The sequence below is a fragment of the Vidua macroura genome, chromosome 14, assembly GCF_024509145.1.
Source record: "Vidua macroura isolate BioBank_ID:100142 chromosome 14, ASM2450914v1, whole genome shotgun sequence".
NCBI classification, from domain to species: domain Eukaryota; kingdom Metazoa; phylum Chordata; class Aves; order Passeriformes; family Viduidae; genus Vidua; species Vidua macroura.
The window spans coordinates 8985067-9220686 of NC_071584.1; the positions used below are offsets into that span (position 1 = coordinate 8985067).

General features: G+C 43.9%; 4 protein-coding genes and 2 long non-coding RNA genes across 13 annotated transcripts; 2 read left to right on the forward strand and 4 right to left on the reverse strand.

The window, feature by feature from the left end:
• Window positions 1–40479: 40479 nt before the first annotated feature.
• Window positions 40480–43320, reverse strand: LOC128814255 (uncharacterized). The gene is made up of 3 exons (XR_008439321.1): window positions 42970–43320; window positions 42040–42275; window positions 40480–41706 (listed from the first exon to the last, which is right to left on the reverse strand). It is a non-coding gene; the product is annotated as an uncharacterized LOC128814255 (long non-coding RNA).
• A 926-nt stretch (window positions 43321–44246) lies between these two features.
• On the forward strand, window positions 44247–143062 carry VMA21 (vacuolar ATPase assembly factor VMA21). Of its 6 annotated transcripts, XR_008439320.1 has the most exons (5): window positions 44247–44371; window positions 45980–46089; window positions 47586–47762; window positions 48639–48696; window positions 49741–50583. XR_008439320.1 is itself a non-coding variant. In XM_053989918.1 (4 exons), exons 1-3 carry the CDS (start codon window positions 44262–44264, stop codon window positions 47726–47728), a joined length of 363 nt encoding a protein of 120 aa, XP_053845893.1. In that variant the 5' UTR covers window positions 44247–44261; the 3' UTR covers window positions 47729–47762; window positions 49741–50583. The 6 variants fall into 6 exon arrangements, 3 of the variants coding, with proteins under 3 accessions (XP_053845893.1, XP_053845894.1, XP_053845892.1); XR_008439319.1 differs by lacking the exons at window positions 48639–48696; window positions 49741–50583 and adding an exon at window positions 143053–143062 and having other exon boundaries at window positions 47586–47778; XR_008439318.1 differs by having other exon boundaries at window positions 47586–48696.
• On the reverse strand, window positions 106777–111438 carry LOC128814256 (uncharacterized). The gene is made up of 2 exons (XR_008439322.1): window positions 111216–111438; window positions 106777–108679 (listed from the first exon to the last, which is right to left on the reverse strand). It is a non-coding gene; the product is annotated as an uncharacterized LOC128814256 (long non-coding RNA).
• On the forward strand, window positions 136433–162728 carry PASD1 (PAS domain containing repressor 1). Its single transcript, XM_053989916.1, has 20 exons — window positions 136433–136475; window positions 137793–137947; window positions 138706–138797; window positions 140634–140723; window positions 141803–141923; window positions 143115–143228; window positions 143899–144017; window positions 144778–144860; window positions 148470–148576; window positions 151244–151391; window positions 153343–153424; window positions 154930–155053; window positions 155846–155955; window positions 156428–156514; window positions 157433–157591; window positions 158089–158292; window positions 159104–159312; window positions 159903–159995; window positions 160469–160676; window positions 161885–162728. The coding sequence occupies exons 1-20, from the start codon at window positions 136444–136446 to the stop codon at window positions 162053–162055; spliced, it is 2508 nt and encodes an 835-aa protein (XP_053845891.1). The 5' UTR covers window positions 136433–136443; the 3' UTR covers window positions 162056–162728.
• A 2969-nt stretch (window positions 162729–165697) lies between these two features.
• TBC1D8B (TBC1 domain family member 8B) lies at window positions 165698–198606 on the reverse strand. Of its 2 annotated transcripts, XM_053990021.1 has the most exons (21): window positions 198413–198596; window positions 190715–190825; window positions 188490–188608; window positions 187653–187878; window positions 186485–186725; window positions 185292–185499; window positions 183519–183686; window positions 182820–182969; window positions 181560–181710; window positions 181117–181331; window positions 180546–180663; window positions 179554–179839; window positions 178156–178285; window positions 174968–175066; window positions 173768–173836; window positions 173324–173564; window positions 172583–172648; window positions 172385–172468; window positions 171460–171516; window positions 171037–171134; window positions 165698–170699 (listed from the first exon to the last, which is right to left on the reverse strand). In XM_053990021.1, the coding sequence occupies exons 1-21, from the start codon at window positions 198540–198542 to the stop codon at window positions 170289–170291; spliced, it is 3378 nt and encodes a 1125-aa protein (XP_053845996.1). In that variant the 5' UTR covers window positions 198543–198596; the 3' UTR covers window positions 165698–170288. The 2 variants fall into 2 exon arrangements, 1 of the variants encoding a protein (XP_053845996.1); XR_008439345.1 differs by lacking the exons at window positions 165698–170699; window positions 171037–171134; window positions 171460–171516; ... (2 more) ...; window positions 173324–173564; window positions 173768–173836 and having other exon boundaries at window positions 174977–175066; window positions 178156–178241; window positions 198413–198606.
• Window positions 198607–203510: 4904 nt separating this feature from the next.
• Window positions 203511–226167, reverse strand: RNF128 (ring finger protein 128). Of its 2 annotated transcripts, XM_053990612.1 has the most exons (7): window positions 225715–226167; window positions 214610–214857; window positions 210637–210708; window positions 209975–210057; window positions 207319–207415; window positions 206307–206484; window positions 203511–204928 (listed from the first exon to the last, which is right to left on the reverse strand). In XM_053990612.1, the coding sequence occupies exons 1-7, from the start codon at window positions 226151–226153 to the stop codon at window positions 204792–204794; spliced, it is 1254 nt and encodes a 417-aa protein (XP_053846587.1). In that variant the 5' UTR covers window positions 226154–226167; the 3' UTR covers window positions 203511–204791. The 2 variants fall into 2 exon arrangements, with proteins under 2 accessions (XP_053846587.1, XP_053846588.1); XM_053990613.1 differs by lacking the exon at window positions 210637–210708.
• Window positions 226168–235620: the final 9453 nt, after the last annotated feature.

Consider the following 235620-nt stretch of genomic DNA (forward strand, 5'->3'; position numbering starts at 1 on the left):
TCACTGTTTCAGAGCTACTGTGCCAGTTGGACAAGTGCCAGGCTTGTAATGCTGCTCTAAAAGGGATCACTTGCCGCGCAGAGTTTTTGCTTTTTCTGTTATCCAAACAGACTCACTTGAATGTTAATTTGTTCCCAGCTGCCGAAGACCCATTTCTGCAAGAAGCTGAGCCCTGTGCCTGCCAAAGGGGCTGTTCCCATCCCTGCTCCACCGGGCTGGGGCTGGAAGCAGGTGACACTGGCTTGCTGCACTCAGGGAGCAGCGTGTCAGTGGGATATAAAACCTCTGGCCACAACAGCATTTCCTTCTTTCAAAGTCCAGTGCTGTGGCCTTGGCAAAATAAGGGACAGCAACTTTTCTCTCTCATGGGAGGTGACAACTGGAGAGGGCACATGGGAGTGTTTGGAAAGGAAAAAGCCTCTTGGGTTTTTGGAGGTGGACTACTGTGTTGTGTGCTCTGGTCCTTGGCCAGAGCCTGCCAGGGGACAACAGTGACATTGTGAGTGTGGCAGTTCAGTGTGGGTGATCCAGCCCTGTAGGCTCAAAGCACAGGATTCCTGTGCCACCAGCTCACTGCTCCCACAGTGTCGGGGCACCCTGGTCCTTCAGGGGCAGGCTGGGGATCCCTCTGGTTCAGAGGGGCCCTCAGAACCTATTTTCATCCTTCTTTTGTCTTGTCATATTCAACATGGCAAAATAGCAGTCAATGGCCTTGGCCTGGATTCCAACAGGACTGTTTGACATCCCCTTTCTAGTTCTTTTAAATGTTTGCTGTATCTTTTGATGGAAATATATAGGTTTGTCAAGTCCATGTGGCAGAAGGGAAGACAACCAGGGGATGTCCTGAACTGCTCAGGGGCTGCAGGTAGGATGTGACTCAAATATCGATGGAGACTAAAGCAGGTGGGAGAGGGCAGCAGTGCAAAAGGTTTGATGAGAGGCAAAGGGTCCCTGCTGGTGAGGTTAATGCACAATGTGTTTGGCATGTTCTCTTGCCAGCCTCATGCCAGGGCTTTCAGTTCTCTGGGCATGTGTGGTGAGAGGACTCCAGGCTGTGCTGGTGGTACCTCACTGCTTGGTGTGAGGCACTGGAGCCATGGGGACACAAGGGAAGAAGTCCCCCTCCTTGTGTCCACTTGTGGGTGTGCAAACGACTGGAAAGTCAAAAGGCACAGGCAAATCTCTGTTGGGTGATGTGTTTCACAAGGGGCTGGGATCTGCACTGAAGCTTTACTGCTTTGATTAGAAGGAACCTAAATAGTTTCAAATTTACCTAAATCTTCCTTCTTCTGCTTAATTTCTCTGTCAATATTTTTGGATGCTTCAAGAGAAATGCAATTTTTGGGTGTCTTTTTTCAGCCAATGAAAAAAAATGGAAGACTGTTCAAAATTTAATTAAATATTTAAAGCACAGTTTTTATTTAGAAACTGGCACTTTATCAAGTTAAACAACCCATTAAGCTTGTAATCATGCTTCATCTTTTGGGGCACACTGCCTTTTGCATCTTTTGAAATGAGTATTTGTGTCATCATTCAGCACGTGCAGAGGGGAAAATAATCTTCCATTGCATTGCTTCATTTTACTGCTGACTGAAATAATATTTTCAATATATTTTTCACTGTTTATTTGCATTCTTTTTCTGACACATGACTTACGGAGGAAATTTGAAATCAAGTCACAAAATTGAGATCCCTGATAAGCTTCTGGAACTCCTTAAATATTCAGCTTGAATATTCTTTCATCAGTTGGTTTGAGTAATTGCTTTTTTTACTGCTAACAGAGGCAGTTATTGCAGCTTTGAGCATTGCTGGAGTCTTGAGGCTTTTTTAAGGTTAGTTGATCAAATACTTAAAGGTGTGGCTTTTGCAAAACAGCAGTGGTCAGTTCTGGGGGATGGAACCCACAGAAAGCCCTGTGGAGGCCAGAAGGAGGAATTGAATCCTAGACTTCTGTAGGGACCAGGGATGTCAGAACCCCTCCCAGGCACTGCAGGAGAGAGAGAGGATCACTGCAACCAAAGCACCTGCTGCAGTAGTGGTGTCCCAACAACTGAGGCTGTGCCTTCCAGAGCCCAAGGGCTCTCTGAGCAGGGTGGGAAGTGAGTCCTCTCCCACATTCCACAGGCCAAGCAAGGATCCTCTCTGTGCCAGCCGGGTGATCACTGCAGGGCTCTGTTTAGTAAGTCAGGGTATGCCTCTATTAGAAGTGCAGTTGCCATTCATTAGCATTGCTGTGTGCACAGTAAGAGTGGTTTGAGCAGAATTGTTCTCCTCCCCAGTCTTACATTCAAGGAAATTTCTCCTTAAGTAAGGAGAATCTCTCCTTAAAAGTAAGAGAGGCAGGCTGGTGTTTTTTTGAATGGTGTGTCTGCTTCCTATGACAAGGCAGACTTAGAAATGCTTTTTATTCATAGACTGCAAGATGTAACAACATTTTAAAGCCCTGTATCCCTCTGCAAATGTAATCTTTTCCATGGAGTGACTACAAAAAGTGGGTTATTTGCATAAAGAGACTTACAATGAATGTTTGCAGAGTAATCTTATAGCATATTGTCACTGTGGGGGCGGACAAAGACAGGCACAACACTTCAAAGTTCAAGCGGCAAAAGCCAAATCTTTATTACACACAGGTTATATTTATATGGTTATCAGAAGGCACCATGTTTAATTCCAGTTGCTCAGCAACTCTTTTTAACTTGTTTCATTGGTTGGTAATGGCTAGTGTAGCTGTTCATCAAAACTTTTCTCTCTAACCATGTTTACATGCTTGTAAGGTTTTACCTATGTGTGACAGCAGGTAAGTATGTCTGTAAAGGATAGTGACTGCAGCAGCAAAGCCATCACTGCACTTTATGTGTTGGGAGTGATAAGGTTATATCAGCAGAGCAAGCAACTGAGCAAAATCTATTGTTGTTTGTAGTTGAAAGGCAGTTTGATATTGAAACATAAAAAGACATGCAACCAGATCATTCTTTGCTCTGTGCCTCACACTTGGAATTAGTGGCCAGCTTTTTCAAAGTTGTTTCCTATTACTGCTGACAGTTCACTTACCATGAAGAGTCCAGGCATTTCCTGGCATCCTAAGTTAGATCCTGCCTATGTCCCAAATCCCAGAGCCATGTTTCCTCAAAGAGAACTTGTCAGAACACACACTTTCTCTGTCAAACCTCTCCCACACCAATTCTTTCCCAGGGGCTTACCAAACACAGGGTGGGACCAGCTGAGAATGACCTGCTGAGGTCCCCTGCAGCTCAGCCCCCTTCCGCCTCTGCCCTTCAGCAGTGGCCTTACATGTTTCACATAGGTTTGGTTTTTTTCTTGGCTTTCTTGTTCCTTTGTGGTAGTTCATCTGAGAAGCCTGATCAGCTTTTCCCTGCTTGTTGGTGTGTGATAAGCAGCTGTACAGTTAAAATCAGCTCCAGGGTCAAAGCCTCACTGTAACTGCTGGTACTAATTAAGTTTCTTTATTCCTATTAATGACAAGTAAGGTCATTACTTTGCCTGCTTTGCCTCTTATGTTGCCATTGACTATTTCCAGGTTCTCATGCTGGCTTTCCATGAACCTTATTTTTCCCTGGGCAATATAATAGTCATCCAGTGAGCAGTGTGCAAGAAAACATGCTCCAAAAATACCCAGAGTATGGGCAAAGTCTCTTACACATGTGGTGAAGTTTGGCTTCTTTCTGAGCTAATTCCCAGTTCACAGAGCAGGAGGAATATTCACAGGTGTCACTGTAATGTGCTGGTTCTTGGAGATCCAAAATGATGTTTCTTTCTCATAAAATGGTGATAGCATATGTAACCTTATGCTAAAATAATGCAATGCATCAGTAAGCTATTCTTTTTTTTTTTTTTGCAGAAATGAGCATTGTTTATTAGATGAGGTATTTCTTCATCCCAAATTTTCAGAGCACAGTTATTTCCTTGGTGAATATGAGTAATGCACACATATTCTGCTACATTTCCTGTTTGATTCTAAGGGAAATACTTGCAGCATCCAGCCTAAGAAGGTCTGATCCCCAGTGGGAGGCTGACATGACTTGAAATACCAAAGAACTGAGGAAAATATAAGAAATACGTAAATATTGCAGTTGTTGTTGTCAAAACTCATAGGCTTATTTAGACTGGAAATGATTATTGAGTCCAAACATCAACCCAGCACTGCCAAAGCCACCACTAAACCATGTCCCCAAGCACAACATCCACGTGTGCTTTAAATCCCTCCAGGGATGGTGAGCCCACCCCTGCTCTGAGCAGCCTGTTCCAGTGCTTGATAACCCTTTCTGTGAAGAATTTCTTCCTAACATTCCATCCAAACCTTCCCTGACACAGCTTGAGGCTATTTCCTCTTGCCCTACTGATTGCTACTTGCAAGAAGAGACTGACCCCACCTTGTTACACCATCCTTTTGGGTAGTTGTGGAGAGCAGAAAGGTCCCCACAAGCCTCCTTTTCTTCAGGATAAACAACTCCAGCTCCCTCTCCACAGCAAATCTTACACTGTTGTAGGATGCTATTAAATACTGAAATGACAGGGGTGAGGTGAAGTGTTAGCAGCACATTTGCATGGGTGGGAAAACCAAAAGAGCACTGTTAAAATTGAAATGAAACCACCAGTGATGCAGCAGATTGTAGTGGGTTACAAAACAGGAGAAAGCTTAAACATGTGTGGATATTTTATAACTCCATCACAGGATATTTTAAAGCACAGGGCAAGCAGCAGTGAGTAAATATTTAGGGCTATAATTTTTGCACAGTATTTAGTCATATATTAAATGTTTAAAATACACTTCTCTTCCAGAATTCAGCCTACAGGAAAGAATATTCTACTTTTCTGGAAAGTGCTTGTCTAAGTCATAGAACAGGTTAGGATGTGCTTATTTACCCTTTGTGTAAAGATTGTAATGCTTGCTAGGAGGGGCAGGTGGGAAGGGCTGTCTAGACCAGTCAGTTACAACCCCAGGGGATGACTGCAGGTTGAAAATAAATAAGTAGAGTCCTGGCATTTGTTCCCAATACTGAATATGTTGTGAATTGGGTACTAAAGCAGAAGAGGTGTGTGCCCATTAACAAGCCCAGCTATGAGGAGAACTGTGTGCAGAGATGTGCTTGCAGCTGTGACTCAGCTGTGCACGGGAGGTGGGAGTGGTTCTGATGCCTCACACACACTCTTGCTTCCTGTTCTCCAACTTGTGGCAGCCTTTCAAGTAGATTTACTTCCTAAATAAAATATGCTGGACAGTAAATGTGAATTGCAGTAATAAAGTAATTTACTCACTCTTGTTCTGTTTGCTATAGACCTTGAATAAGAATAGATGTACATTTAGAAAGCATGACTGCTTTATAAATCATGAGAATGTGGGATTCTATTGGATGATAAATACTGCAAATTAGACCATGCATTTCCTATAAATGTTCAACAGTTTCAGGCTGGCCATGATTTGCCTTTATTTTCACTGGTAGCAGCCAGGATTGGAAAGCACACGGACACTTCTCTTTTCATTAGATCTGTAAACTCAGATGTAGCCTGTTCTATCACAGCAGATGTAATTTCTTTGCTGGAGGGACAACATGACCAGGTCTTTTTCACCCAACAGCTGACTGAAGGACCCAGCAAGCTGCACCTGGATGCAGTGGAAGGTTTGATTGCTTCAGCAGCCCTGAACTGCACCCCAGCTCCCCAGCTCCCTGCTTGAAAGGAAACCCTGCAACCAGGGTACACACCCATTTGTCTCCTAATCAGTGCTGTCCTGCATAAAGGTATGCTGCTATTTTAAACCCTTGTCACTGCAGTGATGTGGATATGTTATAGACACCCTCTCTACTTCTGTCTGTCACCAGCTGGCAGTTGTTGATGATTTATAGGATTAGATTTCAGACCTCATTAACCAACATAAGAGCATCTATGTGCTAATTTCACCCTGTCAAATATTATTTGTAATAAACATGCCGGCAATTTCACCCAGTGGGGTTTATTGACTAAAACAGCAATGAGGCAGTGCCCACACACTGATCTGGTGGGTATGTCATTAGTGAGCAGGCTGGGTGGTACAGCCCCATGTGCTCCTGGAACCCTGCTCAGATGAGCAGCACTTGCCAGATGACAGAGCCCAGTTCAGCAATCCCTGCTACTGTCAATGGAATGGTAACACTTAGAGCCCTTCCTTTCCCTGGGAATTCCAACATCTGTAAAAGCATCCTTGTAACACAGCCCTATACATGGGTATTTTCTTTTTACCTGAAAGCTCATGCCAGCATTTGTAGCTTAGGCAACAAAATGTTATTTAAGAGCCTAAGGTACCATCCGTTAGCAAAGCAAGGAAAATAGAAGTATCTGAAGGCACAGCTGGTCCCATGGCTCCTGGCTTTGGGTGCTGGGACCCAAATTTCCTTTCAGTAATGTTCCATGCTTGCTCCAAACTATGGAATGCTCAGAGGTGACATTCTCAACCTGCCTGATGCCACCCAAGCCCACCTCTGGTGTGTGGTTTTTCTTCCTTTCAGGAAGAAAGGCAAGGTTATTAATCCCACATCCCTGCTTAGAGAAAATTGCTGTTGCCAGGAAAAGTTCCATTAAAACAGTGCTTGTCTTACAGCCAACTCTAGGGAGTCAAAAATCAGTGAGGAGTAACTCCAGAGAGCAATAAGGCCACAGGACAGACCTTGTTCTGCTTCCTGGCTGGCCAGTGAGACTGGATGCTGAGAGCTTAGGAAGGGACTGTATTTTTCTCTACTTCAAAATAGTTACAGTCCATAGGGCACTTGTGAAAATTGTGAAGCTAGAAGACAATCCAAATTCTCTTTGATGGGAGTGCTGGGGTCAAGGAAAGAAGGTGGTGCTGGAGAAGGCTGTGCATGCAGGACCAAGGATACACAAGGTACATGTGAGCCCCAGCCTATGCCTGTAAAACCATAGGGAAAAGGTTCTGGAAAGAGCTGTCTCCTCTCCAGGCTGCTGGGGATGCCTGGGGCAGGAGCCACCTCCAACCACATCTCACACTCCCACTTTCACTGGGCACAGAGTGAGGAATGGGCACCTGAGCACCAAGGATTTGTTACAGGACTCAACATTCTTGTGCCAGCCTGGGATGTTTGTTACAAAGACAGGCTGTTGGTGCAATATAAACAACAATAAACCCTGCTGGAATAGCAATTCTGTGGTTAGGCCAATTCCCCATATTTAGAAAAAATGATTTCTATGTATTTATTAAAGTCTGTAACTGCTGTGGTGAGGATTGATACCACTGGTACCCATTAGATGAACAGATGGTGCTTCTCCTGTGTTTTGTTACTGCTGCCACAGATGGGGAGAGCTCCTGTTTGAGGAAAGCCCTGTTTGGCAAGTGTTACCTGCTGGGGGTTGGGATGAGGAAAGCAGCCTGGATGTCAGGTCCTTGCAATCTCCGTCCAAGAGCCTGTGATCACTGACACAATCACTGCAAGCATCCCCAATAGTCAGGGCAAAGCTAGCTTAAGAGGAAAGTGTCATGAACCCTCTGTGCTTCTCTCTAAACACCTCTGGTCTTCCACCACAGCCCAGGCAGATGTACAGAGAGAGGGAGGCTTTTTCAATGGTGGAAGCTTCTGCACTGCTTCCCTGCCATGCTGCACTCTCCACCTGCGGGGCAGGGTGTGTGACACCAGTGGTGTGTGGCACCTGTCCTGTTCAGCCCATCCCAGCAGAGCCCAGTGGGACCCAGCTGGCTGCTGCTCCAGCCAGGCCAGCCTTGCATTGCCCCTGCTATTCCTCCTTGGCATCCACCCACAAGACTTGGCTGTAATGCCCTGGGTTTTCCCAGACATTAACACTTAGGGCACATCTATCCTGAAACAATCTGTCCTGGGCCCTTAACTTGCAAACCAGGTGGGCTGAGCTTTTGTACTGCAAAGGCACGTGTGGCTTTCACCTGAGCAGACTTGTTTTAGAGTAGACAGAGCTGCTGTGGATTGCATTGGGAAGGAAGATTTTTGAAGTAATTTCCAGGTTCCTCTCCATTTTGCTCCCTGAGCAGCTCTAAAAGCTTTGTTTGGCACATCATAAAAGCTCTTGGGTGGTTTGGCAAACAGAGGAGCAGTCATTTGTGTTGTCCCAGTAGCCAGGCCTCCAGTGCCAGCTCCCAGCTTAAGCTCCTGTGCTGGCTGGGTGCATCTCCTGACGCTCACTGAAGCTGTCACGTTGCCAGAAAAATGTTTCAGCAGCTGCAGTCTGACTCCATCAGCTCTTAAAACCCCATTTACAAGATTTTCTCTCTGCTTTGCAGGGAGACAGTCTTAAACAATGTGCTTAGCTTTTTGACAGGCTCTCCTGACAGCTTCAGCAGTGAAACATGGCAGGAAAAGGGCAGGATGGCCCATGATCCTAAAATATTCTTGCTTCTCTGTGCTTGCCATTGATTCTACCGCTCAATTTCCCAGCAAGACTAACTCTAAATAATTTATAGGTAGGGATCTTTCCTGCTCTGAAAAGCTTCTTAGTAGATTTGTAACTTGAAGAAACGTTTTCCATTATTTTAATGATAGTAAAAAAGTTCTGGTGATGATCACCAATATCAACATTTCTCCAAAGATCACAAGCCATAAACTGTTCAGGATTTATTTTTATTTCTACTTAATATATAATTTAAATGCAGAACCAAAATAATGAGAATGAAATTCAGAAGAATTTAAGCAAATGGGCTTTGTTTCTACAGAAGCTTGTTAATGAGCAGAGTATTGATATTAACTTTAGGAATGGGCCTTGGAAAGTTCAGTAATAGGATTTCTATTTTAACTCTACTGCCTTAAAGCTTAATTTACCTCTGCAGCATCTTCAGTTTTGAGATGAACAAGCAGTAAAGAGCAATTGTCTTTTGCTGGGAAATGCTTCTAACATTTCTGCATGGTGACAGAGGGACACCCAAGACTCTCAAGGAGACATTTTGTCCCTGCACTAACATCCAAAGTTCTGAGTGCCCTGCTCCAAGTTGGACAGGCAGGTGCTCAGGGGTGCTCATCTGGCTCAGTTACAGCTTGCCAGCTCTATACCACCTTGGACCCACAGGAACCTGTTTTCCTAGATTGTTTTTTTAATTTATTATTTCATAGCTGAATGGAAGTATATTTATTTTCAGGTTTGTTTCTCTTTTCCTGGAAAGGTTCACTAACCATTTCTAATCAAAGACCTGGCTGGCCCTGCATCACACCCAGCAATCCCTGCCCTTTGCCCAGCTGTGTGCCACGCTGTGGGCACTTGAGCCCCGACACAAAGCCTCTGTGACACTCACTGCCCAAACCAGCTGCTTCCAGGGGCTTTGCCAGGGGAATCGGGGTGTGGTGCCAGTGCCTCCCGCAGTGGCCACAGGGGGATGTGTGTCCCGAGCTGCAGTGCCCACTCCTGCCTTCTCCTGTTTCCCAAATGTCCCCACCGCTTAACCAAGGCAGTTCAAAGAATGACACTCAGATGATTCTCAGTACCATCTGCCTAAACACTGCTTTTTCTAGAAAGTCAATTAAGCTATAGTGCTTCTTTGCAGAGAATGATGGCTGCACTGATGAGAAATGCACTTGATAATTTAATAGGCATTTTGTCTCTTTCCTAACAAGATGTGTTGATTTCTGAGAGGTCTGTTACTCACTAAGAGGAAAATATATGAATTGAAGTAAAACAAAGAAAATTCATTAGTGTGAAGAATATGTAATCTCTGTGAACTAAAAATAAACGTTGTGAGCTATTTGGATTATTGGCATTTCCTAAATTTCTTTATCATTCAGATGTTGGGACAGAGGTTGGAGAAAATGGAAGCTTTTTAAATTAAAAAGAGTTGTTCTGAAGTAATGAAAATAATAATGTTTTGACTTTTGAAAGAAGAAAAGAAATACTTTCAAGGTTAAGGTCAGAATGTTCAGTAATTTTTTAGGGCTCCAGTTTGAATGAATCAGTCCCAAGCTACAAGAGGATTCTTGACATTTCAGTTCACAGAAGTTTTTTATTGTCTTTGGTGCTGGTATATAGAACATTTTCCAAGTCTCAAATGCAATATTATTGGAAAACTCTTTTCCTCTCGGCCCTCGTAAATCTTCCCAGGAAGGGAGCGAAGACACAGGCTCCCTGTCAGAGCACAGGAGCTCTGCTAAACCCAGCATCTCCAGATTCTTTCTCTTAGAAAATGCTTTTTCCTCCAATCCAAATAGTGGAGGACTGGAGGAAAGAACAGGAGACACAGTGGCACTGTCCCATGCTGGCTGGTAACCGTGTGGTGCCTCTGGGGCACAGAAGGTCTGAATTTAAGTCTTCCTCTGGTATGGATCTGCTTCAAACAAATACAAGCATCTCCTGAAAGCACTGCCCTCCCCAGGGCCCCTCTGCTCATCACATGCAGGCAGACTCTTAGAAGAATTTGACTTTATTAGTGATTTAAGCCTTGGAATGGAGATTGACACCAGGTGAGTGTAGGGCAGAGTGTGGATGAGCTGTGGGGAAAGGGAGAGGCTGAGAAGGAGCCACATCAGGAACTGACCGAGGCAGGGCCATGGCAGGAATCAAAAGAACAGGCCAGGATGAAGAAAGCCAGAGGTTTACATCTGGCAAGCCCTTGTTTTTACTCATCCTCTTTTCCTCATAAAAGTTAAATATGGAAATCAGCATGTCATCTGTATGGGGCCACATTTTTGTATTTACTGTAAATCCACCTGTGCAGCTGGTAGTCCCAGCATGGCTGCAGGGCTGGAGCCACCTTGGTTTGGTGCCCAATACCAGAACCGGACTGAAATCCTGCAAAAAGCAAGCAACCTGTCATTCCTCTGCCACAGCACCCTCCTAGCAGCAATGCAGGAGGGTCTGTAGGTCTGTGACTGGCACAGTGTGTTTGTAAGCAGCCGCTGCTCACCAGGTTATACAGCATCTGCAGGGGGCCAGCAGAAGAGATGAACATCTCTACTGTGTTGTGGGGAATGCTTCAACAAACCCAAAACATACTCTCTGAAACTGAGCTTCCACCCCAGGAAGAGGTCACATAAACTGGTATAAACTTTAGGGTTTATAAACTTTATAAGGTTTTATAGGTTTTATTACTTATATAATTATATAATATTATATACTTATAGAACATTAATTATATAATATATAATCTATTGTTTATATTGTTTATTTATTATTCTTTATTATTCATAAGGTTTTAAGGGTTTTATTAGGTTTTATAAACTTTAGGGGGACCACTGTATTTGGTCCAGGATCTCCCTGGCACAGCTGGAGCCCTGTCAGTGCCCACATAGGCACAACCATGGGCACCATCACAGCACCAGGCCAGAGCCCTTCCTGGTGAGCCCTCTCATCCAGATATCACAGGACATGAGCACAGTCTCCCACGGGGGTCTGCTCCTCTTTCTGCCCTTCCCTGCCTTGTGAGCATGTTTTTCTTGTGTCTCCTTGAATCTTCTCTAAGCCCCACCTGCACTAGAAATCTGTTATACATCCTAAACCAAGAGATACTGTGGTAGGATTGCCACATTTTCCCTTGGACTAAGTACACATGGAGAGAAGTGAGATAAAAACCACACACAACTGTTCTGCAGGAATGGGCTTACTTTTGCACTTTGTCGTTGAAGAAGATTTGGGGCATTTTGACATTTTATGGACTTGACTAACAACTCACCTACAGTTACTCTCAAGTCTGGAAACTTGCCTCTCTGCAGCTCAAAGGATGTCTGAAAGATCAACCTCTTGATCTGGGGGGGCTGAATTTGAGATGTCCCAGGAGGTGTGATGAAAACCTGCTTATCCCAGGACTGCTCCTGAACGTCTCCTGCTGGGCTACCAAACATCCCATTGCTTTGCTTTCCCTTGCCAGGAGGTCTTCCACAGCAGAGGGCTGGGAAAGGCCCAGTAATCCAGCTGGCTGTGTACAGTTAGTAAAAGACAGAGCACACTTCATAAAGGACACCAGGTTTTAAGATGCTTTCAGGTAACTTGAGAGCAATGTAAGGTTTATGTAGCAGTTAATAATGTGATATAGGCTCCTTAGAGGTTTACTGGTCTCTATATTCTTGAAGTTATAGTTCTTCCTACTGAGTTGGAAGCTCTGAATATAATGTCCTGAGACTAAACTCTGGTGTTTTTTGAAAGTGTGTTTATGTAAATGCCAGAGAGAGGAACAGAGATTAAAACTGCTGAGATTATGCCTGAAGCAAGAGCAAACAGATGGATTTCATTTTTAGGACACTGAAGAAATGCAAAGTGGCCATCTGCCAAAGGTTCCTGTGAGCTCTCAAACAGTACTGTGAGGTAAAACAATATTGTAATTTAACCAGAGGGTGAGTAATGCTGCTTCTGGCAGCTGCACAGGGGCTGGAAATATTTGCACAGCCTACACCTATGGATCTTCTCAGGATCCTGTTGGCAGTGTTCCTATGGAAAGGTCAGGTCCTGGTACCTGGGCAGGGACCCAACTGTTGTGTTCTGGGGCTTCAAGGATCAATGTTGTTCTGGTGTTGACAGAGATTCCTCACCTGAGCAACACCCAAAAGAAGCCCCTGGAACAATCCCAAGTACCCTTTAATTGGAATGTATTATTTGTTTTTTAAAAAACCAAATGTGTTAAATTACTGTAATGGTTGAGGCAAGCACTGAATGAAATGGAGCTTCTTCATTTGATTAAAAGCTGTAAATTAGTTTTGGAACAGGCTTGAATCTTGTGGCTGGATGGGACAAAACTCTCAATCCCTTTGCTGGTGTGTACCACAGGACTAGTTGGCACCACAGGACTTTGTGCTGAGCTTGCTTGCATTACATGCTTAATCTGCATTTTATATGGCAAATCCTCTCCCTGCCCCTGCCCTTCCTACCTGGGAAATTGCATCTTTGAATTTAGATAAAGGCTGTAATTCCTGTGTTTCCAAAAGGCCTTCCTGAAACAAGTACACCATTCAAAGAGTGCTTTAAGACATCCCTTCCCAGGGCACAGCCACAGCTCAAGGCCAACTTCACACAATTGTAATTCTGAGTGATTAAAATTTATAGTGGCTAATCTGTCAGAGAGCATATGTTAGAGCAGTGTTCAGCTGATCAAGTGCATCATCTGATAACTGCTGGTAACTCTGCTGTGTGATCTACAGCCTGATTCCGAGTGGAAGGTATTTAGCCTGTGGCAGCTTATGAGACTAGAAAGAAATAATAAAACCCAGTGAAGACTTAGGAGAAAAAGATAAAAGTTATTGAAAAGCAATTATTGAAAAGCAGCTGATGAAATGGTTGAGGTGTTACAGCACCAGCAGCAGTAATCAAGAGCCCTACTAAATCTCTGGGCTGCTGCTTCATTCCGTATCTGGCTGGAAGCAGACGTGGAATGAAGGTGCCCAGCTTGGGCTAGCAAAAATGCAGGCAAATGAGGAGATAAAATAGCAGCCTTTTAAAACTGATCCTGTTCAAGGGTACCACAGGGAATTTCCAAAGCAATTTTTTGCAGAATTTAATTAAAGTGCTTTGAAATTTCTGGGAAGTGAGAAATTGCTTGGCAGGATTGTTGGATTTTGGCACCGTGAAGGCTGAATAGTGAGCCCTCACTGGTGGCCAGGCAGTGGAAATGTGCTTGGCTGGTCTCATTTTGGAAAGTCTGAGGATTGCCACCAGCAATGTAGGCATCCCAGGTATGGAGGGATAGTAGGAGGTAGGATCAGCAGCCAGGCATAGACAGGCTTGGCCTTGGGTGCTGAGGAAGATTCCTCTTTCTCACCCTGCTCAGATGTCAGGTTACTTTGACTCAGTTTAAAAATGTTCTGGAGATCACGTTAGCAATCCAAGCTGGTCACAGCCTGTCTGTGGGAAAGGATCAATCAGTTTATGCACTTTTCCTCCAGCCTGCCACGATGCTATTGATGCTCCCATTTCTGCTGCTGGGGCTGCAGCGCTGTCTGAGGGGTTGGACTTGGTGCTTCTCCAACCACACTGAGTGAGGACAGGGCACAGTGATCTTCCCATCCCTCCTGTCACCTGTTTGCTGCTGTCCTGGTCCCTGGAGCAGGTGTTTTCTAGGTCAGGCTGCCGTTTACCCAGAGATTCATTCACCTAATGGCCCATGCAGTGCCAGCCTCAGGATAAAATACTCATTCCCACCTTCAGGCAATGAATCCAGCAGACTTTTGCCATTGCTGCTCACTGTGTCTCATTGAGGAGTGCTGGGGTAGCTTTGCTTTAGAAAGAGGAAATGTTCTGATGAATTAGGAGCGGTGCCAGGCTCCCAAAAGGACTTGTCCTTTCTTTTTAATAAGGTGGTTTTCTTTGTAACCTCCCCATAATTTCTAATAAGCTCTTGCACTGTCAAAGCCACACTTGGCTATCTTTCTCATTTTCCATCTGCTTATGAGAAGGGCTTATGGGAGATGAATGTGTAAGAAGAGATTCTGTTGGGGATGGCTGACCTGTGCAATCAGGTGGGGTTCCCATCTGGCTTTCTTTGGGCTTTTTTGATTGGGTTTTCCAAAATAATGTTTCTGAAATAGGGAGTAGACCCTGGCACGCATATATGGCCCAGGTTCCTTTCCAAAGGGGGCTTGGGGTGGAGGCCAGGAGGGTTGTCATGGTGAGAGCTGAGGTAGCAAAGCAAGGTTTATCCCATAAATTGAATTTTCTATCCCTTCTTGTGTCTGGAACTGTACCTATACTGCTAAGTGGGAACACAGTGGTGTTGCCTAGGTGTGATCACATCAGTCAATCTTTTTATAGCAAGCTTTCTTCAAAAGGCTTAAATGTGATATCAAAACAATTCATCTTTAAATTTGATCTGAATGCTTCATCATGCTAAACTGGAAAATCTTGTGCAAACCTTTCCCAAACAGTCCTGTGAAAGGCAGAAATTGCCCAGCACATTGTCCTTACCATGCCTGCCTTGGAGTGATTTGTTACAGCAAAATACCTTCCAAAGTAATAAATTAAAAAAGAAATCCTCTTCATCAGTGCAAGAAGAATGTAGTCTGTAACTTATTATGGCAGTGACAAAGAAGTCTATTGAATGCATCAGACTTTTGGAGCCCGTAGAGATTTCCTATAGCCTCTGTTCTCTTCCTTCTTGCAGGACATTTGACTGGTACAAGAGATACTGGCTGTGTCCCCCAGATCCAGATCCCACAGGGACCAACAGGAAATATGCTTTTGGCTCAGACAGAAAAAAAAGCCAGCTTATTTTTACCCATATTTATGGCAGCTACCTCTGAGTATCCATGAGTGCTCACCAGTAAGGATGAATCCCAGTCGGGGATTCAAAACTGGCCTGAGGGAGCCTCTTTCTGCCCCAGCACCTGGTTAGAGTCAAATCTCTCCCAGATAAGTGAGAGGCACCGTGCAGTTCATCACAGCAGAGCTGGTGTCACAGTGTGCAGTGGTGTTTTCATTTGCCTGTGGGGTGAGTGCGTTGTTGCAATCTTGTAACTCATACAGTGTGTTCAAAACAGAGGGGTTTTCTGTGAATTCCTGCTTCACTGCTCTCAGAGAACAACCAGTCATCTGAGTTCATTAAACTCAACTAAACCTAAACAGTGTTAGTCAATGATATTTCATAAAGCTTTGTCTGGGTAAGTTTATGTAGTTTGCAGTTGTAGGAATAGCTCAAATAAAAAATGGAGCTTCTTTAGCTGCTATTTTTGCTTCTAAGGGTCTGCAACATATTTTGGTCCAAAAATAGCAATGAGCTTTACGAGGGACTGCAGTACATTCAAAACAGTTTCTGGTAGCCTTTCAAATGCAATATTCCATCTTGTCTTGGGGTGACTTTATCATACTGTGTCCCCCATCGTCTGCTTTATGCCCAGACATGGGTCCTGCAACTTTAAGCTCAAAGAGGAGGGAGCTGGGGGAATTCCTCAGCACCAAATTTGTGTTCAGTTCACACGGACTCCCCTGGTTCTCTCTGAGCTGTGCTGTCTAGCACGAACAGAGGGAGTACATCTTTGCTTTTAGTTTGCTTCTTGTTTGTTAGCTGAGGCAAGAAGTTTTCCCCAGGACTGTGGCTGCTTCTTCTGGAGCTGCTCAGCTTTGCTCCGGTCCGGAGCCCCAGACCATCACTGGGAGCCCAGTGGGGGAGGATGCAGGGACACCTCATCCTGGCTTTGGACCTCAGGAGAAGCCAAGCAGGACTCTAAAAATCCACCAGTTTTCTCCACAATGAGGTGGTTTATTATCTAACATTATTCTTCTTTATCTTTTCTTTTTTTTTTTTCTTGCCTGTGTACACTCTGCTTGTTAAATAATCCAAGTTTTTTTACTTTCCTCCAAGAAACTATTTTCGAAACTGTGGGGAAGAGGCTGCTGAAACCTACCTTTCTTTAGAGGAGACACCCTTTCCGGAAGTTTCCTCCTAATTTGTCTCAAAATCAAGACACTTCTCCTCTTCACAATGCCCCAGACCCTTTGTATGCTTGCCAGGCAGCCTTTTATCTCACACTGCTTGGGAAAGCTTCTGTGTCTCCCTGAAAGGGGCAGCGAGCTCTGTGCCCTAAGCCAGCCTGCCCTGCTCCATCCTTGCTCGGTCCTCTGTGCTCAGATCTGCTCCAAGCCTCGCCAGCTCGGGGTGACAGCAGCTGAGGACGCTGCCACAGGGCCCTGGGGAGATGCTGTCATCAGAAAAGGCATCCAGCCCCACTCTCCCCTCCCACTCCCTGCACATCACCTGCGTTTTCTCTCCATCCCCTTGAGGCAAGGGGGAAAAAGCCCCCGAGTCTCCAGGCTGGATGGGGCCATGCAGCTGCCCAGCCATGGGTAACTCAGACACTGAAGGAGAAATAATGCCACCTCCAACCATAAACTGCCCTTGAAATTTTAACTGGGTTGTTACACTGAGATGAAATGTGCTTTCTAGTTTGTAATGTGTTTATTAAATTGGCACATATGATTTATTATGTCCTTAATTATTAATTTTCTTGCTCGTGTCTGGATTTTTTGTAAATTATGAGATAGGGAAGCGTAATGCTATCGCAGGGGAACCTTAAGTGAAATGAAGGGTTTAGCTTTTTAATGCAATTTATATTTATGAGAAACTAATAGAAGATAATTTTATACTATCAAATTAATATAACTAATCCAAGATGATTTAAGGAATGATGATCAGATAGATCTGTGAACTGATGTGAGCAGAAACTGAAGAGCTGAAGAATTTAGGTCCTAATTTTGCAAAACACTTTAAAACTCACTTTTGTTGGTAGGGAGTTAACAGGGAGGTTATCCTGCATTAAGTCCTAAGTTTGAAGAATGTTACTAAGCATTGCTCAAGGCTACCCAATATTCTGTTTTCTGTGAAGTAGGATTTGATCTAGGGCAAAATTGAATATGGGATGGATTCAAGCACAATGTTTGCTTGGGTTCATTCTCATGAAGCTTCATCTGCTGAGTGTTTGCAGATTATGTATGTCAAGAATGGGATGAGCAAGGCTGGATTAAATTGGTTTAATTCAAGTTCATAATTTCTGGGTGTTTTTTATACTACTGTGGGTGAAAAGAGAGCTCAGTTTGTGGATCAAGTTGTAACAGCAGCAAGTGTCATTCAGCCAAGGAAAAGAACGAGTATTACAGCACTTCAGTTAGTTACAAGCACAGGGTACAATCAACATTTTTATTAATACAGGTGAGAAGTTCTGAGCCTGCTTGTAAATGTACAGTAGTTACTCATGCACTTTCAGAGTTCCTTAGTCAGTGCTGTGTCTGACTGTGAAGTTTCATATTGAAGTAATTCTGAATTAACAAGTCATTGCAAGTAAATAAAATAAATCCATATGAATCCTTTGCATTAAATGTTCTTTTCATTCACAGCAATTTAATATTTTTTGGTATAGCATGTGCTGTAAGAGGACAGTAATGCTTTTATTCTGTAATTCTAGTTCAAGGGGGGAAAAAGCAACAATATTTGAATCCCTGTTTCAAACTACTTCCTGACAAATAAGTTTTTCCTGATATAAATAAAGGGATTGTCAGAATCCACTTTTCTCAAATGTCAAGGTCAGCTAGATGTTTTTAAATTAGTTCAAGCCAAGAGAAATTAATGAAGCAGTAAAAAGATACAGAGGTTTGGCTCTGTGAATATGTTGGTTAATCATCTCAGAGTCCACTAAATATGCTTTTGATTACTTTCTTGACTTTATTTCTTTATACAATTTGAATAAATCATAGTCACACCTCAGTTTGCTAGGAGACACATCTCCATTTAGGTCTTCTTGGAACTTTTTTTAGTTTAATATTAAACAAATATAAAGTTCTATAACCAGTATGTGGAATAATGATAGCAGTTATTCTGCAGACACTTTAGCTACATCAATAGAGGTGTAGCATAAAACAGGAATACAGGTTAAAGGGTTTCTTTAAGGAGTAATTTATTGAAGTGAATGGGTAGCTCTGGTGGACTTTGCAAATGCTACAGGGTGATAATTTCCCAAAGATTAATTCCCCAGAGGCTGCCACAATACTAAAACTTCCCACCCACATTCTGGAGAAAAGAGGCATAAGGATTTGGTTATTGGCATCCATGGAAACTTCATCATCTCAGAACTCTGAGGATGCCAGCAGACCCAGGCCAGGCAAAGAGCAAGGAAGCTCCCTGCCAGGAGCAGGGTCCTAGGCACACACTGACAGCAGGAACAACTGAGGTCTCTTTCCTCAGTTAGCTCAGTCTTTCAGACTTATTTTTAATTCTGTGTCATCACGTTGATGTCTTTTCATGGGTTGTTTTTCATTGCCTCTCACTGGAGAGGCAACAGCAGATTTGTAGAGGCTGTACAAGTTTTGCCTGAGGTTTTCCTGATGACAGCTTCACGACTGGGCTGTTTCCTCTCCTGGTTTATTGCACTGCATTCCTCTCAGTTTTCATCTGCAACACCGAAAAATCACAGGCACTGACTTATGAAAATGCGAACTTATTTTCCTCTTCCAATTCCAGCTTCATTCTTTCATAACAGGGAAATTGAGGTTTTAAGTCAATAGCTTGACTACATCTAATGTGAATTGATGGTAGATGCAAGAAGCTTAATACAGCATTGCAGCTCCTTCACTTCTGTTGGGAACTCAAGAACATTCTTCAAAGGGAATGTCCCCCAGGCATGGGCTGCTCTGCTGACACCCCAAGGAGCAAGCTGATGCCTTTTGCTGTGAATCACAGCAGCCTCAGATGTGCCAGGAGGGGAAGAGTCTGGCTGATGATCATGGAGGTGTGAGAATAGCAAATGGCTAATTGCAAACCATGAGGACCCTCTTCCCACACCCTCAGGAAGGGGACATGGCCAGCACCTGGCCCGAGGGAGAGGCTCCCCTGCATAGCTCTCAGAAAAGGCAGCTCATTGATGCAAAGGCAAGAGGAAGTTTTCCCTCTCCCCAGCCCTTCCTGTGGTGCCTGGATGTGGCAGCCAGGGCTGGACCATGTACCTGACAGACCAGGCCAGGGCTTCCCCAGGGGAGGAGACCAAGTGCCTCCAGGAGGTTGGTGGCCATAGAGGGACACCCCCTCCCAGGGACCCATGGTGCCTGCTTGAACTTCCAGCTCCCTCCCTTTCTCAAATCAAAATTCCCACTAACCTCAGACTGCCAGCCCATTCAAAGACTTGCAAAAGGAAGGAGTTAAATAAACACAAGATCTGACCTCCCAGAGGAGGGCAGATAATTGAGCACTAATTGGAGCAACATTTTAAAAGCCATTATGGATTTTATTTGCAGTTCAGTAGCTGCTTAAATGCCTGGCTCTAGGGCAAGGGGGTGATGCTCAGCCTTACTGGACTGGTAAGGTGCTCTCTGTAGCAGTTGTGCTTGGACACTTTCTGGCTGTGTTTCTGAGAGCTGAAGGACATACTGGTTCAGTGATAGCCTGGTTTTGCAATGCAGGCATTTTTAAATCAGGGTTAAATTGCTGACAGCTTATTTGAACATGATGATCACACATTTGTTTCACTCATCACCAACACAACTGGTAAAACCAAAGCAGATAACCAGAGCCCATAATAAAACAAAGGCATTTACAGTAGGTACTACTAGAGGAGCAAGTGGATCTCATTTCTAATCACAGAATCATAAAGACATTAAAGTTGGAAAAGATCTTTAAATTCATCAAGTCCAACCACAAACCCGGCACCACCACCATGTTCACCACTAAACGTGTCCTAAAGTGCCAAATCCAAATGTTTTGGAACGCTTCCAGGGGTAGTGACATTAAGGTCCCTCGACCCCACGTGACACTGGAGCTATGGTCTCTCCACTGTCCTCATCTCTTAGATAAGGATGGTGGGCAAATCACAGGGAAAAAAAAATCCCAAAACTACACCCTGTTGCATTCATCTGATCTATCCCCTCTTGGTGCTCCCCACAGGGCATTCCTGCATTGCCTCACGGTTCAAAGAAAGCTGATTATTTAACAGAGAAGTAAAAACATTTGCTTGGTTTAAGTAATTAAATTTTAAGGCAACTGAAAGAAATTAGAAAATTTCACTGTACAGCAACAAAAAAAAAAAAATTGAGCTAAGAGATGCCAAAAAAACCCCAATGAAAAATAATGCAATGTACAGTTTTATTTATCTATCTAAGGGCAGCAGGGAAATTCTGTCACTGATGTTCTGACTACAAAACATGGTGCAGTATGTGAAGGGTCAGTGAGCTGCTGGCCACCAGTGGTGCCAGGAGTCACCCCTCTGCCCCACGGCCTGCCCTTGCCAGCAGAGCTCACCAGAGGGACAGAGTCACCTTCTGGCCTCTTCAGCTCCAGAACTTGGAAGCAGATACTTCCTTTGGAATATAAAGCTTACAGGGCTTCAGATGTTTTCAGAGCCCAGACCAATGTTGTGCCCATTAGTCAGAGAAACATTTTTTCCTCCTCTGAAATCCTGAATTGGCTTTTGGTCTCAGATCTTATGCCAGAGATTACCACTGGTTAATTATGTTGGTTTTCAATAGCTCTCCCTCTAACTGCATGTCCAACAGTGAATTGCCTAGTTTATCTCTGCAGTAACCCACATTCCAACTCTGCCATGTTACATTAAACCATAAAAAAAGGGCACAGGAATGACAACAACAACAACAAAAAAGTGGGTACATCCTTAGGAGCTCTGAGACCCGTTAACTGAGGTGTGATTAACCACCTGATTTGTGCAGTACTCAGCAAGAGCACTCAGGGAAGAATTAGCATCCTGAGGAGAGCACAATAACATCTTAAATCTTGGCCCTGGCTAAGTAGCAACTTACATTAATATTATAATAGTGTAAGCTAAACCAAGGAACATAAAGGACTATATCACATTGGTTTCCACGTGGATCCAGAAAAAAAAAAAACATATTTGGATTTGGAAAAAAAATGAATTAAGATCAGCTTCACCTTGAAAGGCATATCATACCTGCTCATATTAATAACTGTTGGCTTTTGCCTGTAATAAAACATATTTGAATTATTTTCTAGTTATTCTGTAATTGTGATAGAAAAAAAAACCGAAGATAACTATATACCTATACTAAATGTGAACCATGACACTGAACATCTGTGAACTCCAGGTCAGGCAACATGAGCAGGTGACAGACTAGAAGTGCAGATTTTGGGGCTGATAATTGTTCCATGGGAGGGCTATCATCTATAATTTCAGCACTCTTCAGTGGAGACCACATCAGGCTGCAGCTCTGACAGCAGGTGAGGTGCATGGCTGTGTAGGAAACAGGAAGGTGGGAATCTGGGCATGGTTTTGTGCATGCTGAGCTGGATCCATGGCTTGCAGTGACCTGCACTCGCCCTGTGACAGAGTGTGTGCAGGCTGGGTTCCACACTTGACAGTGCAAGGGCATGTGAAGTTTTCTCACTGATAAAAGGAAGACAGAATGAGCAGTTATTGGTGAAAACCCCTTGTGGAAACCACACTGAAGAGGCATTACTCGACAGAAAGACACTGCAAGATCAAGTAAGCAAGTGTTGCCAGAGGCATGGTAAGAGGTGGGCTGTGCTCTTAGAGGAAGGGCAGGGTTTTCTGGGCAGCCCAAATCCTGTGGGAGAGACAAGAGAACTGGTGAGGCACACAGGTTTTCAAGGAAATGCTCAGTTGCAACATCGGTGATAACCTCTGATAGGTGCCCAAATGACTCCAACGTGCCAGCCTCTTTCTCCTACCGCCATGACTCACACCACTGCCCAAATTAGCCTAATTGGCACCCAGCCAATTCCCCATTGCTCCTTGTTAAATTAGCTCCACTCAGATGGAGATGGCTTTAGCAGGTGGTTGCTTTCTAGCATTGCTCTCCCTGCTCTGTCACAGGGCAGCCAGGTTGATTCCTGTGGATGGGCTGCTGCAGTGCTGGGGGAGGCTGAATCTGCTCCAAGGCCCCTGCAGGCTCTCTGGGCTTTCACACCCACCCTGCCTGTCAGAAGGGGGGCACTACTTGGCCCTTTCTCTCTGCAGTGAGAGGCAGAGGCACAAGGCCTGTAAAGCCTTTCTCGTTATCTTCCTTTGTGGTTTGTGTTCATCTGAAGTGAATTCAGCTGCAAAGAGATAGATGGACCATGGAGTTCTTGTAGTTTAATTTGAGATTGTCACCCAGAGGTATTGGGGTAATTATCTTTCTAAATCTGTGCATTTTGACAATGTAGAAAACAATTTGGAGTCAAACAGGGGTCATTGATTTGTTTTATTCTTGTTCAAGAATGACAAATTATTACACCAACAGTGTGCCAAGTTGATGGTAAGTACAGAAATGTGTAATTTCTCTGTCCTGCCTGGAATGAAGATTTCACCCTTGTGTGCTCTGGGTTCAGTTTATTGAAATACAGCAAGCAGCATGAAAAAGCAAACAGGAGCTCTGTACTACCTGTGCACTGGTTTTGCAAAGAGACACAGGTGGAAACCAAAATGCAGGTGAGAGAATAGCTGAAATAGCTCAGCATGTGAAGGGGCTCGTTGCTTTGCTGCAGGGTGGTAGGTGACAGAGAAGGTGAGAGAACAAGGGTGCCTGAACAGAGCTAGGGATTGATTTGTGTAGGAAGTGTGTTTGCAAAGGCTAATCTCTGAAAGTAATTGGCATGATCAAATCCAGCTCTCAATTCATGTACAGTCAGGCTACTGCCTGGTATATCCTGCCCGTTTCACTTAACACCCAAGAGCTAGCAGCAGTTTGTGCCAGGAATATGGGATGACTCATTTGAGCTGTTTTGTTTGAAGAAATTAGGTCCCTGATTGCACTGGTTATTCTGAAGCCTTTCTCACTGAGAAGAACAAAGTATGCCCAGAAGATGTGGAAGGTTTCTTTTTTTAGTATGCAAATAATGTCCTTCACTAAGTTTATTCTTTGTCTTATTCTTTGAGGTGAAGGGTGCCCTCCATGCTCTGACAAAAGGTGGTACAGCACATGCACACCAGGCAAGAGGTTGTTCTTAGGCTAGGTTGTTCTTGTCTAATTTATCATCATGGGACAGCAGGGGTAGCAGGCACCTCTGGAGATCTGGCCCTGCTGGCAGCAGAACCAGCCAAAACAGGCTGTCCAGTGCCTGAGTATCTTCAAGAGCAGAGAGTCCACAACTTCTCTGGGCAACCTCATTCTTGTGTTTGACTACCCTCACAGTAAAAAAGTAAACAAAAAGCTTTTACTTTTTGCCTGTCTTTCAATTTTTTCCTGTCACTGTGCTCGGAAGAGTCCATGATGGAGAGTTCTTTGCTGTCATACCATCAGGTATAAGATCCCCAGAGAGACATTTTAAGCCTGGATGTATTCTTATCTTTTCCAAAATATGTTGTTCAGCTGCCAAACTTGTGAAAACACAGACTGTTATATCCATCTTTTTGTGTCTCATCCCCCAACACCACATTTTTATTGGTCTGTTCTTGCCAGCTGTTGCTCTGTTTGCCATCATCCTCTTCTGGAGGACTGGATGTTTTCCCTGGATACCAGTCAGCCTCTTTTTCCCTTCACATTACCCTCTTTCCCATGGCATGCTGGCTCCCAGGCTGAAGGGTGGTAGTGGTTTGGTGGCCTGCCTCAATTTAGGCGCCCACAAGGTGGCCAGACCTTGGTCCTAGAATCAAGGGGTTTTTTTCTGAGGAGAAAAAAATGAGATAAACTTGATTTTTCCCTAGTACATATGTTCAGTAAGGCAGCAGCTGTAGAGCTGCCAAGAGGAACTCAGGAGAAAAGTGAAATATATGGGTTTGGGGTCTGTTTTTTTCTGTTTTCTAATAGAAGCAGGCATTATTCATCCAGCAGAGTAAATTGCTACGCTTCTAGTTCATAAACAAAATAAATAGTTTAAATAATGAAATGATCCTTTTAGACCAGGCACAGAGTTGGCATTGCAGCCCTGCTTCTCCTGAGAGCTCAGCGTGTGCCCTGGAGCCAGCACTCCCAGAGCTCCATGACTCCAACAAGCACTCAGAGCAGGAACTGGCCCTTGAAAAGAGTCGTGGAAAACAGGGCTGGAGCTGGCAGGCTCAGCCAAGCAGGATGTGCTCCTTCCAGGCTGAATCCTGTGAGTCGATGGGGCAGGTGGGTTGGGAACCAGCTGGAGATATCCAGTTTCCAAGTGTGTTCCTCCGTAGCTCTCAAATGAGCAGAGCACTGTTGACAGTTCCATGACCTCCACAGATCCTTCTCCCACAGGGGTCAGAGAGAGAAAGCAGGCAGAGGTTCAGGACTTCAAAATCATATTCTTTTAGAGCTGCAGAATTTCTATTCAGACAAGGAACTTAGAACTAGAACCTGAAAATATACAGGTTTTATCCTTTCATATCTGAATATTTTCTTTTCCCTCACAAACAAACATTCTCTTTTACATGTAAACACCAATATTTCCTTCAATAAACTTGCAGCAGAAGTCTGAAATAGCCATGTCTCTCCAGAAAGTCACATTATTTGAATAATTCCTGCTTCAGACAGGCATTTAGGACACAAAATTGTCTGTGAGTAAAGCACCCCTTCTCACAGTGAAAGAAACAAGACTTCAAAGATTAAGACACTCAAAGATTCATGTGTTTTTACTGCTGTACTTATGCTGCATTCATATTTATACTGTAAATGACAATTCTGTGTTTAGGGGGTGAGCAGACTGTTTGTAGCAAGAGAAATTTTGATGTTGCAAGTTGTGTAGGGAAAGTAGGAAATGAAGCTCTAAACCACAGGATAATTGGCAGAGTTTTGATATGTGTTGTGGGGTGGGAAAAGTGTAAAATTACTTACCTGTTTCGGGAAGCAAAATATCCAGAAAGGTTCTGGTTTCAAAGGAATCCACTTTTTGATTGGTGCATCCATCAAAACCACCCACTATTACCTGACTGAAGCCACATGCTCAGAATCATAGAATCATTTAGGTCAAAAAAGACTTTAAAAACTGTTGAGTCCAACCACTGATCCAGCACTGCCAAGCCCACCACTAACTCATCCCCAAGTGCCATATCTACACATCTTTCAAATCCCTCCAGGGATGGTGACTCTACTACTGCCCTGGACAGCCTGTTCTCTACAGCCCTTTTGGTGAAGATATTTTTCCTAACATCCCATGGCACAATCAGAGGCCATTTCCTCTTGTCCTATTGTTTGTCACTTGGGAGAAGAGGCCAACCATCACCTGGCTACAGCCTCCTTTCAGGTAGTTGTGTAGAGAAATAAAATTCCTCTGAGCCCCCCCATCTCCCTTAGCTGCTGCTCCTCAGGCTTGTGTTCCAGACCCTTCAACTGCAGATTCCTGCAGTCACCACAGGGTTTTTGTTGTAGTAAGGAGGAACCTTCCTGACAGAGGCTTTTGGCTGTAAGGTCCTCCATCCTCTCTGATACGTGGGATGTGTGCACTACTTAGGTTATGTTGAATGAAGCCCTTCCCTATCCCAGCAGCTGCTCAGAATTTCTGTTTTGGGCATTTTGTAACTATTTGAAGAATCTCTCTGTAATCCTATATCATCAAGCACACTGATCTGGTGTTTTGCTTATTAGCTTTATATATCCTGCAGGTGGGTGTTTTTATTTCATTGCAAGTCAGGCTGGAACTGCCAAGCTTCTCCTTCCCTGTTTGTGGCTTTTATAACCAAGAAGAAATAAATTGTGCTCACTCTAACAGCCATGACCTTTTCAATCTCAAGTGCTTGCACTGAATTCCATTTGAGTTAGCAATTTTTCCTCCAGCACCCAGAAAAAAAAAAACCTCTTCACCCTACAAATAACTTTCACAAATGCAAAAACTCATTGCTAATCAGTTGGGAGAAATGTCTGGCATTTGGTGAGACTCGTTAAGCTGGTGGCTCTCAACATGTGTACTTCTGTTAAAGGGCACCGGGGAAGGAGGTGAGATGGTATTTGCAACCAGCCTCTGCTGCTGCTGGAACATCTGGGGCAGGGAGGTGATTGATCAGTAGAGCTTAAGCAGCACTTAATTTGCTGCTATTGATCTTCCACCAACTGATCCATCCAGGCTGTTGGACCAAGATAAAAGGTACCTACTTCTTATTTCCTTTACTAATGACATGGCTGAGCTTGTTGTGGTGGAGAAATCCACCTCACCCCACATGGGAAGAAGGCAAAGGATTTTTAGGATGAGATGGAATGAGAACAGGATGAATGGCAGATCCCAGAGAGTTGTAATCAGTGGCACAGCATCCAGCTGGGGGCCTGTCACTGGTGGTGTCCCCCAAGGTTCAATACTGTGCCTGGTGGTGTTTAACTTGTGCATCAGTAGATAAACACTGGCTGAAGGGTAGGTGCCTCCTCAGCAGCTTTGGTGGCAACACAAAGCTGGGAGGAGTGGCTGATAGCCCAGAGGGCTGTGCAGCCCTTCAGAGGGACTTTAACAGGCTGGAGAGATGGGCAGAGAACTGCCCAAAGTTCAGCAAAGAGAAATGCAGGTCCTGCACCTGAGGAGGAATACCCACCAGTACAGTTGGGGGTGACCTACAGAGCTTGACTTGTACCAGGATGACTGGAAAGTGGACTGGAGAGCAAGAGGAAGTTGAACCAGTGTTTGGCTGGAGGGAAGTTGGCCTGACAGGGGGGTATGAAGCCATCAGAGGCACTCCCTCTGTCCTAAGCTGGCTGAGACACTTCATGTTTGTTTTCATAGCCTTACACAGGAAAAAAAAAAAGACTAGTTATTGAGAGAAACATGCCATATGCTGTTGCATATGGCTGAAACATCTGCATATGTACCCAGGGATCTGATATATGTGATGAGCTTCTGTTACAAATCTAACAGTGAAGAAATTATCTTTTGGGCTTTCTTAAATTCATTTTTTAAAACTACCTCTAAGGCTCTTTGAAGGAAGTCAGCCTCCTGGCTTTGTCTTCATGGGATTTCATGGAACCTGCAGGTCCAGTGAACATAGAAGGTACTCACAGTTGTTTGTGTAAGAGTTACCAATCCTCCTGCCATCCCCAGGGATGCCTGAACGCTGAGTGAGTTGTCCCAAACTCTTCCATTAACCACTGCTACCAAGTAAGCAGCTGAGGAGTGAAGTAGATTCAAACTAAAATAATTCAAATAACCTAAACAGAAGTTTTTGCACCTTCCATCACCCTTTTTGCCCGGGCTGATTCCTATGACTCATGAAAGTAATAGAATATAAAGAAATCAGAATGTACTGTGTTTCTGACACAGTGACATTGTTAAGATAAAGAATGTAATAGAGTTACAAAAATAAGATGGACAACAAAATCTTTATTCATAGCAGTTCAGATGAAATTGAACAAAGAATACTGCTCCTCATGCTTAAAGATGTCACTGATAATGCAGCTGAGTAGATAATCCAAGACACTCGGGAGCAGTGACTGTAGGAGATCTGTTAATCATATATGAAAATACTTCTGTTTTCTACGAAGTTAGTGTCTTCATCAAGGAGTTTATGAAACACTGATTCTGTGTTGTGTTCATACAGCACCCAGCATGAGGGAATCTCCCATCCTGGAAAAAGTTGTTAGACAAAAAGGATTATGGAAAATACCATATATGGGGTCATAAAGTGGTCTCTGTCTAGTTCCCCACTGAGCTAGAAGGATGCCATAGGAGTCTGAGACACAAAGTGCTTCTGGACAGAGAGAGAGAGAGAGCTCTTCATGAGAAAGCAAAACATTCCAGATCATTCAGTTGAACTTGTGGTGCAAAATTCCCAATCCCATATAAGTTCCCCCGAACTTTTAAGGCAGAAGTCATAGAATCACAGAATCATTTATGTTGGAAAAGAGCTCTAAGATGATCAAGTTCAGCTGATAACCCAGCACTACCTTGCTTGCCAATAAACTATGTCCCTCAGTTTCCCATGCACAAGTCTGTGGATCTTTGTTTTTTCCACCTCTTAGCTGGAACCACTGAGCATCACTGTGTGTTTGTGCCCCTTAAACTTGCAGGTTTTGCTTTTGCTGCAGGGAAATTGCCTGTGGGTGCAGATGGGGTGAGGGGGTGACAAGGAGATTGGAGGCATTTCCAGGCTCCTGAAATGCTCCACTTGTAGCAGTGCCCAGAGGGAAGCAGTGAATGAAATCTCCTCATAATGAGGTTAGTTACTTCTTAATTCAGTATTAAAATGATCTGTTTCAATATTGAATCAACATTTAAGAAAAATCAATGAAAAATAGATTGTAAAACCATCTGATTTGTGGATGATCTTGGGTGACAACTACTGAAAAATGAAAGAAAAGAGCCCAGACTGAAGCCTTGTGCTTCAAAATAACACAAAGTAAGAAATAATATATCATCAGTTCATTCACTATTGCTTGCAACCTGCTCTTTTGTACCAGAGATATGAGAATGTCAGATTCCTACAGTAGGTTTCTTGAATGGCAAAAATTCCTAGATACTGCTTGAATTATGTGCCAATAGCTCAGCATTTGTGGAAGGTGTCATCTAATTAAACCAGAATTTTTAAGTACCAGACAGCATGAAGACCAGTAATAAGAGAGCAAAATCCATCTGTATTACAGATGGGATATGCAACTCTAATAGTATGGCTTTAGGCAATGTTTAATTGAGTAGTTAAATTATCTTTTCCAGACGGGAAAATAAATTACTGCTCATCTCTCCAATTTATTTAGTTTCTCCACATTCTGTTTCCTGAGGGAGTGGTGAGGGAGTGTGGGACATCCCCAAATATTCCTGGGATGATTTATTCACTCCATGTATGATAATTTCCCCTTCAAGGAGAATGTCTTATATGCATGTGGAAGTTGGTGTGTATGTAACTGGCTGTATTCTGCGCTTTTCTTGCAAAGAATATCTGCTAATCACTGTGGTGCTAATCACAGCTGTATGTTACATACATGTGTTTGTGTGGTTTTAATTATATTCTTTAAAAAAACCAAGAGAGGATTACTAGTTCAGCATCCTTCAGTGAAGTCAGGAGTGTGGATCTCAGTGGAATCATGCAATTTGCCTATGAAGTTTTTCCAAGCTTTGGTATAGCCTGAAAATCTCCACATTGACTCACAGCATTTTGTAGAATGGGATAACTTGTGTCAAATAACCTGAGGACTGTTACTCCTCAGGTTGCCTAAACTCAACCAAATGAGCAGACAGCAATGCATGATACTCTGTGTGGTACATGGGAGCAGAACTGAGTATGTTGGACAATTTCAGTTGTTTAAGTATTGGATCCATGTGATTCCACCTGCCTGAATATTTTCCAGGGTCAAATGTCTGCACACAGGCATAGCCATGCTGGAGTGTGCTAGCTGGTGTGCTTTATGCTGGCTCCAGGAGCACATCTGGTGTTCCACCTGGGGTGGAAATTTCTGCCCTAAAGTCACTCCTTGGAAAGTCTGGAGCAGATCTGAGTTGGTTGGTCGAGTTGGTACCTGACTGCTGGGCTGTGTTGTGTGACTGTGATGTTTTTGATCAAGTGCTCTGAGCCTAAAAACAAATTTCTCACATCTTGCAGAACTACAACCCAAATCCCTCATGATGTCTGAATATTTGTGAATGTAGGAACAGGCCTCTATGTATGGCAGACAGCTGGGCTCAGTTTACCCCTTTCCAAACAAAAACATGACTTGCTCTCCAGTTGGTCACATCCCAGCCATGGGCCTGTGAGTTGGATGAGATAACCATGTTCTCCTTGTGTGGCCTGAAACTCTGCTGACATTCTGGGGGACAGATAAGGGTGAAGCAGGTTTAAAAGCACTTGGGGACGAAAGCAGTGCAGGAGAATCTTGTTGCTATTGGAGTAATATTACCTCTGAGAATAACTGATGGGACTAGAGAAAATTACTTTTAAATTACAGGTAGTCTATTTTTCCCCTTGATAAAAGTTTTTCTAACCAAGTTAATAAAAGATTGTTGTAATGAATATGTATGCTTATTGCCCAGAAGCTCCATGGGTTTTAGAAGATGCCCGCAGGGGAAAATGCTGATTGGAAGAGCCAAGAGTGCAAAGTTGATACCTCAAATATTTCTCTCCAGACAGGTTGAGTTCAGAGTGCTTCCAGGCTGTAGAGGTGCAGCATGGCCAGCGTGAGCCCTGAAAAACTCCTTTGCTTGGTGTGAGCTGTCACAATTTAATTTTTAAAATGAAGGTGCACAGATGCTTTTAAAGCTGCCTGGAACACGAATTTAACATACACAGTTTGTGAAAGGACTTGACTAGCCCATTGCTTTTCAATGAGCCTGTCTCTCTTAGACCAGTCCAAGTTTAGGGATTTCAAGCAAACAGCCCTGAGGCACTGCTCTGTGGCAGGATCAATGCTTTGAGAGGTGCCTACATCATAAGGATGAAAGGCTTGTTCTCCACTCAGGACTATGTAGAGCAGTAAATATATATTTTACTGCATGTCTCTGCACATCCATAAACGATGTTCCGTATTGCAGTGCTTGGAGGAACCAGAGCATGTGTACCAGCTCAAACAGGCACTGACCCAGGCATGGGGCACGTGCAGCTCTCCAAGGGGACAATGCCAGTCAGGAAAATACATGGAGCAAGTGGCTGAGGCTCCTGTAACACCACCTCCACCTCCCCACAGTCAGGCTGCTCACAGCTGCACCTTCCTCACTGCTGTAGTAATTTTTTCCATAAAGAGCATCACCAGTTGTCTTTGAGAACCTCAGTCTGCCTTCTGCAAGTTGTGCCTGGTACCAGAACAAACTGCACAGTGCTGGGTTGTTGTTTGCTGCCCGGCTGCCCAATCCAACCACCTCCCATTGCCTGCGGGTTTGACCAACACTGAGCCAATTGTTACCTCCTGATTTGGGGTGATGAGTTTCTCAGGGCCAAAACATCACCTAAACAGAAAATACAGTGTGATTTTAGAGTAGATGCACACCCAGGGCTTTGCTTCTCTATGCTTGCTCCTCAGTGTCCCCAGTTTAGTTCTTGCAGCCTAACTGAGCCCTTCTTATCATTGTGCTGTCTCACATCCCAGGTGAGAAGAAGAATGATGCTTCAGTTCATAACCCTGCCCTTTTTAGTGACACTTCAAAGAAATCAGTGTAGTGATACAAGTGATTTTATTGAGTTGTAGGACTGTATTTTATGCTCTGAAGGAACACTTACTTCACATAAAGGCTTTGACATTTTTATAGAAATGGCTATAACTGTGTTATTCTATACGAGGAAGAATTTATTAAGCCTAGATCTGGATCTCCTTTTATGTTATGTAAATGACTAATAACAACCCTTCTTCATTACCAGCTCGTTGCCCAGGCCAGGGTTATTAAATCCCCCCTTCCCTTCCTTCAGTCTGCATCAGGCTGCCACATTAGGCTGCAACACATCATCAGAATTCATAAAACCAGCCCAGACTTGTACAGGGATATGAGGCTGCAAAATTAAAACCCAACTTGCAGAACACTATGTTTTTTTGCCTGTTGTGAGAGGAGCAAGCCGAGGTATTTTGGGGCATGGTGTGTTGAGTGAGGCATGACAGCACCTTGTTTACTTGTGATTATGAAAAATTTCACAACCACCATATAGTGGAGGGAAAAAGTAAGGCTTCATTTTCCTCACTAGTAGATAACACATCCTGCTTTTTCTATTTTCAGGAGTGGTTTCTACTGTGTTCCATTCAGGTGTGCAACCATCCCCTACAACTCCCTGCTCTGCTCTTGTCCTGGAGCTCGCTACACTGGGCTGGGGTGCCTGTGATGCCAAGCAGGACTGAGAAGATGTTACTGCATTCTGAGTGATGTTTAGACATTCACACTTGTAAGATGAATCTTATTTCTCAAAAAAATCTTTGAGTGTGTTGGAGATTAGTTCGGGGGTTGTGTGAAACGCTAGAAGTTTGAAAGCAATAAGGACTTGTCATTATGTAAAATCAACAGACTAAGAAAGTAGCCATCCCAGGCTCATTTGTTTCTAGATAGTTGGGGGCAGTCCCCTGGGAGGCAGACCTGAATAAACCTTTAAAGGTGTATCCCAGAAGTAAAGCCCATTTCTCCTCAGTCTGGGATGACCACACAACCACTGAAACTGGGTAAATGAACTGAGGACAATAGTTGCTTCTCTGGCTTCTGTATGCTCTCAAAATATCAGCTGAATCAAATCCTGTAGGTGAGAAAAGTAAAGGAAAACCTTGTTTTGTGGATGTGGATGGGATTTTGTGTGGGCTAAACACCAACTGTTCAGCATCGTTTGTGGATGGATCTAGCCCAACTGATCAGAAGTGGCATGTGCTGAGTGAAAAAATACATATCTGAGGGAGTTCCTGGCCATCATTTTATGGATGAAAGGGAGAAGAAAAATGCTTTTCTGGGAGTTTCATTTTCTTTGCAGGGAAAAGTTATCAGTGTTCTTCCCAGAGCAGCTTCAGGAACTGTAATTATGCTTTTCTGTATCAAAGGAGAAAGATGTTTACACCTGACCTAGTCTCTGGGTAGATGAGATATTCTGTCTTGGGAAATTGTCACCTTCAGGCTGGCTGCTCTCACACAGCTAATGCAGAGCACAATTTTCCCCCACAGTGTAGTTGTAGCAACCTGCCAGTGTTCACCCAAGGCAACAGCAGTTTTCTCTGTTTTCATACCCTTTAGGTCAGACTCTGGCCTGATGAAAAGTGTTTATGTAGATTCTTCAGAGCTCAGTCTGTGATTTCTGCTACATAGCATTAACTTCATAAAGAAAAGTATTTGTATTCCAGCAAAACACATAATAAAAGTCATCATTTAGCTAGAATTTTAGGGTAATTACCTATAGTGAAGTCTGGATTGGTGTGGGCATCACCAGCTCCTGCTCTTTCTGAGCTCTTGTCCAGCCTTTCATTGCACCCGTGAGCCTGCCCCAGGTCTGTTGCAGAAAGGGCTGTGATGTGCACCAGTGGTCCCAGTGCAAGGACAGCCGTGTGCTGGGGACTCTGCTGCTGCTGGTGTGGTTTGAGCCTCTGTTCAGGTATCTCACAGCTCACTGATGAGCAGAGCAAGTAAGGACTACAAAGCTGCAGGCTGGAAATGAGAAATAGATGCTGGGTTATAAAATATTATGCAAGTAAACTAACGGCTCCCTTTAACAGCCAGAAATAAACTTCTTTGATGAGGGCTCAGCTATGATTCCTCCTATACTGAAATAATTTCGGGAAAGTGCAGCCAGCTTCTAGAAAAGGCTTAAAACATGGGATTTAATGAAACAGAGTTAAATTAACCTCCAGACCCAGCCATCCTTCCAGGGCTGTCGGATCGGCTGAGCTTTCCCGGCGCCCCAAGCCAGGGGGCTCAGCACAGTGATGCTGAACACGGGAGCCCACAGACGGGGGTCGCGGACAGGGGTGGGTGGGTGGGACGGTGCCGGTGCTCATTCCCTGCTGTGCAGCTCCATCTAGGGGCTGCTGCCTGCCCGGGAGCAGCCGGAGCCTGGCACCGCCCGGGCAGGATTGCGGGAAATTGGCCGCTCCGGCTGCAGGAGCCCCAGGCTGTGCCGTCTCCGGAGCTGCCCCCAGCCCTGCTCGGGACTTTGAGAAGGACTTTGTCATCGGATGTGCGGCAGTGCCGGCACCAGCAGGGACTGAGCCTGCTAAGTGCAGAAAGGATTTGGTGTTTTCGGCAGGCAGAGGTGACTTCTCTTTGCGATAGCACTGGACACGGGGCTCTTAGAAGCATCCATTTTTCATCAGGTGTCTTCTCGAACTTACCCTGATTAAATTTCTTCAGTGAAAGGGCATTGGAAGAGGCTGCCCAGGAAAGTAATGGAATCACCATGCTTGGAAGTGTTAAAAAAATGTGCAGATGTGGTGCTTGGGTACATGGTTTACTCAAGGACCTGACAGTGTTGGGTTAATGGTTGGACTTGCTGGTCTTAGAGGGTTTTTTCAGCCTTAATGATTCTGCAATTCTATTAACTCAGGCTTACCTCGAGTTAAGCCTCCTTTGGTGCAATTCACTCTGGTTCGCTGATCCTCGTCCCTGTGGTGAAAGGAGCTGTGACATCCAGAGCTGGGAAGCAGCCTCAGGGCACTTGCAGTTCCCCCTCAGTGGAGGCATTGCTTACAGGGAGGAAGGGAAGAGCAGCAGCCGGGCACAGCAGCCAGGCACCACCGCGCACCTCCGAGCTCAGGCCCAGAGCTCTGCTCTCTGCTGGACCACTGCTTTGCAGGCAGTAGTGACCTACAGTTAATCAGAGCAACGCTTGGGATGCTGACAAGGCAAGCTTCTGGTATGGTTTTCTGTGTTGAACTACACAGAAAGGACTTTAGTGAGGTTCTCTGAGGAGGACCTTGTTTTACAGCTCCTCAGGAGGATTTGCATTGCTCATGTCCCATTAAGCTTCTCAGGTGGGAGGAAAACACATGAACAATGTTGTGCTCTGGGAAGGAGTGGGGCATTGCAGCCTTCACATGTGGCATGAAAGGGGGTAAAAAAAGGCTGACCCTGTGGCATTATGCATTATCCTTTATAGAAGAGGTAAACCTAAAAGCATGCAGTTTCTGAATGCCTAACACAGAGAAAGGGCTAGGGAACTCAAACTGTGAGTGAAGGTGCCCTGCTCCAGGCTTGCTGGGGAGCTGATGAGTAGAAAAACATGATCAAACACTAATTGCCTTCAAATAAGAGGAAAATCAGCTCCAGGCCAGCTGACAGGGAACCTGCTGGCTCTGTCTGATGCATATTCAGAAGCACATCATCAGCAGAGCAGAGAGCACATAAAGTTGTCTCATAAGTATTTACTAGTTAATGATCCCAGGGGAAAGATCACAGTTTTGCCATAGCAGTGAAAAGAACACCCTGATCATTAACTGAGTTTACAGGTAATCACAGTTACGTCATACTTAGCCATTTTCCAATATATCAGAATAATTCTCAGGGGTCCTTCTAAGCTGAAGAAGAATTGGCCACAAGAACAGACACTCTGTATGCAACAGTCAACATGTCTTAACATGACATTTCATTAAAAGCCAAATTCCTACTAACCTCAGCAGAAACAGTAAAAAGCAGAGGAAAGACCAGCAAATGAAACATCTTCTGGCAAGAAAGACGTAGCGAGATTCAATGAAATGTGAATATTATTTATTTAAAAAGTGATTGCCATATCAATGGTGGATGCCAGTAAAACAGGAACATCTGTCACCTGGCCTGAAGCTAATGCTCCCATGCTCATGTCCCATCCTGTCCCCCATGTAATCAGTGTATGACATTTGCTGCAGCCTTGAAGCAGAGCTTTTAGTGTTTTATACTTTCCAACATGCTTAATTAGCAACTTTAGTAATCGTCTATCAATTTTGCCATGAGGGGATGATAGAGCAGAGACCTTTCATGCAGCACCAAATGGATAACTACTGTGGGCCTGCCACTACTACTGAAGCAGCCAGTTCAGCTCTGGATGAGGGAGAAGAAGGGGATGCAATCCTTTGGTGTAATGGCGAAAAGCCTGACAGAGGGAAGGTGGTGTTTTCTCATTTTCACACAGAGAACAGGAATGTGTGCATGTGGGAGGAGGGCAGTCATGGGGCAGAGACATGAGGTAATGGAAAGTTATGACAGTGGAAAGAAATAGAACCCTGCCCAGACTTCTGCACCTTCAGGTCCTCCAAGGCTCTCTGTTCTTCAGCAGCGTCTCACAACACACAAGTGCCTACATGCAGACCAATTAGAGGAGCACTGATGTGTTTGCCTGTGTGCTGAAAAGACTAGAGGTAAAAAGAAGACTGAAAGGAGGGGCCATCCTCTAAAAAAGAAAGGCTGAGAAACACCGGTCTCTGCAGCTCACAGGGTGCTTTGCCTCCTTCGTGTCTCCCTGTGACTGCATCCCATCCAGACAGGGTCTGTGAAGCAGACCTGCTAGGTCTAGAGCAGACCTCTCTAGCACTGCCTGCTAGAGAGCCACTCCAAAAATCCCTATCTGTCCCTATGTTCACCAAGGGGTCTTCAGTAGCAGGCTTGAGTTTTTTGTCTCTTCATTGCTAGTTTATGTAAAAAAAATCAGAAAAAAAAAAAAGCCTAAGTCCTGAAAACCTTCAAAAGCTTCAGCTGTTTTCCCATGTGAGTTTTAAAGGCTGTAACTTGTGTTCCTGGTGAGGTCTCAGAAGAGCTTCAGGCAGGGTTTCCACATGCCTAAGAAGAGGATCACCAGTTCTGGTAGCAGAGGAACGAGTGACTTTCTCCTATTTTTTTGATATCTTCAGATATGAAAATCTCCAAAGCTCCAGATTTTCATATTCCATATCCTTCCTGTGGTTAAAGACAAAACAGATCTCTATTTGCATTTTTAAGGTGTAGAAATGAACCATCCTCATAGATATTTGATTATACAGTTGTACAGCGACTGCTGCTCAGTGACACATGCTGCACTCCCCATTTTCCCAGAGCAAAGCTGTGATGGGTGCTTTGGATAAAAAAGCAAAGCATTTCACTGAGAGCCTTCCCTGAGTGAGGCTGCCTGTTGATTCACTCTGCAGCATTTCCTGGCAACTTTCTCCTCCTTGTGCATAGCAGGAAAACTGGGCAAAGAGAAAAGCCTGACTTGCAGTTCTCCATCCTTCTTGGTGGAGAAAATATGAAGCATGCTACTCAGTAAATTAAATCTATATATTCATGGTGTCCTTTGAGCAGTGTTCATTCACCTGAAAGCCAAACTAAGGCTCTGGCTGGATTCAGATGTCTTTTGGGTGAGTACTGGATCCAAACAAATAACTCCTGTCACTGTAGCTGACCTTGGAGAATTTTATTAGTTAGTGAAGATGCCAAATGCAAAGAACAGAACTGAAGCCACAGCATCAGTTAAAATTTAGCTACTCTATTAATTAAGTCTGGCTTACATCCTAAGCTGCTGGTATCCTGTGTGGCTATAAGTGTATTGCCATTCATTTTACTGGAGAATGCAAATAACATCACTATAATACCGATGGATGGGTTAGTATGTAATAGCATGGTGGAAAAGCTGGTAATTTTATAAAAGCATAAATTTTGTTGTGTGGATGGCCCAGTGTGCTGGATCTTTACAATGCTTTCCAGGACGCAGAATGAACAAGGACTATTTTTTGTGTCAGCTGCAATGAAAATAAAATAGAGATTTTCAGGAGCGTTGAGAAGGCAAAGAAATTTTCATGTAAATGATGTTGTGAAGCTCATCAGAAATTCTTCACTTTTAGGACTGACAGGTTTTTAAATCCTCCCACACAATGCAGTCATATAGTAGTATCACTAATTGTTGTACTATAGTATTATTTACTACCAAGCACTGTCTTTCTTATTGCTGGTTTAAAGAACATGTGTATATATGTGTTCATATCTATCAATCTTCTTTCTAAACCAAAACTTTCTGCTTTCTGTCTGCAAACAGCATCACCCTGTTTTCATCTGATCCCAAGTGCTGAGGAAGGTGGTAATGTAACCACTTGGTCAACCTGACCGCCAGGAATTTTCTTCTACAACAAAAGGAAAGCACATGGGCGTGGCTATGACCCTGCCTCTGCAAAGGATGCCTTCCCTCTTATTCTCCACTAATATTGATCTGAAAGCCAAAGGGGAATGCTTCACACCAGCCCTTACTGGAGAACTTACTGGAGACCAAATTTCTTCTTGCTTCTTCTCACCTGCAAGCAAGGAACAGCTGAGGGCAATTCTGCTGCTGAGGGCATCCTTTGAAAGAAAAGGGCTGTTAACCCAGAGCTAGTAGGCATAAAGTATTACAGTTCCCACTGCATTAAACAGCATCCTTTTATGAGCAGACAGTATGCAAGCCATAAAATCCATGGATGTTTCTGTACTCTGTAAAATGTGTCTTTAGATTTGTCCAGGGAACAACAACTTTTCCAGTTTATTTGTATGGGTGGAGTTGAGGAATGCATTCAATGTTTGTTGCACAGTCTCCTACTATTGTGACTGAGGGATCACTCTTCCCCTACTACTCTCAGTGCACTGAGCCCTGGTCTAGAGGTTAATGTGCCAACCCGAAAGCCTGGTGTGCTGATACAAGTTATTGCCTAGTTGCATTTGCTCTAGCCACTCCTGCTTCCAGTGGTGCCTGCGAACTCAGAAAGAGAACAGGTTTTATTTCTCTGTCACCTGCTGGGACCTGGTGCTGCCCAGCTGTCCCCACACAGAGCCTGCAGAGCACTGGTTGCTGCAGGACAAATCCACTCCAGGAGCAAGCCAGAAAAGAGGGAATGGGATGGTGGCAGGTCGAGCTCATGCCTGTGCCTCAACCCTAATTGGTATTCTAGTATAGGTTCAGGGAGATTCCTCAGAGAGTCAGGTAAGGAAGATAAACACCAAACATAGAATAAATGCAGAAGATGCTACATAACCCTAGATGAATGGTTTAGTGCTTCTGTGTTTGCATATAAAAGTAGAAGCATCCCCAGGTTTTCATGATTTTCCTCAGCTCTTAGAGCAGTCCAATGGTTCTGTCTTTGCTCAATATTTTTTTTCTTAAAAAAATTCTGTTGTTAACTAGAAAGTAATCTGCTCTTTGTGACTCTTTTGGCTAAGGTGGAAAGTGTTTGTGGTCTGCCTCAATTAAACAATAATGTGAAATTTTATCCAATCATCTAGTGTGAAATTAGTCAGATGTGATGTTTTTGCCCATGTGATCAACTTGCAATCAAGGAACAGACTTTCAGCAAATGAATGGGTAGATTTTCTCTATATTTATTTGTCATTGTACTCTTTTATCCTCCTATAGTGGCAAATAAGTTAGATAATTATCCACAGTCCACCCACCCCCTTTTTCTGTCCCACAAAGAGAGTTACACTTATGGCAAAAGATAACTATAGCCACTATATTGTCTCAGCAGCTGGGGGTAATGAGCTGAGCCTTAGTCCATCCATTGGAAGATCTTTGAAGCTAATGCTTTGATCCATAACAACATTCCTGGTGAGAAAAGAGTCTGAGTCTGCACAGCCAGAGCCAGGTGCTGGTTTGATGTTTCTGTGCTTTGGAGTGGGAACAATCCCTCAGGGAAAGAGTGCAATGAAAACAGCCCATGAACTAGTGGAATGAGGTCATGGCTAGGGAGCTCAAAAACAGAAACAGTGGCCATGAAATGTAAAGAGTCCACTAGTTAAAGACCCCACTGAAACTCCTGTCATGCCTTACCAATACTAAGATTTCTCCTGTTTCAAGAGCTTTGTTGTGGTCTCCTTTAGGCTGTGAGTTTCCTTTCATGTATTGGATATTCCTGTTAATGTCAAAGCTAATTGTCATGGCTGTTTTTAAATTGTTTAATGGCCACTGTAATAGAGTTTAAATAATTCTATACTGTATTGGGTTTTGTGACAAGGTTTTGGTGGAGGTTAAGATACCAGAAGCTTCCCCTTTGTCAGACAAACAAGATGAACCCATCACTGGTTGAGGATGAGGCCGTCAGAAACATCACCCCTGTGACTCTCCATCTTCACTAAAACCTTCTGCATTTTCCGCAGCTAATTAAAGCCCAAATAGCAATGGGAAGGGGATATGTTTTCCGTGCATTTGTGCTAACACACAGTAGTTTTTGGAAAAGTACCCCCTCCAACCTGCAAAAAAATTTGACACTACCCACTTTGTAGTCAGCACTGTTTGCCTGGGCAGGGGTATAGAATGTCACATACTGGTTAAACTGCATATAATTTGTAAGACTTTGTTTACATTTGCCTCTACAGAAAAAGGGTCTGTTTCCTTCAGTATCTAGAGTTTCACCTGAAATTGGTAAGTATTGGTTGACCTATATCAGCTGTGGGAATGAAGTCTTTCCCACTCTGTTTATGTAGGTGCCACATGGATTACACAATGCATGTGGAAGGCAGCCACTTCCATCAGCAGCACTATGTTTTCATTGCAAAATGACAGCAATACTAGAGAGAGGTGAAAATTGCACTGTGAGACTTCCAAGTTCCATTAGCTAATAGAGGTGTCTGAGATCTTTGCTCTAACTTATCTTGGGATGTGCAGTAACAGGGAATATAGCCTTGTAATGCCCAGATAAATGCTTTCTTTGCCAACCCAAGCATTAATGTCACTGTGGTTCTATTCCCACAGAAGATGGGTGGCCAACTGTGTAACATGCTCTGTGGTTGTTGGGCTTTCAGCCTGGACTATCATGGAGCATTCCAGAGTTAGCCAATCCATCATTTCATCTTTCATGAAACATCTTTTCTGGGGTGTAGAGGTTCACAGACCAGATAAATATTTATTTGTATATCATCCTTTTTGATACATTACCATGGAAACAGGTAATGAAAAAAAATACTCTCAAGCAGGTGGTTTTGTTTTTAAATAATGTCTTTTCAGCTTTCACCTTTCCAGCTCTGCTCCTGTTGGGGGATTCTCTTTCTGCATCCGCCACTAGATGGTATTGCTTTAACAGGCACCTTCCTGCCTCTTCTGCACCCCTGAGACGCAGAAAAGCAGGGGCTGCCTGTGTTTTTAATATTCTTCAAGCATCTCCTGGCAAATGTTGAGGATAAAGTCTTAGAATAGCAGATATTTAGTCCCACAGCTGGCAGCTTCTTGTTCTTGCAGCACAGTTTCTGCTTAAGGGCAAGTTTTATATTTGCTCTATAATCCAGAAGGTAAGACAGGTCTGAAATTTCAGAATACCTGATGTATAAAATTTGAAACAAACAGACAAAACTTTGTACACTCTAGGTCTTTTAGCTAATACAGAAATGCAAATAAAAGGCTTTTTTTTTCTTTCACAGTTGCAAAATTTTTCTAACACTTTTGTATTTCCTTTATGTGCTCACAAAAGAAAAGCAGCTGATATGCAGGAAGTCATTCAGCAAAATTGTTATTATTCTAGGAGATAAAAACATCAGTGTGGTGAGATATGAAGTAACTTTATATTAAAAGTTAATGATTTGGATTGTTCAGCCTTAAATGACTTGCTACTTCCTAATCTTTGATATGCATCTTTATGGTAAGTTTATATGATGTGAGACTTATTCCACTTTTATATTTCCTTGTTTTGTTGTTCTGTTATTAAACTTTCTTATGTCATTGCTTTCCCTACTGGGGAAACAATCAAGAAAGTCAAACCAAATGTGGAAAGAACATCCTCTAGTGATTAGATGTTCTCTGTACCCACATTCATAATTTTTCAGTGATCCAATTTCTATCTTAACTCTAAATTAACTTCATTGATTTTCTAAAATGATTTGTAATTGCTTTACTTGTTTATAAGTAAACAAAACCTGCTCCCACATTTCGGTTGAGTGTTGGGATTGGCTAGCTAAAATTTTATTAGGTGTTTTGAAGAATTATTTGGAAGTTTTAAGCCTGAGTTACACAGCAAACCTACCTTGCATCCCCACCCAACTGAGTAGGGGCTACAAAGGCCCTCCCTGGTCCATGCCAGCCCCCTCCTGCCCCCCTCATGCAAGCTGTCACTTTGCTGGCTCAGGTAGCAGTGGATTCAAAGATGAGGAGGGCTCTTCTGTTTTAAAAGAACATAAAATTGGTTGGGTTACAGTGAAAGCATGACCCCAAAAGCCAGACCTGACCCCGTAAGTGCTCAATAGTTTGAACTGTGCTGCATCTTAACAAACACGAGGGAGCTGCCAGCTCAGCTATGTTCATTGCTGGGGAAAAAAGTGCTTTTAACAATTCACTTTCTTTCTCACGCATGTTGGAGAAAACAAAATAAAATGCCTCAGTATTCGTAATCAGAGTGTAGAAAATCAATGCTGCAGACAGTGCTGCTCCTTGCCTTCCATTAAAGCTGCTGGTGCCCATTTAGTGTCCTCCAACCCAGGTGAAGGAAACTCACTCTGAGTAAATTCTGAGAGGCAAGATCACAGCAGGAACCACCAAAACCAAAGTGCTTATTTCCTCATCTTACTGATTGCAAGGAAAGCAACCATGTCATATTTCTTCTCTTCCAGGGTAGCAGGATGCCGTGGTGGCTCAGGAGGGAAAGAAGAGGCCACTCTGCCATGCCATGTGCTGTATGGCACTGCAGCAAGGAGCAGGGCAGAGGTTGCAGGAATGCTGGATGGCTGCACCCTGCAGGAAAAGATGAGGAAGGAGTCATGTGGAGTTAGTGACTCACACAATTAAGGTTTGGCATGGCTGAGTGGCAAGATAACAACATGATTTTAGCATAAAAGGGGCAAATATGTTATTACTGTAGTATATGAGATTCAATTAAATGGCAACGTTAATTAAACAGCTTCCAGAGCTTTTGTTTGGAAGCTTGCAAGGCTTTATTTCCTGCAAAAACTGTTCATTGAGTAGCAACAATTAGTTCCCCTGCAAATGAGATTGATTGCACAGCAGAGACTGTAAAATTCTGGGCTTCTGTTGAAAAGCTGTGTTCAAGTCCATCCTTTGGTGAGTATTTAAGTGGAGTAGCTTCAGCAGGAATGTGAATGAATAGCTTGAACAGAGCGTAACCTTGGAAATGCTTAGTGCTCATCAGGCTGGAGGAGAGTGAATGCTGCAAGAGTCCTTGGACTCTCATTTGCAGCTCCTGTTAGTTATGATGGGGATGGTTTCTTTCAGATTTTGAACAGAACTTTTTCTTTGGCTGGAGAAGGAATTTCAATTTAGTGGCAGGAGAGCAGAAAACCTTTAAGTGAACAAGCTTCCCTCCTAACAGGATGACAATTTGCAGTCTCCCTTTCAGAGAATGTCTTGGCCCTGTGTTATTTCATTTGAAGTGTTTTGTACTGATGAGTTCATCAAAACATCTCAATACCATGGGTTTTATTTGCTCCGAGACCATGGCATTTCCTGGAAAGCCTCAACCTTCACCCAGGACATCTGACAGCAGTTTTGCCATACACAAACACTCTCCATATCCCTCAAGGAAAGCACCTGTAAGCAGCACAGATGGCACCACTGTTCCAAGCTGGCAGTGAACCTGCTCAGGGTAGTTTTCCCTGTAGAGATGATGACTTTGCTGAAACCCAGCTGAAGCTGCTGCTGTGGTCCAGGTCCCAGGCTGCCCTCCAGTGCCACATCTCTCTGGCCCCCCATACTCCATCTCTCTGTCCCTTCATCCCTCCATCTCTCTGTCCCTTCCTTCCTGCATCCTTCCATTCCTCATTTCCTCCATGCCTCAGGCTCTCCACCTCTCCTTCCCTCCATCCCTCCATCCATCTGTCCCTTCTTCCCTCCATCCCTCTGTCCCTCCACCCCTCAGTCTCTCCATCCCTCTGTCCCTCCATTCCTCCATCCCTCTGTCCCTTCTTCCCTCCATCCCTCTGTCCCTCTGTCCCTCCACCCCTCTGTCCCTCCACCCCTCTGTCCCTCCATCCTTCTGTCCCTCCATCCTTCTGTCCCTCCACCCCTCAGTCTCTCCATCCCTCAGTCTTTCCATCCCTCTGTCCCTCCATCCCTCTGTCCCTCCATCCCTCTGTCCCTCCATCCCTCAGTCTCTCCGTCCCTCTGTCCCTCCATCCCTCAGTCTCTCCATCCCTCCATCCCTCTGTCCCTCCATCCCTCAGTCTCTCCATCCCTCCATCCCCCTGTCCCTCCATCCCTCTGTCTCTCCATCCCTCTGTCCCTCCATCCCCCTGTCCCTCCGTCCCTCTGTCCCTCCATCCCCCTGTCCCTCCGTCCCTCTGTCCCTCCATCCCCCTGTCCCTCCATCCCCCTGTCCCTCCATCCCCCTGTCCCTCCGTCCCTCTGTCCCTCCATCTCCCTGTCCCTCCGTCCCTCTGTCCCTCCATCCCCCTGTCCCTCCATCCCCCTGTCCCTCCATCCCTCTGTCCCTCCATCCCTCTGTCCCTCCATCCCCCTGTCCCTCCATCCCTCTGTCCCTCCATCCCTCAGTCTCTCCATCCCCCTGTCCCTCCATCCCTCTGTCCCTCCATCCCTCAGTCTCTCCATCCCTCAGTCTCTCCATCCCTCAGCCTCTCCGTCCCTTTGTCCCTCCATGCCCGTCCCTCAGCCGGGCGGGGCGGCCCCGCTGCAGTACTCACCGCCCACCGCTAGGCCGCGCCAGCCCCAGGGTTGCTATGGCGACGGCGGCGCCGCTCCTCGCGCATGCGCGGCCATTGCGGCGGCTTCCGGCGGGCCCGAGGCGGCGGCGGGGCGGCCATGGAGCGGTTCGGGCCGGGGCCCGTGAGCGCCGTGCCGGTGGCCGAGTTCAGGCCGTGAGTCCCGGGGCGGGCGGGAGAAGGGCCCGGGGCTGGGGTGCGGGGAAGGCTGCGCGCTGGGCCGCGGGGAGCGCGCCCGGCACCATCAGCCCGCGATGGGGCTGCAGCCACGGGGCAGCCGGGGAAGAGCGGCCGCGGGGCGGGAGGGAGCGGTAGCTCGGGCCAGGAGGAGCCGGAGCGGGTGGAGGAGGAGGCCCCCGGTTTGCCGTGGTCACGCTGCCTGACCCTGGGCCACCCCGAATCCCGAGCGTGCAGGCTGCCGGCCTCGGGGAAACGTGCCGAGCTAGGCTGAGCTCATACACGAATGTTTGTTTTTGCCGCGTAGGGAAGCGATGAGAGTATGTCAGTGTAAGAAAAGTATTTGTCAGCAGTGGAGTTTTTAACTTTGATAATAAGCTGGAGGTCATCTTACTTTTCTGTGGGTAAGTGTTGATAGAATGGTTTCTAATTTCCCTAGGGAAATTTTGAATGCAGTTTTGTCCTCCACCCTGACAGTCCTTCAGGCAAAGGCCAGTAAAGGAGAAGAATTCGGATGTTTTGCTTTTTTACAGCTGCTTAATATGCTGCCTAAATGTATGGCAGTACATGAGCAGCCAGCAGTGCTGTTCGCTGCAGTGTAGAAGCTATGCATGGCTGCACATAACTGTCAGAGGATGAAATAATTTTTTACCCCATTTCCACTTTTTTTTTTTTCAAAGAAAAGCACATATATTTGTGTTTCAATGCCCTAAGGAGTCATGTCTTTGAATGAGGCAATCTTTGAAAGTCAGAAGGGTATTGCCTGGCTTACATATTTACTTCAGCATAAAATAATGTAGTTAGCCAGGCAGAGTGAGTGAGAACTGGTGGAAACACACAGAACCAGGCTGTATGTGGTGTTTTGTAAACACAACACCTGTTCTAGCAGGTCAAGTTCAAGGAGACCCTACCAAGTACATAAACTTTCATAAGCCTTCTCTTGTAAAACCTCTTGTAGATTTAGGTCTGTGAAGGCAGAGTTTTGGTGTAGTCGCTCTATGTTGTGACTGTTACTACACTTATTCCAGCTCTCTTAGTTAAAAACTGAGAAATTGTTTTTAAATAGAGGAAGAGGACCCAATAAAAAGGAACTTGGAGTCGTAAACTTAAATTCATTCGGTGTACTTCCCTTTCTATGCCAGCCTGTAGGATTTGTCATTTCCTTGGACTTGTAGTTACTTTAAAAAAAAAGGGAACTTGGCAAGTTTTAATGCAGGATACTGTCATATGACATGTACGTGTGTAACTAATATTAGATACTTAATAATTATGCAGTAATGTACTGATAAACCTATTAACATAACCCCCCTATGTTATAATGCTTGCAAAGCAGTCACAGGGAAAAGTCTAAAGATTGTTTTTAATTTTGTTTGTGAGCTTAGACTGGCAGAATCATTACATTGTTTTGAATACTCTCATTTTTATTGCAGCCAACAAATGCATACTTCAAGTCTTTATTGCTTCCAAACAATACGCTTACTCAGTTCTTGAGAACTAATCAGCTTCTGTTTTGAACAAGTTCTTGTCCTGTTTCAGGCATATATATTGTGACTTTCTTTTGTGTGTAACTTCTCTTATTTATTTCAGAAATGAGGGTTCATTAACATCAACTTTAAGAACGCTTCTGTTCTTCACAGCTCTAATGATTACATTACCCGTTGGGCTATATTTTTCATCAAAGGCTTATGTATTTGAAGGTAATTTTGTTTCTGCCAATTAGCATTATTATTACTAAAATGGAGGAGAAGCACAATCCTCTAATAGCATCTTTGTTCTTCCTGATGAACAAAGGAAGTTTCCATATATAGACAAAAAGTCCTGTAATATCTAGTTAGAACAGAAAATTATATAAATGGTCAATGTATCTTTCTCTGCATTGTGGTCTGCAGTCCAAAATCTGCTGTTTATTATAAAATGATTTGTATTGTATAGAGGTGCATTGTTCCCCATACCTAAAGGTTTTTAACACTACCCTGCAGAAGACTTTTGTCAGAATCATCAGAGATACGTTTCCTGCAGGTATTGCAAACTAGTCATGTATTTGAGACAGTAATGTTGTTTCTGAGGTTTATATTTTGCTTTTTGAAACATATGCGCATTTAAACAAGTTATATGCAATTTCAAATATTGAATGTGGTTGCATGTGGAGCTTTCTTTTAATTAAAAAATAAAAAGGAAGAGAGATTATGGCTGTTTGTTTGAACAAGCAGCTGTGTTGCAGTCCTGATTCTGCAAGGCTGTAATACTTACCTCCTGCAGTTCTAGGAAGTTATCTCCTTTGGAAGTGGGGAGGAGGAAGGGAGAAAGCAGCTGCTTTATGCAGTTCATGGGTGTGTAACTGAGCTGTTCTGAGACGATTCTCCTTTGGCGTGTACTACTGTATGTAGTACATGAAGGCTCAAAGGTTGTTAAGTAACTTTCAAGAGCCTTTTTAGCTTTTTTTTTTTTTAATTTGAGGTGTAGCAAGCTGAGCTTTAACTTCGCTGTGTCAGTTAATTATGAGATCTGTTGGCACTGAAAGGATTGTCTTTGCAGGGTGATGATTTTGGGGTGCTGTAATGTGTAGGTTTTGTTTGCTTTTGGGGAGACTGCTGGGGTTTTTAAATCGGTTAAGGGAAACAATATTTCAGTGTTTGGTTCTTTCAATATTTGAAATCTTGTTTCATATGAGATGCATTCATGTATCTTAACTGGTGGGGCATTATTGTTTTATAGTCTAAATACAGAAGGTAATAGTCTTCTAAATTTAATTGTTCTTCTACTGTTTTCTCCTGTTTTAGTGTCAAATTATTACAGAATTGTCCCCCTTCTTCCTCCCACCTCCCTCCCCCATTTTATTGCCCCACAATGAGTTGCATTTAGGAAAAAAGGATGTTGATGTTTGTTTGGTGCTGGAAGGTACTATCAGAAAAAGTGAATGTTGCAGAAATCTAAGATGTTGACGTCAAATCTAGGTTATTTTATGTTAAATATTGAATACTGTAGTGTTGCTTTGCTCCGGAAATAGTTTCAAGGCCTTTAACTGTCATGGTGAATTCTCTCCTGAATTGTTTTGAGCTCACGGTGAATTGTTTTGAGCTCAGACACTTGATACAGTAGTAAATGTAACTGTGGTCTTTAGGGAGAATTGTGACCTGACATGGCAGAGCTCCTAGCTCATAACTAATATTCTTTACTTTCTTTGTTTTCTCAGGTTCCTTGGGAATGTCTGACAGAGACAGCTATTTTTATGCTGCCATAGTTGCTGTAGTCACTGTCCATGTGGTACTTGCTCTCTTTGTTTATGTAGCCTGGAACGAGGGTTCACGGCAGTGGCGCGAAGGCAAACAGGACTAAAGTGAAGATCATCGGTGTCAGATGTCCACAGAATGTAAATCAGGTTTTTTGTGAGCTGAAGGAAAATCATTCTTCCAAATGTGTAATACACATGCACAAAGAGGAGGCTGGTGCCTCAGTTGTGGTTAAAATAAGACTTGTGCTCATCTTGACTGTGTATTGGTGTTTTCTGTAATGGTGATGGAAGTTGTTCTTTAGCCAGCTTCTACTATGTTGAGCTGAGGAGGCCTTAACTTGCAATTAAAGTGGAATAATTATATATTTTTTGAAAACTCCTGTAGCTAATTTTGCCATGCCTAGTATTTTTCTGGCTTGCTCTGAAAATAATACTGGCATGAAGCAAACATTACATTTTCAAGGAATTAATTTGCTGTTTAAAAAAGCTACATTACTTACTATGCAGCTACAGTATAAAAGATGGAATTTCACTTTGCTGTGAATAGTTTCCTGATTTATTTGTGTTGTGGTTTAACTCCAGCCAGGAATTGAGCACCATGCAGCTGCTCACTCACTGTGACCTCTCAGTGGGATGAGTGGGGGAATCAGGAAAGCAAAGTGAGAAAACTCATGGGTCAGAATTAAGACAGTTTAATAGGTAAAACAAAAGCTGCACACGTAAGTGTGTTGGTTTTCAGTACAAATTCAAACCATAGCCCCATGGTAGCTATTATGAAGAAAACTACCTCTATCCCAGCCCAAACCAACACAGTGGGATAGGTGTAATTAATCTATTTCTGTGCTTAGAAGTAATTTCAAAAACAGAATTGTTTAGAAACTCAGGTGATGTCTTTCTAATGTGAAGTACAATTTTTTTTCAAATATATTTTTTATTGCAGTGTAAAATTTAATCTTTAATTTCATTTTGGGAGGACTGGTATCATGCATTGCTCATCTTTCTCCTCTTCTGCAGTTTATCCTGATAATGCAAAGGAAAGGGCATAGCTTATTTTTTGTATGTCTTTAGACAGGTATGTATCTCCTTGATATTTGCTGAAGTGTGCAGTTAGATTTCCTATGGTAGAGCAGTGTCAGTAATAGTCATAAGCTGCTGTAATGGCTGGAGGGGAAGGAGCAAGAGAAAACAAGCTGTCGTTGTCTGCAAATGGTGTCCTTTTTGAAGCAGAGGACACAAAAATGACCACATGGAAAATTGACTTCTCTTCATAACTACTTACTTGTGCACTGTGAAATGATACAATATGATGATTGTTTTCTTTTTTCCTTGGTTGTGCATAGAACTTCCTGTAGTCAAAGCTTAGTGAGATTTTTGTGCTGTAAGATAACATGAATTCATTCCACTGTTGTGCTGTTGTTAGCAAGCTTTTTAATCTCTGGCTAAAACATTTTCCTAAAGTTCCAGCAAGGCAAACTTTCTTCACCCTGATAATGCCTGTTAAGCAGTTGTACTTGAGGTCATTGTGTTAATTTGAATTTTACAGTTTTTTGTATTAGTTTAGCCTTTCTTGGAAGGTTTTTGCTTAATACGGGGCTTGGCATGGTTTTGGTGCTGCATGTGTCTGTGATAAAACTTAAGTATAAATGAGGCAAAAATTGGTTATCTGTGCCCAGTGGCTTGAGAATTGTGTCCCCAAGCCTCATTCTTGTCTTGTCCACCCCAGTCCCAGGTGTGCACAAGCATATGCACCATGGCACACTAATGCAAATCAGTTTTTACGCTTTGTTTCTGCCGTGTTACCTTTTCTCATCCAGATCCCCCTTGTCAGGTTGCTGCTGGCAAACTGGAGAATCTTCTCAGAGTACTTGAAGTGCAAAGTTAGTTTGTACATGGGCATATTGGATTCCTGTTCTCCAGTGTATGAAGTGTATGTTGTGGAACAAATACTGCCTTTTAATAAAGACCTACCCTGCAATACAAGACCTAGTAAACAATATGTGCTGAACACTTTTTGAATAATGTCTTTAATATTCCACATGTAGAGTACAGCTTAAAGCAAATATATAGCGCCATTCAATAGCTTAACTTCTTTTTTTCTTTTAAAATTTATTCACAGTGGAGAAAAAATGAAGAGTTGCACTTAAGAAAAAAAGAAGTTGAAGTTTATTTGGTACTAGAAGACAGTGGCAGAAAAAAATGAATATTACAGAAGTCTAAGATGTTGACTTCAAGAGGAACACACCTGCTATGCTTTATTAGCTGGGTCCTGTGCTATGTCTGTTTTATGTTCCATGTAGCAGAATCCCTAGACACAAAGTTAATAACAGGGAAATTATTCCTTATTATAACTGTTGAGTTAAAAAAATCTTGACAAGTTTGGCCTCTGCTGTATGTGCAGGTGCTGTAATGTCTCAGCAGTTGGGGGTAATGAGTTCAGCATTAATCCATCCATTGGAAGATCTTTGAAGGTAATGCTTTGATTCACCACAACATTCCTGGTGAGAAAAGAGACACCACCTGAGTCTGCACAGCCAGAGCCATGTGCTGGTTTGATGCTGCCTGTGCTGCTGAGTGCGAACAATCCCTCAGGTAAAGGGTGCAATGACAATAGCCTGTGAAGGGTTGTCCCCTTGCAGCCCAGGGGAGCATTCTCTTCCTTCCCTCCTTGCCAGCAGTGGGGAGCCACACTGGAGCAGTCTGTTCCCGAAGGACTGCACCCTGTGCAAGGAACCCACACTAGAGCAGTTTGTGAGGGACTCTTCTGAGGAGGAAGGAGGGCAGGAGCAATGTGTGAAGAGCTGACCACAACACCCACTCCCTGTCCCCCTGTGCCACTGTGGGGGAGGTAGAGAACTTGGGAGTAAAGTTGAACCTGGGAAGAAGGGAATGCTGGGGGGAAGGTGTTTTATTTCGCATCACCCTACTCTGATTTGATGGGTAATAAATTAATTTCCTCACACTGTGTCTGTTTTTCCCATGATTGTCATTAGTAAATGACTTCCTGTGCTTTTTCTCAATCCAGGAACCTTTTGTTACCTTTTCTTTCCCCATCCAGCTAGAATGGGGAGTGTTAGCACGATTTGGATGGGCATTTGGTGTCCAGCCAAGGTCAAGCCTACCACATTTAAACTGACAAAAGTTGTGGAGAGATCAGAATTCTTATTGGTTTGATTTTTTAATTTTCTGTAGGATGGTGATGTAAACTTTTTAACAGTGTGGTATTCTAAAGTGGTGTAAGCTTGTTAATTTTACTACTAGGAATGGATTTGAGACGACTCTTAAAAAGACAAGTGGGAAAACTGCATAAGTCCTTCAGTACTTCACAATTGCCTCTCAATGTTCTTTCATGTGTTTGCATAGGTTGACAATCAGTTTAGCTAATGCAAGCAATTGTATCTCACAGTGAGCAAATACCCTGAGACAGATTGTAGCAGAAATTTTCCAGAACATTTTCCAAAAGTGAATAGACAGTGGGGGAATTGGGAAGTGGGAAATGAGTGACTTGTCATTAGTTTTTGTCTTCTGTACTTAATATCTCTGTTTTTTCAAATGCCTGTAGGACACTTTGGTGGTAGATAACCCAGCCTGTGACTGTGCAGGTGAATGAGCAGCTTTGGTTTGTGCTTAGGGATGCCTGACTAAACTCACTATTAATTGCCAGCACTGAGTAAGAAGTCTCCAGAGCAAATGGTGATGATGGTGATCATGTCATTAACAGGAATTGTCATTGATCAAGGTACATGAACTTGAAACAGTCTTTATAGTACATTTGAAACAAAATAAAACACTGCCTACCGGTTTCTTTCCTTGTAAGAAAGGGCCTAGTAATAACACTCAGCATAAAAAAAAGAAAACCCCAAGAAAACAGCCAAACACAAAACCAACAACCCTACCCTTCAGAAGGCCCAAGCTCCTGTGCTATTTTCACCCTCAGGCAGAGGGCAGGCTGTGCTACCTGATCACTCTGATGGGCCAGGGGAAGGTGTGGTGCTTGCTGAGAAACTATGTTCTCACCTAGTGCATTGGTGAACAATAAAATGTTTGATATTACTGCAGGTTTGATGGGTTTTAGCCTGCTGTGACTACTGTAGTTAAACAAAATGTGCTTAGGCTTCTGACAGCCCTTGCAGCTGGACAGGGTGTACTTGAGAGCATCTTGTAGGGGTGTGGTTGGTTCTAGTTCAGGTGAGTAAGAGATGAGGAAGCAAAGGGCCCTTAAATAACCAACTGAGACATACATTGTGGTATTCCAAAATACCATATTTTGGGTATGGCAGATGTAGGTAAGGTGCAGCCCATGGGGCAAGAGGAGAAGGGTCCTGTGAAGAAAAGGAGTGACTTGGGGAGATGGGGTGAGGGCTGGAATGTGCTAGCATGGCTTGATATATGATGGCAAAGGCACCATATGTTTTGTTTGGAAGTGTTTATTCCACTGTTTTTCAAGGGATTGTGCAGAACCATTGGTCTGAAATATTGAATGTAAATAATACAAAATAGTAAGCTAATTCCATTTTAAACTTCCAACTAAAGTTGTTCGCAGGTTGACAGCTTTGCTGTGTGAGATCTGGAATGCATTTATTTACTTCATCTTGTACAAACCAGCATTGTTTCTGGCTCTGAATCATCTCATAGGGCATGGTCAAGCCCTTGGAGTGTAAATATTTCTTTAAAAATACCAAAGAGCAACTGCCACTCTAATGTTTCATTAGCTCCAATCAACTGTCAGCTGAAGAGTAATACAGAAGCCGCTTGTTTGAAGGTGACAGAAAGCAGAGCTTGTTGTGTCCCTGTAAGAGGAAGCCCTCAGGTGCTTGAATGAGTCTTGCAAGAAGAAATTAATGTGTGATTCAGGGCCCCCACAGTCATTCTCTTATCTGAAGATATACCAGTGTCTGAATTTCTGAGCTGTTGGCATAGAGCTTGAGTCTCTTTGTTAGGAGAAACACAGTGTTGTGTAACAATGCTGAGCTGTAGTTGTAAAAGAGGAAATGGAGGTAAGCTCTTGGGACTTGAGCTCTGTTTGAACCTAAGGCAGTAAGAAAAGGGATGGAGAAAATGCATGTGGATTCCTGTAGAAAGCAGCTTTTTTTGGTGCTGGTCTCTCAGTTCTGAAACCATGAGACAGAGCCAATCGAGGTCCTGTTTCAAAAGGCAGGGACACAGACTGGGAAGTTTTGTGGGGAAGGATGCCCAGGATGAAGAGCTAGGAAAATTGAATAGATGATTTGGTGACTGGCTGGCTGAATGCCTGGGATGGAGATTTTTTTTTTTTTAGTGCAGGTTTGCTGTCATGCTTCACAACCATTTTGTTCTACCAGCTGTGGATGCTTCTTGCTGAGATGATTCCCCTGTTGGCCCACTGTTTGGAGGGATGATCAGGTGCTTACCTGCAGCTGTGTCCTTAACATAGTACAAACTGCTCACAGGCCTGCAAAAAAGGCTGTTGCTGCTTTTAGTTGCCACATGAGACACTGTGGTTTAATAGTTTTAGTGGAAATGGCATAGGCACTGGGGGTATGTTATTAATTAAAACTGTTTGTAATTGAAGAAGGATTTATGAGTGAGAGTAATAGCAGTCAGAGATTAAGAACAAACACTTCTGTGGGTGTGAGCCTATGCTGCAGGCACCGTGGAGGAGACATTTAATACCTTTGCAGTTCTTCATCCTCAAGATGCAGTTTTTCTTACCACACTTAAGTCATTAATGTGGCTCTGCTAATGTTCGAGATCAGTGGAATTTTGGCTTCACAGCTGGAATGCTGCTCATTTCAGGGGACTGTCTTTGATGTGTAGGTGGTTTTGTGTCTGACAGAAGACAGAAGAACCCACTTTGCTCTCAAACCATGTCACACTTGGAGCCCATTCCTAGAATAATTCCTACAGAATTAGCAAGTATTGGGTGATTCTTAATATGAAGCATTATGAGAGAGCATCAAGTTTTCTTTACAAATTTTTGTTATGTCTGCAATGCAATGCTTTTTTCTTCAGAGTCAAGTATGCCCTCACAAAAACATTCAAACCAAAGGTGATTCTGATGATCTGGGTGTCAGAACTATTTTGATGGCTGTTTGTGTTAGGTGCAGCTACCTGTTTAAATGTAGAGTGGCTGTAGCTCATCATCTGCAGGGTTTGCCCAATATCTCTGAGGCTTGAGTAGACACCAAATCCTGTGTTTAATAGAGATTCCTCTGCTGGCCTTAATGCTTAGGGGCTTCAACCCAGCTCCCAGTTTTACTTAGTGAAAACTGGACCTTGGGTTTTATATGTGAATTTTAATGGCCTCTTCCTATATGATAATGTCTGACTGATCGTGAAGCCAGTTCTTTTATTCCTATCTAGCATTAAGCCACTTCTTTCATTCCTATCTAGCATTTATTTCTAACCTGTTACAGTTCTGCAAACAGCAGCAAGTCACTCACTTCTTTTAGTACTTCTCCCTCTTCACCTTTCCTTAGTAAGTGCTTTCCATGGAAGCAAATCTTGCCTATAGTGAGATATCTCTTGTGATCCCTAGTTAAGATTATGTTGAACTTTGTAGGGCAAGATGAGGCTTTTATAACACTTGGTAGGTATTTTGCTTTCCTACCCATGTATTTTCAGAATTGTTTGTTCTATCAGCTCTGATACTTAAGGCATGAAAATTGATTTCAGAGGGGAAAAAAATCAGTTTTATAGACGATTCCTGTATTATCTATTTGTCACGGGCCTTTGGGAGGAGTAATTAACAACACCAAAATAGCAGCATGTTTCTGTGTTGTCAGATACTTACTAGGTTCAAAACAGTGGTAAAACAGTGGTTCAAACTCTGTGGTCAAATGTAGTTTTATTTTAGCATATTACAGGACTCAAGAATATGTAAGTACACTGAGTAGCATTAGCAGTGGGATCCAGGCTGCTTTCGTTTCTCCAGCCCTAAAAGAAAACTACATTGAGCCTTTAGGTCAGGAAATCTTAGAGACCCCCTCAGGAATATGTGATGGATGCAGCTCTTCAAGATTCCTGCCCATGCCAGAATTCTGTGTTTGCTTTATATCAAGCTTACACAAGGGATTCATTTGGAAGGAGAGCTGAGTGGCTTGTGAACTTTCCACCTCGGGTCAGCTGTGCCCTAACTGCATGGTCCAAATTGTATTTGATGGGATAAATGATTTTTGTGTGCTTTTTATGGATTTTGTTCAAAAAGCAAAGAAGTAATTCATCTCAGCAGGTAATTCTGCAGAGCACCAGAACTAATTTGCTGTAGTTCTATTCAGTTACAGATGAAGCAATGGAGTAATATGTCTGATTACATAAGCATGAGCTCAGCCAATCATATCTGTGTGTGGATATAATACATTAACTGATTGACCAGTAAAGCAGACAAGAGTAATTTATTTTGTGTTGTCTCCTTGATTTGTGACAAGACAGTTTTCCTTCAGTTCAAACTCGGCAGTTTGCTCATCTCAGAGATTCATGTAGACTGACTGACCAGTAAGAGTTGGTGTGTTTGTAGAAGCCAGTGTGCTCAGATTCATGTGAAAAGCAGGTGAGGTTTTGCATCATAAAGGAAGTCCCATTGCCTGCAATCCTGGCTTTTGGAGAATTAACAAGGACTGGTCCTGAATCAGATGATAATTGAAATGCAGAAAATCAGGTATTGGACGTAACTGTTTCAGGACTGCTGTGGTTTGGGTGGGTAAGAAGACTTATCCATCAGTAACAGGATGGCAACTGACTCTTCCTCATTTGAATTCCTAGTAATGGGAAATGAGTATAAAGCCGTCATTTACTCTTAACAGTGTTTGAAAAACACTGTTTTTCAAATATATCTGTAATATTTCCTCAGGAAAAAAAATCTGCTTTAAACTAGGCTTTTGAGACTTGGTACAAATTTAAGCCGCTTTAGCCGAAAAAAAAAGCTTTTGGATGAAACTGGTGGTGTTGTTTATGGATTTTCGTCTCCAGAATTCACTGCATATTCCTTTTGTGCTAAAAACAAAGGTGAATATCACAGAATACTGTATATGGCACATTGTACAGTATCCAGATAGCACTTGCCTTGCATGTGCTGCCTGCTCTTGCAGCTATTTCCAAAGGACAAGGTAGGATCCAGCTGCACTCCGTCTGTATGAGCGCACAGGAGAGCTGGTCTCTGTCCCAAAGAAGTCACCATACAGCCAGATCAGTCTGGCTAAAGGGATATTGCCAACAAACACAGCAAATGTGTCCAGGTGGAAGTGTTTAGTGCAGTTAGCACAGGATAACTCCTGGAGTTGTTGGACCTGGCTTTGGTGCTATGGCACATCTACCCTTGGAGAGGTAAAGAGATTCACTTTGCTGGCTGTGGCTGATCACAGGGTCAGAACTGGAGGGCAGGTGGGAGAAGGGATTGGAACTTGAATTTTTTATCCATTGCTCTGCCAGCAATATCTGCTATTCACTACCACCCATCCATAGGGATTTTCTAGGGACTCCTTCTGGTGAGAACTTGAATCAGTGGATACCTGGACTTTTACCTAATTTTGCATAGCTTGATGCTCTCTTCAAGGTCTGCAGACATGGTAGCCCATGCTTTCCTTTCCTTTCCTTTCAGTTCTTCTGAATATTCCATTAAATCCCTGTTTCAGTACTTTTTTGCCATTGTTCAGCTTGCTTTAGACTTTTCTGGGTTTCTTTCAGGGATACCTTTTCTCTGTCTCATCATTTCCTTCCACATCTAAAAACTTAAAGTAATAAAAAAGGCTTGTTGAAATTTGCACAATACTGGAGGATGGTACTGCACCTGAATGGTGCTATTCCATTTTCTTTTCAATGGTGTTAGTGCTGGGCTTTTGTCCTGCTTCACACTTCAAGAGCATGTCCCTTCATTTTTCCACAAGGTTCAGCAGGGAATGAGTTCAGGGGTCAGGATGCAGAATATGTATATGGTGCTATCCAGGGTAAGGCTTAGCATGGACAAAAAAAAATACAGCAGTGAGCAAATGATAAAGGAATTAAACTAATATACAGTCCCTATTTTATCATGTGTACTTTGGGATATGTGCTTGTCTTAGTCTTAGCTCTAAGCAGTGCATTGTTTGGGAAAGTACATTCAAGCATGACTAATCTGCGTTTGTCTCCCTCTCCCAAAACATTGTTTCATTTGAAATGTTTTATTTCTCTGTATTTAAAGAATATTCTTTCATAATGCAAAAGCTATTTTTCATTTTTCTAGAACAATTGGTTGAAGTGTTTCTATTAATCTTTCTATTATTTAAGCACTTCTATCTGCAATGCACAATAGAAACGAATTTATTTTGTTTGAGACAAGCTTGCTTTTTATCCTACAGAAGCAATGACTCATGAGATTCATCCAAGCCTCATCTGTATTCCTCCCCCAGCTAATAAGTTAAATGTGAGTTTTGTGTTTGTATTAAAAGACAGCCTGTGTGCACCTCACCAGGGAGCTTGTTTGAACATGGAGTTCACAAGAGGAAAATTCCTTGCCACAGTAAAACTGCTTCATTGGGCATTAAGGAACTTTGCAAAGTTTGCTCCTTAAGTGAAGAAAACAGCATTAGGTTTAATCCATGGCTCACACTTACAGTGATCCTGGTCTGGTATGCACTTCACCAGGATGCCAGAAGGTCTGATACATGAAGAGACTACAGAAGGCAGAGACCTGTTATGCTTTGTCTTTGGGCCTGTTAATCCTGCAGATGGAGAGCATCAGGATGTATAAGATTCTACACTGATCTAGGATAAAAACACTCTCTATTTTCATTCTGAAACAGTCCTGCAAATGGTTGTGCTGGGCTAAGTAAGAAGGGAGTGTGAAGGATGTAGTCAGTGTACTTGCTGAAGCCCCATGTGGTGAGGAGACACCCTTAGCTGGAGCTGACCCTACATTAATGCAGAGAAGCTTGTTTAAAGCTAAAATGAGGTATGGGCTTGCAACTCCAGGGTGTGGATGGACCACAGGGCTTTAGCTGGGAGGAAATAGACCCTGATCAGTACAGTTCACTGCATGAAAAATGGAGAATTTCTCTGCAAAGTTGTGAATTTTGCATTGGGCTTTTTTAACTGAGCAAAGTCTTCTGGGTACCCAAGTACTTCTTTTTGGTGAAATCTGGAGAGAATTGCAAAAGAATCTTTCCAGAAAGAAATTTATATCCTGTACATCAACTTGTTCCTGTTTGGACACTGCTCACAAAACACTGCCTTGCAGATGTTGGGATAACTGGTACTTAACTAAGAAAAGACTCATGAGATTGATTTTCTAGGAACAATAAAAACTTCACTTATAATTATCTCCTCCCTTCACCTTTCCCTAGGGATGGCCTGTATTTGCAGAGGCTGCACAATAGACATGTCTATTCTCTTTGCCAGCCAGAGCTAAAAGGAATAACCCTTTCTGTATAACCCTAAGGCCAGCCTATCTATGGATTCCTGATAAAAGGGTTTTTGAGATTTTGCAGCACTTCTATTTTCCTGGAACTCTCCAAAGCAACTGTGCTTCTGTGAATGGAGTTCTTGATAGGTGAACCTGCAGAAGTTCAAGTGACTCTGATCTGTACAACAAAGGGTTAAGGAAACACACATCTGCAAAACTGAAAGATGAAAGCAACCTAGACCATTAATTTTACATTTTCTTATGGGGAAAAAACACTTTCAGCAGATACAGCATGTGGAAGGAAGAAGAAAAACACCACCACTGGCGGGACTGGGAAGTTGAACTATGTGTTGAAGCTCAGAGATTGAAGGCTCCAGAGGGTAATTCATATTCCTGCCTTACAACTCTGTCAGAATTATGGCTGCAAGTGCAGTGAGCACCTGGAGCTTACAGGAGAATTCTGCCAGAAATATGTTGGGCAGCTCTATGAATTGGCAGGGAACATCTTTAGTTTGACAGATAATAGTTACTTTCTCCCATCCCATCTCCAGACAACTGCAAGAGAAAAATACTGTCACTCACTGCAGGCCAGTAGGCCAAGAGAGATATTTACATTTCTCTAGTAGAGTGGATTTCAGTTGGCTTTGATGGACGTGGTTTCATGGGCACTTCAGCACTAGGACTGACCTAAGTGTGCAAGTCAGGCAGAATTTTCTTTTGGGTGGATTTCTCTTGGTTATTGACAGCTTTCCTTAATTGGATTTTCATGAGTGATGTGTTGATTTGACATAGTCCTATGCATGAGCTGAATGTAATATTCCAAATTTAAGACTGCAAGGTAAACAAATTCCCAATGCAAAAGGCAGTCTCAAAGACTTCCAAAGCCTTCTCATTATAAAAGTAATTTCAAAGTAAAAATCTGAGTGCTGAAAAATATTTAATTTCACAGAAAAGTAATTTAAGCAGCATGTATTTTGCAGTTTGAAGGTTTCTATACATCACAGTATTAGTTTCCTTGTTCATTTGTAGGTGTCTGCTCATTAAGTAAGATCTTCTTCATGAAGTGTAGGGGCTGTTTAAATGCTTTAGGGGACGAGTATATTTATTATGAACTGATAATCCTTGTAACTTGTTATATTAAAATATAAATGGATTATATTTCTATGAGAAGCATGAAAGTGATTACTAAACTGTGGAAATAAATGTGTTAGAACCCTAAATAGTGTAATAATCCTCTAAGGGGAAATTGCACCTCATTCATTTATAATGGTATTGTGATTGGCTTTGTTTTAGTCCAACTTTTGAGTCAATGCTTCCATGAAATTCTCATGACTTGCCTTCCAAAATGACATCAAAGACAAAAGGAGAAAAACAGTCTTGACAAAACCAGGTCACTACATCAGCAAGAGCAGAGTGGGCTGAGCAGTTCTGCTTCCTAAATCAAAGCCTTGCTGCAGGAGCACTGCTGTGCTTCCATTAGTGTGTCACAAATGCCGTTCTCAGCAGTGAGGGACCAAATAGCGTCACAACTGCAGAAAAAAGACTGAAGGCTTTGGCCAAAGCCTGGTGCTTAACTCCTCAGAGCACTGCTATGCTGAAATGAGGATGTGGAGGTCCTCAAAGTATGGCTTTTGGGGGGTGTCCTGGTCCCTGCTATACTTGGTAGCCAGGAATGAGGGGAAGTAGCAAGTCCTTTGTACCTAAATCAAGCAAAAATCCCAGCAAGGGATCTGAGGTGTTCTGCCAGCCCTGTCCTTCCAGAGGTCCTTTCATAGACTCAGCCAAACTCCCAGGTGTGGGAGAGATTAAGGGTCTTCTAAAGGATACACATCTGGACTGTGAGGGAAATGTTTGGACCAGAAGCCTATCTCAGTCTGCTTTCAGAGCAAGGAACTGTCAAGAAACCATCATCTCCCTCTCCTGCTTCAATTCCTGTGTATCCCCAGAAGAGCTGTCCATCAAGGGACAGAGAGAGGGATTTGAATATGCACACAGGGCCATGCAGGCTGCTTTGAAATTGCCATTTCATCAAAATAACTCCATGTACAGTTTGACCGTCTGCAGTGGTGGGGTGGGACCTAGACAACACTCCAGAAAAGGACTCTCCTCCTGGATCCTGTGTGGCTGTATCCTCCAGGCTTTTTTGTAAAGGGCCAATATAGTGTCTATAGCCAAAACTTAATGAGATAATTATAGCTGGCAGGGCTTGGTAATTAATGTCTAGTACAGCCTGCTGTAACATACTGCTGCTTTACATGTGTTTTGTGCAAAGTGGGAGTGCTGAGGCGTGATCTTTTGCTGCTGTCTGACAGGGAGAGGGTGACAAATCCTACAGGAAGAAGGAAATGTGCCTCCCATCTTTTGGGGTTTGAATTAAATTTACTGCAGTGGCAGAAATGGCAAGATGCCAAGGCTTCTCCTGTGACTGGGTAAGCACTTCGCAGAGAGGGAACCTGGGCCCAGGAGGCTCATACAAGTGTCCGTGTTCAAGAACAGCACCTGTTCTGGCTAACAAGCCTCAATCTGTGTTGCTGATTAGTTAATGAAGAAGAGACCTTCACCTGTGTCTGTGACCATGTGAGTGCAAGGATTTGGTGTTTCCACATTAGTAGCAGTAACATCACATGGTCTCTGGGAGGTTTCACTAAAGCCATCCAACAGCATATGTAGCAAATGCTAATGGAAGCCACATGGCACAAGCTTTGCTCTTTCTATGGAATGCCTCAGAGAAGATTTAGCAGAAGTGAAGACCTTGGAATGTCACGCTGTGCAATGTCTCCCAATGGAGCTACTACTGCCTGCAGTAGACAGACCTGGACCTGGAGTCTGCTCCTGAACTTGAGCTCCAGAACATCCCTGGCTGCACCTTGTTGGCAGAGACATCCCAGTTTCCAGGTGATGTAGCTCACAGAACGGTTCAGATCAGCTGCCTCTCCTCACACCCTTCTGATGCCCTGCAAGTGCTGCAGGGGCACGGAGGGGAGGCACCTGGGCACATGGGTCTGTGTCCCAGGGGAGGTTGTGATTGTACAAAGCAAATGCCAAGCACAAGCTGGCATCTGCTCTGACTCAACAGGTCATCCAGAGGAGGAAATTAGGGAAGGAACAGAAAAACTTACTTTTTTAATATTAGGAAGACCTGCCTATCTTTATCTCCGTGCAAAAGAGATGACTTCTATCACCTGGGACTTCCCTGTTTAGGATTTTGAGCAGAGCAAGCTAATAATGACTGAGTCCCGTTGGGGTTTAAAATGGAATTCTTGCTTCTCAGTGTAAATAGGAAGTGATAGTGTAGCATGTAGGAGATCATTTATCTTCTAGATTTATGACATTTTGTAGGATTATAATTTTTTAAAGCTTTTTGTTTCATCCTGAGCACTGACAGAGGCAAGCGGATAACTGAAGGGACACACAGAGCATTTTAATGGGACTTTTTCCTGAATTCATCTGAAGCCAAGCCCCCTCTGACCACAGCCCCACCCTCTCATCTGCATTTCGTAAGGGTATTACTGCTGTAATTAATAGGACTTGTATAACAGTACCTAATTAAACTCTGATCATATAGTGTAAATTTAACTTGATTATCATTAGCCTCAGTGAACTCTGCAGGAGATTAATCCCAGTGATTCACTCAGCACAGAGAGCAACAGCAGCAGCTCTGCAGAGGACCAAAATATTGGTGAACAGCAATGGTCTGTGCCCCCAAACCCTGCAAGGTAAGTCTGGGTACCAACAGCAGCGCTGGTGTCAGGGAGGGGGTGGGACTGGAGTCTCCCCATTTTCAAATTGCTTAAAAGCCACTGGAATGCCAGCAGGCTTCTACGGCACCGTTCTTAAAATCACTGAATAAGGAGTCTGTGAGAGGATTATGGCTTACATAAGAGTTTTATGTCTGTCCTAAAGCTACAGCCCCTATGCATTTGTTCACTGCGTAGGGTGTCTGCCAGTGATTCATGGACACCAGAATGTCCTGAATGACTACGAGCCACGTTTTGTTTAGGATTATTACATATACAGGACCTGGTCCCAGTCCTATGAAAGCTGATGAGATTTAGTCTGTGGGAAGAGAGCAGAGGCAATAATGTTATATTTCTTTATATTAATTCCTGCATGTTAAAATGCTGTATACTTTGCTTCTACACATTGTGCTGGAGAATTCTTTGCTAAAAAAAACAAATAAGCCTTTGGTAAAATAATGGGGGTTTTTCTGTTTGTAGTCCTGAAGTACAGGTCATGGGGTTTGTCCTGTCTCTGGCTGAACACATCTGTTTGTTTGCTGCTAATAATAGTTTAATCAATGGGGCTGATTCCTGCATATTCTCTGTCTGACAGTAGCTCAGAACACCCAGATGACAGCAAAAAAAGGTGTTTTGTATATGTCACTTTTTCATTCTTTTTTGTTGTTGTGTTGTTGTTGCTTGATTAAAAGCAAAGAGAAAGTTTTACTCCTGTTTGCATGAATGGTCACATCAAACGGTACAGGAAAATCTAGGCCAAGCTGCTTTCAGTGGGCTAAGGAACATTATACCATTGCACCACTTCCTTTCATAGTAGCAATGCCTCTTAATAAACATCAGGCACCTTTTGAACTTTCTTTGAAACCGTTAGTTTTGCTTTCCACAAGTACCCCATAGCCCACCTTGTCCCCCTGGCTGGCTGTGGCACAGCTGTTATTAGGAGATGTGTCCATGTGGGATGGGAAGGAGAGGGATGTGCGCGGGGTGCATCCTCGCTGCCTGCAGAAATGGTGCTGGTTATATAACGCCCTTGCTGGGTAACGAGGTGAAACTCTGTCAACTCTTCTGCAGGAGCTTTCAGAGGGTTTGGGGCTGCTGGCTGGCTGAAGGGTAAGTCAGGGACGTGTTCCTCAGGGGGGGCTGTGTGTTGGGATGCACGTGCAGGTGTCAGTGTGTACAGTGCTGAACAGGGGCTGCAGCATTAGTGACTGAGATGTCGGTGCAGGCAATGGTACCTCAAGCAAACACGGCCACTCAGCACCTTACCTGAAATAGATCATTTTAGGGTATTGCTACTTTGTGAAACAGCTCTGTAATTTGTCTGTGCTGTTCGTCTGTTTTTGTCTAAGATGTCTCAAACACAATTAAAAAAAAAAAGCTGTGCTTAAGCCATAATGGCTTTCTTTTAACAGTGGTAATAATATTTTGTGAGAGACAGCTGTGCTCAGGCAGTGAAATGCTTTATATCAAATGATTCAGGCTGCTGTTACTATTCAGGATGTGACTTGCTGGGGCTTTGCTGTTGTTCTTTGCACTTTCTATTGTTTCTTGCACTTGCAGACTTGTACCTGTTTGCAGCACAGTCGCTGTGTTTGTTTGTCCGAGTGCAAATGTTCATGTTGACTGATGAGTGCATGCTGGATAGTTGTGTCCCTGACTGCTGGATGTCCATGTCTGTTTTAAGACTGGGACTGTAGGTTTGGATGTGTTTGCCACTGTCATGGAAGAGTTACTCATATGCGTAGCACTCTCATGGAGCTACTGTCAAATGTGTGTCTCAGAGCAGAAAGTAATCTTGGTTTGCAGCAAGATGAACAAAAGGAAAGCCTGAGCTTTTCAGGGCTATATTGTGGAAGCTGTGTTTGCACTGTAAGTACTTTATGTGCTTCAAGTACCTGAGAGCTACTGGGGGAACTGGTTCTCTGACACAGACAGAAGGGCTGTGAGGAGGGGCTGTGCATCCACAGCACAAGCAGCTGTGAACTCAAAAGATTCCAACAGCAAGAAACGGAGCCCAAGTGAACCTAAATAAGCAAGGGATCTGAATTATTCACAAACAGAAATGCTTGTTCCTGAGCAGTCAGGTGTCTGAATCCAGAGCAGCCTCAGGCCATGGGACTGGCATTGTGAGGGTGAGCGTTGTCCTAAAATGAACTGTGCAACAGAAAAATCAGTTGGTATGAGATACAGGCTCGTATTCCCCTGGGACTGAGAATCTCTTGTACTCAATTTTTAGACTCTTTTTGTTACCATCTAAAAGGCACTTGATGTCACAATTCCTGTCACTTTGGCTTTTGCATTTGTTCCTTGTGATATTCAGCTGGAATAGCAGCCTGCCAGGGCCCACATCCTATATCCTCTTTAATCTTTGTTCTCTTTCTCTTGCTGTGCTTGAGTCCAGTGGTCCCATAGATCTGGCTGGTCCCTGACAGGTTGTGTGGCCTTTGTGTGAGGAGATGGGTGTAAACACAGGGGCTTAACCTGAGGGCAGTGTCTCACTCCAGACTCAAGGGCGCTGCACAAGGACTGCCTGCCACGCTGGACCCCTGGGGTCATGGGTAGTCAGATGTGTGGTGGCCACTTCTTTTGCATCTCCCCATTTCTAGGGCTTCTGGTGTGTTGCTAAAATTTTGCAGGGAGCAGCTCCCCAATGTTTTGTACCCCCACCCAGGCACCTGGGAGGGGTGTTGGCCACAGTGTCCAGGGCTTGGACCCCAGGAGGGAAAATGAGCTGAAGAAATCTCATCTTGGTGGCATATAGCCGTCTTTGCACCAGGAGAGGTGGCTTCTCTGTGCTGCAAAAAAACCCTGTCACTTGGGAGATCAGTGGCTCCCTCAGCACGGCAAAGACAGCAATGGGGTTAGGCCATCCAACGCTGCAAGCCCCCAAGCATTGTGTACATCAGTGAAGACAGGTAGATTTCCACATGTGATCACAGGTAGAGAAATACCACATAGCTCCATAGTTTTTCTTACATGATCACTGGGGTGCTGGTGGCTTTGTAACTTTTGCAGCCCCATAGCTGAACCTGCAAGGTCCCAGTTGCTGCCTACAGATGGTAAGCCTTGCCCTATATATCAAGCGGACTTCTCTGTGCACACGCCTGTGTTTAATTACCATTATGAAATGGTAATAAAAAATCTAAAATGTCATTACAACGTGGAATGGGGCAGGGATTTGCAGTCTAACAGCAAGCCTCCTTCTGGCAAAACTGCTCCAAGTTTGTCTGAACACTGGACAGTTGTTGCCCTCTGTGAGCTGCTCTCTAAGCAGGCTGATGTGGCTTGTGTTTGTCACTGACTTGCCAGGATATGTTGGTGTCAGCACCTCTCCTAAGTCTTTCCTATGGTGGAAATTCTGGTTAAAACTCCTATCAGCTGGATGCCTCAGCAAGAGCAGTGCTAGGCATGCTTTGCCCAAGGAATAACTTCCTTCTTGAAGGAGAGTTACTTTGATGTAGACAAAGGTCACTAGGACTGCACTGACTCCCAGATAGGTACCAGATGCTGGTACCTATTCTGAGAATGAGTACAGATCCCACCTTACCAATGTAAAGCCATTCAATGCACTTTGCAGTAAAATGACTTTCTGGTGCTTATAAACCTTTCAGGGTATTAAAATGGCCTTAAACCCTATTGTGCTTCTTGCTTTAGCTTGGAGCTGGCCCAGAGCTGGGTTTGACTGGCAACCCAGTCACTGCTTGCAGTTTAAGTTCCTTGGGATGGGGTGATGGATCCCTGCCCTCTCCCAGTCCTGTCCTCCTGCTGCTTTTGGTGCAGGCTGAACCCTGAGAGTTTAGCTCCAAGCTGCAGCCAGTGACAGTCTACACATGCAAACCTCAGCAACAGGATCAGAGCCACGTTTCTCAAATTAACAAAGAAAAAAAGGCTTTTATTCTGTGGGGGGGAGAGGACAAGAATTATTTCAAACATTCTAATAAACCCGTAAAGTAAATAACTAAATGTTCTTCCATTTTGGTGTAGCTCCTGGAAAATTTCCCAGGATGTCTTTAAAGAGCTCATTGTAAAATAGTGGAACGTTCTTTTCCCACAGGTATATGTTAAAACAAAAACATTTCACTTGGAATTATTACATAATGACCTGGTCTTGGGATTACTGTGAGGAGCTTTGGGAAATCATTCACCTGGGCTGCGTTACGTGGGAAGTGCTGCTGTGGTGCAGGTCCATGCTTTGTGTGGCAGGGGAGGCAGAGGTTCAGAACATGATCTTGCCTGCCTGGCTTTAAATGGGAAATTGTAGGGGTTCTTTTTCAGCAGTGAAATTGGTTCTGTTCTTGAACTTTAACTTCTTAACATAAAAATGAAGGCCTTACTACAAATGCTATAGTATTTGTAGTACAACCTCATCGACTATGCCAGTTTTTTATCTAGCTGAAGTATATTGTTGCAGGAATCAACAGAGAATTACTTCCAAACTTGTTTTAACATTGTAAAACAAACACCTGTACATAGGAAGCAGAGGTCTTTCTCTTCCTTTGCATCCTTTTCTATCTACCTGGAAGAGCAGTCTGGCCCTTACCTGCTGCCACAGAGCACTTTGGGGAAGGTGCTGAGCCCTGTCAGGGAAAAGGAGATAATGATTCCTTGGGGAGCTGAGCCCAAGGCACACCAATGAATTGCATTGTTTTCATTGACTCAGGTAACCTTTTTATTAGATTACCATTCCCTTCACAGACTCAGGGACCAGAGTAATAAAGGTAATGAAGGATGAGTAATAAAGGCAAGCACAGATGCTTATCTATCCTAGTCCCTTTGACATGCCAGTCCATTTAACCTGTTTGCTGTTTGGACCTCATCTTAGCTAGAATTTGATTTTGAATCTCCGTAGGTTGTGAATTGGGAACTCCCCTGCTCAAAGCCCTGCTTCAGCTGTATGGAAAATTCTCTACCAGGCTGTATGGTTATTAATAAGCTGATTTTGCTAGACAACGGAGCACCATGTCTGAGCTCTTGTGGCAGGCAGGCTAATGATATTGGACAGCAAGCAACTGTCACTTTTGCTAAATCTGTCATATTGCAAGTAATCTGCTTACAGCATGCAGTGAAGGTGGGCAGAAAGACAGGCTAATCCACCTTAGGGCTCTACCCAAAGTGGAATTTGGAGTCTGCTTTTCTCAGGAATACAGTTATCTCTTGGAAACTGTTGTCTCAGAACCACAGACAAAGCTAAAAACCTAAACAGGCATCAATTTAGCTGAGTAAACTCCATCTGTGTGTCTCCTCCAGGTCTTCTAGACTATCATTCCTGAGCAATGATAAAATAGGACTTCTGAGGAACAGAAGTTGCATGGAATTTGTCAGAAAACATGTCCTTGCACATTGCTTAAAAATACAGCACAAATTTGGAAGCAAATCTGAGGATTTTCTTCTATAGAAAAGGGGAATGAGACTTGGTCAACAGTACTGGACTCAGCAAAGCTTTCTTGGATGGGAGCTGTGGAAGTAGCACACAAAGAGGCTCTTGGTTATCTCTTTGTGTTTCCAGTGGAGTCAGATGCCGATTCCTAACCTAGAGACCCCACTGGGACCTCATCTGCAGCAGTGTGAGTGGAGTCCATGGGCTCTGTGATGGGTTTGGAGAGGCAGGAAGGAGGTGCAGGCACCCACTTCTGCTAGCACCTTCCTGCACCACCTCCTGCTGATGTTCAGCCCTAGGTTGTTCTTCCCTGTTGCTGCATTAGACGTGACTGTCTCTTCATGCTCTGTGTAGAAAAGCAGTGTGTTTCTTCTAGGTTTCTCTCTCTCTTTTTACAAGTAAGACTTCACCCACACAACATGTTTTCAGAAACAATCCCCCATTTTGGTCTCATTTGGCCAAAGTGCATAGCAGTTCCTTGAATTTGAGTAGATAAATAATCATGTTGATGGAGGTGCTGCTTAATATTAAACTAAGTCTGTTGCTGAATCAGGTCCTTGATCTTTGGCAACCTTTGGGCTACAAAAGTATTTATACGTGTAAACATTAAATTGTAGATGCAGTTTCTTCAGATAACACTGCAGCATATGGGGCACAGGGCTGAATTTTATGGGGCAATAAAGCTCAGTGCTAAACACTGGGAACTGTTTCCTCTTCACAGGCCTTTATATCCTCTTTTAACAATTGTTCCTCCATGGCATGTAGTAGTTCTTAAGAAAAAAGTTCCAGAAATTGTCCTGTCACATATGCAGTGCTCCACAGGCAGAACGTGTTTGCTGGTATTATTGTCTTTCCTGTGGTTGCATGAGAAGTTCCACATGAGATTGGAATACTGCATTAATCAGGGACAACAGATCATGCATAGGATTTGAAGGCTGTCAATTACAATATGCATTTTGCAATGATGAGGCTGTACAAAATATGTTGGTAGTGAGCTTCAGGAGATCCCAAACTTTGTGACTCCCCACAAGGGGATCCACAATAGCCAGAGGTAGAGAGATGCCTACATGACTTACAGTTTAAGAAATTACAGCTTAGGAAAACAAGGCAGGAAAGTAGGTTTAAATGGTATCAGAAAAAGGAGATGGGAGATAAACTAAATGGCTTATGAAAATCCTTCAGTGGTGGGGCTCTAGGTTCAGTGTAGAATTTCTGGCTGTCAGCCCACCAATGCTAACAATAATCACAAGCCTCCAAGGTACAGAGCTGAGGTCCCTCCATTTGCTGCAGGTACCAGGGAGCACGTGGGACTCACTGATGGCCATCACAGGCAATAGGTTGTGCCACCAAGGATAACAATTGTCTTGGGGTGACTGTATGATATTGTATCCCCTTTCATCTGTTTCATGCCCAGACATGGCTCCTGTAACTTTCAGCTGGGCAGTGGGGAACCCCTTCTTTCAGTGTGATTTCACACAGCTCCCCTGTACTCACTCTGCAGGGAGGGAGTGTATGCTTCGCTTTTAGCTGGCCTTTGTTTGTTAGCTGAGGCAAGGGGTTTCCTGGGACTGCATACAGCTGCTCCAGTCATTTCTGTGGCATCTTCTAGAATTGTTCAGCTTAGCTCTGGTGTGAAACACCAGACCTTCACTGGGGTTCTGGCAGGGGAGGCTGCAGGGGTGCCGCATCCTGGGCCTTGGGAGAAGCCGAGCAGGACTCTAATGTCCACCAGCTTTCTCTGCAGCGAGAAGGTTTTAATATCTACCATTATTCATTCATTTTCCCATGCCTGCACTCTGTGCACTCTGTGTGTTAAATAAATAGGTTTTTTTGCTTTCCTCCAAGAAATTCTTTTGTTTAGTGGTGTGGGGGGGGATGCTGAAACCTGCCTTTTTTTAGAGGAGACATTCATTTCAGGACATTTCCTCCTAACTTGTCTCAAACCGAGACATATTCATGAGTAGCTGGTTTAAAACTAAAGAAGGCAGTTCCGTCTTCTGCTCCCTGCAATCTCTCCTGCGTTGGCACAGTAGTGGTGAAGTAGTTGAAAGCTGATCTTTATAAAACGTCTCTCCAAGCATTAGCTTTCAACCATGCAAGCCTGATTTTTCACGCAGAGGAGGTTGGGAGTAGCAGAAGTGCCTTTTCAAGGGTGAGTTTTGCTTGAGCTGGTCCTGAAACTGCACCCTGAGGGCTGCTGAATCAGGTTGCTCGTAAAAGTCAAGAGCATTTTGATGTACAAGATATTTATGTTCCTCTTGAAGTGTTATAATGAGGAAAGAGTGATAGCATCAGGGAAACGGGGTCACAGAGCGGAGCCCTGGGAAAGCGTATGCCTGGCTCCTCTGGTGCTTACCTGGGGATGTGTTTTGGTTACCAACTGCTAAACATAGCAAAGCTGGAGCTGCAGTATCATTCAACTGAATGTCAAAAAGTTTGTTGTGCCTTACTGAAGAGTATGTCACTGTAGCCTTAATCAGATGTAATACAGAGGCTGTTGAAAAGCACAGCTCAGTTACCATCACAGTACTTTTACTTAATTTTACATTCAGGAGGAAGTATTTGTTGAAATTAAGCTTTAGTTCCCAAATAGGAAAATATATCTAGCTGGACTGGTGTCTATGAGCACATTTAATTTTTTTTGAGGATAGAAAAATATTTCCTGGTAGGGTTATACATTTGGTTTGGGTGTTCTCTGCAGTCTTCACCACCATGGAATTGCGGGAGGGGTTTCCGATGGTTTTAACGATTACTGAGGAGGTGATAGAAAGTCTAAGGTTTTGAACACTCTAGATTATGCTTTGGTATGAGGCCTATGAGGATGAGAATGCTGCACTGCCACTGGAAAAATCCAATGAGGCATTTATGCCTGAAAAAACACTCCCCAAATTATCCCACCTGCCAGACAGGGGCTCTACCTTGAAGGCATTGTTGGGGAACCCATGAAAAGTGCTGGAGAGTACCCCAAACAAGTGATATCTTGGAAACTGGATCCTTTTCAGGCATTTCAGTTTGGATGTCCTGAGCCACTTGTCAGAAGTTTAATAGTATTTATCTCAAGTTAATCTGGGCATGGATGTTGGGGTTTTTTTGAGGAATTTACTTTAAATAACATTTTCTCTGTCTAGATCTTTATCATTGTTAGAAGGTATCTTACTCTGCATGCGTGTTATTGCTGGCTCTCACAGGCATGGCTGTTTTACACATGTCAGGATTTTTTTTCCTGGAAGGTGGAAAGGTAGGCATGGCTCCCACTGGCACATTATGAGGACGGTTCTGCAGCCTGGCTTTGTCCTCCTCATTTATCTGTGAGTTCTCATTGGGCTCTACCAGAGGGTATTTCTGCAGTTCTGACAATCTGACATCCTCCATGTCAGGCTAAAGCTGTTAATTTTATTTGGGGTGGTTTTGTTTGGTTGGTTTTGGGGAGGAGGTCTGGGGTGGGTTTGATCTTTTTGAGCTGGACACTGGAGTTAAGGCTTTTTCCTAAAGGTGCTAACCAAGGAAACTGAGCCCTGTTAAAGATAACACAGGTACCATTTGCAATCTTGCTTCTGGTGAGGGATAACTACTGGAACACAAAACCTGTGATTGAATTTTTCAGTTGTGCAGCAGCACTTTGTTGAACAGGGATGAACCTAAGCATGAGTTTAGCTTCACTACAGCACTTGCTGAATAAGGGTCTAAGTTAATAAAATCAAGTAATAGCTGGTGCCTTCAGCTATGTAGGAAATTCAAGGCTATATTTCTCAAATACACAAGCCCATTGCACTGCAATGCCAAGAGGAAAAATTCACTTTGCATTCACCAAAGCTGAAAGTTGGTGGTTGTGATGGATCTGCTGTGCAGTAACAATGCACTGGGTGGCAGTGCTGTTGGAACAGAAGCTACCATTGGTGTTTGGAAACAGCTCTTGTATGGAAAGAAAAAATATGCTATTAAGATATTCTTCTGTTAAATAGCTTCAGACAAAGCACTGAGCACACAGCAGTGTGTAGGAGAAGAAAAATGTGCATTAAGTCTTTTTTATGTGTTGCATGAGTAATCAAAACTTATGTAAATATGCCTTCTTATAAAGTTGTAGAGGAAGCAATGGTAAGGCCTCTGTCTTTCAGGTGTAGGCATGGAGTATAGATAAGTAGCATTACATGTCCATTATCCCTGTGGATCACGGAAGAAAAGAAACCAACTAAAAGCAATTCCCCATGATTGTTACTTGGAAATTTTAACAAAGTCCCAGCTCCTCTAATCCAGAATGGTAATGCTGTCAAGTCTGTACTTGAAAGAGAGGTATGAGAGTGTGAATAACCTGTCAGTTTAAGATTATCTTCCTTTTTTTTTTTTTTTTTTTTTTTTTTTTTTTTTAACTGGTACATTCTACATGTGCTTCAGTAGGGAGATGATGTGAAGGTTAAGAGGCTTTGTTAGTATAGTTGCAATTTTCTTGAAATGTATCTGACTGGCCAGTGAGAAAAGGATCTCAGATTGTGTTGGTTCAAATTCAGAAAAGTGCTGCGACAGCCTGCCAGAATGAGTCATGTATTTTGGGAGTGTTTGTGCTTCATAAGCTGTTCCCCAATAGAAGACACTTCTCTTTTGGACAACTTTCAGCATTGTGCAATCAGTCCATCTGCTTTATAGATAAATATATGTATATTAATAATGAGAGGGATACTAACAGATTGACATTTCATGGGATTTTAGGGATGAACCTCTGTCTGCTGAAGTCAGAGGCAGCTTTGCCATTAACAAGTGTGACTGGTCACTGCATAGTCTAACAGTGCAATTGCCTTTATAGACTAGAGTTATCTAAAGGCATTCTGTAAATGTCATACAGCGTTTGACTGGGGGTTCCCTGGGCATTATTTTGTGAGTTATTAGGGTTTGGAAACTAGATTTTAGAAATATATCCATATGTAGAAATTCACCCAAAGATAAATGAGTAACAGACCTGATATTCCTAGGTTTCCAGTGCCTGGATTTTGAGAGCTGCAGTCTTTTAAAGGGCTGGTGTCTCCAAAGAAAAGAGAATTTTTTGCTGTGATGTACATTGAGCTTTGAAGATGGTTCTGTATTTGGACCATCCTTGCAACCACTGACATACCTCTGTGTTACAACCTATAAATCACCCAGGGAAAAGCAGGAGGTCTTTGATGTTGCACCAAAGTTCTCTGCTGCCACAGAGCCTGGCATCAGACTTATGGGTTTTATCCCAGCTGTGTCCTTCCTGGTGTGTTTGCCTGATGTTTGAACTCCGTGTAAGTTGATTCAGAGGATCCTGGAGTTTCAGCTCTGGAGTCCAGGAGAGCAGAAAGGATGCTCTTGGCTCCAGTGCTCTTGCCTTGGCCTTTGTCTATGATAGCGGAAATTATTCTTTCCAAGCAAATATTTACTAAGTAAACAGCGGGGGAGAGTTCGTATACAATTTGTTGCCATTACGTCAATAAAGATTTATTCTGTTGTGTGTTTTAGAGGTTTAATTAACATGAGCTTTGCAATATGTGCTGGAAAGTAAATAACAGGCACATTCACTTGGCAGAAGAGTAATGCTTCTTTAGAGAATGTTATGACAGCTTTTCCTAGTGTGTGCAACTCTGTTCACTGGTGTCATGCAGGCCATTCCTCAGTGCACACACTTTTTAAATCCCTTGTATGTCAGGCTTAGGGGAGACTAAAGTGCTGTACAGGTCTCACAGTGAGCCTTTGCACAGGGAATGAGTTTTATCCCACTATCTGAACACCACTCAAGCAAGCAGTGAGACCTGACACTGAAGGAGATCAACTCCGTCGGTTTGGTTGTTGTGCAGAGCTGTTTATGGAAAACATATCAGATGCACAGGCTGATGCTACTTTCAGGATTTTATCATTTTAGTGATCAAAAATATCCACCATGAGCAGAATCCCCACAGCTGAGCTGTTTTCATTTGGAAAGACTTCTTGGCTGAGAACTTGGCTGTCCACTGAATTATAAATCCCAGCCAGCAACATTTTTCAATAGAGTCCTGATATAACCTTTAGCAGAGAACCACAGATGGCAACCATGTGAGAAGGTTACTGTGCTTTTGATGCCGTCTGCCCTGTAAATCACCCCATAACCGATGTGTCCTATCCTATAAGTGATTCATCATTCTCTGATGTCTCATCCATTGTCTGGTCCTGGGGCCTTACAGATTATTTGCACGTGAGATTTCCATTGGGGATTCCAAGGTATGGGCTGATGAGTGGTGGAAAGTCACTGCCAGCAATGGGAGCTCTAGTCAGAGGTAAGAAATCACACCTCACTGTAGCTGTCAGCCCTGTGGATGCTGCTCTGTGAACTTTTAGCTATCTGACCAAGGAACCCTCATTAGATTCCCTGGAACTGCCTGCATACTCAGGGCCAGTTATAGGTGTACACGTCTTCAGGACTTGGGCTGAGCTGGAAAGGAGAAAAGTCCTGTCCTGGGAGAGTTCTCTCCAACATGATCATACCCTGGGCTCACAGACAAGGTCTCTTCTTACTAGATTGCATTCCCTAGTCTACTGGAAATGTTCTCATGCTTCTTCTGGTCCTTTTGATGTAACATCTCACATCTGGAATAATGATGTCTTGAACTTTTTTCCAAGACAACTTTCATCATTTCATAAGCAGCTAAAATGTGCATAGGCACTAACTTCACTATTAACATAGCATTTACAACAGGCTTGACAAGGAACAGATTTCTTGTTCATGGTCAGCCCTGTTTGGCTGAACTGAACACAACAGTCAAACATCTCTTACTTTTCTCAATACTTCTATTAATGTGTAACTGACCTTTCCCCCTGCTTCATTCCTATTCCTTTTCCTGTTTTATTCTTCAAATATAATTTCAATTATATTTGATGCAAGTTAAATTCTATAGAAATGCTAATGATTGCTCTTCTGTTCAGATTTGTCCACTCTGTTATTCTAAGGCATCAGATTGATAAACAGGTTTCTAACACCCTGAGGCAATGACTATTTTTCCAGGTTGACATTGTAGAAGAGTAGAGTAGCAGTATATTTTTTCCAAGGTTGTGCAAGAATAGGCACAGTGTTTGTTAATTGTCCCTCATCTCCCCATACATCTTTATTGCTCTGCCACTGTGACTAGGTTGTTGCTGGTTGGTTTGTTTGTAGCCATCCCCTGATAGAGAAATTGCAGTGGGTGATAGTTTTTTCTCGGGACCTCTTTAAAACTCTTCTTTCATCTGCCTCCTGATTTTGCTCTGCCTATTGAAATTTCATGTATTCTGGGGGGCTGGCAGTCCAGATGTTTTCATGACAATGGTGTCTTTATCATCAGGATTTCATAATTAAGCAATTATTTTTTTTACAATACAGTCATGCTGAGATTTTTGTGTAATAAGCAGTTAGATACTATAATTTGCTGGAAATGCCTTTTTTTGTGTAAGTATGGGTTAGAATAGATTTTAATTTTACAATTTCAGAGATCTAAATTAGACATTGTAGTAAAGAAAAATTGCTTCTTATGTCTATTAGAACATTTAGATTTGTGTTGTGCTTATGCCAGCCAGAGTAAAATAGTTTCATGTTTTTAATCTTAGATTAAGTTAAAACTGCTGTTGGAAGAGATGGTGGGAAAATGGATTGTGATGATGCAAGAAAATGTAGCTAGAATTTTTAAGATACTGCAGTGCCCTGTCCCCTCTGGCTCTGCAATGGGAAGTTCAAGTGTCAATATAAATAAAATCACGGTCATTTCGAGCCAGCTGGAAGGTGGAATAACTTCAAGACACTTTGATCTGATTATTTGAACCACTTCTTTTTGCATGCAGCTGGAATATTTAACCAAAAGTAATTTCATTTTACCTCTTCCTATTTTGTGCGTGTGTGTTTCAGCTGAGAGATGCAGTGGAAGCAATTGTCTGCAAAAATGGGCATATTTTGGTAAAGAATAATTTCCCATCATTTCCCTAAAGAGCTCCCTTTGTAATGTCTCTCACTCTGTCTTACCAGTCCTATTTCTTTTCCATGATGTGCAGTAAAGTATTAATCCTTCCAAATGTTAAGCTTGAGTTTAGTCTTAATTTATGTTTTACTTCTTAATGGCAAGTGTTAAACACTGATTTCTAAGGATGTTCACAGTGGCAGATAGAGTTGCAAAGAACACTGGATGATTATGATTTCAGTTTTTTCTTTGTAGCAGAAAACTACCTGAAAACTTCATTCCTAGTCCATGTCCATTTGTGTTTTGATGGGAAAACTCCTGATGGCTTTAGGCAAGCAAAATGCTTTGAAGATGTAGATGTTTTGCTGAACTTAAGCAACTGTTCAGCTTAACTCTTAAGCTTAACCATTTCTTAAGCAGGGACTGTCTGAGGATGACAAGTGCCATAGGTTTCTTCTCTGCAGGCTGGCCACACTCTGTCCAGTACTGGTGCATTTCAACCAGTAATGGCACTCCTGTCACTGAAAAAGAAAGGAGATAAACTATGTATAAGTTGCAGGAGAAAATCTCTAGTAGCCCATGAGTTGTCCTGGAAAAAAGGGATGCTGCACATCCTTGAGAACATATCTTTTCCTGCCATATTTAGCATTCTCCAGAATCCTTTACGAACCTCATCAGAGGTAAAAAAGTATGTGAGCATGGGGTCAGCTTTGCTGATTGAAGGAAAGACTGTGATGGGGGAGAAATCTGGGAAGGGGTAGACAGATACCATCCCAGAGGCGGTGGGTGTTGATGGCTGCTGTTGTTGCACTATTGAAGGGAGAACAGGTATAGAGAGCAGTTCTGGCTATTCACAGGGGTCCTTGCGTCTTTTCTGCCTTTAAAAACTAAGCTGTGTGATGACTGTGCTCTCATCAGTCAGACTGAGGGAGCTGGAATGAAAACAACTAAAGCAGCACTGCAGAGGTAAAACAGGGGTCCTTCATGAGGGGTTCCCTTGCACAGTTTCTTTGCCTGTGACTGTGAAGCTGATGGTGGCACTAGTGCTGTAGTCAAAATTTAAGGTTGCTCCATGTGACAGCATGACAGACTGCTGCATGGAACATGTGTGTTCAGGTGGTGGCTGTGAATCACTTGAGGTTAGGAACCACTCACTCTGTGTCTTCCTGTCTAAACTAAACAGATCTTTGTGGTCAGCATGAAGTAAATGGATGGCCACGTCTCGTCTCACTCTTTCCAACCGGACCCACTGTTTGCCTCTAAAAAGTTAAGTAAGAGGTGACGTCGCAGTCTGAGCTAGGGATGGCTTTCATGTTACGTGGTGCTCAAAAAGTAGGTTACTGGGTCAGGAACAGCAAGTTCTGACTGTTTGCCAGCTCGGCCCTTTTTTTTTTCCTGTGATGTTTATACTGCTGTGACCTGCCATGCTGAAATGAGTCTAAAATGAACAGGAGCAGTGCTCCAGACCAACGAGATGGGCTTGATTGAACTCATACTTCTGTACCTGCATCCGATTACCAGTCCTGCAGGATGCTTGCTGTATGGGGGCTCCCTTTTTGAAGAGAAAAGTAAAGCTAATTGGAATCCAGTGGCTAGGAAAAAAAGACAGTTATTTTTAAATTATTAGCTTGAAGCCAGAAAACTTTCAAAACTCATTGAAGAGTGAAGAGATGTGGGCTCATAAATTCAGTACTTGGAGAATTTACTCCCAGATCCAGGACTGTGTTAGAGAAGATCCATTGGGACATCTGGAAAATTTGAATCTAGCTCACAAAAGTGAATCTTGGGATAACTGAATTTTGATTCCAGTTGTGATCAGTTTGAAATACCCCTGGCTGTTTGCGCTGCTTTGTCCAAATCTGGTTACTCCCTTCCTCACCTCGCCCCTTCCCACCTCCACCCCCCTCCATGTTCTGTCCTTTTAAGCCTCCACAAAGCCAGAGCTCAAGACCTGCTGCAGGGCATGGGGACAGAGGGCAGCTGCTGCCAGGAGTCCCTGCAAGGGAGTGGAGTGCCAGGCTGAGGGTGGGAAACCTGACAGAGAATTCAGCCTCCTTCCCAGACAGAGCACAGGGGGCAGGAGGATAATGGTTGGACTCGGTGATCTTAGAGGTCTAAAGGTCTGGAGCAGCATCCTAAATACTGCTATGATTTTGTATTTCTGTGACTGCTGAGGGGAAGCTGACTCAGGCTGCACATGGGTGTGTACCTGTCCCAAGTGCTGGACCCCACAGCCCCTCCTGTGCTGGGTGATGGCAGCCTGGGGCAGATCACTCATCCCACTGCTGCCATGAGCTCCATCACTCCATGAGTGGAGCATGAAGGCAGCAGTGGTCCCTTTGTTTGCAGGGCTGGCACGAGCCCTTTCTGGTCCTGGTCACATCCAGCTGCCATTAACACCAGCTGCACACAGCTGCACTGCCCCAGCCTTGCAGCTGGACATACAATGTTATATCCAAAGGGAAATTCCTTTGGGTTGGAGGCAAGTTTTCCTCTTGCTCAGTGCCTTTGTGCTCAGATTTCTAGAGCATGATACTGCTGCTCTCCTCGCCCTGGTTAAGTGCAAAGAGTGGGATACACAAGAAATGGGTGGCCTGGCTTCAAATATTTGAATAATCTCACCAATGAAAATACTCAAAGCAAAGCCTCAAGACGTGTTCAGTGAGTTGCTGCCAAAGCTGACTTAAGAGGAAGCTATGTGGGCCATTTAGTCAAGTGATTTGTCAAGCTTTCAGTGCTTCTGAAAGCTCATCTAGAAGAAATTAAAGTTTAAAAAAAAAAAAAAAAGGAGGATTCAAAGAGAGATTGCACCTCACAAAGTCTCTATCTTAAATCACAGAGAGCTTTCTGCTGCCAGACCAGATGCAGCAGGACAGAGAAAGAGCAGCATCGATTAATGCTCATTGCTGAGTTAAAATGGCATCTAATCACTATGCATCAGCAGCACTCCCAGAAAACAGTCTGTGCAGCCTGCAAAAGCCACCCTTAGCACTCTGGTTTGCACATACCTCTTTGTGTTCCTTGTCCACGACTTGAAAATATCTGCAACTGGAGGAAAGCTGTTGCTCAAAGACGCGCAAGGTGGGTAATGCAGCTAATAAACACACAAATCTCCACATTCTAAAGCAAGGATCTGCTCATCTCCTTACTTTTTAATGAAATGCAGTCAGACTGCAGTATCTCATAGAAGACCTGTTATTTATGAGACTATCAACCTCTCAGAGCTGCAAAGGTTCCCCACTGGTGATGGCTCAGCAGGGCCCTGGTTATCACCGCTGACTTACAGTTCCCTCTCTGCTGGCAATCAGTTCAGCCACTGCCAGAGAATGTATGTTCAGCCTCACCCCAAAGACCCCAGTCCTGCGAGGTGCCACGTGTTTGGTATGGGAAGCAGCATTACAAGAGGCAGGAAAGAGGTGAACATCTCACCCCCTGTGTGCCCCCTCTCCTTAGAAGGCTGGATCAGATTGTTAGCTGATATAAGCAGACATGGCTTTGTTGCCCTCAGCAGAGCTGTGCTGATGTGTGCTGGGGCAGAATATGGCCAGGTGTCATAGATCCTAAGGAACACTTGCCAATATGGCCTGTAGCATTTAGAAGCTACAGGTTTAACAAGAGGTATGCATTTAAAACTCAAATTAAGCCCTTGCTGGCCTTGTTTCTTAGGGGATTGTGTTGATATTAAATTCTCTTGGAAGCTGACCTCTGTGAAAATCCACATCTTTCTCTGGTGTGCCATCCTTGGTGGGTTGGCAGGCACTGCACAGCTCCATCCTGCCCTTCCCTCCCTGGTGTGGGGTTAGCAAAGGAAGCGATGTTCTCTTGCTTAGAGAGAGCTGCCACATCACATGTGCTCACTTCTGCTTCTGCCCTGGCACTGCTTTGGGGTGTGATCTGATGCAAAGCCTGTAGCTGTGCCTGGCCTTGATTTCTCTCTCTGAAAAACAATGACGACAGCACTATCGGAATGCTTTTACCTTTTTTTTTTTTTTTTTTTTTTTTTTTTTTTTTTTTTTTTTTGGAGTGTAAAGTGACACAAAAGACCAGAAATCTTCTGCTCTTCATTCCCTGCTGCACAAATAGCTTTCCAGCCCAGCTTTGTAACTTCACCAGCTGAAGCATTAAAGCAAAAATAAAGCCTGATGTTGGGCTTCTGCTTTGGAACTCACAAACCATTATTACTGCAATGGAATGCCTCTGCTTCCAGTCAAAGATCTGATGGAACCAGATGATCTTTAAGATTCCTTCCAACCCAAACTGTTCTATGGTACCATGATACTCTCTATGTACAGGATTCTGATCTGTGAATATATAGTTACACTTAATAAGATGTAACAGTTGCTCAGGAGACTGATAATAGGATACAGAGTCCTTTATCTCTGTTCATGTGTTGAAATCCAGACCAGGCCATTAGCAATTAAAAGGTCTTACCATCTGATATCTGCCCAGTGACCTGTGCAAAGGGAGCCTCAGCTCAGCAGTCAGTGCATAAACTATTCCGGTTTTAGATTGCTAGATTTTTTTCTCTCTTTTCTTTTTTTCTTTTGAAGGGAGGAAAGTGTCTTTTTCAATCCCAATCCTGCCTTCTTTAGCACCATGACCAGCTGTTTGTAGGCAGGCAAGCAGCCAGGCAGACATGGGGCTGTGGTGTTTCCCCTCCCTAAAGATGGTTTTCCAAACCTAAGCTGAAGTATGTTAGACCAAGACCCTTGGGAAAGCAGCCAGCACTGGCTCTTCTCACACTGAGTTTGTTTTGGGACTAAATACACAGTTGCTTTTTCTTGACATCTTAATGCAGCAGCTATTTAGACATATAAAAATAATAGCTCATAAAGTAAGATTCATGTGTATCCTCTCTCTGTGTCTATATGAAAAATAACCCAAATATTTATTTTCAAGAGTATTTGAAAAATGGAAAAGAAAGATGAAAACCTTTACTTATTGCTGCATTTTCATTCAGACACAGACATGCTTGTATTCCATTCATTTATGGTGAGACTTTATATTATATATTTATATCTTTCCCATTTATTTATACCTGCTAAGGTTTTTTTTTGCATCTGAAAACCGACAAGTGTGAAATATTCCATAGTTAACATTCATTGTAACAAGTGTTGTGGGAAAGGAGGTATTTTCTTTTTCTGTCCTCAAAGCAAGGCCATGCTAATGTTCATACACAAGTGTTTGTGTTTGAGAGAGTTTTATAGCAGGAAAGACCATTGTTACAATGGCTGGCCAAGCACAGAATTCAAATTCACTGTGAGGTGACACCAGGTCTGTGACTTCCAGCTGGGGTTTGAGCAGTCCCCTCTAAATGATGGGAGCTGGGGCTTCTCAGGGGCTGGGCAGCCCCATCGTGGTGCCCATGTGTGACCAAGTGAAACTGGCTGGTTCCTCTGCCACCTTCCTTCACCCCGCTGGGAGCACCAAGGGGGATTCATGGCTGCCCTTCCCTGCAAGACTCAGAGCCTGGCACTGACCTCCCCAGACCACAGCCAGCCTCTGCCATGGTCCCCACCAGCTCCAGGGGAACCTTCCTCCCCCACCCCCCACCTTCAGGCTCTCGTGAAACATCACCACTTTTGGAGGAAAAAGGAAAGCAGAGGAGAGGACACAGCTGAACCCTAATTGCCTGGAATATTTTAGCAAAGACTGCCACTTCCAAGTTGCTCTTGGGCCATGTCATTCTTGGGGGAGATCTGAGTCCTGGAAGATTCCCTCAATGGGAAATATTGCAGTGATAGGACATTGCTTCTCTTTCCTCTGATCTGAAAAGTGCACCTACTCCCAAATATAGGTCCTGAGGAACACTTGCCAAATGGCATGCCAGAACAGCAGGGGTAGGAATCTCCCACTTCCCTTTTCTCAGTATCTCTGAGAGCTTTGAATTCTTTCCTCAGAGTTTAGCCTTCTCGGACAACCACTGACATATCCATCAGCACAGCCGTTATCTCGTGGGAAGGAAATGCAGACCCAGTGAGCTGGGTTGCTGGCTGATGTGCATTGCTGTTGGTCTGCTGCTGTGCTTCACATCAATTGAAGTCATGGCACAGCAGTCCAGAAAGCTCCACAATTATTTAGGTGTTACCTTTTAGTCATCCCAGGATTTAAAATTTTGGCCCAGAACCTTTCATTTCATGAAAACCAAGCAGGAGAACTGGGGATTTCTCCCATTCCGACACATTTTTATTACATTATGATGTTCCAAAAATAGGCAAGTGTTTTCTTTCTGTTGTAGTAAGGAGGATGCCTGTTATACCAAGAGAAGGCTGGCAGTAAAATCACCCTAAGCTTGTAGAAGGCAGTTTGTAACAAATTCCTTCAGGTCATCTCTTTATGTAAGTTCTGACCTGGTACACCTGCCTGAGCTCCCAGATCCAGGTGGAAAGATTAGCTCATGTGCAGAGCATGGTGACTGCTGGAGCTCTGTGAGCTGTTCTCATATGAAGAAGCCCTGCCCTACATTAGACTCCCAGAAGGAATCATGGACTCACTTGGAAACTTTTGCAGAAATCAAGATTGGATCCAGCCTTGCTTACAAAGGTCAATGGTGGCCACACCAAATCTATGCTGCTTCTATGCCCAGTGCCTCCCTTAGCTCTGCAATGCATCACTCACTGGTCCTGTTCCACCTCTCTGTCTGTTCCCCAGGACTCTGCATTTGGTGTAGCTAAACTCTTTAAAGAAGTTAGGTTGAACGTGACCCGAATATCCCAGGCAGATCCCAGTTCTGTTGCCTCCATCACCATGGCATGGCTAATCCCAGACCCTGAGGTGATGCTGAGCAACACTCCTGGAGACAGGAACGGTGCTGATGGACCTCCTTACTCAGAGCCTGGGGGTGTCAGTAGTCCCACTATGTCCATTCCCTCTCTGGTGTTTGAAATGCAAGTCAGCTAACACCTGGAATACCTGTCTGTGACATGGGAGGTGGTTTGCAGAATTTACATCAGGATATGATTAATATATCTGCAGGGAGATTTCCTCGCTGAATATTTTTGTTTCGGATTTTGGAACTTGCCAAAGGAGAGGGAAAGGAGAACCTCCACTTGAATGAACTAGAGGTTTGAGTTTTCTTCCTTTGTAGGCTTGCTATCCACACATCCATACAGATGGATCCATACTCTTTTTAGACTGTTCTTGTGGTTTTCTCTTTTTGTATTGAGCAGTCTGAGCTGATGATGGACAGAGATGCCATTAAGATAAGCACATGTACTGTACACAGCAGGATCACAAGCATCCTCTTGAATGTCCTTAATAAAATGTTCAGCTCTTCTGAAGTCAAAGAAGGCTGTGATACTCAAATCCTCAGATCAGCTCTTGACATGCTCACTTCTCAGCAGCTTTCCAAATGCTCAGTGGCACTACTCCAGGTGAATTAAATGGACAAAATCAAGCTTGAGCATTAGCCACATTTTCTTAATTGCAGCAAAATATGGTGGGTTTGTGGTTTTTGTTTTTGTTATGAATAGGAACTGATTAAGGCAAATTAATGCTAGAGTAGGCTTTTTTTTGCATTTTTTGGCCACCACAGGGAGTAATTAACCTTGTAAATACTAGACTCATAGAAAAGGTTTAAGAGCTCACAACAGGCTATCTTCATGCCTGTTGCTTCTGGCTATTTAATTGTCCCCCATGAAGCACCACATTAGGTAGGTTGATGGGAAATTGGGGAAATCAGCCATTTTCAGGGAGAGTTTGAGTATGGTTGCAGCATTTAGTCACCTTGTCCCAAGATTTGCCAAAGACTACAGTGAAGGAGTAGTGGACAAGCGAACACAGTGAGCCCTGAACAGCCTCTTTCTTCCCTGGGCTGTGTGGCAACAAAAATTGGTTTTATCTGTATTTCACCTGAAATTACATAAATTATTTTAATTTCTACTCCTTGTTCTCATGCCTTTCAACTTTGTGTTACCTGATAACAAGGTTTGAAATGGGGCTGGCATTGCAGGGGGTATGTCCAAGGGGGGCTGCCCAGCTCTGGGGCTGCTTTTGGAGCCGCAGCTGAGCTGACGTGCAGCAGCTCAGGGCTCTCTGACTGCTTGTGGGATTTGATGGCTGAGGAAGGGGCACTAATTCCTGCTTCACATCTGAATCCCAATAGGGATAATTGCACAATACCCACCTGTAGAGCCCCCTGTGATTTTGATGGGCTCTCCTGCACCTCCTGCTCCAGGTCAGTGTGTCCTGCACTTCTGCTACTTCCCTGCTGCCTTTTGCCCCAGACTTGGCTGGGCTTACCCTAGGGAGGTGTGGTTGTCCATCCATCCGGATTTTTCATTGCCCTTTAGGTCTCTGTCAGATGAAAGGCTTTGCTTCAGTCTTTTAGGACTTTATTTCATTCCTCTGTGGCTTGGGGCTTTTTGCAGGCAGGGCACTTGCTACTTGTGTTCTGTTACAAGCAGGCAGGGGTTACTTAACTACCCACATCCTCTCAAAATAGAAATTCACAGCCCCGCAGTACTCAGACACATTTTCATTAGTGTATACAGGGAGCTTTCTTCCAGCTATCCCAGTCTATTAATAACAGCTCCAAACCTTTGGTTTGCCCAGGCATTTAGGAAAATTCACTTTTTCCAGACAGGGTATTTCTGTACTCTGAGATCAGAGGTGCCATCCTGTTCAAATGCTTGGTGATGGAGAGAGGGTACATGGCTCACTCGCCCAGTTCTTTCTTTCCTGTGATCTGCTCTTTCCCAAGGAGTATAAAAATACATGTCTTTTACTTATCCTTTTACTAAGAGCTGACCACAGAGAAGGGGACAGAGAGGAAAATTTGGATATACCTTAAAATGTAGGAAGTGGCAGGGAGATAGAAAAAATAGCAGAGAGATTAAAAGGTGGATAGAAGGTGCCTTTTTGTTGTGAAGGGATTAGCTGAGAGTCAGCTTTTCAGATGCTTTTTAAATAAGGCATGCCTCTGGAAAACACAGATCCTGATCGATTCCAAAAGCCTCAGGGATTTTTGAGGTCAGAGCTCCCCTGGGAAAGGAGACAAATTAAACTGAGCAGCAGTGCCATTTGCAAATGGACTTACTACTTTTCAGTGAGAAATGCAAACTAAATGTTTCATAGAGATCAACCTGAAGTTTCAAGTAAAATGTTCTTTTGTTATTTGCCCCATGAATAAGGAGAGGTTCTTCAAGGGTGGATAAAGAGGCTTGCCTTGGATGGTTAATACAAGGAGAATGCATGGATGATGCAGGGAGAAACAGCTCTGCAGGGGGTGTGATTCACAAGGACCCTTCTGCTCCACACTGGTGAGGGGCTGTTCGGAGCATCCTGCAGCCCCACGGTGCCTGTGTCCTTTTTGCCTTTCCATGAGGTTCAGGCCCCAAGCAGGGAAGATTTTCATTCCCTGTTGTTTCACTGACACTTTCATAGAATCACAGAGTGGTTTGGGTTGTAAGATACCTTAAAGGTCACCTTGTTCCAACCTCCAGCCATGAACAGGGCCACATTCCACTAGACCAGGCTGGTCAGGGTCTCATCCAACCTGGCCTTGAACACTTCAAGGGATGGGGCAGCCACAGCTTTTCTGGGTAACTTGTTCCAGTGCCTTGCCACCCTCACAGGGAAGAAATTGTTCCAATATCCAATCTAACCCTGCTCTTTTTCAATTTAAAGCCATTCCCCCTTGCCCAGTCACTCCATGCCCTTTTCAAAAGTTCCTTTTTCAGCTCTCTTGTATGCCTACTGGAAGGTGCTGTATTTCCTCCTTTCCTTCCTAGCACTTGCCATAACCCAGCCCTGGGATGTCTGCAGCCTGTGAGGTTCCCTCTCTCTCTGGCCTTTCTTATTTCTTTACTCACAGCTGGAAAAGTTTAGTTGACACACAGGCTGATTACTGACAGTCCAAGAAAAAGCTGCCCTATCCATTTGTCTCAGGGTCACAGTCCAGCCCCTGGTCTGGCTCAGTGATCCCACTGCTTATTTGCATTCTTCTGTACATGGTTTTTCCATTTCGACACATGAATCTTTCTTTGTTAAGACTCTACCCCGTGCTGAACAGAGGAGGCGTAGATAGCTTGATGCAGGTTCCGTTTTGGGGTTTTTCTACTCTTTAATTTCTACAGTCCATTGAACAGGAGCAAAGTTTAAGTTACATAAATATTAAGTATATTATTTTCAATGGAAAGTGCACCCTGCTTAGCCTAACCCTCCCTAGCCTGACCCTAACTACTTGCCTAGTGCTCAAGAACATTTCACCTTTATTTTCAGGTGTAGCAGTTGGTTGTGCTGAGGAAGGGATGGCACTCTTTCTCTGCTATGGAAATCACCTCAGGCTGCTTGGTTCATCTCAGTTGGTTCCTCTGAGGATAATTTTAGGAGATCCTTTGAAAGTTCTTTCTCCTTGGCACTTATTTAAACAGCCTTCATGCCACCAGAGATGAACTTCAGTGCCTGCTACAGATTTTGTGTTTCAGTCTTTTAATGTCTGGTCAATGGATACACTTTGGGTACCCATGATCTATAGGTGAACAGCTAAATTAGCATATAGAGTATGTGCTTTGAGTGGATTTCATGTCTTTGTTACTGAGCAGGAAAGTAAGAGGATGCAGGCCTGGGCTGATGATCCTCTCAGGCTTGGCACAGCAGCTGCCCAAAGCCTCACTGCGCTCTGGATCTGGGCCAGTGCCCCAGGGAGGATCCCTTTGCAGGCTTCCCTGGGTCATCCCTGCCAGGTGACCACAGACAAAAGAGGAGACAACTCAGCCACTAATACTTTCCCACTGAGGGATGGATTGTCCCCTCCATTTCAAACACAAGACAGGGCCTGGCCACATGCTGCTCACCAGCCGGGGCAGTTTCAGAGACAGACCCAGTTTTGGGAATGCTGCTGAAACTCCTTGTGAGAACTTACAGAACAGAGTTTAAATGTCCTCAGGCACTTTATCACTTGCCTGGTTGCAGGTTTCTCCCTGTGGTGGGTGAGGCAGGTGCTGTGGCAGTGACGTTCTTGCAGGGGGCAGCTGCTCAGGGCTGTTCTTTGCAGTGCTCCGGTGTGGTACCCCCCAGCCCCACTCCCTGCCCACTGAGCTGCCACTGGCAATTGGGACTGTTCCATTATATTTTAAAAAGCTGGTTAGAGGCCTGATTTATAAAACACAAATCTGTCACACTGACAATGTCAATTTTTAATATGCTCAAGCTTTGAAATTGTCTGGTTTGAGTTTTTCCAAAGATTTCTTTTTGGCAGCTCGATTGCAGTGCTCCCTACTGGGACTGACTTATGGGGAAGTAAGGACATAATGTACTTACAAGTGTAAATGGTGTATGTTTATTCCCCTGAATAGAATGTGGCAAACCCAGAGGCTGAATAAGATAACTTCATCAGCTATGTACTTGTAACTTTCTTTACACCAATTATGATGAAGTTTTGTACTTTTGTGTCAGTTTTGACATATAATAATAGTGGGTAGTCATGTAGCTTTTATACTAACTGCAGAGAGTGAGGGCACTTATCCCAGCTCTGAAATACAGAGCTCATTAAAATGGGATTGAAGGCATTTAATATCAATTGTTGTATTTTCTATTTGTATTCAAAATGGCCAGCTTCTTTATATGGGGAAAATTCAAAATAGTTCTGCTGAAGTCACAAAGCCCAAATTTCCACCCTCAGAAACACAAAATCAGTCTCTCCTAATTGTTCTCGGAAAACTTGAGTTTCTTGTTTCTAGGTAAGGTTATTTACATTATTTCAGAAGAAATTTTTTACAAATACAGAAAAAGAGAGAGAGGGAAGGAGAGTTCCTCTTTCCTACCTCATAACCCCAAAAGACTGAGCAAGTGGGGGCCCAGAGTTGGACACAGCCCACAGTACATGGGATGGGTCAGGATGCAGAGATGTGGGGACTGGACACTGGCATGGCCCAAGGTCACAGTGGAAGTCCCAGTGCTGGCTTGATCAGTCCCTCCGTGCTGCTCATCCATCCATCTAAGCCATTGCATTGTCCTGCCCACTGCTGCCATCTCCAGCTCTGCAGAGAGGTTTCATGAGAAATCAGCTGTGTTTTAGCCTCTGCCTGCTCCTCTGGCCAGGGCTGCTCTGGCTCCATCCCAGCTTCCATTCATCCTGGTGCTCATCTCAGCTGTTGTGACATAGTCTCTGTCAGTTTGAACTCTGCTTGTACCCTTTCCCTTCTGAGCTTAGAGATCCATGTTTTGGCACATCCCCTTGGACAGCTTCGACCAAGCATGAAGGGAGGCATGGTGCTGCTCTGCAGTGCTGCAGTGCCGAGGGACTGGTGGCAGCAGACGTGACCCTGCAGGTTCCCATACAGCTGGGATGGCATCAACTGTTCAGAACCCCTTTTGCTAGGCACTGGAGTCCATCTGCTGCTGGGGAATGCTGACTGCGTGTAGTCCAGGCTTGCCTGGGACATGATGAACTTCTGTCCTTCTCTGTTGGTTTGTAACTGGTCACTGAGATCTCCACTCCCTTCTGGCAGTTTGCAGGAGGTTGGTTTTCACTTAGTGACCAGCTTATTGTTTGGTTTTGGTTTCAGTGCTGAAGGTTTCACATTGGTCCCTGGTTATAAGAATTACAGTCATCAGGCTCAGGGCTGTATTTTCTCTTCTGCCCTGCCATGAATACAGAAAATGCGGTGCCAGGGCACAGAGAAGGTGAGAACACTGAATTCACAAAGTGCATCCTCCTCCCATTCCCTGACCTGTCCCAGCTACTCTGTGCAAGAGCAGGATAGGATTTACTGGGTGCAAGTGGCTGGCAGAAGGGACTGGATCTGTGAGGCAGAGGGGGACATTCTTCTGAATTTCCCAGAGATTTAACCCTGAGCCCAGCAGTGGTATAACTGCAGTCCTTACAGCTCTCCCACTTCCAGAAGAAGTCAGAGTTATGGTTATAATTATTATTATTATTATTATTGACCTTGGAGTCAATGCTGCAGAGTTGGGGTGTCCCTCCAAAGGCTGCTCTCGGGACCAGCTGCCTGCAGTCAGCATGCTGCCACTCATCCGGCCCTCAGATGGATTAACCACCAAACATAACAATAGAAAAGGCTTCTAGAGCCTTCAGAGGTGCAGCCCCAAGGGTGCTGGAGGTGGCACAGGGATGCTCAGGAATGGCTTCTGCTCCCATTTACAGCTCCATAGGACATTTGGGTTGGTTGTTACTATCAGCAGCTGAGAAAAATCTGCTGAATCTCACTTGAGACTTTTTTCATCTTCATGGTTGCAGCTGATATGCAGTTTTGTCCCTGTGTAACTCACTGAGAATTTTATTAATGGAAGACATACTTTGCTGCCAGACCATTAGAGGGAAATAAAAATTAAGATGTTACCACTGTACTCATTTGTCTGTGACAGTGAATACCTGGGCTATGCTGAAGCCCACACACTGCTTAATTCTTTTACCGACCTGTCTCCACTCTGAAAAGACAGCCCAGAAGAGAGACACAAATTGTCCTTCTGCCTGCTAAAGCCCAGCAACAGTCTTGTCCTCTTTGTACCTTTGAGAGGAAGAAAGGTCTGCATGCAAACTCCTTTGAAATCACTGGGCTTAAAAGTTCATTAACAGGAATTCAGTTCTTTCCTCACTTTGTTATTTATATTCTATTTTCCTCACTTTACAATTTATGTTATGTGGACATAGAGAATTGTGGTTAAGAACATATCTTAAACACCAAAAATCAAATAAATGTAACCCAAGAAGGAAAGATCACAGCATTCAACTGGGGCTGAATCATGTCCCCTTTCCCAGTTGCATTTTTAAGTCACCAGCAAAATACTAGGCCATTCATTAGTCAGATGGCTTTCTCTTTTTCTAGGAAGGCAATGCAGCAAAATAAGATGTTTCTTCCTTTTCCAAATTACAGAAGAGAAACATGCTGCCTTTATGCAAGCTGACTAGTAAAGTTTTGCAAGGCTGCTACTGCTCAAAAAGGGTACTCCAAACTTTGGCCATACATATATATATGTATGTATATATATATATGTATATATATATATATATGTATGTATGTGTATATATATATATATGTATGTGTATATATATATATATATATATATAATGTTCATTACCATTTAAACACACAAGTGCAATACACATTTCAAAATAAAATGCACCATCAAAGAACAATTTCCTGCCCATTGTGGAGGGTCTGTGAAGATAATGAAATAAACCCACTTGCAATTGTTGTTTTGCAGCAAGTGCTGGTACATTTTTTAAGCTACTGACAAGCCTGTTAAATAACTGGCCATCTTTTAAGCTCAGGCACCCTGGAGTGTAGGAGGCGAATAATTCTCAGGGGGGATTTAACACAGTTATGTAAAATAATCTGAAGCCATCCTGGTTGCTCCAGAAAGATTATAATTAAGCATGGGGTTGTTTTTTAAATGTCTGCTATCATCAGTTGATTCTTTGCAACAAAGCAAAACAAAAGTCTTTTTCTCATTTGCTTGAGAAGCGGTTTCTGTTCCTCTCCTGAAGAGGAAAATGATTCGGACATGTTGCTGAATGCTCTGCTGTCAGTCTGGGTATTTATGTCACAGAATATCTTTTGAATAGTAATTTTTAACATCTGATTAATCTTCCATTCCGTTTGAGCAGAGAAGCACCATCATGCTGGGCTAGATGCAGAAGGGTCTCAGCACTCACTAACCAGTGTCATCCTCTGTAAGGGCTTGCAAGCAAAGTCCCCAGGGTTGGTGTTCAGCCTTGCCAGTCAGGAGCCTGGCAGCTGCTTCGCTTCAAGTTGGGGGAACAGATTTTTTTCCATAGGAGCCTACAGCAAGCAGATTTTTCAGCAATCCTCTGGTATTCTAACATGTACCTAGGATACACACAGAGAGCAACCCATGTGTGATGTGTCCCTGTGCAGGGTGAGGAGGGGACCCCTGGACCAAGCTGTACCTTGTATATTTTGTTACCTTCTGGTTGAACCCATTTCTCTCCTGTGTCCCCTCACTGTGTATCTTCTGCCTCCTTATTCACATTACCCTGCCCTCCACATTGCAAGTTTTTTTATATCCTGGATAAAATAGCTTTTGAATTAACCTGGACATGCCATGATTTAAAGAGAAAGTCCATCTCCATGCCAGCTGGTTGGGCAGGGAGTTTGGCTATCCATGCCATTGCATCAGCTGCCACGTGTGCCACACATCTGAGAAAGAAACCCTCAGCTTGTGTTTGATAAGCTCCTAGCCAAGGCAGATAAGCCACTGTGCTGCCGACAGTCTCCCACAGCTGCATGGTTTAACCGCCGTGGCCAGAGTGGAGGGAGAACTGTGGAAGTTATTAACTGGTACCCATTTTTTTTAATGATGCTGTCATTTTTTTTATTTCACTATAACTAAAGCAGAACTTCTCACAAATGACTGTGCTTAGGGTCATTTGGGTGCCCTGCAATATGTTCACATATTTTCCACTGCTGAATGAAAAGGAGAAAATGAATGTGATACTTGTTGTGGGTGTCTGTCTTGCTTGTGGATGGTCCAGATTTCTGCACAGCTCCTTTTCTGTTACATGGGGCTTTCAGGTTCCACTATTGATTAGAGTGGTTGCTTTTCTAATTAAAAGAATTCCCAAGTCTAACTATTGACTTGGACAGTAAATGTGCCGGGTTATTAAAGATAAGAGGCTTTAGTCAGAAAATATCGTACCCTCTCTCACAAAAGAGGTCAGTGTAACTCGAGCAAAAGAGTGTCCTAAAAATCAGAAAACAAGCAAAGGAAACGAGAAAGTAGGAGCCAGGCAAATGCTGCTTATGTAATCACAGCAAAGCAAGTAGGACAGAGAGAGCAGGCAGCCAAGCTCAGCTTTTGCCTGCCTGCTGCTCAGGGCAAGGCACGGCTGCATGTGTGGCTGGTGTTCCTTCTGCAAAAGGGGGCTGATCTCACCCAGAGAGCCTGCATGGCTAAACAGAGAGTGGATGTACTTGCCCAAGGTGAAGGCACAGTGGTGGGAAAGTGTCTCTTTTTGAGATGAACTTTCACAGGGCCTCAGTGTACAGCTGCTTGTGGTAGGTTCAAGGTTTTGAAGGTACATTTCAACTCCTTCTGTAAAATATTCCTTCTCAGCTCTTGACACACCTCCTCGAAATATTACAACAGCACAACCATTTCCAGAAAACAGAATTTCCTGCAATGAGGTTGAAGTCACCAGGCAGCCTCCCATACCTTGCCCAACAAACTGCTATGGCAAGAGAAGTTGCATGCAATGTTCATGCCTCTGAGTCAAAGCCTTTGAAGGAGCCTTTCTCCCTCCACTGTTTCTAGAAACAAGTCAGCACAATTAACTGGGAGTAAGCATTGAGTTCTTAAATAATTCAGTTTGGTTGAGATGAATCCTACCCTGGGGAGCCTGAATTCCTTGAGGTAATGCATGATTACCCTTCTTGGAAGTTATTCACACCTCTGGGCATAGGTCTTGTATGTGGTTCTCAGTGTGTTGTGACAGTTACAGGACTTGCAACATTTTATTTGTATACTCACATCCATCACCTGGGGACATGAAATTCCTGCTTATAAGGGTCAATAGACAGGTATTTGCTGCTGGGCAAACAGAAATGTGTGCAGTCAGTCAATGAGGATTCTAAGACCCAGCCTTGGCACTGGGGGTGTGATTTGTAGCTCTGCTTGGTCTCAGGCACATGGAAGCACGGGGCCCTTTGGGTGCTGAGCAAACAGAAGAGAGCAGCAGGCAGGACTCGCAGCAGTGTCCAGTGTGGGATGGTGCTGGGGGCAGTGGTGGATCCAGCAAGCAATGGGAGGTGAGCAGGATGACAGGAGGTGTTGCCAGGGTGGCTCTGAAGGGTGTCTGTGTTTTGTGATGCAGCTGCTTCTGAAATACTCTTTCACAGTGACTGCAGGGTTGTGAACAGTGAGTTTTTAGTAAACACACCCCCATATATGTAAGAACCAAATGTGGTTTTGGTCCTGCTCTCTTCACATCATTAACCAGTCTTTCTTTCCATTTTCCACCTCAAATTTTTCAATTTCCCTATGCTTTTAGAGAGCTTTACCTTACATCAGATGATTTTTTCCACTTTCTTGTATAAATTTTACCCTTGTCTCCAGTCCTGAAGTATTTATAGCTCAATGGCACACATAACCATTTGGTATACAGTAATTTCTCTTTGAATACTTTCCATATTTCTCCTGTGTGCTTTTCCACCCACACGTGTTCCATTGCCTCATCCCAAAGGATGTCTTTATTCCTCCTTTATTCTTCTGGTATCTATTGTTTTTTTCATGTCTTTCTTCTTGATGGGTTGAGTGTTTTTGCACATCACACAGCTTGAAAAAAAATTTCCCTTCAGACTCTTTCATTGAACCAAATCTTACTCATCTGATATGCACACAGACTGAAACTCAATCCTGAGTAAAAGAGCAAAAAAGCTGCTGCCGAGAACTTATTTTTGAAGATTTTTTGTGACAAAGGCCTCAGACTGGCCTCTGCACAGAGAGTAACTTCACCCACAAGAGTCCCACTGGCCACGGTACTGTTGTGACTTTGAGGGCTGTAATTGTACCTCAATTTTCTTGCTGGCATTTTCTTCCTATGGTATTTTTGCACCAAAGCAGATTTTTTTTTTTTTTAATGTTGACAATTTTTTTTTCTGGTGGGAAAGCAAGTGTAATGGTGGTTCAAATTGTGCAGTTATTTTTTTCCTGTTTTTATTTAGCCTTGTAAGGTAATACATGGGGAATAGCTGCCTATGGCAAGCACGTGGGTGAAGGCTGATGGAAAATCATGCATCAAAAGACACAGATGGGAAGGCAAGCTCACAGGATTGAAAGTAATGACTCTGGACAAGACTTTAAGAGTCACAGTTAAATGGTCATGGTGCATTAGTTAGAAGGACTACAGTCAGGGATATTAAGTGATATTACTTCTGTTCATACAAGCCTTTAATTCAAGAAGGATGATGAAAGTCTGCAGAGGAGCAAGAGTGACAGAGGGATTGGAAAATGCATAAGTTGGTAAAGCGTACACAACTTTGGCTGCTCTTGCCAAAGAAAAGGCTTAGGGCTGATTTGACTGCAGAAAGTGCTAATGTTCCCTAGAAGGAACATTTCTGAGTAGGGAGTCCTCCTATTTAGCACATAAAGGCATTATGAGAGATAGCATCCAGAAGCTGGAGTTCTCAAATCAATTCAATTTGCACAGATCATTGTGGCTCATCAGAGATCAGATCCTCTTCCCGTGCAGGGCAGTTTCAAGTGCAGACAGACTTTTTAATGTGCTGGTGGCCAGCCCAAATGTGCTCCAGCCAGAGACACTGGCAGCACCTCCTCGGGTACCTGCACGGAAGGACAGCACAGAGTGGCCAGCAGTCACAGCCACACGAGCACCTCTCATGCTCTGTGTGTGCTCGAGCACCAGCTCAGGGAGGAGTCACTGCAGACATTGTATGTGCTGCATCAATGCCAAGAGCCCTGATGAGATGGCTGAGGTAGATTTAGCTTGTAAGGGCAATAGTCTATTTATAAAGAAATGCTGCAAGAAATGTAACACTCTTTGGCCTTACTTTTCAAATATAAAGAGTGCCAAGAATGAGTTGAAATTTCCTTAGCATTTCTGAAAATCAAGCCATAATTAATTAACCCCTGCATGTCATTTGGGCTTAATGGTTGTTTTCCACTTGATTTAAAAGAGGAAAAGAGAAACTTTGCCCTTCTCAAAACTTTGCAGCAAGTTTGTGGTCAGAACTTGGAAGATCCTAAATTATCACCCCATCACTACTTTTTTCCCCCTCTCTGATTGAATGAGTTTTTACCATCACCAGTACAACCTATTGTATAGCATAGACCATGTAAGCTACAGGACAAACCCCAGGAATACCCCTGACTGCATTCCCATTCAGAGCTGGGATATGCCAGCCAGGAGCACATCCTGTCTTTAATTACACTGAAGAAGTCTTGGTGATTTGGTGTCCTACATCAGTATTAGGAAGCTTGGGCATTGAATTGCTATAAATCAGGAGCTTTGCTGCTCTCACAACAAGCCCAGTGGGAGCCTGACTTTCTCAAAGAGCTTAATTAAAGAGTGCTTATTGTCAGCTCACCCCTGTAGCCCATTAGAGCTCCGCAGAGATTTCTGTTCTCCAACATCACTGTGAAAAGTGGGACAGTCCTTGCTTCTGAGAGAGCTCTGTGTTCCTAATCACTTCCTCACATGTCAATACAGTCCTGGTGATCTTATAGTCATGTTGCAATTAGTTGGTGATAGTTGTGAACAGGGCATATCTGGATAACTGTTTATGGAGATCCTATTGGCCAGACAGCTATTCAACAGACTCATAATTTTCCTTCTAGCTAGTACTTTCTCTGGCTGTATCTCAGTGTGCTTGAAAAAGCAAAAGTAATGTGTGACATTTCCAAAAAACAACAATTTTCTTTCTTCAGAAGCACGTACAACCCTGCCCTCTGACGGATGCAGCCCCTTGTGATTTACAGAGAGAACCCAAGCTCCCCTGTCATTAAGGCCCTTCAAAACATTACTTTTGGCTTGAAATCCATGTCAAGGTAGAGTTGCAATGTAGTTACATGAATTATTCAGACTGTAGCCTCTGCTTCTTGGTAGAACCAGCTTCAGTTTTTTCTGTGCATAGGGCTAGTGTACTTGGACCCCCATTAGTCCCTTCCACCTTCAGCAGGCTAATTGTATGCACTTTATTATTGAAGAAACAGCTGCTACCAGACACCAGAGTGCACAGCTGCACAGTCAGGGGAACGGGTCAGAAGAGAGGGGTCGTGCTGCACCACCCGTGCTGCAAGGCCTCTTGTGGGGCAGTTCCTCCCTGGGCTTGTCCCACCCGCTTCCCAAGCTGCAGCCACCAGGCACAGTCATCACCATGTGTGTCCCAGGAGTGCTGAGAAAGAGTTTTTAAATTTGATTCAGAATGGACACTTCCCCCCTTTACACAGGCACAAAGAGCCACCTCCCTGCGTGCTGGACTTGGGCAGTGCAGCAGCCAGGCCATCCAGGGATTGCACAACTTCTGGCTCTGCTGGCTAACCCACATCCCAAAGGAGCTGAGAGGACACAATCATTCAGGTTTCTCCATTACTGAGTATAATTTCCCAATGCATTTATGAAGCCATCCTACCTCCAAATTTCAGCCCAGAGAGGTCAGAGATATTTGAATGCTCCAGAAGAAATTTTGGACAGCAAAAAATGAGAGGAAATCTCATGGATATAGACTTTGCAAGTTGTTCTCAGAACTTTCACATCCTTAATGATTGCAGCTATAAATAGATCTAGTATCAATCAAACCCTGGCCAACTAAATGTGCCAATAAGATTAAGGAGCACAGTGTAGGCTGTCATCCTGCCAGTGGCTATTCCCAGTGCAAAACTGACTTTAACAGAGCCATCTGAGAGACAGGAAGCTTTCTGCAGTGATACCACAAGGAAAAGGCTCCTCTGACTTGTGTTCTTTGTTATTACAGTGGTTTTTCAAACTTGCTGAGTTCTTGTGTCCTTCACTCTGTGCTAAGCAATTCCTAAATTGTTTTCATTATATTGTGTCATCGTTGTCTTCCTGATGTCTGCTTCCCCACCCAGGAAGTGTTTACAGAATCCTCATGGAGGACAGGAGTTTATGCTAGAGAATAAATAAGTGGTCCTGGGAGGGAAGTTTTGCCTATCAGTGAGTGATATATTGTAACATGTAAAGCTGGCGGCCACTTGCTTATGGCTCATGGCTTCATGTGGTGGTTTGTCCACAGTCTCTCACCCTGCTCTTTCATCATGATGTCTTCTGTGCAGATATAGATCTGTCCAAACACAAACTCTTCAACTGCCTTGTGGCACAGGTGAAGCACTGCAAACCCCATCCGCACACCATGCCTTAAATGCCTGCAAAAACAAGTGACTTTCTGGCATGAAGCAAACCCTTTCCCCCCTTGGCATTCTGCTTTCAGCAGATGCTGTGCCACAGGCTTCAGGTGGCAGCTGCAGCAAGCCAGGTTTGGGAACCAGCTCAGGGTATGGAGCAAGGGAAGTATCACCCCTGGGCAGGGGCAGCTGCCTGTGGCAGAGGCAGGGCCTGAGCCGGGATACCCAGGGAGACAGGATTTCCCCATGCAGCATAACCATTCTTCTCAGTGGAACTGGGGAGCAAGTTTGACTCATCAAGCACAGGGAGATGGAGACCCCCAGAGCCCTGGAAAGGGGAAAGGAAATGCAGCTCCAGTCCTCCTGGCATGAAAGTGGTCTGGTTTTGGAGGTGGGCTCCTGGCTTTGGAGAACGGATGTTTAGCAGCAGAAGTTCCTGAGCTGGGGCTGGTGGAGTATCCCCTGAGATGGTGCCCAGTGACTGAAGGGAGCAAATTCTGAGCAACACATGAAATGAGTGATGAAAATATAATTGCCAGCTCACTTGGGCATAATAATGATATATCTAGATAAAGAGCTAGCCAAACCAAGCCAGCCCATTTTATCAGGCCAAACCTCACCCTATTCTCCATTACCAGAGGAAAGGATGTTTGCCTGCTTAGTTTTTAGATGATCAGTGGTGCTTATTCTCTGCCAGGTCCTACAGTTCTGATTTGCCATAGCACTGCCTGCTCCATGGCATTTTTGTATTGGGTCTATTCATTTTATTCTGTAATGGAGTTACCAAGTAACTAGAAAATATGCGTTCTGTTCTGAATATATGCTGTGCTGCCCAGAGAGGTTGTGGAGTCTCCTTGCTGGTGATATTCAAAACCTTCCTGCATGCAACCCTGTGCAAACTGCTCTGGGTGAACCTGCTTTAGCAGGGGAGTTGGACTCTGTGATTTCCAAAGGTCCCTTCCTCCCCAGCCATTCCATGGTTCTGTGATTTACTCTGCTCTAGTATCCTCTGCACTTTGTCATTTTCATCAGATGAATCTAGGACTCAACTTGTCCTTTTGGAGAAGGATAGGGACAGGCTGCTCAAGGCTGTTTACATTAGACTTCTCAAACCAGGCCAGTTGTGTCCCATATTGAAGGATATTGATTAATTTTGATGGTGCCTGAAATATGTTCCTGCATTAGCAATGATTTACATACTTTGCAAACTTGTGATGCTGTAGCAACACCTGGAAGTGTGTTCTTAAGAAAAACCCTCCCTTTGGCAGGGTGGTAACAGCAGGCAGCAGTAGTGGTACGTGGGAAGCATTGTAAGGAGTTGATGGGCACACACCAGTGTCCTGGCAGCACTGACGGCAGCACTCTGCATGAGTGTATCTGCTGGTATGAGCCTTGGGGGCCTCTCCCTTTCCTCCTTAGGATGGGTCTTCTAAAATCTCCAGAGATCTCTCTCTTTTACAATTTTTCACACACTTGCCTACTTCCTTCAAACAAAACAATCAACCCTCTGAAGTTCTGTGTATCACCTTTCACTGAAAATTAGCACCTGATAATTTTCACTGAAAATTCTACCTGATTAACTGAAGACATTTCAAACTCCTAGAGTTTATCTATTCCTTTCCCCCAAAAAGGGTTAGCACTGAAAGCTCTGCTCGATTTATTGATCATCAAACCAGAAATTAAGATCTAAATGTTAGAGTACTCTACATGTCTCAGTATTTCCTATAAATGCACACTCAAAGATACACCTTCATCCCCACTTTAACCAGACTATCTATGACAGTAAGTAGGATAAAATTTTCTTCCTTATTTACTAAAATAATACTGGCAAGGAAAATGTATTTTGCATGATCACTTCTCAGTCTTAAACACTTCTAGGCTAAATATATTCATCTAAGATATGTGCTTTGGGCATCTGTTTTCAAGCTGCATTCTCCCTGCAAGCAGCACAGAAAATGCTGTTCTTTGCCATCACTGTGTGTAGCATAGGTAGATGTAAGAAGAGAATTCTGCCTGAAGATTTCTGTTATCTTTTTGTTTAGTCAGAGGATATAGCTCTACTTACTCCCATTTTAAATTGCACATAAAATGCAGTCATACACCTACCTGGATGAAATCCTTGGTTACACTTTCCAAGTTAATCTTAAAATACAGTTCAGGCCCTGCAGTCCCAAAAAATAAAATCCAGTGCTCCAACATGCATGGGAGCCTAAGAGAGAGACTGTCCTTCACAGCACACAGTTATCTCTCCCAGAAGAGAACTGATATTCACAAATGCTTATATCCCTTTAAAATTTTGCCCATTATATGTTTTATGAGGACACAGAAGCAAAGGTTCCTCCTATTACCATTCTGAGAGGATTTTAAGAAAATGTGATTAAGTTCTCTCCCCACCACACTTCATGAAAGAAGAGACTCTGGGAATTGTAAGCAATACAATTTTTTGTAGTAAAAATACATCCTGGTTGTTCAGCCTTATTTTTACAAGTGTCAGACCTATGCAAAGTTCATCTTTACAGTGCATATTACTCTAAAACACTCTCCAAGGCAACTCTTTTCAGCTTTAGAGGTCGTGTTGAAATGAGCCACCATGAGGGCTCATGAGGCTGAGTCCCACCCAGGCAGTTTTGTTCTGTGAAAATTCCACATTTGTTTCTAGCATTTGCGTCTGGGCTCGTTTGTTAGGTCAAGCAAAATGCTCATTTGCTTACACTCGTCTGAATGAGGAAAGGTCACGATACAGAGACATTAAGTCATAGGATCATTGAATCGTGGAATAGTTTGGGTTGGAGAAGACTTTTAAAGGTCATCTGGTCCAACTCCCCTGTGCTGAGCAGGGACATCTCCACTAGATCAGTTTGCTCAGAGCCCTGTCCAACCTGACCTTGAATGTTCCTGGGGCAGGGCATCCCCCACCTCTCTGGGAAACCTGTCAGTGTTTCACCACCCTTTTGGTAAAAACATTGTAGTTTAAATCAACATTTTTTTCATTTAAAGCCCTTACACCTTGTTCCATCACAACAGGCCCTGCTAAAAGGGCCATCCCTTTGTAACTGTGAACAGCAGAAAAGTTACATAAAGGAGGAAATTATTCTTCCAAGGATAACAAATAAGCACTATCTGAGATGCCTTGGCTCTGCCAACCAGCCTCAGGATGAAGAATCTGTCCTGTGGATACCCACATTTCCAGCACCCACTACACAGGATGCAAACGTTTTTGCATCTTCTTTCTGTTTACTGTGCAGGGTGTCAATGCTGCAGCCACTGTGGGCAGGGGAAGCTGCACATCAAACCCCTTCTTTGGCCTGGGCAGAGGAAAGCTTGCATTGCTCCTGGTAAAGGGGCAGCTTTTGAAATCCACTCTCTAGATGACTTGGAAAGACCCATGTTCAAAAGAATGGGCTCCACCTTCTGGTCCAGAAAAGCAGCCCAACAAAAGGCAAACAGACCATCTTTCATTCTTCCTATAATTAATTGATGGGCAGAAGCCAGTACACTAAGGTCTCTGGGTGTGGAAATCTGAACAATGAAAAGCAAGCTATTGCTGTAGAGAGCAGAAGTTCTCTCAGCTCCCTCTCTTCCCCAACCTGTCAGCACAACCTTAGACTTATCTGGGTTGGGTCACAGCCAGCTTGCCCTCATTCAAGCCCTGATCCTGGCAAGACAGTAGGTAAGCTGATCAAGTGCTCCAGCCACCTCCAGCAGCCAAGACCTGAAATAGAAACATGCAGCTGAATGTTGGCCACGCACAGGGACAGCTCCAGGCCTTCTTGGAGGGAGGAGATGTTCCTCAGAGATCATTTCACTGCTCCCTGGCCCCTGTGTGTTTTGATCAGTGATAACAAAGCACCTGATGTTCATGTGAACAATGGGTTTTGCCTGTGACTAGCAGGAAATTACAAAGTCAATTGGTTCAGCACCTCAAAATCTAAGTCCTTCTTTTAGAGGAAAAGTTGAAAAGTTGAGGTTTGCCCATCTTCACCACAGCTTTAACTCTAACCTGTACTGAGTATGAAGATTAAAAAAAAAAACATCCAAAGCTGTAGTCTCACAGTCACTAATCTGTGATGAAAGCTGCTTTTCAAAAAGGACTGATCTGACTTCTGTGAAATGGAGAAATGCTCTCCTAGCTCTTAGGGGCTGTGGTGAAACTCTGAGACTTGTGCTGAGAAGTTCAGGAGCTGCATGAGACCATGTGCTGCATCTTCCCACCAGGAGGGCAGGAGCTGCAGGTCTGGGTAACTCAGGAGAGCTTTTGCTCCCATCCAGGCACCAGCAGTGAGTCCCAGGCATACACAGGCAGGAACTAAAAGGCTTGGGCTTAATCGTGGCTGTGAAAAACTCCTTGTTCCCTCCTAACTTAAAGGTCATGTTTTTAATCTCTTTTCTCCTTTGGTCCATCACTGAGGCTCCTGAGCTCTCAGCACTGTCACCAGATGCATTGAGCAGCTGCTGCAGTGCCCATGCAGCAACCCACGTGGGAGCACCCAGAATCAGCAGGGTGGTGAGACACAGACAGGGGGTTTATGAAAGGCACATGTAACAGGAACAGCCTGGTCCTTTCTCACCTTTATAGATAAAAGTGATATCTGGCCCCTAGAATGAAATACTGATTTTTAGTGAAAAAAAATCATTGACGCTTCTTACCACTTAAGTATTTCAGTTTGTCTGCAGCTTTTTTTTTACTAGTTCTCATACCTCAACAATTCTTAAGAGGCTTCTTCAATCTGATAAGACTTTGTTCACAAGAAGCTACGTATTTATTTACTGAGGAGAAGACAGCCAGAAGGGTTTCTGAGCAGATACAAATGCATGAACAGTTAGGCAGAGACTCTGAGAACAGCTTGTGTAACAGCATGACTGATGGACAGGTAACATTTAGTCAGCCACCTGCTTGGTGAGTTGGGATGGAGAACACTTCACCCAGCACTTTCTGAGGCATGGAAATCACACAAGCTGCTCCTGCCAGGGTTTAGGGGTGCCCAAAAGTATTTCTCCTGTCATCTTTCCTCTTTAGTGCAAAGCTGGTCTGTCCAGGGAATGCAAGTTGAAGAAAATACACGGAGCTGGTGGCAGCCATTATGTAAAAGTGCTCCACATGGAGATGGAAAAAACCCAACCTTTCAATCTGAGCAAAGGCCTGAAGTCACTGTTAATTCTTTGCAAAATTTACCTCCCACGCGAGCAGGGGGGGTTAAAGACCAATCAGGCAAAGCTTTCTTGGCCATCAAGGCCACCATAACCAGCTGAAATATCCAGGTGATTTATATGGTCCTGTTACTCATTCAGGGCTGCACATGAGCAGTGTTGCCAAAGATGCCATTAAAGGATATGTTGGCTCTTTGCAGTAATATTGGAGTCCATATCTTAAGAAATAATTTAAAGCAAAATACAAAAAAAAAAAAAAAAAAAAATTGGAAAGGAAATTATTGCCTCCATATGCGAATGGAAATTAATTTAATTCTGAAACATAATTTCTAAGTAGCACTGCCAAAAGGGCAAACAACTGAGAACTTAACTAAAAGAGAAAATTGTCAGTCTTTTAGCACATAACCATTTTGATCTGAACAGCAATAATTATGAAAATGGGCAGAAGACTGTTTCACTGATGATAAATCTGCAACATGTCAAGCAATATTTGAAGATTCATATTTAATTACTGTGACTACACAAATTAAACGGTGGAAAAAAGTTGTCAGTGCTGTTTTTTTAAAGCAGGGAAATGGATCCAAAGCCAAAAGCAACATCGTTAATGTCGGTAACTCAAAGAGAGAGAGTTTCCCTCTAGGCTAAATCTTGTGATAAAGGAGAGATGTCACTTATTATGCACTTTTGAACGTGTCTGGCAAGGTTAAGAGGTAAATAGCAGAATAATTATCGTCTGGGTTGGTAATAGTTTTCTCAGTCACATATTTACTCCAAGCACATTCTTGGTGTTCCAGGTTACTCATAACTCTTGATCACAATTTGTTGTTTTCCTGGGTGTTTTTTCCCTCCAGAAATTACTTTAAGGCAAATAGTTTTAGAAAACTCCATGCTCCATTAGTGGACCAGGCATGGCAGGGCTTCAATGAGCTCTTAGGATAAAGTAAGTGCAGCCTGGCCACCCAAACTGGTGGCGTTTGCTCGCCCTGTGCCACCGGCTGTGCCTGTTGGGAGCAGCACGAGGTTTGGCATGAGGAAGCCCATCTGCCACAGGGCAGTGCAGGTCTGCAGGGTGCCTGGAGCTGCGGGTTGACCAGGATGAACGCAGCAAAGACACTGTGTGCTTCATCTTAGCGTGCACAGCTCTGATCAGCAGCACCGTGCACAGCTCCACTGTGTGGATGGGGAAAGATGTTTTCAGAAGCATTTTCTGGAACAAAATGCTACAGGGAGCACAGTCCTTTCTCTGCAGTGGTCTGGCTGGCACAGGGAGTGCCCTCCATGCCCAAACTGCCTACAGTGTCCAGCAGTCATGCAGCCACCCAGGTGCACCCCAAACCAGGGGTCAAGGAGATCACTGTGGCATGTAGTTCCTGTCTGATCAGAGGCACAGGTGCACTGGGCTCACTGAAGTTTTCCCCAGCTGCTGTTCTGCCTTGATGGTGCAGATTTTGGCTGCAGAATTCATCCCACCTTTTTGCAATGAGAGCCATGCTCCTGTTACTGGCCCAAGTGATGTGGGTACAAACACCAGTCCTGATCCTGTTGTTTTGTGGGAGCTCATGTGATTTTTTTTTTTTTTTTTGCCTGAATTGCTCATCTGTAAAATAGAGAAGTTTTTGTAGAGATTACCTTTGCAAATTGCTTTCAGATGTATTACTGAAGAACCAAGTAATAAATAATATTAGACACAAGGAAATATGCCACAGTAAAGTGCAGATTAACTACTGTGCCTGAAAAACACACACTGAAGGATGCAGAATTTTGCAGGATGTATGAATGGGAGCGGTTGCTTTGGAAGATGCTCTGTGTGAAGTGGATTATGTGCCACATTCTACTGCAGTTGTCATGGCAAGCATTCCTATTTCCCATGGCAACAGAACCATCAACTTTTTATGCAGTAAATAAATGCATAAAAAGCTACATTTAGTGACCAGGGTACAAGTTAATTCTCTCACCAACATCCTTAACGTCAGCCCTTGTATGGAGATGAAACACTCCACTGAAATTAAGTGTTTCCTTCGGCTTGTGACAGGTTTCCTCTTCATAGTTTCATTATGATTCAGCCATCAGTTGCTGTGCTAGTGACACTATCTGTGCTGGGTATGTGGTACTGCATGGTGTCTGAATTCACTGAGGGAGATGATGACAGGGCAGCAAACCCACAGTGAGTGCTGCTTTTGTAGTGCTCTGTGCGAGTGCTGTCTAATGCAGGTCACCTGAAGCGCTGCCACTGAAACGACTGAAGCTCCAGAAGAAACAATGCACTTTTAAAAATTTATTTTTGGAGTCTCTTGCTCATGTTTTTCCTCAGCTGAAATGACTTATTCTGCAAACTAGCACCACCACCGGGGTTAAGGGCAGGCATATGTGATAAATGGACATGGGAAGGATGAAAACTCAGGGAAACTAGATGTCACTGTGGCAGCAATGATGGTCCAAAGAAGGTCAGCTTTATTGAAACGAAGTTTGTTGTAAGCTAGCATTTTCCTAAAAGTGGTTTCCAGTGCTCTGAGAACCCTCGGGCTCTATTCTGCAGAACTATATTGTTTGCATACTGTGCTGAAATGTAAAAACCCCAAACCCTCTAAAAAATAAACCCAAAAAACCAAGAAACAAACAAACAAACAAACAAAAAACAACAACAACAACAAAATTACAACCAAAAAAAACCCCAAACCCAAAATCTGAAGTAAACAGATCCACACCACAAACCTCATCAGGCTAATCTGGCTGCCTGCAAATGAGCTGTGAAGGTGCTGCTTGGCTTGCCAGACAAGATGGATGCTCTCCTCGAATAAGAAGTGAGAGGGGGTTTCTTAATGAGGAGAGAAACTGAAACTGTTTCTAAGACAGTCAGGGGTGCAGTGAAGGTTTGGGGTCAGGCTGAGAAGTGTGGCAGTACATAATTGCCCTCATGATCACCTCCATATCTGGGCCAAGTAAAGAGCCAAGTCCAAAGACCAAAAATGCATTCCGTTTTTCATAGGTCTTACTTCTGCAAAACACTTCCTGAGTTTCATGGAAACATGCTCACTAGATAGCTCCCCTCTCCAGTCACAAGCCCTGACCAAAACTGATCTTGATATTCCCATTTAGATGAGGAAATTCCAACTGTCTCGTATAGTAATTTTCTATAGACACAAAAAAATACCATTACTTAGAGCTGCATAATGAACTTGTTTTCCCCAGGGAAAATCAGAGTTAGAGGTTCATTTCCTCTTATTAGGGATGACTTTTTGCAACACTGCTTGTAGACAAATCTGTCACATAATACTAGTTTCCAGTACCAAAATCAATTCACTGATGGTGTTCAGCACCTCCCCTGTGCCCAGAAAAACCATGTGCTTTTCTGTGAGTAGAGAGTGCAGTAACATCCCACGCAGTTCTGAATATTTTTTTGGCACATTTCGGTATCATTTTGTGGTAAAACAGTGATAAAATCTCATAGACTTGCAATTTAACTTGCTTTTGTTTAGGTATGAGCAGAGTGGCACAGGCTCAGCAACACAAGAGGCTTTCAGGCCATCCTGCCTGCTGGGCAAAATGTCTGTTGAATATCAGTCCACCTGTTTTATGCATTCAGGAAATTACATAGAAATTAATAAATTTAGTGTTTTTCAAGAAAGGCAGAAGTAAAACAGTGGAAATTACCCAAGGACCCTGTTGACTTTGGTGTGGGGATGAAGGACACATATTTTCTTTTCTCTGTATCCTAAAAGACCATTAAGGAAGGTGTTTGGGGAGCTCTGCCCTGGGGCTTGTGCTTCATGCTTCTGTCGTTTCCAGTGTCTGGGTTGTGTTCTCAGTGGTCCCTCGATACCATCAGGCTGCTTAGTTCTTCTGAAGAACCACTGGCACAGCTTATGCCTAAAAAGCCACTGCTTGACATTTATAATCTGTCAAACTATGTCTGGCCTTTCCATAGTGGTTGTTTGAGGTGAGTGAGTTTGCATGGTATCAGGTACATACACAGATATATTTGTATTGTTTTTTCAGTTTTCCAATCAGGGTGTGGTAGAAGTGTCAACCCCACTGTCTTCTCCACACAAATGCCTTGTCTGCTTTCTGCTGCATCCTTATCCATCATAAATAATCTTGATTTTAATGTCTTCTTGTACAGAGCTGGAAAAGGGCCACACGGGTCACTTGGTCATGAAAAGGAAGATTTTGCTTTCCTTACAAAGTGAAATCAGCAGTAGCTTCTCTCAGCACCCCATTGCAGGTGGTTCTGCAGAGGGAAGGTTTTCCCACCAGCAAGGCTGCACGGGGGGCAAGCAGGGCCTCTGGAACTGCCTGCAAGGCACAGCCACCCTAATGCCACTTTCTGACCCACTTACCCAGATTTGGGAGGAGATTAGGATTTATCTGGGAGCCCTCTGGCCATAGCCCAGTCCAGACACAACAGAGGAGAATGACAGTAGCGGTGAGAAAGATGTTGAGGTATGGACAGAGGTAGCTCCTGTACCAGCAGAGCCTTCCCAACAAGGGTGTCCTTTGTCACCCACAGGTACAACCTGGGTGTCTGGTCAGACCCTGGCTTGTAGTAGGAAGTCCAGGTGACATGGGGAACTTTCCATCTGGCATGTTTGGCCAGAAGCCCATTGGGTTTTATCTTGGAGTCAGCAGTTGCTGCTCTAATCCAATATGTTGAAAACTGTAAGATTATAATGTTACCTTTGCATGTGCCCTAAACGTTGTAGATGTCGGCGAACGCAATGGGAAGAATGATGATGTCTAACTCCATTTCAGAAGGCTGAATGATTTCTTTATTATAATTATGTTATAATACATTAATATGCTATATAAAAGAGGATACTAAATACTACATGCTACTTTCTCTAACTATCATATCTCACTCCTCACAACTCGTGACCCTGTTCTCCAGAGCCCAGCCACAGGTGGATCCGATTGGCCATCAGGCCCAAACAATCCACCATGGTCCAACCAAGTGCTCACTCTGGGTAAACAATTCTCCAAACACATTCCACAAGAGAAAAACATGGAGCAGAAATAGAAATTATTTTCTCTTTCATTTCTCTCTGTGCACCTCAATAAAAAATCCTGAGAGAGAGAGAAATGTGCTTGCCACACCCTAAATAAAGGCCCAAGAGGGAAAGTGCAAGGAATTCAGTGCACGGAATAGTTGACCTACACAATTACCAATTGCTGAGTATGGGATCAAGTAACTAAGAATGGACAAGTACCAGAGAGAAGCTTTAAAGCGTTACCACCTCATATGAATAAATTTCAGCATAAGGATTAATAGGAAATATCAATATTTATCATTGTGGATTTAATGTGCTAAGTAGTAACCACTATGATTTATTAGGAAGGATGCACTTGCAGATGATGGACAGTAATTCTGCACTGAGTTGTCTGTTCTTCCTCTACGCTTCATCCAAGGGCAACACTGCAGCTGCTGCTGTTGCCTGGTGCTCCCTCTGCTCATTTGTCCTCTGCCTGCTGAATTCAGTGGGATTTGTGCTTTAACATAATTATTATTAAGTTTCTATTTTATGTCCCTGTTCAAGAGGCTCCTTGGTAGCTGATTATATTAATCAGAGTTGACTTAACCCATATTTAAATGCAGCAGACTGAATTTGTCTTCAGCACAGTCTCCAGAAGATATGAACCAAGCATCAAAGAAAATTAATTCATAGGTACATTATCCTGTGGGATCAAGCTAAAATGTGGTCAAAGAGCTTTAGCTTTAGCTGGTATGCTCTCATGTAAGGATATGGGCTGGAGAAGGCAGCCATGCTCTTGTTTGTGCAAGTTCCCCCCCTCCCTTCTTTGAGTTAGGCAGAATAACAGATCACAATGCTTATCAGAGAATATTTTACTGCAGTTAAGACAAAACATTTTTTTCCTTTACAAAAATAATAATTTTTTTGGAAGTATGATCAGCCACATGAAAAATATACTTTAATCTTTTTCTGGGCCAAAAATATGACTTGGGCACTTCTCAGCTTTTCAAATAAATACATTCATTTATCTGGCCAAGGTATTACTCCAGCACAAGGCAACACAGGGCCTTAAATACACACAAAATTTGGGTACTACTGTGCCTCTATAAGAACCATCTTAAACCATTTTCTACAAAATAAGGACCTGGATGATGGAAATGAAAATATTCCTGTTGGTTTTCAAAAGCTTAGGTGGAATTTTGTCGTAAATGGTGATTAACTCATTCATGTATGTTCATAATCCTTTTAAGCAGTTGCATAAATATTCCAAGTGGCCCTCAAAGATGCTGTGTAGGACAGTGAGTAGCTCATTTCAGCCCACAGGAATGCAAGATCTTATGCTAGGGGGAAATCCTGTTCACACTAGAGTAAATGTGTTTTTTGTTCTGCCTTTAATGGCATTTCTGTTCCTTCTTCTGAACTTAATTGAGAATGGGATTTTACCCATCTCCTCAGATGATTCTGGATCAAACTTGAATTCTAGCTTTTAGACTTTATAAACAGGGAAAATTAAGGTGAAACTAAATAAACCCAGTGAATAGATCCATCTCCAGGTGGAGAAGGACTCTGATAACCTTCCTGAAGCAGACGTGTGCTCTAAGCAAACAGTCCCTGCAGTGCCAGCAGTGCTCCAGGTACTGGGGAAGCAGCTGTGTCACCTGCACTGCTCCTACAGGTGGGCAGTGTTGTCCCTGGCCAAAGGGCCCTTCCTCCTCCCACTGCAAACACAGGGGATGTTTGAGGTGAGGAGAAGGTCAAAATGCCACAGAAGGGAAAATGCACTATCTCCAGGAACTTTCAGTGAAACTTCAGACTTGACAAAGATAAGGCTAGATAAGGAATTTCAGGGACAGAGTTCACACGGGTCTCAGGCATTATATTTTTATGTTGCAAGTAAGTGAGACTAAAATATTCCATACATTTTCACTGTATTCTTTGCATTAAATCCAGTAATTAGTTATTCATCTCCCAGCTTTGATTTTGTTAAATAACCAATTCAGAGGCAAGAATTTAATCCATAGAAAATTCTGTCCTGGGAGAAGATCAAAGTGAGTCCCGTGGTGTTAAGTACACACCTACAGCACTTGATACTGAAAAAAAAAAATTAGGTGCATGTTTCAATCAGCCTATCCCTTCTTACTGGTTCCCATGCATTAATCTAAGCCTCTGTCAGAGCATTTTTGGTGTCAGGCTCCAGGACCTGTGGAGATGCCCACCCTGGGAGAGCAGGGATCTGCAAAGGTAGCAAGCAAACGGGTGAGGACCCCAGCAGGCTGTGATGGCAATGCCTCCTCATTCCTCTGCATCTACCAACGCTACAGGAAGAGATGGAAAGTCTCTTGGGCGACATAAATACGCACGATAAGCTGTGCAGAAAACACAAAGGTGAAATGGCCCTGCTTATCAGGCACAATTAAAATGAATAGAGTATGACTAATAAAGAGGCAGTTTAAAATCTTTACATGACACAGTGTCAAGGCAACAGTGTTGTGCAATAGCACTGACACAATTAACTCTGTGTCCCTGCTTTGGGCAGAGCCGGGAACGGGGCTCCCGCCGGCCTGGCCCGCAGCCTCCCATGGCGAGCGCTGGGTGGGCTCTGCCGCTCCGCATCTCCGCTCTTTGCCGCGTCCCAGCGCCAGCGCGGAACCTGCGCAGAAACAGCCGCTCCGGACCAAGGCAAGGGTGCTTTTTCCTCTTTGTCATCTCTGTTCCTCTCTTTCCTTTTCGTTTGCGTGATCCCAAGCCTCACGGTTACTACTGTGCGAAAAGGGAAAAACATCAGGTTGAATTTCTGGGCACACTCCGGAGGGAGACAAGGCTGAGGTGCCTGATCCTGAACCGGGGCTGGTGGTTGACTTAGCACTGAGGAATGCAAGCATTTCCTGGGTAGGAATTTTTGCAGTGTGTAATTTACAAGCTAGTTTGGACAGCCCTTTGCTCGGGATGATAGATGGTGAATGGGAGTACGATCTTCCAAAATACAGCTCAAGGTATCCTTCTAGTTCTTCATTTAATTATGTTGCTCCTTAGTGGTGCCTGTCAGGCTACAGGCACCTCCCAGTCCAGTGGGCAAGTACAGCAGGGGCAGGCTGGGTTTTATACACATATATATAATATGAATATACATGTATGTATGTATGTATTTATATATATACATAGATTCTATATATATATACACTTCTAGTCACACACAAGAATATATATAAAAACATATGCAAGAATATTTATAAGAACAACAAAGATAATTTTCTTTCTTTGATGTTCTTTTTCTGGCCAAAACCAGCTCTCGGTTTTATTGCTGCTGGCATGTCTTTGCAATGCAGCACTGTCAAAAACTAACAATATAAACAAATTTGAGGCTATGCCAACCATCACTGAGCACAGCCAAAGCTGCCCAACACCACAACTTGCTGAAAAATGTGTGAATTTTGCAGTGGCAGAAATGTCTGTTTCCCTGTTCTTTCTTAACTTTTGGAAAGATCTTGGTGGAAAGTGTGTTATTCTAAATGAGATAATTAAAGTAATTGATATGAAAACTCCTTCACCATTGCTGCAGGAGGAGGGGCCCCTGTATTTGCCCAGCCTGCTAGCTCTGCCTGCCAGGGGCTGCAGGGGAGTTGATTGGAACACTTCAAATAAAACATTATTTCTGGTCAGCAAATAATGTTTTTTTATAAGGTAAAGTGGTACTTCTGAACAGTTTGCTTTATTAGAAGGCAGTGTTGATGCTGTTTCTTGTGCCTGTCAGGCTTGTGGGACAGGGGGTGGCCATGGAAGTGTCCCAGCAGTGCCAGCACCCCTGGCCAGCTGCTAGCACAGCTCACGGCAATGGCTGTGGCACTTGTAGCTTGAGGGGAAACCTACCACAGCCTCTTCGGGGCCACATCCTGCCTGCCTGTGCTTCCCACCCATCCGTCTGTGGGTGCTTAATCTTAAAGTGCCTCAGTCAGAGTTCGATGTTCTCATCGTTCATCTCATCTACTCCCCCAAATGTGTATCTGCATGCCCATGTAGGGAGGCAGTGACATCCATCCCGTCAGTGATGGTCACTGCTGTGCAGGGCTGCACTGCAGGCTGCAGAGGCACACCTTAACCCAACTAAAAGTGGAGAGAAATGTTGCATTTGATACCCGTTTGTATCTTGGCTGAAAGTGAGCAGGAAGGATTTTTACCACATGAATGAGGGAAGGGTTGCTGTGTTTCGCAGGATGAGGCCACATGCCTCAAAAACCCACTCTAAGTGAGAAAAAGAGATTTGCCACTTGTGGCAGGCAGCACAACCAAGCTATTTTCTTTGCCTCCGATAGGAAAGTAAATAAGAAATATTAACTGCGTGCAAAGGTGCCCTTTTACTTGTCCTCATTGATAACATGTTCCTCAGGGTTATTGCTGTAAGAACATCACTTCCCTTTCCTCACTGGAATCAGGTTCATATTAAAAACCTCATAGCCTCATAGGAAAGTCTTTTGTCCACTGTCCCGTTTGTGGTTCTGCTTTTGTCCCCCGTGCTGTCCTTTGGGGCACTGGCACGTGTGGGGATGGGGCCGTGCAGGCTGCCTGTGTGGTTGCCCCTTTCCTCCTGCAGAACGAGGGCTGGGAGAGGAACAGGAATTTTGGCTGAGCAAAGAAAGCCAGCGGTGAGGATGCCAGCTCTGGGAAAGGGTTACTAGGCAGTAACGTGCTCCCAGAGGGAGCAGATCCCTCAGCATTGCATAGGTGAAGGAGCAGCTCCCTAAGAGGAGCTGAAGTGGAGAGGGGAAAAAAGGACCCAAAAAATTAACTTGTTGGTAAGGGAGTGCACTCAGTGTTGGAAGCTGCTTGGAGTAGCCTGGGGCCGGACTCAGGGACCCAGCGATGTTCTCCCAAGTCGTCCCAGCTGTGGCGTCAACCAATGGTTTCCCACCGCAGCGCTGGTCCCCGCCCGGCACTGCCTTGAGAAGAGAGAGGAAGAGACTCCAGAACAGTCTTAATGCCTTGGTACCTACTGCTTCGAGAATCAAGAGGAGCATAAACCAAACTCTGGCGATGGGCAGGACCACATGGCACGACTGAGCAGCGGCCCCAGCCCGACTGCCCGGCGACACCGCGGCAGCGCGGGCGGGACCCCGCTGCTCCTGCCGCCGGCTGCTGCTCCGCGCCCGCAGCTGCGCACGGCTGTAGTCCCGGGCAGGGGAAAGGAGCTGCCCGCTGTCCTTGGAAAGGAGGGTAAACAGTTACACTGGAGAAGGGGAATTTAAAAAAACCCAAAAAACCTATGAGGAAGAAAGCGGCAAATGTTAAATGGGTGACTCACGGAACGGGATGACTAATCCCGACAGGGCACAGCTCGTGCTGCGCAGGGAACCGGTGCGGCGCGCCCGGCGGAGAGCGCAGGACGGCTGCGGGGTCCGTCGGGGCAGCCGGGGCCGGGCCTCGCTCCGCTGCGCCCGGCGAGAGCCGCGCACGGAGGGAGGACGGGCCCGTCCCGGAGGGACTCCACGGTCGGGGCCACCCCGCGGCCGGTACCCGCGGATCGGCGGCGGTGACCTACTTTCCGCCGGTTCCTCCCGGCGCACGACACCGCCGCTGCCCGCGCCACCTGCCCGGCCCCGTCCGGGCCCCGCGGCCGCGCAGGTGCGCGGCTCCTCCGGTGCGCTGCTCCTCCCGTGCGCCGCGCTCCGCTCCGCCCCGCCCCGCGCCCGCGCTCTGCCCGCGGGTGCCGGCGGCGGGTGCCGGTGGCGGCGGGGCGGGGAAGCAGCGCGCCTGTGCAGTGCCGGGGGCCGGGCCCAGCCCGCCGCGTTACACAACCGGCCGCCGCCACAGCCGAGTTTCACAAGTCCCGCCGCGGCTGCCCGCAGCCCGCGCCCCCCGTGCGCCCACCCCCCGCGCCGCGCACCGCCGGCACTGCCCCCCGCCCTGCCCGCGCTCATGCCATGTCTCCGCCGGGCAGCGGGACCCCGCGGCCAGCGGTAACCCCTGTCGCCGGGGGGGCACCGCGCCGGGGCTGGGCATGGCACTGAGAGCGACTCCGGGACGCGCATCTTCCTAGACGGTACGTACGGCCGCGGGGGCGCGAACCCTGCCGGGGTGAGGCGTGCGGGAGGGAGGGAGGGACGGTCCCCGCATTTGCAGCCCGTGGGGAGCGGGGCCAGCCTGGGAAAAGCCCCCGCTGCAGGGCCGGTACGCGGCAGTCGCCGCTCCGCCCTACCTTCGTCGGACACTGCCAGGACGGTCCCAGGTAAGTTCTGAAAAGGAAAGCTGACAGCCGCAAGTCCTCTGATTTTTTATTAAAAAATCCGTGTACCGTCAAGACGGGCACAGGACGCAGCGCAGGGTGTCCGGGGGGCTCTGGCTGTAGAGGGCAGGCGGGAAGGGGACACCGGGACCGGGATGCAGGAGCGCGGCGCATCCCGAAGCCGGGCACCGGCATCCCCGTCCCTCAGCGCCCACGGACCTCGGCGCACGGAGCCGCTCGGAAGTAGCCACGGACTGAGCGCAGCTGAGAGCTGCGGTGTTTTGGGATTGAGGGAAACCGATTTTCAGGAGACTGGAATGGGTCTGATCGCAGGCTTCTCATTCTGTCTTGAAGTTTGTCGTTCATGTAATGTATTTGAAATAGTGTGGAGAAAAACCTCTGAAATGAGTCTTGCGCCTAAAGACAGCATCTAAAATCCAGGTTGAAAAGTCATTCTTCCCACCAGGGTTGTTGTGTCATTTGATTTTACAGAATGTTTACATTATAAGTGGGGAATTAAGAAGGCTTTGAAAGTCTCTCACATGTTTCAGCTGTGGATTTGTGAATGATAACTCCACGCCTTGGTGCTTAGTGGCAGAAATTGTGAAGTGATTGCTCTGGGTAGAAATTGTGAAGTGATTGCACTGGAAGCACAGGTCGGAGCTCAGCCCTGTGTGATTCATCAGTAAGGTGTTGCACGCGGTTTGGAGAGCTGTAGTCCTTTGTGAAGTGCCTCAGTCCCTTTTTGGGGATAGAACTGGCACCCAAGTGCCAAGTACCCCTGATCCGTGGATGAAGTTGTCCCCTTCAGCAGGGGAGTTAATCTGGAAATAATTCCCCTGAAATCAAAGCTGTTAAAATGCCCCATGCCTTACCTGCCTGGGGAGGCTAGGGTTATTTATTAGCTGAAGTTTATTTTGCTGTGTGCAGTGAAAGCTGTGGTGCTGATTTCACTAGAGGGATTAGATGTTCTGGTGTATACACGAGAAAATCTTAGGAGTCACTTCCTTCATTTTCGAGCAGAATGCCGGTGCTCCCCTGTCCTTATTTTGCTGGATCATTGCTGGCTAATCCCTAGCTCTGGAAATGTGAATTTGGCTTAAAGAGACAGCCATCTCTTCATGGGTTTGATATGTAGGCTTCACAGTCCTCACAGATCTAACGGATGTTGTTTGAAGCAGCAGACACTTCCAAGAGTACTCAGTGTGCAGCCCTGGTACTGAATGCCTGACAATGTGGTGTTTTAGTTGGGAATTTGTGTAATTTTTATAAACTTTCTAGGCTGCAATCCCTCACCATAGTTAGTCAGTCAGAAAAATACATTGGATTTTGGGTTTTTAGAAACTGTATTTAAAAGAAAAAGTAGATCACTGTCCTGTAATGTGCTAATCAGAGTAAGCCAGCGTGTCAGTGCTGCATCAGAGAGGACCAGAACAACAGCACTTGGGACTCTGCGGCTGATGGAGCCCTGACAAATGCAGCAAGCACTAATGAGGACAGGAAGCTCCAGAGAAAGCCAAAAGTTGAAATTTGTGTGGAAGGGATGCATTCGTATCTCTTGGGCTAAACATGTGTAGTACTGAATCTTTAGAATTTTTCTGGAAGAGGTAATAGGAAAAATGAAAATGGCTTTAAGAGTGGTTGCTTGCTGCTCACTTACCCTGATTGTTCCAAGCTGTGGATTACAGTTACTTGATTTAGAGGAAAAAGTAAAATTGGTTTGAAATGTGTTTATAAACTGCAAACTTCAGTAAGATATGTGATGGTTCCTGGGTTTTAACCACTGAGACTATATCTGTATTAAATTATTTTTCTGGTTTAAGACATACATCAAGTACACAAAAATAGCTCAGAGTTAAAGATTAAAATTAGCAAATGAGTAGTTCATAATTAAAGTCACATGATAGAGGAAGTGGCATTACACTGCAGAGATACTGATGTCAAATCCAACTTCTGCTCATTAGTAGTATCAAAATATTGGTAGGTTGTCTTTACAGATTGGAGCCAGGGCTGATCTATGCACAGAAGTTGCTTTGTTTTGTCCTAAATTACTCAACCTCCCAAGATTCACATGCAATGGTACAAGGGTTTTAATGCTAGCATAGATTATTCTTTCAAGACTGGAGAAATAAGCTATGTGCCTATATCAGAATAACTGAATTTGGGCTTGTACTGCAACAGTTACAGATCCTAGTGAAATAATACGGCTTTAAACAGAAAAAAACTTATAAAACTTACAAAAAACGAAATAGTATGAGCCAGTGCTTTCTGGTATTATTGAAATGATAGAACTCTCTATCACTTCAGTTACAAATCTCTGCCAGGGAAGTCAGGCAGGTACAACAGCTGTATTTATTTGTTAGGACCTGGGTGATACCCTTCTTTTGAGTGACTCCTGGCTCAGCTGAGGCCGTGCTCTGCTGCAGTAGCAGCTCTGTGCCCACCAGTATGACCCTGGTGATCAGCTTTCCTGGCTGTAGCTCCACCAGTTCTGTCCCATTCTCAGCCCAGACTGGGGCCATTCCGTTTTTTTGCCTTGTTCACTGCTGCTTTGGTGTGGCCAAAAGTATATATGGCCTATATGCCCTGTGGCCCATAAGCTGAAGGAGCAATGTCCCCGTAGAAAAGTCCTGCATGACCCTATTTATTGTTCCTCCAGTCTCACTGAAGCCCAGATTTGTGGGAGGCTGAGGTGGTGGCAGGCCCAAACAAAAGCTCTGTGCACTGCTGGGCTTGCTGGCTGCATATCTGCCCAGCCTCAGAATCACCAGATTCAGTCAAACCACAAAGGTGTGTGCAATTAATGAGAGACTTTGACCTATTTCATATTCCTTTATTGTCTTTGGCCTTATCTACATGGGGAAATTACACCAATTTAGTTTAAGTCTGTTTTTAAAGTGATTTGATTAACCTGATGTGACCTTGTGTAAGGACAGTCTTATTTTGGTTCAAATGAGCTTATTTGGGTTCAACCAAAACCTGCACTTAGTCAATTTGCACAGAACTGAAATTAGACATGCATAAACTGGAAGGGGAACTGATGTCTCTAAATAATGACACAACTTTCTCATGAAAGCAGAACCTTCTGTAGAATCTGGAACAGAGTGTAATTACTGACAAATCTGCAGGCAAGTAAAAGCTATTCATAGCAAAGATTTAAAAAAAACCCAGGGAAAACAGGCAAAACTTAAATATCTTGGTGAGACAAATGAAGAGGTGCCAATAATCCCAATCCTGTAATACTGAAAGCAGTGGCACAAGGTTTGTGTAGCTTGCAGTAAGGCTCTCCCATGGCTCTTCAGATGCAGAAGAGGGCAAGCATTTGTGTCCCTTACAGGGAGTCCCTAGAGAGTCAGAAAATATAAAAAAAGCAATGCAGGAAATGTTAGGCCAGCTGGTTTGAAAACAACAGTACCCAGCATCTCATGATGTATTTTGTAGGAAAGAATAATATAATTAGGCATGGAAATAATGAGGAAGCAGGCTAAATTACAACAAGATTTTATCAAAGATGGATTGTGCTAGACTAATCTAACATCTTTTTCATATAACAGATTATTTAGATGGGGTAGGGTAGGAATGTCATTTATCTAATGCCAGGTATGTGATACCATGCCCCACAGGATGTTATGGCTTAAAATGAAGATGGTGGTTCAAGACAAGAATTGAAAGGTAGAAAAGAACCTGGCCGAAGAGAAGATACAATCATTGCATGCAAATAAAGTTCTTTGAATGGAAAGAGGTATTCAGAGAAAATCATCAGGATGGAGGGAAATTGGTGGTGCTGCTCCCTTGGGACCAGGCTTGGGCCGGTTGAATGGATCCACTCTGACCTGTGTGCAGGGTGTGGGTGTGTGCCCAGGAGCTGTGTGGGATGACAAAAACTTGGAAGGAATTGTCAGTACAGAGGAGGATCAAATTATCACATGAAAGGTATTAGATGACTTTGTTGATTGGAAGTGTTAGACATAAAATGGCATTTAATAGTGCTGAGTGCAAAGTCAGGTAAAGTCATAAGCATGGAGACCAGTAACAAGAATTTGCAGTGTGAAATAGGAGCTCATCAGGTGTCCATGACAGAAGGGGGAGATGTGGATGCACTGGCTGCTGAAAAGATACCTGGGAGCAAGCACTGAGATGCACCTAGGAAGGGGACCACTGACATCCTCGGATACCAGAGGAAAATAACATGAGAAATTCAGGGAAATGTGATACCAATCTTTGTACAGATCATCATACAGGATGTCAATACAAGAGCTCCACAATGTTTTTTGAGTGGTTTAGTGATGTTTTGCATAGTTCCAGACACCCCTGCCTAGAAAACATTAAATTACAGTGGTAGGAGGGCTAGACATGTGGTTACACAAGCAGACCATCTGTTGTACAAAGTGAGGTTAAAGAGCATCATCTCTTTAGCTCTGGCCAGGTGAACCAGTGAAGGGACAGGCTACATTGGGGTGTTTTACACACAATTGGCACTGTATAGCAAGAGGGCAGGAAAAAATAAGCTAAAAGATAGCATCTGCACTAGGTCAAATTTTCTAAATTGGTCATGAATAAATTTGGGTGGGGAATTAGAAGAAAGCTTGTATCTACCCAAGGATTGAAGTTGCATAAGAGTCTTTCAATTAGGGTAGTTTTGAGATAGATCTTGATAATCTTATGAAAGAGGTTATACAATTAAATTAGAGAGTTCCTGGAGATAGGAAATTACATTTGCAGAGTTAGTTCTTTGCTCTGCAGTGTAGTCATATTTTTAATGTATGCTTGAAAGGAGAATGGATCTTGTTTGTTTACACTTTTAACCCCATGTATCAAGTCTTCTGCTGTTTTCTTGGGAGATCAGGCAAGAAATATTACTCTCTGTTGCTGCAGGTTTGAATCTTTTTTCTCTCACATCTGAGTTCCTCTCAACACTAGACATTGAAAATGTACAGTGCAGATTCCTTGCAGCATTGGACAGGCACAATTGCCTTCAGATTTTTCTGGCATGCTCACTGGTTCAACCTGTTCATCAGATTTTGGGCCAGAGACATTTTTCCTTCCGACTGTGTTGCCAGTAACCATATTTTACTTCATGGTGTATTTTCTGGGATCTGTTGCTGGTGTAAATGAACTCTGTGTGGCTCCATGGGCTTGCAGTACTGGCAGTGATCTTCACCTGCCCTTTGCTGTGTCACTGAACAGTTTAATCTTACATGCTTCTTATGTGAATCATAAGTTTATTGTATGACGTGAGGAAGTGTTCTCGGGCTTTTGGTGTGTCTTGGTAGGTTGAAGAGATGTTGTTTTCCAGCATTGTTTTCCAAGACTGTAGTCCTGGGTTGGGGTTCCCTTTTAACCTGATATTCCTAAAGTAAGTCGGGAACCTGGACTTAGTATCAGCTCTGCTCTGGTGCTGATCAGAGCAAAATTCTCTAAATCATGCAGGACAAAATCTAGAAGAAAGAAGTGACTGCTGACCATTAGTGATGAATTAGTAACTTTAAAAACACAGTGTGGTTAAAGTTGAATGTATGATGTCCATCTTATTACAAAAAAGAGAGAAGGAAGTAGATAAGACAGAAATGAAGCAGGCAGGGAAGAAGGAAAACAGCTCAACTTAGCCTGCAGCAGAGATCGCCTACCTGCCAATCTGCCTGTAAAGGAAAATTGAAATATTGAAAAACGTCAGTGCTGATGAGGGTATCACTGAGATGGTAGAAGAGGAAGTGTGTTAACCAAACTCCATGGAGCTGTTGAAATGCATTGAATCATCTGACTTGTATTCTTAGGCAAACATAATTATACAACTGATTAATTTGTCGACATTCCTTTAGTGCATAACGCTATGGTAACCGAGAGGCTCACTAAACATTGCCGCGAGAGCGCTGCGAAACATCTTTGTTTGGGGGAGAGGGAGGGAGGCAGAGCCAGACCTTGGAGCTCTGGCTTTGGAGGACTGATGCACACACACAAACACACACACAAACACACACACCTGTGCATTGGAGTTGGGCTCCTGTTGCAGGTGGTGGAAGGTGAACATCGGGGGGGTTTGTGGGCCACACACATGTTCTGGGGAACATGTTCTGGGGATGATCAGAGAGGGGGCCCTGGCTAACAGCTGCCTTCAACACATTTGCTACCTGACTGGGGCCACTGTACCACCCTCCTGCTGGATCCTCACCTGGTGTGACAGCAGGCAGGGACAGCAAAGGATTTGGTCTTTCCTGCACCACTCTCCCATGGCATGCAGGGCTCTGCCACCCTGCACATCACCTTCCATCTGCTTCTGGGACCTCAGTTCTTCAGGGCTGCTCTGCAGGGCCCTGTTGTGTGAAATAGAAATGTGTTTTCAGTTTTACACTGAGTTCCCAGGTTTTGGCTGGCTGCTGTGTGGTACTTGCACTTGTACCTGCACTGTTCTCTGTGCCCTGGCACAGCCTGGCAGAGGCTTCACCTCTCTTTACCCAGCAGCAGCATCACGGCTCAGCAGAGACCTGCACTGGGCCTCTGTCTCCCCATGACTGTGGAGTATTCTGGGTTGGAAGGATCATCGAGGTGTTCCCCTTCACCTATAAGTAAATGTGAGGTGCTTTGTTGAGTGTCAGTTATAGGCAGATTGACTGATTGACTAATAGATAAATGCAAAGATATTTGTAGGTGTGTTTATTCTTGTTTACAAAATGCCCAAGCCTAAGCAAGATTTTCAAGTATGTAGCAATGGCAGGAATCATATCTATAAAAATGCTAATCTCCTCTCTTGCTTCATCTGTTCAGCCCACAAACACATGCATACACACATGCTTAAAAGAAATTAATAAGGTTTGTTGGTTCTTTTCTGGGCTCAGCCTACTTAAATCTTGGTTTAATGCAGAGCACAGTGTGGTGCATTGCTTCCGCACAATAAAGTTTTGATCATAAACAACATACTAAGTAAAGCATTTTTTTGAGTAATTAATGAGCAATAGATGAGCTGATAAGAGCTCCCATTGCTGATAGGTATTTTGCATAGATCTGGCAGCATTATAGGAAGATTTTCAAGCCAATGCAGAGGCTTTATCTGAAGGGGATGAGATGAACCTCTGACCCTGATGAAGGCAAAGATTGAACTTCCACCAGCTTCTTTGTGGGGACCTCTCCCAAAGTATCAGCTGAAGAGAAAAAAAGGAGTGAGTCCTTGGTTCTAGGCTGTTCAAAGCTCTGCTGTACAAACTGCAAATAGGTGTTTATGTACAGAGGAGGATGCTGTGTGTTTGGTCCACTCTTGGCTTGTCACAGTAAAAGCAGCAATTAGGGAGGCTCTAGTAGCTGGGGAGGGTTACACCCCTTGCTGAGGAAGTTTGACCATAAACCTGTTTGTCCTGTCTCTGAGTGCAATGTACACTGGCTCAATTTACAGTAACTTAAAAACATTCACTCTGATCAAACTGCTTCAAATCAAATTTTATTAAGTGACATATTAAGTGTGTGTGTTAAATGACTCACATGAGACAAAAAGGTGGGACTTGGGTTGACTCCGCTACTGATGTATATATTAAAGATGAGTATTAATAGTTTGCCTTTACTCTTGAATAATTCTAATGGCTTCCTTTTGGGGCACAGCAGGAAGTATTAATAAAACAAACTCTTTGTGCTAATCTTAACACCTACATTTTCTGTTTAATTTTGCTAATGCACAGGGCTGAGCCTTCTCATTAGTGGAGACAATGTGTCAACATAGGAAAAGTGAGTTACTGTATTTTCTTTCCGTCATAAACTCTGGGGTTAACCTCCCACACACAGCAGTGGTGTGGAGCTGTGTGATTGCACAGGGAGCTTACGCTGGCCCTTGAGTGCCAGTCCTGGGACAGACAATTCTTATTGCTCGTTCTGCTGCAGCATGGACTCCTGTGAAAGCACTTTCTTATCTGAGCCATCTTCACATCTCTTGGGACTTGGCCTTTAAACAGCAAGACCTCCTGGTGTCTGTGTCTCCCTGGGACTGGAGCTGAAGTCCATTATTTGGAGAAGGTTGTACAACTCAGGAAGCCTTGCTGAAAATTATTTTGCATGGGAAAATTGTCTGCAATTCTGTTTTTCAACTTTCTGGAAATAATTCAGAGTATGGAAGGAGAGGCTCCCAGAAGAAGATTGTTAAAGGAAAGTGTATATGATTCTGCAATAGTCCTGGTATATTGTCTGAAAAGGGCAAAAATCCATTGCCTAAAATGGGAGAAGAATAATTGCCAAAAAATGGACTGAAATTGCCACTTAGCCATTTGTAAACCTGAAATTGGGCTGAGTCAGAATTTGTCTTATCCAGGGCACATGTTTTGAATCTGGAGCTGAATTCCTTATATTGGATATATTCATAGTTAAAGGGGCAAGGAGTGTTCAAATAGAGCTTGAAGTGTTAGAATGATGGGTTTGTTGGTAGTACACTGTTGTGACTAGAGCAGAATTTCTGTTTTCACTTGGGAGATGAAAAAAAGAAAAAAAAGACTAATGCCAACAAGAACAACTTCTGTGTTGTGATTTTTTTTTTTTTTTTGAAGGAAAGCATGTGAATATTAATAAATGATCCAGCTGGGATAGCATCCTTCTTTAAAATTGTCCATAGAGATAGTGTATTATGTTAACAAACATGAATTTAGTTGTACAGTAAGTAAAATTGTATAAATATAAATCATCAACTTATTTCAAAAGTTGCAGTGCTGAGGAAATTTTTCTGGGATTTTCTAATATAGTCTGGTTTGAATTGTTTGAATAAGGAGAGATATTGGTGAATAAATCAGATAGTGGGCTGCTTTACATAGAAGGCATAATGCTTATTTGTGATGTATAGAAGTCCTAAGAGAGATGAATTGCCAGTTTAATCTTCTTTGGATTGTGTTTGAAATCTACTTTTAGAGCATTTCTGACTGCTTTAGAGATTACTCTTCAGACACTTATATAGACTTCATTTCTATTTGAATTACAGCTCTATAAAGTCACTGGCAGGCAAATTTTCATTTATTTCACTTGGTTTTTAGTCCCTTGACCACGAGGTAATACTTGATACGTGTTGCCAAAAGTTTTCTTCTGGCCTGGTTGCTCTTGTCAGAACTTAGGAAGCCCAGTTATCACCCTTACCAGAAGGAGTAAGACCAGCTCTTCTGTCATTGGAGTCTTTGGCAAAATGTGGCTGAGCTTTGCAGTTCAACTGAGAGGGATGAAGATTTTTGCCTTGCTCTTGCAGAAATAAGGAACGTCTTGAGATAAATACTTCTTTTTCCTACTTTTTTGGTAAGTTCTTTTGATAAATTTCCTGTGGAAAAGAGGATTGCCAGATGAATTAGATTAACTAAACATTAGATTTCTCTCTCTAGTGGTGTGGTGGCATTGACTCTTTACCCATGAAACAGCTTTTATTTCAGAAAAAATTTGGAATTAATTTTTGTCTTTCCTGACATGAACATCATGTTTTGTGAGGGTATAATGTCAGTCAGCTTTATTAGTAGCTGATTTTTCTCACAACCTTGCAACACTTGCATCAGCTTCCATCAAAGGGCCCCGATGGGCAAACACTGGTGAAAGGATGACATGCAATACTGGAGAGTGGAAGAGCAGGATTGCGACTCTGCATAAAGGAAGCAAGCATCTGGAAGATATTAAAAACTTCCGACAGGGATAGGAAGATAATTCTCAAGATAATTCTTCATCGAGCTCTACTTTAGCTTCTGTGTCTTGCCAGGCTTCCCAAAACCTGGGTTGCAGGGTTAGAGAAAACTGTGGGCTGATTGTGCCATCCTTGAACTGCAGATGCAGCAGAGCTTCCCTGTTGCAGTACACCACCACCAGACCCAGAGAGTCTTTCATCACCCTCCTATTGAGGATGATGGTTTCTAAAACATTAACATTCATGTCAGGTCTAGATAGGGATCAGCAGAGGCTTAAATCATTGTCAGGAACAGATGTGAGACACCTAATCAGTTATTTCCTAAGGAAAATGAGTTTGATTGCATGAATAGTTGTAAATATTTCATTCAGCAGTTCAGCTACTACAGCAATGGTAAACAAGCTTCTGAGGCTGAAGAGAAGCATTTTGTGGCACTGTACTTGATTTCTTATTCATGTTAACTTCAGTGTAGAAGAAATAAGTTTAGGTATTTTGGATTACATTTTGTAACAGCACTGATCATAACCAGGGGCTCACTTTGAAGACAGCCATAGAGAATCATTGAAAGATTTGGGTTGGAAGGGATCTTAAAGATCATCTGATTCGAAGCCCTCGGCCATGGGCAGGGACACCTTCCACCAGACCTGGTTGCTCAGGCCCACACCCAACCTGGCCTTGAACACTTCCAGGGATGGGTATCCACAGCTTCTCTTGGCAAACTGTGCCAGGGCTTCACCACCCTCATTGTGAAGGATTCCCTCCTAATATCTAATCTAAATCTAATCTCATTTAGTTTAAAACCATTCCCCCTTGTCCTATGAATGTCTACCTATGTAAAAAGTACCTCTCCCTCTTTTTTATAAGCTCCCTTTAGTCTTTGAATTCCACAATGAGCGTCTCTTCTCCAGGCTGAAGAACCCCAGCTGTCTCAGCCTGTCTCCATAGCAGAGGTGTCCCAGCCCTCTCATCATTTTTGTGGCCCCTTCTCTGGACTTCCTGCAGCAGGTCCACATCTTTCTTGTGCTGAGCAACCCAGAGCTGGATGCAGAACTCCAGGTGGACTCTCATGAGGGGAGAGTAGAGGTGGAGAAGCACAATCTTTAACATCCCTAACCCTGACAGGCATGGCCAGCTCAGTCCCAGTTTACAGTGTGTAGTGCTTGTCCTCAGGATGAGCACAAAGCTGGAGATTCTGCCGCTGGGAGATGTTCATGGCACCAGAGTAAATTCTGGCTTTGAGAGGAAGATGACAGCCTGAGCACCCATCCTCTGCCTCAGCTTTGCACTGCCCAGTTGGTGGCAAGCTGTGGTGGTGAGCACAGCCCTTGTGTGGTGGCTGAGCCAGGATTAGGTGCTCTGTGCCCTTTCAGGCAGTGGCTGCCTCATATCTCTGCTGGCTCTTTGAAGCACTTGCTCTACATAAGCAATAATTAAGGACACAGCTTTAATTTCTTGTTTGTTTTGCACTTCTCACTTGTTAAAACCAAATTAAATTGGAAGAAACTTTGACATTAAATCAGGGTAGGTGAAGATAAGAGTTTCACTACTGATCTCTTGCAGAAAGGCAGCTGAGAGGTAGGAAAGGAAGGAGGAAGTTAGCTTTTCTCCCTGCCTAATTGAATGCTTTCCTTATTTGAGTTTCAGTTAAACTGCTGTGTAGTTTGCTTGTGATTTTTAGCAGATGTGCACGTAAGCAGTGCACTGAGGAAGGAGGCTGGGAGTACAGATGATGTTTACCTCTCAAACGTGGTGTGGAATTCTGAGGAAACTGGGACTGCCAGCTAAAGGTCATGGGCATATTTAACTTCTGCTGCTGGCTTCATGCTCCTGTGTAGATGTTGGTCAGGAATCTTGCTGATCTTGGTGGTCTTCTGTAGTCAGCTTATCACAGAAATAATCTCCACGTGCTTTTTATGCATGTCCATTACAGTGTGATTCCTTTCATCAGCTGATTTTAATGTGGATTTTCTCAGCCAGCCTAATTTTGTTCTGTTAAATACAGTAACAGACATTATTAGTATATGGTTATATAATTTAAGGTGCTTTGGTCAGGAAAGCCCTAGGTAAAAAACTCATGTTTACCCTAATTCTGGAAAACACAAATATATCCTGCTTCTTTCACCCAAGATTTACACAGATGGTTAAAAATAGAGACATGTGCCAATGGACCTGGCTGAATGGAGGGCCAAGCTCTAAATGCTATTTTCACCCTGTCCCAGGTGAAATACGTTCTCACACTGCCCTTTTGAGCTGGGCTAGTCTCTTACTTGAAAACCAGGGCCCAGAGGTGTTGAACAGTCAGATTCACCATCTTTGTCAGTCACATTCATACAGCCAGGATTGCTCAGCAGGATGGCAGTGTCCACTGCTACTGCCATTAACTTACTTTAAGTAAGTTAAGTAGATGAGAGTTATCCTTTGAGAGAGAGGGACTCACATATTTCATTTAATGGTCATACTGGAGTGTTGATTATGACTGATACTAGGAAGATTCTTAGTACTGGACTAGATGTGAAATAAATCATATTTTAAAATATTCTGTGTGCTTGCACAATTGTAGTAACCCATAGACGGAATTTAGATATCCAGAAAAACACATATGTCCTTAAAATTAAGGGTGCCCATCCTTGAGGAATGTGACCAGTTCTCTGTCCTGCATCCTCCTTCCGCCCCTTAGGAGGGGATTTTGTGAGAAATCTCCCTGTCCATGCTGCAGTGGGGGACAAGGAACCCTGCACTCTGCAGTATGGTCAGAGCTGCTGAAGAGGCCAGAGCCTCTTTGAGGACACAGCAGTAGAAATGTTGCTGTTTGATCCATTCCCCTTCCCCTGACCTCCCCATTAATCAAATCTTTTTTACATTAACATTATCTGGGAGGAACACATCTTCTCTGGTCTTCAATAGTTTAAAAAAAAAAAAAAAACCTCCAAGAAAATCCCCAAAGTGAATTGGACATTCAGCCAGGCTGAGTCATATTTTGTTATGATGACTGATTATCCAGCCAGCCATGCAAATAAACTGTAAGGAGAAAAAAAGGATGTGTGTGAATAGCTTATCTATGACAGAATGAGGCCTTGGGTCTTTGTGCATAATATGTGTAACAATAATGACCTAGTATGAAAGTGTTCCAGTGACTGACATATTTGCAGTCTAAAAAAGATAAGAAAGTAATGAGATCTGTGGATGTTTATCTTCTCTTTTCTTCTTCCTGAAGGAAAGTTTTACTTTCTCATTATATTTGTAGTGCATATCTATGGTACCACACTGGATGATGAATATGATTGCAGTTAATTGTTTAAATATTCCTTTAATCCCAAAGCTTTCAAAACAAATATCCATCTTTTGGATGTGATGTGGGCTAGATAGTGCAGAAGAGAATATTGAATGTGAAGTTAAAAGTGCCTCAGAGAAGAGAAAGAGAAGCATGTGGGGGTGTTTTTAAAAAAAGGAAAAAATACCCCCGTTATATTATTATCAAGATCAGTTATATTATTAGCAATACCAGCATAAGCAGCAACAATTCTTCTTGAAAAAAACTTGTAAACTTCAATAGTTCATCCTTGGTGTACCAGAGAAGGAATTACAGTTGGGCCAACATCTTTTCTATTGCATAAGTCTTCCAGTGTTACTTAATGCAAGTACTACAAATGAGTATGACTTTGTCCAAAATACATTTGCTGACTATATTTATCATCTGTCTTCTTCACAGTAAACAAAAAGAGACATCTGTGGAGAAGGTCTGGTAGCCACAGAAAATATTTTGCATCATACTCTCTAGTGGTGCCATTATGAGCTATTCTCAGCTCAAAGAGCCGTTCTCTAGGGCAGCTGAAACAGGTGGATATTTGGTGTTTGTGCCCCTTTGTGACCATATTATATATTTGTAATGCAGGGATTAAAACACTGGATGGAAAGTGCCACTTCAAGACACCGGTGAGTGATTTTGGGAACTGCGAGTAACGTAGTAGGTTTTCTCACAATAATGCTCAAGTCTAGCCCTTAATCATGCACTTGAAACAAGTGGGCTCAGGCCTTATGAAAGGTGTTTACTTACTCAGCTGTAAGGCACAGGCCAAGAAATAACTTGATCGGATTAGCCGAGTTTGAATAGGAACAGCAGCAAATAGAATCAAATGAGCGTGAATGATGTTGCTGTGCTCTCTGTTAGAAAAATACCTGCCAGCTGCCATTGCAGAGAATAATCCTGCAAGATGCTGACACCTCCAGTCCGCATTGCCCAGGGGAACTGGACCGGGGCACTTCAGGCGTGCAGCTCCCATTACTCACCTTAGCTCAACAATGTTTTTTCTCTGAAATCCTACTTTTCCCTCTTACATAAAGGCTGGCTCTTCTCTGCTTCCTCCTTGAAAGGCTCTTGATGCTTACGGGGACTGAGTGCATTGCTGGTTATTCTCAGCTGCAAGATTGCAGAGATGGCAGTGGTCAGGTCAGTGGGGCATGAACATGGCTCAGCTGGAGCGCAGATGTGAGCAGATCATTTAAGGAAAGCAGCTGAAATTCTGGGAGCCAAATGAGGATAAGACAAATTTTGAAATCTAAGGGCTTTGTTTAAATGCCTTTTGACTTAGGTGCAGATTATACCTGGAATGCTCCAGAATTAAACACACCAAGAGGGTAAGGAAGTTTCTTATGCTTGAACTCGAATGCATGAAGCCAAAGATGGAAAATGAGGTCAGTTAGCTCAGCTGCAGTGAATCCTTTGATATTCATTTAATGGATAAGTAGATATAACTGAGCTTGCAGAGAAGACTTTGAATTTTAACTACTAAAGCTCTTTATAATTTTCTCACAGATCTTTTGCATAAACTGGACATTGGGAAGCCTTTCGTTACGGAGAGGGTGGTCAAAGACTAGAGAGAAATAGTCAATTTCCCAAGCCTGACAGCATTTAGGAGGCATTTTGGACAATGCCCATAATACCACACTTCACCTTTTGGTCAGCCCTGGTCAGGCAGGTGGACTAGCTGGTCATTGTAGGTCCCTTCCAACTTAAATATTCTGTTTTATTCTATTCTGCTGAGCAGTTAAACTGTACAGACAGGTTGTACTGTTCCACTTCTGCTGCAATACTGCACAAGTCTCCTCAACTTGTTCCCTCTTTCCTTCTGCCCCTGAACCAGGCGTGAGAGGTGGTCTGATTCTGGGAGATCCATTGTTTTTGCAGTGTTTGGTTTGAGATGCTGGTCAAAATTGAAAAGTTGAACTCTGGATAAGGAACTGGATTCTTCTCTGATATAGGGAATCTTTCAGTCTGGTTCAGACCTATCTCTTAATCCTTTTGTCATAGTATTTCCTTTTATTGAATAGCTTCCTTATGTATTGAGTTCCAGAAATTCCAGGTTGGTGATACACATGGGAAACAGATTGCAACAGAGAGCAGATTTAATTACTCAGGTCTAGAATTACTGAGGCGGAACATTTTTTCTTCATTTGTTTGAAAAGGGAGAAGAATCTTCCCTTTTTTATTTATAGGAAGAAGTTTGAGATCAAATGACTCTGAGCTGCCCTTTCATTGGCCATTCAGTGATCAGTTGAGAAAAAAAATAATGAACTGGGTTTTTCCCCCCCTTCTTCATTTGAAAATCAGGTCTTACCAGTGCTGGGTGTTTAAGGGAGTTCTAAGACTATAGTCTTAGATGCTTCAGGAAGCTTATTTTAGGAGGCAGGACTTGACTGAATGCCAGTAGACAGAGCTAATCATCAGGACATCTGGATTCACTTCTTAACTCTGCTGCATGACCTTGGGTCAATGATTTAGGTCGAGTTTTTCCAAAATGTTCAGTATTTGTAGGTGCTTATGCTGGATTTCAGCATTACTGAAAATTAGGCTGTAACTGCATTCAGTGTTTCAAATTCAGCTTCCCAAAACTGGGACACTTGTAAAAAGGAGACAGAAGTAAAATGTGTGCCCCTGTTTCCTCATTTGTATAACAAGGATGGATAACTTTGTTTGTAGAGTGTGCTGAGACTTCCTGAGGTAAAAGCATTAGACAGGAGAAAGGATGGCAGCAAGCTGCTTGCAAAGTGTCAGAAAAGTAGACATTGTTCAGTAGAAATCAAAGGATGCTGAACAAGAACCAAACTTCCAAGAGTTCACCAGCTGAAGGGCTCCCCAGACTGTGCAGAGGACCAAGCAGATCTAAGGAAGTGCAGAAATGAAGGGCCAAAGGTTGCTGGCTGTCTGCAGACTGACTGTGCAGCATCCAGCCCATCCAGCTGCCTTCCCACCTGGCCCAGCAGCAGCAGAGGAGCAGCTGAATTGTCCTTTCTTGGAAGGGGGATGCAGAGACTTAGGGCTGATCACAGTCAGGGTGATGCAGGTGTAGCAAGCTGTGTGCTTCTAACAGACTCTGATTTGTGTCACACACGGTCAGTCTAAGCATGCCAGAGAGGGGCAGACCTGTTGTGCAGGTGTGGAGCAGTTCTGCTGAACATCTGCTCAGACAGTGGAAGGGCCCTGGTAGTATCAAGCTCCTCTCCTGAACAGGGCTGGGAGCTGCTAGACTCTTCCTGCTTTCAGAGGTGGTGAGTACATCACTTCCATGGCTGCATCCTGACTCCTGTTGACTGTGGCTGCTGTCAGGCTTTGAAATGAGCTGAAGCACACTTGTAGAGCCATGGCCAGGGAGTAATGCTTGTAGACAGAAGACACTTTTGAAAGAAAATCCTCCAGACCACAAATAGCTCCTACCATCTGCTGGTCCTGCAGACTGGGAGTAGATGCATCATGAAGCCAAGTCATACACAGCAGTTTTGCTCCACTGGAGCAGAGCACTTCTGCAGTGTGGTCCTGAAACAACCTAGGACCCACTTCTGACCCAGTTGAAGGCCTCTGCTTTTACTGTGCAGAGCAAGCAGCCCCTCAGGCCTTACATTTTATTTTTGCAATATGAGTTCAACCTCCAGCACAAGCGAACACAAAGCACAAGTGCTCATCTCCTTATCTGTACCATCCTCGAGCATCTGAAATGCATTTTATATACAAGATAGAGAAAGGCAAAGAAGAAACAACACAAAAAAATGTATTTTTGAAGAGAAAAAGAGAACAGCTAAGGACATGAATGCTATTATTGCCTCTTTCAATGAACTGGTAGTTGCTGGGAGTGTTCTCTTACTCAGAAAAGTAGAGGAGAAGGTATTTAGTTTAATTAGATCACTGATTTTCTTTGCTGTCTAATGGTTACATTTATTCTGTGGACAGGGAGAGCTCAAGGCATAAAGGTAGGCAGTTTAATGACACATAGACTTCATGTAGCTCTCTGCTTAGGATGAGTTTCACCCATAGTAAATAGAAGAGGAATTACAAGAGGGATTTCAGGGTGATGCATCCAAACAGCAGCTTTGACATGTTTGTCCTCGTGCCTACCTTGTTGCCAAAACAAAATCCAAAACCAAGAAAAGACCCAAGGACCTCTGCTAATGCCACCAATGCAGTTGATGTGAGCTGTGTCCTCTTGGTGGGAGTAATGCACAGCACCTCGCAGGGAGTCTGCTGATCCCTGCTCCCTGCTCCAGCTGGTGCTCCCTGAAAATGGAGCAGGAGGGGTCAGGGTGCCCAGCACCCGCTTTGCAGGCAGTTCTGCAGAAGATAACACTGCCGACAGAGCAGAGTGCTGGCTTCTTTTACAGCTGATCTTTGCTGGTTGGCTCTGATAGTGTTAAAACTCCTCTGAATGAAACCCTGAAACGAGCCAGAATTTCAGCACCAGGTTGGTGATCAGATGGTGTAATTTTTTTAAGCTAGAGAATCAATACATTTGGGAGGAATTATTTTAACTTGTTAAGTCACTGTTTTCATTGCTGAAATTTATTGGGTTAACTTTCCCACACCCCCCCACTCCTTTGTGATTTGCCAGAAAAGTGAATATGATAGGAAGTGACCTGAGGCAGGAGTAGGGGATCTCTGCTCACCTCCCCTCCCATGCACCCAGCAGCAATGGTTACTCAACTCCCAAGATCAGCAGGTGAGCACTGCAGGAGTCATCCTGAATGCCACCACTGCTTTCCTGGGTAGAAATTGCTCTCGTTATTTTTTTGCAAATTGCACTGAAGTAAAATATGTGTTTATGCACTCACCCCCACACTGCATTTACATCATTTGGATCAGCCAGAAACAGAAACAGAGCTTTAAGAGCTGGAAGTTTTGGAGAACATTTTGTTCAAAAGACTTTTGACCATTCACTTTCAATATTCCTGCTTTCTCTTTAGCTCTATGTACCTTTCCTGGAAGTAGTTCCCTGAAAATACACAATCTCAACTGCTGCTGAAGGATTGACTGTGAGCAACTACCTTTGTTATTATCCTGTGTGAGGGAGAGCCATGTTATTATTTGAGGATTATTTGGCTCTTTGTCTGAGTCAGGTATGGTAAAGAATTGTTTATAGGTTGGATATCAGCATTTCATATCACAACACACATTTATTTACCTTTCCTGTAGTAACTGAATAGCAACAAATTAATACAGGTATCCACCCAAGACTGCAGAAGAAATATTATTTTGCTTGTGCTAAAAGTACAATTTTGTATTTCTTAGGGTTGTGAATCAGCATTCTGCTTTTTGCCATGTTTTGGGAATTTTAAGGGGCCATTAGACAAATTGGTAGAATTAATTAGATGCATGTTCTTCTTGTTACAGAAACCCCAGAGACATTTTGAATAATATTCTACAATGTTGTATCTTTACCCTGCAAGGTTCAGCAATTTGCTAGAATAGAGCAAACTTGGGCAGCTATTTTCTCCAGGATCTGACAAAAATCCTAGAGAACAAAATGTTCCCGTAATCATCTTTTCTTTTCAAGTTTCTGTTAGTTTTTAATCCTTTTCGGCCTTTCATTTTGCAGAAGCACCATATATTGGTTAAAAACCAAAACAAAACCAAAACACACAAAAAAAAAAAAAAAAAAAAAAAAAAAAAAAACCAAAAAAAACCAAAAAAAAACATACCACCATTGTTCCTGCCTGTATCTTTCACTTCACTTTTGTGCTGAATCACAGTGTTCCATTACAGCTTTTTTTATGGTGTAATTGTTTTGTATAATCCATTTTCTTTGGACACTTTTTCGCTTCTGTCTGAAGCTGTTACTGCTATAATGAATATAGTGATAAATCTGTCACAGGTAACAAGCTAAATTTAGAGTTCAATAAACCAGGGGAGAGTATGCTGTAGATAAGTGCATTGGGATGCAACAGTTACAATAGTAGCACAAAAGGTCCACTTCTGGCAAGTTAACAAAGGGGAAACACAGAACATTTGACCACCATCATCCACGTTCCAGCAAACAAAGATGCTGTGAAAATACAGGTAGAATCATAGCAGCCCCAAAGAGATGCAGAGTGTGTTGCTGCTGTGGATGGGTGTGCTGTGCTGGACCACTTCCCTCAGCCACCCTGTGGATGTGGAGTGGTGTTTGTGTAAAGCTTGGAGCTGCACAGCTCTACCACTGACCTGAGGGAGATCCCAGTTCCTCCAAAGAGGGTCTGAAACTGGGATTGGGAGCTGTCAGGCAGGACAGGACCCAGTGCTGCTGGAGCTGGACATAGGTGTCACTGGAGCCAAAAGCCAGCTTGATTGCTCAGGCAGTGTGTCCATAAAGAGAACCTGTCAGTCTGTGTGCCTCAGACCTGGGCCAGCCAAGTTCCCACAGTGGAATGGCTGGGTGATTGTCAAAACTGAGAGCATTGTACGTTTTTTCTCTTTTAAGAAGAAGAAAGTGAAGAACATAGAGAAGAAAAAGCAACAGAAAGATGAAGGCAGGTCATATAAAAAACAAGATGGAGAGAAACCATATTCAAAAGAGATCCAATTCTCTGAATGGTGATCCAATGGGGATAAGTGAGGGAAGGGCAGAAAAGAGTGAAGAACAGAAGGCAAGGCATGGCAAGGAAAGGAGAAGGTGAAATAGAGGCAGAAAAAAATAAGCAAGCAGATCAAATCACACAGATATGCAACTCCTTTGCCACACCTGGTTTAGTCTTTGTGTTCCTGTGTGATGCCTTCTTGCCAGGCTGTGCCACAGCAGGGGTGAGGCCGTGTCCTGTGGGGTGCTGTGGCAGATGGGAATGCCACAGCTGTGCCGAGCTGCTGCTGCTGCTCTTGCCCACCTGCTGTGACACTGGGGCAAACATCTGTCTCTGTGTGACAGGAGGATGGCTGGGAGCACGGGGTGAGTGGCACAGCACTGGCAGCGGGGCTGCGACTTCAGGGCTGCTGGGCATCAGCAGAGATGCTGATCCTTCCTGTGCTAAACAGCCACAGGGACTCAGACACACTGCTGGCTTTTTCAAATGCCATCTACATAAGCATCTTATAGTTGAACCAGCAGTTTAGTGAAGAGGTTAAATTCTGCCTTTTAAAAATGAAATCAGCTGTTTTGCTGCCAACCACAGTCGTGCCCTCCTGTTGCCTCAAGATTAATGAAACATTGGCGTACTGACATGTAAATCATATTGCTGGAGAATGTGTTATGTCTCTTATTTGTGGCTGCATCGTGCCACAAAGTGCTGCATCTTGTAATTGAGGGCTCTCTGATGAATTCATTGCATGCAAAGTCTGTGAAAAGTATTAGCACAGCACATTTCCATAATTAAAGTGTTTCCTACGGTACAGATTTGAAGACTCCCTAACTGCTGTATGTTACTTTAATGCAAAATTCTGTGGAAACTCAAATACAAGCAGAACAAAGCTTCTATGCATAGAGAATATTTTTCATTAGACCAGTTGTATAGCTGGAAAAAGCAATCAAATCATCTGGATTCAGGGACACTTTTAGGTGATGGATGAAAGCTTTATTCATTGCTGATCACAAAGAAATGGGCAGCATCTCTCATAGAAATCTCTTTGCCTTGCCACGAGTGACATAACCAAATAACTAAAATTTAACCTATAATGAAACATTCATAGGAACTGCTGGTTTCAGGACATAAGTCTGACTGTTCTGTTGAGAATTATCCTGAGGTAATGTTAATATTTTGATGGTTTGCAGCAAGTCAATAAATAAACATTTTATTTACTCACAGTTTTGCAGTTTTAGATAGTTCCTGAAGTCAGAGAGTTCTGCAAAACAGAGAAGTCCCTCTGCTGTTCTCTCTTCAGTAAAAAATGTGCCAGAATATAGCAGATAGCATGGAATAATGCTTTAACTATTAATTGTTGACTGCAAAGTCCATTTGTCTTGTTAAGGCTGTCATTTCTCTACATTACCCTTTCTGTAACCCTAGAAACAACTTCAAATGCTGTGATATTTGAAAAGTCTGAAGTATAATGTACCCTCAAAATGCTATGAGTGGTTTTTGAGACTCCCTGTACAAAGGAAGGAAAAAATAATTTCCCTTTACAGAGGGCATTAAGCAGTGATGGATATGCATTGCTTTGTGAGAAAGCTGATCCTCACCTGTTGTAGGTGGGGTGAGAAACAATGCCAGCAGCACTGACAAGTTTCCTCTTTACCTGCCCACAGAGTTCAGGAATCGCTCTCTCCAAAGTGTTACAGAAGGGGATTTTCAGGAGACAATAAATAAATTTTGATCCCTCTGGTTAATGCAGTTAAGGTCAAAGAGATTCTATCTGGATCTATTTAAAATACTCTTAACCTGCAGACATACTGCTGTCAGTAGTGCTAAGTGTCTTAGCTGGCTGAGGAATGTATACAACCCTTATGAAACTATTCTTAAGTATTCTGGTTACTATATTTAGTTCTGTCTTACAACAAGACAAAAAGCACTTAGCTAAATGCAGTCCTGAAGAGCTTAATCCAGTTAAGATTATTTTGTCCTTAGGTGTCTTCTCCTAAGACTTTTTCTTGCTCACAGTCCTGCTGCATCATGCAAAAAGCTGCTCTGTGTGGTTGGGCCTGTGAATTCTTGTATGGCCTTTTATTCTGTGAGCTCCTCCAAGTCTGGTGGTGGCTGAGGGCTTTGCTCACATTCATTAGGAAGCCTCATTCCTCTGTCCCTGGCGTGATAGCTCCTCCTGGAGACTGGAGAATCCAGGCTTCATTTCCCAGTTCAGGCTCAGTGAGCATTAGCTGTACTGTTGACTCTCTTGGTGACCAAACAGCTTCCCTCAACTTGCTGCAATTCCAGCTGGGTGGGAGGCCAACCATTCTAATGAGGCAGAAAACACACCAGGCTTCCTGGGAGCTTTCAGTTGTTAGACAACCTGTGGGCAAAGTTTCCATAAAATACAGTTTCTGTAAAATAATGCTTTGTACTCCAGGCTTGGGAAAAACCCTTTTCTTTAGCTGAATTTTTGCATGGTCAAGTCTGCACACAAAGAATATTCCCTGAAAAATTTTGATAGATCTTTCTGTGTATCCACAAGCATTTTTTTTCATAATTTAACCCATTGCTTTAACAAGACTTTTCTTTATACCTGTGTATCTCTGAACTTATCCCCAGTCACCAAATCTTCTGTAGGGGACATTCTTCTAGAGAAGAAACAACTGAGTGATTTTGATAGAACAGCAGTGAGGGATGAGCAGCAGGGATAGGAGCCTGAGCTCAATAGGGTAACAAATACGATCACACGCTCCTCCTGAACTGCAGTAAAGCATGACTGGGGTAGCACCGCTGTGAGAACAGACACAGCAGATCACTGAGTTTAAGTTTGCTATGCAGGTGCTGTTTCCAGTTGCAGCTTCACTGAGGGTGTCAGGAGTTACATGATATTTTCCCTAGATTTTGTGTGTCCCATCAGTAGCAAGTATTAAGGGGAGGCCTTGAGTCCATTCACAGGTGGGTTGTTGTGGCTTCTGCTGACTTTGCTGATCATTCTTGTCTTGAAGGAGGTTTTGGTTGCAAGATTTGATAGATAAGGTACAGGTCATACTTCTGGTTTTCACAGCACTCCAGGTAAACTGTCATACTTTGGAAGAACTCCAGTTGATCCTCAGTGGCTCCAAGCCAGTAGGGCCATTCTGCCACCCTGCTGGATCACGCAGCTTTTTGGACATGAGAGGTCACATTGGCCTTCCCAGGCTCTTCTGTGACAGTAGGTGGTGCCCACAGAGCCAGGAGCCCAAGAACTTGGTTCAACTCCCATCGCTTTGCTGAGCTTTCATTAGTCATACTTGAGCATGGTTCTAATTTGTGGTGGTGGACTTTTCTCAGCTTGAAGTGATTGCAGCTGTCTAGGCTAAGTCTTACCTGCAACTGTGTTCTAACTGGATTTGCTTTTCCTTCCAGGATTAATTTTTCTCCATCTCTATTTACATGGTGATAAGAAGTGCTAATCCTACTCTATCATTCTGGACTGATGAATCTGAGGAATAGAACAGGTAATTTCTAATTTGGCTTGTAGCTTTTGGTGACGTAGGCAGTGAGAACCACTCCTTCTCTATGGAATGCATTCATAACAAAAGAATTCATACAGTATCTTCTGCCCAGGTCATCTGCAGGGAGGGAGATCCTTGCCCTGAAGCAGGGAAGGAAGGATAAAATTTTGTAGCTGTTGCTATGAGCAGCATCCCTGACTTCCTGACAGTTTTGTGTTTTGTGTTATTTTTATAGCTACCAAGTTGTTTGAACTTGGAGCAGTGTCTAAACAGAGAAAAACTTTTGGCTGTACCTATTGAAAAATGCCCCTTGAGTTCTGGGCAGCATGGAGTGTTTTGCAGGGAATGTGGTCAGTGGAGATGGGGAGCAGATTGGTTGTGATGGTGGGGATGGGTGTGATTTCCAATTTGGAGGTGTCTGAAGGGGTGCAATCCAGCAGAGCTGACCTGGGCAATGTGGTGTGGAGTGACAGCAGCTGCCTCACCTGCACTTCCCTGGCTCTCTGTCCCTCAGCCTCAGCCCATCTGAGTCACAGAAAGCAAGTCACCAGTGAAGAAGTTACCCTTGTGTTGAATTCTCCATCATTTAATGGGGCTTGAGAGTACTGTGTCCTTACTGGGAGTTGTTGCCAACTCTTCTCCTTCCCTGGTGAAGGATGGTGAGGATATTTTAAATTGAAGCCTTGGGTATGAATCCCAGGATGCAGCTCAGATGATGTGGGAGAAGTCCACCAGTGCAAGCAGCAGTCACTGGCTGCAGGATGCTCTGGATGAACCTGTCTATCATATCATCTCTTAGATATCCTGATAGTAGGCTGCTGTTGCCTAATGCAAATCCTTTAGGGGATTAGCACAGTTTCTTTCTCCTATGTCTTTTCACTGGAAAAGGAATCTCAGATATGTTTCAATCAGGGCAGGCAGTGATGGAAATCAACCAGTAACCTGTCTGATTTCCCAGAACAGGACCAGCTGGGGTGCTGCCTGCTGCAGACACCAGGTCAGATTTCTCCCTCTTTTGCTCTTGCATTTGCCAGAAGATGCTGATTCTTGTGCAGAGATGGGTGCTTCAGCAGGATTCCCTGGCTCAGAGAGCAGGACAAAGGCAGGCTGAGGGGCTGCTGGCTTTTAGATCTTTCCCTTTAAAGTCCGTGTAGGTGGGTGTTTGGGCATGTAGCAGCAGTCTCACTTCTCATGCCTCAGTAGCTGACTGAACAAGCAAGGAAAGACATATCAAGAGGGGAATTTGGGAAAGGGAAGATGGAAACATCCAGGAGGTCTTTAGGTACAAACCACTATGCTCCATGTTTTGACATTCTTAGCAAGATCAGGGAATATGTCTCAGTAAATACTTCTGTCTTTGCCTTGCAGAGCCCTGTGTTGTGTAAACGAACTGATGGATGAAGATGAGAAGGACAGGGCAAAGAGGTATGCCAGGATGCACTCCTGGAGGAGAACTGTAAATGCTGTGTTGTCCAGTGCTTGACAGTGAACTTGACCCCACTGATGTCAGAGGCAAAGCTCCCACACAGTTTACAGGCTCTGTATAGCTGACCGCAAGCAGCATAATTTAAGTCACCATTTAGGCTTTTCACAGAGTTTGGCCACCCCTACATTGGGTTATCTGGCTGAGTGGTCCTTTGTGCCCTCAGGATCTCGTGCTATCCCATGGCTATTTATTATCTTGAGGCAGATTCCTGAACTGTGATTTTATTGGCATCAAGCAGTTCTGCCCACCTGGGGTAGAGTTCCCCAAGCAGTCCTGCTTTAGCACAGGCCTGACTTAGTCTCCTGTCAGAGAAGCACTTGGCTCAGTTCTATTTAGTCGTTGTACACTAGTGCCAAAACAGAGATGGCTGTGAACGTGAGTGCTGGATCTGAAAACATCCAAATGCCAACCTGAATATGAATGGAAATGCTTTCTGCATACCACCCTCAGTCTAGATCACAGGAAGCATGTATCATCATGAATACACTTGTAAAGCAAATTAATAACTACTGGAAGAGGTTGTATGAAAAGTGTTATCTCAGATATGAGCATTGGAAAGAACACTTTGAAAGGAACAAAATGGATTTGCTTTCTCCTTTATTGTTTTTAATGGAGGGGGAAAGCCTAATAAATATTCTTGATTTGTGAACTGAAAACTAGTTGTAGTTCTGCAGCCAGACCTGTAACATTCCCAGTTTCATATATCACAGCAGTAGATTTTCAAGACTACAACAAGATTTTATTCTGCAGTTCAGTTGCCTCTGCACAGTGCTGTCTCTTGGTAAGCTCCTTTTGCAAGTGCAAATCAGAGAAATCCTTCACATTTTGACATTTATATGTGTGTGTACTAACTGCAAAACAAAAGTTTATAAAAATTAAGTGAGCAAAACATGATTATGCATGAACATACTTTTCTCTTACTGGAGGAATTTTTTCCATAACACCTTCACTATCACTACTTTTGCAGTGGGAACTGCTGCTGAAATGTATGTAAGGATATGAACTTTCCCAAATGAACCCAAATATGTGTTACCTCCAGGTGTTCCTTGCTGCTGGTGAGTTTAGTCTTGCTATAAGGCTCTAAGTACCAGCCAAATCTTTGTATGCAAGCCCAATTTTAAACAAATAAACATTCCCAGCAGAGTTTAGATTCTTGTATTTAAAGTGTTTTGCTGGGGCAGGGTAGATCACCTCACCCTGGTTTGTGCTGTAGGTCCTCCATTCTGCTTAGTGGCATTTATATTTTTGTCACCCAGGGCATCACGCAACAAATCTGAGAAGAAGAGGAGAGACCAGTTCAATGTCCTCATTAAAGAGCTTTGCACGATGCTGCAGGGCCACGGCCACCCTCTCAAGATGGACAAGTCCACAATACTGCAGAGGACCATCGACTTCCTACAGAAACAGAAAGGTACTGGGGTGGTGGTACAGAAAGGAGGGTGCTGGCCCTGCATCTGCCCAGCAGCCAGTTTCCACTCAGAAAATGCAAACTGTTTTTCCCAAGCGTCTCAGCCACCCAGAGAGGACACAAGCCTGAGCAAGGGGCAGAAGAAGGCAGGAGATGGGCTAGGGCTGAATACATTGCTGACCAGTTAAACACAGACAGATTTGAAAAGATGCAGTGCTGTGTGCTTTTTACTGTGGATGCATCATTACCCTCACTGGCCTCCATATCCCCTGGCCTGCTTTGTGCACTCCCAAACAGACAAGCTGAGGAACAGTGCCCGTTACAGAAGTCAGGGGAGAGAGTATTCTGTGCCATCTTCCCAGGTCTCTTGGATTAGGAGATGATAAGTCTGTCCTATTGCCTGGGCTCTCACAAGAGCAGCTTGTGAAACAGCTCCAGAGTTGAAAGAAACGGCTCCAGAATTGCAGACACCCTTTGCTCACAAGGATGCTCTACTACTCTAAAATTAGCCCATTGATCTTAATTTTTTAAGATTGTCTTCAGGCCACCTAAAATGTCTCCATTTCCCTTTCTTGATTTCTAATGCATTTGTATCATGAAGGCATGGAAAATGACTATTGCATGCAAGAAGGCTTTGTGTGAAGAATGATATGAGGATGATTCCTCCAACAGCCTCTTTAAAGAAATCTAGTGTTACTTGAAAGTGAAAAAAAATCCAAGTAGCATGAGTCATGTTGCTTTTTTGATATTTTCTCTTTAAGAAATCACAGCACAGACAGAAGCCTGTCAGATTAGACAAGACTGGAAGCCTTCATTTCTTAGCAACGAGGAGTTCACCCAGTTGATGTTAGAGGTAAGAAGAAATTAAATAGATTAGTGAGAAATAATCAGTTCAGTGGAGTAGTTCAGGGATATACAATTCTTTTTCACCTGTAGGGCCCAATGTTAATGATTTCTACTCTGCTGGCACATACAATACAAACCTGACAGGGACTAATATTGTACTAAATGCTTTTCAAAGAGAGAATTAAAAATAAGATTGCTTCCCCTTAACGATAAATGGCTTTTCGTTTGGGAATCAAGGCTGATTTGGCCCAGATTTGGCCTGGTGAGAGAGGAAAAAGAGAATTTCCTTTTCTCAGAAGAGCCACTGGAGCTGGCAGTTTTAGGAAAAACTTGAAAGGACCTGAAAAATACAGAGCAGCTCTGTTCCTCCCACATCCCATTAGCCAGGCAGCACTGCCTGTGCTGCCTCTGCAGCTGCTGCCTGTGCACTGCTGTCCTCTCGATGGGAGCACTGCCTCTTCTGCTTGAATTGCCTTTAAGTGCATTCAGGAAAACAGCTCTTATACTCCCACCTCTAAAATGCTTTGCTGATCCAGAAACATCCCCCAAACGTACATTTCTCCCCTTGTAAGGATGTGGCTCTGGGTCTGTGCTGCACGCTCCTCTGGCAGGGACATCTCCTACCCTGCGTGGGCAGCTGCTGCTCTTTGCCCCACCAAAATAAGGGTGTATGCTGGGCTGAGCTGGGAGGTGCTGCTGTGTCTTAGTTATTCCTTTTCATCAGGATGTCATGACTCACCTCTCTGGAAAAGTCTGTTCATTCTTTCTGGGAATCTCTCTTGCCAAACAAGCTAGCTTGTTCCAGCTGAATCAAAACAAATTCCCCCCTTAGATTGGAAGTGGTGGGGAAGAGCAAGCCCTCTAATAACTGCTGGCTTGCCAGACTCTGGTAGACCATTGAACAGTTTGCTTAAAATCAGTGGGTTTTTTTCCAGAGAGGACTCAATTTGAGCAAAGGCAGAGTCTGGCAGTGAGGTGGGGGAGATGGTGAATGCTGCATCTATGGCTCCCTGTAGCTAAGCTGCAGAGCAGCCTAACAGTGTCTTTAGAAGAGCTGGCTTTGTGCACAGTGCTGACCAGCTATTAAACTTCCCAGATCTTGATGTTAGAGAAGAATAAGGACAGACACTGCGTAAATGGTACAAGGAGATATTGTAAAGAATAGGGAGATCACAGCATCCAAGGGGAAAAGCACAGGCAGTGATTTAAAAGGGACAGAGAGGTTTAACTCTTGGACAGAAACCACTGCAAATGAGAAAGGGGAAACAAAACAAGCCTTAAAATTGTTTTGTCACTAGCCTTACAAAACAGTGCTTTAAGCAAAATAAATAAGGCTTTAGATCTTTTTCATATTGTCCATAAAATGCTAAAAATACATAATTGTATAATTTTTCTGTTATACAATTTCTGCTTATCCATCCATCTATCCATCCACAAAGCTCTATTTGCCACAATATCTGACATCTCCTTACGCACTGAGTTTGTTAACTATTGTGTAATTCAGAACACATAATGAAGTGACTGAAGTCAGCAGGATTGTGTGGGTGTTGAAATTCTAAGCATCACCATCTCACTTCATGTTAAATAAATACTCACTGGGTGAGAAATACAAGTCAATTTAATAATAATGAGAATGAGAAAATAAGAATATAAAAAGAATGTTGAATTAGACAGCATGTGTAATTTTTATTTTTCCACATTGAATTGTCATTTCTTTGATTAATCTCTGCTAGGTTTAAGCTGTTAGAAGCATCACTAAAGAATCAATGTGTCTAAAATATTTTAAGGTTTTCCATTGCATAATTCTGGTTTTTTTTTTTTTTCTTCTGCCTATTATCATTAGGCACTAGATGGCTTTCTCATTGCTCTTACCACTGATGGGATTATTATTTATGTATCTGATAGTGTTTCATCTCTGCTAGGACACTTACCGGTAAGTTCTGACCATGCAGTACATTGAAGGCTCATTCCCCTCCTTAGTGTAAATCAGTCAATGCAGGGCTGGGGATTGGTTTTTTCCAACCAAACAGGGAACTGACTGTGGGTGGGAGGTCAACCAAGAAACTCTTGTGGAGTTTCTCAAGTTCCTGTGAATAACAGATTCTCTCACAGGGTTTATGAGTTAGCTTAAAAAAAACCCCAACTATGCAAAATCACTGTGCTCATAACTCATCACTTGGCAATCCATCTAAAGGTCTGGGAGGTGTGTTTGACCCACCAGGTTAATGGAGAATCTTATGATTGTGAAATAAGTGCTGGAGCTCTTCTTAGATAATGTAAATATTATTTCAGAACTGAATCTATGCTCTTTGAATGACATTGGGTTTTTCTACTTTGAGCCCATAGCCTTTAGTAACAAATGTGTGGCCTCAGAGTTTTCTAGGAGAACTTCCAGAAGCTAGTTAGTTGTCAGGTGCAGAAATTTCTGCTTGGCCCCTCAAAAACATTTTTCTCTTTATCTGGTGCCAAGCATGAAGCACCAAGGATGCCCTATATGAGGGAAAATTCAAGCACACAGTTACCTGAATGTCATGTGTGCAAAGAACAAATCTGTGCTGACATTTTGGTAGAACCCCTTTAGTCATGATGTGTGGGTTGATGAGCACTGAATCACCTGCAGGTCAAGCTGATTTTGCCAGATGTTCAGCCTAGAAGACAAATGGAGGATGTAGGGAGGAACTCTCCTTCTGTGTCATGCTTTCAAAGAAAAATGTTTCACTTCTCATCATGTTATATTTCTGGGGTACCAGGGTTTCTTCTCCAGCCTGTATCTGTCTGAACTGAAGGACAACCTCTGTGACTCATTCAACCTTTTGCAAATAGATAGTAATCCTGGGGTAAAATAGTCTTAAGGGTTACATTCTGCCCTAGATCCATCTGCAGATTGACTGGGCTTCCTTATCTTAGGCATTCGCACAAGACTGGCAGGTCTGTGCTCTCCTGAGGGGTGAAAAAGCATGTGGTTGTGTCAGGCTGTACTGCTGAACATGACAAAGCATTCTTTTGTATCAGTCAGATTTGGTGGACCAAAATATATTAAACTTTCTGCCTGAGGGGGAGCAGAGCGAGGTGTACAAGCTCCTTTCTCCACATGTGCTCATGACAGATCCTGTTGCAGCTGATTTTCTAAATGGTAAGCTCTACTCTTGTCTGTCAGTGAGAGAAGTTTGCCAGAGGTAAACAGTTCCCCGGGAAGTCTGCACAGAGCTCTCCAGCTGGCTCTTGCCTGCCACTTCTGTTTTGCTGCATTTGTGGGTTTTAGTGCATCACATCTCTAATGTTCCTATGTGCTCCCAGTACTTGCTCTTTGATTAGGACAGTCTTTGTTTTACCATTTGCTTTGCCCCTTAGATGGTAGATGCTTTTTCCCAGATGGGATGCTGGACTAACCCTGAGAAAGGAGTGAGGGCTCAAGGGAAAAAAAAAAAAAACAAAAAAAACTGAGAAATCCCAAACAGTTTTAGCAGAGCCGTTTTTCCCTAGGAAGCTTGCATGTCTCAGGACACAAGAGAAGCCCTCATGTAACTTAAGCAACAGCCTTCCTATCTGAACAATCCATCTGGATCTGTACTGCTGGCTGCTGTCCCATGTCCCTTCGCCACAGAAAATGTCCCCAGGACCAGAGCAGGCAGCAGCATTTTTCCAGCACCTGTGTTCCATGAAGCCTGTGCTGAGCCCGCACCCCTTTCCCAGTGGATTTGGCAAGGCCACCGAGCAGCACTGGGCTCCCCTCCCTGCTGCCCCATAAGCACCAGTGGGAGCTGAGCAGCCTGATGATGCTCTGAGCAGCCTGATGATGCTCTGAGCAGCCTGATGATGCTCTGAGCAGCCTGATGATGCTCTGCCTGGGGGAGGTTTCCCTCAGGTTGAAGGCCATGTGGTCTAATCCATAGAGTTCAGACTTGGGGCAGAAAACTGGATTAGAGCTTGGCACAGTGCCCTCCACTGTTAATGGAAGGGCTTAGGGTGAGTTCAGTGCCCTTTGGTCCTACTGAGCAGTGCCAGAGCAGAGTTCTGCAATACCATGTAACTGCTCTGCATGAAATCCTACATCCATGAAGTCAGGGGAGAATCCTGCTGACCAGGATTCACACTCAGCTTACTGGGGTGACTGCAAAGACAGCAAAAAAGGGTGAGAATACATTTCCTCAAGCAGAAACATGATAATTGCTCCTAGTAGTTATATATTTACTTCTGGGTATCAGAAGCTTCCCAGCAGGGTGTGCTCAGATACCACCTGGTAGGTAAATTAAATTTGTGAGTGAGCTAAAGTGCAGAGTTCTAATAACATTGTCTGTGTCTCCCTCCCTTTCTCTCATTTCAGCAGAAAAACAAATAGAGTTTTGTTGCCATTTAGCAAGAGGCAGCTTAGATCCAAATGAACCCCTGATGTATGAATATGTGAAATTTGTAGTGGATTTTAAATATTTTACTCATGGTAAGTTACTGTTCCAGCCTACCTTTGTATCTCTGCCTCTGTCCTTTAAATTGTCTTGATCTGTACCATCTTAAAGGCTCTGTTTCTGCTGAAAATGCCCCATAATTGTCAGGGATGGAATGAGCTGTGCATACATTGGATATATTTTTCACACAAAAGTGGTGGGGGGTCTGTTGATCAGAAGAGTGCACTCTCCTGCCTGTTGTGCCTAAAGCTGATACTAGACTGAAAATGCCTCTGTTTGACCCACTGCCAATTGTAAAGCAGCCTACTTATTCAAATAGCCAGAAAAAATATGGTATTCTGTTTCACTTGTGGCAGTGAAATGACACTTTACAGAGATTAAGTACTTTGAGGTGCCTGCAAAATCCTGAATCTTGCAAATGTTAGCCTGGAGAAAGACTGACAAGGAGACTGCAGCTGCACACTGTGAGCTGCTCCAAGCTGTCTTACAAAGCTCCCCTGCAAGCCAAGGGTAGGTGGTTACAGCTGTGTAACTTGGAGCCTAAAGGGTCATGCTTTAAATAACATCAGCGTGGATCAGTGTGGCATCACCCTGTGGGCAGGAGGAGTTTGTTGCTTGGGTTTCTTCAGTCACTGTACCTGCCTTAACACGACAAGAAACCTCTCCTTCCTCTTCTTCTTAAATAAATTGTCTGGTTGTTTCCAGTGCCTACACCCTCCTGTAATGGCTTTGAGTCAGCTATTGCACGGGCTTTCAGGTCAGCCACGGAGGAGCAGATTTGCCTGGTAGCGACTGTTCGTCTGGTCACGCCGCAGTTCCTAAAGGTGAGCCCGAGCCTGGGCGCGGGAGCCGCGGCACCGCCGGCAGCGGGGACGGCAGCACAGGGGCAGCAGAGAACAGAGGACGTGGCTGGGGCTGGGAGGGGGAGATGACATAAGTATGTATTTTGGAAAGATGAGGTATAAAGCAGGAGCTGCTGTTGAGAAGAGGTGGTTTTGTGATGGGCTGTCTCGGAGGGGGCAGCCTGGGAAGCTCCAGGGCAAGGTGACCTGCTTACACCACTTGGGAATTTGCAGCCTTCAGATACATGCATCCACCACTCCTTTGTGCAAGGAAGTCATCTGCATCTTGAAACACTGAAAACGTGTGTCCTGGCCTCTTCCTGCTGGGCTGTAAATGTCCCGTGGCACAGGTGGCAGGGATAACAACCCTAGGAGCTGCTTGCTCAAGAGGGCATTAGCCAGCTCAGTTAGAGGCTGGACCTGGAGCTGTCATCTATATTCAAATGCCAGTATTTGCAAAAAGCTGGGGAATTTTGCCTCGAGAGTGCAAGACGAGACTCTTTGACTATTTATCCTAGCTCTGAAATTCAGCTCAAGGTAAACTATTCAGCCATTTTTCATCAGCTCATGCATCTATAAAACAAGTCTTACACATTCCTTAGAGAAAAATAAGTCAAGTGCTTTAAAAGCACTGTGTTTTGCTATGGTTTATTATATCAACAAGATGCATGCTAGGTTTTGATAGCAGGCACTTTTGTCATTTCATAGAATTAAATGTCTGAATGTATCCACTATTTTGCAGGAGCTCTGCAACGTTGAAGAGCCATGTGAAGAATTTACATCGAGGCATAGTTTAGAATGGAAGTTTTTATTCTTGGACCACAGGTAAAAGATTTGGGTTTAGTCCCTGAAGAATAAATAAACTGTAGTTTAAAAATAGAAAACTTTGTATACCTATTGCCCGAGATCCCAAATGGAATAGTTCTAATTACTTGCAACGTAGTAAGTAGCAATACTCTGAACTTAGCTCTTAGGCATCTTTAAATGCTTCATTATTTTCCATATTTTAGGCAAGTAAGAAACCATGGAGAATGTCTAGAAGAATGTTTATCTCCTAATCAAGATAATAAGTCATTGAAAGTGAGCAGTGTGGGTCCTAATACATTCCCCATATTGGTTTAGCTCCTCTGTTCTTCAACTGCAGCTTCTAGGAATCCTAAATCCTTTGCTGTGTCAACAAACTTTTGACTTTTCACCTTGAGAAATGATAGAATTTCTAAAAACAAAATAAAAAACAGTGGATTTTATTATTTAATTGTAGATTAGTTTTTGATAATGCAATATGGTGGGCTAGAATTCAGCTTGGTGAATGAAATAGACTGGAACCAGTTTATTAAGCTGCTTAATTCAGGATTAATTTTCTTCAAAAGAACCTGGAGGGTTTTATTCACTCTTACTTCTCTGTATTTGACATATGTGCATAAGCAAAATCCTGCCCTCTTCATTATCCCTCCCCTTGTGAGCTGTGCAAAGGTAGTCATTACTAAAAACAGAAGACTAGTAAATAAGGCTCTAAGGAAAAAAATATTGGTGAGGAAAAAAATCATCCATCTCCACATTTAGAGCAAGAAAGAGAGAGAGCAAATAAAAATGAGTAATAACTTTCATTTATACAGAACACAAGGTGAGTGCCTCACATCATGCCTTGAAGCATGGAGGAACTGACCCTGTGACAGCCCTACAGTTGATTATGGGTGATTTGGGACAGTCAGATAATTATTAATTGAGATGAGATCTTGCTGGAGTGGCTTTGTTAGACTTTAATTGGCCTGTCTGATAATGCACATTTTTAGAATCAGCTGATTAATGTTAAGATTTGTAAAAGAGCCCTAAGCCCCTCACGTCACGTCAGTGAGCTGCTTTTCCACAGGGCTGTGTCCCAGCAGCTCCTGTGAAAAAGGTGAGTAGGAGCTACTTTGAAACTTGTCAAAGAGTCTTTTGATGAATCTGGGTTATGACTCAGAGGGGAATCTCTGTTCTGGGTGCTTGCAGACACTCCAGTCCCACTGATATCCCCAGAGAGGAAGGCATTGCTACTGAGAGGAAATAAAGATGATGCAGATGCTGAGGCAGAGTTTGTGACAGATCCAGATGCAAGCAGTGAGCTCAGACCCAAGAAAGAGCAGGAGATCGTGGGAGCTGTCTCATTTAATCACTGATTCCAGACTCTCTCCAGTACAATCTGCAGGACACTGGGAAATGTTCTGTTTCTTGCTGATTTGCATCACCACAGGCTGCCTGACACTGAGGTGTGCATCAGCAGGGGCAGAGGGTACCCAGCAGAAGCTGGAATCAGGACCTTTGCTGTCATGATCACAATTCAAATCAGAGTAAAGACAGATGCAATAAAAACATTCCATAGATCTGGAAAAACATGAGAAAAATAGGAAAATTCTGTATTCTGGATCTATATGTAAATATGTGTAGAGGAAGAGAAACCCATCAGCTTCGATAATGGTCTGTTTCTCTTCTTCACTGTGGTACTGTTCTTATTTTCCCTTCATTTATTAAAAGACTGCACCCAAAAGGCTCTCTAAAGACTATGCATTCCCATTTGCACAGCAAGTTGCAGATCTCAGGGCTAGAACTTAAGCTAACAAGACACTTTTAAATTGCTCCACAAGGCATCTCCTGTTAAATGACAGATGAGGAGCATTTTGTGGTTGCTTTCTTTTATGAAGAGCTCTGGTGATATTCAGGAAAGCATAATACTTTCCTGATCAGCTTAAATGTTTATCTGATGTGCATCTGAAAGACACTATTGTCTTGAATATAAGCATGTCATTAAAAATAGGAGAAACAGTGATGCACTCTGCCAAAGAGACAGCAAGGACACTTTAATAAATACACATATTATCATCACTAACAGAAATCTGGGTCACATGAGGAAAAGGAACAGAGTGCTATGAAAAGTTAAATAAATGAAGCTGTATTGTGGAAGAGACCACCATGTGCTCAGCACATTCTGTTCCAAGGGATTTGCTGTCAAGTGGAGGCCTGGCTCTCCCAGCTGACCCCTTGTGCTGGGACTCAGGAGCTCCTGCTCACACCTTGCTCCTCCTGGGACTGCTGTTAAGCAAATTGTCCTTCTCTCCCCATTTCTTGGTGACAGACTGCCCACAGCTGTGGGGAGGAGGGAGGTTGTAGACCTGCCTGGGCTCTCTGATATCAATAATAATAATAATTAATAATAATAGGTTATTCTGTGGCTGAATAACCTATGCCCACTGTGTCTCTCAAAAGGAAAAATGTGGAGCTGGGTGGCTCAGCCAAGAGAGAATTTCACACAGTAATAACCAAGAAACTCAGGACTGATACATCCAAACCCACGTGTAATACACTGAAATAACTTTTTCTTCATAGTCTTGGCCACTTTATGGCCTTCTTCCTTAAGAGCACTCAGCTGACCAGGAGAGGGGCAGCAGGAGAGGCAGGTTTGATAGGCACCTTTGCCTTCAGCCTGCCCCATTTTGAGTTATCTACCATTTTGCTCTGTTCCTGAGGAACACACTGAACTTGGCAGGTGAACACGATCAGCACATCCTGCAGCCACATTAGCACAGGTCCTGCCTCGCTGAGTGCTTGAGGTGGTGCAGGCAGGAGTGTACCTGAGCACTGGGAGATGGAGAGTGATGTGCTGATACGGGGAGCAGAGACAAAAACAGTGGTTTTCTCCCCACATTTCAGTGTTGTTTCATAATCATAAGTTATCAGGCTCCGGTGAAGGCTGTGTTAGGATACCTGCTTTAAAAATATCTCATGTTTTGCCTAGAAAAAGGAAAATCTAGAATTGATAGCAGAATAGTGAGGTAAGTCATTGCAACGTGCCTATCTAAATACTTTCATCAATTCCTTCTCTACCAACCAAAGCTAAATCAGCCCTAAATCAGCCCCATGCCTATTGCTATCTGTACTACCAGCACAGAAAGTTTTGTTTGCTGTAGTTTCCCAAGCTTTTCCAGGGGAGCAATTACTTTTTCCCAAGCTGGTCCTGACACACACTGCAGCTTCCCACTTATTCTCTCTTCTACAGTTACTACCCAGATGACACTTACATCCAACCTACTGGATAATTTTACTCTAGCTCCAAGTTGTTATGTGCAGGATCAGCCATAGCATTTCTCACGCTGTGTCTCACAAGCATCCTTAATGAATTGAGTCACTCACATATGTACATGCCTTTCTCTACACCCACATAATGAATAGGCTGTGAAACAGTAAACACACACCTTTTCATTTTCTCAATTTTTACCTCTCCCTTGCTGTCGGTTTTTTTGTCTGTGTATGAGAATGCATCACTGCCTATAAGAAAATCCACTCCAGATTTCCCTGCCAAGTGAACGATGGTGTTTGTTGCTGGTATCACAGCTTATCTGCCAGGATGTCAAAGTGTCAAGTTTTGTGCTCACTCCCTGCCCTTTGCTTCCTTTCTAGGGCTCCACCTATTATAGGATATTTACCCTTTGAGGTTCTGGGAACATCAGGGTATGATTACTACCACGCAGATGACCTGGAGCTTCTTGCTAGGTGCCATGAACACTGTAAGTTGCCCTGCCTCTGCAATGTGTCTGTCTCTATCTCCTTTGTCATTTGTGCAAAACCTTTTACTGTCATTGCAAAAGACTTCTTCTTCGGGAACGTGAGGGAACTCTCCCTTTCCATGCCAGACTGTCACAGCTGACACTTAGCTGGGAGGCTGGAATCTTGAGAATTCCTCAGATCAAGAACTGTTTGTGCAAGTTTTCTAAATTGGCAGATACCTTGTTTGAGCACAGGTTGTCTCAGAGTGAAATGAGATTAAAAGATTGGGAGTCAGAATTATCTCCCCTCTGCCCTGTGAGTTTTGTTGATTTGTCACAGTTCATGGGGTCTTGCTATTCCCCTGGGCTCCGGAGTTAGCCAGGAGGCTCAGCTCACCAGAACACTTTTTGAGAGCATAATTTGGACCATCTGCCTTTGCAATTAGGTGCTGTGAACCTCACTTACTCATTAGTAAAATGCTTCTGGAGATTCAGAATTATTTTGCATACATAAGTACTGAACACAGTACCCACCCTGTGGATGAAGATGGCTCATGTTTGGAAAGGAAAACTGAAAGGAAAACAACAAAGCAGAAGAGTCAAGTTCAGGCTAATGTGTGAACACCAAAGAAGGTCCATGAAGTTTATTTTTGTGCAAGGAGAAATAATGTGGCCTGTCAGAGCCAGGGCAAAAGGGCAACTCACATGATTTCCACGGCAGTGCAGCCCAGTGCTGAGGAACTGTGTCCTGCTCTGGGCTGGAGCTAATATGAGGAAGGGCAGAAGGTGTCTGCAGGTGTGGTCTACTCTTAATCAGTGTGCAGTTCCTACCAGCTGTGAGATGCTTTATCCCCAAAACCCAGATTTTTCCATTTTATTGGGTGCATTTCAGACTGAGATATTGAGCCAGAGTTACATGTGTCCTGTGATGGTTTTGCATTGCCAAGCACTGCAATGAAAAATAACTACATACTTCGTAAAATGCATCTAGGTAATGAGGTATTTTGCTAAGAAATATTACTTACAGGTTTCACGTTGGGGACACTGTCTGTCTCTCTGCTATCTCCACTTGAAAGGAGAGTGTTTTGTTCAAAGGAAACAAGGACACCCCAGAGAGTGGAGCAAGCAGGATGCTGTAATTGCTCTGAGATGCAGAGCAGCACGATGCTGGGACCAAGAAACTCCACCAAGAAGCCCCACAGCCCACTGGAGAAAATCTGCAAACCACCCTCATCTCTACCACAAACCCTCTACCACTTACATATATGAGGAGCTGAGGGACCTAGAAGAGAATGGGGAAAAATACTTCTCTGCATGTCAGGTTTCCCTGCTGGCTGCTCTGCCCTGTCCAGGCAAAGCACTGGTGCAGCAGCTGCCAGGAAACTGGGTTGCCTGGCTGAGCACATAGAGGAAGCTGTGACAGGGGGACACACAAGTTGTGTCAAATGCAGCAAAAGTGTACATGGGAATATTGACAGAGTATTTTAACTGCTGTCAAGTAGAGTACTTCTTAGTGTCCTTTGCTTAAAAGACAATTCAGCTACAAGTGAGATACTTAACCAGACAGTGGCCTTTTGGTAATGCATGTGCAGCTTGGTATAGACACAAACTGTATTGAGAGTGGGTCAGATCATTCAGCAGAGAATCAATTTGGTGATTTATATTCTATATCTCTATCATCCAGGCATTCCTCTTACCTATTAGAAGTATATTTTCACGACACACCTGTAGGAAAGGATCTTTTCATTTTACTGCACAGGGAAACAAAGTAAAGTGCTGGCAAAGTGACTTAGAGAAGTTGCTTCAGGACATATCTGCCAGGACTAGGAACTGAGGGATCCCCAGCATGTCATGTTAGCCAGAAAATCTCTGCTAAGTGCTTCATCTAAAGCCCATCACTGTTAATGGGATCGTTAAAGAAGTCAGTCCTGATATTTTAACAAAATAGAGGTGTGCAGGTGAGTAAAAAACACACTTGGGTTAGCGTGGCTTTCTAGGTTCCTGTTTGTCATGTCAACACTTTGGGCAGACATCTTGCCTACTGTCAAGTGAAATGGGTTTGTTTAAACCATGTTTGTATTTTACTTTGCATTAATTGTGGGTACTTTAAGTGAGCATGTTTCATTTTGTACTCCCAGCAGTCTGGAACAATTAGTGTGGTTATTTCACGTAGTTCCCCTCACCACTTTCCAGTTGTATTACAGCACCTGAGATTTTTCTGAATATAGCCTGATAATACATACCAGGTTGGAGTAGGCCAGGTCTTAGAAGAAAACTCTCAGTTAAAACTCCACTATCTTGTTGTTTTGTGCCATTTTTAGGATTCTTGCTTCACATCTTCAGTCTTTGAAATGCATTCTGATGTACTTATGAAAGACAAATCATTTCTTTAATTAATGTTGTTTATGCTTATTTCAGGGAGCCCATAAGTTATAAGAATGTAGCTAGTTATACCAGTTGTAAGAGAAATCTCAAAATAGCAAAGGGCACTCCTGAAAGTCAGCAGGAATGACCCCAAACAAAAGCTGAGTACATGGTTATGTATCATCTGTCTTGTTTATAAAGCTCAAGAACAATTTAGCACTGCCCCAGTCTGGGAAAGGGGTGTGGGACTGAATGGTGATTAGATCACTTTTGCACCATAAAACACCTGTTTGCTATAAATTGCTTTCTCTTTTTGTTAAACAGTGATGCAGTTTGGAAAAGGAAAATCCTGTTACTATCGGTTCCTGACCAAAGGGCAGCAGTGGATATGGCTGCAGACACACTACTACATCACCTACCACCAGTGGAACTCCAAGCCTGAGTTCATCGTTTGCACTCATCTGGTAGTTAGGTAGGAGCAAGCACCAAACTCTTCACAGTGTCTTATGTCTCAGTGTACAGCCATTGCTTTTTCTAGTTCTGTTTCATGTTAACCAAATGAGCCAAAAGCCTGGAAGCCAGCTTTGGCCAAATCTATCAGTGTATTACGTTCCCCTTTTGTCCCTAGTGATGACATGGCCACAGAAAGAATTAAAGCTGTTGGGAATCAGACATCTTTCTGGGCATGAATGAGATCATATAACTCCTACAAAACCTTTTGATCAGAGCTTTAAATATTTATGACTTGAAGTTAGCTGCTGGCTTGCAGGCCTTATTCCTCACCCAAATCCAGCCCTGGATCCCCCCCTAGTGGGAAGCTGCTTGTGCTGAGTTGCAGCCCTTGCTGGAAGGCAGTGCATGTGTAGGATGCTCTGTGAATGCACCTTCTGGAGGGGAATCTGCTGGATTACCACAACCATCTCAAAAAAGACTATGTGAAGAGTAAGAATGTATTTTCTGAAGGGCTTGAAAAAATAATGACACACTGGTTTGCTCTATTAACTTGAGAATACATATTGCTCACTGTATTTTTGTACTGTCAAGAATCAATTTTTCTCTGTCCCCCTGTTTTTCTGTCAAACATCTGGAAGAGCAAACACTAGTAAATGTTATATAAATGAAATATATGGGTCTGTTGGAGCGAGCCAGAGGAGGGTCGTGAAGATGCTCAGAGGGTTGGAGCACCTGTCCTGTGAAGACAGGAAGAGAGAGCTGGGGTTGTTCAGCCTGGAGAAGAAAGGGCTCCAGAGAGACCTTAGAGCCTCTTCCAGTGCCTAAGGGAGCTCCAAGGAAATGAGAGAAGGAGTTATGGAGTTGTAGAACAAGGAGATAGGTTTCAATTAGATCTTAGGTAGAAATCCTTCCCTGTGAGAATGGTGAGACACTGCAAGCCCAGAGAAGCTGTGGCTGCCCCATCCCTGGAAATAATTCCAAGGCCAGGTTGGCTGGGGCCCTGAACAACCTGGTCTAGTGGAAGGTGTTCTGCCCACAGTAGAAGGCTTGGAACCAGATAATTTTTAAGGTCCCTTTCAACCCAAATTCTATTGATTCTGATTCTGTGATCTGTGGTATAAACTACATATGAAGTGTTAACATAAGAAAATATTACATAGAGAGATAACTTCTCAGTTGTCTTACTTCTGCAATTCTTCAGGGAATTCAGCTTCACTTTAAGGGCTGAATTTATTGTGCATGAACTTGTTTCTTCTTTCTGCTTCCAGTGCCTCTTAAACCTAACAATGTAGTCCTAAAGAGATTTTGAAGTTCAATTCTGTCTCAAATAGTTAAGACTTAAAATATGTTACTGAAGCACGCAAGTTAAAATGTTCTTTCAGGAAAATTCATTGCCACAATGACATAAGTGAGGTCGGTTCAGCAACTTCACTTGCCTCCCACTAAGGTTGCAGGTCATTAATATTTCTTCACCCTAAAGTCTGCATTTCTCAGTGCCCACGATGTATGAGCACTCAGAGAGTCTTTGAAACATCCCCTCCAATTTATCCCAGTGGTGAATCGTGTGGCATTTGTTACTGTAAATATTTCATTATTTCAGAGGGAAAAAGTAAGGAAAGAAAATACACAATTCCAGAGGCTCCTTGTAGGGGTTCCTGCACTCACATTGCACCTGTGTAGCTGCCTGTTTGTATTTGGAGCTTCTACTGGAGTGCAGGATGTTAACTCTGATGTATGCACAGTTCTGTGCACCCTCAGAAGGAGGGACCTGACCTCATCCTGCCCAAGGCACTGTCATAGGGATCACTGAACTACCATGGAAAAAAAGGATGCTTGTTCATCATCATCAGGTTAGAAAATGAATGTACACTTGTTGTGGCAGTTTACCAGCAGAGAAGCTGTAAAATAATTTTTTGTTGTTTTTTTTTTGTTTTGTTTTGGTTTTTTTTGGTTTTTTTTTTTTTTTTTAGTTATGCAGAAGTTCGGGCTGAGAGAAGGCGAGATCTTGGCCTCGAAGAGTCATCAATTGAACTGGCATCCTCTTCTCTAAAGGTACCTTGTTCCTTCATAGTTGAATTAGGAGATGTTTAAACCAAACTGAGTAATAGCTTACCAATCTAAAGAAAATATCTGTTCTTCTGCATTTTCTTTACTCCCATCTCATTCCAAGCCTTGAGCTGGGTCATGACTCGGGCAGGCCCTAAGAAGCTTTCCGATGCATGGCTCCAAATTGTCCATGTTGGTTTAGGACAGGCTGGATGAGCTTTGAACTGCCTGATCTAGTGGAAGATGTCCCTGCCCATGGCAGGGGGATTGGAACTAGATGATCTGTAACACCAAGCATTCTCTGATTCCACAATAGCTGTGAATTCAGCCATTGCATTGCTCTTTTCTGGTCTCTGTAGTCTTCCTGAGACCATGATACAAACGACAGGGTAAAACACCTCAGCTCAGAAGCAGAGAAGTAGAGCTGGAGCTGGAGACCAGATTGCTGTGCTTGTCACCCTTAGTAAGGCACAGAGGATCCAAGAGTAGGGCAGTATCACAGGGTACCTGTTTTGCTTGTGCCAGCTCATCACTGATACTCAGATGAAGATGGGAAGGCAAGGGAAAACACTTACTAAGATTTCAGCTCAGTTGCTGGATCACATCAAGTGTAGGATTGTGACCTATAACTTCCACAAGCAATAATTTCCATGGCTTGAGCCAGTCTGGCATCACCACACACCAGCCCAAGGAACAGGATAATTTTCACTACTTTTAAGTTTCTTCTCTTGGTAGTTTACAAATAAGACCATCAATCAAAGTGATTTCAAGTGGGTTGGTGTGTAGCTGTCATTCCATCAGCCTCATTGCTGTTCAGACATTATTTTATGGGAGCTCAGGCTGTTCCCCTCTGCTGCCCAGGTCCTGCCCAGAACAGGCTGCTGGAGCCACTGCTCCCCAGGGAGCAGTGTGGGATTGCAGCTCTCAGCACTGCCCAGTACCTGTCCCCCTCAGGAGAGATTTGCTGTAGGTCCTCTTGGGGCTTCAGCTGATGTCCCCATGCCGCTGCTCCCTGTCCCTTCCCAGTCATCTCTCTCCATCTCTTTGGTGGATGAAACTATTCCACAGGTAGCACTTCCAGCCACCTTCATTCATTCCCCTTGCCACCACCCCAACATTCCCAGTGCACCACAGCCAACCAGCTGTGACATCCCTGAAGAGATCGGGCAGAAAGAGGCTGACAGCCGCTTGTTTCCTGTTGCCCACAGCTCTGTGGGCAGGGGAGAAGGAGGCTGGCACAGCAGCGTGCAGGCCACAGGCAGCAATCCCCAGGGAGGAGCAATCCTGCCCTGCTGCTCGCTGCCGTCAGGTGGGTGCCCCGCGCATGAGCGAGGCTCCCGTGTGCCTGCGGGCTTTCGGGGGGCGCACAGGGCAGGGCCAGCAGGGTTCGGTGGTGTGCGCACCCAGCCTGCTGGGTTTGTCTGCACACAAGGGCTCAAGGAGGCGGAGGGCCCTTCCAGGGCCATTCCCTCCTGCTGACGGTCTCACCGCCCGTGCTTTGCTCCCCGCAGAGCCACAGCAGCTACCTGGACGTGGGGCAGTGCGGCAGCAGCCAGGACGCCAGCCGGGAGGGAGTGTCGCTGTCCTCGCACAGCTCCCGGCGCTCCTCGCACACCACCCTCTCCGACTCCACCTGTAGGTGCCGGGGCAGCCCAGCTTGGGGACAGGCAGTGGGCTGGGGAGCAGGGCAGCCTCCAGAATACTGGGGTTCGGCTGGAAGTGACCAAGTCGGGGTGGGAGGGGAATGCTCAGCCCTGGGACCGACATACCGTGTCATGACAAGTCACAGAGCAGCAACAGAGCCACGGCCGCCTGCCGCCTCCTCCCTCTTAACCCACGGCGTGTGTGAGAGCCGATTTCCCCGGGCTTGTCACCAGCTCAGGTCATGGCTGTTTGCTGTGGTTCTGGGGACAAGAGGTGACTCACTAGCTTGATTGAACCAAGCTAACTGATGAAAGTTTTATGTTGGGATAATATCGTTTTATTATGGGGTCTCTCATGTGAAATCCCTGCAGAAGGAGCACAGAAGGATGCCTGCCGTGCTGGCAGCTACATCCCAGCTCCCATCAGTGCTATCCTTCCCCTGGGGGAGGCAACAAGATGATTGAAGTGCCCTGTATGGGGCCATGGGTAGGAAACTGAGGGGACTTTTCTTGAGATACTTGCCGTGGGGAGAATGATCTTATCTGGATACACCCATGGAGGGCAGGCTGAATAGGGGGTTAGCATCAGGAGGGAACCCAGCAAGTGAGGTGGGAGCCAGAGGGACCATAGAGGGGCAGAGAGCCAAACTGCCCATAGAGGGGCAGGTTGAAGACCCCCTTTGGCACTGTTTGGGTCACTGCCTATCTGCATAGGTGGATTTCAGGCTTAGCCAGGGTACCCAGGCACGGGTTTGCTGTATGACAGAGAATGTCTCGTTCACAGCCACGTCGTCCATGCGGCGCACAGACACCAGCACTCCCACCCGGCCGTCGGTGCCGGGCGCTCCGGGGGAGAAGGCAGCCCTGCGGCTGGCAGCGGCCGGGAGCGCTCAGGTCAGTGCTCCTCTGGAGCAGGAGCCTTTCTGAGGCTGTAGTGAAATGAGCAAAACAAGCATTGATCTCACCCTCAGAGATGCTGGATCCCACACTCTGAGTGGGCTGCGACTTCCTGGGGAGTGCCACTGGCTGGCAGAGTCAGTGGAGAGATACTAGAGGCTCCTCTGCTGCCTTCTTTCAGAATTCCGTTTGCTCCTCCAGGCTAAATGCCTTTTCACTCCACCAACACTCTTTTCTTGGTGTTTGTACACGTGAGATGGCCTTTATCCAAAATGGGTGCTGACACCAAGGACTTGAAATTATCAGGGGCATGCTAGAACCTAAATTCTCTCTTCAGACTTATCCTCAGATCTCCAATCTCAGTTGTCCAATTCCCTGCACTTGTTCATCCCTGGTATGAGCTGTTAAAGCACCAGCTCTGCACTAGAGGTGCTATGGACCTACAGTAAGGCAAAGTTCTCATTTCTAGGCCATAGCCACTGCTCAAGCCTGTGGTGAGCACCCCTCTCAGCACCCCGTGACTCAGCTGGCAGTGCCCTCCCAGCACCCTGTGATGGTACGTGGTTTATTTTTGTTAAGTGCACTGTTGTGTCCTGTCAGCAGAGCAGCCTAGGTTCTTTTGGTTCAATGCCCTCATATCTTTGCTGGTTCATCCCAGAGTGGGGACAAGGTTTCTGTGCCCTTTCTGCTGCTGAGATTTACCTGCAACAGCCTTATTGCAACCACTTATTTCAGTGAGCAGAGACAGCAGGTGGGACACTGAAAGAAATAACATAGGAGAAAGTTTACACTTGTAAAAAGTGTTGTGTGCTGCTGAAGGCTTCTCCCTGAATCTCTAGCAGCTACCCACAGGCTGATACAATGCTGAAGAGTTTAGTAGAGGAAGGAGTTGTCATGCAAAGTTTGAGTTAGGCCAGGAAAAGAAAAGAAAACAAAAACCCCAAGTAAAATGAGTCATAAACCATAATGACAAGGTCTGTCCTTACAGGTCTTTGATGTCAGTGCAATAAAACAGAGATTGAAAATGGCCAGTGTAGGTGTGAAGGATGGATCCCCAGGTTTGCAGCCTAACTTGGGCCTGGCATCTGCCAAATATCATTAGCAGCACAACTGAAATCCCAGCCAGGAGGTGTGGCAAGGGTTTGGATGCAGTGTCTGCCACAAAGCACAAGTGAGCCCAAACCAGCTGGGTGTTAACCTGAGGGGACAGGAGAGTCCCATGTATAGACACTTCATCTATGCAGAAATCATAGAGACCAGCACCTGGAGGGAGGCACTGTGTGTAAGCCAGATGTGCTGCTGCTCTGGAACTACAGTGGCTCTTTGGCTAAATATGCAATTGCCATTTTTTGTCAGCATGATATTTTTTATGGCAAAAGCTGAAAAGCAGTAATTTTTCTGAATCCAGCATTGCTATGGATGTGAGTGGCAGGACTGGTCTTACCATGTGGTCCTTTTTCTCTGTTCTCTGCAGCCCATGTACCATTTCCCCACCCAGCTGGGGATGATGCACCAGCTGAAAGAGCAGCTGGAGGAGAGGACTCGGATCCTGCAAGCTGACATCAAAACGCAGCAAGAGGAGCTCCATGTCATCAAGGAGCAGCTCCAGCTCGTGCAGGACTCCAACCTGCAGGTACCTGCTGCCCCTGGTGCTCCCAAACTCACCAGCCATTTGCTTTTCCTTTGAGCACACAGAGCAGTAACAAAATTGTCTGTGGCAAAAGCATTCAGGGATGAACTCTTGACAAATTGGTAACTTGGTTTCAGATGTGGGAGTGGTGTTTCCCAAGAGATGAGTGACGTCAATATCTGGCTGAGTATTGAATCAGTAATTTCTGTGATTAAAAAAAGCAATACCAAATTAATCCAAAGTCTTTTGTGCACAAAAAGCTTGGTGGTTCCATGTCTGGTTAGTGCTGCTGGATCCCTACTGCCACTCCTGCAAAACTCAGCAGGCACAATGGAGCTGGAACGTTCCTGGCTCTGAATAAATATTTGACACAAGCTAACATTTGATTTTCTGTTACTCGTGGTTCATTTTGCCCCTGGATTTAGAGATACTGCTGCTGCTGCAGTGTTATTTCTGCTGGGCAGTACAACCAACAACTTCTGTGCCTCTTTCACTTAAAGATGCTGATGCAGCAGCCGATCCCTGTCATCTTTAACTCCGTGCAGCAGCCGAGCCCCCGGAGGCCGCCGCCGCAGGGGACGCCCAGGCAGACCACGGCCAAGAAGTCCCAGCAGCCAGCCCTCACGGGGACAAAGCACTACTGCAGCACCCACCTGCTGTCACCACACCCATTCCTCAGGGACCCCTGTGGCACAGCCCCCCAGGTCACTGACTGCTTCATTGGCTTCATCCTCCCTTTTTCCAGCTTCTAAACACTTGTCTGCCATATCACTCCTCCCCGTGGTCCCATGCATCCCCTCTGTGTTGGTTTTACTGCAGAGCTGGCATTGAGGAATTTGTGTCAGGAGTCAGTTGTGAACAATGTCACTCAACTGTAAAAATAAAAAACAGGTAGCCAAAAAGCATTTACACCCCAGAGACTGCTGGAGCCCTCCTGGTGACTGGGGAGGATGTGAATGGGAGGTCTGGGCTCTCATTAACACAGTGCTTGTTATTCATAGCCAGTGAAAGTTGTGGTTTCATAACACAGGAGTAGGTATAATTTTAAAAGATTAACTTTGCTCTGCCTGGGGAGTCTTGGAAGGCAGCTTTGAAAAAACAATTTTGTCATCACTAGACCTAAATCCACTATTAAGATGGGAAAGACTTGAGTTGTTCAAAAACAAAAAAGCCAAAACTGCTGCTTTAAAGGACCAATAAGATGCTTTCCTTGGAGACTTCAGATTTGCACTTCCCCTGTTGAGCTGTTCTCTTCCTCCTCAAGCCTTTTGTGCCCTTACCCTTGTACTCTTAATTTCTCGAAAGACTGTCTGGGGATGCCAACACCTGCCCTGCAGGGCCAATAAATGCTAATAGGTTGGTGGTTTTGAATAGATATACTGTGCCTACTGCTGTGTTCAGGGACAATATCCTATTGTTCCTTATCCTTTTCCCATCTGCCCACTGTAAGTGGTTATTTTATCCTTCCATTAGGGAGCTTTAAAACTTACATGGGTACCTATGTGTTCATTTCAGGTACAGCAGCAGAAGCAGCAGCAGCACCCAATGAGAGGAAGCCAAGGCCAGCAAACGTGTGTGCCAGGGCAGGCGAGCATCTCAGTGCCCTTCTACAACAACCCCATGGTGTTCTCCCAAGCACACCCCATCGCCGTGGCTGCACAGGGGCCGACTGACAGCAGTGAGAGGCAGCCTCCAGCTGACTACAGCCAGGACAGGAGCCTCAGGTACCTACAGCCCTGCTGGGACCATCCTGGGGGCAGTGGCAGAAAACAGCAGTACTTGGGCAGCAAGGAGGGCAGGCGTGGCTGGGCTCGGGGCAATGGGCTGGGAATGCCACAGCCAGCGTGGGGATGTTCCCTCTGCAGGGGTGAGCCCAGTGTGCAGGCAGGCAGGGTGCTGTGCACATCCTGCTGTATCATCAGGGGCCTTAATTCCTCTTCTCGACGTATTTCCATAAATTAATCTAACCCTACCCTCTATCAGTTTAAAGTCAGTCCCCCTTGTGCTGTCGCTCCATGCCCTTGTCAAAAGTCCCTCTCCTGCTCTCTTCTAGCCCCTTTAGATACTGGAAGGTGCTATAAGATGTCCCTGTGCCTTCTCTTCTCCACTCTCAACAATCCCAATCTTCTCAGCATGTATTCACAGGAGAGATGTGAGGTGATAAGAAGCATCCTATTTCATTAGCTTGTTTTCAAGGTAGTGGTTTGCCTGCTTTCATGGAGGATTTTCAAGGAGCTGCTTCTAGAGATTGACAGGACTTTGGACCTCAGACCTCTCCCTTCCCTGACCATCCTCTGTTTTCCTTGCACCACAGGATGCTGTTGGATCAGTCCATCCAAGCCATGATGCCCGCAGCCAACAGCAGTTGCCAGCCCGTGCAGAGCAGTGCCAGCAGGCAGCAAGGAAAGTGAGTCTCTGCTGGCCCTTATTTTCCTGCAGTGTCTTAGCAGGACACTTTATGGCACTGAAAAAGACATGAAAAAACTTGTACCTGGTCACGTAAACACAAATCATCTCAGTCTGAAGTGAAACAAAAGTCTAACCAGTTAGGAGAAAATTGAGGATATTTTTTTAATTACAAAGAACTTTATGATAAATGAAGTGCGTTTTAAAAAATTAAACATTTTCTGGCTTTTGTAACGCATAAAATGCTTGACCAAGACATAGAGAAAATGTACAACCTTAAAACCCTTAATTTTCAGTAGTTCCAGTCCATGCTTTGTGGGCAGAGGGGAATCAGGGGCTTCCTGTCAGCAAGGTCTGCATGGTTTGACCAGCCCTGCTCCAGGCTGGTTCCTGCAGCAGCTGGGCTCCCCAGTGCCCATTCTGAGGGTGGGTCTGGGTGTGGGTTCTCACGCCTGGTTTTCCTCCTTGTGGCAGGTTTGTTGCAGAGCAGCAGACCCTGCCTCCCCCAGCACAGGTGCAGCCAGTCACCTGCAGCACCGTCCGACCTCCAGCCCCGCCGCCCATCTTCTCCCCGTCTCTAATGATCCCACACACCAGCTTCACTTCCCACCAGGCCAACACACCAGTTCACCTGCACCAGTGGCCACAGCAGCAGGTTCAGCAGCACCGCCTCTACCTTCAGGTATTGGAGCAGAAGCAGGTTTCTGAGGAGGCACAGGGATGGCTTAGGGATGGGTTGGGGTTTTTTGAAGAAAAATTTTGAAGGTTTTGTTTGGCTTATCTGACTGATCAAACCTGGTCACAGCCTTTGGACATCCTCCATTCCCATTGTATCTCCACATAGCCAGGTGCTCAGCCTTTCCAGGCTGACTCTGCACCAGCTCAAGGCCGTATTTTCAAATACCCAGTTTTTCAAACACAGCTTTCATCCAGAGGAGCTCTGGTGGGAAGCTTGCTGTAGTCATGAAAAATTATAAGAGAGAAAGTCTTTGGAAAACATACCTCCTGCTGTTACATCTCACCAGAGGCAAGGTTTTTATCAGCTGCCATCACAGCTTCCTTTTAATAGAAGGGTATTACACAACACACATCTCTGGACAAGGTGATTTTGGTTTTTCAACACACAGTTTACATCAGTACATGCTGAACTAGTGACACCACCAAGGAAAGGGGTTGTTGAAAGTAGTAATTCATCAGTAACACGCTCTCCAAGTCTTGCCTGGATGGCAGAGGTTAAGTTATAGTCCTCCAGGCAAAGAGAGTAGAAAAGAAAGCGAGAGGAGTAGGTTCAGCTGAAAGCAGCCACACAGCAGGACTGGATTTAAAGTGAGAAATGAATCTTGTCAGCAAATGTGGGCAGGAGCTGTCCCTGCTTTGGGTATGTGTCCTCATGGGCTGCATTGCTGTCCTGAGGACCAGCAGTGTGGACAGCAGAATAATGATGCTGGAACAGATGAATAGCTCCAGGGCCACAGTAAACCAGAGTTTGATGACACAGTGCCTTTAACAGGGGGTGAAACAGCAAGTCCAGGTGTTTGGGGTAACCAGTGGTTACTCTAGGACCTCTTCCTCGGCTGGATCTTTCCTGTGAAAGATTAAAGTTGCACATCCTGCAGATGGTACCTCCAAGTAGCTTTTGGAGGTCGCCATTCCTGCTAAGCTCCCCAGGAGCCTGTTAGGACAGATGAGTCCTGCTCCCCCTCTGTGCTCTCCAGGCATTGTTGGTTTTGCTGACACCAACAGCATCCTGAGGGGCACAGCTCATACCCTCAAGTTTAGGACTTGGTGCACACATGCTGGGGCTTGAGTCCTATCATCAGCCCTGCAGCAGGAGAGGGACAGCTGGGTGATGGGGCAGGTCTGACTGCTCAAATTTGTGTCTCCCAACAGATGCAAGGTCCTGAGCTGGTTCCTGGGGCTCCGACACAGCGCATTTTCCAGCCGCCCCACACCCCGCAGCAGAACCCCTTGAGCTACTTCCTCCACCCGCAGCAGCAGAGCCACCACACGCAGGGCCAGCCCTGCAACCTGCCTGACCTGCCCGAGATGCAGCTGCCCTGAAAGTCACTGCTGGGAGACAAGGACCACACGGCTGCAGCCGCTGCGCCCGCGCGCGCGCAGGGGAGCACGACGCCATCGGAGCACGGCACGGGAGAGGTTGGGATGGTCTCTGACAGGGATGCACGGCTGCAGGGGCCTCGTTTGTTGGGATTTCCATGCAGCCAGCCCGTGATGCTGTTCTGGCAGCAGGGTGTGCCCTGGCCCAGCACCGTGGTGCCACTGGAAGTGGTGGCTTTCTTGCTGCAGGGAGGGCAGGTATCAGGCCACCATGAAGCTCGGTTTGCAATGGAAAAAACCTTTTTCCATTCAGGACTTCAATGCTGAAAGTCACTGTGAATTTAAGCCCAGCATTTGGAGCACATAGACTGTACCAGTCCACAGGACACCAGTGGATTATCGTGTACATAATTCATTTTGCTGTAGTAGGTCCATTGTGAATTCTTTTTCCTTTTTCTATACCTCAGTCCCGCAGGTTTTTTTTCCAGGAGTTTGGATAATGCTGCTAATTTACATAACACCACTTTTGCCTGAATTTCTTACTGTTGTTATACCAGCTCACATCGCAGCTAGTTCAATATTTGTTGTGTTTTATTTTTGGTTAACAAGTGAAGATAAATTTGTATGGTTTTTACTCCCTGTAGCCAAATATTTTTCAGGTTACAAACAAAGAATCTTTACTCCTTTTTTTTTTTTTTTTTTTTTTTGTTTCAAGTGATGTAGTTGTAAATGTTTCTATTCATAAAACAAACAAACATGCATAGAACAGCATATGACAGCAAACTTTGTGGTTTTGCTAGGTCATATTTCAGTTTGGCGAACCCAAAATGTATCATCACAACACACGATGTTACAAACCCGTAGGGTCAGCAATAAATTGTATTTTTGTAAATTGTCACTTTTTAACTGTAAGTTTGTATTTATGAATTGAAAAGCCAGTTTATTCTTCAGTGGGTGTATAGTTAAGTGTCCCTACTGTTTGTGTCTTTCCAAAGGAAAAATTTAAAAGTACATTTTTGGAGTGTTAGTAGCTGAGTACTAACTTTGGGCATTGTTAGAGCCCAAATGTAGATGGGTTTGGCCATTACTATAAACTTTGCAAGGCAGTGAAGGCAGTGGTTAGTTAGGACCAGGCCCATCTAGCAGTAAAGCTCTAGCTGGCAGACAGAGCAAGGTTTAGAGAGGAGTTAGTTCCTAATGTTTAGTTCCTAATATCTGTTGAAACCAAGTAAAGAATGCTTGGTTTTGCCTTTTTTTTTTTTTAATATGGTGTTTTGTTGTTGTTGTTTTTTTTTTTCTTGTTGTTTCCTTCTTTTCCTTCTGCAAGCCTCTTTCTGGGCCCTTGCAGCACTGCAGCAGCTGGTGCTCCTGATGTTACTGGTGGGGCAGCTTATGAAACAAGCAGCTGCCAGTAGCCCTGTGTTTCAAGAAAAGGGCACAGCAGGGCTCCTCCAGCCCTGGTGCACCAGGGGCTGCTCCCAGCAGTTCCTCCTGGGGAAGGGGATGGGGTTTGCTGTGCCACATTGCCTGGGGGAGTGGCGGTGGGCGGATAGGCTGCTGGAGCTGGGGTCAGCCAGGAGCTTTCAGGGACTGGTGCAAGGCCCTAGGGTTCTTTGGTGTTTTGGCCAGGGCAGAGGTGGATTTGTGAACAAAAGCTGTGCCAAGCCCTGGCTATTCATGGGTCCCCTCCCTTGGGCAAAAGCAGCTGCATGGGACAGCTTTGACTGTGACATTGAATGCACAGCTCCCAGGGCTACCAGACATGATGGATAGATGGATCATGGGTTGCAGAGCTGGCCACATGCAGCATTCTGGGGAATGTAGCTGGCCACAGAATGGAGGCAATGAGAATGCCTGACAGCCTGGGGTCCACTGTCGGGGCTCATGCCTTGTCAGCACAGTCCCTGGCTGGGCAGCCAAGCAGCTGCTCTTGGACACAGTCTGAGCCAGCCCCTCCATTTCAAACCAGGACAAGAAATCATGGCTACAGCAGAGCCATGGGCCAGGGCCACCTCCCTGCTGGTAGAGGGATTTGGAATATCTGCCTTTGTGGGGCAATCTAGAGCTGAAATAATAACGCCTGGGGCTTTCCTGCTCTGCAGGTTTGTTCTGCAGGAAGGGCCAGCACAGAGCCTTCAGGATAGGAAAATTCTGTTTTTAAAGCACTGTTAGTTTTAGGGTCTCCCTCTCTCCATTCTAAGGCAGCCGGGTTGCTCATGAGGATGCGGTAGGAGGGGGTTGTATTTTTGGGAGTTGTTTGTGGGTTTTTTCCCCACCACAGCCTTGGCATATAACATTAAAGGGGAGGCAAACATACATCTGTGTTAGGGCTCCAGCATTGCACAGTTTGTGGCTCAGGGTGGCTGGCTGGAGGGAAAGACTCTGATTTCCCTGGCTTCTCCATTAAACCTGCATCACCCCAACACATCCCCATGGCTGGTCTGCAGTGTCGCACCACCACACAGCCCAGCCATGGCTGGTGGCAATCAAACAGATCTCAGAGGTGGTGGTGGTTGGGGTCAGGGGCTTGAGGGGTCTATTTTTTAACAGGGCTTGGTAAGGAGGTAGCTGGGGCAGAGCAGTTTTCTGGCATTGCTGTGGCTTTGACAGTGAGTCCAAACAAAAAATCGGGTTGGGAAGGGGTTCTGGGGGAGGTGGGGGGCAGTGGGTGCACCCAATAGGGCCGTGCCCTGAGCACAGCCCTGCTGATGGCAGCCCTGGGCTGCAGGGACAGAGGGCTGAGGGCACAGCCCCTGCTCACAGCTCCCAGTGAGGAGCACAGGAGCTTGGTGAGGATGTTTACATGTTAGACCAGCCTTGCTAAAAGCAGAGACCTAAAAACGCACTTTATCATGTGCCCCCTTATTCTCAGAGCCCCCCAGCCACTGGCCTCGCTGCTGGTGGGTGGGGGCTGCACATTCCCAGGCACTGCCTCACGGGTAGGGCCGTGTTTTCTCAACATGTTCCAAAGGACAAAATCCCACTGACCCTTTCTGGGGCTTGCTTGGTCTTTGCTCAGTCTGCCTCCAGCCAAGGGCAAGGCTGAGTCAGGGCCAGGGGGGTTTTGCCATATATTGTCACTCTCAAAAAAATAGATGGATAAAAAAATCTCTTTATTCAGGTTGATTTGTATTTGTTTACCTCGGTGTTAGCTATGACCTGTGCTTTTATGACTCATTTGGAATTGAGGGTTGCTGGTGGGTTTGGTTCACGCCCCCCAGCCTCCTACAAGAAAACATAAGTGTGACTTGTTGGTGACGAGCAGAGGGCAGGGATGTGACTGATGGCAGCAGGGTTGGCCTCCAGTGTCAGTGTTGACCTATCAGTCATAAATGTTCTGAGGTTTTCTAGTACACAAGAACCTATATACCATAGCTATATATAGATATATGTATTTCTAATATACATTTTTATGTATGCAGATGTATATCTATATATAAATATATATAGGCCACACAATTCCAGACCTCTGAAAACACAGGCAGCTTTAAATAATAAAGTCTTGCACTTTTAGCGTATTTGTACATATAAGCTAAAGCCTGGTGGGTATAATCAGGCTGATTTGACAAACACAATGAGAAGTTACTGTATATAATGTATATAGTCCATGCAAGAAAAAAAAAGAAAATAAGAAAAACTCTAGAATTGAGTATAAATCTTGGTTTATTTTATATGATGTTGAATATAAATACATTTATAAATGTTACTATTCTTAAAAGTATTTTGTAATGGGAAAAAGTAAGTGTCTTATGAAGATGAACAGTAAAGATTTTATTCTTGTTTTGAATCTATGTCCCTGCACAGCTCCGTTGAATGGGAGCCCATGCATTTTGACAAGCTTTAAACAGATTGTACATAGTATTTAAAAAAAATTAAGAAGAAATAAAATAATACTTGTAGGACCTGTTAAACACTATGTGCTCTTGTTTTTCCCTGGGTGGTGTGGGCCTGTTAGGGATCAGGATCTGATCTCTGCTCTCCAGGACAGACAAGAGCAGCAGCCATTGTGTCCACGTGCATGGACAGCTGAAGGGATGGGGCTCAGGACAAGGACTGGGGTTTCCATGGCCAGTGCCAGAGGCAATAGCAGCAACACAGAAAGAACCAGGCATCAGGGTCTGCACACTGTGTTTGAATTTGGATGGACAAAGTAAGTGCCAGTCTCAGCAGCTCAGCACTGAAGCCAGCTCAGGTTACAAAATCCAGATCTCCATTTTTGCTGCTCTTCTGGGAGGCTGCTGTCCCAGCAGGGGCTTTGGCTTGCTCCTTGTTTTGCAAAGCACTGACTAAATGTGGCTTTAACATGACCAACACTCTTGAAAGAACTTCTGCAGCAGGCCATCACAGGAAATAATAGTGCCTCAAACACAGTGTTCTTTTTTTTTTAAGGGAAACAATATTTTATTTAACACCCCATTTGTCTTACAGCACCTCTGCATACAACACATTGTATAAAAGCCAATCTGTCAACACAAACATGTGCTGCCGTCTTGGTAAAGTGACAAAGCTATAGCAAAAAAGACAAAATAGCCTATTTTTCTGGAAACAAATCAGAGTATTTCCTTCTGTTTTAATCCAGATAACAACAGCAATCAAAATCAAGAACCTTGTATGGTACAATTGGATGAGAAACTTCTGATAAAATCAACACACAGCTATTTCTTAGTCACTATAGTAGCAAACTCTTCTAAAATTACATTATTATTTAGCCATTAGAGTGATGAACAAGTGGCTTGGTTTAGAAATGGATGGAAACAGAAAGTGATTTTTCTGTATCACATGGCAGCAGCCACTTCCATATCTTGGAAAATGCTACTGGTTTAATTATCATCAGTTGTCTCCCATGGTGGAAAGAGCTGGTATTTTTATTATTTGAGCTATTCCCTCCCCTCACATGCCCAAGCCCTGAGCTGGGCACACAGAAGCCAAGCAGCCAGTTCCTTGTGGGGGTCAGGTCACCCAGAGCACAGGGAGCAGCGTCAGGCTCCAGAGCAGCACATTCCAGATGGCAAGACCAGGAACATCACAGCTCTGCTGGCTGTCCCCAGGCTACTGATTACCTCTGACAAAAGGCATCCTAGCACACAGCAACGACAGCCCAGCCACAAGGAGGGACTGTGCAGTGTCCCCCACGGGCACTGCCAGCGTTGCAGGGTAACCATGACACAGCTGCCAGGTCACACTGCAGCAGGCACTGCAATTGTCAAGCTGGACAAACAGCATCAGTAGTGGTAGCAATCTACAGCTGTCTACTTTGTACTGAATGGTGCACCTTCATTTATTTCCTAAGACTGAACATGAAAATAAAGGCAGAAAACTTCATGGAAACTCACAGAAAAAAAGTAACACCAGGTGAGTGAAATGACACAATAGAATTCACTTAACCAAGCTGCTTCCTGTTCATGTGCACACCCAGCACCCTCAGGTGATGTGCTGGGAGTCTGGGGCCATCTCTGTATCACCAACTTCACCTGGCCAAGAAGCAGCACAGCACAGAGATCTCTGTCCCTGACTGTGCAGGGCTTTGAAGTCAAGGCATCACTCTCCAGGAGTGAAGGAAGGGAAGGAGCTGCTGTTGCTCTAGCTCTGCCAGTCCCAGCTAAACCTGCATCTATTTGTTAGCCAGCCTGTCTGGAATAGGGATGGAAGGAGCTGGAATAGGAAAGGGAAGGAAAGAAGCTAGACACTAACTCCAGAGTTCCTCTGTCACAAGCAGAGCTCAGCTTGTGGTACACTGAGGTACTAGCTCAGCAAACATACCTCTGGGTTCACTCCTTGGAAATCACTGGCACTTGCTACATCTACCTCTCCCCAAACAATCAGCCCATGATCCAGAGATTCCAAAAGGAAGAACAAGGCAGCTGGGCCATTGCCTGAGTGCTGCCAGCCTACTGGAAGCGACCTCACTCCACCCTCCATCCTGCTGAGACTGGATGCCTGGTCACTGTGACTAGTCTTCCTGGATCAGCCTGCAGGTGTATTACAGGAACAATTTAAAGACACCACCCCTTTTGGGAAAAAATATCAATAAATTGAACAAAAAATCCATGCAGTTAATAAAAGTCAGTGTTCGCCCTTACATCGTCGCCTTAAATCTATTTTGATAGATATGCTCTTCAAACATGGATCTGACACCTGACAAGAGCTACTACCCAGCTGGCAAAGGCTCTGCAGTCTCTTGGGTGGGCACTAATAGAAAAGGGTATTGTACAAACTGAGCACCTTTTTACAACCAGGTAACAACAGAAGGTTGTTGTACTTTGCAAGTTCCTTCACCTTATTCTGCACTTAGATCTTCACATCTAGGCTCTCAATCGAAACAGTCCTTGAGTTTTAAGACTTTCATATCTCTGTTACTTTGATTAGCAAATAGTTCACAGCTTTGACTACTTGTTGACATGAAGAGTATCTCTCATAAACCTACAAAAGCTTTTGGTATGGGCAGCTGTATCTGTTCTCATGAGGCTCCGTTAATTTCATCATGGCTATTAGCAGAATTACTCACTGATCAAACCTTATCTGGGTACATCCTGGACTAGAAAAACATTATCATCTGCTTTGTATTTCTAAACAACTTTGTGAAAACATTTTTAAAAAGTAATACAGCGTGGCCCTATCCTTATCCACATAAATGGATAAATTAGTTTTTATATTTTATACATAAAAATACAAATGAGCAGCATATTGTTTCAACTGCAATTACTTTGTGAAGGCTTCTGAAAAAAGCTCCCTCATTCTCCACATTTATCATATAGCTTTTGGACTTCTTTAGTAAAACTTTATTTTACATTAATACCTGAGAGTATTGAGGAAAGTGTAAGACATAATTCATAAATTTAACACCAACTGCAATGATGGCATTTCACAAAGTGCCTGTATCACATCAGAAATTTGTTTTATTCTTCATTCACACTAGTATTGCACAAAAAGCCTCTGAAAGATGCCATCACCATTCTGTTTCTTTAAAAAAACATGCACAGTATAAAAATAATGTTGCTCTGCAGAGAAAGATTGTCATACAGGCTTTGGAAACAGATGTTTTAAACTAGTTTAGCAAGACTCCCCACTTACTTTGCTGTTGTTGTTAAAATACAAGCTCTTTCTCTCCTTCTCTAAATTCCTTCTAGCACTAGCTACCAAAGATGCAAGGTCAACATTTCTCAGCTTTTACACGGGCAGAGCTTTCCTCCACAGGATCTCTACTATATCATATTTCATACATTAAACATTTCAAGTCAGATTCAAGGGGATTTTCTTGTTGCCTTGAATCCTGACAGATGGAAAATATTACAGCAGAACAATCCAGAGAAAAGCAACAGTAATTATTGGGTTGAGATACGGACTCAGGGTAGGCAAAGAAGCAACTGCAATCTGTCCCTAAGCAGCTCAATAGTCAACACTCAGCTACAGATGGCCTGTGCTTGGGCTTTCCAAACACCAGCAAAACTCCACATTTCATCAATATGCTCCTAGGAAGCCAACAATGTCTCCTTTTGCCAGATAAACTACAACCACCCTGTGGTCAGACAGATTTAGCCACTGCTTTCCCCTGATTTTAAACAACGATTATTAGTTTCTGCATCCTCGTGCAGCCTGGATGACCAAATAAGCTTCCATCCTTTTCACCTTTTCTTGGTAGGAGGATTGGTATGAAAATGGGAAAGAGAGGCTGGAATCTACTAGAGTCCAGACCCATGGGTAACATCAAAGCAGAGGAATTGTGAGCAACTTCCTTTTCCAATCTCACGGTCCTACCACAGCCTCTGTTCTTAGTCTTCACGCTGCTTTGGCCCCAGTCCACAAGCAATCTGGAATAACTAATTAATGTGGAAGACAACCTCCAAGCTGTTGACACTCCTTTAAAGTGAAAATGGGAAAAAGTCATTCCTTTTATCACAGTACTAGAAAAGAACCTGGAGAACACCTACTCCAACAGTGATTCAGACAGGTTTGCAACAGGTACACATCCAGTATCTCCAAGCAATGCTGCATGTTTTAATAACATGGTAAAGGCAGTTCATTATTCAGTCCCTGTTTTGGATTGAAAGTTATGAACAATGCAAGAAAGTGACTGTGCTTCAAATTATTTTTATTTACATTACATACCAGTAATCTGATACTTGAAGCAATTCTTCAAACTTCTTTTCCTATGTCAACACCAGACTTGATTTCCATAGTTACAACCTTCATTTGTAAGCACTTTATGTGATTCATTCAGAGTCAAATGTAAAGAAAATTACACTCTGGTTCTTGCTTTAAGTTGTAAATTTTTAGCACTCTCTATTTTAGCTTTTATGTCATGTGGTTTTTCAAAAAATCTCACAAAGGCTGGTTCATTTAATAAGGATGCCAGAATCTGCTCAAAGGCAAAAGACCATTCATGGTTCCCTTCTAAACTCTGTGCTCTACTGCCTTCAGTCTGCTCAGAGCTGTTTTCCGCTTGCCTCCCTCTGGGCACTTCAGCAGCCATTTCTGTAACAGCAACTGGACTTTTGACAGGTGACATGGGACTCTGCAGTCTTCTGCCAACTTCTTCCATTTTCAGCAGGAGGCTGGTCACCACCGCGATAGCCCGATACAAGAGCTCCTCCTCAGGATCCCCATGGAACAGATTGTAGAGAGTCTTTGAGAACTGGATGAACTGAGACTACAGAGAGATACAGAGGAAACTGCTCAGAGAAGAGCAACACAACTGTTCTGTTTCACCACCTGTCGTATTCTCAGTGCAGTGCCTGCTGCTGCCTGGCACCTGGTGCAGCTGCTCTAATGACAGCATGGACTAGCCCTGAGAAACCTATGTGTGTCTCAAACCTATGTGTATCTCTCTTGATACATTACATCAGTTTTAAAAAGCCACAGTCTAATGACTGATGTGAAGATTTGAAATTAAATGGATTCTACAAATCCTTCAGAAATATTGTAATAGGACTTAAAGGGTAAACTTTCATGACAAAATAGACTTAAGTAAGACTTAGACAGTTTACCTGATTCATTCTTGGCAAATCCTTGACATTTTCTTCTTTTTTAAGAAGTTCATCTTGCCATTGCTTCAGATATGCCTGAATATCAACCTTCCCCTTCCCTTTTTGAAGGGGGAGAAGTGGAAGAAAAAAAAAAAAAGTGAACAAACAAGAACTGAGACCTTCCCATGAGGGATAATAAGCAAAAGCAAAAGAACTAGCACATTCAATGTCATTCCTTCTCAACAGAGTGGTGGGGCCAAGGACTTACACAGGACAAGAGGTTACTTTTGACCTTTTGCTGCCATGGCTACACTTACATAAGAGGACAGAATGTTACCAGCACACTAAGGTTGATGCTACTTAATATACTCTGTCACCACACACTTTCCAGCTCTAGTCCCCCAAAAGACACAGTTACCAAATGTGCCACCAGGATTCTTTTACCTTTTTCCGGGCTGCTCTTCAAAGAATCACTTTCAAGATTATCCCCAACAGATGAAACTACAATTTAGGGACAAAAAAAAAAAAAAAAAAAAAAAAAAAAAAAAAAAAAAAAAAAAAAGTTACTTAGCTCAGAAAAGAGAACCAATGTTACATTTCCCTTATCATAAATTCCTTCCTTAAGGCACAAGACCCTCAATGTTCTCATCACAGATTAGGTCAAGAAGAAACCACATGGTAAAATCTGCATATTTTCTATAAAAATAGAAGCCATTGTGAGGCAGAAGATCACCAGTGAAACTGCTATCAGTTAAATAATCTTTATAATGTTCACGGTTCACAACTTGAAGAGCAGCAGGAACAATACCTATATATTGTCTACTTTGGGCAGATTTTTAAAACCAAAAAGGGATCTATCTTCCCATAAAAATCCCACAGGTTTCAAGAGTATTTGAAACAGATTATTTTATCAACTCCATAAATTTACTAAACCTTTTCAGCTCACTTGATCTAAAATGAAAGCAAAGAATTTCAAAATTCTTACGCGCCTCAAAGTAAGTATGGATTTGGTATTTTAATTTTTGAGGCAGAAAATACCATTCCTTTATGCCCAGGATGCAAAAATGAAACAGTCATCACTTCAACTCTGCAACAGGCTGCCCACAATGCCAACCAAATACACTCCCCTATTTCCATGTAAACACCCATGGGCCTTTGAATTCAACCATCAGATGAGCTATCCACAAATTCTGCACAAGTTTATTAAATTGTAACTATCTACAGAAGCTCTTCACAAGGGGTTCTGTTAACCAGGGATATGATTTACTGGATTTACTAGTTTTCAGAAGAAAGCTCCCCATTTTTCACAGGACAATTAATAGATTCCTTCTAGTATTCTGCAGGCAAACCCTCACACTCTGGAGCTTACCACTGAGTTGGCTGAAGTGGATCAGTTCTTCTTTTGAAAGATCATCCCCTTTGGAAGGGCTTAGAGAGTCTACTTCAGTAAAAGCTGCAATAAATGATTAAATAAAGTGGGTTCATGGTGCCCAGGCATTACCAAAGCAGTGATAACGATGACAAATCCAAAGACAGCTCTTCCCAAATGCTACTGTTTCTCACTTACCTGGAGGGATGTGCAACTTAAAAAGAAACTTCAGTTTGTCAGTGAAGCTTCCATTATACATCGTATCTGTTAGGGGAAAGGACAAAGGACAGTCTATTCAACTGGACCAAACTTTAGAACACCCTCTTAACTTAAATACAACCCAGGGAGCTGGGACACATGCCCAATCTTACAGGGAGTATAATTAGATATGAAGCTTAAAGAAAGCACTATCACCTGTGGCTGAGCCTGGGGTTAGCCTAATGAAAGAGGCTAATGAAAGAACACTAATAATGTCTATGACTTACTAAAATAAAACCACAGCACCAAAAGAAATAGTGCACTAATGTCTCAGCATTTCCCTTAAATTTTTGTTTCCTGAACATTACACTTTGAAAACAAGGTGAAAGGAACAGAGCAGTGAGCCAAGAAAACTTTCAGTTTCCCAGAGGAATAAGGCATTGGTCATCCTGCACAATCTGTGTAAAAGATGACTTAGTATGAAGATTTATCATAAACCAAACAGGCTGGGCAATGAGATCAGACCATTCTTCATTTGTGGATATTTTGATGGCCAAGCCATATTTAAATTTAATCTCCAAGAGGAAATTATTCTGTCTTTAATAAAAAAATCACACTATTTGACCCTGTGTTAAGAGACTAAATCTCCTTAGCTTTTTGTATAGAGTATGGAAGGTGATACACCCCAGGACTACTCCCAGGAGCCTTGTGAATGTGCTCATGTATGTTTTGTTGCCATACCAAGAACACAGGCAAATTGTTTGAAGTTTATAAGGCAGTTGGAACTCTCATCCATCAGTCGGAATGTCCACAGAGCCAGAGAGTCTCTGTTTGCACAGTGTGACCAGGGGCTCAGGAGATGGCAGAGAACCCTGAACTGTTGGCAATCAATCCGGTACTGCTCAAGGTAGGGCAGGCTGGCATCATGATGTTGCAGGACAGGACTATTTACACTCCAGTAACAGGAAAGAAAATGCTCCTTCTGCAAAGCAAAGATAAAACATTAGGTTTCAGGAAACAAGAAGTCTCTCTGGGGGAAAGATGTGAGCAGTTAACTATATAATCAGTAGTACAGTTGGCATGTAAAACATATATTGAGTCCAACCTTTATCTCTATTTACTAAAACCATTTCAAAGGCTACTGTTAAGATAGTTGTTTGGTAAGTGAAGAAAATGGCACATTACCTTGAATAATTCATAAAGCTCTTCAAGATCACTAGGACTGAATTTTACTTCTTGAGACACAACACGTAGCTGAAACAAAGTCAAGAAAAAATTAATTAATGTGTCTTTCCTCTTTGGAATAACATTATGGGAGACTTAACTTTACATTAAGAGACACTGTTTGCATGTTCCAGGTTTTGGCATGTTACAATTAGAAGTAAGAATAGCACTTTATTTTAAAAAGTGACCAGAAGATTATAGATTAAAGTAAGTAATTTCTAAAAAAAAAAAAAAAAAAAAAAAAAGCTTACGGCTAGTCACGTTACTAACATACATGGAGCCTACACTATGAAACCCAGGAGATAAAACTCAATTATTTTTAACAACATAACATATAGCTTTCTTTAAATGGGCAATTACATGTTCAGCTCTCAACAGTGAAGCTGAATCCTCATTTTTTTTAATGAAAAAAAATTGTTCAGTTTTTAAAAAACAAAGTTTGCTGTAAGACCAGCTTCCAACTTCACAATATATATGTTTTGTAAAATTAAATACAACAATACCATCTTGGCATAACCACCAGCATTTAGTTTCTGTTGCTACAAGCCACATTTACTACAGAGAGAAGCACTAGGTAGTGGACAGACTAGTATTATCATCAGGTATTGGAAATGAGCCACTGAAGAAAACAGGCAAACAAAGGAAGCTCCTCACAACCTCCACCTTCATTGAGCAGTCTGAATTGAAAGGATGAGATAGGTAGATGGAGAGCTGCCACATTACCAGATATTCACACACAACACAGTCAAAAAGCAACCCCTGTTGAATGCACTACAATAACCTCTTCAGTGCTGCAGAGTAAAAATGCAGGTGTTTAACTGTTTTGCTGTATGGTGTTCTATGCCTCTAAGAGAACAGTATTAACATCAGCAGATAGAAATATAGGTCAGCCTGTTCCAATCCACACAAAGTGTGAGAGATGTGCCAGCCTTTTGAAGTGGTTGGCAATGGTGCAACTTGTAACGAGACCAGAAGGTCATGCTGTGATTTACAGCCTGAAAACATCACAGGCCAAGCCTCAGTTAACAGACACCCTGCAGACATGAGGGGGTTCAGTATAAAATCGTACATTTGGCCTGGAAACTGCAGCTCTTCTCAGAACCTTCCAAAAGGGAATGAATTTTATCAGGGAGAAGGCTGAAACTCTTCCAAGTCACTCACCACATTCTGCTTGGTCGTAGTTTCCAAGGTCTGGATCACATACAGCCTGTTCCTGCAGCGCAAGCTCTCAACATCCTCATAGCGAATATCACCATATCTCTAAGGAGAAAAGCACCACTCCATGCAATCAACTGTTGGGACACACATCTAAACAAGCACCTCTGTCTCTCTTGTGTCTAAACACAATATAGACGTGCACACAAAGGAAGATCACAGAAACTCAGAGGAAAAAAAAAAAAATCATGGAACAAATTATTAAACAATTAAAATCTAAACAGAAACTAGTTGATCAAAACAGGACGCATTCTTTATCAAGACCATATCAAATCAATTAAATTTCCTTTTATGAGAAAATTCAGTAGATTCAACTTCTCTTCCGTAAGTTTTTTTGGCACTTTTCAGATAGCACAGGCTATCAGGAAGACATGGCCTACTGATGACCACCATGCACCATGGGCAAAACTGCTTCTAATAACAAGCTTTGAGAACAAATGAGTGATAAACAACCAAATTAGGCAGGATTTCCAGAAGCTTTTCCCCCTGCAGTGTGTTTGTCCCCTTATCAGCAGTGCCCTTTAAACAAGATACGAAAAATTGCAACACGGACAAAAGAGTCTCAGCACATTAACTTTGATGAAAGGTTAAAGGAACTGGTTGTATTAAATCTAGAAAAAGAACAGATCTAGCAACTCCCTTTTAGGAGAGCAATCTGTTAAAACTCATTCTTCTCACTTAGAGTCATGATGAGGCTGGACTCAACCAAGAAGCCTGATCTAGCTGTCCCTGCTCACTGCAGGGGGCTGGATTAGATGGTCTTTAAAGGCCCCTGTCAACCCAAACTATTCTGTAACTGATTCTATGATCAGACTTGAAAGGGTAAATGATGAACAACCACCTAATAGCAACAAGGAATTACAGAGAAAACCACAGCCAGCTCTCCTCAATAGTGCTTTAAGAACATCCGAGAGAAATTACACTCGATACTTTCCCACATGGACAGACAAACCCTATGATGGACTACAGTTTTTGCAGATTTTCTTTTGTGGAACTGTTTTGACAACACTAGACTTTTTAAAGGATGATCTGGGTGGATGCTGGACAGGAAGCTGAACCGGATAAGCTGTTGAGTTGTCTTCCAGAACTGCATTTCCATGTTCCTGTGGAGACCGTTACCAGCATCCCTCTGGTTTGAAACAAAGTGGAAGCAGAGAGAAATTGCATCTCTAAATTATAACTCATTTTGGTTATGACTCATAACTGGTTATTCAGGCTCATAACTGGTCTGGCTTCTGAGCACTAGTATTGGGCAATGGCCTTAGTGAGAATATACATACAATATATCATTAAAATCTGAATGAATGTGATTTTATACAGTCTTCCATTCTCTAAGTAAACATGACTTCTTCAAGCCTGATTAGACTGCCAAAGAATCTGCATTTGCACATGAGTTCAAGGAATTAAACTGAACTACATTTTAAAATTCACTTAAACTCATTTCTCTCGTGAACATCTGTATAAACAGTATCAGAGAGTATCTCTGTTCACTTCTTCATAATTTGTAACCTATTTGCATAATGAAAACTCTCCATTGCAGCAGTCTTCCCATTTCAAAATTTGTTTTAGTTTATTTCCACAGCGATATGAAAATAAAACCCTTCACCAGACCACAACTATGTTGAAATTAACTGTCTGGTCAAAATGGGAAGCAGGAAATTGACTCTTAATTTGTATGAGCAGCTCTCAAATATGAGACACTTGCCAGCACTGAAGAAACTCAGTTTCAAATGAAGACTTGAATTTGAAACTGAATTTGCATAAGAAAAAGGGGCTGTGAGGTAGAAACTGGGATATGGGCCTAAGAACAGGGCTGTCATCTTGGAAGATTCAGGTTCAAAGATCTGCCCAAAACAATTTTCAAAAGCCATATCAGACACTACTGATTTGGTGCCATCTCCCACAGAAGAAAGTGAGTTTTTGTTTTTCAGTCATGATTCCATCTCTCTGAAAGCTTCAGCTTACACTTCTGAATGCAATATGCAGCACTTCATTATTTACTATCTCTGGTCTCTATTCTGCAAATATTCATCCTCACTTTGAACTCTCAACTTTTTTTTCAAGAATCTTACAGGGTTTTCCAAACATGATTCTTCAGTATAACATTCTTTTAAAACAATACTATAGCAGAACAGACTTCTGTATGATTAGCCCAGTGCTATAGAGACAGTTCCAAGAGAAACTGAGTTTCTGATTCTTGACACTGTGTCGCCCATTAAAAGTAGCATCTTCTTAGAAAAAAAAATCAAAGAAGACATTTTCTAAATTGTACAAATTACAGTTAGTTAATATTTTCTGAGTCAAGGTCAGGACACTTTTTCAAAAGAGATGTACTGTGGATTTTTTTACTAAAGACACTACTGTGAATCAGAAAACAAAACAAATATCACACAGATAAAAAAAAGCAGTTAATGGAAAGAGCAAAATGTGAACATCTTTTCTCTCAGCTTGCCTTTCACTTCTGGTGGGCTGAGCCGAAACCTATCTACAATTAGATTAATACTCTGATTCACATCATGGCAAGGGAAAAGAATGTCTCATGGAAATCTAGAGAGAAAAAGGAGAAACTAGATCTCCTCACCAATGCAGAGCTCCAAAGCTTAGCATTGCAGAAAGTAAACTTGCAAATTGAAAGTACTTAAGGAGCATAGCTGGTCTTCCTCACTAAATACATCTCTAGAGGGCATTTAACCCATACCATAAACTTCTCAAGTACACAGCTTCCCATATGCATTGTTATGTCAAAAGTTACCAGTATCTGCAATGTGCAGTAATCAGTCTCAAATTAGTATAACATAAAGGCTGCTTCAGCTGTATTTTGTCATTTACTTAACATACTAATAATATTAATGAGGGATGGCAATACATGACCTGTGATAAATCTTGGGAACTCCACTCAGGACAGACTAGAAAGCACCTTCCCAGCAGTTAAAAACACACAACAACAGAAAAGTAAACCCATCCCATAACCTATAAGGTTTTCAGTGAGGCTCGACAAAGTACAGAGCCAAATTTCTACCAATCCAGACAGATTTTCTACCCTAGTTTGTACAGTGCAACTGCACTGTTTCAAAGCAGCCCATGAAACATTAACACTGCATGGGATGCAAAAACATGCCCACAAAAACACATACTTCATTTGACTCTCGGATCAGATCAGTGATGTCCACTTTTGGATGGTCACTCTTTGTATCACTGAGGTTGGAGCCCTGCTGCACAGCTGGAGGTAAAGGACTGTCTTTGTTAGTGACACTGTCAAAAAATCTGCACAAAGCAAACACATGAGAAATCAGCAGGAACCAGTTTATCACAATAAAACAATAATATTGGCATCTACGGAAGAAAAAGTGTGTAGAGAATGGGAAAAAACAAAGAATATCAGTCAGTAGCACAAAAGTGCTATAATAGTAACAAAGATACACAAACTTTGGAACTGCCCACCCAGAGAAGGTTGTAGAACTTCCAGCCTTGAGAGTTTTTAGGACTGAGCTTATGTGATCTAGTGCTAGCAGCAATCCCCTTTTGAGTGGGAAGTTAAACTAGACTCTTTCCAAGGTCCTTCCATTGGCACTCCCCTGGTTTTCCAATCCATATAGCAAGGTTGTACTAACTGGGACAAAGAAAAAGGCTCGTCCTGAACTGTGAACAAGACAATCTTAATTCCCCCAGATGTATAAGACAAAGGCATGCCTGATCTGTACCTGCTTATCTCACCCACATAACCAGCCTAAATAGATCCACTGGGGAAGCCAGATTTTACAATAAACACCAGACTGCATGGTCTCATAACAAAAACTACATCTTCTTGAATAATTCTGTAGCTCCCACCCCATTCAAACATGCAACATGTAAAAGCCTCACTAAACAGAAATTCTTATTATCAGTTCTTAACAGTCATAACTCATTAACTGCTACAGCACAGTAATTTTGCTGTTCTAATACTCCATGATACACAACCACAGAATCAACAAGAGAATTTAGTTAGTGAAGAAAAAACTGAACAAGTTTTGTTTGCAGTACGTCAGTTTAAAGCACACTTCACGTTGCTAACACAGAACAAACATCTCATCATGACTGATGAGCTCATCACATTTTTTTGGTCTTATTTCTGTTCTAAACCATTAACAGCAGAGGATTCAGCAGCCTAAACTACAAGAACTAAGCTGAAGAACTTGCTGCTGTAAGTTGATGCCTGAACTGATGTCTGGAACAGTCATAATGTGCTTTTCATCAAGGCAATCTGCCTCCTATACATGATACAAATTCAAGGCTAAAAGCACATTGCTTTTTCTTTAAAATTCACAAAATATTTATGGTTTTAGTAGAACTTGAATACAGGATGGGATGTTCAGAGGATCCAGGCCCACTTTCCAGCCACCTCTTCCAGAATTTCTGCCTGAGATGAGCACTAATTCCTATGAAGCCTTTGGAAATCTTGGCTTGATGTCTTCTCAGCTACCTCAGAATGACTTATCTACATGCAATTATAGCAGCTGCTATGTAGCCTGAAAGAGTAACAGTTACACTAATACCTGTTGAGAACAGTGACTGCTTCTGCATCATCCTTACAAGTGAGCAACTTCTCCATGTTGTATTCCAGCACTGCAAGGCCCAGCTGCAAGATTGCCTTTATTCCATCATAGAAGAAACAGTCCACCACATTGACTGCACTTTCAATTGGCAGCACACTGATAAAAAGGGTAAGGAACCAGGAGAGAGAGACCGAGGAGAAAAAAGTCATGTCCGTCATGTGGTCTGTCAACTGAGGCAGGTGAACCCTGATGAGCTCCTCAAACACTGCCTGATCTACCAAGGCACCTGCAGGGAAAGGATAACAAAACCACCACCCAAATCTTAACACAGAGAAGCACACTTCTCAGAGCACCAGCCAGAAACAAAGTTCCTGTCCTAGTGCAGCTTTGTTGTACAAGCACACACAGGCCCAGCTGCATGGAACCATTGGCTCCTTCCCCCATGTTGGAATCTGTGCTCTCCATGCCTGGGGCCAGAGCCTTGGGCATGCTCAAAGTGTGCTGCCACTTTGGTGAGTACATGGCTGCTTCCAGTGACTCTCTTGACAGCCAGTACCCTTCCTCTGCAACAAGAGAAAAACTTCACACCCCATTTTCTTCTAACATATACACCTGTAAGAACTGCATATGAGATCAAAGTCCAAGTCTGGACCTGCAGTAACTCCTTTTCCTTTATCTCAACTGACTAAGTTTTAAATGAATAGTATGAATTGCAGTTATAATTCCAAAGGAACTAATAGTGTCTAACTGACTATTTCCTGAATAGTTATGTCTAGAATACTGACAATATCTGAAAATCACACCCATGCCTATTTTAAGGAGCGTCATGGGATGTTCTCCATTTTCTACTCCACAATACCAAAACAAATGCAATGGTTTCTCTCCATCAGTCTTCAGCTCATTCCTTATATTTGTTCTTAATGAATAACCATTGACATTCAATATAGGTAGACATTCAATTCAAGATAGATAAAAAAGCAGATGGATGTTACCAATGATTCGGCGATTGAAATAGTCGGGGAGCATCCTTTCACACACAGCAACCAAAAGCCAGAATGCTTCCTCCTCTTTAGCATACAGCAGAAGCACTGATGTCAGAATATTCATTGCCTGCAACATTCAAACAGGAAAGGAAACATTAAAGAGAAAAGATGATGAAAACACAACTGGTATTATTTCTTAGAATTTGTATTTCTGAAAGCACTGTACAGCACATTTTTAAAGCACTGGGATAACCTACAGCCATACCCAGGACAAGAGTTTTACTTCTATGTTATTAAATACAGATCAGAGTATCTAAAGTACATTAAAATATTTTCAAGTGCCATATGTCTTGTTAGAATGCAAATTCATATATGAAGTGGACATGACAGAATTCATAAACTAGTCCAAGTACAATGTAAAAACTAATTTTACACAATGGCATGAAATAAGCAAAGTAAGTGAACCACTAAGCAAGAAACTATTCCACATTTCTGTGACAGATTTTATGAGGTGCTACTATACTATCATCATGAGCTAATATTTCAACAACTAGCACTAAGACTCTCAAAACTGGTATACCTGACAATATCCAATTTGTGGATTCCTGAATGCATAAGCTGTAAGAACTCTCCTGAGGGCAGAAATTCCTGTGTCACTTTGAAAAGCAGGATGCTCAGGTAAGGAGCGACGTAAATCTCGCTCAATTTCATCAGTAGCCAAAGTGCACGTTCCTAAGGACTTCTCCACCAGCTCAGTGTAATAACCAGGGTTGGATGCCATGTCATTTACAGCACCTGCCAATACATTGCATTGCACGGTATTAGAGGACAGCAGTAAAACAGTAATTTGATTGTTTGCAATTTGTATAAAAATTCTGGTGACTACTGAGGTACCTCATGAATTTCCACATATTACTGAAGTAATGTGTCAGGGTAATTCTACTGAAATTAATGGAAACACTCAGCAATGAAGATTGCCAATGATGACTCCCAAATGAACCAGTTATGCTTGTTATGCAATACCTGAGAAAAGCAGCCAGAGTTCTCCTCTTAATGCCTCTGGGATGCCTCTTACAACTAGGTCTCGAGTCTTCTTTGTTCGAAACATACTGACCCCATGGCCCCGTTCCGCAAACAGGATGTTCCACAACTGTTCCTTCATTTTTTCTTTCAACTACCAAAAGCAGAAGATAACAAGCATTAATCATACTGGTAGATTCTCCTCAGGTTTCAGAGAACAAAAATAAATTTTGCTCCCAGTTCTATTCATATAAACTGGAAACTGCCGCATTGGAATCCACATTGATGTGTGAAATTTGAAGCAAATCAGAGCAAAATCCAGCCTATGCAGAGCAAAAATTTAGCATAAAATGCTATCTCATACATGACCTACTGTTCCTTAAAGTATGTTTATACAAGATGAGACAGAAGGTAGATCTAATCCAGTATCCCATCTGACAAAAACTGCCACAGCACAGGAAGGTCAAACAGACATTTCTGTGGAAGCAAAGCAATTGTTGATGGGGTGCTCCAGCTCATGTGAGGTTCCAGGGCTGAGACAGGGTCAATGTCACCACTACAATTTCTGTGCATGCAGCACTAAGATTTAACATCGTTAATGCAATTAAAGGTACTGAAAAGAAAATCACTTCTGTTCAACATACTATAAAAAGCAGGATTTAAAAATCTGGACTCCCTTTTGTCCTGCCCAAAGGGTATTTGTTTTCTGGTATTTCTAATATAAAACATTTCGTATCTTAATTTACTCAGTTCTGCTGAAAGACTTATTTTGAAATAAAACCTGTCTTCTTTCACATACTATGGAAAAGCAGAAATTGGATGATCTGCTGCAAAAATAACTATATAAATATTCTTCAGAGCCTAACTTTGTTAGACAGTGCTGCAGAAGAAGGAAACAAGGAGGAAGTTAAATCAATTTCTTAGAACATTCTCCTTGCTCCCAGAGACTTTGTATCTTGAAAATTCAGACAGAAATGCAACATGTTCACTGTCATAAAACAAACAGCCAACTCTTCCCTGAGGGGTAGAAGAGCAGGAAAAACTAACTCAATGAAGATAAGACATATCATTATTAAACAAGATGAGCAGAAAATTGAATGGAGCCATGAAGAAGCACCCTGTGGACTCCAAATACAGAAAATGCAGATGAAAGAAGACCGGCAAAGCCCCCAAGGAAATCAGCAGCCTGGCTGAAATTCATTTTGATATACTTCACTCCTTTCCAATTCAATTCCAAAAACTGTTGGCCATTTTATCCCTTACCATTTTAGAGTCAAGGTTCTCAGCATCCTGAGGATGGTAGACAGTCATAAGTGCTTCTGTACTGACAGTTTTGCTGTTATCTCTCTGGCCCATCTTTGACTGTCCTGCACCAAAATCCTTTGGACTGTCAGTGGCAGAACCAGCTGCAACCTTGAAAAAAATTAACAGTGGTTCTTGTAAATAACAAACAATCCTCCAAGGAGCAGCACTGATACCAGACCATTATTGCTCATTATATTAAGTTACAGGTGCCAGATACAGACTTCTAAAATAAATGATAAACAGCAGTCTCTGCTCTGCACAGGGCTTTCAGGAGGCTGCACTTGGGGGGGAAAAGCCATCTCTCAAGAAAAAAAACTAAATTATGAACAGACAAATATTCATAATGAGAATTGAGAATAGGATGATAAGGACATCTGACCATCCATCACCACCAAAAAAAACTCATTCATACAGTGAACTGTTTAGAAAACCTGAGAGCACTTAAAAACCAGCATTACAGCTGAAGTTGTTTTTCAAAACCTGATGAAAAACAAGGTAAAGGAACCCAAACAGGATTCCAAACAGCATTCACAGTAGCACCATTGTCCAACTCACTCTCTTTCACATGTTATTTATTTTTCAAAATCTTAAAACCAGAGGTTCGTGACTTATTCCTATGAACAAATTCTAAGAAATTAGAATTTCCAGAGCAGTTACCTCAGTACTTATGATGTGTTGTGGACTTGCAGTTGCATTGCATTTCATTCTGAGCTTTGCCACAAGCAGTCCAAAATCTCTGACCTCTGTGAAACGAAAAGCTGTTTTCCCTTTGGTACTAATGCTGACTCCTCTGTTGGCTGGATCTGCTGTATCCACCCCTGTAACCTATGGAACCAAGGACACATAAATTAAGCAAGGAATTTTACCTGCTTACTTATAAAAGAGAAAACCTGTTAAGAATACATATATAAATGAACCAGTGTATGAAGCACACAAGCAGACTAAGTAACACAAGTCACAAGTTGAAAGCTCAGCTGCCTGTAGCTATTTTAGCAAAAGGCACTATGTATTATGCAACAGATTTTTAACAGAGTACCAGAAATCTTCAAAAAGATTTTCTCAGCTGTGAGTGCTCAGCTTATTTGAAAACTTTGTCTCCTTCTACCCACTGAAGCAGTTGCTTTTTTTTGCAGAGAAAACATGACTTTTGTAAGTAATCAAATGAAACAAGTTTTGCAAGACTGAATTTCCACCGAGAATACCCTGTCAAAACAGCTGTCATAACACATGACAGCTAGAGCTGACTTTAATTGCCATGATGGAACACTTACAGACTAGAGCAGTTAAAACAGTTTAATCATGCAAGTTCAAGTGTGACAATCATGAGAATCTAGACTGGCTGGCATTGCTGATGTATTCATGTTGTTAAAGGTAAAGAATGGAAAACCACTGAGCACACTGTTAGAGGTAAAGAAGGAAAGACAACTGAAATGAGGCAAGTCCTGCAGAATAAATAGTTAGGGTCTGACAGTCCACAAGAATAAATTTAGAGTCAGCTCCTTTAACACAGCCTCTTATGTTATGGAAGTCTCTATTGTTTGCAGCACTATTTAGAGGTAATCAAATATATTGTTATATGTAGGTGGGGAACACCAAATGTACTGCTGAGATTAGTACAGCTCACCCCTATGTCAGGTGTCTTATGTTAGTGTGTACACAGAGCATGTAAAGCAATTACAGAGCAATTACAGAACCCGGCTTATTTGTAGGCTATTGTAAAATGTGTCTGGTGTTGATGAAAAGCTTTTAACGCTGGACAACTGAAATGTGGCAATGTCCCAGATCACATGAAGTCAAGACAGAAATGAAGAGGGTTGGTTGGTTTTTTTTTCCAGAAGTTTTTCTGCAGTATACTATAGTACTCTCTTGAAATTCCAAAGCTGTGCCCTTTGCTATATGGTCTTTATTCTGTCCTTATAGTCTGTTGAGATTATCAGCTATAATGGCATTGCTACTTGCTTGCTCACAACTGGATTTTCCTAGACTTTTGAACAGACAGCACTGCTCAACTGCTGCAAAAAACTGCACTACTGAACTGAGAAACACAGCAGCATGATTATTGATCTTCAAAGTCCTCTACCCACTACAGTTCTTTACTTCTTACCTTGAGAATGTCTCATTAACTCACCTACAAGTACTAAGAAAAAGTTTTTTCCTTTAATAAAAGAAAGTGTTAAAAAATTTGGATTCTGTACCAAGCTACAGAAATAAGAGTAAATAGAAAATGGAAAGAAGACAGAGAAACAAGTCTGAAACATGAAAGCAGTTCCAAAAACCTACAAACAATTCCTACATGTAATGTCCAGGGTAGGGGGAAATACCTGACATCACATAAAATAAGGAGATTCTAATGAAAATCTGCTAAACTGGCATTAAACTACACAAGTGCAAAACTGCTGGTATAAGTGAGTGATTTGTAATTTGCATTACCTCTCTCAATGGAATGATTACACTGCACAGGCTGCCATCCTGGCTGGCAAAGCAGATGTAGTTTTCTGAAATGCACATTTTCCCATGGGTGTTATAATGACTGAAAGGAACCCATAAGAAGCACTCATGAACTTCCTTCAAGGTCTCTTCTTTAGGTAGCCTGAAGAATGCACTAAAATGTTTACTGTGGGCATGGCTCTCCAGGCCTCTGGAATAAAAACATAACACATTGGTAAGAAAGAGAAAAGAAAAATTACGTTTTAAATGTCTTTGCAAATACAAAAGTCAAAAATATCTTGGGAAAAGACAGTAAAATATCATGTTCTCCTCTCCCATAATCAGTTTGGAGGGTTCAATGTTTTTCTTGAAGAGGCAACAAAGGGCAGGACCACACCTACCTGTACATCCACCTAACAAAGTATTTAAATACATCACTAAACAAGACCAGATTCAATAATGTTCTTACACGGTAGAGCACAACAGGGCCTACAGGTAGTGCAGAAAAGATATTAATAGCATTATGTGCTCTGTCTCTCCACACACCAGAATAATCCATTTAAAACTAGAACAAGTTTTGGCTTGACAGAGGGTTAATTAGCTAGAAATGTAGCACATGTTGTAAACATCTGCCAGGGGCTAATTTTTCACAGATAGCTGCAGCCAGATACAGTATTTTAGTTGTAGAGCAGCATCCCTTTCCAGCATTGCTACGAAACTGAGGAATCAAAGGAAAAGGAAGGACCTTAACCATTAAGTTACTGGTATTCATGTCTTTCCCACCACCCAAAATAATGCTGTACCTCAGGAAAGCCATGTCTATTAAATGGTTTCTTCCCCACCTTATCCTTCTTCATCAGGTATCTCTGGAGACACTGTAGCTCTAATCTGAATTTTCTAATCCTAAATGCTGCAAGAACGCCTTTTCAAAATTCAAACTAATATAAACCTTTTAGTTGGAAAACCAGCACTGAAGATTTGATCACCTCCTGCCTTCATACAGACTTTGGATCCTCACAAGTAACAACAAATTACAATGCTTCACATGGCTTTGGTCCAACATTTTAATGAGACACTTGGTTAAGAAAATATCAGCTTTGCTAATATTTACAATCTCATTGAGACAAGGATTCTCTTCCTCTTTTGCCTAAATAAATACTGGGCCCAGAACAGATAAACTAAAAGCAATGCGTTACCTCTTGGTGATCTGCAGAGGGTCGTGAAGGACTGGATCATTCTCAAATGTCTCCTTGTCAAAAAGTCTTCTAACTGCATAGTTTGCCAGCTGCTCCATGAGAAGGAATGTTTCACTAATGTGCAAAAACATGGAAAAATAATGATCTTCCCCATGGGAGCACACATGAATGCTCTCTGTCAGAATCACATTGGAAGTTTTCTCAAGTTTTGATATTTCATCCCAGGAGATAATAAGTTTTACTGAAAATAAAAGGGTAAGGACATGTGAGTCAGTTCTCAATATATGCCTGTACTAAAATATTAAAAAAGAAATGCAGTAGTAGCAGTTCTAATAAAGTATAATTAAACAACATAGTCAAATGATAACACACTTGGAAAGGACTGTAAACTAATAAGCACAAAATGCATTCTATTCCTATTTCCTAAAAATTAATTCCATTGGAAAGAATTTCATAGAAGAACATTAAAACACAGACCATGTATGACAACACAAGTTGACATCACCTTTTCCATGCTCTTATGTGAAACTGCAAACACCAAACAAACACCATCATACAAGCCAACCCCCTCCAACAGGTCACCAATAGGGCTTCTTAAATCCATCATGTATTGACATGTAGAGGAACTGTGCCCTGTAGGCATGGCATCTCTCAACACAGATCAAAATCAGCTTTGAAATGATCCTATTTTCTGTATGTTTTCCATTTTTCATGTAAATACAGTATAGTACACACTATTAGAGACATTTGTTTGAGCATTTCAAACTAATGTTACACAGGGAAAAAAAAGTTTTGTGCAGTGATCACCAGTGTGTAGTGCACCCATGTGAAATATTAAGCCTGTGTGTGAAGAAATAACTGTAATCCTCATAGAGTTAATATTGCAACATGAACTAAAGATGATGGACAACTTTTAGCTGCAGTCAACTTCTGGAAGTCTGCCTTCTCTCTGAAGCTTCAATTAAGGAAGCATAATAATGGATATTGAGTAGTATCTTACACAAATGTATGCATTTCCATAAATTATGTTTGCAGTTTCTGCTCATCTCTGTTGACATCTGCTCACATGGCAAAATAGCTCCCTTAGGACACAGGAAGAATTCCTCCTAATCTGAAAGATGAGCAATGAAGCATGAAGGGACACAGCTCAGCATCAAGGCTTACTTACTTTCTGCTCCAAGCAAAAACGAGTAGAAGCTAAGGAAGTTGGTACTAAGGTACAGCCATCCTTGACAGGGCACTCTGCCCTTCCAGTAGCTGCACGAGTAATAGGTAATTAACTTCTCCTGCTCTGGTAATCCAAAACACTTCTCAAACTTCATAAGACCTTCACGAAACTTCTCAGGGTCATCTTCTCTTACAAAAGAATCTTTTCCCTCTTCAGCAATCAAACCCTACAACAAAAAAATCACATTACTTTATGCATGTGTCCATGTGGGTGGTTGTCATATATGCACCTGCATGCACACAGCACAGTTCCTGTTCTCCCAACAGGAGAGTAAGTTTTAGAAGGCAAAGTAGAGTCTGAGGATCAAATCATAGGTCATAAATAAAATGTGCTGTTTCAGACTCATCCACCAAGTCTCTGACACAGCTTAGGCAAGACACACATTCCTGTGTCTCCTCTTCTGAAACAGACATATTTTCTTCACTTAATCCCAAGAGTTTCTGAGAGCAAATATAGAGAAAAAAAAAAAAATAGACCATATGCTTCCCAGGCACTGTTAAACTTACTGTGAAATAATTTATCAACAGTCTTAGACCACTATCTAAAGGCATTTGATGTGTCATTTATTAAGTGGAGTTTATGTCCAACAATCCTACTTAGTTGTGGGGCAGAGACACAGGAACAATGGCACATGTTAAAGTGAACAGTCACATACTACTCAATCAGAATAGGCAGCATTACAATGCTGTCCTGGAATATTCTACAGAGAATGTATTATTTGTGTACAGTTAAAGGAAAAAGAATACTTAGCTTTTCCCAATTATGCCTGTTACTTACTCTTATCTTTCCCTGGACAAAGCTCGTAATGTCTTCATTTGAATCAAATACTGATAAAGTCTTCATAACATTGTGCTCTAACCACTCCCAATGTTCTGTTATTTCTTCTCTGCTGGATCCTATTGAAAAAGAAAGTATTGCTTTAAATTAGGACAGACTTCAATCATTTCACCAAAACTATTCATCAAGGGAATACTTAGCAAATTCCCGAGTCACAGAGCAATTTAGATACACAAGTCAAAATCACAAGTCTTAAATTTCTTATTACCTCTTGTGAACACTGAAAACGTATTCAGTGTACATGAAACATATGCACTGCTGTGTTTTTATCTTTCAAGTCCTTTATGCAGCTCTATTTCTGGCCATTAAACCCAAAAGCATCTCAGCTTTGTCAACATTATGTGGCTCAGTGCTGAAGCCTGAGTTGGACTGACAGTTCCTTCCTGTCAGCAGCACCTCCCCAACACAGGCAGCACAGCACCACTGCAACACTCCCAGTTTAACAGGCCAGAATGTGGGAAATGTGAGACCAAACCCATGAGGCTCAGCAGGAAATTAAATCTGTGCCTTTGATATCCTCAGCTTTGATCACTGGCCCACAACAGTTTCCAGAGCAGAACTTCAAGACTAAGTCCTGCTGTGCAAAATCCCTTACACATGTGAGGATGTAAAGCAAACATCACTGGAACCAGGGAGGCAGCAAGGACTGACATGCCACGAGTGAAAACGCGGGGTTTCAACAAATTCAAAACAGAGTCAGTGCTTTAAAGAAAGTGGCTCCCCATCAGATGCTGGGGGACAGGGAGAGTGAAAGAACTTACATAGGTTTGAATAAAGGCATTCTAGAATATAAATTAATTGGCAGCTTGACCCTCCACAAGAATGCTTACCAGTCAAAGCAAGCAGAGGGAGCACATACTGTTGATACCCTCAAGCAAGAACACACCTTGAACAATTGCTTTTTTCTCAGCTTATTTTATAAAGGGTAATTAACCAACGTTCAATGGACCCCACGGAATTAAAGTGGCCTTGTGAATTAATAGAAATTGCTCTAAATATAGTTAAATAGTCAGGCTGCATTACACTGTGTGGATTTGCAGCAACACTTAAATTATATGAAGAGTAATTAACATAGCAATTACATTGCAAAAGTAGTTCTTTTTCTCAGACTACACATGTAGGCCAATTATTTGAGTCACAATGTGAACCAGAGGCAAAGAGGTCACCCAGAAATAATGAAACTTTTTTGTAATTGTTTAAATGGTTTAGGAACACTGTTTCAGACCCTTAATATGTAATAGCAGGAACAAAGTGTCATCTCTTCAATTTCTTCACAGAAGAAACAGTCTAACACAATTAGGACAATTATATTATGTAGCTTTCTGTTGTAAAGCATATATATGCAGCACAGAATCTATATAAATTCAGTCCTAAAATGAAGATTACCCTTTGTATTTTCCCAAGGCGTGACCTGATGGCAGTAGAATTCCCCAGAGTACACTTCCAACATACATATTAAAGTACTTTTTTGATAGCCTGTCACCAGGTCTGACTTCTTCAGCAGTGGCCCTGAAATGTTATTTATTGTCAATTTACAAACTGTTCAAATTTTTTAAGGATGCCCTTTTAAAGTGACATGCAATTACATTAAATTAAAGCTACAAGAATAAATCTGTACTTACTTTTCCATTCCATATTGATTAATAACACAACATGAGAAAGAGATAGAACTTATACTAAAAGAGCAACAAACACAAGGAAGAATTTAGCTCTGACCATGACTGTGAACTTGCATGTTTTAACATGCAGAGACAAAGTAAACAAAAATATTAGGATAAGCATCTACTGTTACTCCTACCTACAGCACACTTTGGAATAAGATGATCCTGGGAGTCCATCCTGAACTGCGTCAAGTTATCCTTGCACCTTACAAAAGAAAAGATTGTGCCTCTGTCACTGTAACAGTGCCCAAAGGCTTTGGTACCTGAAGGGCTCCTGCAGAAAGCAGGCAATCAGAAGGTGTAATAGGAAGAGTCCACAGATCTATTCTGAAAAACTGGAACCACACTCTGCTGTCAAGCTCAGGCTTGCAAATGCTTTTTAACCATTTAGAGGTCATGAGAATGAGTAACGATGTGAGAGGATTAAGCCAAAAATGGATGGCACACTTTGCACCCTCCTTTGCACTCTGTGGACCTGGCTGGCTCCCAGAGCACGGTACGTACCGCACGCGATGGACCAGTAGACCTGGGAGTCGGGGGTCTGATGCAGGATGCGGAACGGGGCGACTTTCGACGTGGAGTCCAACACTGCATCCAGTGTTCCCACAAGGAGACCTGTTGTGTCCAAGAAAATGTACACAGCACAGTGAACCTCCAGTTCTGAAACACACACTCACTGATTCATTTCTTGGGGAACAAGAATGCTGCCCAAGTAAGGACTAATGAACTCTGAGAAAATAAGAAGCACAAATGAGAAGAACACAAAGTAGTTCCAGTAAAAGCCATGAGGCACAAATGAGGGTGAAGAAGTTTCTTGAGATGGCCCCTGTGGAAGTGATAGCCATGCAGAATGTGAAACCAGAGCACAACCAGAACTGTAACAAGGCAGTCCCAGCCTTCAGTGAGCACAACCAGTAATTGAACTACCTCTTAATTAGTCATTTATTGTTGTTCTGTTTTCCAGGCACAGGAAAGAGCCCTTCAAGACCATAATTGGCTGTCACCTCCCTGCCACTAAGTATTGAATTAGCTCCCATTAAATAAAGTTCAGATGAAAATATACTAATTTCACTAAAAAGAGAAATTTCATCTCTCCAGAACCAGGACAAAAACGTTGTCTGGGAAAATGAGGGCACATTTCATAATGACTCAAAATCATTCTCTCTCACTGTGCAGTAATAAAGATATTAGCCCAGATATCTTAACTGATCCTTCAAAATCTAAAAATCAGGAAATTCTAAAAGAAGAAAAATCAATACTGAAGAAACAACTGAAACTTTTAGTTCCTGATGCACCAAAAAATCTTTTCTTGTTACAACAGAAACAAAAATACAATCAACAGGATCTTATGCTTCTTTCCTGCATTTCCTATGTTTGCACCCTTCTAACATGGCCACAGAAACAGAAAATTCAACTGAAGCAAAGTTACCAAAGTAATCACACTGGGCTCTTGGTCTCCTACAGAAGAACAGAAAAATAAGATATGAGATTGCCCAAAAAATCATGACGCAATTACTCAAAGAGCTGCTGTAAAGTCTGTTTCAGAAACCTGTTGAGATCATGGAGGCAAAGCATCCCCAATAAATGGCAGTAGAGAGCTGGAATACAAAACTAACACAGCCCTTATAGAACCTTTATATCTTTACATACCCTTCCCTGTTTAACGGAAAATGATTTTTTTTATTTTAGTTTTTAATATTCTGTAGAAGTACTAGATTTCGACAACTTCAAATGCATCCCTCAAAAGTTATTTTGGAATTTTTAGGTTGGCTGCTTTGGTACTTTGGGTTTCACTTTCTTTCCATTAACTCCCTCCCAAATTCTGAAAAATAGAAATTGTGAAAGAATAAAAGGAAACAAAATAAAGCAAAATTTGTAAGTCTAGACACTCATCCTCAGAGCATGGTTTTCCTGAGGATACACTTTCAGCATAGAGCCTGTGGGACTACCTCACTGTAGCTATTCAAGTTTCAAATGTTTTTGCTTCTCCTCAAAAACATGGAAGTAAATAATTACAACAAACCACAAAAAATACCCCAAAACCAACAACAAGAAAAACAAAACAAAAAAAACAAAACAAAAAAAAAAAAACAAAAAACAAACAAACAAAAAAAAAAAAACACAGAGCAGTACATTACATCTCTGGTCTTGTCTGCAATTAACAGATTGTAAATTGCTGTTGGAAAGTAGAATTATTTTGCAGTTCCTGACTGAAGACAGACATTGAATAAGTAACAAATTTATGTCTGTTTAAGCAGCTTTTGCTTACTGAATGAGTCATGACACTGAGCTGATCTCAAAGATGGCTTTGCTTCAGCAAACATTGCATTATTTCATTCACAAATCTCCTAATAACATTTTCTGTTATAATATACAGTACAAGGACATTATTCACCATTTATAAGGCTAGCTCAGCTTGAGCCAATGGTTACCACAGTGCACTAGAAAGCAGCACTCCTCAAAATGCCATCACAGCTCCTGTCTCCTTGGAAGGTCATCAGATTTGAGACACAATGAACTGTACCAGGTGAGTATCCATCACCTCAGCATTGCCACAAGTCATGAATGGGATGCAGACTACAGGTTTGAGCCTAAGGCAATAAACAGTACAGTACAAACTAATTCCATGACTATGGAGACTGCCATAACTGTGAGGAACAAGCAGAGGCTCACTCATCTTCTCATCCTAGTCCTGAAAATCCTCTACGAGCTGCCAATGTTTGGAATACTGCATTATTAGTCAGGGTTGCTAAACCCTTGTGTGTTTCTCCCCAGGCACTCCCTCGGATTGCTATTTCCCAATGGGAACCAAGGGACAACTTACAGAGGGTCACCTGCTTTCATCTCTGCTTAAAACTAGAGTTTTTCCTGGGGATTCCACCTAATCATCTTCCTGCTTTGCTCAGAGAACGACTTCAGCTGTATCTATGAAAAGTGATGTACATTTATACGGAAAAAAGGCTCTGATTTTAAAAAACATTTTCAGTTTCATAGCTGCCTGAGTAAAACCACTGGGAAATAACCTAGATGCTTCAGTAAATAGGGTAAAATACCCTAGAAACCAAAATAAAGGGCAAGGATTCAGAATAGCTTTGAAATACAGATGTGTCATTCCCAAGATGTCTCTAAAATACTTGGTTAGAAAAATATCAGCATTAGCTCAGAGAGGTACCACAAAACATCAGCACTGAATTTTGCTCTCAGTTGTACCAATTTAGGGCACATACCAACTGACAGTACATGTTAACAACTGCCCAGCATTTGCCATTTGGGGTCAACACAACTTTGTCCTTCTGTATTTATTTCACCAAGTACACCAAGAGAATACTAATATTGGTGCGCTTTTTTTTGGCCCTTTTCAAACCACAATCCCCAAGATTTTTATTTTCTTCTCTTGGAACAGCATCAGTTACAGCTTTTTTATTTCTAAGGATCTACTTTATTTATAGCAATTTGACTACTGCATTATACTAGTCCCACAAAGGATAGGAAAACAATATCAGTTTCCCTTTACTGATGAAAAATCAGAAACAAAGAAAACATGCTTCTGTCTTTTTTTAAAAGAGCACTGTTCTTTTGAAGCAAAGTTAGCACAGGCCTGGTCTCTCCTCTAATGCATAACAGTGCCTTTGAGGTCAACAATTAATTATATTAAAACTGGATCAGACAGACTCCTGATTTGCTACATTCAAAGTGTTAAGGAACATAAAATATTTAAGAATGTAAGGGTTCCTTACAAACAGAAATGTTCTATTAAGCACCACACAGGGCAGCCCCATTGCAGCAAGGATTTTGGAAAGCATATATGGTCTACATATTGACCAATATAACAGCATATTGGTCTACAACTGAGTTCTCACTTTTAGTTTATTTATATCATCATTTAAAAAAAGTTTCTGGAAAATACTGTAAAAGCTCTTCATGAATGGCAAAAACTACAGAAAGTGACATTCTGCAGCTATACCCAATTCCATTCCAGCAAAAACTGCTCCCTTCTACAATCTGAAGAACTCACAGCCTAATCAGAGCAGAAAAACCACTGTAAAACAATCAAGTTTGTGACAGGCAGCTGTAGTGGGTTGGCCCTTGCTGGATGTCATGTGCCCACCAAGGTGCTCTATCATCCTGCTCCCCAGCAGGACAGAGGGAGAAAAAATGCATCAAAAGCCCAGAAATGAAGGTCCACTGGAACCAAAACTACCAGCCTAACTTAGCAGATGCTCTGTAGCTTCTATTAAGGCTTCTCCAGTACATTCCCTAAATGTCTCCCATGCAAAACCATGACAAGGATGCAGTATCAGGGGAGAAACATAACAGCAAATATTTCTTTACAGTGACAGGATAAAGCTTCTTTCTGTAACAGCAACTACTTTTATAGAGCATTTTGGTTCAATCTTTAAAAAACAAAAATGACTGAAGCCCCAGCTTTCAATAATATAAACCATAAAATGGTATCATCTATGTGTATTTGATTTAAAATACAGGAATGCCAACTTGTAAATAATACTCCTTTTCCGACATCCTCAAATTAAGCACAGAACTATTTTCTGGCTTAATTTTATTTTGTAAGTGAACTTGATTTCATGATTAAGGAAATAACGAGCATGGGCTGAGATGGGAATGTTCTAAGATAATTCAGACAAATAACACATCAGTTTAAGCCTTCAGAGCCAAAAGATTTCATCTCCATTTATAATAATTCAAGTGTGTTATGGTCAGTGGTTACGACTCAGGGAAGAAAACAGTAACACAGTAACTCAAACTTAGGTGTGTGTCCAACCTTGCCTCTATGCAGCAAGAAAGATATCCTTAGAAATAAGGAAAATTACAAGTGCAACTCTGAAAAAAAGTAAGTATTGGTCTGCTTGGTAAGAACACAAAAAAGTACTGCAGATCACAGTTCCTCTTTGGTTTTGTTTCTAAAAAGCTGCCTGACAGGAACTGGGAAGCACACGCTGGTAATTTTTTCCACCTGTCATTCCCAAATGTAAACATGTACCTTAACAGACACAACTAATACTTCAACATTGTTCCTTCTGTCAGATGTCAGAGAAGGAAAATTTCCCCACATCCCTGCCCAGCTCTGTCTGCCCTTGTCCCAAGCCCCTGTGCATGCAGGGCATGGTGGGCCAGCAATGGCCCACCCAACAAGCCACAGCTTTTAAACAGTGGAAATACCAGCAGGGGCCTTTGACAGATTGGGGATGGCAACAATTGCCACAGGAGAGCCAGGACATGGGAGAGTCACAGGTTTTCCCCACCTTTCTGAGCAAGCATGGCACAGGGAAGGCTAGTTCCAACCATATATTTATTTCACTGATAAGTTTTTCTCCTCTCACAGCTGCATTTTATTTATCTTTCTCAAGCAGAAAGAGGCAAATTGAAACAGCAGAAACAGGAAATAAGCAATTGGTTTGTTAAAATTTCAGTTGTAAATTTATGAAAACTTGGAATTTTATGACACCAAATACTCATGTGCATCACTACTCCCAGCATAGCCATCTCCTAATCAAGGTCCTTCCTAAACTAGAACCAAAGCTAGAGCTCTGTGATCAGCATGCTTAATCTCACTAGACCTTAGTTACAGCACACATATTCACAACTATATTCTTATCCATCCACTCTGGAAAACCTGATCAGCTCTCCCAGAGTGGTTCTGCAGGAGACAGAACAACCAAAGGACAGGGTCACACGGCTGCATTGTCAGACTCCACACTTGGGGACAGCCCACTGTATGATCAATCACCCAGTGGAGCACCACTCAGACAGGTTCCAGCATCTGCATCCTTCGGGGAGCTCTAAAACAGAGAATGAAGTGTAAAGCTAAGCAGTACATATCTGCAGGGAGGGAGGCAGGGCTGAGCACGGCCAGCACAAGGTGTTTCTGGACCTGTTCACAAGTCATCCACACAACCAAACTCTGAAGTGTGTGTGTGTGTGCACACAAGCCATAACAGCTCCCTGTGTCATCTACAAACTGGTCCTGCTCCCGTCAGTCCAGAGGGCTCATACAAACAAATCCAACTGCAGCCTTCATTCTATTCCTAGGACAGCACCAGAATTCCCAGCCTTCCTCCAGGTAAGCACCTCTGTTGACATCTATCTTTTGCTCCTTTGTCTGTACCTTTCTCCAGGTACTGGTTGCTTCCTCAAAATTTCCCTCCTTAAAGCCTGTCTTGCCGACTGTACTCCCGTATTTATGGGAATCCTTTGCCACGTCCCCATTAGTGCTATTCAAACCCTGCAGCACCACCCATCTTTGTTTTCACTCCTGTCCTGAGGCATTGTTCCCCTCTTCCCTCATGACTCATCTTGTACTGATGCCTCCCTCTTTCACTCCTAACTCAGTCCCTCAGTGCTGCCAGCCACCTTGGGCCTTGTCTCACCAGCTGTAAAACACTCTTCAGGAGAGCAGGATGATTTCATTTGTACATTTGGGATGATTTCATAACACAGCAGCTGTGCTTTGCTTTTTCCTAAGGAAGTGCTAATTTTCTCAAGTGACATGCAGCAATATCAAATCAATGCTGGCTTATACCTAGGAGGTTTGGATATTTCCAAACCTACAAACACAAATGTAATTGCATTTTATGCAACTGTCTTGTTAATCTTTCTTAATCACAATTTTAATTCAAGAACATCTCTCTCCTTTTGTTTCTGTCCAGGGAAAAACATAACTTGCACAGAAGAATCTGTAAGAATTTACAAGAAAAGTTACAGAAATAACATGTGCAATGCCACATCAAAAAAAAAGCATACTACAGCAACTATCCCATCCGAGTGTTTTTCCCACACTGTCAACAGCCACCAAGAACAGGAGAGCAGTTACAGAAGCCTCACCTTCACCAAAACCCAAAGGGCACTTGGAGGCCCAGCTGTCTATCCTCTATGAGGAGGTTTTCAAAAGAACAATTTATTCCAGTTCTCATTGCTCCACTTTAATCACAGTCCTTAAATGAATTTTATCATGCAGAAAGTCAACCTTCATAGCAACTTGGTTTCCTTGGCTTCCAAATACATCAAGGTAGAGAATGGGCCATCAAGCCTGATCCCCACAAGCTTGCAATACATCACCCTTGGTTCTAAGACAAGGCCTGACATTACCTATCTGCTTATAATGCTGATATGTATAGTAAACTGGGATTTTGGGATGATTTCTTTCATACTTTTCATGTGCCCTGCCAGTGGTTCAGATGCCAATGAAGAATGATCCACCTCCAGCTGCAAGGGCCATTTCTATATCTGAAATTCACTGGCCAGAAGTTTGAACCTTGTGGTTTTGTTCAGTAAAATTAATAAATGTTCCCACAAGACAATTATGCCTTATGTTGAACATAGCTTGCTTTAGGATGACACAAATTAGAGAGAGCCTAGAAAAGCTACAGAAATGCAAAACACTTGAGAACCACATCTCACTGAGGAATGACTTTATGCTGATTCCCTGTAGCATTTCCCCTTGACAGGGTCAATGACAGATGCCACCAGTCTATAAAGGACTCAGTTCCAGTCAGAATAGCTGCCACCATCAGAGAGGTCTCAGCAGTAGCTGGGGCCCCTGCAGTGCCTGATGATACAAACAGGCAAGAATTAGAAATAGAAACTCAACTCCATACCTTGAAGTTCTCATGGAATAAAGTTTATTATACGATGGTCAATTTCCTGTCCCACCCCTCTGTCACTTTCCTGACCCACCACTGCTGACAAGCCCATCAAATCATATGCTTGCTTTGAAAACAAGCAATCAGAAATGCCTGAGCAGTTCATTTCAAGCAGCCCCAGACGCCCGCAGAAAAAGGGATTTGTAAATGAGCATCTTGCCAACAAAGCAAGACAGATCAGTCCTTCTTCAGACGCGTCCACTTGCACCAAGCTGCCCATGAGCTGTGCCGGACTCCGCTGGAGCAGAGGCTCTTCAGCCCGTGCCGAGGCTGGGCTGTGCTGCCCACAGTTCCCCGGTGACCCGGGCATCCAGAGCGCCAGCCGCCCAACCCTGCCGGGTGCCCGTCCCCGCCGGACTCTGCTGCCCCTGGGGCCGCGCTACCCAGGGAAAGGAAGGCGAGAAGAGCTCCGTGAGAAACCCGGCAAGTCCGGGGCTCCAGAACTCGAGCGGGTCCCCTTCCTGCCCCTCTGGCTGGGAGTCCCGGGGCCGACAGAACGCTGTCCTCCCGCTCCTGCCCTGCCCCGGCCCCACGGGGGCAGTACCTGCCAGCCCGCCTCCGCCCTCCTCGCCATAGCCCCGCCGCCTCTGCAGCACGAAGTACGGGTTGGAGCGCTCCTGCACCCACAGCTTGAGGGCATTTTTCAGCAGCACCTCCTCGGGCTTCAGCCACATCGCGCGGCCCCTCACGGCACAGCGCTTCCACCGCCGTGCCCGCTCCGCGCCGGCAGCTGCGGTGCCAGGCAGGGGTGGGCGGGGCTACCGAGGCATGCTGGGAGCTGTAGTCCTTGCCGCCAAGGGGCCGCGCTGCGCTGCTGTAATAGGACTACAACTCCCGTCGGCTGTGCGCTCCCCTGCCTCGGGACTACAGCTCCCGTTGGGTCCTGCGCGCCCCGTGCCGCGTGGCGGGGCGGGGCTGCCCCTTTGGCCCCGGCGGCCTGTTCCGCCGCGGGGCCCGGCGATCCGGGCTGTGCGGTGTCCCGGCGATCCGGGCTGTGCGGTGTCCCGGAGCGGGGCCGGGGTCCGGGCTGTGCGGTGTCCCGGCGATCCGGGCTGTGCGGTGTCCCGGAGCGGGGCCGGGGTCCGGGCTGTGCGGTGTCCCGGAGCGGGGCCGGGGGTCCGAGTCCCGGCTGTGTGTGCCCCGGGGAGGGCTCTCCGGCGCTCCCGCACACAGCACCGCACCGCCCCTGCCCCAGGCGGGGCAGAAGCTGCTGCGGCCGCTCTGCCCATGGCACACGTCCCGTGTTCAGTTCTGGCCACACCTGACTCCATTTTCAGTCCACAGGACAGACAAACGTCACTGGAGACGGGGTTTGGCGCCCAGGTGTGTTTTCCACTGCAGGCGGGGTTTGGGGTGCAGAGACAGGCTGACAAAAAACACAAAAAAACCAGAGGGCTGGACGCCCCACTGCCTCCTCTGCTCCAGTCTCTGGTGCCGAGAACTTTCCAGAATTGCCATCTTTTCCCACCTCCATGTAAGATTCGCTCCTGCTCCTAACACAGTCTGTCATTCAGTACATATGGAGTGACTAGATCTTCCAGTTTCCCAAAAACTTCTGTGCACTTTCCTTAGCACTCTATTTCCAGCATAATTGACCTTCCTAAGAATTTCAAGGATAATGCTTTATTGATTGTGTGTCATACAAAAAATTCAGCAGAGCTGTTTAAATTCAGCCTCTGCTTTGAACTCTTTCTAAAAAAAAATTATGCCCATTATGCACTAATTGTACATTGCAACCATGGCACTTTTGCTTTATGCTGCCTTCCTTCATGCTTTTCAATAGTACTTGACTACCAAAAATGCTGCTGCTAGCACTGGGCTATTTGTGAGCACGGGCACAGTGAGGTTTTGCCAAGCAGTCACAGAAATTATTTGGCAATACCCATCTACTTCCAGCTGCACAAGCAACCACCTACAAAAGGACCAGTGTGCAAGCAGACCCAAGTGTGCAATCACATTTAACTCACAGGAAGCTTCAAAAATGGGTGAATTGCACTGGCATGAGACTTTTTCTCCTTTTCTTTCAGTCACTCATTGCATCACAGCAATAGAAGCTGTAGAATTACAAAGCTGTACTTTGGGGACTGAATATAGGTTTAACTATTACAATTCTTTTACTTGTTTTTATAACAGAAAAGGAAGCAACAAATTTCTGGTGGTCTACCTTTACTAGAAAAGAAAAATAAAAGTCATTAGCCAGCACATGGTAACTAAGATAGATCAAACATTAAGGAGAGTCCCTGATACTCTGGCACGCAGCAATTCAGGAGGCAGTGTCTTCAATCCCCCACCTGAAGCCACGAGTAACAGACATTGCTGGGGATTTACCAGTGAACTGACTGAGTGGTTCCTGCACGGTTCCTGCTCCTCTAAGAGCATTCCCAGAGAGAGTGTTTACCATTTAATTTTCCCCAATTAGACAAGCCCCTGGATACAGGAAATTAAGGACCTAACACAGATCTTCTAATTCTGGTGCTAATTTTAAGGAGAGATGCCCTTGGCATTTCCTACCCAGAGCTTGCCTTTTGGTGACTCACACACATACTGGACACGTTAGGACATGTGTTACTTGCTTATATAACATTCAAACTTTGTTAATTGGTTAATATTTAACAGTAAAATGCTACTGCTTGGAAAATGTCTGGTTTGTATTTCTCTCCATGTTTCAAAGTCTTGAATGTCTTTCTCTTTTCCAGTTCCCTCAGGCACTGGATTCTTAATCAAATACTGTTCAGATACAAAGAGTGCTCCTCTACAGGCATGGAGGAATTTATTTATAGCCACTTGAAAACCTTCTTAATCAGTGCACAATCATGCTACAGTGTAATCAATGCCTTCTACAGCAACACAGATCTATTTTGTGCTGCAGAATTTTTCTTTCACTTATTCAAGACTTATCCTAGAAATTGTAAATTACTTCCCTCAAATAACCATGTCAAAATTACATAAATAAGCAGCTATATAAATAAATGTTGGCTTCACTCTGTACCAACAGTTCAACAACCAGTGCAGAGTTCCTCTAGGAGCATTACATAATTTTTAGTTCACACTACATGAACGCTGCAATTTGATTTCAATTTTCTCTTGAAACCAAAGTTAACTGCTGAAGCCAGTAGATTTTCTTCGATCTCTTCCAAACTGCAGACATTACACCCCTGCAGGAGAGGAGCCCTATTCACATCTGCACAGGAAAGGCATCAGTCTAAACTTGAGTGAAAAGGCAGGGCTACCTTCTGTGCTGGTGTGTTAAACACAGAAAGAAATTACATGAGCAAGGTAGATGTCTTTATTTATTATGTCCAACTGTTAGGTCGCTTGAGAAGTGCAGAATTTTCCCTCTGAAGACTGATCTCTCCATTTTATGTCAAGAGTCCAACTGCCCTTATGACTCAAACTGCTTTTATATGTTTGCAGCCCTCATCACAAGTCCTGCTTTTCCCTTTAAGCAAAATTCTCATCTGAAACTATTTTTCTATAGGGACACCTAAAAATTTTCCTCAAGATGAGAAAATGGTATTATTTTGACTTGAAATTTAGAATGAAGCCCTGCTGTTGTAAAGCCTGATTTACAAGACAGCACAGTAATCCAGCACCAGGCAACAAGGCTTCCTCTCCTGCAGGGATAAAAAAACTTTCCCAGTCCCTCTTTGAGAGCACATAAGTGTTTGACTGAAGTGTCTAGATCAGAGCATTCCTGAGGGAGAGGGGTAACTCCCTCCCTTTCCCTAAAGGAGTGAGTAAACACTTGGAGTGATGCCAGAGCCTGTTCAGTCTGCTCTTTGGGGACAGAAGAATTGACATGTCTGTGTGACTCAGTGGGAATATTAACACAGTCAACAGGCAGACATTTTAGCAACTATACCATTTGTGGGCCCATTATTTCCATTATCTTACACATGAGCTATAGCATATCTATAGAAAACCTCAAAACTATTGCACAATAACAGCAGCTTTTTATTGCTTTTCAGGAACAACCCTAGCCCCAGGCACATTCCTGTTGGCTTCTTGCTTAGAGGAAAGAGTCTATCATGGCACAGCACACACACACATAAACATATACGACCCAGAGACATTCTAGCTTGTGGCATCACCAAAACCAAGTGAATATTTTGCTGCACAGTCCCCTAAGTAGGGCTGGTAAAGACAGCTGCTATCCATGAAAACATTGAAATACAAAAAAGTGAGAGTGGATCTTTGAAATTTCTTTAAGGCAGTCTGACAGCAACAGATTCAAGTTTAGTATCAAGATGGTGTTCATGAAAATTACACTTTCATTTTTAAACCAAATCCCTTGCATAGCTACTAATTACAAACAAATCTGCACAGATAAGAACATGGCAGACTTGCAAGTCAAGCTGCAAAACTGGAGAACCATTAAGTTCTGCCTAGCAGTAGTGCACTTACTGCTCAGATACTGACCCTGCACGTGTTCCTTTAGCAGTGGTCACATTTGATATGAGAACCCCTCTGAAAAAATTCCTTCTGAAATAAATCTGTCTCTGAAAAGTAGCTTAAGTGACTCAAGCAAGCAAGCCTGCCTAGAGAGATCACATAGATGTCCTCTGATCCTACAGATGACAGGTTCAGCAGTGGGAGCTTCTGCACTCCCCCCCAGCTCTCCACTAGTGCATTCCTTGAGAAAGGGCAGTGCATTCACATTACCCTTAGAAATACAAGTACTGGGGGAAAGGCAGTTTGTTGCTCTTAAAAGGCAGTAAATGTAAAGTTTGAATTCTACAAACAAAGCAACCCAAAAAGTGCCTTTCGATGTATTTAATTGATCTGAATCCCTTCCCTTTTTTATCTTGAACATCAAATTTTGCTCCTATTGAACACAAAACTGGCAGATGATTTCATGAGACTGTATCCTCGTAAGATTCTACTACATTGCAGCTTATACACCACAGTAAGTTCATATCATCCTTGTGAAATAGAAAGGGAATGAAGTGATCAGGTGCTGCATATTTACTGCTTGGCTGTTCCTTTCACTGCTCTGTACTTCAGAGGTAGAATAAAAAGGTAATCACAGCAAATCACAGCTTCAGAGTAGAGTCTGATTATAGTCAGCTTTGCAACTGGAGCTCAGAACCAGCTCGTATTTTCTAGACTAGACTTGAACTGAGCTAAAAAGAAATACAAGACTTAACTGCTCCCAAACCAGCCAGAAGAGTAACAAGCTTTTACTGTATATCATAGTAGAGTACAGAACAAAGGACAAGTAATAACTTTTAAAATGTTTTTTCCTCAAAGCAAACATAGACTTTGGAGTAAGGAAGGGATGCTGAGCAACCTGACAAAGGAAAAGTGAGATGCAGCCAGTCTGGTCTGAAGTTCACATGGCAGACTGCCTTGCGTTGTACATGCCTACAAGCACAATTCAGCAGCTCACGGAACACATCCTAAAGTGGCTGATTTTCTTCACAGCTATTAGGTTTTAGCATCTCAACACAATTTCAGTAACATGTAACATGTTCAGTAATAGTAGCATCTTGCACATAACTAGCATTCCTTATTCCAATTACTTTGAGCAAACACCGCTTCTTTTTGGCCTCCCAAAAGAAGCATGTGTTTCAAGGCTGTGGGACAGGGCAAATTCACCATCTGCTTCCATGAGAGCTGGTAATATTTTATGACAGTCAGGATCATCAAAAATAGTGTTTTATTTACATTTACATATTCAAATTCAATACAAATTATGAAACATTTACAACCATTTCATCTGTACTATAGCTAAGAAAATGCATTGCTTTCCCCCCCAGATTCTTAAGTTATTTATTGGAGGCTCTAAGACAAAATCCTACTAAACAATAGAAACTAGTCAAAGATGCAGAGGTAAAAAAATAAAGTGCATTTATAAGATGTCCTTAGTTACCTTCACTGGACAAGGCCAAGTCCCTTACTACTGAGGCACCCAGTGTTCCTACTTGACCCCATCTCAACTCCACACCGAGGACAGCTTCTCCAACCCCCTGTTACACTCACAGGACATCGGCTCTCCCTGCAGCTTGTGCACTTGAGCAAGACAATGTACAGCAACAGTCCAGCATTTTTCAGAGACTGGATCATTTCTGAACAAAACACAGCAGGTCCTTTCGTAAGAATCTATCTTTTCATCTTCAGCTGAGTCTTTCCTGAAGTCATCCCAGACTCCCACAGAGCCAGGACTATGGCATATTGCTGGTGCTAGAGATGGTTATAGCTCCTCAAATCACTTGAGGATCTTTCAGACTAACAAACTAACGTTAACAAGGTTTGAAAAGTTCCTGCAGTTGTTCCCTTTACAGTAAGTCAGATTTGGCCTGTCAGCTTGCAGCTCTCTTTTCTTCCCCTTTAGGAATGTGTGGTTGGCAGGCTGGAGTTGAGAGGTAGAGAATCAGTCGGTTACTAGAGAACCAAAGACACTGTGGACAAAATCCAGTTTGACAAGCATTAGTTTGCACTTTCTCCTATCAAACAGTGCACTGAAACATTAAATATCATGTTGCTTTAAACAAAACTGTCTCATAAATAAGTATTAGAACAGATCAAAATTAATTTGTTTACAATGAAAATCCACTTGAATGAAAATAACAAACAACAAAAAACCCAATTCAAAACGATTCCCAGTGGAGACAACTATGATGTAAAAAATCTTCTCACTTAAACACGGTAGAGAAGCTTTGCTGAAGATGGAATTTTTGTTTTAGTTAAAATCTGCTGGTTTTCTTTATATTTAAGACAGCTTTATCTGGAGAGTGTTAAGACTCCTGTGGGAAACACAGTTTTAAGAAAGGCAAACAATACAATTACGATTTGGACAAGTCTATTTATCTAAACATTGCCAATGCAGAATTTTCTGCTACAGTCTCGCAACTTTTGGTTTATATGGAATGGCAGTAGGCAGCTCCTTGCAGAAGGCTTGCACCACGTGGCTGGGCATCTTCTTAGAACGTGACTTCACAAACAATTCTGCTTTCACAAACTTGTGTTTCATCTCCCTCAAAACCTGGGTTGTCACCATGTGAAAGGACAGTCACAGTGGAGGGCTGGGATTCTTCACTCACAGGATGTGTGTTGTCATCTGTCCAGAAGAAAACCAAGTCAAGACAAGTTAGAAAGTGCCACAGCCAAGCATTACCGTCCTAAAGCAAACCACACAAACTTGATTTGCACTAGCTCAACTGCATTTTCCTGCAGAGATGGAAATCCAAGGCCATGCTCCAACTACCTCTCTCCTGCTGCCCCTTGTTAGTTTGGGAGCCCATTCTTGCCACTGCCTGTCCTTTCTGGACATGCTGCTCAGGTCAGTAGTGCTGAGCAAGCTGAAATTGTGTGCATAAGCCACAGAATCCAACTAGGAGGATACTAGCAGGTCTCGTATCTTAAGGCTGCTGAAGGCAGGCATCAAGAGCAACTCCTAGAGTCCAGGCTCAGGATAAACTGAGTGGGGCCCGTGCTGATTTGGAGAAGGCCTTCTCCCTACAGACTAACCTTGTCTGGCTGAAGTCCCTGTGTGTCCTTCCCACTTCAAGTGAGAATACACGAGAATGACCCATGTAATGGAATGACCCAGCATGCGTTGAGTTGCTTAGAGGGATGCAATTTCAATTTCTGATGCTTAGCTCATAGGAAGTGTCCTCTTCTCTACTGGGGTGCTTCAACAGGGCACTCCCAAACACACACTACTTGCTGTAGCAACATGTCCTGCAGGAGACAGGCAGCAAATCCCAAATTTTCCCATCAGCTAGGCTTCCCATGGGAAATAGAGCATCCCCTTCCTAAGGCCATGCCACAATTCAGGGGATAGTTACTTTCTCTTGTTTACCTGCAGCCTTTTAATTTTTAAAGCCAACAGCAACACTGAGTATATGTTGGTAAAGCTGAGCACTAAAAAGACATTTTCAATTTGTTTGCTCTTGTTCAAAAAGATAAAGTATTTGGAAAATCTGATATTCTTTACAAATTAACACTCTCTAAAGCATTCAAGGATAACTCAGTCTTGGCAAATCTGAAATTCAATTGAAGTATCTGTCTTCTCTATCTTGCACCATCTAAGCTACAGCAAGACTGACTCCCCACAAGCTTTTTTTTAAGTTACTACTTAAAGCAGACAGATCTAGTAGCAAAGCAACACTCACTCATCCAAATGAAATGTCCAAAGAGACAAAGGGATAAGTGACATCTTTGGAAAAATCTCTTTGCTCTTGAAGTAGTAAGCCTCTGACTTTGAACTATTCTTTCATAGACTTTGGCTTTTAATTCACATTAAGGTTGTGTTTCATTTGAAAACAAAGACCAAGTGTCAGAGCTAAGGGCTAAAACAAAAGGAAGATTAAGATAACCCTGAAAAACAAAGTATTCAAGCCCTGTGAGATGCTATGAAGGCAACTCCCCCTAATTCACAGCCTAAGCAGCTACGTGCAAACGATCTAGCAAGGCAGATGAAACAGTAGACATACTTTCTGATGGTGCCTGTGCCTCCTGAGCAGATTCATCTGGTCCCTGTACAGAATCATATCCAGATGATGCTGTTTCACTAAGATTGTCCTCTTCATTAACTATAGTGACAGTGGATAGAGGTCTTTGGCCACTGGATCCTGGGGCTTGCACAGGTTCAGACTGTGGTTCTACATCCATCTTTGTGGAAAAAAAAAAAAAAAAAAAAAAAAAAGATTAAATTACAACTTGGCAGGAGGGTACATCTTTCTGGAAGAACAATGCCAGCAAGGACTGAGTCTGGAGCACTTTTACACAGAGGGAAAAACGTGAAATGGAATAAAAGCTCTGTTGTTATCAGAGGTGCATCAGAGGTGAAAACCAGTTACTGCCTAATTGAGTGGGAAGTTCAGACACAGCTTCTGCATTTTTGCACAGTATCAGGAAAAGAGTTTTCCTTCCACTCAGTGCAGATCTGCCTCCTCCAGACAAACTCTGGCTTACATTTTAGCTGGTCCAGGCAGCATCAGGCACTGGCAACAGCATCTTCCTCTGGCACTTGCAACAACGAGCAATTACAGAACGCATCAGAAACTCCTGATGTATCCTAGGAAATCATGCAGTTCCAGAAATGTTGTACATGCTAGCACATTCACTTTTCAAGGGCTCCAGGTACTGAGCAACTAAGAGAAGCTGGCTTCAAGGACAGTATGAGTTATCAAAGTCTGCCTGAAGATCTGAGAAACACTCTTAGCTGTAAGCACAAGAGTTAAGAGTGATTCTCCAGTCAGGCATGAGTCAGCTCTGGCTGACATTCTGCCCAAGCCTTCAGGTGATACCAACTCACACCAGGTCAGCTGCAGGCTTCCCTAGAAGGGACACCACAATTATTCCTATAGCATCTGGCCACAGACACAGCACACCTGTGCTTTTCACCTGCACTCTAGAGGCACCATGAAAAAGCTCAAGGGGTGGCCACGACACCAGTGTAACACTGTGACTGGCAGCTGCCACCACGGCAGGCTGCTGGCTTACCTCAACACCCAACACTTTGAGGATGTCACATTTGCACAGAGGACATGTCCCGTGTTCCAGAAGCCAGGGGTCAATACAGGTCTTGTGGAAGACATGGCTGGTGGAAGAAGGTAGCCAACAGGTTAGGTTTCATACTAGGAAGATTGCTCATGTGCCAGCTATGAAGGACCCTTTTGTAACACCAACAGTTTATTCCTTCTAGAATAGATGACCTTATTTTGCCACAAGTTTCAGCTGAAAGTTATGGATCTTTCAGCCTGTAGCTGGTTTGTGCCTATTAGTATCCTGATACAACTTGCTAGGATTCAACATTAACATTTTTGCTACACCTAAACAGTCTAAAGTGGTTTTTCCAAAACTGTGTACAATACATCCCCAGCTGATAATTTAAATTATACAACTATTGACATCTCAGCCTTAGCTTTAAGGTTAACTTCTGTCATGCAGATGTAGACAACTAAATAGCATTTGTTTCTGTTGTAATTACATAGGTAAATCATTTCACAGAGTTATGTCCCCAAGATAAACTGTACTCCCACCCATTTACTGTGTCTGTGCAATCACTGTGTATTCCAAGTGGATATTTGGCAGGCTGTACACTCAAGAAGGTAAATATAGCTCAGCCATCACAGATGCAAATGTGTGCTTCTATTAAGACACTCAATTCCACAATGGGTTTAAATTAGGCCACAGATTTAGGAGGATGACTTGAAATCCTGTGATCTGCCTGTTCCCTCAGCCTGAATAGAAACAGTAAGGCAAACAAGCACGTCTCAGGATTAATCAACCTTATTATGAGGTAAGCACAAAGATCACCCCGTCCAGTGCTCAGCAGCCAGCACTCCAGCAGGATCCAAGGATTCTCCGATTCAGCTCACATAATCAGCACTTCCTTCCAGCTGCACCAACATCATGTTTAGTATAAAACCTGAAACTTTCTTGATGCCTTTTAAGTCCTTGAACTTAATACTTGGGACTTGTGAACCTCTGCAACTATAAAAGGCTTCAGTTTGACTCTCTGGGCAAGAATGCCCTTGGCAAATACCCACACCCCAGGGACTCAGATACCATCAATGTGATTCATAGGAACATTCCTTTGATTGGTTCTTTCATAGATACAGTTAAATGCTTTCAACAAGTAGGGTCTCAGTATTGAGGTCAACCACCAAAATCAAGCATGTTCTTGCAGTAAATATTAGCTTATAACTCACATGAGGGAGAATTTAATATGGTTGATGCTGGCAGGTTTCACCATTCGTGAAGATTATCAAGTCCATGAGTCATTTTAAGCTACATGAGAGCTCTCATGCCTCTGAGAGCTACATTTGGGCCACAGAGGAAGGAAACATCACAAATGTATGTAAAAGCAGTCTCAGAGCAAATGCAGCAAATTCATGTATAAAGAACACAATCAAAAGATGTTACTCCACTCTTATCCAAATAAGTCATGCTTTGTTTGCAGGTTCATACCAAGATTAGCATGGTTTATAGGAAAATAATGAGAAGTCAGGTCTCCTATCAGGCAGTGTCTGGAGCCTGTCTACAAATTTCTGTACTCATGGCACTTAGTCCATTACTAAACAAAACTACCCACAAGCATAAGCATGTCAAGACAACTGGATAATCATTAACATACATGCCTGAAAGGTTATTCAGTTTGGGCTTTTTTTTTTTTTTTAAAGTATTAGATTAAGGGAGTTGGTTGATAACACCTTAGCAGACCAACTTTGTATTACCAAAACAGCTTAGAGGTCCTACTGCTTGGGAGCAGAGAAAGCCTTTGGAAAACTGTAACCTGGTGCACAGGTAACACCAGCTGAGATTTGCCAGTGTTTGACAGCACTGCTCAGCACACAACAGCAGCTACCCATTTTTCTATTCTTCAGAACTTCATTTTCCTACATCAAAATGTTTCCAAGTACTTTTTGTAACCTCCCTGAGGGTCAATGACACCTCTTCCTTTGCACAGTTCAGGCAGTTCATGTGGCAGCCCTCTGATTTTAGAACCTTGGCAAGAGCAGTCCCAGTCAGCAGGCGCAGGGGGAAATCCCACAGAACAAGTTTCCTTAAGCCCTGAGGCAGCTTCATTGCTCACCTTAGGAGCAATCACATTAAAGCCTCACTTCACTACTGGGCTTCCACAGCAACACAGCAGTGAGATAACACAGGAGAGCATTGTAGAAAAATAAACTGCTATAGCTCTATTTTGGTCTCTCTTTCATAGGACGCATACAAGAATAGAAATGCTTTCTTCTAAACTACAAAAGCCAGTATGTTTCAACAAATTTAGCAGAAACACAACCCACTTAGTAAACAGTAATTTAAGGGACAAGAAACGGGCAACATTTTGCCAATTACCTACAAGTTAGTGGTAACATTCTTATACACCAGAAAAGGAAGAAATCCTTAAAAAGTCCTGGCATCCCACTGAGGGACACTGTGGTCTGCCAAGTTATGTGTGTCAATCCACTCCCAGGGGAAGTGATGAACACAGGCCACTGGGGAACACTACAGTTGTGTATTCACACAGTTTCTGTTGTTCAAAACATTGTTTTGATAGATATTCAATAATTCTCACTGTACAACAACTTGATGAAAGTTTGTTAACAAATATGGCAGAATTTTGGATAAAGAGCCAGTTTGGAAGACAACTTACTTGCAAGTCAGAACACGCATTACATCATTCGGCTTGTACTGCTCAAAGCACACAACACAGGAATCTCCATCTGGACCAGTTTCCTAAAACAGTGAAATGAAGTTACAGCTTTAACACACTTTGAAAGCTTCCTCTGAACTCCAGTCAGATTTAGTTTATGTAGGGGTCTAGCTAAAGTCATCCATGATGCTCCCAAATATAATCTTATATAAACACACTTTGTGGATTACTCACAGTCAAGCTGACACTTCAAAAGAAGCATTGAAAGTGTAAACCCATGGTTTACAATTCCAGCTGAAACCATTATTGGATTACTGGAGGCACTAGTGTAGAGGTTTAGAAATTGCTGCCTCCAGTTTTAGTTACAAGAAGAGTAGGGAAGCTGATTAGATACTAGTTTATGTTTAAGCATTTATGCCAGCAAATTAGGTCCTCTCACATCAGCAAGACTACAAGCAAGCAGCTAACAAAATAATCTGATTTATATGAATGTAAGTCTTGAGGCCTGGAAAAGGACCTGGTCTGAAAGAGGAACTATCTCTGCCACCAAAGAGTTACAGGCTCAGGGAGACTTCTGCATCCTGCTCCAGTACTAGGGAACTCCCCAGGCTTCATGCAAAGGCTGTGCTGTAATGCAGGGGAGATCACAGGGTCAGTCCTACCTTGTCCCCTTCCTTCAGGGTGCGCAGCTGCATCTGCTCAATGGCCTTCTTAGCCCTGGCCCTCAGCCGCCGCTGTGACACAAAGCAGTCCTGGTCAGACACAGCCATTTTCTATTCATTTACTAATACTTCCTATTCATTTACTAATACAGGTACGTACTGCAAGCATGCAACAGTTCTAAAACCCAGATGTCATCAAAATAAGCCAAGTAAGCATGACCATACTATGTGGAGACAACATGAAACTGAGTTTTGGGACATACTGATGCAGTTCCTGACTGGATGACACACCAAGACAGCACTTGTGTCCGCTTTGGTTGTAGCTAAGCTTTTCACAAAGCACAGGAATTATAAGGGTGTTTTAGTTTGAGAAGATGTAAGATAGTACCTTGACCACATTAGACCCAGCCAAAACAAACAAAAGCTTTCAAGCTGACTTGGTACAGCTGACTGAACATGGAGTTCAACAATCAATTGTTTTGTTATACTCGCATTTGGACACCTTCCTGCCACAAACATTCTGATGAAAGGTGAAAGATTCTTTACCAATCAGCCCACTTAGCACCAATACCCTGAACTATTTCTCTGCCTCCACTGCTTTACAGCTTGCCTGGCAACTGTTGCTGTCCAGCTGTCACTGCAGTACCAGGAATTAGCCCAGGAGCCAAGCTCTGTGTAAAGGTCACAGGTTGGTGCTGTTCCACTGACTCAAAGAATAGAACTGTCCTCTCCCTACCCGCTGCACTTCAGGCAGCTCTGGCAGCGCCAGCCCCAACACAACACTTACCTCAGGGACAGACTAGACTCAAGTTTTGCAGCTAACCAAAAACTCTTTCTCCAATCCTACTGCTCCATGCAGGAGCCCCACACTGTTGGCTTTCCAGCATTCCATCTCCTTTGGCATTTTAGCTCAGCTACATGAAACTTTTCCAAGTGTAGTACTGGTGGCACAAGTACAGAAGGACAAGTGGGATGAAGGCTGTTGCTGACACCTAATAATCTTGCAAGGACTGGCCATTCAAATCTGCATAAGATTCCTTGTGCTAAAGCAGTTAATAGCAAACAAGTTGATTTATACATCCCCCTGGGACCCTGTCAAATAGTCCTAGCACAAAATGAGCTACTTTTGTATTAGTATTGGTTTTGTGCCCTAAGATAAGAATATCCATGTGCATGCTTTAAGAGTTTAATAGCTGGCAGCTACTAAAAACTATCAAGGAAGAGACATATACAATCCAAAGGTGAGGGATGCAGACATGCACATTTGGTTAGAAACAGGAACTACTGAGGTTTTCTTGCAAGTTTGTGAAGTTCTTCTGAAGACATCAATATCATTTATGGTTAACTTTGAAATGATGTTGCCCTTGTCAAGGTTTGAGACTGAAGCCACAGAGCAGCAGCCACAAACTGCTGCCTACTGAGGCCCCCAAAAGTCTGAGCAGCAAATGTGGTAACATCAACTGAGCAGGAATGCAGCAATACAAGTACTTCTCACACATGGCCAGAACTGTCACCACTACTTGTTATTAACTGAAAGCTAAACTTTCTAGGAATGTACTCCCTCATACAGTATCTCATCTACACATCTAGTCAGGCCAAGCATATTAGACAGGACCCAACTGGCTGCACTGTTAATAATTTACTTGAAACAATATTTTAAGTTTTGCATGGCCACCAGTTTAATTGCTCCTCATTAAATGCATCAATGACAAAGTCACCTTTAACATTGATTTTGGCAAGTATAGCAGAACACCCCTCCAGGGGATGGAGAAAGGTTGCAGATGAAGCTTTATGTTGAATAGTCTACCAGGATACTCGAGCTTGGAATGTCAAAGAATTTTGTGAAGCCAGGTTTTTCAAGAGAATGTGAAACATGAATTATGCTAGAACTATAAAGCCCCAGCACAGAAAAAGCTAGAAAAAATAGCTAAGTTGAGGAAATAGAATCAAGATATTACGAAACAGGTCAGGTCCCAGCTCCTATCCAGGCTCTGGCAGGTTGAAGTAGTAAGGTACCTAAATGGGAAAATTAGATTTGTAGTCACTCAGTCCTAAGTCTTCCTTGTTCAAAGCTGCCAATTTTACCTCCAGCCCTTTCTGCATAAGGGTGCCTTCCTGGCACCCTGTGAGCACTGTCATGGCAGTGCAGCCCAGCCAGCTCTGAGGAGGTTGGGAACTCCTGCTTTTCTCCTGTAACCTAAGGAAGTTCTTCCCCACAGGTAGCCACAGGTAACTATTGCCATCGAAGCAGTTTTGAGTTGTTGAAAGTTGAGCAATTTGCCTCCTCCAAAGCCATTAATTAGGTAATTTCTCAGCTGCAACATATAATCTTCACAAAATCAAAGGAAGCAAAGACTTGAGCTGAAATTAGAAACCAGGCCACAGATAACATCATGGGTCATTTTGCTCTATTAAGAAAGGTTACTATATTGAGAACGGAATTTGTCAGTACTCCACTGACTAGAAAGGTAGAAAGCCACCTACCACACTTGCCTCAATTTTCCACCTTCCTGCTCACTGACCTCCCAATGCAGGAAGAGACTGCAGAGGTGAAGACTTGAATTTCAAGCCCAGAGGAAAGATGCATTCAAGAAGGAACCAGCAGGTTGCACAGTGTAGCTTGCTCAAGAGGAAAGAACTACTCTGGTTTAACTGTTAGATTAGGACAGATGTGCTACTAAACTTCTCTTTTCACTTGGATCAGAAGCTGACATGACTGGCTTTTCTCAATATTCACTCAAGTCCAAGCAATCTGGGTTTTCAAAGGGCTGAACGGTGTCAGGAAAGCCACCAAGATGTACCATACAAACCAGGAAGTTGTTTAACTAATATTCAGTACTTCCTGGAGCCAAAGCACTTAAAACTCTCAAACTCTGGATCTACACTAAAATCCAATCAGCAGCTAACAGGGCACATGGTAACACCACCTTTTACTAGTACACCTGAACTAAGAAGCATTTTCTTGTTATTTTTTATTTACCTAATCACTGTGAGGTCAGTCTCAGATGCCAGGGTATAAAACAATTGAAAACAATTCTAGATTGTCTTTGAGTTTCACTTTGACAGAATAGTATATTTCTACGCCCTGATAGCAAAGAAGTTTTCTTATATTCTTGTATTCTACAAAGCACTTCTTGGGGCTCCTCAATTTCAGTTCTGCTGAAATCATGTGGAACTGGCATGTCATTTATCAATGTTATTTTTTTAATCTGCAGTAAGCTCCTTGTGCACATGGAACCCAAGACTGCTAGCCAAGCAGACTGGATTTTTTCAGTACCAGCTATCACTGAGGCATTAATAACATCTGCAGTTTCTTGAAAGCCTTATAGTTCACAATTGCACTCTTAAGTACCTTCAAAGGAGGAAACATTTAAATTTGATTTAATGAACAGTGCATAGGGCACCCAGATTTTCCTGCTCAGATTTATTTAACATTGTTAAACAGAGCTGTGAGACTAAGGTAGATGGCAGGGTATTGAAGGAGGGGATTTATCAGCAGGAGACTACATCTCTGTCCACAAATGTCAGCAAGAGAACAGCATCAGGTTAGAGACAACTCCATATTTCATCCAGGAGTGGCAATGCTACATGTCACAGGCAGATGACAACTTCCAATATTTCCAGCCCTGAGTCTGTCACTGTAATTCTCAGAATGCTTTCAGTCAGAAAGACAGAGGGTCAGCTAAAAGCACTTTAGCTCTCTCACAGCCCCTACTACATCAGCATTAGGGCTACACTGCAGTTCAGGGAATATTTGCAGGAAACACAGTTAGCTGAGCACAATCAACTTTTCTTCACGCATTTTACTCTTGGCTATTCTTTAGGAAAGTTTTAAGCTGTGCAAAGATGTATCTCTTAGCATTTTAAAGATCAAACAAATTCAGTAATTTTGGTATTTAACCCAAACTTACAAACCTCAGGACCCACACCATGGAGGGATAGGGGTATAAAAAAAGCAATGACACAAACTCACCTGCTCCCTGGACTGGGCCCTTGCAATAATGAGTCTCCGAGCAGAGTAAGAGACATAGCAGCCCACAGTTGCTGCTGCCACAACAAAAAACGACACAGAGATGAAGAGGATGGTGAAGATATTCATGGAAAGACTGCGCTTTTTGCCCACTTCGATGACCATGGTGACTTTCAAGCCGCTCTGAATCCGGTGCAGGATTTCCATGCCTTTCAGGTTGCCAATCATAATTGCAACGATCTTTTCAGCACCTGCAAAGAAGGGAATCCATGCTCAGTTCCCAGGCGTTGTATCAGAGGCATTGTCTTTGATGTCCTGCTTCAAGTGCTAAAGAAATGGCTGTGGGAAGTTTCTAAATAGTATTTATAGATTCAGTATGAGCCGATGGAACAAGTGTCACCACTGTGTGCTTGTCCAGCTGAAAGTGTGTCCCATTACCTGTGAGCGGCGTAAGTGAACCACGTTTAGGATTCACTCGTCTCCACAGCATTCCTCACTCCTATATAGGACACAGACTGTCCTATTTTAGACACAACACTTTGGTGATTTACATTTTAACATGCCTTTGAACTACACGAAGTTAAAAATAAGTCCTCTACAGAGTAAGGTCACTGGGGATTGTGATATCTGTATAGGGATTGCTTCCCGTAATGGATCCAACTCCCTCCCTGCTCCACTGCTGCTTCTTAGCACCTCTTTTCTAAATTTGACAGTACTTTTGAGTACTTCCTCAGACACTGAGCAATCAAAGACATAGATCACCCTTCACTTCTGTATTTTCAGCAGCAATAGAGAAATTATTGAGGGAAATTGCATTGTGAAGTGTTTTTATGAGATTCTACTGCAGTTTCAGAGGGAAGCAAATATGAAGGGAGATGTGCTCAACTTTTAAACAGTTGGGAGCAAGATGCCAAATGCCATCCTGATTTTAACAACAGGTTTTATTGGCTTAATTGAACACTATGACAGGTTAAAGAAACCAAGGTGTTTATGGTAGGAAGAAATTTCAAGCAACTCCAGTCAAGCACAGACCAGAGCAAACTGGTTTCCTTTCAGTGACATGCAAGGGCTTGAGGACACTTGATACTGTTTGTAGAAACATTAAAAACTCCCGGTGTAACAGAGAGGCTCTTAAGAGGGGAAAAAAAGGGAGAAAGGGTGATGAGTAAATTATCACTGCTCTCTCTAAACTAAATACAAGAAAAGCAGATTTGAGCCCAGCTAATCAGGAGTCTCACTGCATTAAACCATCACCTGCAAAACATTCATAATAGACATTTCATGGGGGAAGAACAAAGACTGTTACAGAGTGCTATTTTTAGCTAACCCTCTGGCCAAACACTCTTTAATGGGAAGACCAATTCTTTTTCTGTCTGCTGAGTTACTCAAGTTATTTCCCTCTGTTGAAAGTTATTTAATTTTCAGCTACCAAAAAACCCTAGGACTGGTGTTAAACCACAAAGGCTGTCACTGGAGAAAGTGTTTATTAGTTTTCCATCTTGTTCACATAGTGCTTGTGATCCAACACAGCAAGCAACTTTCCTCAGTGGGACAAAACTCGTATTTTATTCAGAAATCTCCTTGTAAAGAAAACGACATCACACAGAGAGGAGAAAAAAATAAGTCTCCCAGACTCCAACTATTCTTAAGGATGAACTAAGGCTTATACATCACATATAAAATGAACTGAAGTCAGGTGTTAGCAGCAAGCAAAGAAGTCAGAAGCTGAGACTTGCTTTCATAAGCATGGAAGAAAGTGTGGAAGAACAGGCTGCAACAACAAGAAAATAAAAAGCCCGCTTAAAAAAAGCAAAAAAGCCCTATTCCCCTATATTTCTGCATGTCACACAGTAAATCTATCTTGTAACCACATATGCACAACACAAGATACAGAATAGCAATTCCTATTAATGAAATATCACTATCAGCCTGCAAAACCAGTCCAGCAACTAAGCCATCCTTTGTGAAAAAGTTTTACCCTTAAAGAAAGAAACATATTCCATTTAAGTTTCAGAGTGCATAGTTCACAAGATGTCATCAAGTGACAGGTTTAATCCTCACTGACACTTCTCAACCCCAGAGATTCCTGTTGCAATTTCAGCTCTGCTTTAGATGAACACATGTGAGTGGCCAGCTGGTGGCTTTGACACTGGCACAAGGGCAGACGTGAGGGCAGAAGTTTTGTGGTTCAGCTAAAGCTTCTGAAACAGTTTTTAAGGGACACTAAAAGGTGAAATTAATCTGCTGCCTGTTTAGCTGATGATGGGCTCATTGCTAAACAGAACAGAAGCAAGCCCTGTTCAGTTAAACATTGCCCAGCCTCTTTCCTTCCCCATTTCCTGTGAAACTGGAGAGGGAAAGTTACTCAACTCTTTAGGAAAACACAACCTGCCTCTTTGGGCACCTCCCAAACTGGAAGGCAGCAGCTGGTCAAAATCTGAAGGAAATGGGTTGATAAAGCACACAAACCCCAATGGTTTGGGGCAGGGAAATGCTGGGGCACAGCACGCTGGGCCCACAAAGAGAAAGCATGACTGGGATCAAAGTTTCACCTTCCTGGATTAGTTTGGCTTAGATGTAGAGTGCAGTTCCATCTATTTATAGCAGTATCAATACCTATACAAAACTCTGCCCTGCAAAGATTTCACTTGTCCTGCCCGTACACTTCTGCTCCTAAACATGAAGTTACAGCTTTGACAATTCAGTAGAGAAATGAGATGTGCAAGGGGGGCATAGAGCAGGGAGCATTAACTTTTGCCTAGTACACACTTCCCTTTTCACATTTAAGGTGATTATTGCAATCCAGTGCTACATTTTTGTGTGCTAGTGCTATCCTGAACCAAGCAAGCTGTAGGGCCTGGAGACCACTTGCCCCACAATATTTTATTTTAAGGTACCTAACCTGTACCTTAAAAATGCCCACTTTTAGCAATAAAATCACAATCTATTAATGCATTAAAACACATCAAGGCAAGGTACAGACCTCAAGGCCAAACAAATCCACTGACCAAAGCCAACTCAAGAACTCCAAGTCATTTACTCTACCCTCACTCAAAATCAATTTCTCAGCTCATTCAGGCATTGCAACCATTTTGCATTGTTTAAACCAAACAAATTCAGCTTCAATTTAGTTATGAAAGACCCCTTCATTCTGGTTTAAAGGCCTCAGTGTAACTTTGGGTAAATTCCAGAGATCTTTCTTCTTGGACAGCAAGAGCCAAACCTCTCTAATGTTTCTATCACCATTTACCAAGAACAGGATGTAAAACTGATGGACCCTTTTTCTCTTTGGAAACAGACCGAGCTACCACACAATTTAGTGAAAATATGAGAGGAAGGCAACAGTTTAGAGGGCATTTTTAAGAAGGTATAAAACATGCTAAGCAGGCAAGTTGTTTCAGAACAAGGAATAAACTAGCATGCCACACACAGCCTCCAACATTTTGGATCCCATCATTTTTCCCCCAGCTTTTTCAAAGTCTGAAGTTTTGCCTCATGTTTAATCAGACTGAAATTAAGTGCCCCAGTTTTACCAGTACTCCTGCACTTTGTCCAGAGAGCACCTTGTGCAAACAGTGCCTCTGCTATGGCACAGCCACACTGCTTCTCTCCAGGACTTGCACAGCTCACCCCAGTGTTCCCAGCACTCCACTTGGGAATACGCCCACCCCATTCTCGCTGCTGGTGGGATCACCAATCCATTTCCAGCCCCAGCTGGCAACCACATAAGCCACCTGCCCAGAAAAAGCAGAATGGAAGAAATTACTTTTGATTTTGAATGTTTCATATATTTATAAAAAAGAAAAAAAAAAAAAAAAAAAAAGAAAAAAAAAAAAAAAGAAAAAAAAAAAAAGGAAAGTGTAGACTTTGAATTCTCAAAGAATGAACAGGTTCTCCTTAACCACAGCATAAATGTTATCTGAAGGTTCTTTCAGGAGATGAAATACAGCTCCAGCCTTGGTGCCTGGATCATTGTTTTTATCTACAAGATATGGTGCTTGCAGCACAGAGCAGTAACAGTTGTTCTTTATGCCAAAGGAGCTAGACGTATTCCCCTGGCACCCCTCCAAACCCACCATCAGCAAAAAAGGCATTAGGAGATCAAGCTATCTCCTGTTCTTTAACATGAAAGACACTGTCAGTTTACACTCCAACCATTTCGTACCAGTTTAGCACACCTGGCTCCTCAGGCATGTAAGAGGAGTATCTGATAGCCTATCTTTCATGTTTAGAAAAAACAAAAACACAATGTCTTGAACATTGCTTATCTCGCTGTACTTGAATAGTAAGGAACGGGATTTCTGGTGGCTATCAAACAGGCTGGTACAAGCTTGCTGTTATCTGTTACAGTAGGAGGAAAAATAAACTAACAGTGTACACAGACTGAGCTGGTATTACCGACCTTACGTAATTCACCTCAGATGACAGGCCAGCACTGCACATAAAAGCCATCAAGTCTCAGCAGCACACCCCACTCTGGGGACACGAGGGCTCTCCATGGCCAAAGACACTATGAAACCAGACCCTGCAGGCCAGCTCTATTCTCATCCATCGTACAGTGTGGATAAAAAAAAATAAAGTGCTGATTGCTGTCATCCACCCAAACAAGGCAAAATCTCATCAGGAATGTGCTCATGACCACAGTCATCCTCCATCCCAGACACTGTCAGAGGAAACACCTTTATTGCCCTGTGATAAGCTCTCCCCTTTGCAAGAGGAGAGGGTAATTGAACTCATAGATCAGGAGCAATATAAGCCTGGATAAGCTGACATCGTAGGCTTGTTCCTTCTTCCTCTTCTTTGCATGTTCTGCACAAATATCACTTGGCACCAAGATAAAATAATAATTTACATTCAGGCTATTTTACAGTTATTTAAAGCTACAGCCTCTTATGATCTAAACTGTTTGACTGAACTGCCTTTTTCCTCACACTATTACCTAAGCTTAATTAAATCTACTTTCAGCTTGCTTTACTTGACATATGACACTATGTCTGATCTCTTCCTCCTAAACACACAAGCCTTTCCACATACAGGGGCAAGCATTCACACAAAATCATGGAATGGGTGGGGTGGGAAGTTACCTCTGGAGATCTAGTACAATGCCCTGCTAAAGCAGGGTCACCCAGAGCAGGTTGCACAGGATCACATCCATACAGGTTTTGAGTATCTCCAGTGAGGGAAACTCCACAACCTCCCTGGGCAATCTGTTCCAATGTTCAGTCACCCTCACACTAAAGAAGTTTCTCCTCCTATTCAGATGGAACTTTCTCTGTTTCAGTTTGCGCCCACTGTCCCTTGTCCTGTTCTGGATACCACTGAAAAGAGTCTGGTCTCATCCTCCTGACACCCACCCTTAACACACTTGAGTGCCCTGATAAGGTCCCCTCTCAGTCTTCTCACCTCCAGCCTAAATAGGCCCAGCTCACTCAATCTTTGATTGTATGACAGATGCTCCAGTCCCTCATCATCTTCACAGGCCTTCTCTGGACTCACTGCAGGTATTCCATGTCTGTCTTGAACCAAGGAGCCCAGAACTGCACACAAACTGCAGATGAGGCCCCACCAGGGCAAATTAGAGGGGCAGGACCACCTCCCTTACCTCTTCCTAAAGCACCCCAGGATCCCATTGGCCTTCTTGGCCACAAAAACACAAGAACTGCTGACCATGGACAGGAGTCCACCAGGATATGTGGGGTCTTCTTCACAGAGTGCTTTCCAGCAGATGAGCCCCAGCCTGTATGGGGGTATTCCTCCCCAGGTGCAGATGCTTGCTGAACTTCATTAGGTTTCTCTCTGCCCAGCTCTCCAGCCTGTCCAGGCCTCCCTGAATGGCACCACAGTGGAATACTAGAGGTGGAAACCATCCTGCACTCTATTCAGTTTAAATAGTGTTATTATTTGTCAAGTGAATCCAACAGTTACCAACCCTTTTTTTTCTCTCCCCCCCCACCCTCTTCTGAGCCTTAAAGTCTTACATAAATGCTCCCGTCCCCTAAATCTTAGAACATTTACAACGTGAAATCATCCTCTAAAACAGCAGCCAGGACAGTAACGTTTTTCAAGGGCACAGAAATAAATGAGATCTTGTAGGACAGCTCTCTTCACATGCTACTCAGTCAGCAGTACCTGCAAGACTAAAGTACCACCTTTCAATCTAGCAAACTAAAACCTCCTGGAGAAACAGCAAGCAAAATTCCTAATGAAAATTCTTTGGTACGTTTACTCAATAGTTTTCAGCAGTTTTGATTTAGTAAATATATTGCTCACCCTCTCTGAATGAGAATGAGCTCACATCCCTTGCTCTCCACATGCTGGTGGCAGCTAAGTGTTCACTGGGAAGAAGTGAGTTTGAGAAAGCTAATGGTAAAATGATGTAAATAGGCACAGTCTCAGCCAGAAAGCATCTGTCTGTGAAAAGATGACAGGTCACACTGGACACAGTGGGGAACTGTGCTGAGCTGACTGCTGTGTGCTCACCAGCACATTCAAGGCTGGAGGCAAAGAAGCACTGTCATTGTTTCAGTGACACGATGTCCCTCACAATGAAGCCTCTGCTACCACAGCTGTCACTTAGGATTTTAATTCATCCCGTCACATTTCAGCAGCCCAGTAAACCCAAAGTGCAAGGGCACTTCACAGACCTATTCCAGGCTACCTAAGGGATGATGCCTACTCTGCAGTTTTCCACAGCATAAAGGTATCTAAATTATATTGTAAAGAGCAAGAGCAGGGGATCAGAAGCTGTCAAGAGCACCAGTTAGTCTCATCCAGTTTCTCTATACCGCTCCTGTTTGCTCACAGACTGTTGTGCTGGGGGCAGCCCCAGTCTCTGTCACAACCCACCATCCCCTGAAGGTGGGAGATCAGGGTCACCAGCCAGACCCATGTGTTACAGTTGCTTATCTGGATGCCACTACAGCTGTGACATTAATTTATTCTAAACCAGGCAGGCAGGAGAACCAAGCCAAGAGTTTGAGCACATAAAGACAAAGTTCCAGACATACACATCAAAAAGCTATTCTCAGATGCAAAGAACTACAAACTCCAGACACTACAGACTGCAGATACCATCCAGGCACAGCAGATCCATGCAAGGTCCTTCTCAAAAAGGAACTGTAGGAAAGGCTTAATGATCTTGGCCAAGGAACATGAGAGAGGAAGTGTCATTAATTAGATCCTCCATCCTCATTCCTCTCCTCAGCACAAGTCTTCACTCACTGCAAAGAGAGGTACACTATTTGTTTACACAAGGCTTATGAAGTCTCAGCACAGCCTGCCTTGGGATTACAATTTTGACTCAATCTTTAACAGTTTTACAGCTCACATCAGCCTTTTAATTTCTTGGCAAAGTTTTAGCTTGTTTCTGAAGATCATACCTCACAAAAAGCAGTGGAGCACAACTACACACCTCTGCTATACACTGCTCTCTCTAAACATATGGAGGTAAGGCTTCACCTCAGTGAAACTCCTGCAGAGTAAGTTAAGCAGCAGTGCTACATATTTAACCTTTCTTTCCCCTTTTGCCCACTGATGCATGTTTACACTTGAACCAGATCTTGCCAGCCTGACTCCACTGTTCCTGCTTGAGGCAGAATCACTTAGTTGTGTTCCCCCAGAATAAGCCCTCTGCCGATCAGGTGATGTGCTTCTCAAGTCTAGAGTTACACCATAAGAGAGAAACCAAGGAAAATTATCACAGTTGCTTTCTGATCTTCCTTCACCAGCTGCAAGGAAATACTGAACACCAAAGAATGCTTCCCACGGGCACCACCATGCCCTGAAGCCAAAGCCACCTAACAGCCTGATTCTACCTTAAGGCAAGGTCCACCTTTAATACAAACCAACTCTTGCCCTGCACTTCTTTCCCCACATGCTGCTGGTTTTCTCCAATCAAACGTTTTTTTCAGAAGGTCAATAGAGATTACAGAGAGGTGCAATTATGAGCACACAGAACTGTACTTTGAAACCCTGCTCAGCCTGACACAGAGCAGTACCATCTTAAAATGTGCACAGTTAAAACTCAAGTTTGCTAATTGATACAGGTTTGTGCTTATAAACCACAAAGTAAATTTTACTTTGGACCCCATTAAATTCTTCACATTCTACGTGTTAGAGACGATTAGGCAGGATTGGGTCATATCTGATTCACTGCATTCTGTTGTTTTAATTGCCAGTGGTCTGCTTTTTGTTGGGTAGTTTTTGTTGTTTCTTTTTTTTTAAGTTGGCACACCAAAAGGTTATATGGAGCACTGATGCAATGAAGAATTCATCAGACTAAACATGATAATTATAAGAAAAAAGTCTCTTGAAGCAGGATGACTAGGACAAACTGCTGCAAATACAGGCCCATTTAAGTCTCTAAACAAGAAAGTTGCTTCAAAAGCCAAGTTTGAATGCCCCCCCAAAAAAGGCATACTACACTTTTAGATAAGCTTCTCTTAATAACTGTGTGTTTTGTTGCTACCAAAGTTCTTTGAAGAAAAGTGTATAGTGCCATACACTTCATCAGAGCCCACCCACAAGAGATCTTCCTTCTTTGCCAGGCAGATGCCAGCTCCATGCCCCACAGGAGAGAGGGGAGTACTCAGTACTGCTGGTTTAATTCCCCCTCACCCCAGCAAAGCCATCTCCTGCTACTTCCCACTGCCTCAGCTTGGAGGAAGTGTTTGGCCTTGCTTGGTTTCACTTGATGGCATATGGCCCCAGTCAGAGCAGAAATGAAGCCAAATAAGAAACCCAGATTGCAAAGTCACCACTGGCACAGCTACAGCCAGTCCAGACATGGTGGGAGCTGTAGTTGCACAAAGCCCATTCTTTAATGAGCACGGCCACCTTCCCCCCTGGCTCCAGGAGAGTTAGAGCACCCAGTGCCACCAAGGAGGCCAGGAGAGGGGAGCCATCCCAAAGCACAGTTCAGCAAAGGGCAGTATGACCAGCTCTTACCTCCTAAGTTTGAGGGGTAGTGCTGTAGGCTGAGCTCATCAGGGTTACACAGGGAACAGCCTGCACCTGGCAAACCAAATGAGGCTGATGACTTGTAGCTTGCTCCACCCTGGCCGTGCCATGTTCAAAGCCTGCAAGGTTTGTCCAGTTTGAGCAGAGAGCACTGGCCCCCAGCAGGGGCAGAAGGCAGGGGTGGCCCAAGCACAGCGTGCCACCAAAGCCCCGTAAACAGAAGGAAGAGCATCGCTGTGGGAAGAGCCAAGAACAGGGACTTGCAGACAGACACAAGGATAGAAAAAGAACTCAAGTCCAGAGAATAAGAAAAGGGAGGGTGGAACAGGAAAGAAAGTGAGGGACTAGAACAAGGACAAGCAATAAAAGCAACAGCAGCAACAAGCTTAGCCCAAGCTTAGCTTAGTAATTGTGCTATGACATGGCAAGGAAGACTCAGGCAGATTAAATAAGTGGTTTGACATAAGCTGTCTTCTCCAAAGAGTCCCTGTCCTATTTGTCTGCAGTTCAGCTGGGAAGTTTCAACATGCCCTCGAGTATCCATCCCATCATGCAGAATAATCAGGACAGTTAGAGCCACTCTGACATAAACGCCTCAGCAGAAAGCTTAAGGACAGCATAGGAAAGGAGGGAGCTCCTCTTGGAGCAAACCCTGCCAAGAGCCCATGGCTCATTTTGAGAGGCAGCTCCCAGCAAGGTTAAGATGCTGTAAGTCTCCCAGCAGGCAGGATGGAGGAGGGGCAGGAGCACATGGTCCTTCCCCTCAAGAACAGGTTCAGCAGTGACCTACCCAGGCCAGCAGTGCCAAGGGAGCTCCTCCAGGAGCTGCAGGATTAGGCAGGCACACAGCGAACAGGGCTCAGGGCAGGGACGCTCCGTCAGTTCAGCAGGAGGAACTCGCCCAGCAATAGTCAGATCTCAATAGCATTTGTCAGCTGATGATTTGATTACATAAGAAAGCCTTGCCTCAGAAAGGCTAGAGCCTATCCAGACTGTATGTTTTGAATTCTTAAAGCAGAGTAGCAACAGTCCTACAGCTCTTTAAGATTGCAAGCTCATTAAGACAGCAAACCTCCAGAGGCAGCTACTGTTTTCTTGTCTCACCAAAACACTTGCCTCCACTGCTAACAGAAATGCTCTCCAAACCTTCTAAGAGTGTTGCTGCAGGGATATAATTATTTTTCAAACCACTCAGAGCTTTAAGACACAGTATTCATTTTCATTGTTCAATTTCTCTCCAGAAGATGGGGCTTCCCAAAGCAGTGTCACTTGACAGAACTCCAACACACACCCACAAGGGTGCATGTCTGTCCAACAGCTGGACAGAGCCACCAAAGCCACTCACCCTGTCACACACAGGACACCTGCTTGGACTGTCACAGAAGGCATTTACACAGCTTTCAGCCTAGGTCTGTTTCTCAGGTAACATTAGCCTAAAACACAGCCAAACCTCATTCTTCATTTGAAAGATGGGCAGGTCAGGAAAAACCTTCCACTAAGTAGGAGACTTTCTATAGCAAGAAAAGAGGAGCTCTCTTATCAGCCTGTGCAAACTGGAAAACAACCTTTAAAGGCCTTCAGCTCCTCACATTAGAAGAGGCATTTTGCTGCTGAAAAGTTACCTACAGAAGTGTCATACTTCACTTATGTCTGAGCTGGTTAGTGTGCAGGGCACAGGGAGAAACAGCACCTGAGCATGGAAACTCAGCCTACTTTACAGCCATAATCATCTCCACAGTCTTAACAGGCATTAAAAACCTCAGCATTCATCACCTCTGGCGACTACAGGCTCAGGCCAGAAACCCAGGGCCCGGCCCAGTCCGGCCAGAGCCCACTTGTCCTTAGCCCCAGCAGCAGCCGCAGATTTCGGACACGGTTACTCATTAATCAGAGAAAAAACAACATCATCAGCGCCCGAAACAGCACTGGCCAGTCCGGGCAGAAACTCCTGTGGTGCGGGAGAGGCAGCGACATTCCCGGCTGCTCCCGAGGAGCCGCGCCGCGGATGTGCGGCCGGGGCTGGGCTGGGCCGTGCCTGGTCCCGCAGCCCCCGACGGAGGGAGGGAGGGAGGGAGGGAGGGAGGGAAGGGGCCGCTCCGAGCGCGGGGACCCCTCTCTGTGCGAGCCCCCCGCCGTTCCCCGGCGCTCACCGTGGTGGGACATGGGCAGCACCTCGTTGCCGGTGCCGCGGTAGTTGTAGATGACGGCGGCGGCGGCGCCGCGCTCGGCGGCCCGGCGGATCTTGTCGGCGAAGGAGCAGCCGCCGCCGCGCTCGATGAGGGCGAGCCAGGCCGGGGAGCCGCCGGCCGGGGGGGCCCCGCTGAAGTTGGTGAGCGCGCTGCAGGCATTGAAGGCGTCGGGGCTGTCGGGCAGCACCAGCAGCCCCTCGGCCGGCTGCAGCGGCGAGTCCAGCCCGTACAGGCCGCTCTCGCCCGCCTCCCAGCCGCTCCGGTTGCGGTCCACGCCGTTCTCCCATGACACGTTCAGCCAGGCGGTCCACGCCGCTGCCGCCGCCGCCCCGCGGGGACCGGGCGGCGGGACGGCGCAAAGCAACGCGGCCAGCGCCAGCAGCGCGGCCCCCGACGGCATCCCAGCACGGCCCGGCCCGGCCGCCCCACCGCCTAAAGCCGCCGCCGCGGCTGCCGGGGGAGGAGCGGGGCCGCCCCCGCCGCGGCACGCCCCCAGCACCGCGCGGGACCGCGCACTATGGCACCGCACCACCGCACCGCACCGCACCATCGCACTATGGCACCGCACCGCACATCGCACCACACGGCACCACCGCATCACCGCACCACCGCACCGCACCATCGCACTATGGCACCGCACCACCGCACCGCACCGCACCATCGCACTATGGCACCGCACCACCGCACCGCACCGCACCATCGCACCGCACCACCGCACCGCACCGCACCATCGCACTATGGCACCGCACCGCACCATCGCACCACACGGCACCACCGCATCACCGCACCATCGCACCGCACCATTGCACCGCACCGCACGGCACCGCGCACCACCGCCCGCCGCCGCGGGAACCCCGCCGGGAATGGACTCTCACCGCTGCCCGGGGAGTGGGGACCCCGGGCGCTGCGGCCCCGCCGGTGCTGTGGGGGGTGCGCATCCGGGAGTCCCCCTCGCTGTATTCTCCCCGGGCGCAGTGCGCCACCAACCCACGTTTCTCCCGAGGGGATGCGGAGGGTCACCCGCCCGGGTCACCTCCCAAAAGTGATGGCTCCTCCAGACATCACCTCTCGGGGTGATGGGCGATCCCCCGCGTGCCACCCAGGAAGGGTGGCTCTCCTCCTCCGCCGCGTCCCGGCACAGCGACCTCCTCCCCCAGCCGCCCAGTGCCCACAGTGGACGGAGCAGGGCGGGTGGGCAGCGGGACTCCTGGAAGATGCCGATCTCCTGACACTCCACAGCAGCCCGGAGACACAGCGGCACCAGCACACGGTGCTCAGCCGTGAGCCAGCCTGCTTCCAGTAGCTGAATTCATGTTTGCTGAATACTCAGCAGCACGGTGTCAGTCCTGACTGATGTTGTCTTACGAAATACTGAGTTAGCAGTGTTCACTCGCTGGACTGGCCATTGCTGTCCCAATCATTTGACAGATTTTACAAACCTGCCACTTCAACCCCTTTTTCTACTTATATATTACTTGTGTTTGCAATCATTAATTATTATTTGACCTATGGAACTCACAACAAAAAGTCCTGTTTCTCCAGGGCCCTGCAGTTATTTTTGGGGCAGCCAGTTTGCATGCACCAGTCCCTTGCTCCAGCACTTACACACTTTTGCCAAGTTGTCCTGCATCAGGCAGTACAATCAGAGTGCTGGCAGAGTCATTGCAACCACGAGTGTGAAACGCTGTAGAGCCCTGCCAGGGAATTAACAAAGGAAATAACATGAGAAAGAACATTTTGAGCACCTCTTCTCCAGAGAGCCACTCTTTTGACTGAGAGGCCTTGCCTGCTGTCAGCTGCTCTGCGGGAATCACTCCCAGCCCCGGGAGCCTTTCAAACACATCTCAAACATCCACATCACTATGCACAGGCTGGAGCTCTGGGTGAGAGCCCATCACTGAGAAGGGAATATTCCTGGGCAGTGATTACATGGCCTAGGATCAGCTGCTGCCTATGCAGGCACCAACAAAACTAGTGTAAACACAGAGTTCAACCCTTTCTCATACTGTCAGCACCACACAGTTTTTATGCCAGGCTTTGGGCTGATTCTGAGCCTGTGTGACTGATAACCAGTAATGTGTCATCTGTCTGTGGTGCCCATTGCCTTTCCCTTCCCTGTGCTAAGAGCAGCACACTGAGCATTACACGGCCAAACCCAGCTCAGCTTTGAATCCCCCCTGGGGACAGGGGCTTCGGAACCAGCCCACTCCCCAGCCCACTCCCCCTGCCAGCCTTCAAAAGGTGCTTCAAAACCAACCCCTCCACCAGCATCCACCCTGCCAGCACAGCAGCTACAGGTTTTGGCAGCTCAGTAGCACAGGGAGGTTGGTTTGGTTTTGCTACTGCAATAGCAGCGTGCAGAGCAAGTAATGAAGAGCAGATGAAGCAGTTTGCTCAAGATCAATATTGCTTACTAAGTGAACACTTTTGTCCTAATCTAAACAAACCTTCATTTTCCCATTCCACATCTAAGTAGACAACTTATTTCAACAATAGTAGCTCCAGCTATAATGAGAAGTAAATCCATAAGCAATCAGAGAGTACTTTTTTTTGGAAACCTGTTCATGTAGGGGCAGAGAAAAACTTAACACCTCTGAAAATACGACCAAGCTTTATGCACTCAACAGCAGCCAATCTGCTCAGACTCAAATGCCTACAAAACTTTAAGGATGTTTAGCTCTATCATTTTCACTCAGACAAAACTGAACCAAAGCCAAAAGTTGGAACCTTCTCAGAATACAAAATTTCATACAGATCTGGGGATTTTGAGCATAAGGCTTAGCCACAGTCTCTTACACATGCATGCATTACAGTACATTATATGATTAAAAAGCACAAATGAAGAAATGTGAAGAATGCATTGAGAGCAGCCCTGAAAAGGATTGGTGATGGAAGGAAGGGTGGTGATTGAGAAGAAGCTCAACCAGCCTTGCTTAGTTTGGCAGGGAAGCCAGTTGCAAGGGACCAGCAGTCCCTGTGCATCCCAGCCTGGTCAGCGACTCCTCTGGGCCAGTGAGGAGTGGGTCAGGTGGCTGGGAATCCCCAGCAGAGCTGATACATTTTAAAACCCACACATGGCAGTTGTACCTATTTGAAGCCACACTGTTCTCACACTGAGAACTTCCTGGCTCCCAGAATTAGGAAAATTCAGGGGAAAAAGAAGACAAGATCTATCTTGCAATCTGCAAAGTACATACCTATGCTGCAGACACCTGTACGTTCATTTATGTCCTCTCACCTCAAAAAATACCCTCGTGCCTTCAAAACAAACACTAAGCATTGCTCCACATCACTGTCTAAATTAATTTGCAACTTGTACAGGTAAAAAACAGGACTAACTTCAGACACTCAGCACTGTACATATCAGAACATAACAGCAGGGTCTTGCTGACTAAGCACAGAAGTCAAGACTCAAATTGCATAACGTTATTTTTCTAATTGAATCTCTTGATCAGAACTACAATCACCCACAAACACCCCTGATTCCTCAGAGCCTGGCTGTGCTGCCCTGAACCCAACTTCAGAGAAAGAAATGACAGGGTGCCTGCACCCTTTCACTCACCTTGATGCGCCATCAGGAGGGTGTTGTTGCCTTTGCCCCGTGAATTGTAGATCACGGCTGCTGTTGCACCTTTTCTGGTTGCCACCTGAATTTTTTCAGCAAAACTGCAATTGCCTCTTTCAATCAGGGCTATCCACGGTGCTTTCATGACAGTGAAGTTAGTATTTTTGTTGCAGGCATAACGATCAGCAGATACTGGAATGCCCACCACCCCCTGAGCACCAAGGTAAGGAGAATTAAAGCCATACAGGCCACATTCACAGCGCTCAAACACAGTCCTGTTGCTGGTGCTGTTGAAATAGAATAAAGTGAGAGAGGCTGTCACAGAAATTGCCTCCGTAGTGTGGAATGAAATTAAAAAATCCACCAGGAGAAAGAGAAACCAGAACTTCTCGACTCCCTTCATTGCTTCTTCCCAGCAGCAGGAAACAGAGATGTCCAGAGGTATTTTCCGCTGCTGGTGACCACAGTGCGAGCACGGAATGCTGCCGAGTCCCAGCGGGAACCTGACACCAGCCAGGTGAGCTCCCGCAGTGTGGGAGCTCAGCAGGGCCAGGTCCCGGGCCCCGGGGACACGCCCGCCGATCGTAGGGCAGCGGCGCAGGCGGAATGTCCTGCGGCCCAAACTTCCTGCTGCTGCTGCCACACAACGCCCATCCTTCTCCTCCTCCTCTCCCAGCACAGCACAAATTCCACCTTGCTTGATGCTTCCCAGAGAGCGCTCAGGCGCCCCGCTCCTGTTTCCACCTGAGTGTCACTGCAGAGGAACAGGTCATCTTTCATGCAGTTACATAAGCCCGGGGTTCTCACTTCATGGTGAATCTGTGATGCAAATGGCCTTGTTAAGAAGGTCAAAACCAAAGGGAATGTATTAGTAATTATTAGAAAAATCATCCTTCTTCCAGGTAAGGTTAACCAAGTAATTTCCTGCATTTCTTTTCAAATTCTTTCAGTTGTCTACTCGGAGAAGTCCAGCTTGTTCTGGTGCTTTTCATGAACTGAGTGTGCTCTTGATTGACGCACCACCTCATGAGATGTGGGATCATCTACACTGAACTCAGAAACAAACTGCTTCTGTCAGACCATTTTCACATTCCATATCACTTGAAAGATGTCCACTGAGAGGTTGGAATGATTATCACACAACTCTCCACTTCTGGCTGCAGGCTCTGGAGATTCGTTCTCTGGATTCAACCAGGCTTGTATTCCTACCAATTCCTGGTATCCCTTCATGTTTTCTTAGCGTAGAACAGTAACAATGAAAACCTTACCCATGGCAGAACTCTCTAGTCCACCAGGAAAATAAAGGACAAGTTGTCAAGTTCTCAAAACCTTTGTCCTGGTTTGCTGCAAGAGTCCTGCTGCACACAGTGTGGAAAGGCAAGAGAAGCTCCAGTTGGTGGCACATCTTGTGACAGGAGCTCGAGCTAGTTCTCCAGAAAAGGGTCTTGAAAAGAGCAAACACCACTGTGGAGAAGATTCTTGGAGATGCCAAACAGCTTTTCAGATGTGAAATGAAAATGGAAAGAAACAACCCAAGATGTTCACATCTACTATTAATTCCCTTCCTTATATGCTCCCCTTTTCTGTGTTGCATTAGTTGTACATCACTGTAATTCCAAATTATTACCTTGAAGACAGACCTAGGACTTAGCAAGTTTTCTACACTCTGCAGGATCATTAGCTACACACAATTTGCCTTCTCCCTGTTTTGCTTTGAAAGCAATGCTGGAGACACCAGAAAGCTGCAAATGCAAGATTTTAGAGCACATTGCTTTGGTCAGCCATGGGTTCTAGAGATGGGGCATGTGCTCCCCCAGTATTTCACCCTCAGCAGTGACAATCCACAGCAGCAACAAAGGTTATGCCTAGGACATTGTGCAGGGGCAAGACTCAGTGTCTTGGCTTAACATGGCAAAGTTCACCTGTTCTGACAGACTCAGTATCCAAACTAGTTGGCTTTTCTACCAGTGTCAATGAACAGCAGGAGAAATCAAGAAGCCAGCAGAGAGGGCCTTTGCTCCCGGCTGAAAGTGCTGGATTGGCAGGGAGAAGGCAGACAGGCAGAGTGGTGGGACCACAAACTAACACTGCAGCACTTCACAAACTGAAGTCATCATATCAAGTCCAGTGTAACTTAGAGCAGTGGTGCCTCCACAGGTTGATTAGAGTAGTAAAATTCCAAGTTTACTACAAGCACTGGATATTGTCCACTTACATACTGCAGGAGTAATTATCTCTTCTTCCCAGCTTTCACTATGAATATTTCAAATAACACTTGAGCAAAATAAAATTAAATCCTTTAATGTCTTTAGCAGATTGTCTATATTCCACACCATTCTGATATTTCTTTCAGAGTTAGGATGTCCTAACACGTAGGATGAAATGTTCAGTGCTACATATTTTAAATGTACCAAGCAGTGCAATGAGGTAACAGCCTTTGATGCATTTGTATGACACCTGCCCAGGGAGAGGTCTACTCACAAATCAACTTATTTTCTTTAGGTACCTGCTGTCCTGCTTCTACTGTGCACCAGTCTGGGAAGGTCCAGCACCTGGTTCTGCTTTCCTGCCATGCCACAAGCACAAAAGACATTTGGCACACCAGCACAGACTGAAGCTCAGGGATTTTCAAAGAAGTGAAAAAAGTTATTTTTTATGCAATTCCTTGTCTGTGCCCTCTGTTGATTTCACTAGGCACCACTGAAAGAAGTCTGCTTCCAGCATATTTACCCTCCCTGGCCCCCTGGGGGATTTGTATACGTGGATGAGAACCCCTCAAGCCCTCTCCAGCTGGTGCTCCCCCAGTGCTCCCAAGCTCTCCCGGCAGTGACGTTTCTGCTGGTGCAGGGCTGTGTGCTCTGCCCTTCCAGCTCTTGCCCTCCCTGCAACCACACCTTTCTCTGCATCAAAGATGTGAAGAAAAGTGGGTAATTCTCTTGGGCAATAAATGGAAGAATTTAAATTACACTATGAGAACATTGAATTAATGGAGGCATCTGGATGACTGTTAGCCAGGTCACTGACTTCACAAGAAATAAAGAAAAAGGGAAGTTCATGGCACCTGCTTTTACATGGATGTTCTAGGAAGTTAATTTGTTTTCACATGCAGGTCACACAGACTGTGTTCAGAGTTCAAAGAGTCCAGTTCTTTCTATAGGAAATAGAGGAGTTGATGCAAAATGTCCTTTAAAACATAAATTACTCTGAAGATCACCTAAACAGTATTTCAGAGAGGTAAGATGGGGAACCGGACCAAAATTTTATACCAGCTTTCAAAACAAAAGATAAACTCAAACTCCTTTGTCAGGCATTCAGCCCACAATTTAAAAATAAGTATTGCACGGACAGTTAATAAGGTCCTACCTCAAAATGCTTCTGAGATAGCAAAAGTTAGACTTGGAGAATACAGAATATCCCGGAAACAAGTTGGAAGGAAATGCAGCTCCACAACCATTTCTTTCAGGTGTTGTTAGGCTTGCCAATGATTCCTGTCATACAGGCAAACTGAGGGATCAGCCTGTCCCTGCTGGACCAGAGTCCTGCCGGGCACTGCTCCTCCCGAGCCGTGGCTGCTGTAACCAGGAGAGTGTCCCCTTCCACCGCGCCTGAGCAAATCCCTGGGAGAAAATCCAACAGAACACACCTGGCATTTCCGCTGAGCTGCTGTTTGGACTGGCATCCGAAAGGCAGCAGGGATAGCGGGTTAATTCCATTGTTTTAATCCAAGCGCAGCTTCCCCTTCCCCGCGGCCGGGCGGGAGCAGCGCGCTGCCGGCGGCACAGCGCCCCCTGGCGGGCCGGGCGCGGCTCCTGCGGCTCCGCTCCCGAACCCGCTCCGCTCCCGAACCCGCTCTGCTCCCGAACCCGCTCTGCTCCCGAACCCGCTCCGCTCCGCTCCCGAACCCGCTCTGCTCCCAAACCCGCTCTGCTCCCAAACCCGCTCTGCTCCCGAACCCGCTCTGCTCCCGAACCCGCTCCGCTCCGCTCCCGAACCCGCTCTGCTCCCACACCCGCTCTGCTCCCAAACCCGCTCTGCTCCCGAACCCGCTCCGCTCCCAAACCCGCTCCGCTCCCAAACCCGCTCTGCTCCCAAACCCGCTCCGCTCTGCTCCCGAACCCGCTCCGCTCTGCTCCCGAACCCGCTCCGCTCCCGAACCCGCTCCGCTCCCGAACCCGCTCCGCTCCCAAACCCGCTCTGCTCCCGAACCCGCTCCGCTCCCGAACCGGCTCCGCTCCCGAACCCGCTCCACTGCCGAACCCGCTCCGCTCCCGAACCGGCTCCGCTCCCGAACCCGCTCCGCTGCCGAACCCGCTCTGCTCCCGAACCCGCTCCGCTCCCGAACCCGCTCTGCTCCCGAACCCGCTCCGCTCCCAAACCCGCTCTGCTCCAGCAGCTCCACTCCTGAACCCAAAGCCGCTCCCGAACCCGCTCTGCTCCTGAACCCGCTCTGCTCCCGAACCCGCTCTGCTCCCGAACCCGCTCTGCTCCAGCAGCTCCACTCCTGAACCCAAAGCCGCTCCCGAACCCGCTCTGCTCCCGAACCCGCTCCGCTCCTGCGGCTCTGCTGCAGCTGCCAGGAGCGGGGCTGGGAAAAGCTTACAACAGGCGCTTACTCAATTTCCTTCCCAGAGAAAATCAAGTGCTACTGAAAAGATTTGTTTTTCTCCTCGCACGAGCTCGGTCTCTGCACCATTGGGTCAATCTAACTCCACACAAATAAGACACAGAACACCTGCAGAAAAATCTGCCCCATGACAGCAGTGATAGGATAAAGGGGGTGGCTTCACACTGACAGAGGACAGAGGTAGATTAGATATTAAAAAGAAATTCTTCCCTGTGAGGGTGGTGAGCCACTGGAACAGGTCACCCAGAGAAGCTGTGTCTGCCCTATCCCTGGAAGTGTTCCAGGCCAAGTTGGATGGGGCTCTGAGTAATGTGGACAAGTGGAAGGTGTCCCTGCCCATGGCAGGAGGGTTGGATCGAGACCCTTAGAGACCCTTAGAGGTGGTCTCCTAGATGTCTTCCAACCCAAACCATTCTATGACAATTCAATGATGATGATGGTATGTTTCCATCAGTGATTTCTCTAATCAGAGAGGAATGGGAAAGTTGTTACTAGTATCTTGACCTCTAAAATTTTCCATAGTAAAAGCTATTAATAGATCCATTTTATCTTAGGGGTGTGTGTGTAACAACAAACCATTAACAGGTAAAACTGATAGCAGGTAAAAGGACTTGTGATAAAGGATGAGGAAGGAGTCATCATTAGGGGAGTTTTTTCTCTTTGTTCTTTCTCAGCAACTTTAAATTACCTGATTTCCTGCATATCTGGGCTTTGCCCAGAACAAACTACTTGTTGTAAGGCTAAGTGGGTGTGATATGATGTGAAAACATACATAGTGTTGTCCTGTTGTATCAGAAAATAAGGTGGGCTGGAAAGTCCCACTGATTTTATGGTAAAGTCAGCAGGAAGGGAAGAGGATGGAGGGAAACTGATCAAGGCCTGAAGGCCTAAACCACAGCCAAAGTGCTGCGGTCCCTGTAGCCCCCAGAGTAGCAGAGAATACAGATAATGGCCCAAGATGTCAGGTCTGGCCCCAGCCAAGAGTCCTCTGGTAACCCTGGAGGCTGCTGTTCCTGCTTTCCGCAGGGGCCCTTGGACTGCTGTCAGCAGCAGCACAGACTTTTCTCTTACTGCTCTGCCAACAGGGCATCTCATATGCAAAGATCTACACAAATGGCACAGAGGATGAACCACCAAGTCTCCTCAGACCTCTCTGGGAGATGCCACCATAGAAAATTCCAGCCAAGCAGGAGTCTTCCTTCCTCAGCCCTGTGAACAGCTCTGCTGTTTCTGCATCCCCAGGTACTCTTTTTTTTTAACACTGTGCTGCAATGATCACCTCTCTTCCAGGCTTTCCCAGTTTTGCCTAAAGGACACACTTTGCCCTGAGGAAATAGAGACAAGATGTTCCTCTGTGCTGATTAGATGAAAAACTCATCTCACTGAAGTATTTTGTCCTCACTATGTATAACATGGGCAACTGATTTATAAACCTTCCTTGCCACCAAATAAATCATACTACCCACTAAGGTCCTACAACACGACTATGGGAAACAGTCTTACAAAAATCACAATTTGTCTTTGAGAAAACTAAATTAAGTAAGAAAGATGGGATTTTAAGTCTCATGAAGTACACTCACTCTCAGGTGATACAGCTGTTGCTTTCAAGATTTAAAATATGCTTTCAAAAAAAAAAACAAAAACAAAACAAAAAAAAAAAAACCCAAAAAAACCCAAA

Excerpts from the sequence above, each read along its gene's own strand:
- PASD1 (XM_053989916.1), top strand. The coding sequence starts at position 136,444 with ATGGATGAAGATGAGAAGGACAGGGCAAAGAG. Across the intron at positions 151,392-153,342 it reads TGCACTCATCTGGTAGTTAG|TTATGCAGAAGTTCGGGCTG; the intron begins GTAGGAGCAAGC and ends TTTTTTTTTTAG. Across the intron at positions 155,054-155,845 it reads CACCCTCTCCGACTCCACCT|CCACGTCGTCCATGCGGCGC; the intron begins GTAGGTGCCGGG and ends TCTCGTTCACAG.
- VMA21 (XM_053989918.1), top strand. The coding sequence starts at position 44,262 with ATGCGCGGCCATTGCGGCGGCTTCCGGCGGGCCCGAGGCGGCGGCGGG. Across the intron at positions 44,372-45,979 it reads CCGGTGGCCGAGTTCAGGCC|AAATGAGGGTTCATTAACAT; the intron begins GTGAGTCCCGGG and ends TATTTATTTCAG. Across the intron at positions 46,090-47,585 it reads AAAGGCTTATGTATTTGAAG|GTTCCTTGGGAATGTCTGAC; the intron begins GTAATTTTGTTT and ends TTGTTTTCTCAG.
- TBC1D8B (XM_053990021.1), bottom strand. The coding sequence starts at position 198,542 with ATGTGGCTGAAGCCCGAGGAGGTGCTGCTGAAAAATGCCCTCAAGCTG. Across the intron at positions 173,837-174,967 it reads CTACGACCAAGCAGAATGTG|CTACGTGTTGTGTCTCAAGA; the intron begins GTGAGTGACTTG and ends ACTTTGTTTCAG. Across the intron at positions 172,469-172,582 it reads TAAGTTGCACATCCCTCCAG|CTTTTACTGAAGTAGACTCT; the intron begins GTAAGTGAGAAA and ends CATTTATTGCAG.
- RNF128 (XM_053990612.1), bottom strand. The coding sequence starts at position 226,153 with ATGCCGTCGGGGGCCGCGCTGCTGGCGCTGGCCGCGTTGCTTTGCGCC. Across the intron at positions 210,058-210,636 it reads CCCTGAAGGAAGGGGACAAG|GAAACTGGTCCAGATGGAGA; the intron begins GTAGGACTGACC and ends TCACTGTTTTAG. Across the intron at positions 204,929-206,306 it reads GGCACAGGCACCATCAGAAA|ATGACAACACACATCCTGTG; the intron begins GTATGTCTACTG and ends TCTTCTGGACAG.